Source organism: Loxodonta africana, chromosome 23, assembly GCF_030014295.1.
Source record: "Loxodonta africana isolate mLoxAfr1 chromosome 23, mLoxAfr1.hap2, whole genome shotgun sequence".
In the NCBI taxonomy this organism is placed as follows: domain Eukaryota; kingdom Metazoa; phylum Chordata; class Mammalia; order Proboscidea; family Elephantidae; genus Loxodonta; species Loxodonta africana.
This window is the reverse complement of record NC_087364.1, coordinates 45,378,542-45,666,899: the sequence shown is the minus strand read 5'-3', so window position 1 is coordinate 45,666,899 and position 288,358 is coordinate 45,378,542. Positions and strand designations below refer to the sequence as shown.

At 38.5% G+C, this 288,358-nt stretch overlaps 1 protein-coding gene across 1 annotated transcript; it reads right to left on the bottom strand.

Annotated features, from left to right (window-relative positions):
- Positions 1-110,482: 110,482 nt before the first annotated feature.
- LOC104846456 (EGF-like and EMI domain-containing protein 1) lies at positions 110,483-215,999 on the bottom strand. The gene is given in 12 exon segments (XM_064275377.1): positions 110,483-111,345; positions 123,527-123,718; positions 130,126-130,186; positions 130,189-130,262; positions 134,268-134,405; positions 141,610-141,732; positions 144,096-144,215; positions 189,941-190,063; positions 190,921-190,974; positions 192,741-192,867; positions 213,892-214,010; positions 215,495-215,999. Coding segments are annotated over 12 exon segments (1,707 nt in total). The 3' UTR covers positions 110,483-111,274.
- Between the last annotated feature and the right edge of the window lie 72,359 nt (positions 216,000-288,358).

Here is a 288,358-nt window from a genome sequence, read left to right as displayed (position 1 = left end):
TTCTGGGGTTCCTTCAGTCTCAGTCAGACCATTAACTCTGGTCTGTTTACTAGACTTTGAGTTCTGTACCCCACTTTTCTCCCTGCTCTCTCAGGGACTCTCTGTTGTGTTCCCTATCAGGGTGGTCATCGGTGGTAGCCAGGCACCATCTAGTTCTTCTGGTCTCAGATTGATGGAGTCTCTGGTTTATGCAGGCCCTTTTTTCTCTTGGGCTAATATTTTCCTTGTGCATTTGATGTTCTTCAGTCTCCTCTGCTCCTGGTGGGTAGGGACCGATTGATGCATCTTAGATGGCTGCTCGCTAGCAGAGTTGCTTCTTATGGATGAGCGAAGAAAGTAGTTTCTTGAGATGGAATCTACTGCTGGTCAAGATGCTGTAAACATTGTTGAAATGGCAACAGAGGGTTTAGCATATTACACAAACTTGGTTGATAAAGCAGGTGTAGGGTTTGACAGAATTGACTCTAATTTTGAAAGAAGTTCTACTGTGGGTAAAAATGCTATCAAACAGCATCTCACACTACAGAGAAATCTTCCATGAAAGGAAAAATCAATCAGTGTGGCAAACTTCATTGTTTTCTTATTTTAAGAAATTGCCAGAGCCTTCAGCAACCACCACCCTGATCAGTCAGCAGCCATCAACATTGAGGCAAGACCTCCTACCAGCAAAAAGGTTACGACTCACTGAAGGCTCAGATGATGGTTACCATTGTTTAGCAATAAAGTGTTTTTTAATTAAGGTATGTACATTTTTTTTTTTTTAAGAAATAATGCTATTGCACACTTAATAGACTAAAATATAGTGTAAACATAGCTTTTATATGCACTGGGAAATGAAAAAAATTGTTTCTCTTTAGTGTTATATTTGCTTTATTGTGGTGGTCTGGAACTAAAACTGCAACATCACCAAGGTTTGCCTGTATTTGTGCTAACTTATTTGCTTGTTTGTTTTACTGCTACCCATTCCACAAAATCGTTGGTATACTACCCAACATACAGATAACTAACAAGGATTAAAGAAACATCTGTGAGAATCAAGTGAAGGGAAATGTAAAAATACATGCATAAATAAACATCATAGTTCTTTGAACTCCTGAGAGGTATGAATTTGGCTCTAATCTACCTAGCAATCAAAGCAGAGAAGGAAAAGTGCTCAGGTACAAGACCACAGCTTTCTTAAGACAAAAATATGTCCAATGTTCAAGAGAACTGCAGCTTTTGAAGATTCTTTGGCATGAGGAAATTTCTCTCATTGATTCTCTTTCAAGAACAAAAAAGACCCAGACAGAAACTTTATTAGATATTTATGAGTTGCTTTAACTCAAAGATAATTTGGCAGCTGAGGACTCATAGGCAATATCCACTAGGCATCAGTCACCAGCTACCTGAAGTCAAGACTTGCCTTTTATCCTCAGTACAGTTGGGCACTGAGGCAGGGCAATTATATGGATGAATTACTCTCATACAAGGAAGACGGAGCAACTACCTGTTTGGGGGAGATACACATTTTGGATATTGCTAGCACATAACAATTTAGTATCCTGCCTAATTGAACGCTTGGTTATGATTCTTTCAAATGAAGGGATCTCAATCTCATAATCCAAGCTTGGGTATTGAGGTGTGCATGCACGAGTGAGGGTTAAGACACTACTTCTATCTTTTTATTTAGTATCTACTTATGGTTGTTGTTGTTGTTGTTAGGTGCCATCGAGTCGGTTCTGACTCATAGCAACCCTATGCACAACAGAAGGAAACACTGCCTGGTCCTGCACCATCCTTACAATCGTGCTTATGCTTGAGCTCATTGTTGCAGCCACTGCATCAATCCACCTCGTTGAGGGTCTTGCTCCTTTCCGCTGACCCTGTACTCTGCCAAGCATGATTCTCCAGGGACTGACCCCTCCTGACAATATGTCCAAAGTATGTAAGACACAGTCTCACCATCCTTGCCTCTAAGGAGCATTCTGGCCGCGCTTCTTCCAAGACAGATTTGTTCGTTCTTTTGGCAGTCCATGGTATATTCAATATTCTTTGCCAACACCACAATTCAAAGGCATCAACTCTTCTTTGGTCTTCCTTATTCATTGTCCAGCTTTCACATGCATATGATGTAATTGAAAATACCATGGCTTGGGATAAGCACACCTTAGTTTTCAGTGTGCCATCTTTGCTCTTCAACTCTTTGAAGAGGTCCTTTGCAGCAGATTTACCCAATGCAATGTGTCTTTTGATTTCTTGAGTGCTGCTTCCATGGCTGTTGATTGTGGATCCAAGTAAAATGAAATCCTTGACAACTTCAATCTTTTCTCCGTTTATCACGATGTTGCTCATTGGTCCAGTTGTGAGGATTTTTGTTTTCTTTATGTTGAGTTGTAATTCATGCTGAAGGCTGTGGTCTTTGATCTTCATTAGTAAGTGCTTCAAGTCCTCTTCACTTTCAGCAAGCAAGGTTGTGTCATCTGCATAACGCGGGTTGTTAATGACTCTTCCTCCAATCCTGATGCCCCATTCTTCTTCATATAGTCCAGCTTCTTGGATTATTTGTTCGGCATACAGATTAAATAGGTATGGTGAAAAAATACAACCCCGACGCACATCTTTCCTGACTTTAAACCAATCAATATCCCCTTGGTCTGTCTGAACAACTGCCTCTTGATCTATGTAAAGGTTACTCATGAGCACCATTAAGTGTTCTGAAATGCCCATTCTTTGCAGTGTTATCCATAGTTTGTTATGATCCACACAGTCGAATGCCTTTGCGTGGTCAATAAAACACAGGTAAACATCCTTCTGGTATTCTCTGCTTTCAGCCAGGATCCATCTGACATCAGCAATGATATCCCTGGTTCCACATCCTCTTCTGAATCCAGCCTGAATTTCTAGCAGTTCCCTGTCGATATATTGCTGCAGCCATTTTTGAATGATCTTCAGCTGAATTTTGCTTGCATGTGATATTAATGATATTGTTTTATAATTTCCACATTCAGTTGGATCACCTTTCTCGGGAATAGGCATAAATATGGATCTCTTCCAGTCACTTGGCCAGGAAGCTGTCTTCCATATTTCTTGGCATAGATGAGTGAGCACCTCCAGCGCTGGTATTTTTACTATTTTAATTGTGAAGTATAAGATAAAGAGTAGTGCACAAGACGTAAATGCACAGCTCAAGAAATGATTACAAAGTGGACACACTCAAAAACAATACCCGAATTAAAAAAAAAAAAATATTTCCAGGATACCAATCAAGACACTACTCAAAATGAGAAGAAACAGCTGCAAACATCCATTAATAATCAAAATGTGGAATGTATGAAGCATGAATCTAGGAAAATCAAAAGTCATGAACAATGAAATGGAACACATAAGCATTGATATCCTAGGCATTAGTGAGCTAAAATGGACTAGAATTGGCCACTTTGTATCAGACAGTCATAGGATCTACTATGCTAAGAATGAAAACTGAAGAGAGATGGCATCTCATTCATTGTCAAAAAGAACATTTCAAGATCTACCCTGAAGTATAACACTGTCAGTGATAGGACAATATCCATATGCCTACAAAGACAACCATTTTATACGGCTATTATTCAGATTTGCACATCAACCACTAATGCCAAAGATGAAGAAAATGAAGATTTTTACCAACTTCTGCAGTCTGAAATTGATCAAACATGCAATTAAGATGCGTTGATAATTACCGGCAATTGGAATGTAAAAGTTGGAAACAATGAAGAAGCACTGGTAGCTGGAAAGTATGGCCCTGGTGATAGAAATGATGCAAGAGATCACATGATAGAATTTTGCAAGACCAATGACATCTTCATTGCAAATGCTTTTTTTCACCAATATAAACACCAACTATACATGTGGACCTCAACAGATGTAATACATAGGAATCAAATCGACTACATCCTGTGAAAAGTGATGATGGAAAAGCTCAATATCATCAGTCAGAACAAGGTAGGGGCCAATGGTGGAATGGACTATCAATCGCTCATATGCAAGTTCGAGTGAAAGCTGAAGAAAATTAGAACAAGTCCATGAAAGCCAAAGTATGACCTTGAGTATATCCCACCTGAATTTAGAGACCATTTCAAGAATAGATTTGATGCGTTGAACACTAATGATCAAAGACCAGATGAGTTGTGCAAGGACATCATACGTGAAGAAAGTAAGAGGTCGTTAAAAAGACAGAAAAGAAAGAAAAGACCAAAATGGATGTCAGAAGAGACTCTGAAACTTGCTTTCAAAAGTCAAATGGCTAAAGCTCATGGAAGAAATGACGAAGTAAAAGAGCTGAACAGGAAATTTCAAAGGGTGGCTTGAGAAAACAAAGGAAAGTATTATCATAATATGTGCAAAGACCTGGTTGTAGAAAACCAAAAGGGAAGACATGCTTGGAATTTCTCAAGCTGAAAGAACTGAAGAAAAAATTCCAGCCTCAATTTATAATATTGAAGGATTCTACAGGGAGAATATTAAACAACACAGGAAGCATCCAAAGAAGATGGAAGGAACACACAGAGTTACTGCACCAAAAGGAATTGGTCGCTGTTTAACCATTTCAGGAGGTAGTATATGGTCAAGAACTCATGGCACTGAAGGAAGAAGTCCAAACTGCACTGAAGGTATTGGTGAAAAACAAGGTTCCAGGAATTGACAAAATACCAATTGAGTTGTTTCAACAAATGGATGCAGCTCTGGAGGTGCTCATGTGTCTATGCCAAGAAATATGAAGACAGCTACCTGGCCAACCAACTGGAAGAGATCCATATTTGTGCCCATACCAAAGAAAGATGGTCCAACAGAATACAGAAATTATTGAACAATATCATTAATATCACATACAAGTAAACTTTTGAAGAAGATCATTCAAAAGTGATTGCAACAGTACATCGACATGAAACTGCCATGTTCCAGAATTCCAGAACACTTAATTGTGCTCTTAAAGACTCCATACATAGACCAAGAGGCAGCCGTTTGGACAGAACAAGGGTATACTGCATGGTTTAAAGTCAAGAAAGGTGTGTGTCAGGGTTGTATCTTTTCACCGTACGTATTCAATCTGTAGGCTGAGCAAATAATCCAAGAAGCTGGACTATATGAAGAAGAACATGGCATGAGCACTGGAGGAAGACTCGTTAACAACCTGTGTTATGCAGATGAAACAACCTTGCTTGTTGAAAGTGAAGAGGACTTGAGGCTCTTATTGATGAAGATGAAAGATCACAGCCTTCAGTATGGATTGCACTTCAACATAAAGAAAACAAAAATCCTCACGATTGGACCAATAAGTGACAGTATGATAAATGGAGAAAATATTGAAATTGTTAAGGATTTCGTTTTGCTTGGATCCACAATCAAAGGCCATGGAAGCAGTAGTCAAGAAATCAAACAATGCATTGCACTGGGCAGATCTGCTGCAAAAGACCTCTTTAATCTGGGGAAGAACTGCCTCCTCAAAATAGACTCAGCCTTAATGATGTGGGTGTGGTCAAGCTTTTGGGACCTGCATTAGCTGATGTGGCACAATTCAAAATGAGAAGAAACAGCTACAAATATCCATTAATAATCAGAACATGGAACGCATTTTACTTGGATCTACAATTTTACAATCAATGCCTATGGAAGCAACAGGCAAGAAATCAAAGGACGTATTGCATTGGGCAAATCCGCTGCAAAAGACTTCTTGAAGAGTTAAAAAGCAAAGATGTCATTTTAAGGACTAAGGTGCGCCTGACCCAAGCCATGGTGCTTTCAATTGCCTCATATGCATTCGAAAGCTGGACAGTGAATAGGAAGACTGAAGAAGAATTGATGCCTTTGAATTATGGTCTTAGCAAAGAAGATTGAATATACCATGGACTGCCAGAAGAATGAACGAATTTGTCATGGAAGAAGTACAGTCAGAATGCTCATTAGAAGCAAGGACGGTGAGAATTCATCTCACATACTTTGGACATGTTATCAGAAGGGACCAGTCCTAGGAGAAAGACATCATGCTTGGCAAAATAGAGGGTCAGCGAAAAAGAGGAAGACCCTCAATGAGGTGGATTGACACAGTGGCTGGAAGAGCAGTCTCAAGGATAACAACAATTGTGCAGATGGCACAGGATCGGGCAGTGTTTCATTCTGTTGTAGATAAGGTTGTTATGAGTTGAAGCTGACTCCATGGCATCTAATTGTGATCTCCTACACATTGCCCTCTCCAATCTTCCTAAAGACAATCACTATCTTGATTTCAAATGCTAAGATTGTGTTGTGACTATGTAACTGTCATGAGAAAGTCCGAGAGTATGGGCATATATAGAGTTATTTGGGGTGAAGTAAAAATTATTCAAATATTTAGAAAATGTCAGATCTGATAAAAGCAGAATGTATTTCCTAAACACATTCCCATAACTTCTAAGTTCATGCATTTTTAAGAGATTTTCTACCTGCATCAGATCCTTTGAACAATATGTCAGTAGTATTTTTAGCAATATGTACTAAGGTGTTTGGATTTTAGTGAACTATTTACTTTTTGGTGAATGGGGGAACTGCTTACTTTTGAGCTACGAAATTGCTGAGATTAAATGAAATTGTAGAACATTAGAAAATGAATTTGAAATTGTGTGTATAGGAATTCCCAGTCTCCTCTTATCTTGGCAAACAGATTTTCTAATCCTGACTGGAGTCCAGCACTATTGGGCAAGACGGGGTATGAGAGCTCTCTTTGGCTGCCTTCACAGACATCAGCTCTTAATCAAACTCTTAATCAAACTCTGACATAAGTACAATTCAACCTAGGATCTAGGTCAGTTTATGTTTGCTGTCACTGCAGTAAATTACTAAGTAAAATAATTACTTCAACGTTTACTCTTCTAAGTGTAATTCTTAACAACCTCTCTCTAACACTTTTGCTACCAGTATTTCTCATTGGAATGATCAGTTTATCCGCTTCCTAGAGTTGTTTACTTTTACTGCAGTCTGCCCCAGTGAAGCCAGGAGGACAGTCACAGGTGTCAATCATGGTGTCACAACTGCCACCATTCAGGCACTTACACTTCTTTTGGCAATATGAATCATAAATGCTGTTTGGACACCCCATTGATGGAGAACAAAACAATGTGTGGTATGGTAACTTGAAGTAATCAGCATTCAAATTCATGCCCATAGACATGCGATTAACTCAACATTCCAGTTTCTGGGTTTTTTTTTTTTTTGGTATTTTCAATCTTGTTCCAATTATTGATTCAAGGCATGGCCTTATCCGAAGATATGGGATGTATATATAGAGGTCTTAGAAACACAAACAAGGGGCCAGAAGTACCTGATGCTGCTTACTAACAAGGTATAATGAACTTAACCTTGAAATTTCTTGGAAATCTGCCTACTTTTAGAGAATGCTTGGAACAGAGGACAATCCACCAAGCAAAGCTCTTTCATTGCAGCCCAGATAAAGTCATTCTTTTGGTTAATGTTTATGTTATAGTTGGTCTTGCCTGGAATGATCTTGGTTTAATTCAAAATGGCACCTAGCTTAGAGTATGGCGCTTCGTCTTCTGTTATTATTTCAATTTTCTACTTTCATAGGCATGTGTGTGTGGCCTACTGTGATGATACCCATGTAAGAGATAAATAAATGGCCAGGGTTCAAGATGAAGGGAGCTGGAGTAGGATAAAGAGTAAGTTGAAGACTACGTTACCTCATCCTGTAGATTGGTTGAAAGGTTGGGATTTGTTTAGCCAGGAAAAAATAAGAGCTAAGCTGGTATAACTGTGTTCAACATGTAAAGGCTATCTTGTGGAAGAAGAAAATACTTTCTGAAAGAGCTGTCCAGGGCCAAAATAAACTTTATTCAGGAGGTAATGAGCTACCCATCTCTCTGAAGTCAAGCAAGGGAGAGGTCGCTACTTAGCAGAGATAGTACAGAGGAGGTTCAAGCTCTTGGTTAATTTTGAAACATTTCAACTGTCCTGCTCTATGCAATGTCTGATACTTCAAAGTTCTAAAATTATCTAAGTTTCAAGTTACCTGGTTCACCTTTCATTTTAAGACTAGGAAATTGAGGCCTGCCAATAAAGTGACTTGAAATATTTTTTTGCACAAAATTACACCCACCTGTTAAAAATAACCTTCTTTATTCTTTTTGTATATTTAAAACATAAAGCTTTAGCAAATTTTAAATAGACCGTGATTTTCACTCCTTATCTTCCATCTCTAGTGTTGTGGCCTTGAAGTGAGTCCTTCTATTTCTTTGCTCCTCTTGTTCTTCATCCCCAATGGGGTTACTAATAAGAAAATCGCAGGCCTGTTGTGAAGACTGGAGTGACTAAGTTGAGTGTCTAGCACACTGTCTAACTCAGATAGCAACAAAGTTACTGGTAGCCATTATTTTCATTAATAGTTGTAGGAACAATGGTGGCGACATGGCAAAACCCTTTCCAGAACTGCTTGACCTAAGTGAAAAGATTTTGATATTTGCCTTTGTTCCTTCCTCTTGGAAAATCTTTTCACTTGGAAGCATGGTTCCAAGAGTGACTAAACTAACTAGGGGCTAAGAGACCAGATGACAATTGCTTCCTTCCCTTTTATCCTGTGTTTTCATGTAGGATTCAGAAGATAAACAGCATTTGTGACACATTTTGTATGTAGCAGGTAGAAGTCAATGAACGGTTTTTAGTGAGATCCAAATTGTTTATAATTCCCTTATACATTCTGTCCTACAAACCATGCTTCTCACCTTGATTCTTACATTTTGCTTATGGGTTCAGAAGGCTGTTTCTGTCTTCTCTGCACCTTCCAGTTTAAAAATGAAATTCTCCATGATGGAGATGGGAAGCAAAACATTTGAAAGTTGTTCATGCCAAAGACTATTTCTCTGTTATAACTATCATGTTTCTTTATTCACTTTACATTCTCCCCTGTCATTGCCTTACTCCGAAGAATGTCAGTTCTCACAGCTAATTGACCCCCCCACTTTTTTTTTTGGTGCATAATACTGTTTCATGTTCACCAAGAGTTCTTTCTTCCTCACCTACAAAAATTTAATGGAGTGTACCTAAAAACCATTTTAGTGATTGAAAATGTCTCCATTTTCTCTTCTCCCATCCATCAAAATATAAAATGCTTCTTTGGTGTCCATCTGGGTCAGGCTTTTAGAGTGTAAATTTTAAAAGTTTTTATGAAGGGGCTAATACAATAAAACCAATGTGTGAACACTTAAAAAGAATGTTTGATTGCTTGATATTAGATGAAATAAACGTACGACAAGTTGAAGGTATAGCGTTAGAAACAATGAGATCTGGTGCGAATTGCTAACATGTATCCAAAAAGGAAGTTAAATTATTAAGAAAACTGATTGGTATAGAAAACTCTAGAGTCACATTACTGTGAAGAGTAAGGTGACATGGATTCTGTGTAAGTAAGGAAAACAGCAGCACCTTAAAAAGTGGAATTTATGGTCATTAGTAATGAGGGAAATGATAAATTATGGTTAAACGTAAGTGTCAAAGAATCAGCATCTTACCTCAGTTGAAAGGAAAAAGGAACTTACATCCAATTATTAGATTAATTTAAATAACTAATACATGTAAAAGTCTAGATTTTGAGATAACTTTCATGTGACTCTGAGTTAGTTGGAAAATATAATTCTCATGTGACATAAACTCATTTTCCAAATTATCTTAACGGTAGTTTTGCCTTTGATGGAATCACCCTTCCTGTTCCTTCTCCATATATATTTGAAAAAAAACAAAAAAACTCTGATTTTTAGCCTTCAACTTCATTATCTTTTTGAAATTGGGACACTGAACTTGATAAAACTAACCTACTAATACGTATGCCATCCACTGAAAGATGGTAAGGATATGTACTAAACTCTCAGTTCCGCAACTCATTAAATTTATACCAAGAGTATTGTATGTGTTTTCAGAAGTGCCTGTGACTTTTTTTTTTTTCCCTCAAGAGTGAATTATTTTACTGACAATTCCACTATCCCATCCAGGTCTATAGCTATGTGAAAGTTTGACTTCTGGAATAATGCACACAACCCTCTTTCAAATGCTCCCTAGATTTAACAAGGAAACACAAGCTCAGGACATAATGATTCCATTTGGCTTGTCTGAGTGAAATTTGGTCTCCTCTTCCTCATTTCCTAAAGTTCCATTTTGATTATAACTTGGCTTTTGCCCTATCCTTTACATTTATTTCTCCTAGGAAATTTTGTCACTCTGGCAAAGGGTGTTTAGATATTTCCCATTACAAGGTGATTATTTTTTCCCCATTCTTGCTCTACCACCTTCTCTTTCGCCATCTTCATTCCAAGAAAAAGCTTGGATAAGGATTTAAAATTCTGATGTTAAAGTATTAAAGGTTAAACAGCAAGCCCCTGTGCTACTGTACACTAAGATTATATGGATGGTATTGGTAGTGTTTCCTTAGAAACTGGACCAGCAGAAATGTGCCTATGAGACCAATTGCTCTGAAGCAAATGAAGGACATGAATCTGTTTTCCACTGGATCTGTTTTCCTAGTATTTGACTAGGTTACTTACACATACTCTCTGCCATTGTTACTCAGAATTTTGCTTTATTCTTAAAAAGAGAGGCTAAGTTTTGGTCTGTCTGAATTTTTGTTGCTGTGAGCAACAGCATTAAAATCAAGTTTCTATTAATGTCTTGGTATCTTCCTCCTGGCACTGGTGAGCTATTCTGCAGCCCATGTTCCTCAGAGCATTCTATCCTGAGTTGGGGGGGATGCTTATAAATACTGTTAATAGATCTGCCCATTGTACGAGAAGACTCCAACACTTTAAATTCTCTTATAAATCCAAAAAACCCATTGCCATCCAGTTGATTCTGACCCATGGCAATCCTACTGGACAGAGTAGAACTGCCCTGTAGGGTTTCCATAATATTTATGGAAAGCAGTCTGCCACATCTTTCTCCTGTGGAGCAGTTCGTAGGTTTGAACAGATGATCTTTTGGTTAGCAGCCAAGCGCTTTGACCACTGCTCACCAGGGCTCCATAAATCTCTCATAGAGAGGTCCTATAAACATTGATTATTGCAGATTGAAGAAATACAAGAGTTCCAGGGTCTGTGGTCACTTTTAACCCTCTCATGTTGTTGTTGTTGTTAGGTGCCATTGAATTGATTTTTGACTCACAGCAACCCCATGTAACAGAGGAGAATGGTCCCATAGAGTTTTCTAGGCTGTAATCTTGATGGGAACAGATTGTCAGTTCTTTCTCCTGTGGAGCCGCTGGGTAGCTTTGAACTGCCAACTTTTCAGTTAGCAGCTGAATGCTTAACCATTGCACCACTAGGGCTCCAAACCCTCTCGTGGGTTTTATAACTATGTGAAATGTATAGCATGATAATTTTAAATCTATCGGGCAGTTGATTTTTTTCTATAGGCTGTCCCTACTCTGAGACTGACCAGCCCACGCGCTGAATTATGGACTATTGGTGAGATTCTTACTGTAAGTTTGTCTGCTTTCCCTGACTTCTTCTGAGAGAAAAGTTGGATTCTCCACTCCCAACTTGAGAACATGAAAGCCCAGTTGTTCTTGGCTGCTGAAACTTTTGCTTTTGAGCCAGCTACACCTTTTATGGATATTTTCTTGAATCTTTTTTTCATAGTCATATAATTACAGTGGATGTTGCCAAGGAACTCTTGTAGCAACATCCAACCACGTGTTGCCTGGAACTCAGCCAGTTTGACTAGTCAGGGAATGGCTCCTTGACTCAGCCTTGCTTTGCAAAGAGAAGCTACAGCCCTTCAACCCAATGTAGTTGGCCTTCTGAAATAAAAAACAAAAAGCAAAAAAACTTCTACCCAGCTACATGTAACTCAATATTCTTTTATCAAGATAAAATATCCTTGATATCAAGAAGGAATTCTTCCCAAGATACGTGATGGAATGAAATGGGAGGAAATACCTTCCTTTCTTCCGGTCCACTGGTGCTGGAGATTTACCATAACCAAAAAAGTAAATAAAACTTACTAATGTTATATTCAACAGCATGGGGTTTTTTTTTTTTTGGAATGTTATATTTTAGCTCTTCATTTTAAGTGTTTAATGATTTTAATGATTATAGGTCTGAAACAAAATCCTAATTGAGATGTTTTTTATACATGCTAGATATGTTTTTAGCGGGTGATGTTTACAAATAGGACAGAACTGAGAAGTGTATTTAAAATAGACCAATGGATTTTTGGCCTTTTAGCTTAACCATGAATCTATGTTTTGTAAATGGCATTTTGAGGGAAAAAAATCCAAAATTTATTCATAACCTGGCAGAACTAGGGAAAGAAAGTAAAAAGAATCTGCTATAGAAGTGACAAGGGAGAAAAGAGAACAGAAAAGGCAAAATTGGGGGAAAAATGAAACTGAGGCCAAAATCATTTTATTCTTAAACCTATAAAAAGTACATTATAAATAATTACAAGCTTAAAAATTAAGTAGCTGACTGAACGTTTTAACATGCTCCTTGGGACTTTTATCACGTGTTCTCCTGTACCGATTTTTGATGTTAAAATGCCCTAGCAAATCAGTATAAGGTGTTTGGTCTAGGGACTATCCTATTTTATTAGACAATAGTGAGCCAACTGGCAATTTGCTCCTTTAAGCTAGTCATCATTTTAATTCCAGAAAATAATTTTTTTTTTTTTAATTTGATTGTTCCTAAGCAAACCCTGGAACTAACTTACTTTGTGAATAACTTTACATTGCCATTTGCTGTGTGTTGATTTATAATCAGAGACTTATTTTTCTTCTTTATTTCTTTTTCTTTCTCTCTTTTGTGTTGGATACTTGTAAAGAGCTTGGGAATGTTTTGAATCGAAAATGCAAAATAGGAGGAAAAACAGTACGTGTTTTCAACTATTCAAATTAAAATTACCACAAAATTTTCACTGAATTAGAAGCTTGAATTAATATTTGCCTGCTAGCTTTCTGAGTGATGGATCCACTCTATCAGGGCCTCCTCAGTAAATTACAATGAAAGCACAGAACACACTTCCAGAGGTGACAGTGGTTTCCATGGTAGCCAGGCAGACAGGCCCATCTCCCTGTGACTGGGTGACAGTCCTCATTCTTGGCTGAACACTGACATACCTGGTTACAGGCCTTCCCAGATGTGCCTGGTGGACAAACTAAAGGGAAGAGGAAATGTAAACCCAATGAATTAAATTTGTCTGTGTAAATATAGCTCTAAAAGTGAAAGCAGGGAAAAAATTATTAAATAAGACCATTGCCTACAGAAGTGTGCTGCCCTTTGGGGTTTAGGTTTCATTAAATTTACTTGGGGATTACTTCACTGTTTGATTTTGTTTTGTTCAGTCAATTTGTGACCGACTGTCAAGGGCCAGCTGCAATTTTCTTGTCACTGAAGAAAATCATAGGGTAATGTCAGGTAAAATCAACTAAAATAATAGTATAATTCATGAGGGACCACATATCTGGATAAAGATATTTTTTCTGGTGCAGCCGGTTTAAACTCTCAAGGTTGTTTCTCTCTGCACATTAGCATGTACTACATGCGTGTCACATGTCAGCCATACTGCTGGGCTTGGCTGTTTTCTTTTTACAGACCGAGTAGGAAAAGCTTTCCTTTTAACTTCTAAGCACTACCACGCCATTTGGTTAAGAAAATACAAAGGCATTCTGGGTATGTTATAGCTTATAAAACAGAGTCAAGTAGACATTTTGAGCTTCGTGGTTGTGTTTACAAGACAAATCAAATAAATTCGGTTAAAAAAAATCAGACGAGTTGGTTACTAGGTGTCCTGCAGACCTAAATTGAATAATAATTTCTGGATCAACTTTTTTATTTATTGCCTAGGTGTTTTGGCATCGTGAGGACATGAGAGAAATGAACCTGTTTTAAAAGACCTCAGAGTGGAAAGGTTGTCGATAACTTTGTTCACTACTACATCCATGCTTTTTCCTTGCAGTTCCTGTATGTCTATGGTGTCACTTTTTTTTTTTTTAGCATCCACTATTCTTAAGAATATTTCGTCTACCAGCTTCTTTGGGTAAAAAAAAAAAAAAAGGCAGCAATGGTAGAATTTCTAACTAAAAGGGTATTGGTTGCTTGCTTGGTATTAAAAACAGACTGATGCAACATGGGGTGATTAATAAAAAAATGTTCACAAGAAGGATTTTTTTTCTCCTTTTCGTGCACAAATCTGAAGACAAAAGGAAGGATCTGACTCAACATTTGGAGAACTATTTATGACGTCTGCTGTCGGTCTAGACATTCTTTTATCCAAGAATCAGTGCTCAAATAATATATCAATAAAGCATTTATCCTGAACTTGCCAGGCACACCAAAAAGCACATCTGGTGTCACTGTCTGAAAAGCTGATTAAATTTGTTAATGAGTGGCTAAGCAAAAAGAACCGATCATGGCATCTCCGAAGTGGCTGACGGTGCATGCCTGCGATGTTCTCACTCCTGAAAACCCCAGTCAACACCCCTTCCCGCCCCCCCTTCTTTGTCTTGCTAACCACAAGCTTGTTTTGAGCACGTAGTGGCTCCATCCACTGAACTGGCCCAAGCTACACCTTGAAGCATGCGCAGATTAAAGAGATCGCGTCCTTCAACCCACCCCGGACCCTACTGTCATCAGAAAGAACGATATTTCCCAACCCATGATTTCACTCGATTCTATTTTAGAAGCTCGGGGTCCCACTACAGACACATCTGTTGGGAGATGATTTAATATCCAGACCTCCAAGTATGGCCATGGGAGGGCTAAGGGTGGAGAGTTCCAGGTACCAAACCTAACCCCCGATGCCACTGGAAACAAAAAGCTCCCCAGCCCCCTTAGATGGCCTTATGGTCGCTAGACGCAACGTTGCTCCTTGTCTGCGCAGACAGTAAATTTCCATTTTTTGTTTCCCTTGCAACTGGTGGTGTGGCCTCCGTCTTATTTCGATCGGCTAATAGGACAGGACGAGAGCCCTTGTTCGGTTACACCTCAACTCCTTGTCAGTAAGTACACGATGGCAGGAACCTCCACTTTGCTCTGATATGATAAGAGGAGCTACCTGAAGGTCGGTTACTAACCTGGAAGCCTGGCAAACAATCAGAAAAATCAAATCATGTTTCATTAGAGGCGTCTGATGGCTTTCGAAACCAACACCGGAAGTTATTACGAATTCTTCCCATCGTTGGCCATCACGATCTGTGCCAGGGTTGCATGAGCATAAATCTTGGTCTTTTCCCAGCAAATATATACACAAAACACTGTGCTCGGAGAAGATTAATTACACTGAGAAATTAAAGTGGCTATGCTGACACATGCTGAACACAGAAATTCCAGTGGCTTAGTGGTTAAGTGCTATGGCTGCTAACCAAAAGGTTGGCAGTTCAAATCCACCACGTGTTCCTTGGAAACTCTATGGGGCAGTTATACTCTGTGCTGTAGAGTCGCTATGAGTCGGGATCAATGGCAAGAGGTTTCTTTTTTTAGTGCTGAACACAATAGGATTTGTGTAATAAATTCCGTGATTCCAACTTAGGTAGCTGTTTCCCATCTTAAGACCTGGAGCCCACTGGAATAGGGCTTTGAGGGAGGGGATATTTGGGCTGACCTGCATTGAGAGCCGCTGTGAAAATTGTGTTGGTAGAATTTTCACCTTCCATGTGGGAGACCCAGGTTTGATTCCTAACCGATGGGTCTCATACACAGCTACCTCCTGTCTGTCATGTTGTTATGATCCTGAAGAGGTGTCAGTGAAGCTTCCAGACTAAGGCAGTATTACCTGGATGGCAGCTAACAATGAGAAGCAAGCATCCAGTGAATGATCTACAGGAAAAAGCATGAACTTTGGGAGATGCCATTGGCCATATCCTTGGCTTTCAAAAGGTTATTTAAGCTCAGAGACCATGATTTCTTTTCTGTATAATGGGATTAACAAAATTTGTCTCCAAGATTGTTATGGAGTAACAGCAGATATAGGAACATGTAAGAGTTTCATAGTGCCTCAATAAAACCAGAATTAACTGTTCCACAAAGTTACTGTAGATGAGTAATCACCATGGAAGCATTCAGAATAATTATTGGAAAAAATTATCTAATACTTAAACACCACCTTTACAATGTATCTGCTATTCAGGGAAAATTATTTCTAAAACAAACAAACAAAATCACCTGACATAAAGATTGGAATTTTATATAATTAAAAAGTATCCATATTCTCATTAATTTTCCAATGTTTTGAGGCCTCATAAAACCATTAATAAATGTTAATTCTTCATTCCTGGAGGAATCCAGGCAGAACCGTAGCTTTCATAACTGAACTCCAGAGGCATCAAAGCCCCAGAAGATATTAATGATCTACTCATGGAAAACTGACTTCTTAAAGCTCTTAAAGTCAGTGTCTCAAATGGATGTTTAAACACCAGTGAGGGGATTTATGATTTATACTGCAAAGCAATAAAATGAAAATAATAATAGGGAAGTAAAATCAAGAAAACATTCTGAATATTATCCAAAAAAGGATTTGTGAGAAATACTGCAATATTTCGTGCATTACATACACATTGTGGAAAACAGCCATCAATTCTCACTCAGATAAATAATGGTGACTTTGACAAAGATTTCAGAGGAAATCAAAGCTACTGCAAAGCTGACGGTCCCATGAGCCTCTCTGCAGGACGTATACCCATCATTATGGAGTTGATTTCAACTCATAGCAACCCTAGAAGATGGGCAGAAATCATGCCCCATATTATAGTTCATCTGGAAGCATGAGGCAATAAAATAACCAGAGTAGTTTCTTTTGCTCCTTACCACCTCCTCTTAGGTAGCCCTGGTGGTGCAGTGATTAAGAGTTTGGCTGCTAACCAAAAGGTCAGCAGTTCGAATTCACCAGCCACCCCTTGGAAACCCTATGGAGTAGTTCTACTCTGTCCTATAGGTTACCTATGAGTTAGAATCGACTCAACGGCAATGGGTTTACCTCTTCTTCGAGAGCTCATGAGACCATCAGGCTTTGCGTAACTTTGATTTCTGAAATGTATTCATTCAGCCAAGAAATATTTCCTGAATTCCAACCTTGTGCCAGGTTCACAGTGGTGAACAAAGACAGATATGATTCTTATAGAACTTGCAATAGTGGGGATATAAATACAATAAAAAAAAAAATAATTCAAATAAATAAATTAAATAATGTGATAAGGATGCAGATTGCTGTGAAGGAGAATAACATTAGGGAACCCAATTTAGACTTTGAGGGGTGGGGTGAGGGGCACGTACTTCCACATGTTCTCTCTGAGGTGACTGCTATCTGAGATCTAAAAACTAAGGACAGTATGTGCATTGGTAAGGGAAGGGGAAAAGTCCCTGGGTGACGCAAACAGTTAACATGCTCAACTGCTAACTGAAAGGTTGGCAGTTAAAATTCACTCAAAGGTATCTGGGAAGAGAGGCCTGGCAATCTACTTCCAAAAAAATCAGCCACTGAAAACCCTATGGACCGGAGAGTTCTACTCTGACACACATGGGGTTGCCATGAGTCAGAACTGACTCAATGGCAATTGGTTTAAAGAAAAATTAAAGTGTAAGGGAAGTGGGACAGGGAAAGGCCAAAGACCAGGGAGGAGAAAAAAATTCCAGGCTTTTTTAAGTTCCATGTGATTTACTGATAATATTCCTGAAGGGTATGTTGGCAATGTTATGTACGTATGTTAGACACTGGTCTAAACATTTTTGTATTAGATTCCTATGACTGCTGACACAAATTACCTGAAATTTAGTGGCATAAAACTACACAAACGTATTCTCTTACAGTTCTGGAAGTCAGAAGTCTAAAACCAGGCGTTGACAGGGCTTTGTTCCTTCTAGAGACTTGAGGGGATAATTCCTTTCCTTGCCTTTTCTGCCCTCTAGAGGCCGCCTACATTCCTTGGCTTGTGGTCCCTTCCTCGATCTGCAAAGTCAGGAGTTTAGCATTTCTCTTCTCTCTGAACTCTAGCCTCCCTTGTGATTACATCAGGCTTACCTGGATAAAAGGATAAGCCAGGATAATTTCCCCATTTCAGTCCTTAATTTAATCACATCTGCAAATTCCCTTTTACCACGCAAGGTGACATACTCAGCGGTTCCAGGATCAGGATGTGGCCATCTTCAGGGCACCACTATTCATCCTACCACAAGCTCCATATTCCCAAGTGTTTCACGTAGCTCTGATTTATCCCTTAGAGACATGTTACCACATAGTGTCATGTTCCTAACAATAGCCTGATGCACAACTTTTTCTAGAAATGATTACAAATATCATATTTTTAAAAAACATCTGATATAAAAGTATATCGATATCACTATCATCAATTATTAAAAATAATACTTTTATTTAGTAATGGATCCAAGGTGAGATTTTGATAGACCCTCACATTGCGAAGAACCTGGGATTCTCTAGAGAAGGCCAGGACCCAGCAGCTCCTAGGAAGAAGCTGAGGAGACCCAGAGACACCCAAAGGAAGACCCAGGAAGAAGAGCTGGGAATTAAAAAGGAAGACTTCACGAGGGCTAAAACTCAGAGAAATGAAGGCCTAGCCATGGTTCATACTGGAAGTCTTAGATCATGAACTGCTTTTTAGTGCTCTAAGTAATAATATTTCCATGTTTAAAAAAAAAAAAACCTTAAAACTTTAGGGGTTCCCCACTGTCTACAGAACAGTATTTACTTTTACATGTAAGATCTCCTTTAAGCAGCTGTTACTTTGCACATGTTAAAGATGAGCAGACATTAAACAACTTGCCCAGAATGACATGGTTAATAAAGGGACAAATCAGGAACAAAACTAGTGTTCTCAGATGAGTTCTGCACCTTTCACACACTCTCAGAACCTTTTCTTAGGGAGGGTTAGTATTGTCGTTGTATACTTCGGCTCGTGGTGACCCTGTGTGTGCAGAGTAGAACTGCTCAATAGGGTTTTCAAGGCTGTGACCAGATTACCAGGGGTGTCTTCCAAGGCACCTCTGGGTGGGTCTAAACAGCCAAACTTTAGCAAGTAGTTGAGAGCTTACTTACGGTTTGTGCCACCCAGGGGCTCCTCTTTGGAAGGGAAAGATGCGTTAGTCTCCTATAGCTTGCAGAGATCACAAACCCCAATTACAGGAAAATTTGTGGCTTAACTTATTAGGTAGGAAAATCCCCCTGAAAAGTTTACATTAAAAGTTTCTTGCTTACCATGTTTACTAATTAGCCATCGGGCCACTGGAAAAACTGGTCAAACTGGTTCAAAGTAATGTGGCTGATGCCACTTTCTAGTTAAAACCATTCTGTGCAACCATAAGACTACAAGCCTCAGCTGGCATCCTCTGAATAGATCTACACTGTTCCTCCATATGAAACAGGATTCTAACCTTTGAGTTAACCAATGAATATGCTCAGAAATAAGAATGAGGCTGTATCAGTTAACTACTAACTGTTTCTGATTTAGGTAGAACTTAAATCACTTCAGCCATGAAGATATAAGCTCAATATAGATAAATATCCAAAAGATCTTGGAAGGAGAAAACTTGTTGTTTTTGACTTGTTGACTTTCCAGGCATTTGACTGATTTTTATTAAAAATTGAAGAGTTGGCTTTAGTAAAATTTAAGTTATGATAAAGTCAGTTAGAGAGACAAACAAGTTGGTTAACACTGACAAACCGATAAACATTTTATACCTCACCTACATATATGCTGGGTGAGTTTTCTAATACAGGCAGTCCCCAGGTCATGAATGAGATTCATTGCCAAGTGTGTCTTTAAGAATTTGTAGGTTAAGTCAGAACAGGTGCATACGGTTCTTATTTAGTCTTACTTTTTTTTTTTTTAGTTCAAGAGTTTTAGTGCAAGAAAAGGAGCCCTGGAGCCACAGTGGTTAAGTGTTTGGCTGACACTCCATGGAAAAAAGATGCTCCCTAGAGATTACAGCCTTGGAAGTCCTACGGAGCATCTACTCTGTAGTAAAGGGTCACTATCCATATGTACCTATTGCTGTTGAGTTGATTCTGACTTGGCGACCGTATAGGATAGAGTAGAACTGCCCCATAGAGTTTCCAAGGAGCAGCTGGTGGATTCAAATCGCCAACCTTTTGGTTAGCAGCCATAGCACTTAACCATTGGGCCACCAGGGCAAAGGGTCGCTGTGAGTCGGAATATACTCGAAAGCAATGGGTTTAGTGCAAGAAAGAGCTCAAAGCCTTTTCAGTGATTTAAAAGCTGCATGTACAGTGAGTGAAAGCGATTGTGATGAAGAATGTTTGCAAGTAGGAGTTGATTCAATGGTTTCAAAGTGAAGGCAAATTTACATAAATTTAAAGGGCAAGTACGAGTTGTCCATAAGTTTGCTGTTGACAATCCAGGGACTCACTGTAGTACATACTTTATACTTCTGAGAAATATGAATTATCTTTTTCAAGGTGACTTCTGCAAGGTAATTGATGATATCCTTCCTTTTTCCACTCATATTTAGAGACAAGTGAGATATCAACTAGGAAATTTAGAGAATTTATCTTTGTTGTTTTCTTTATCTGATTATTTTACCTAACTCTTTAATTGTTCTCCGTGAGTAATATTTCTGGCTGGCAAATATTTTATGAGATGGCATATAGAATTCAAACTGTGCATGGTAAGGAAATACAATGAACTGACTTTTTCTCTGGAAAGCCATGAGTGTTTCAGCATTTGGCATGACATAGACTAACTTGCTGTAGGCAGTCCCTGTCCACCTGGGAGAAGAAACACCTCACAGGGACAAGATCACGGACTCATCACTATAGCAATTATAGGCCTCACGACCACCTACCCCGTCACAGTCTCCCTGAGAAGCTACATTAGCAGAAGAGTATTTTAGATTGTCAAAAGAAGTACCCACTACGCCACCAGTTTTAAAAAAAAAAAAAAACATATGGCTTTCATGATAGCCAGAGGGGTGAATTCAAATTTTGTTTAACACTTTGCTTTTCACAAATTGGGACTGACCTTTTGTGGTTTATGACAGCATATTTTGCTCCGGTCTTTATCAAAGGCCTGGAATCACTAGCGTGATAGATCAGCTGTCATCCGCCTATTCCTCAGAATGTCTTTGTATTAAACTAATGGTCCAGCAGAGCGAACTGCCTGACAGGCAGGTTATTTATTTGCAATCTGGTAAAAAGAACTGACAACTTCATTGTTTTAATTGTTCATTTTTCATGGGTTGATGCATTAGCTCACCCGGATCTTTGTCCCCTGGTCAAGAATAAACATATGGGAGGCAGGGTATCAAAGTGACTTGGTGCCCCTACAAGTGCAAGAAGCTGCGAGTTGCCTTCATGCCAGCTATGATTACCAGCATCCCACAAGCATTTGGGGATTTTTTTTTTTTTTTTTGTCTTATCTCTGTTCGGCTTCTTTCCTCTCTTGCAGGAAGACCTATGATGTCAGCTACTGGTGTGATTGTTTCTTGAAACAATGTTCCTGGTTCTCACAGCCTATTAAAGGAGAAAGATTGGAATGGGGTTAGAGTCTCCATGGCTCAGTCAGGGTGGGGGCCTGCCTAGACTATGCAATAGAATCACAGAGGCCCCAGGAGGCCTCAGATAGCAAGATATCATCAAGAGCAGTTATGGCTCAGCCCAGTGCCACTAGAAATCGCTGGCAAGATTTTTGCAAAATACACATAGGCTGGTCTCACCCTGGGAGATTCTAATTCAGTGAATTTGGAGTGGGGACTACACACACACATATATATATATATCTTTTAATTCTGATACAAACTCCTGGTTAAAAACCATTTATCTAAAGTCTAGACCAATACACTTAATTAATAGATATCTAACAGATTAATCACTTGCTCGAGGTCATAGCTAATTATTGGCAGAGCTAGGACTAGGCCTCAGGGTCTTGACCCTCAGATCTGTGCTCTTTATTCTCAATATAGGATTCCATTCTCCAGGAGACATTGAGATACTTTCAGGCAGTTCTACCTATAATTTTTGCACATGTTAACATGACCAAATCCATTGCTTTCCAGTCAATTTCAACTCACAGTGACCGTATAAGACAGAGTAAAACTACCCGATAGGATTTCCAAGGAGTGGCCGGTGGGTTGGAACTGCCGGCCTTTTGGTTAGCAGCCAAACGCTTAAGCACTTCGCCACCAGGCCTCCATGCTAACATGACAGGCTGCAATATAACCAGTTGCTGTCAAGTCAATTCCAACACAGAGTAACCTCATGCGTGTCAACCTATGCTCCATGGGGTTTTCAATGGCTGATTTTTCAGAAGTAGATTGCCAGGCTTTTCTTCCGAGGAGCTCTGGATGGACTTGAAACAACAACCTTTTGGTAGCAGCTGAGTGTGTTAACCATTTGCACCACCCAAGGACTCCAAGGTGCAACATAGAGGTGACTATTTGCACTCCAGGTGCATCTCAAATGCGGGCCTTTAAAAAGCAGAGGACAGCTCCACAGTCCAATTAGAAACATGAAGGAGGTTCCTGTTAAGTTAGTGGTACCTGAATTGCATTAATGGTTTACTGTTTTTCCTTCACATTAAATTTGAGAGTTCCTCTAGGACAGAGGCAATTTTCTATTATTCTTAATGTGACTGACACCTCACACAGAAGGTGCTCAATAAGTGTTTGTTGAAGGAAAGATGGAAGAAAGGAAGGAAAAAAGGTAGAGTGGGAGGGAAGGAGGGAGAAATGAGCCTTCCAGTCCAAAATACATAATTGTGTGAAAGTTTGACCCTACAAAAACACAGAATACTGCCTTCCCGTATGGGATGTTAATGCATTCATTTGTTTATTAAACAATCACTTAACTTTTACTTTAGGTTAAGGCCCTGTGCTTGGCACTGGTGATATATTGTTGAATAAGACTAGCATCTGCTTTCAACACCCAACAGACTGATTTAGGAGAAAGATAGGTGAACAAACAGATACAGAAATATCTGACAAGCTCTACTCATAGAGACAAATAAAAAGAAAAGATTGTGAATCTTCCCTGGGGGGACCAGGGATGTCCTTGAGAGGTGGTCTTAGAGTTGGGGCTAGAAGAGTGAGTACAAATTCACCAGGGAGAAGGAGTAAAGTTCTCTATTGAAAGTGACAGATGCGTTTACTTCATGGCTAGAGGGTTGGGTTTAGGGACAAGATAAAATATGGAAGGGGCATATTTGCCTTGAAAAGTGAAGAATTTTTAATATGCTAAAGGCTTAATGTGGTGAATAATACAGCCGTAGAAATGTCATGATCAGGCTGGGGATAATGCATGAATTGGAATATAGGGTGAAAGCCCAGCTGGGGACCACTCAGATATCCTGGAAAGAGACAACAAGAACCTGAACTAGGGCTCTGGAAAGGGGTGGAGATGAGGAACAGTAAGAGATGTTTTTGAAATGGAATTGAAAGCACAAGATGACAAATTTGGTGAGAGGGTATGAGAGACCAGAGGGAAGACTCAATTTGTTCTAAATATATCCTCCAATTTTTTTTTTTTTTTTTCTTTTTGGCCACATGGCTTCTCTCTTCCAAGCTGGCTCACATTCTAGTTACAAATGAGTTAAAAAATATATTGGCACTGTCTTTAGAAGGTCACAACAAATAAGCAAGCCTGAATCAACATGCAGCCATTCTATGCTTTTGATAACAGGCCTTTTCAGCTTACTTTGGCAGTTGGAGAACTGGCTAGAGAGAGGAGGAGAGACAGCAGAGGTGTTGTAAGAGCAACAGAAAGTGGGTGCTCTGGGGCCTAGGGTTGGAGAGTACGTGGACTGGAAAAGAAGGGTGTTACTGAGATGATGGGAATGGGATAGGTCCTGACAACAAATTCTACACGGTTCATCCCTTGGAGCTGTGTTCTTTGAGTATATGCTCATACAGAGCCCAGTCCCTAAGGAAGTGTTTAAAAGTGTTTCAGTATGGAATTTGAAGTGATGGTGCTCCTTTTTACAATGGCCATCTTATAAACCAATGTGAGTATGGCATCTCACTAGGACTGTGATGACGACTGCTACCTATTTTGTGGAACTTGGTTGTTGCCATTCTCCAAACGTGGAGGATAGTACTAATAAATACCTAGCATGAGATGTTCCCTCCATCCACACTCCAGATAAAGGCCAAGCAGTAAAGCAAAATTCTAGAACTTAAACATTCCACTATAATCCTAGAGTATTAATTTGGGATATCCATGTAAAATGAGTCCTTAATGAAAATATGTCTTCATATCAACATTAAAGTCAATGAAAGTTAAGAAATATCTACCGAAGAAAATATATCCATTTGGAAAACAAAGAGTTAGTTTATGCATGCCTGTTTTCCCGTCTTCCTTGTACATTGTTCAGCTACTAAAAGGTGAAAATAGGTAGCGTGGTTAAAATACTTGTGTTTAGGAGGCTCTAACCTCTAGTAGATATTCAGAATGCAGTAACTCAAGTGGGAGTAAAAGAGAAATTTACAGAATTAAGAGAAGAAAAGAATGATCAAAAGTCAGGTACAAAAAAAAGAATGGCACGAGGAAAAGAACCCCATCAAAGAGCTGACATTTTTTGAATACCTGCTATATACCAGACATGGTTCAAAGCCCTGTACCTGCATTATCTTATTTGATAACCAAAGCAATCCTATGACAACACAACTACTATTATTTTCATTTTATAGAAGAAATTAAAGAAATTAAAGTCATTTGCCCAAAGGTGACAGAGCCAGTATTCTTGAACATATTTTTATACTGCTTCCCAGGAGTCACTACACTCAGAAGCGGAACATACTCTTTTGGCTTCTGGGCCCTTATAGAAGGATATATGACCCATGTCCTCACCTTATTTTACAGAATCAGTATGGCATAGTGAGAACATATCTGTGTTGAGCTTTGGGAGTTATTGGTTCCTAACTGCTTTACTCTGGGAAAGTCACCTCATCTCTGAGGGCCATAGTGGATTTTGTCATTTTCCTAGCTCTATGTAGTTTTAATTTCCAAGTAATTTTATATTATAAAGATGACTAGTAAATAACCCCTATTGATGGAAATCTGGTATGTTCTATTTCAGTGTGAGTGTATGATAGGTTGGCTATTCCATATTCAAAATCATAGGAACTGCTAAGCAAGACTAAAAAAAAAAAAAGCAAGACTAGGCCCCATGATTTTTTGGTCCTCCATGAAACAATTAGGTTTTAAATATGAAATACAATGTCACCAATCCTTGTTGTCCTCAAGACCTATAGAATTTACGCGGTAGGAATGGTACACATAAAGGACACCCATGTCCAATGCACTCAGTTAGTGGATTGCACCAATCATACTTGATGCCAGAATTCTCTTTCAGAATAATAAAGAAAGTCGTCAGTAGTATCTGTTTAGAACTCATAGACTGGATGATAAGCAATATGGCAACAAGACAAAGCCCGCAGGGCCAGGTTGAGGAAATGCTTAAATGTAGGCAATAAACCTTGGAATTCAAAATACATGAGTATTTTTGCTTCTGCTTAAGTGTGTTAATTCTCCCTTTAATGCTCAAACAAGATAAAGTTTATAGAATCCAAGAGGTAAGAGTAACCTCATTAATAGTAACTATTTCCTTTTTTTTGATTTGCTGACAGGAAGGTATTTTTTTTTTTTTTTTTTTACTATAATCCTAGAGCATTTATTTGAGATATCCATGTAACATAAGTTCTTACTGAAAATATGTCTTCATATCAACATTAACGCCAATGAAAGTCAAGAAATAATATTCAAATATAGTAGTGAACCTTTTGGATCAGTGAGCATTTCAAACTCTGACCTGATAAATGGATGTCTATTTGGACACCCTGAGCTTAAGTTCCTTTTGTAACTACAGAAAAATGAAGCAGCAAAAATAGGAATATAGAAATAACAGTTAAAGTTACTTTGCATGATGCAATGAAAATCAAGTGGACATTGTAGAGGAAGCAGATTCTTGTCAGTTCAAATCATAGTTTCATTGTTTCAGGTTTTGGCTTGTGTAAACAAATGTTCTTTTCTTAATGCGGGAATTTTAAAGACAGACATTAATATTCACTCTAAACACCCACTAAGGATTCATTCATTCAATTTGCAAGTATTAATTCAATGCTTTCACTGTGGCAGGCACTGGGGCTATTTGGGAAAAGAGTCAAAGTAGACTAGAACTCAGAGTTTTCATTATTTGAAGTCACTACTTTGTCTGAATCTCTTAAGAAAAAGAACAACAAGATGCTAGAAGAAAATTGGTCCCTTAACTTTTATGAATTGTTCATCTTCAGCTACTTTAACTGCCAAATCTCCAAAACAAACTCCATTTCAATTTGTGATAAAATATTGCAACTTTCCGTGAAGCTCTTTCCTTTCGTATTGGCAGTCGACTTGGTCCAAAGTAAGGGACTGAAATGGACTACTTTATCACTCTCTCCTCACATATTGTCCTTACATATTCTTTCTTAATAATCTGAAAGCATTTTCATTTGTGCCCTGGGAATGACTAAAGGAGCTTTTAATATTATTAAGTCTAGATCAAATCAATCCAGTCTAATTCAGGCACGGGGCTAATGCTTCTTTAACCACATCACCCTTCTTAACCAAGTATTCATGACCATATTGGTGGCCTCGTTAGAAAATCCTTGACATCTACGATCAGAGGTTCCAGACACAGGCCACGTTCATACATTTTGCTGACAACCTTTGAACCAAGCTGCCAAATCAAAGTTTACCATACAGTCTTAAAATCCAAATGGTGATTCATTGTTTGCAAACAGAGAGACAGATTACCATTGTTAACTTGACCTTAGCCTCTAACTCTGAGTCAAAATGCTTGAAGACCTGGGCATCTTAACTATAGTAAGACATAAATTACCTTCCACACCACAAAGAAATGAATGACTGGCATCTTATGAACTGTAAAGTACAGTGGGTTTTCCTTGGAAGATGAAGTTGAGACTGATGACAAAAGACCCCATTACTTAATTGAGTTGAATAAAATATGGAAGAATAAACTTTGCCATGGTTTCAAATAATTTGATGAATAAATGGGGTCATTCTGAAAGTTTGCTACAGTGTAGCTTTAGAGAGTGAAGTTTTTCTAAGTGATGAATGAGATAAAAAAGAAACTATCCAGTAACATGGATAATACCTTCTTAATTTGATTTGCCACCAAATCAAACTAGTGGATTATATCTTTTGAATGAGCTTGTTTTAGGACTTAGGGTAAAATGGGTGTAGAAGGGAGGGAGTAAAAAGGCTGCTAATAGGGAGGTAAGGAGAAAGAATTTGCTCCAGAAAAGATAAACAATTCTGGTAAATGAAGGACGTGTGGTGAGGTTAGGTAAGAGCTAAGGCCAGACAGGCTCGGATCATCAAATACGAGTTTTATGAGCATGTTAAATCTCATCATCTCATGAGTTAGATGGCAATTTTATGAAATGCTGGTTGAACTGAATTGAGGCAGCATGGATCCACAATTGAGGAGAAGACTTGGAAGTTTCAATAATAACAGATCATTATTGTCTTTGGTATATGAGACCAGTTCTACTTTTTCCATGGAGTTTTAACTAGAAACTGGAGGTGGAAACTAAAATGCTTATGTGATTTTTAAAAATGCTTATAAAATCCAGTTTTTAAAACTGAACTGACTTCAAATTGAATGCTGAAAAATGTTTCATAGGGATAACACTGCGCCTAATGCTTTATAAGATCATATTTACTATTTACTTTTCTGCTTCAGGAAACTTGGTGGCGCAGTAGCTAAGTGCTTGGTGGCTAACTGAAAGGTTGGCTGTTTGAACCCACCAGCCCCTCTGTGGGAGAAAGATGTGGCATCCTGCTTCTGTAGAGATTACAGCCTTGGAAACCCTATGGGGGTAGTTAGTTCTGCTCTGTCCTATGGGATTGCTATGAGTCGGGAATGAGTTTGATTTGGGTTTGGTTTTTTCTGCTTCAGGTCTGGGTGTAGGTGAGAATTCTCTGTATCTGTCAGTCAGGAAAAGTGTAACAACTCACTGTTACTGCTCTTGATGTCTCCAGGAAATTAATGGCTTTGAAAAACAAAACCGTTCTGAAAATTCCTCCAGAGTAAAGCACATTTCTACCTAAACAGCAAATAGGCCTTTCAGAGGGTTCTTCTCAGAAAGTTCTCTAATCAAGGGCTTCCAATAAGAGATGATACATTCCAGAAACACTAGAGACATTTCTCTCCTTAGTAGTTCACCAAAATGTAAGTGTTTATGAAATCTGAAGATTTTAAGTATTGGGACCAGGTAGTTATTTAGAAACAATGAGCATTTCTTTGAGCTTCTGGAGAATGCGACTTACTGGAACATGGCATATGTATGTCCCCTGAGGTTGCTCACAGCACATGCATGCCCTGAAAGACGGAGCAGGGCCCATACACACCCCAAATACTGATACAGTCACTTACCAGCCCGCCACCACAATCGCTGGCTGAAAGCATGAAAATGACTCACCCATTTATTTTGCCCGCCCTAACTGGTTTGATGTTTTTCCTTGTGGATGAATTGAGCTGACTGGCTATATTTGTGTTACGGAGTTGAGCCTGTATCATCTTCAAGGTTTGGAAAGATCTAGTTTCTTTTCCAAAACACCGATGTAAAGATGCTATTTTTTAAAGTAGATAATTGTGCAAGTCAACACAGAATCGGGTGCAGGAAACTTCTTATTGAGTGTATAAATGCTCCCATTTTGAAGTACAGGAATCCCTCAGAGGAGAAAGCCTCTGGAAACCTCAAGTGTAAGGCTCCCTCCCATGTGCAGGGTGTGGCCTGGAGCTGCTCTGTTCACCTTTCTTTGTCGCTCTCAGCAGGAACCCAGCCAGAGAGGCAGCGGGCTGTCCTGGGACAGACTGATAGTGTCACACACATGGTGACAATTTACAAATGCCAAAAAAAAGTTTTTTGTTTGTTTTTTTTAATTTAGTTCTTGATTCTTTGAACTGCTTCAGTGCCTGGTAAATGAACCGACTCTGTTTTAGGCTTCTGGATATAAACTTTTCACCACTGGAAACCTCTCTAAAGTAGAGCGTGGAGAATTTTATGCACGTATGCGTAATAGAGAACATATAAGAATTTCAAAACCCCCAGTCCCATGGCTGTTTTACCCCACTGATAAGAAACCACTGCACAGCTGGAACTTCATAATCTAGAGGCACGTTTTCAACACAGAAAGGCAGAACTAAATTCAAGTGTATCCACACAAATCTCTTTCCTTTTTGGTTTGTATGAATGCATTTTCATTAAATTATTATTATTTTTCAACAACATTCACACCTGGGAATTCACCCCATATGCATAACTTATTTCTTACAAACAAAAACCATACCCTCATCATAACTATCTCATTTTTCCTGATTCCCATGTATTTTCCTAGGTTTTTAGGTAGTTACGTCATATTTTAAGTTCAGAAATTGGCAACTAAGGACACCAATTCTGTCTCATTCACTTCAAGTTTATTAGTTTAAAAATGAGACCTATACAGGACAACCTAAGAATTTAGAGACCTCAGAATAACAAATTAGTGAAGTACACCAGTTGTAATGATTCTTATCTCGTTATGATGGGAGGCAGGAAGGACAGGGCTGTTTCCTCAACCAGCACAAGCCAGAATCCAACTAAAACTCCATGCTCAGGAGGGCCGGAGAGTGGATTAAAACATTCTATTTGAAAATTTGAAGTAAGGATGACATAAATAAATAAATAAAGCAAGCCAATGAATTGAAAGAAACTGTGACACTCCAATACATCCAATGGTCCCCTGTTGTTTTGTTAGCTGCCATCGAGTGGCCCCAACTCATGGTGAGCCCATGCACAGTGCAACAAATGCTGCCTGAACCTGCACCCTCCCCACAATTGGTCACACGCAGGCCTCCGCTGACTGACAGGTGGTGGCTGAAGCACACTCCTGGGGGTCAAACCTGAATGTCACGCACGGAAGGTGAGAATTCTTCTGCTGAACTCTCGCTGTCTTGGCAATGGTTCCTTACCCTTCTGTTTTTCTATATCAGGAATTTCACATTTACGCAGAGTCAGAAGTGCTCTGTGTAATCAGGCCCAGATGCCAAGTATGAAATATCTTATGCTTGAAAATACACCTCATGCTTACTATTTCCTAAGGTATCCCTGGAGAGAAGCTCTGCTTTGACTCTGTGAATGTCCTTTTTTTATATACTCCCTCCACACCCTGGAAGACATGTTCCCTTGCTGGGTAGATTACTGGGCAAAGCGGAACACTGTGAGGTGGGCGGTGGAGGGAAGGAAGAGATATACTCAGATGGGGCAATACCAGGGTGCAGTGGACAAGTTCTGCCTACTGTATCACTTTTCTAGGATGGCCTGTCCGTTGATGGAATATTTTGGTTCATGTAGTAGATATATGGCTATCACCCAAAAGTTTTCCCTCAGAGGAAAATAAAAATGGTACAATGAAGCATCCATTTTTTTTTTTTTTTGGCGATTGTTTTTAGTCTGCTACTTGGATGTATATTTAACCTAGTAACAAAAAATATTTTAGGGAAGAAATATTTGACACTTTAATTCTGGGTATTTTATCCTTTGCTAAAATCCAAGAGGAAAGCATAGATTGGAGAGAAAAAAGAATGGGCAGGTTGTGATAGACAGCCTCTAAGGAGAAAAGAAGAAATGAGCTCAGAAAGTCAAGTAAAATTCAGAAAAGAATTTTAAGAAAAGTCTCCTTATTGAAGTTTTTGAAAATGAAGATTGTAACAGCGGTAAAGCAAAAAGAATATTGTCTGAAAATCTATAGGGAGTTGATTAAACAAACCGTTTTAGGGGCAGGCAATAGAATCCTCTGAAACCATTTGGAAGAAAATGTAGGCTAGCGTGGCCTGATAGGAAGAGTTGCCCATAATATGTAGTTAAATGAATAAACAAATAAACAACACATAAAATAAGTGTATGGCACAAATACAAAACAAAACAAACACACACATATATAAGCTTAAATGTGTAAGGAGACTCGGCAACTCTAATTGTGGTTCTCTCTAAGGTCGATTTCTAAGGTCGAGAGGGGAAAAGCAGAAAAGCTTTAAATTTCCACTCTGTGTCCATCGTTTTTTACCTTTTATTTATATTTATAATATCTTTATTATATATATGAGCTATTATATGTAAAACAACGCTTGAGTGGACAATAATAACTTCATTGTTTTTTTGAGCCCTGGCCCAGGCTCACAAGGAAGGAATAAAGGAGTCATCGCCCTCTAGTGGAGAATTTTAGCGCACTTCTCTTAAGGCTACTTAAATCCTCATTTTAAAAAAGTCTCAAAGTCTAGTATCACTTAAGTAGAAACAACTAGAATTTTTTTTCAGATAATATTACAATATATTTAAAATTCAGTGCTCTTGACTTATATTTTTACTTTAAAAAACCTGGAAATGTTTTGATAAAATCTCAATTTATGCTGTATTTTCTGTGTGCAATACAATGGTACCCACATACTCAGTTGCAATTTCATGGAAAAGCTCCGAGCTATTCGTTTGTTGTGAGAGTATATTTCCTAGCATACTGTCTTCAAGTAGAGAAAAGGCTAAACTCTAATAATTACAGACGCTTGTTGCTAATTAAAGACGAGTCATAACTCTGCCAATCTCTAAACTCGAATCTATACAGGCAGCTGTCACCTCAAAACTGCGTCACTGTATGTGAATAATGAAGGTGCTTATTTTCATGGGCTAATCTAAAACATTTCTAACGAGAGAAAATATTTCAAAACCATATATGGCTATGTCAACCGCCAAATTCCCTCGGTCCAGTTGAAGGCGCGCAGAGTTTCCTGTCAACTTGCTCTCTGAAGCAGAACAGTCTCCAAACCGACCACTGCGGCTTGCTCCGCATTAGCTCTTGGCTACCTTGGAAAAGTACGGTCTCTCATTGTAAAACTCCCCAAAGGGCGATTCAAATCGCATTTAGAACTTCCTATTTACATTGCAACGGCCATGGCAGAAGTTTGAATGTCACAGTACAAATCTGGTACCAAATACTGAGTGTGTTCAGAGGATCCGGTTTCAGAATTCACTTCACATGAGCATATTTTCATCAAGTGAAAGGGGGAGCGGGTGTCATGGGATAAGTTCATGTTATGAACTCTGGTCTTAACTCTTTCTCATCTTGAACAAGTAAACTAGTGGGTTTTTTGCCCTTGCAAGGAAGAAGTTACCACACTACTTCAAATAGCAACCTCGCTTTTTAAACTCGTAAGCAGAAATGTTACTGAGAGAGAACAAACCGCTAATATTTCCAGTTTAATTTCCTGTGTGAATACGGGCAATTTTGCTAAAACAGCCTCGAAAATAGAGGTAAGTTGCCCAGAAAGGCTATCTTTTCTAGGTTGCTAATTGTTTTTCTTTCTTAAGCTCTGACCATCCTGAGGAGAAATGTAGACATGATTTTTATTTTTTTAGCATATGGATTTATAGGGATAGATTTCTCAAGGTAAATAAAACATCATCATGTTTAACATACTTTTTTTTTTTTTTTTTTGATATAACAAGTAATCTTTGAAGGGGAATGCTATTCCAAACAGTCACATGCATGCATACCATCTTAAACTCCAGATTCCAGTTGAGGGAAACTTGAAAGAGCTCTTTCAGACAAAGCTGGAAGGTGAGCCTGGCATTGAGCAGTACTTGTTCATGTCACCTTTAAATAACTGGGTGTTTGAGTTCACCTCTGCCCAAGATCCCCTATTTCAGACATGTACATTTATTTGCGATAAATGATGTTATACCCAGCGATTTATTACAATCTAACATCAAAATAACTTATTCTGACCTATTTTGAAATTTGTTTAAAATAATAAAGTGTACCTAAAGGCAGCATGTGATTACCATAGACTTCTATGCTCAGGAAAGAAAACACCTCTTTATTTAGCCCTTAAATGGTTTTAGAAAAAATAACTCAGGTACCCTTTAGCTGACACTGCCTTTGGATAGTCCAGAATGGAAGCTTTAATTGCTGCCTTAATCTGCAAACTGATAGAACCCATCTGAAGCTGGGACTGAGTATGTTACCATCATTCAAGCAGAAGAGTTCACAAATATATTTAAAGAGACGAGACCTATCAAGGGGCCCTGGTAATATAGCGGTTAAGAGCTTGGCAGCTAACCAAAAAGTCAGCAGTTCTAATCCACCAGTAGCTCCTTGGAAACTCTATGGGGCAGTTCTACTCTGTCCTATTGTGTCACTATGAATCGGAATCGACTTGACGGCAACAAGTAACTGGTACATCTATCAAGAGTCCTTTGGCAGTTCAAATGGTTAAGTGTTCTACTGCTAGCTGAAAGGTTGGCAGTTTGAACCCACTCAGAGGTGCCTCAGAAGACAGGCCTGGCAATTAAACAGAATTTGCTTCTGATGGGTCATAGCCTTGAAAACCTGATGGGGCACAGTTTTACTCTGCACACATGGTGTCACCATGAGTCAGAATTAACTCAGTGGAAACTAACAAGAACAGACCTATCAACATACAGAGTATTCTCAATGCAGGTAGAAGGAAAAATGTCATTGTTGCTCACAATCCACTGAGGTAGAAATTCATTTTTCTTTAAAGATTTTGAATCTATTAGAACATTTTGAACCATTCACTTACACTGGGTTTTGATAATATATTAACATATCAGATTAGAATATTAAATTGAAACCTATGCTTTCCTAAAGAACTAGTATAAATCTTTTTGGAGATTGAAATCCATTCAATAAATTCTGTTTAATTTCAAGCACCGACCCAAACACTACAGGGGAAAAACAGTAGAATGTTGAAGCTGGATACTTCAGAGAAGTATATACATTAAAATAATTATTTCTTTAAAAAAAATCTTAATGAGACCTTCCTTACACACTATTCAGGTGCCATCCTGTTTGAGACTATTATTTTGATGCTTATTACCATCTAGTTAAGAAAAATCATATAACAGCCCTACCACATAGAGTGGGTGCCATAGTGTAATGAAAAATAAAGGTCTAAGAATTGAACTGCATGGTGTAAACAGTGTCCAGCTGCTAACCAAAAGGTTGGAGGTTTGAGTTCACCCAGCAGTGCCACAGAAGAAAGGCCTAGTGGTCCACTTCTGAAAAATTAGCCCAGATCTACTCTGACACACATGGGGTCTCCATGAGGCAGAATTGACTCATTGTCAACTGGCTTTGTATGAGTTGGACAGATTTAGCTTCTATCTTCACTCTGTAGAATAAAGTTGACAATACTTATCACACATTGTGCTTTCAGGTATTAGGAATAATATTTAAACAACGACTAGCTCAGGGCCTGGCAAAGAGTTGGCAACAGTGGTAATGAATAGCTTTGTCCAGAAGGAAAAGTGTAAAAGCCATGGAACTCACCCTGCTTAACCAAGTCCTAAACCTTAGTTGTTCATTCAAGTGCAGGGAGTAATCTATTCCAACGTTTCCCAGTCATAGTTGATGTTCTACTCCTAAATAATCAAATTGTTCCAACAGGAAGGAATGATTTAGCCAAGTTGTTCATTATGTAGAAACCACAGTATGTAAGCATTTAAGGATTTAAGAGCGGTCTTTTAAAACATAAGCCAGATCCTGGCATTCCTCTGCTCAAAGCACCCCAATAGACCCCATTTCATTCAGCTAAAAGCTACACTGTCCCATAAGGCCTTATATAACTGCCCTCACTTTTCTGACTTCATCTCTACAGCTCTTCCCCTCTGTCACTCCTCCTGACCCACTGGCCCCTTGCTGTACCTTTATTCCTTCATCTTGACTTAAATCTTACCTTCTCAAGGAGGCCAACTCTGACCACTCTATTTACTACAAAATCCAGTTTTGCCCACCTGACACTCCCAACCCTCTTTATCTTGCCCTGTTGTACTTACCACTGTCTAGTATGCTATAAAATGTACTTGTTTACTATGTATATTGCTTCTTATCTCTTTCCTCTCTCTAGAATACAAGCTATAAGAGACCAGTGCTCTTGGTTTTATTCATGGGTGTATCCAAGAGCCTAGATCAGTGTTTGGCACATAGAAAAATGAGCAAAAGTTATTAACCAGAAATTCATGGTAGAGTACATTTGAAGAGACAATGTATAAAAACTACAAAACCTCACCAGGAATCAGAAAAATACGAGTAAAAATAATGGCAATGGGTTTTATTTCCTTTAAAAGTCTGACAAAAATTAGGCAACAAAGTAATGCAACTGCAACTCTCACATAATGGTACACCTAATTTTGGAGAATAATTTGACTTTATTTAACCAAGTTAAAGATGCTAGTATCCTCTGACTCATCCAATACAGTCCTAATATAAACTCGAAAGAAACCCCTTCCACATGGGCACCAGAAGACAAACACAGAGATGCCTACTAGAATGCTGTTGGTAATACTAAACAATGAAAACAACCTCTATGCCTCCTTTTAGGAAACCCTGGTGGCGTAGGGGTTAAGAGCTGCAGCTGCTAACCAAAAGGTCAGCAGTTTGAATCCACCAGATGCTCCTTGGAAACCCTATGGGGCAGTTCTACTCTGTCCTATAGGGTCGCTATGAGTCGGAATCAACTCAACAGCAATGGCTGGCTGGCTGGCTGGCCTCCCTTTAAGAGAACGGAAGAATAAAGGTGTGGCACGTTCATAGAACAGTAAGCTTTCTCATGCTTAAAGGAAATGGACTCAGAAAACATATAGCAACACAGACTAACTTCAAAAATGATGTTGAGTGGACAAGCCAGGTGCAGGTTAAGTATAATATGATGTTATTTGTTAATCAAAGATAAAAGCTTACAAAACAATATATATGCTGTTAACTGAATACACTGTTAACTACTTAGCTCTGCAGAGTGTGCGGCAGTTTATAAAGCACTTCTGCGTTTTCCACCACCCTCCCGTCTCTCCCTCTCTCCCTCTGTGTCAAGTACTCACTCTCACCAGGTTTCTGACTCCCCTCCAAGTTTGGACAAAGTTCAGTGACTCTGCCCCAAGTACAAAGAATAGAAAGCTGTGCCTCTGAATTCTGGTTCCACGTCAGTTTCACATAAACAGGGTCGTTTTGGTTGACTGTAAGGAGGGATGCCTAAATCTCGAAAGTTATACACAATGTTTGCATTAAATAATCTAGATCATTAACGTTCAGCCATGACATTTCTAAAGGGCTGTTTTCATTGACTTTATCTTGTTCCATGTGACATATCTCTAGCAATAGACCATTTTCATTGCTGTCTACAGATATAGCCCTCAATTTTGGTGGAAACAGAACCATACTGTGGCTCCCAAATGCTAGATACAATCTAAATATGTAAAGCTTTAAGTATATAAACAGTTAACTCATACACTTTCTAGAATGCCAACAACTTTGTTTGTTTTCTGACACAGGGCAAAACAACATATCATGTCCTGTACGCTCAATCAATGCTCTCCCCCTCTGGAAACAGTCCAGTTTTTCATTAAATGTGTTACTTAGAGTGGAAATGACCAAGAAGCTTCCTGGCTTCCAGCAGACATTATTCTGTCTTTAAACGTGAACATTTCTAACAGTGAATATTGGCCACAGAAGTTTAGGTTGGTTCTGGACAAAATTGTACAGAAGAATCTGATTGTCCACGTTCTCCAACTTCACCTAGGAGCCTTCCTTTACTATAAATCCAATTAACTATGATTCTCATAGGGCTTGCTCTAAGTTAATGATCAGCAAACTTGGTTTCAGGGGTTATTAACTTTAGCCCATGAGTTAATTTCAGGGGTTTCATGATCTCCCTGAAGTAGTCAGTGAAAATGAATGTGTACATACATTTTTTAGGGAGAATTTCAATAGTTCTAACAGATTCCCTAAGACATTGCTCACCCCAAAACGTCAAAACCAATGTTTTAAGAATTGTACATTGCTTCCAGCAGTGGTCTTCATAAAGTTCAAAAGATGCTGATTCCTTGGCTCAATCTCCAAGAGATTCTGATACAGTTGATCTGTGGTAAGATTCAGGAATGTGAATTAAAAAAAAAAAAAATAGATCCTGATACAAGTGGTGCGGAGATTATATGAATCTAGGATAAAATTAAAATATTTTAGTGTAGCATTCAAGGTCTCTGTTCCCAACCAATTGTTCTAGTCTCATTTTATTTTTTCCACTTCTCACACTGGCCTATAAACATACATTAAAATCATCGTTTCACTCATTCTTGCATTCAATGAATAGTTATTGAATTCGTTGTAGGGGATCTGTGTTAAGCTTCAAAAATGCAATGGTTAACAGGTACTGTAATCATAAGAAACTACAGCTTTGTCATGTCTTCACATCATATTTCCTCCTGTCACCAGGTGTCGTAGATTGAATTGTGTTCCCCCAAAATATGTATTGCAAATCCTAACCTCTATACCTATGGTTGGGGCCCTGATGGTGCAGTGGCTAAGAGTTCAGACTGCTAACCGAAAGGTTAGCAGTTTGAATCCACCAGCTGCTCCCTGGAAATCCTATGGGGTAATTCTACTCTTCCCTCTAGGGTTGCTATGAGTAAGCATCGACTTGACAGCATGGGTTTATACCTGTGTTATAACTCCATTGAGGAAGGGGTTGTCCTTGTTATGTGAATAAGGCAGGATTAGTGTGGGTGGGTCTTGAGTCAATCTCTTTTGAGATATAATGTTGTTAGGTGCCATTGAGTTGGTTCCAACTCAGCGACCCTAGGTACAATAGAATGAAACACTGCCTGGTCCTGTGCCATCTTCACAATTGTTGCTATGTTTGAGGCCGTTTTTGCAGCTGATGTGTCAATCTGTCTCATTGGGAGTCTTCTTCTTTTTTACTGACCCTCTTAAACAAGCAAGAGAGCGAAGTAGAGATGGGGTAAGATAGATGCCAAGACACGTGGAGATCTCCAAGGAACCAAGAAACAGAAGCTGAAGAGGCAAGGACCTTCCTCTAGAGCAAACGGAGAGAAAACCTTCTCCTGGAGCCATCCCTCTGAGTTTGGACTTCCAACCACCTAAATATGAGAAAATAAATTTCTGTTTGTTAAGGCCACCCAGTTGTGGTATTTCTGTTATAGTAGCACTAGATAACTAAGACACCAGGCAAGTGGGACTAATCCTGGGACAACCAGTTCAAATATTAGCTACTCTGTGTGGCCACTCTAGGTCCCTTGGGACACATTTCCTATTTTTCTCCAGGGTCCCCAGCATTTCTTTCCTTCTTTTTTTAATTTCACATCTTAATCACATTGTCATGCAATTATTTGTTTTGGTTCCTGGGTTCTTTGCTCTCCCTGGTCAGGAACCATGTTGAAGCCTTCAGTGTATTCATCTGGTTCCCTCCAGGTCCAACACCAGATTCCCACTCATATTTGCTGAGTGGGCTAAAGTTGGTTTTATCCTTAACATCTTACAAGAAAAGCCCACAAGTTGCAATGAAATGAGGTAGCATTTTTCTGAATCTCGGATGCAGTGAGAATAGCGGGGGTCAAGCATAGAGAGCACAACTGGTGAAGAAAATTCATCTTGGTGAGCCTGAACCAAACGTTCCTTGTTTTTCTATTACTTCAACAGCTGTTTGTTGAGCACTCCTTCAGAACAGATGCCAGGGATAAAAAATATACAAAACACAACGTGTGCTTCAAATGAGCACCTAATTTTTTCTTGAGCTTGATATTTTTGAAGTAGCTTTATATATCCCTAAGAATAAGATACCTTACAAGTAATTTGTAAGTTTTCAGTAATTTTACTTCATGTATGCTGTGAAATTTGCAAGATTTTGAAATATTATGAAAGCATATGTCGCATTAGTCCAAGCATCATGTTTTTTTTTTTTTTTTTTCTTAAAGCGTGACACTGTAGGGATGCATTTCTTGAATTCAGGGCCCCTTTCAGATCCTTGATCTTTTTTCTATTTGAATCTACTTCATTCATGGAGTATTTCTCCCACTTGTTGAAATGCTGGCTTTTTCAGGCTTGTACATATGTATTTACAAATATGAAGAAAAAGACACATGGGAACATTAGAAAGAAAGGGCTGGTGATCTACTTCCGAAAATCAACCAATGAAATCCCGATGGATCACAACAGTCTCATTCAGAACCAATCATATGGATGGCGCAGGAGTGGACAGCATTTCATTTCTTTGAGCATTGGGTTGCCAAGAGGCAGAGGCTGACTCAACAGCCGCTGACAACAGCAACAACACATGGACACAAATCACTTAAATACAAGAGATGCATAAGCTCTTAAAGGTATGCTGACGTCGACATCCCCAATCTTCCTTCATTGTCCATCCCCAGAGGCCACAATCTGGAGATGAGTAGACTGAATTTGACTGGCAGATAAGTTTCATTTTTTTTTTTTTAATTAAACATGCACTTAAAAATTGAATCTACACTTAAAACTTAGTATATTTCACATAAAAATGATAATTTCTGGCTTGTCTTGAAAATATCAGAAGTCTTGGCAGCAGGAGGTTGTATTCCTACATGGCACAGTCAGCCGGATGGGGGAGATACTTAGTTTCTGGCCTCTATGATAGCTGAGAATTGCCAGTTCATGCCATCTTCTGATTCCTTAGCATTGCTTACAGCCTGGGGGTGGAGGGGAGGCTTCAGAATTTTCAGCTTCCTTTCTTAAAACTGTATTTTTAACATCTGAATAAACAGCCTTATGCATAATATCCACTCATATGCTACCAAAGCCTGAAGGGTTTATTCCTGCTGGACTATAGCATCTCCTGCAGGTGGAGGCAAAGAACTGACACACCAGTTGATGGGAATGAGAATCCTATCCTCGTAAATGCTCTGCTTTGCCTTCCCCTGGGGGGTGCAAATAGCTAACGCACTTGACTGCTAACCAAAAGGTTGGACGTTCAAGTCCACCCAGAGGTGCCTTGGAAGAAAGGCTTTGAGATCTTCTTATGAAAAACCAGCTATCAAAAACCCAGTGGAGCACAGTTTTGCTCTGACACACATGGGGTTGCCATGAGTTGGAATCAACTCAACAGCAACTGTTTTTTGTTTTTGTCTTTCCCAGGGAGAGCTTCAGGTACTGGGCAATCAGGGTGCTAGGTAGGAAGCACTGGGACCCTTCTCTTCCATCTCCCTGTAGAGTTGGTTTGGGGGCCAGCAAAAGGTGCTGCTAAGTCTCGTCTGCACCTAGTTGGCTGCTTTAACACCACCTAGGGAATTTTTTTTTTTTTTTAGGGAAATGCGTGTTAATTTACCCAGGAGAGGTTTTTAGGGAAATGAGTGTTAATTTACCCAGGAGAGGTGTGACAGTCTATAGCAGTGACTCTCAATCTTCAGTGAGCACCAGAATCACCCAGAGAGCGTGTTAAAACACAGAGTGCTGGGCTGCACTGATTCAGTATGTCTAGGGATTTCTAACAAGTTCCTTGGTGATGCTGATGCTGCTGGCCTGGGGACTCATTTTGAGAACCACTTGCCTATAGATACCTATACGGAATTTTTCAGATTCTCCTGGACACTGTGAATGCCACGTTTATGCAGAAAAATCGCTCAAAGTTGCACTGCTTAGCAAAGGTCTTGATGGCGTTCACTGGGCAGAAACAGAGTCCTTGAAGAATTGCACAGAATTTTCATCCTGTGCTGCCACCTGTGTTGCTGTCTCCCAGTCCTAACACAGGCTGTATCCATAGACTATCTGTGATTTAGTAACAGAGGCAAAAGAACATGAAAAATAGAGAAATTATTAGATTATTATCATTTTCTATTGGTAAATAAGAGATCATGTCTTGATTTTTTTTTTTTAGCAAATTGAAAGGAATCTTTCACACCACACGGTGGCAGTATAATTACATAAGTGGCCGTCTCGTGATGCTGGCCTTGGGTTTCTGAACCCATTATAAATTAAGAGATAATCCTGAAAGCTAAGCATCTGTGATTGGGGCTTAAAAATTACTGGCCCATAAAGTATAAATGACAAGTTGTAGTCCGATATTTCTATGAAAACCTTAGTCAGAGCTTTCAATATTTTTACAGTGCCTCAGACAGAATACATTTTTCCCTCTGCAGTTCTGTAGTGTGAAAACAACTTCAGAAGAACAAGCAACAGGTCATTTCATGCATGAGCTATGTAACAAACTCAATCCCAAATACCCCCCTCCCCCGCTTCAGTTTAGCAAATCACCATGAGACAGCAAATTCACTTCTAGACTTTAATCACTTTTGAAAAGTGAATTTATTTTTCCTCTAGCATTGCTTAATCTTGACATTTGCATGCCTGCATGTTTCTCACCACTGGGTAAAATTGGCCTTAGGTTTGTTTACTAAAGTATATAGTTGGGCTCTTACTTTCTATAGTGGGAATTTAGGATGGCATTAAGTCTTTGGCGTATTTTCATTTGGCCAGCTGATTATTATCAATAGGGATGTTATAATCTCTATGACCTCAATGTAAATATAAGGGCTACAGAATTCTTAGAAGAACAGAGTCCTGTCAAAGGGTAGGACATACTCGGCTAACCCACTCCCTGTTCTATAATACATCATTCTGTACTGCAAAGAGAAATGGCAGTTTCCTGGGGCAGGGAGGTAGCTTAATATTAAATATTAAAAATGTTGCCTTATTTACATTTTGATACGGTGCTTCTGGCCACCCAAGCAAAGGAAACAATTAAATAAGGCCATTGCAAAAGCCGATAGACATGGGTGTCGACAGAAGGGAAAAATGAATTTAGAAACGCCCTTTGCAATACTGGATTCGGTTCTAGTTTACTGTCAAAAATCTACCTTTGCCAAAAATGATGGAACCTAAAAATGCCAACTTTCAGACTAAAGTGGGAAAGAAGGAAACATTACCTCTTCCAAAACATGTCCCTATCATCCTCCTGAACGTGTCCAGACTCCTCATACAACCAGAGGCACCCCGATTCTGGCTCTGGCCACTGAACTTACGTTTGGGATCACAGGTTCCTTCTGGGCGTTCTTGGACCACATCAAATACTCCCTGGGAAGTACTCTGTGCCAGAAATTTCCCCAAATGCAGCGGTTTGGGGGAAAGGTATATTAACCCAGAAAAAGACAAGACTCCAGGTCTAAAGTGACCCCTCAAAATGCAGACTAGAGAAGTCATTAAAATGTTATTTTGAGGCTGTAGCTATTGCTGTGATGTGGGTAACACACACTGCACTTGATGGCCACCTGTGTTAGGTGGGATGGGAGCTCGGAGAGCCCGTCAGCATGGTAGTGCTTCACAGTACAGCAACAACGTCTACAGTTTCAGAGGTTACAACTCCCCAGGTCCTCGTTGTAGTTGATGGGCTGCACACAGTGTTCAGAACTTCTTATTGGCCCCATATCATCTGGGTTTTTAACCTGCTCTCCTGGTCGAGCTATTTTATATTCAATCAGCTTGTTTCACATAGGTCTTCAGGTCTTTTAGTCTCCTCCAAAAGCTCAAAATCAAGTTTTAGAGAATGGATATTAAAATTTAGAAAAATTACACTCTTGAAAAAAATCAGTATCATGCATACATTCATCCATATACAGAGCTAAACCTGTACAAAGTAGGTAACATTATCCCCATTTATGATATACAGAAATTGAGGCTTAAGCAAGGTCAAGGAATTTGTCCAAGATTATACAGTCATGAAGTGGCGGAGCTGGGATTCTTAAATAGCTTAGTCTGATAACTCTAATGCCTGTGCTTTTAATTGCTAAAACAGTGAGAAACACGTCTCAATCATTACACCTGCCACCCTTAATATAGATATTCCTTCTCATATGAGGACATCATTTCAATATTCAGACAATTCTCCTAAAGTAGAATAAAAGTTTTTTTTTTCTCCAAGTGCACACTACAGGCAATTTTTTAAAAAGTAGATTCTTTTCCGCATAAATGCTACTTATTTTTAATACTGACACATATGTTAACATTTAAAGAACACTGCATGTGATATTTATATGCATAATATGTATTAGTAATATGATGCTGGACAGTTATAACTTTACCAAAGCATAATTGCTAGGATTATGATAGGAGCTATAATTCTTTTTGACAGTTCAATCAGGCTTCAAATTTTCAAAAGAAGTTTAACTTCCCTCATTGAATGATTTATTAATTATTTATACCCTGCCTATTAAAAAAAAAGAAGATTTAAACTGACTTACACAAAAAGGAGAAAGCCATAAAATAGAATTGTGAAAGGACAAGAGACATGCAATTAAAGGGACAAAGAGATCTGTGCCAAAAACCTCAGATTAAGGGAAATCACTGTGAGTAGACATGATTTGGCTATGAGTTTCCAGATATCCAAAACAAGAAAACAAATAAATAAAAACACAGTTCTCTGATTAAAAGAATGCTAATTTTTTAGAAAAGACAAGGATCTTCTGTAGTACTAAATTAAAACTTAAAACTTGCATGTGTGGTGTGAGGTAGGGGTCAATATTCATTCCTTTAACATGAATATTCAGTGGATCTAGCACCATTTATTGAAAAGACTATCATATACCCACTGCGGTATAGGTTCATCTTGTCGTAAATCAATTGACCCTATATGAGTGGGTCATTTTCTAGATGTTTTTATTGTGCTCAATGCGTCTGTTAATCTGTGCTTGAGCCAACGCCACATTGTCTTTACAGCATTATCTGGTAGTGAAAGTGCTCCAACTCTGTTCTAATTCTGCAAGATTGTCTTTCTTTGATCTCTGCTTTTTTAAATACATTTTAGAAGTAGTTTGTCCAATTCCAAAAAACCAGCAGAGATGTGATTATGATTGAACATATATCTCTTTGGATTGGATCTTTCAATTCATTGACATGGTATATGCCTTCATTTATTTAGGCCTTCCTTAATTAAAGGAGTACCTGGACGGTGCAAATGGTTAAGTTCTCAACTATTAACTGAAGGATTGGTGGCTTGAACTCACCCAGAGGTGCCTTGAAGGAAAGCCCTGGTGATCTTCCAAAAGATCAATGCCTTGACAATCCCATGGCGTGCAGCTCTGCTCTGCACACATGGGCCCACCACGAGTCAAAATCAACCCAATGACAGCGGGTCGGTCTTTAAGTACAATCTATTTCTTTCAATAGTATTTTGTAGTTAGAGATTTTATACATTTTTCATCTAATTTATTTTATTATATTTATATTCTGTAACGCTATTATTAACTAAACTCATTGCCATCGAGTTGAATCTAACTCAAGAGCCCTGGTGGCACAAATTGTTAAGCATTTGGTTGCTAGCCAGGACGTCAGCATTTAGAATCTACCAGCTGCTCCTTGGAAACCCTATGGGGCAGTTCTACTCTGCCCTACAGGGTCACTATGAGTCCGAATCTACTCGACAGCAACAGGTTTGGGCTTTTTAATGCTATTGTACATGGCATCTTTTGAAAAATTCATTTTCTATTTGGTAGTTGCTGGCATACAGAAATACAATTAATGCATGTTTACTAATATATACTGTCTAGTAACTTTGCTAAAGTTACCCATTTGTTCTAATAGTATGTATGTAGTTCTGCGTAGATTTCCTACGCACATGATCATGTCATCTAGGAGTAATGACAATTTTATATCTTTCTTTCTAGTCTTTTTTTCCCGACTTATTACACTGGGTGGGGCCTCCAGTGAAATGCTGAGAAAAAGTGGTGATAGTAAGCATTCTTGTCTTGTTTACCTGATCTCAGAGGGGTGGTTTCAATATTTTATCACCAGGTATGATATTTGCTCTATGCACTTTCATAATCTTTTAAAATTTAGGACGGTCTCTTCTTTTCATCACTTGCTGATAGGGTGCATCTGTGTGTGTGTGTGTGCGCGCGCATGTGTATGTATGTGTTTTACTATGAGTGTTGAATTTCATCAAATACTTCTCTACAACTCATAATATAATCACTTAATTTTTGTCCTTTTTTTCACATAATAATATGGTGCACTTCACTGATTTTCAAATGCAAAACCACCTTTGAATTCCTATTAGAAACTTCCTTGGGTAAGGTGCATCGTCCTTTCGTATATATTGCTAGGTGGATTATAGATTTAAATATGAAAGGTAAGACAATAAAGCTTTTAGAAGAAAACATAAAATAATCACGACCTTGATTAAACACAGAATTCTTAAATAAGGCTCAAAAAGTTTGAAAATAAAAAGAATGATAAATTCGGTCATATTGTAATTAAAAACCTTTGTTCATCAAGGCACATTATTTACAGAATGAAACTATAAACCACAGTGTGGGAGAAGATATTTGCAATACATGTATCCTACAAAGGGCCATATCCAGGACATAGAGCTCCTACAGATCATAATAAAAGGCAGAAAACCTACTTTAAAAATTGGCAAAATATAGAAGGACTTCACAAAAAAGAAAATCCTAACAACCAGTAAATATGTGTAAAAGGAATAAACATCATTAATCATCAAGAAAATGCAAATTAAAATCATAATGAGATACTATTACTCACAGCCCAAGAAGGGCTAAATTGACAAATATGCACAATGCCAAGTGTTTTCAAGAAAGGAGCAGCCAGTACACTGCTTATAAAAAATAAACCTGTACAAGCACTTCGGAAAACTATCTGACAGATTTTTATTAAAGGTAAATGTTTGCATTATATATGATGCAACAATTGCACTATTAGAAATGTATAAAATGCTTGCAAAATACATGTAAAGGAATATTCAAAGAAGCACTATTCATATTAGCCAAAAATTGAAAACTGCACCAATATCCACGGTGGTAGCCAGCCTCTGAGATGATCCCCAATGGTCCTGCCTCCTGGTATTTACACCCTTTTGAAGTTCTCTCCCGCCTTGTAACAGGGTTAGTTTGTGTGACCAATAGAATATGGCAGAAGTAATTGTATGTTGAAGGTCCCTGGGTGATCCATGTGCTCGACTACCAACCTAAAGTTTGGCAATTCAAACGCACCCAGCGGCACTTCAAAAGAAAGGCCTGGTAATTTGCTTCCGTAAAGATTACAGCCAAGAAAACCTTATAGAGCAGTTCTACTCTGTAACACGTGGGGTTGCCAAGAATCAGAATTGATTTAACTGCAACTTGTTTTTTAATGGTATGTCATTCGTGGGATTAGGTTATAAAAGACTGAGACTTCTGTCTTGGATTCTCTTTCTCTTCTTTCGCCCTCAGATCACTCTCTGGGGAAAGCCAGCTGGCAGGTCACGAGTAGCCCTATGAAGAGGTCCATGTGGTGAGAAACTGCCTACAGTCAACCACATGAGTGAACTTAGAAGTAGAACCTTTCACCAGGGATTGAGCCCGACTAGCAGGTTAACCACAGTCTTATGAGGGACTGCCCAGCTAAGTTGCTCCCAGGTTACTGGCCCTCAGAAACTGTGTGAGATAATAAATGTTTGCTGTTTTTAGCTGCTAATTTGTTACCAATTTGGTGTAATTTGTTATGCAGCAATAGGTAACTAATACATCTATCAACAACAGAATGGATAGACTGTGGAAGGTTCATAAAATGAAACGCTGCACAGCAATGGGAGTGGGCAAAGAACGACTACATATAACATCATAGATAAAGCTCACAAACAAGTTCAGTGAGAAAAACCAGATACTAACTAAGAGTTGCAAACATCATGATTTCATGTACATCAAGCTCAAAAGCAGACAAAACTAACCTACAGTGATGAACCAAAAACCAAACCAGTTGCCATAGAGTAGCTTCTGACTCACAGTGACCCAGTATTTGTCAGAGTAGAACTGTGCTCCATACGGCTTTCAATGGCTGACTTGTTGGAAATTGAACAGCAGACCTTTCTTCTGAGGCATCTCCGGGTGGACTACAGCCTCTAACCTTTCAGTTTGCAGCCTGTCACTTAACCACTCTTGCCACCCAGGGATGCCATTCTGTATTGATAGAGATCAGGATAGTGGTTACGCTTGCATGAGGCACAAGGGAGCTTCCAGGGGCATCAATAATGGTCTATTCTTTGATCTGGTTTGTGATTACATGGATGTGTTCATGTAAAAACAAAAAAACAAAATTATCGTGCTGTACACTTATGGTTCATTCCCTTTTCTGTATGTATATTATAATTAAATAAACAGTTTAGCCAGGTTAATAGGGAATGTATATAAACGTCACAACGAACAATTGTTTGATGATAGTTTTTTAAAAGTGCAAATTCACTTTACCATTTCTTATACTGATTCTTGATAAAAATTAAGCACAAAATAGTAAATCATTGTACCATTAAGACAATTCTCTAGGGAATTAAATTAATGTGGTTCCACATATAGTTTTCTAATGATCAAATTTAATTCTGATATAAGCTTAGCAGAGTTTCTCAAACTTTAACATATGTAAGAAATACCTAGGGGTTTTGCTTAAAGCGGAGATAACGTAGCCTTTAATCCCAGTGAGTCTGATTAAGCAGGACTGATGAAGGGCCAAGAATTTGTATTTTTAAAAGGTACTCCAGTGACAACACTTTGTGAAATCCTGGAGTAAAATTATAGAGGAATTTTTTGCAAGCCTTGGTACAGACCTATGTTTCTAAACTCCAAATAGAAATCATCGTGTAACTGCACTTACACGTGGTGAACCAAACCAGTTGCCATTGAGTCGATACTGATTCATGACAACTCTTTGTGCTTCAGAACAGAACTGTGCTACACAGAGTTTCAAAGGCTGTGATCCTTCAGAAGTAGACCACTGGGTAGGTTCGAACCACCAACCTTTCAGTTAGTAGCTGAGCGCTTAACTATTTGCACCACCCAGGAACTCCATGTACACATGGAAGTTGATAATTTTTTTTTTTTTAACTTTCTTCACAATGGGGATAAATAACAAATAAAGTCCAAATATATACACTTATATTCGAAATGTCTTTGGATAATAAAAATGGTATGAACTGAAAAGAATAACATGTGTGTCGATTCTAATACATAACTTCTGTTGCAAGCAAAGGGGTCATGTCTATATACACTTGTTGCACAATTAAATGTTACTCTAATGCAAACACCCCCCCACACTTAAATTACAATCCAAATAGCCAACTCTGAATCCTCATTTAATGACAAATAAAAATAAGAAAAAAACAAAAATCTCAAAATGATCTCATTGGTTTCTCAGGGGTTTATCTGTTCCGATGTTGTGGCCCTCACTATAGTTCACAAAATTCACTGGGCTGTGGCATGGAAAACATGATTCTGGCCTGGAGGAAGACTAGGCAATAGCTCTCAAAGGACAAATATCCAAATAACCTTTTCTCACATAAATATACTCACAAAAAAAGCACAGCAAAAGGAATCCTGAAGACATAAGAAATGTAGGCAGAATTGTGTATAAACTGTATTATTCTGAAATTGTCCAAGAGGCATCAGCAAGTCTTTAAAGGTCCCCTATGATTACTATGAGTCAGAGTCAACTCTATGGCAACCAGTTTTGTTTTGGTTTTGTTTTGTTTTTATGATCACAGTTATAAGTACTGTTGGAAATAACATACAACTGTAATAAACCATGAGTTGCTACAGAAGCAGGCATACCATTTACTTTATCACGTGGGGTTTATTTTTCCTCTGTAGTCCCCTCTTGATAATATGAGCCCCAACGTGAGGAAGTGAAAATGAGGAACTTCCAAATATTTGTGCACACCAGCACCTCTGAAATCATGCAACATCTTCCTGGGCAGAGAATTCGGCTACCTCTGTGTTCTGTGTATTAGCTAGGCCTTTTGGTGCTCATTAAATTCTTCATAAGGATGACAACGCCACAGCCAGTAGAGGATTACACGTGCAGCTACCCCAGATGCAAAGTTATGGGCCGGATTTTGAGCTCTCCATTGTTGAGCCTGTGGATTTTCTAGCAGAACTACCATGTGAAGGGAAGTATAAACATGCTCATTAACATCCTCACTTAGATTTTTTTCACAGAAAAACTATTTGGTCCCAGTAAGGCGGGTAACATCTTCTCCTCTGGCCAGTGGCACTTAATCAGTAACCTCAGAAAATAACCACAAGGTCATATGCCTCAGAGTCCCAAAGAATAACAGGGACGCTCACAGGAGTAGAGTTGAATACAGATATGTAGGTAGGTAGGTAGGTAGAGAGACTGATAGACAGAAGATAGACTTTTAGAACATGCTATTTTAAAAATCAAGACTGTATTAAAAAGGAAACTATCTGGTTATTTTTCTCCAATGCTTATAGATAACTTTACTGAGGGTAAACAGGTAATCCAAAACCCCATATGTCACTCTTGACCTATGGAGCTCACGAGAAGTGGAAGAGGCATTGTGATCCAGTACAGCAAGGGCCATCAGTCCTTTCTTTCACAATCTGGGAAACCCGTTGTGGTAGACTGGTGGCAAAAATGGTGCCAGTTCTCCACCCAACCCTTATGCCTGCCCTTTGCAATGTGACATTTCAGCTCACCCTTCCAGAGGTGGAGTTTATTTCTCCACCTTTTGAATTGTGGCTGGCCACGTGCCTTACTTTGGCTAGTAGACTGCAGCAGAAATAACGGTGTCGCAGTCTGAGACTAGATCTTAAGAGGCCGTCTTCGACTTGACAGCCACACCTGTCCTGACAGTGGACCACAAACACATGAGAGAGGCCAGCTGAGTTTGGCTTAGACCAGCAAAACTCTGAGAAAGAATAGTTACTGTTTTATGTCACCCCGTTTTGGAGTAATGTGTTGTTACACAGCAATAGCTACACAATCTTGCCCAACATTCTGGTTAATACGTTACCTGTTTAATAAAAGGATTGTTTTTTTTAAAAAAATCCCTTTTTCTGTCCTAGATTATAAGCATTACTATAATTTTTGCTATCTCATACAAGGTACCAGTTTTTAGTACCCCCGTGCACTTACTACAATTAATGGCTTTAAAAATACAAATTTCCAGTGAAGCCCTTTACCTAAATGGGAGGTCTGGTTCTAACCACGAATACACTCGTTTCTTGCCATTGACCCTCTGTATCAGAAAAGATAGTTCAAAGAAGCAGCAGCCATTACAGGAAAGCAGTAGGAAGATTAAAAGTGATCCAGGCATGAGGTGACTGTGGACCCAGATGAAAAGTAGGTGGCATCATGAATAGGCAAATCGTCTAGTAACCTTTTCATCCTCAATTGGCACTTTGAACTGAAATCAACCTCAAAAGCTCAAGATGAATGCAGTCAGAAAAATGACTAGTATCTTTCAATCATCAGGGACAGGTACCAACTGTGATCATTGGTCCTAGGCTGCTCTGTAAGTGACCAAAGACAAATACCCTAAAACTTTTTCTTCCTAAAAACTGAACTCTAATTGCTCAGCAGACTCTTCCAGGCAAAGAAATCTGAAAATAACCTGGTATCCAAGATATTGCGTATTTGAATTCAAATGATAAAAGAAACAATATAATGCTAAACATGGACTCTCAGAAAAACACCGGTGCTCACAACATATTGGAAAACCTGCAACTTGGACGACATTGTAAAATGTCATCAAGACAAAAAATAAACATTTCTATTCCCTTTATTCCTGAAGATTTGCTTTGGCCCAGGGGCAGCTTCTACATGCAACCCTCTTTCATGCAGATGGGGAGTGGAGGGTCAAAGCTACTACTACTTTTAAATGCTGTCACTTCGTTTCCATGACCTACTCCCCAAATACCAGCAATGCTAGTTTCAAAGAAACAAAATTTAAATGAGAATGAATTTCACACTTGAGGCAACAGGCAGCTTTACATTTGGATATGACATTCAGAGTTATGTAAAAATACTACTTTGCATACAGATTATTGAAAGCTTTGCCTTGGAAACCGATTCATGTTCTGTGTGCCAGGAACAAGGGGAAAGAGGCAACACTGACTGGCAAAGGCTTTAATTCAATTTCCAGAATTCCAGGAAGGAGCTATAACTCTCCCCAAGGCATTTTTTTTTTTTTATATGCAAAGAAAGAGAGAAACCAGTAAACCTTTGGGGATAAACTTTCAAGTACCTACCATAAGAGAAATAAACCCTCTGAAAGACAGAAGAACTATAATTTCCCCTGAATTTGTAGTGAAAATGACTACAGAAATTTGTGCAATCATGCTAAATAACATAGCACAGTTCACTGAATTATCTTTTCTCTTTTAACTCATGGTTTTTGGAAAATGATAGCTGGATATTTTAAGAATTGTCATAATAATAGTTACTATTTATCGAGGACCTATCGTGAAGACTTGTATAGCTGTTTTTATATAGTAACGCCGATTGTCATAATAATTCATCAACATAGGTATTATTGTCATCCCTATTTGAGAAATGAGGAAAATGAAAGAAAAATGGTATGTAATTTACCAGAGGTTACATTTGAATACATTAGAGATTTAAATAACTACTTTTCATTTAAATGATTTTAATGGCTTTTTTTTACTTCCTTCCACATTTATCATTATTCATTTTTTGCTGAATGTATGAACACATCAAAGTCAGAATTATTTAAGAATCAAAACAAGTTTTATCTAGTCCTTACTTCCCCATTTCTCTTTACTATTTCCTCATAATTCTTAAATTTCTCTATTCCTTATTTAGACATCTATTTTTTCTTTTATCTTCTTGAGGCAGGCAGCCTTAGAGTTCAACTCTTCAAAGAGATACCTGCTCTGGTTTACCTCATACACCAGGCAGAATAGGCCACATATTGTTCTGAAATTATCCTTGACGTGATAACCACAGAATGGGCCACAGAGGGCCTCAACTGGTTTTAGCAGGTTTTCAGCATCATCTTTGCATTTTTAGTGATCTATTAGCTCATTAAGTGCAAAATACATATAAGCACCTCACCTCTGGGTGGAGACTAAACATGCTAACGAAAGAAAATCAACCTTTTCTTCTATCCTGAAGAATTGAACCCTTGTCTAAAGAAAATGCCTAGTCATCCCCAAGCTTTGAGTGCCTGAGTTAAGGTCAATCCTGAATATTCATGATGAATTTGCATTTCCACCTCTGCTCTCTGTAAAAGCCCACCTCCCCAAGCTGCCTGCAAGCAGTCTTAGAGGCAGGAAGCCCTGACTGCTCCTTTCCTTGTGCAACGAAACAAAGGCATCTTTCTAATCACCCACCTCAGCCTCTTGTTTACTGGCTGTAACAAGTCATGCCAAGCAGAACCTGGGGTTTCTATCTGGCAGCATTCTTATTATCAAACTCTTGGTCAATTAAATTTTGGGGTTATTTCCACTTTGTGAAAACAACACACAGATTTTAAACTAGTGAAGATTTCATAACTGACACAACCCAAACTGTCTGCATTCTCCTAGTTCTCTGTCATTTTACACGCTCTGGATTATCACAGATTACTTAGCACCCTTACTGGACCTGGCTTTGAATTTCATTTTTTTGCCTGGTTTACGTCTCCTGTCTTCATCTTTTGCCTTCCTCTATAACTATCAGTAGTATTATACCAAATCTTGCCCTTTGGGTAATTCCTCCTCCTGAGTCCACATTCATTCCCTTACTCTATTCCCTTTAGCACAAGTCCAGACAAAGAGTGATATAACTCATTCTCATGAGTTCAACCAACTATTTAGCCAGCATACATCAATATTGGCCAACTTTAGTGATTACCACCTCAACTTAGTCCAAATTACCTTTGATTGGTCCTCCAGTTGTCAGACTAAATTACACAAGTGTCATTGATTGAATTTTATGTCCCCAAAATATCTGTCAACTTGGCTAGGCCATGATTCCCAATATTGTGTGATTGTCCACCATTTTGTAACCTGATGTGATTTTCCTAAGTGTTGTAAATCCTATCTCTACAATGTTAATGAAATGGGATTACTGGCAGTTATGTTAATGATGCAGGACTCAATCTACAAGATTAGGCTTTGTTTAGAGGCAATCTTTTGAAATATAAAAAAGAGAAGCAAGCAGAGAGACATGGGGACTTCAAACCACCAGGAAACAAGAGCCAAGAGAATAGTGAGTTCTTTGGACCTGGAGTTCCCATGCTGAGAAGCTTCTCCATTTGGGAAGATTAATGATAAGCACCTTCATCCAGAACCAACAGAGAGAGGAAGCCTTCCCCTGGAGCTGGCACCCTGAATTTGGACTTCCAGCCTCCTAGGCTGTGAGAGAATAAATTTCACTTCGTTAAAGCCATCCACTTGTGGTATTGCTGTTATTGCAGCACTACATAACTAAGACAACAAGGTTAAGGAGTTATTTGTCTTCTGAATACCAAATTTCTTTACCATCATGCATATTGAGGGAGAAACCCTGGTGGTGCAGTGGTTAAGCACTTAGCTGCTAACCAAAAGTTGGTGTTTCAAACCTACCAGTCTGCTTCTGTAAAGATTACCTACAGCCTTGGAAACCCTATGAGGCAGTTCTACTCTGTCTTATAGGGTTGCTATGAGTCAGAATTGACTCAACAGCAGTGGGTTTTATGCATATTGCCATCACCTTCTCACTTAACTATAAAATACACATGAGTTAATGTTTTAATAAATAAGAATTTATAGTTGGTGAAGAGGACAGGAAATTTTGCACTGTGTATTCTTTTAAGAACAGATACATTTTAATTTGCATAACTGAAAAAACCATTCAAACTCTTTGGCCTCAAAGCTGACAGGTAATTAATCTTTAATGAGTTATTAATAGTCTTGGCAAAGTTTTAAAAGGCCTTGCTAGGGACAAATACATTTATTAAAATTTGAAAAATTAGCCCTGAGTAGCTGAGTGGGGTGTTTTACTACCTCGTCAGGTGGATGGTGTACTTGAATACTCAGCGTGTGCGATGAGCCACTTTGCAAGGGGTGGTTTTTGCAAACTCTTGAATGGGATGCTTAATATTAGTCATCATCTAATGCACAGTTGTTTCACATTTTCAGCCAGAATTATCTACTCTTCATTTTCAAAAATCTTTAATAGAAGAAGAAAAAGTCTATAAAATCCAAATAGTGCAATATTAGCACATGACTCAAGAACGACGGGAATACTAATTTGAGACTAAATATAAACTGGAATTGGCTTCTTTCCCACATCAATGCTACTCTAATATTGTTTCCCCTTAGATAATTTTCCAAGATTGGACAGGGTGTTAGATGTGAAAAATACTCTATTAAGCATAAGATATTAAACATTTTTTATTATGATGTTATTATTAGAGGTGGAAATCAAACTGCTTGACCACATAGTTTACATTATCGACATTCTCTATCAAATGCAAACTTCTGTATGTATATTCTATATCTGGATACGTTACCACTATCGTTTTGCTTTCTCTTAAATTTAAGTTAAAATTTAGCAACATAAGTTAAAATATACCATGGATATATTTCAGGTTCTACCATATCATAAAATACAATTCTCCTGTAATAGTTAGCAGAAATTATCCTTGTGGGAACACATAGGTGCTTTCAATGATATTACAGAGCTTCTTCCTCAAGTTTTGGAAAGTTTCAGGTTTTGCTTCCAAAACACATTAATTATGTGGAGACTTTCACAAAGGTAGACGTCCAGGAAGCCTGTGTTCTTTGCTGCTGTGCTAAAGGAAGGCGAATTAAGTGGTCTGTAGGCTTCCTTCCCTTTCTTCTCCATATTCAGACAGTTGATTAATGATGGCACAACAACACAATAAGATCGACAATATCTTAAAATAGCAGAAGGATTTTTATTTTCCAGTTTCTTGGGCCTGTCATTTTTATTATAGAAAAAAAGCAAATACAGGTATCTCAGACTGAGCACCACTATTGTCTCTGAAGCCAACAGACAGTTATTTATTCCAACTTGAAAATAACTATTATGATCAATCAAGCATTTAAAATTGAGCCATTCCAAGCTGTTTGAAAATTGATTAAATACACATATTTCATCTGATTTTCCCTTCATATTCTATCTCTTTCTGGGTCCAGGAGATAGAAACTATTCCTAACGTAGTCACAGACACTTCCCTTCAGCATGTTTCTAGAGACTGGACTATGGTAGAAAGTTAAGATATAGTTACGTATTTCATCTAATATAAGATGACATCAGTTATTAAAATCCAAAAAAGAAAAAAAAAAGACTTCAAGTCAATTTCAACTCATGGCTACTCCCCGTGTTACAGAGTAGAACTGAGTTCCGTAGCGTTTTCTTGGCTGTAATTTGTATGGAAGTCTTTCTTCTGTGGCACTGCTGGATGGGTTTGAACTGCTCATCTCTTGGTCAGTAGTAGAGCAAAAACCATTGACACCACTAGTTTCAGAGATGTTAAAGTGTGGAAAAAATTGTGATTTAGAATGAATAATATAACTGTTATATGTGTAAGTGTGTGTGAGAGAGAGAGAGAAAGAGAGGGAGCGAATATACATTTTGGCTTTAGAAGATAAATTCAGTGAGTCAAAAAAGTTACTCCTGGAAGTCTTATCAGCACAATCATTATAATAGATTAATTGCTAATTTTACATGAAAGCAAATTTCCAGGTATTTGGCTTTATTTCAACATTAATAACTTTCTTGGATTTTGAATCCTATCACGATTATATTGGGTCTGACCTTCTAGAGTCAGAGGGGTTGGGAATGAATACAATTCTTTAACAGACAAATGACATAGGTTGATGACGAAGAATGATAATGTATCTTGGAGAGGCACAGACGATTTTCAGCATTCTGTTGACAGAGGAAAAAAAATGTATTAACCACTTTGTTTCTTTGACTGTCAAATTTTCTGAAAGGGTAGTCTATAAGTGCTGTTTTTATTTCCTCACTTTCCATTCATTCGTTAATTTCAATCTGCATTCCATTCCCTTTCTACTGAAAGTTTCTTTTTTTTTGTTTTCCTTCCTCAAATTATCAAAACTTAAATAACAAAGCCTTCTCTTCTCTATTTTTTATTTTATTTTTTTTAAGCAGCATGTGAGATAGTGATTATTCCTTTCTTCTTGAAACTCATCCTTCTCTGGAATTATATCCCTGAGTTCTTCTACTTCCTTTTCTACCGTTCTAAAGCAGAAGTCACAAACACAGATCCCCAAAGGCCAGGTAGATCACACACATGAGTAAGCAGATGGAGTCTCAGCAGGTGAAGCAACAGGTGCTTATCCCACCTGAAGAGGAAGGAGATAATTAAATGCTGCTCTTTGTCCCAACAAGGAATGTGGACCCAATTTTCCTTGATTTTCTGATTTTTTTTAAGGGCTACAAAATTTCAGATACATATGAAATTTTAATTTAATTTTTAAATGTTGAATCACATATTTTAAAAGGAATTTGCTAGCCAAAAAACATTTCTGCAAATTTAGCTCTGAGGCAGCCAGTGTATAAACTCTGCTCTAATTAACTCTTGGCCTCATTCACTTATTTCCCTTTCTTTTTATTCCCCTAATGTAGAAAGTCCCACTTGTCTGTCGGTTTGCATTGAACCCTAACTACTGAAGACCAGACGAGTTGTGGAATGACATTGAGGACATCATACACGAAGAAAGCAAGAGGTCATTAAAAAGACGGAAAGAAAAGACCAAAATGGACGTCAGAAGAGCCTCTGAGACTTGCTCTTGAACGTCAAGTAGCTAAAGCAAATGGAAGAAATGATGACGTAAAAGAGCTGAACAGAATATTTCAAAGGGCAGCTCGAGAAGACAAAGTAAAGTATTATAATGACATGTGCAAAGACCTGGAGTTAGAAAACCTAAGGGGAAGAACACACTCGGCATTTCTTGAGTTGAAAGGACTGAAGAGAAAATTCAAGCCTCGAGTTGCAATATTGAAGGATTCTATGGGGAAAATATTAAATGACACAGGAAACATCAAAAGAAGACGGAAGGAATACAAACAGTCACTGTACCAAGAATAATAGATCTATGTCAAACCATTTCAGGAGGTAGCATACGGGCAAGAACCAATGGTACTGAAGGAAGAAGTCCAAGCTGCACTGAAGACATTGATGAAAAACAAGGCTCCATGAATTGACTGAACACCAATTGAGATGTTCTGACAAATGGGTGCAGCATTGGAAGTGCACACTTGTCTATGCCAAGAAATTTGGAAGACAGCTAACTGACTGGAAGAAATTCATATCTATGCCTATTCCAAAGAAAGGTGATCCAACCAAATATGGAAATTATCAAACAATATCATTAATATCACATGCAAGTAAAATTTTGCTGAAGATCATTCAAAAGCAATTGCAGCAGTACATTGACAGGGAACTGCCAGAAATTCAAGCTGGATTCAGAAGAGGATGTGGAACTAAGGATATCATTGCTGATGTCAGATGGATCCTGGCTAAAGGCAGAGAATGCCAGAAAGATGTTTACCTCTTTTACTAACTATGCAAAGGCATTTGACTGTGTGGGTTGACAAATTATGGATAACATTGCAAAAAATGGGCATTCCAGAACACTTAATTGTGGCCATGAGGAACCTGTACATAGAACAAGAGGAAGTCCTTCAAATAGAACCAAGGATAGTGCATGGTTTAAAGTCAGGAAATGTGTGTGTCAGGGTTGTATCCCTTCACCACACTTATTCAGTGCGTATGCTGAGCAAATAATCTGAGAAGCTGGACTATATGAAGAAGAATGTAGAATCAGGAGTGGAGGAAGACTCATGAACAACGTGCGATATGCAGATGACACTTTTCTTGCTGAAAGTGGACAAGACTTGAAGCACTTACTGATGAAGATAAAAAACGACAGCTTTTGGTATGGATTACGCCTCAACATAAAGAAAACAAAAATCATCATAACTGGACCGATAAGCAACATCATGATAAAGAGAGAAAAGATTGAAGTTGTTAAGATTTCATTTTACTTGGATCCACAATTAATGCCCATGAAAGCAGCAGTCAAGAAATAAAACGACGCATTGTGTAGGGCAAATCTGCTGAGAAAGACCTCTTTAAAGTGTTAAAAAGCCAAGATGCCACTTTAAAGGACTAAGGTGCACCTGACCCAAGCCAGGGTGTTTTCACTTGCCTCATATGCATGCAAAAGCTGAGCAGTGAATAAGGAAGCCTGAATAAGAAGTGATGCCTTTGAATTGTGGTGTTGGCAAAGAATATTGAATATAACATGGAGTGCCAAAAGAATGAACAAATCTGTGTTGGAAGAAATACAGCTAGAATGCTCCTTAGAAGCTAGAATACCAAGACTTCGTCTCACATACTTTGGACATGTTGTCAGGAGGGCTCAGTTCCTGGAAAAAGACATCATGCTTGGTAAAGTAAAGTGTCAGCAAAAAATTGGAAGACCTTCAACAGGATGGATTGACACAGTGGATGCAACATTGAGCTCAAAGATAACAATGATTGTGAGGATGGTGCAGGACCGGGCAGTGTTTTGTTCTGTTGTACACAGGGTCACTACGAGTTGGAGGCGATTCCATGGCACCCAACAACAAGAACAACAATGTAGGGAATTCACCAAGTTTCTGCTCACAGTTCTCGTGGCTTTTCCCCTTTAGATTCTCCTCCTTAGTCATGTCATCCATTCCAGAGATTTCAACTATTATCTCTATGTTGACAGTATTCACATCTACCCTTGTAGTTCTGATTTTCCTTTTGAGCTCTTAGGATCTGATTTTCCAAAAAACTGTTGTTCATGGATGTCCTGCCTAGTGTGTCTCAAATCATACTTACTAGGTAATTTTTATTTTTGGTTCATAGTATCAACTTTCTCTGTTTCTTACGCAACTTAAATGTTTGGTCATTTTTAATTTTCCATAATTATTCACTAAAACATGTGAAATATGTATTCTTTGAGAGCCTCATATATGTTAGTTACTTAGAAACTGGCATACTTATGAATACAAGGATTTGTTATTTACAGCTTCATAGTTTTGAAAAACAAAAAGAAAACAAAAAAGCACATTCAGTGGAAAGGGAATGGATCATAGGTTGAATGCAAAGTTAAGTGAAAAAAATAGCTCCTATAGACTACCCTTTCAGAAAATTTGACAGTGAAAGAAACAAAATGGTTAATCCATTTTATTCCCCTTTGTCAATCCATATAAAACACCTGGTGATCTTCTCCCATAAAGATTTCAACCTAGAAAACCCTATGGGGCAGTTCTACTCTGTCCTATAGGGTCAAAATGAGTCATAATCCACTCAATGGCAAACAAAAAAAACAACTGCAAATATATCTATATACAGGACACCTGATGGTGCAACGGTTAAAGTGCTGGAGTGCTAACCAAAACGTTGGTGGTTCAAATCCACCAGCAGTCCATGGGAGAAAAGATCTGACAATCTCTTCCTGTAAAATTACAGCCTAGGAAACCCTATGCTGCAGTTCTACTCTGTACTATAAGGTCCGCAGGAGTCGGAATCAACTAGATGGCAAAGAACAACAACATATCTGTATAGATATAGATAGATAGATAGAGATATTGACATAGATGTTTCTATTTCTCTATGTACCTATGTATCTAGAGAGCATTGATTAGTGGTTAAGATCAGTCCTTGGAATCAAACCACTTGTGCTCCAATCATAATTTCTTCACTTACTAACCATGTGATATTGGGCAAGTTACTTAACTTCTCTGTGCCTCACTTTCCCCAACAGAAAATGAAGTTAATAATATACCTTCCTCACAAAATTATCATGAGGATTAAAAACTTATTGACATGATTGCAGGATACAACAGCGATTTTTTTTTGTTGTTATTGTTGTCCCAGATTTGTAGAAGAGACTTCAAATCCGAGAACAATGTGTGCCAGAAAATTTTTTCAGGTCTTGCTAAAGAATGTGAATTTGATTTTGTGAATCTCAGCTTATCACCTATTTTTGAGAGTGTGTAACAAATGCTAGGGATTAATTTTAAAGTTTGGTAGAGATTTGTATTTAAGGAGAGAATTTTTTTTTTTTAAATAATATGAGTTAAATGCTGTTCTGGAACCCTGGTTGCATAGTGATTAAAAGCTTGGCTGCTGACCAAAAGGTCAGCAGTTTAAATTTACCAGCCATTCCTTGGAAATCCTGTGGGGCATTTCTACTCCATCCTATAGGGTTGCTGTGAGTCGGAACCTAACAACAACAAAACAAAGTAAAACAAATGCTCTTCTAAGAGATTGGTATGTTTTATACTATTTAAAAAAATCTGATGATATACGCCCTTTATTTGCCTCATTTACAGGTAAGGAAACTAAAGAAAATTAAGTATATAAACCCAATCTAACAGGGAGCATACATGGAAGCCAGGATAAGATGACAGGAAGTATGGCCCAAGGTGGCAGCCCTTCATTACTACACTGGATCACATCTTTGGCGTTGTCCAAGGGCTACTGCCTTTCTCCCCCACTCTTAATTGCTTCTTTCCTCTTACCTTAAGCCAAGTGTAGAGGGCTTTGAGAGAACGACTTTGAAAGCTAGACATGTGTCTCCTGGACATTAGGAGACTCACGAGCGGGTATCTGCCTCACATTTGAAGATGAGACAATGAGCGGCACTTTCACCAACCATAAGACTAAGGATGTAGATTTCCCATAGGCCAGGTAAATGTCTCATAGATATTGTCGTGAAAGGAGATCCACCAAAAGGGAGTGGAGGAGAAGAGTAGGGTGAGATAGAGTGAAGAAGCCCACCATTTTTCACTTCCCTGCTTCTGAGCTTAAGTTAGACCTGGGCTAGGAAAGGAAACATGCTTTAAATTGGATGAGAAATAGAAGTTTTGATAAAACAGGACTATACTTTTTTTTTTAAATTAACTTTTATTGAGCTTCAAGTGAACGTTTACAAATCAAGTCAGACTGTCACATATAAGTTTATATACATCTTACTCCGTACTCCCACTTGCTCTCCCCCTAATGAGTCAGCCCTTCCAGTCTCTCCTTTCGTGACAATTTTGCCAGCTTCCAACTCTCTCTATCCTCCCATCCCCCCTCCAGACAGGAGATGCCAACACAGTCTCAAGTGTCCACCTGATATTATTAGTTCACTCTTCATCAGCATCTCTCCCCCACCCACTGTCCAGTCCCTTTCACGTCTGATGAATTGTCTTCGGGGATGGTTCCCGTCCTGGGCCAACAGAAGGTTTGGGGACCATGGCCGCCAGGATTCCTCTAGTCTCAGTCAGACCATTAAGTATGGTCTTTTTATGAGAATTTGGGGCCTGCATCCCACTGATCTCCTGCTCCCTCAGGGGTTCTCTGTTGTGCTCCCTGTCAGGGCAGTCATTGATTGTGGCCGGGCACCAACTAGTTCTTCTGGTCTCAGGATGATGTAGGTCTCTGGTTCATGTGGCCCTTTCTGTCTCTTGGGCTCTTAGTTGTCGTGTGACCTTGGTGTTCTTCATTCTCCTTTGATCCAGGTGGGTTGAGACCAATTGATGCATCTTAGATGGCCACTTGTTAGCATTTAAGACCCCAGATGCCACATTTCAAAGTGGGATGCAGAATGTTTTCATAATAGAATTATTTTGCCAATTGACTTAGAAGTCCCCTTAAACCAGGGTCCCCAAACCCCCACCCTTGCTCGGCTGACCTTTGAATCATTCATTTTATCCCGAAAACTTCTTTGCTTTTGGTCCAGTCCAGTTGAGCTGACCTTCCATGTATTGAGTGTTGTCCTTTCTTTCACCTAAAGCAGTTCTTATCTACTAATTGATCAATAAAAAACCCTCTCCCTCCCTCCCTCCCTCCCCCCCTCGTAACCACAAAAGTATGTGTTCTTCTCAGTTTTTACTATTTCTCAAGATCTTATAATAGTGGTCTTATACAATATTTGTCCTTTTGCCTCTGACCCATTTCGCTCAGCATAATGCCTTCCAGGTTCCTCCATGTTATGAAATGTTTCACAGATGTCGTCATTGTTCTTTATCGATGCGTAGTATTCCATTGTGTGAATATACCACAATTTATTTACCCATTCATCCATTGATGGACACCTTGGTTGCTTCCAGCTTTTTGCTATTGTAAACAGAGCTGCAATAAACATGGGTGTGCATATCTCTGTTTGTGTGAAGGCTCTTGTTTCTCTAGGGTATATTCCGAGGAGTGGGATTTCTGGGTTGTAGGGTAGTTCTATTTCTAACTGTTTAAGATAACGCCAGATAGATTTCTAAAGAGGTTGTACCATTTTACATTCCCACCAGCAGTGTATAAGAGTTCCAATCTCTCCGCAGCCTCTCCAACATTTATTATTTTGTGTTTTTTGGATTAATGCCAGCCTTGTTGGAGTGAGATGGAATCTCATCGTAGTTTTAATTTGCATTTCTCTAATGGCTAATGATCAAGAGCATTTTCTCATGTATCTGTTAGCTGCCTGAATATCTTCTTTAGTGAAATGTGTGTTCATATCCTTTGCCCACTTCTTGATTGGGTTGTTTGTCTTTTTGTGGTTGAGTTTTGACAGAATCATATAGATTTTAGAGATCAGGCGCTGGTCGGAGATGTCATAGCTGAAAATTCTTTCCCAGTCTGTAGGTGGTCTTTTACTCTTTTGGTGAAGTCTTTAGATGAGCATAGGTGTTTGATTTTTAGGAGCTCCCGGTTATCTGGTTTCTCTTCGTCATTTTTGGTAATATTTTGTATTCTGTTTATGCCTTGTATTAGGGCTCCTAAGGTTGTCCCTATTTTTTCTTCCATGATCTTTATCGTTTTAGTCTTTATGTTTAGGTCCTTGATCCACTTGGAGTTAGTTTTGTGCATGGTGTGAGGTATGGGTCCTGTTTCATTTTTTTGCAAATGGATATCCAGTTATGCCAGCACCATTTGTTAAAAAGACTATCTTTTCCCCAATTAACTGACACTGGTCCTTTGTCAAACATCAGCTGCTCATACATGGATGGATTTATATCTGGGTTCTCAATTCTGTTCCATTGGTCTATGTGCCTGTTGTTGTACCAGTACCAGGCTCTTTTGACTACTGTGGCTGTATAATAGGTTCTGAAATCAGGTAGAGTGGGGCCTCCCACTTTCTTCTTCTTTTTCAGTAATGCTTTGCTTATCCGAGGCTTCTTTCCCTTCCATATGAAATTGGTGATTTGTTTCTCTATCACCTTAAAAAATGACATTGGAATTTGGATCGGAAGTGCGTTATATGTATAGATGGCTTTTGGTAGAATAGACATTTTTACTATGTTAAGTCTTCCTATCCATGAGCAGGGTATGTTTTTCCACTTAAGTATGTCCTTTTGAATTTCTTGTAGTAGAGCTTTGTAGTTTTCTTTGTATAGGTCTTTTACAGCCTTGGTAAGATTTATTCCTAAGTATTTTATCTTCTTGGGGCTACTGTGAATGGTATTGATTTGGTTATTTCCTCTTCGGTGTTCTTTTTGTTGATGTAGAGGAATCCAAGTGATTTTTGTATGTTTATCTTATAACCTGAGACTCTGCCAAACTCTTCTATTAGTTTCAGTAGTTTTCTGGAGGATTCCTTAGGGTTTTCTGTGTATAAGATCATGTCATCTGCAAATAAAGATAATTTTACTTCCTCCTTGCCAATCCGGATGCCTTTTATTTCTTTGTCTAGCCTAATTGCCCTGGCTAGGACTTCTAGCACGATGTTGAATAAGAGCGGTGATAAAGGGCATCCTTGTCTGGTTCCCGTTCTCAGGGGAAATGCTTTCAGGTTATCTCCATTTAGAGTGATATTGGCTGTTGGCTTTGCATAAATGCCCTTTATTATGTTGAGGAATTTTCCTTCAATTCCTATTTTGGTGAGAGTTTTTATCATAAATGGGTGTTGGACTTTATCAAATGCCTTTTCTGCATCAATTGATAAGATCATGTGGTTTTTGTCTTTTGTTTTATTTATGCGATGGATTACATTAATGGTTTTTCTGATATTAAACCAGCCTTGCATACCTGGTATAAATCCCACTTGATCAGGGTGAATTATTTTTTTGATATGTTGTTGAATTCTATTGGCTAGAATTTTGTTGAGGATTTTTGCATCTATGTTCATGAGGGATATAGGTCTGTAATTTTCTTTTTTTGTAATGTCTTTACCTGGTTTTGGTATCAGGGAGATGGTGGCTTCATAGAATGAGTTGGGTAGTATTCCGTCATTTTCTATGCTTTGAAATACCTTCAGAAGTAGTGGTGTTAACTCTTCTCTGAAAGTTTGGTAGAACTCTGCAGTGAAGCCGTCTGGGCCAGGGCTTTTTTTTTGTTGGGAGTTTTTTGATTACCGTTTCAATCTCTTTTTTTGTTATGGGTCTATTTAGTTGTTCTACTTCTGAATGTGTTAGTTTAGGTTGGTAGTGTTTTTCCAGGAATTCATCCATTTCTTCTAGATTTGCAAATTTGTTAGAGTACAATTTTTCGTAATAATCTGATATGATTCTTTTAATTTCAGTTGGTTCTGTTGTGATGTGGTCCTTCTCGTTTCTTATTCGGGTTATTTGTTCCCTTTCCTGTATTTCTTTAGTCAGTCTAGCCAATGGTATATCAATTTTGTTAATTTTTTCAAAGAACCAACTTTTGGCTTTGTTAATTCTTTCAATTGTTTTTCTGTTCTCTAATGCATTTAGTTCAGCTCTAATTTTTATTGTTTGTTTTCTTCTGGTGCCTGATGGATTCTTTTGCTGCTCGCTTTCTGTTTGTTCAAGTTGTAGGGACAGTTCTCTGATTTTGGCTCTTTCTTCTTTACGTATGTGTGCATGTATCGATATAAATTGACCTCTGAGCACTGCTTTTGCTGTGTCCCAGAGGTTTTGATAGGAAGTATTTTCATTCTTGTTGCATTCTATGAATTTCCTTATTCCCTCCTTAATGTCTTCTATAACCCAGTCTTTTTTCAGGAGGGTATTGTTCAGTTTCCAAGTATTTGATTTCTTTTCCCTAGTTTTCCTGTTATTGATTTCTACTTTTATTGCCTTGTGGTCTGAGAAGATGCTTTGTAATATTTCGATGTTTTGGACTCTGCAAAGGTTTGTTTTATGACCTAATATGTGGTCTATTCTAGAGAATGTTTCATGTGCGCTAGAAAAAAAAGTATACTTTACAGCAGTTGGGTGGAGAGTTCTGTATAAGTCAATGAGGTCAAGTTGGTTGATTGTTGTAATTAGGTCTTCCGTGTCTCTATTGAGCTTCTTACTGGATGTCCTGTCCTTCTCCAAAAGTGGTGTGTTGAAGTCTCCTACTATAATTGTGGAGGTGTCTTTCTCACTTTTCAATTCTGTTAAAATTTGATTTATGTATCTTGCAGCCCTGTCATTGGGTGCATAAATATTTAATATGGTTATGTCTTCCTGATCAATTGTCCCTTTTATCATTATGTAGTGTCCTTCTTTACCCTTTGTGGTGGATTTAAGTCTAAAGTCTATTTCGTCAGAAATTAATATTGCTATTCCTCTTCTTTTTTGCTTGTTGTTTGCTGGATATATTTTTTTCCATCCTTTGAGTTTTAGTTTGTTTGCGTCTCTAAGTCTAAGGTGTGTCTCTTGTAGGCAGCATATAGACGGATCGTGTTTCTTTATCCAGTCCATGACTCTCTGTCTCTTTATTGGTGCATTTAGTCCATTTACATTCAGCATAATTATAGATAAATAAGTGTTTAGTGTTGTCATTTTGATGCCTTTTTATGTGTGTTGTTGACAATTTCATTTTTCCACTTACTTTTTTGTGCTGAGACGTTTTTCTTAGTAAATTGTGAGATCCTCATTTTCGTAGTGTTTGACTTTATGTTTGTTGAGTCGTTACGTTTTTCTTGGCTTTTATCTTGAGTTATGGAGTTGTTATATCTCTTTGTGGTTACCTTAATATTTACCCCTATTTTTCTAAGTAAAAACCTAACTTGTATTGTTCTATATCGCCTTGTATCACTCTCCATATGGCAGTTCTATGCCTCCTGTGTTTAGTCCCTCTTTTTGATTATTGTGATCTTTTACATATTGACTTCCGTGATTCCCTGTTACGAGTATTTATTTTTTTTAACTAATCTTAATTTGTTTTTGTGATTTCCCTATTTGAGTTGATATCAGGATGTTCTGTTTTGTGACCTTGTGTTGTGCTGGTATCTGATATTATTGGTTTTCTGACCAAATAATATCCTTTAGTATTTCTTGTAGTTTTGGTTTGGTTTTTACAAATTCTCTAAACTTGTGTTTATCTGTAAATATCTTAATTTCGCCTTCATATTTCAGAGAGAGTTTGGTGGATATATGATCCTTGGCTGGCAGTTCTTCTCCTTCAGTGCTCTGTATATGTCATCCCATTCCCTTCTTGCCTGCATGGTTTCTGCTGAGTAGTCTGAACTTATTGATTCTCCCTTGAAGGAAACCTTTCTTTTCTCCCTGGCTGCTTTTAAAATTTTCTGTTTATCTTTGGTTTTGGCGAGTTTGATGATAATATGTCTTGGTGTTTTTCTTTTTGGATCAGTCCTAAATGGGGTTTGATGAGCATCTTGGATAGATATCCTTTCATCTTTCGTGAAGTCAGGGAAGTTTTCTGTCAGGAGTTCTTCAACTATTTTCTCTGTGTTTTCTGTCCTCCCTCCCTGTTCTGGGACTCCAATCACACGCAAGTTATCCTTCTTGATAAAGTCCCACATGATTCTTAGGGTTTCTTCATTTTTTAAATTCCTTTATCTGATTTTTTTTCAGCTGTGTTGGTGTTAATTCCCTGGTCCTCCAGATGTCCCAGTCTGCATTCTAATTGCTCGAGTCTGCTCCTCTGACTTCCTATTGCGTTTCTAATTCTGTAATTTTATTGTTAATCTTTTGGATTTCTGAATGCTGTCTCTCTATGGATTCTTGCAACTTATTAATTTTTCCACTATGTTCTTGAATAATCTTTTTGAGTTCTTCAACAGTTTTATCAGTGTGTTTCTTGGCTTTTCTGCAGTTTGCCTTATTTCATTTCTGATGTCTTGAAGCATTCTGTAAATTAGTTTTTTATATTCTGTATCTGATAATTCCAGGATTGTATCTTCATTTGGGAAAGATTTTGATTCTTTTGTTTGGGGGTTGTAGAAGCTGTCATGGTCTGCTTCTTTATGTGGTTTGATATGGAGTGCTGTCTCCGTGCCATCACTGGGAAACTAGTTTTTCCAGAAAATCCACTGACTGGGACGCTGGCTCCAGGCTCTGAATACAATCTCTGCTTCCCCATATTTGTTCATTTTCCATCTCTAAATCTGTGTTTGTTGTTCAGGGTTCGTAGATTGTTATGTATGTGATCGATTCACTTGTTTTTCCGAGTCTTTGTTGCAAGAGGGATCCAAGGTAGCGTCTACCTAGTCTGCCATCTTGGCCCCACCTCCTCTGCGGCGCTGAGGAGGGAGACTTAAAGTCGTCATTCGAGAAGTTTGGCATGCAGAAAAAAGCAGGACTATACTTTTTAAGTGGATTACGCAACACAAAAGCAGAGTGGCTAAAAAACCTTGGGATCTTTCTTGGATCTCATGTAGACACAGGGAAGAATGTATCAACTGAGGTGTTCAAAAGAGCAGAAAGGCAATGATGTGCTGAACAATACGGTTGGGATCACATTAATTTACTCCTCAAAAACTTTTAGACCCTCCTTATTACTTCCAAAACAAGGTTAAATTCTTTAATATGACACCCAGGGCTCTTCACCATTTGACCTTTTTCTATCTCTTTTACCTCCATCTCCTACCACATCAAAACTCAAATCCAAATCCATTTATACTTTATACATTTATATCATTTCACATATCCATACGCCTACAAGGAAGACCAGTTAATATGACATTATTCAAATTTATGCACCAACCACTAGGGCCAAAGATGAAGAAATAGAAGATTTTTATCAGCTGCTGCAGTCTGAAATTGATCAAACATGCAATCAAGATGCATTGATAATTACTGGCCATTGGAATGCGAAAGCTGGAAACAAAGAAGAAGGATCAGTAGTTGGAAAGTATGGCCTTGGTGATAGAAACAATGCCGGAGATCAAATGATAGAATTTTGCAAGACCAACGACTTCTTCATTGCAAATACCTTCTTTCACCAACATAAACGATGACTATTTTTTTTTTTTATACACATGGACCTTGCCAGATGGAACACACAGAAATCAAATTAACTACATCTGTGCAAAGAGACGATGGAAAAGCTCAATATCATCAGTCAGAACAAGACTGGGGCTGACTGTGGAACAGACCATCAATTGCTCATAAGCAAGTTCAAGCTGAAACTGAAGAAAATCAGAGCAAGTCCACAAGAGCCAAAATATGACCTTGAGTATATTCCACCTGAATTTAGACACCATCTGAGGAATAGATTTTGACCCATTGAACACTAGTGACCGCAGACCAGACGAGCTGTGGAACGACATCAAGGACATCATACATGAAGAAAGCAAGAGGTCACTGAAAAGACAGGAAAGAAAGAAAAGACCAAGATGGATGTCAGAGGAGACTCTGAAACTTGCTCTTGAGTGTCGAGCAACTGAAGCAAAAGGAAGAATTGATGAAGAAAAAGAACTGAACAGAATATTTCGAAGGGCATCTTGAGAAGAAAAAGTAAAGTATTATAATGACATGGCAAAGAGCCGGAGATAGGAAACCAAAAGGGAAGAACACGCTTGGTATTTCTCAAGCTGAAAGAACTGAAGAAAAAATCCAAGCCTCAAGTTGCAATAGTGAAGCATTCCGTGGGGAAAATATTAAATGACGCAGGAAGCATCAAAAGAAGATGGAAGGAATATACAGAGTCATTATACCAAAAAGAATTAGTTGATATTCAACCATTTCAAGAGGTGGCATATGATAAGGAACCGATGGTACTGAAGGAAAAAGTCCAAGCTGCTCTGAAGGCATTGGTGAAAAACAAGGCTCCAGGAATTGATGGAATATCAATTGAGATGTTTCAACAAACAGATGCAGCACTGGAGGTGCTCAATCGTCTGTGCCAAGAAATATGGAAGACAGCCTCCTGGCCAACTGACTAGAAGAGATCCATATTTATGCTTATCCCCAAGAACGGTGATCCAACTGAATGTGGAAATTATAGAACAATATCATTAATATCACATGCAAGCAAAATTTTGCTGAAGATCATTCAAAAACGGCTGCAGCAGTATATCGACAGGGAACTGCTAGAAATTCAGGCCGGTTTCAGAAGAGGATGTGGAACCAGGGATATCATTGCTGATGTCAGATGGATCCTGGCTGAAAGCAGAGAATACCAGAAGGATGTTTACCTGTGTTTTATTGACCATGCAAAGGCATTCGACTGTGTGGATCATAACAAACTATGGATAACACTGCAAAGAATGGGCATTCCAGAACACTTAATTGTGCTCATGAGGAACCTTTACATAGATCAAGAGGCAGTTGTTCAGATAGAACAAGGGAATACTGCTTGGTTTAAAGTCAGGAAAGGTGTGCGTCAGGGTTGTATTTTTTCACCATACCTACTTAATCTGTATGCTGAACAAATAATCTGGGAAGCTGGACTATCTGAAGAAGAACGGGGCATCGGGATTGGAGGAAGACTCATTAACAACCTGCATTATGCAGATGACACAACCTTGCTTGCTGAAAGTGAAGAGGACTTGAGGCACTTACCAATGAAGATCAAAGACCACAGCCTTCATCATGGATTGCACCTCAACATAAACAAAACAAAAATCCTCACAACTGGACCAAGGAGCAACATCATGATAAATGGAGAAAAGATTGAAGTTGTCAAGGATTTCATTTTACTTGGCTCCACAATCAACAGCCATGGAAACAGCAGTCAAGAAATCAAAAGACACATTGCATTGGGCAAATCTGCTGCAAAGGACCTCTTCAAGGTGTTGAAGAGCAAAGATGTCACACTGAAGACTAAGGTGCACCTGAACCAAGCCATGGTATTTTCAATTACATCATATGCATGTGAAAGCTGAACAATGAATAAGGAAGACCAAAGAAGAGTTGACACCTTTGAATTGTGGTGTTGGCAAAGAATATTGAATATACCACAGACTGCCAAAAGAACAAACAAATCTGTCTTGGAAGAAGTGCAGCCAGAATGCTCCTTAGAGGCAAGGATGGTGAGACTCCGTCTTACATACTTTGGACATGTTGTCAGGAGGGATCAGTCCCTGGAGAAGGACATCATGCTTGGCAGAGGACAGGGTCAGCAGAAAAGAGGAAGACCCTCAACAAGGTGGATTGACACAGTGGCTGCAACAGTGAGCTCAAGCATAACCACGATTGTAAGGATGGTGCAGGAGCAGGCAGTGTTTCGTTCTGTTGTGCATAGGGTCACTATGAGTCGGAATCGACTTGATGGCACCTAACAACAACAATCATTTCACAGCATTGGGTGATCCATTGCTCAGGCTCGTCACCCTACCTAGGATGAACTTCCCATCTGCCCACCCTTCAAATTTTTACCCATCCTTTAAGGCTCGCTGATATCCTACCTCTTTAATTAAGCCTTCAAGAATTCCTTCTCGTAGGGTTAGTCATAACCTCTCTTACACAAGTATTATCTCAGTTTCTTTTTAAAATATAATTAAAATTAGTGGCTTGCACACCTTTCTCATTCACTAAATTGTGAATGAACTCCTTCAAGGCAGGATGATGTCTTTTTTTTGGTATCTCATGTAGCACTTAGCAAATGGTATACACACAAAAGCCTCAATAAATGACTACAAAATTAAAACTTACTCAGTATTGTGACCTGAGATCTTTCTCACCTTCAGTGTGCCATGTAATATTCTCAGGACAATCTACACCATATGGACGCTTTTAAGACCTTTGCCTGAAAAAGAAACAATGGTATCTGGACACAGTGGTATCAGAAAACAAATTAGGGAGAACAGAGTTACACAAGTTAGACTGGTCCTTATGTTTGAATATTAAGAAATTAAAATACTAGAATGAAAACATGCCAAATGATTAAAAATAAATATTTAGTCTTAGGTAGATAAAAATTTCAAAGCACAATGAACCATGAGCCCAACTAATGACACATAAGGGGTCTGTGTATGTATTTAAAGGTGTATGTATTGGAGGGCAGCACTTCTGGATGACTCATTTTGTAGAAATAAGAATTTATTTTGAGCTCTACAAGATATTCAGTTCAGGAATCTGAAAGTAAGCAGCAAGAGTAATCATGGATTACTGCAGGCAGCTAGCCAGTTATATTTACCAACACACAAAGAGAATTTTAAACACAGTTAAGATTGGGCAGGGCTATGAAAAAAACAAAAAGCACCAAGACCACTCAGCATCTGCAGAATGCAGAGCAAATTCCTTGAGTCAGTCACTGTTTGTGTTAGATAATGAGCAGGACTTATAATCAGCTTCTGATTTAGAGCATCTGTCATCAGGCTTTGTCCAGTTGGACAGGCAGGTACATTGGCTAGTATCATGGTTGTACTAAGAGCTATCATTACTGATGTGACGCATCAGGACACTTAGGCTTTAGAAAGAAGTTGGACATCCTGTATACAGACAAACAAAAGCATCCCTCACTCTATCATTAAATTGAGTGTGGCTATTATAGCCCTTGACGTTTCAACAATGCTCTAGACTGTGTCAGTTGTTCTTTTTGCAACCTACAAAAGCAGGACGAAAAGAGAACAATCTTAATCAAACTTCATGACTACTTAGGTTTTACAACAGAATCATAATTTTCTCTAAATTTTATAAGCAGGCAGCTACCTCCAATAGTTAAAATAACAAGTGTCATCTCATTTTACAGATATGTAGTAATGATATGAACTTTACTGATTAGTCCTCAATTACTAATTATATGACTTTGGACAAGTTACTTAATTCTTCCCAGGTTCAGCTTCCAAAGTCATAAAATGGGAATAGTAATAGTACCAAATTCATAGGGTTGTTGTGACGATTAAATGAGTGAACTGATGTAAAATACATAGCACAGTGCATACCACAGACTAGGCACTCAATTAACGTGAGCATTACGTATTGAGTTATATATTAGATGCCCATATTTATCACACAGTTTTATCATACATTACTATACATAACATATTATTATCTAGTCTAACACATTCTGTTAAATATAGAAACTAAAAGCCAGAGACATTTATTCATTTCTTCAACATGGCCCTACCAGAAAAACCCCCAAACCTTTTGGCATCAAGTTGATTCCAACTCATAGTGACCCTGTACGACAGAGTAGAACTGGTGGATATGACCTGCTCACCTTTTGGTTAGCAGCTGAACACCTAGCCACTGTATCACAGATGATCCTAGTGTACAGAAAAGAGAAGATTGCATACATTGGAGGTGAGTACAGGAGGAAATCCCTCTAAAATCTTGGGAGGAAGATAAAGAATCATAAAAATGCCATCATTGATGCTGTTAGTCTTTTCAATCCTTTGAAAAACTTCCTCCCAAGAGTGTTTTCAGAAATTGAGTAGAGACCAATAAGCCTGCGGTCCTGGTAATACCACTGCAGCTTCCCTTCTCTCCTTTGCCACTGCTCTTTTAAAAATGTCAAGTAAATCAATCTAGTTTATCAAGTATAGGCTAGCCCTGGTGGCGTAGCGGTTAAGAGCTCGGCTACTAACCCAAAAGTCAGCAGTTCAAATCCACCAGCCACTCCTTGGAAACCCTATGGGGCAGTTCTACTCTGCCCTATAGGGTCGATATGGGTTGGAATCAACTCGACAATACCCAAGAACAACAGGCTACTGAATATTTTTCATTAACTTAAACTCTATGTTTCTCATGTAGTTTTTTTTTTAAGTTGGTAGATTATAAGAAATTTTAATCACAAACTTCTGTACTAAGATGTCAAGAATATTCTTTAATTGAATTCAGGAAATTTTCATTGAGCATCTGTGATTGTTAAGGTTATGTGTTAACTTGGCTGGGCCATGATTCCCAGTATTCTGTGATTGTCCACCATTTTGTCATCTGATGTGATTTTCGTATGTGTTATAAATCCTACCTCTATGAAGTTAATGAAGTGGGATTAGCAGCCATTATGTTAACGAGGCAGGGCTCAATCTAAAAGATTATGTTTTAAGTCAATCTCTTTTGAGATACAAAAGTGATAAGAGAGCAGAGAGACAAGGGGACTTCATACCACCAAGACATGAGAGCCAGGAGAATAGCGCATCCTTTGGGCCTGGGGTCCCTGAACTGAGAAGCTCCTTGACCAAGTTGTACTAATGACAAGGACCTTCCTCCAGAGCTGACAGAGAGAGGAAGCCTTCCTCTGGAGCTGGCACCCTAAATTTGGACTTCTAGCCTCCTTGACAGTGAGAGAGTAAATTTCTCTTTGTTAAAGCCATCCATTTCAGTATTTCTGTTATAACAGCACTAGATAACTAAGACAGCATCCCTTGTGTGTCAAGAGCTGGGGAGGAAAAAAAAAAAAATAATGATAAATAGTCTTAATCACGTAAAAACACAAGATTACTTATAATACAGTATTATGGCTGATGCTATGGGAAGAAGAGTTTTAATGTTTTTCTCTGTTTGTTTTTGTGTATACTAAAAAAAAAAACTAGGAAATAAAAATCCTTGAAGAATTTTAACAAGTAATAAAAATGTAAGGAAAAAAAATTTATTAGAGGGAAGAGCAATGAACAATGTCACCAAGTTTTAGAAGTACATGGTGGTGGGGGAATGACTAAAGTAAGTGGAGTATGTGTAAGAGTGGTCAGAAATGAGGCTAACGATGGGATGATGAATGGCCTTTTGTGCTATAGAATATTTTGACTTGATTGCATAGGCATTGGTTGGTCATTGAGGCTGTAAAGTAATGTCAGGATGAGCTTCGTTTTTTATTTATTTTTAATAATTTTTTTGTTTAAGATATCACTGAGGTATTATGGAAGGTGATAGGTGTAGGTGAGAGGGTGACTCCTGGGTTCTTCTCAGGATGTCTGTGCTTACAAATGGCAGCTGTCTTAGATAGGTTCTCTAGAGAAGCAAAATTAGTAAGATGAATATAGATTGACAGATGAATAGATTTACTTCAAGGAAGTGGCTCATGTAATTGTGGAGGCTAGCAAGTCCCAAATCCATAGGAAAGGCTGCAGGCCAGAGGCCTCTGCTGGCAGACAGGATTTTGGGGGCTGGCAAATCAAAAATCTGCAGGTCAAGCAGCAGCCTGGGGATTTCTGCATGCTATGTCCCAGGGACCAGAGATCAGGTGATGAGAAGAGTGCAGGGTTAAGAGAAGGCAAGCTTTGCCAGAACATCCATTTATGTTCTAGAGGCAGGCCATATCCCCAAGAGAACTCCCCTTTCAACTGATTGGCTGATCACATCATGGAAAGTAATTACATTATATTACAGTATTATAGGCGAGCAACCTGCCCAGCTCCTGCCAAACCACTGAGAATCATAGCCTAGCCAAGTTGACACATAACAGTAACCATCACAGCAGCTAATTTGAATAAATTTACTAACCTTTAAAAGCACAGACAAGGAGACAAATCTCCTGAAAACCAGGTCCACCATTACACAACTTCATGGTTTTAAATTAGCTGCACCATGACTCCCTTCCATCCTGAGTACAATGGAGAGATGAACGCATCGGTTATGACATACCCATCAGTCCTCCGTCATGTCCCTATTTTAAAACTGTATTTGCACAATAGTTTTTTTCAAGGCCTGTCACTGCTTCGGTGTCTTCTCTCCGTCACACTTCTCTGTGGGAGCCGACATTTTGCTGATACTTCATCAGGCTGGACTGCCTGCTGAGAATCAGATTGGTAAGGGAACTGTATCTCACTGCTGGAAAGGATGGGAGATATATTATTTAAATACAATTTATCTTACAGGAACTTTAAAAATCAAATTTACCATTGGTGCAGAGAGGGAGAGGTATTTTTCTTGCACATTGTTTTTTCTTGCTTGACAATGCTTAAGACTTTTAATTGTTCTTCTGATAGTTTTCTAAATGTTTTGTTTTACATGTACTTTTTCTTTCTGTGTTAGATAACTATCCTCTTTTTTATATATATGACTCATAAAGGAAGTTCCAGCCTTGGTTTGTGGTGGGTGTAGTGGAGGAATTTGGAAAACAGTTGAGCTTGTTAAAAGGGTAAGTGCTGCCTCTTGATCTGAGTCAATACCCAACTCCATGACTTCTAGAGAAAAGGACTGAGGAAGGTGTGCCTACCATAAAGCCACGCAATTTTTTTTTGGTTCATTTTTTGAATCTTGAATCTGTTCAGTCAAATAACTGATTTTTGTTTTAAAAATAAAATAGGCTAGCTGAATTGGAAATGAACGATTTGCCAATTAATTCAATCAGAAAGGCCAAAGTGGTTATCAGCATAAAAACAGTGAAGTGAAATAGAGATCTGAAAAGTAATTACTTCTTAACGTGAAAAAAGAAAGTCTAAGTAGAGGAATTATTTGGTGTGTTCGGGATACAATATTTGCAGCCAGTGGTGTGCTGGAGCCCATTACAACCAGCTTGCCAAAGCCAATTGTCAAATTTTCGTGAATTTTGTGAACCAGTTGATATCATATTGGTAGCTTGAAATCTACCATGGTGGGAGAATATAGACGGTGGAAATCAGCAAATGTTACAAACCAGGTGTTTTATATTTCAGAGAGCCGGCTGTTAACATTTATCAGCTCACCCCTACAGAAGACTCATATCTGTGTTCAACACAGTTTTTCAGGAAATTTGATCACATGATTATTAGTGTTTGTATTTATAATTAGTATCTCCTTTCTCTTGTCTTTTCCACCATTCTCTCTAATTCACCCTCCAGTAGTGAAGGGGCCTATTGTATAAATATTCATGAAAAAAATGGCAGAAAATTTAAAGAAATAATAACAAAATGACTAAGGAATAGAAAACAGGATTTTTTTTTTTAGTGTTTGGAACTTTTATTTGGCTTTTTTTTTTTTTTTACCTTTTTTTTTGTGTTGTGTTTTATGTGAAACTTTACAGCTCAAGTTAATTTCTCATACAAAAATTTCTACACATTGTTATGTGACCCTAGTTGCAATCACTATAATGTGACAGCACACTCCCCCTTTCCACCTCAGGGTTCCTGTGTCCATTCAACCAGCTCCTATGTCTTTCTGCCTTCTCATCCCACCTCTGAACAGGAGCTGCTCATTTGGTCTCGTGTATCTACTTGAACTAAGAAGCACACTCTTCACGAGTATTATTTTATGTTTTATAGTCCAATCTAATCTTGGTCTGAAGTGTTGGCTTCGGGAATGGTTTTAGTTTTGGGTTAAGCCCATGTCTTCTGGGGCTCCTCTAGTCTCAGTCAGAGCATTAAGTCTAGTCTTTTTACGTGAGTTTAAGTTCTGCACCACACTTTTCTCCTGCTCCATCAGGGACTGTTTGTTGTGTTCTCTGTCAGGGTGGTCATTGGTGGTTGCCAGGCACCATCTAGTTCTTCTAGTCTCAGGCTGCTGGAGTTTCTGGTTTATGTGGCCCTTTTGTCTCCTGGGCATATATTTTCCTTGTGTCTTTGATGTTCTTCATTCTCCTTTGCTCCATTGGTGGGTTGGGACCAACTGAAGCATCTTAGATGGCCGCCTGCTAGCTTTTAAGACCCCAGACACCACTCACCGAAGTGGTATGCAGAACATTTTCTTAATAAACTTTGCTGTGCCAATTGACCTAGATGTGCCCTAAAACTATGGTCCTCAAATCCCAGCCCCTGCTGCTCTGTCCCTTGAAGTGTTTAGCTGTGTTCAAGAAACTTCTTAGCTTTTGGTGTAGTCCATTTTTGTGGACTTCCCCTGTATTGTGAGTTGTCTTTTCCTTCACCTAATTCTTGTCTGTTATCTAGTTAGTGCCCCCACGTGTCTGTCAGTTTGTCGTACTGTGGGGGCTTGTGTGTTGCTGTGATGCTGGAAGCTATGTCACCGGTATTCAGATACCAGCAGGGTCACCCATGGAGGACAGATTTCAGCTGAGCTTACAGACTAAGACAGACTAAGAAGAAGGACCTGGCAGTCTACTTCTGAAAAGCATTAGCCAGTGAAAACCTTATGAATAGCAGTGGAACATTGTCTGATATGAGCCCCCCAGGTTGGAAGGCACTCAAAAGATGAGTGGGGAAGAGCTGCCTCCTCAAAGTAGAGTCGACCTTAATGACGTAGACAGAGTAAAGCTTTCAGGACCTTCATTTGCTGATGTGGCATGACTCAAAATGAGAAGAAACAGCTGCAAACATCCATTAATAATCAGAACATGGAATGTACGAAGTATGAATCTAGGAAAATTGGCAACCGTCAAAAATGAAATGGAATGCATAAACATCGATATCCTAGGCATTAGTGAGCTGAAATGGACTGGTATTGGCCATTTTGAATTGGACAATCGTATAGTCTACTATGCTGGGAATGACAACTTGAAGAGGAATGGTGTTGCATTCATCGTCAAAAACAACATTTCAAAATCTATCCAGAAGTACAAAGCTGTCAGTGATAGGATAACATCCATATGCCTAGAAGGAAGACCAGTTAATGCGACTATTATTCAAATTTACACACCAACCACTAGGACCAAAGATGAAGAAATAGAAGATTTTTATCAGTTGCTGCAGTCCGAAATTGATTGAACATGCAATTAAGATGCATTGATAATTACTGGTGATTTGAATGCAAAAGTTGGAAACAAAGAAGAAGGATCAGTAGTTGGAAAATATGGCCTTGGTGATAGAAACAATGCCGGAGATCAAATGATAGAATTTTGCAAGACCAACGACTTCTTCACTGCAAATACCTTCTTTCACCAACATAAATGGCGACTATACACATGGACCTCGCCAGAAGGAACACACAGAAATCAAATTGACTACATCTGTGGAAAGAGACAATGGAAAAGCTCGATATCATCAGTCAACAAGGCCAGGGGCCGACTGTGGAACAGACCATCAATTGCTCATAAGCAAGTTCAAGCTGAAACTGAAGAAAATCAGAGCAAGTCCACAAGAGCCAAAATATGACCTTGAGTATATTCCACCTGAATTTAGACACCATCTGAGAATAGATTTTGACCCATTGAACACTAGTGACCGCAGACCAGACAAGCTGTGGAAAGACATCAAGGACATCATACATGAAGAAAGCAAGAGGTCACCCAAGATGGATGTCAGAGGAGACTCTGAAACTTGCTCTTGAGTGTCAAGCAGCTAAAGCAAAAGGAAGAATTGATGAAGTAAAAGAACTGAACAGAAGATTTCGAAGGGCATCTTGAGAAGAAAAAGTAAAGTATTATAATGACATGGCAAAGAGCCGGAGATAGGAAACCAAAAGGGAAGAACACGCTTGGTATTTCTCAAGCTGAAAGAACTGAAGAAAAAATCCAAGCCTCAAGTTGCAATAGTGAAGCATTCCGTGGAGAAAATATTAAATGACGCAGGAAGCATCAAAAGAAGATGGAAGGAATATACAGAGTCATTATACCAAAAAGAATTAGTTGATATTCAACCATTTCAAGAGGTGGCATATGATAAGGAACCGATGGTACTGAAGGAAAAAGTCCAAGCTGCTCTGAAGGCATTGGTGAAAAACAAGGCTCCAGGAATTGATGGAATATCAATTGAGATGTTTCAACAAACAGATGCAGCACTGGAGGTGCTCAATCATCTATGCCCAGAAATATGGAAGACAGCCTCCTGGCCAACTGACTAGAAGAGATCCATATTTATGCCTATCCCCAAGAAAGGTGATCCAACTGAATGTGGAAATTATAGAACAATATCATTAATATCACATGCAAGCAAAATTTTGCTGAAGATCATTCAAAAACGGCTACAGCAGTATATCGACAGGGAACTGCCAGAAATTCAGGCCGGTTTCAGAAGAAGACGTGGAACCAGGGATATCATTGCTGATGTCAGATGGATCCTGGCTGAAAGCAGAGAATACCAGAAGGATGTTTACCTGTGTTTTATTGACCATGCAAAGGCATTCGACTGTGTGGATCATAACAAACTATGGATAACACTGCAAAGAATGGGCATTCCAGAACGCTTAATTGTGCTCATGAGGAACCTTTACATAGATCAAGAGGCAGTTGTTCAGATAGAACAAGGGAATACTGCTTGGTTTAAAGTCAGGAAAGGTGTGCGTCAGGGTTGTATTTTTTCACCATACCTATTTAATCTGTATGCTGAACAAATAATCTGGGAAGCTGGACTATCTGAAGAAGAACGGGGCATCAGGATTGGAGGAAGACTCATTAACAATCTGCGTTATGCAGATGACACAATCTTGCTTGCTGAAAGTGAAGAGGACTTGAGGCACTTACCAATGAAGATCAAAGACCACAGCCTTCAGCATGGATTGCACCTCAACATAAAGAAAACAAAAATCTTCACAACTGGACCAATGAGCAACATCATGATAAATGGAGAAAAGATTGAAGTTGTCAAGGATTTCATTTTACTTGGCTCCACAATCAACAGCCATGGAAGCAGCAGTCAAGAAATCAAAAGGCGCATTGCATTGGGCAAATCTGCTGCAAAGGACCTCTTCAAAGAGTTGAAGAGCAAAGATGTCACACTGAAGACTAAGGTGTGCTTATCCCAAGCCATGGTATTTTCAATTGCATCATATGCATGTGAAAGCTGAACAATGAATAAGGAAGACCAAAGAAGAGTTGACACCTTTGAATTGTGGTGTTGGCGAAGAATATTGAATATACCATGGACTGCCAAAAGAACAAACAAATCTGTCTTGGAAGAAGTGCAGCCAGAATGCTCCTTAGAGGCAAGGATGGTGAGACTGTGTCTTACATACTTTGGACATGTTGTCAGGAGGGATCAGTCCCTGGAGAAGGACATCATGCTTGGCAGAGGACAGGGTCAGCGGAAAAGAGGAAGACCCTCAACAAGGTGGATTGACACAGTGGCTGCAACAATGAGCTCAAGCATAACAACAATTGTAAGGATGGCGCAGGAGCAGGCAGTGTTTCGTTCTATTGGGTATAGAGTCGCTATGAGTCGGAACCGACTCTACGGCACCTAACAACAACAACAAATCTAGTTAGTGATTTTCCCTCTCCCACCCTTCCCACCCTCGTAACTATCAAAGAATGGTTTTTTCCCCCCGTGTTTAAAACCTTTTCTTGAGTTCTTATAATAGTGGTCTCATAATATTTGTCCTTTTGTGACTGAATGAATTCACTTAGCATAATGCCTTCCAGATTCATCCATGTTGTGAGATGTTTTGCAGACTCATCATTGTTCTCTATAGGTACACTGTATTCCATTGTGTGAATATAGCGTAATTTCTTTATCCATTTGTCTGTTGATGGGTACATAGGTTGTTTCCATCTTTTTGCTATTGTGAACAGTGCTGCAATGAACATGGGTGTGCATATATCTATTCATGTGATGGCTCTTATTTCTCTAGGATATATTCCAAGGAGTTGGACTTCTGGATCATATGGTACTTCTATATCTAGCTTTTAAAGGAAGCGCCAAATCAATTTCCAAAGTGAATGTACCATTTTACATTCCCACCAGCAGTGTATAAATGTTCCAGTCTCTCCACAGCCTCTCCAACAATTATTCTTTTGTATTTTTTGGATTAATGCTAGCCTTGTTGGGATGAGGTGGTATCTCACTGTTGTTTTGATCTGCATGTCTTTAATGGCTAATGATCCTGAGCATTTCCTCATGTATCTGTTAGCTGCCTAAATGTCTTCTTTGGTGAAGGGTCTGTTAATATCCTTTGCCCATTTTTAAAATTGGGTTATTTGTCTTTTTGTTGTTGAGGTTTTGCAGTATCTTGTAGATTTTAGAGATTAGACACTGATCACATTTGTCATAGCCAAAATTTTTTTTTTCCCAGTCTGTAGGTTGTCTTTTTACTCTTTTGGTGAAGTCTTTGGATGAGCATAAATGTTTGATGTTTAGGAGCTCCAGTTATCTAGTTCCTCTTCTGGTGTTTACGCACTGTTAGTTATGATTTGTTTTCTGTTTATGCCATGTATTATGGCCCCTAGAATTGTCCCTCTTTTCCCTGCTGTGATCTTTATCATTTTATATTTTATATTTGGGTCTTCGATCCATTTTGAGTTAGTTTTTATGCATGATGTGAGGTATGGGTCTTGTTTCATTTTTTTGCTGATGGATATCCAGTTATGCCAGCACCATTTGTTAAAGAGGGCTTCTTTTCCCCACTTAATGGACTTTAGGGCTTTGTCAATATCAGCTGCTTATAGGTGGATGAATTTACATCTGGATTTTCAGTTCTGTTCCGTTGGTCTATGTATCTGCTGTTGTATCAGTACCAGGCAGTTTTGACTACTGTGGCGGCATAATAGGTTCTAAAATCAGGTAGTGTGAGGCCTCCCACTTCATTCTTCTTTAGTAATGCTTTACTTATCCGGGGCCTGTTCCCTTTCTATATGAAGTTGGTGATTTGTTTCTCCATCTCATTGAAAAATGTTGTTGAAATTTGAATTGGGATTGCATGGTATCTGTAGATCGTTCTGAGCAGAACTGACGTTTTCACAATGTTGAGTCTTCCTATCCATGAGTAACACGTTTTTCCAGTTACATAGGTCTCTTGGTTTCTTGCAGTAGTATCTTGTGGTTTTCTTTGTGTGAGTCTTTTAAGTCTCTGGTTAGATTTACCCCTAAATATTTTATCTTCTTGGGGACTATTGTAAATGGTATTGATTTGGAGACTTCCTCTTCCAAGTTCTCTTTGTTGGTGTAGAGGGATCCAACTGATTTTTGTAAGTTTATCTTGTACCCTGATACTTCGTTGAAATCTTCTATTAGTTCCAGTAGTTTTCTTTTTGATTCTTTGGGGTTTTCTGGGTATAGGATCATATCATCTGTACATAGAGATACTTTTATATCCTCCTTAGCAATTTGGATGCCTGTATTTATTTTTCTTGCCTGTTTGCTCTGGCCAGAGCTTTCAGCACAATGTTGAATAAGAGTGGTGATAAAGGGAATCCTTGTCTGGTCCCCCTTCTCAAGAGGAATGCTTTCAGACTCTCTCCATTTAGGATGATGTTGGCTGTTGGCTTTGTATAAATGCCTTTTATTATGTTGAGGAATTTCCCTTCTGTGCCTATTTTGCTGAGAATTTTTATCATGAATGGGTGTTGGGCTTCATCAAACACCTTTTCTGCATCAATTAAAGATCATGTGGTTCTTATCTTTTGTTTTATTTATGTGATGGACTACATTGTTTTTCGAATGTTGAACCACCCTGCATACCTGGTATGAATCCCACTTGGTCATGGTGAAGTTCTTTTTTTTTTTGATATGTTGTTGAATTCTATTGGCTAGAATTTTGTTGAGGATTTTTGCGTCTAAGTTCATGAGGGATATTGGTCTGTAATTTTCTTTGTTTGAGGTGTCTTTACCTGGTTTTGATACCAAGGTTATGCTGGCTTCATAGAAAGAGTTTGGGAGTATTCCATCCTTTTCTATGCTCTGAAATACCTTTAGCAGTAGTGATGTTAACTCTTCTCTGACAGATTGGTAGAATTCTCCAGTGAAGACATCAGGGCCAGGGCTTTTTTGTTGTTGTTGTTGGGAGTTTTTTAATTACTTCTTCCATCTCTTCTTTTGTTATATATTTATTTAGTTGTTCTACCTCTGTGTTGGTTTAGGTAGGTAGTGAGTTTCTAGAAATTTGTCCATTTCCTCTAGGTTCTCAAATTTGTTGGAGTACATTTTTTCATAGTATTCAGTTATGATTCTTTTAATTTCAGTTGGCTCTCTTGTGATATCGCCCATCTCATTTCTTATTCGGCTTATTTCCTTTCTCTCCTGTTTTTCTTTTGTCAGTTTGGTCAGTGTTTATCGATTGTGTTGATCTTTTCAAAGAACCAGTTGTTGGTCTTGTTAACTCTTTCAACTGTTTTTGTAGTCTCTATTTCATTTTCTGCTCCAATTTTTATTATTTCCTTTATTCTAGTACCTGTGGGCTTCTCTTGCTGCTCTCTATTCGTTCAAGTGTAGGGTTAATATTTTGATTTTGGTTCTTTGTTCTATTTGGATGTATGCATTTACTGCTGTAAACTGACCTCTGAGTACTGTTTTTGCTGTGTCCCAAAGGTTTTGGTACGATGTGGTTTCATTCTTATTTGATTCTGTGAATTTCTTTATTTCGTCCTTGATTTCTTCTATAACCCAGTAGTTTTTGAGCAAGTTGTTGTTCAGTTTCCATATGTTCAATTTTTTTCCCTTGCTTTTTCTGTTATTGATTTTATGGCTTTATGATCAGGAGAGATGCTTTGTAATATTTTGATGTTTTGGATTCTGTTAAGTCTTGCTTTATGGCCTAATATGTGGTCTATTCTGGAGAATGCTCCTTGTGCATTGGAAAAGAAAATATACCTGGGTGCTGCTGTTGGGTGGAATGTCAGGTGTATATCTGTGAGATCAAGTTGGTTGACTGTGGCATTAAGATCTTCCATGTCTTTACTGAACTTCTTTCTGGGTTTTCTGTCATTCACTGAAAGTGGCGCGTTGAAGTCTCCTACTATTATCGTGCAGCTGTCTGTTTCTCTTGTCAGTGCTGTTAGAGATTGTTTTGTGTATTTTGGAGCCCTGTCATTGGATGCATAAATATTTATTACGATTATGTCTTCCTGGTGTATTGACCCTTTAATCATTATATAGTGTCCTTCTTCATCCTTTGTGGTGGATTTTGCTTCAAAGTCTATTTTGTCAGAGATTAATATTGCTGCTCCTGCTCTTTTTTGATTGTTATTTGCTTGATATATATTTTTCCATTCTTTGAGTTTTAGTTTGTTTGTGCCTTTAAGTCTAAGTGTATCTGTTGTAGGCAGCATATAGACGGACTGTGTTTTTTTAATCCATCTGCCACTCTCTGTCTCTTTATTGGTGCATTTAGTACATTTACATTCAGCATAATTATTGATAAGTATGAGTTTAGCGCTGTCATTTTTATGTCTTTTTTGTGTATGTTGTTGACATACTCCTTGTTCCACTTAATTTTCTGTGCTGAGTCGTTTTTATGTATTTTCTTTTCATGTTTTTCATTTTGTATTTGTTGAGTCTTTATGTTTTTCTTGTTTTTTTATTTTGATGTGTAGGATAGTTAGTTTTCTTTATGGTTACCTTAATATTTACCTCTATTTCTCTAAGTTTAAACCAGTCTTTTATTTCTTTGTATTGCCTTGACTTTCTCTCCATGTGAAAGTTCTATGGCTATGTTATTTAGTCCCTCTTTTTTGTTTTAATGTTGCCTCTTTCCCGTACTGATGTCTCTGTTTCCCTGTTTTCAGTATTTTATCTTTGATTTATTTTTGTGACTTCCCTATTTGGGTTGATATCTGGTTGTTTTCCCTGTGTTCTAGTCCTGGGTTGTTAGCCGATGTTACTGATTTTCTAGCCGGAGGACTCCCTTTAGTATTTCTTGTAATTTTGGTTTGTTTTTTGCAAATTCCCTTAACTTCTGTTTGTCTGGATATACCCTTACTTCACCATCGTATTTGAAAGGCAGTTTTGTGGGATATGTAATTCTAGGCTGGCAATATTTTTCCTTCAAGGCTTTATATATACCATTCCATTGCCTTCTTGCCTGCTTGCTGTCTTTTGAGTAGTCCGAGCTTAGTCTTATTGACTCTCCTTTGTAGATGACTTTTCATTTATCTCTAGCTGCTCTTAAAATTCTCTTTTGTTGAGTTGGATTATAATATGTCTTGGTGACTTTCTTTGGGATTTACCCTATGTGGGGTTCGATGAGCTTCTTGCATATATACCTTCTCATCTTTCACGATATCATGGAAATTTTTTGCCAACAAATCTTCAACAATTCTCTCGTTATTTTCTGTTATCCCCCCACTGTTCTGGTATTCCAATCACTCACAGGTTATTCCTATTGATAGAGTCTCATGTAATTCTTAGGGTTTCTACATTTTTCTGATTCTTCCTCAACTAAGTTGATGTCAAGTGCTTTATCTTCAGTCTCACTAATTCTGACTTCTATTGCCTCAATTCTGCTTTCTATGACTTTCTGTTGAGGGGTCTAATTCTGAAATTTTATTGTTAATCTTTTGGATTTCTATTTGCTATCTCTCTGTGGGTTCTTGCAGCCTATTAAATTTGTCATTATGTTCTTGTATAACCTTCTTAAGTTCCTCTGCTACTTTGTCTGTGTGTCCCTTGGCTTGATGTATATCTTGCCTGATCTCCCTGATCTCTTGAAGAGCTCCCTATATTAATCTTTTGAATTCTACCTCTGGTAATTCCAAAAAAATATATCCCTCTGGGAGGTTTCTTGGTTTTTTGTTTTGGTCGCTTTCAAAGCCATCATGGTCTGCCTTTTTATGTGATTTGATATTGACTGTTGTTTCCAAGTCATCAATAAGTTATTATATTTATTTATTTTATTTTTGCTTACTGTGTCCTCGCTTCTTGTTTTGTTTTGATATGCCCAAATAGGCTGGTTATGTGAGCTACTTTGATTATCAGCATCTTTAAAGCTCTCACTTCTTGTCACCAGGTGGTTAGAGCTTTTAATAGGTAAGTGAGTCCAGGAGTCCATTTATTTTTCTTGTGTTGATGTCCAGGTCCTCAGTTACCAAGTGTGTGGTGCTGGCTGTCACCTACAGTCCTAGGTGAGCAGGGCCATGCAGGGGTGATTGGAGTAGGCATAGGTATCTGATTGTAGTTGGGAGTTATGTGCTGAGCAAAGTAGGGGGCTGATTGCTGCCCCTGAGTGCCTGAGTGGAAGGCATGTCCCTGCTCCCCAGAGTGCATAGGTGGGTGGGTTTTGAAGCTGGACTTTGGGCACCCAATGCTGTTGGCTGTAAGGACTGGGAGGCACCATTTATTCTAGGGCCCCTGTCACAGGTGGCTAGGTGCAGTGGGGAGAACCACCAGTCCTCAGGCCCATGATGTGGGTGGATGGGGACCCTGCTTAATGAGCAGGGCAATGTCAAATGTTATGAATCTGCCCCTTTCCCTTAGCTGTTTAAGTCAAAATAGTCTTCAGGTATACACCCCGTTGTTCTGTACTAATTAGGGCCTATGCTGTTGAAATGGGCGCACACAGGTCTAGGCAGGGGCGAAAGGCAGTCAAAGTCCATGGACCCCTTATGCTTGTGCCTAGACAAAGGGTCTGTACCTGCCCTGAGTTCCCGGCTTAGGGGAGTTGCAGATTATTTTTTCTTGTTTGTTTATTTGTTCCCTCTCTAAACCCAGGAGAATGGCTCAGGACATGCAAAGAGTCCCACTGTCGGCCCAGGTGGCAAGGCAATGGCTGAAGCCAGACCAGGACAGGAGCAGAGCAAGGAGGGTGCAGGTAAATGGGAGAGAGGTACTGCCCAGATGGGGGAAGGGTTTTTATAATCCCAAGTGGTAGGTTAGAGGCTTATACTTAACTTTTGCAGATTCAGGGCTGCTTCTCCCTGGTTCTGGAGGCTTGAGTTGATTCTCCACTGCTCATTTTCTCCTGGTGTACAAAACTTGTACCAAGCACTACTGGTTGCCTCAGCCTGTGTACACCAGCTGATCTAGCCTACAAGTGCCAGCCAGGTCAGGTCTGGCAAATTCTCACTGCTTCTGAACTCACTCTTCCTGCCACTCAGTCTGACTCTTCAACTTTGTCTTTGATGGTCAGGGGTCCTAGATTCTCGTATATAATGGATTCACTTGTTTTTTCAGGTCTTTGTTGTAACAGAGACAACAGGGAGTTTCTGACTTCTCTGCCATCTTGGCTCTACCTCTGAAAATAGGATTTTTGAAGAAAGAGAATTTAGTGTTCAAAGGAAATATTGCTAATATCTTTTGGGTTTTTTTTTTTTTTTTTTTAAGAATTTTGGTGGTGTTGAGCTGTGCTTGATACTTACAACAGGTGAAACAGGAGGAAACAGTCACAATTCAAAGAAAAACAGTTCAACAATATAGCAGGAAGAACCTCACTGTTACAGGGACAGGTCAGGCCAGCAGACAATATTTTAAGAAAAGAACAAACAACTATCTTGCTTGGGTGTTTAGTCAACGATTTGTCTAAAGATAATGTCAATTTCTCCTGACTATTAAAGTTACATATAAAGTAGAAAATGTGGAAAATACAGAAATATGTGAAACAAAAAACATTCATCCATAGTCCCATCACCTAGAGATGGCCATTGTTAACATTCTGGCATCCTTTGTACTACAATTTTCAGTATACATACATGGATACATGTCCTACAAATGTGGATCATTCTCTATGGACAGCATTTAATATCAATTCTCCTGACATTATAAATTCTTTCAAAACACGAATCTTAATTGTCTCATGATATTCTCTTGATGTGTTATATTATCTGTTTGATCATTCTCCTCCTGGTGAACATTTAGTTTGTTTCAATTTTTACTTTTGCTGTTATAAATATCAAGATCTATCCTGAAGTACAATGATGTCAGTGATAGGATAACAACTATATGCCTATGAGGAAGACCAGTTAATATGATTATTATTCAAATTTATGCACTAACCACTAAGGCCAAAGATGAAGAAATTGAAGATTTTTACCAATTTCTGCAGCCTGAAATTGATCAAACATGCAATCAAGGTGCATTGATAATTATTGGCAATTGGATTGTGAAAGTTGGAAACAAAGAAGAAGGATTGGTAGTTGGAAAATATGGCCTTGGTGACAGAAACAATGCCACAAATCACATGATAGAATTTTGAAACACCAATGACTTCTTCATTGTAAATACTTTTTTTCACCAACAGAAATTCCAACTATACATGTGGACCCACTCACTAGATGGAATACATAGGAATCAAATTGACTACATGTATGAAAAGAGACAATGGAGAGGCTCATATCATCAGTCAAAACAAGGCCAGGGGCTGACTGTGAAACAGACCATCAATTGCTCATAAGTGAGTTCAAGTTGAAGTTGAAGATAATTAGAACAAGTCCACAAGAGCCAAAGCAGGACCTTGAGCATATCCCACCTGAATTTAGAGACCATCTCAGGAATAGATTTGATATGTTGAATACTAATGACCGAGGACCAGATGAGTTGTGGAATGGCATCAAGAACATCATACATGAAGAAAGCAATAGATCATTTAAAAGACAGGAAAGAGAGAAAAGATGAAAATGGATGTCAGAAGAGACTCCGAAACTTGCTCTTGAACACAGAGTAACCAAAGCAAAAGGAAGAAATGATGAAGTAAAAGAGCTGAATAGAAGATTTCAAAGGGCTGCTCAAGAAGACAAAGTAAGCTATTATAATGACATATGCAAAGACCTGGAAATAGAAAAACAAAAGGAAAGAACATGCTCAGCATTTCTCAAGCAGAAAGAACTGAAGAAAAAAATTTAAGCCTCAAGCTGTATATCAAAGGATTCTATGAGGAAAATATTAAACTACACAGGAAGCATAAAAAGAAGATTGAAGGAACACACAGAGTCACTATAACAAAAAGAATGTTCAACCATTTCAGGAAGTAGCATATGATCAAGAATTGATGGTACTGAAGGAAGAGGTCCAAGCTGCACTGAAGGCACTGGGGAAAAAACAAGGCTCCAGAAATTGACAGAATACCAATAAGATGTTTCAATAAATGGATGTAGTGCTGGAAGCACTCACTTGTCTATGCCAAGAAATTTGGAAGACAGCTACTTGGCCAGACAAGTGGAAGAGATTCATATCTGTACCCATTCCAAAAAAGGAGATCCAACAGAATGTGGAAATTATCAAACAATATAGTTAATATCACACACAAGTAAAATTTTGCTGAAGATCATTCAAAAGTGGCTAAAGCAGTACACTGACAGGGAATTGCCAGAAATTCAAGCCAGATTCAGAAGAGGATGTGCAACCAGGGACAGCACTGCTGATGTCAGATAGATCTTGGCTGAAAGCAGAGAATACCAGAGAGATGTTTACCTGTGTTTTATTGACTATGCAAAGGCATTGAACTATGTGGATCATAACAAATGATGGATAACATTGCAAAGAATGGGAATTCCAGAACACTTAATTGTACTCATGAGGAACCTGTACTTAGACGAACAAGCAGTTGTTTGAACAGAACAAGGGGATACTGCATGGCTTAAAGTCAGGAAAGGTGTGCTTCAGGGTTGTATCCTTTCACCATACTTATTCAATCTATGTGTTGAGCAAATAATCCAAGAAGCTAGCTGGACTACATGAAGAAGAATGGGCATCAGGATTGGAGGAAGACTAACTAACGATCTACATTATGCAGATGACACCACTTGGGTTGCTGAAAGTGAAGCAGACTTGAAGCTCTTACTAATGAAGATCAAAGATCACAGCCTACAGTATGGATTACACCTCAACATAAAGAAAACAAAAATCCTCACAATGGGACCAATAAGTAACATCATGATAAATGGAGGAAAGATTGAAGTTGTCAAGGATTTCATTTTATTTGGATCCACAATCAACATCCATGGAAACAGCAATCAAGGAAGCAAAGGAAGTATTGCATTGGGCAAATCTGCTGCAAAAGACCTCTTTAAAGTGTTAAAAAGCAAAGATGTCACTTTAAGGTCTAAGGTGTGCCTGACCCAGGCTGTGGTGTTTTCAGTTGCCTCATATGCATGTGAAAGCTGGACAATGAATAAGGAAGATCAAAGAAGAACTGACGCCTTCGAATTATGGTGTTGGCGAAGAATATTGAATATACCACGGATTGCCGGAAGAAGGAATGAATCTGTCTTTGAAGAAGTACAGCCAGAGTGCTCATTAGAAGCAAGGACAGGAAGACTTCTTCTCACATACTTTGGACATGTTATCAGAAGGGCCCAATCTCTGGAGAAGGATATCATGCTTGGTAAAGTAGAGGGTCAGAGTAAAAGAAGAAAACCGTTGTTTTCATCATCCAGTGCTATAACAGAAATATCACAAGTGGATGGCTTTAACAAAGAGAAATTTATCCTCTCACAGTCTAGGAGGCTAGAAGTCTGAATTCAGGGTGCCAGTTCCAGGGGAATGCTTTCTCTCTCTTTTGGCTCTAGGGGAAGGTCCTTGTCATCAATATTCTCAGCCCAGGGACTCCAGGGCCAAAGATAGGCTATGCTCCCAGTGCTTCTTTCTTGGTAGTACGAGGTCTCCATGTCTCTCTGCTTTTTTCTGTCTCTTATATCTCAGAAGAGATTGGCTTAAAATGCAACCTAATCTTGTAGATTGAGTCCTGCCTCATTAACATAACTGCCAAAAATCCCATGTCATCTACATCATAAATCCAGAACAAACAAAAAAAGTCTACATCATAGAGATAGGATTTAAAACGCACCGGAAAATCACATTAGATGACAAAATGGTGGACAATCACACAATACTGGGAATCATGGCCTAGTCAAGTTGACAGATATTTTGGGGGGATGCAATTCAATTCATGACAACCCTCAACGAGACGGATCAACATAGTGGCTACAACAGTGGAACCAAACACAGCAGTGATTGTGAGAATGGCTTAGGACCGGACAGTGTTTCATTATGTTGTACATAGGGTTGCTATGAGTTAGAATCGACTCCATAGCACCTAACAATTATAAATAACGCTGGGTTAAAGAAAAAGCTGAGAACACTTCTCTGATCACTTCCTTGGGATAATTTCATAGAAAAGAAGTTACTTGTTTTAAAGGTCTGGCATATAAGGCTAAATTGCCCTTCACAAAGATGGCACACTCTTATCAACAGGATTTGAGAGTGCCTGTGAAGCCAGTTTCCCAACACTTTTTGTTGTTGTTGGTTGCCATGGAGTCGGCAGGCAAATTCACACCTTGACACATGCAGACCCCATGCACAATGGATTAAAACACTGCATGATTGCTTATGGATAGGGTTTATATTGGCTGATTTTCAGAAGTCAGTCTCCAGGCCTTTCTTCCTAGTCTATCTTAATCTAGAAGCTCCACTGAAAGCAGTTCAGCATCATAGCAGCATCCAAGCCTCCATTGTCAGACAAGTGGTAGCTGTGCATGACTACCCTGGATGGGAATTAAATTCCCATTTCCTGCATAGAAGGCAAGCATTCTACCACTGAACCACCAATGCTACTCACCAACACTACTTAGGAAGGGGGTGGGGGCAGAGCATGCTATAATCCACAGGGTTTTCTAACACAGTGAAATAAAAACTTTTTTGCAGGGGGAGGGTTGTTTTTAAATTTTCCACCAAGTCTCTGTATTTATAACTTCCAAACACTGGAATTTATATAAAAGCCAATATCTTTAAAAATAGCTTTTTGGTCTCTCCTGACTCTACAATGTATTACCTTGTGTAGCCCATAAGTATTTTTACAGTTCATTATGCAGAGCGACTAAAAAAAAACCTTCTTTTTTTTCTAGGTTTTAAAATTCTGTAATCACCATAACAGAATTTTTAGAGAAATCTTGTATGCTTTTCTTCAAACACAAGCCCATTTTTAAATGGCACACACATTCTTTGTGAAGTAAGCATGAAGCATTTTTAATGAGTTATATCGTTTGGTTCCATTCATTTTCCTAAATATCTTATTATGGTGATCTTATAATTTGTGTTTGTATCTGTGTGTGTAAAATCAGATAATAACACATAACACTGAAATTGAACTGGACTTGGAGTCAGAGACAATTTCTGCCTATTCAATTTAATATATTATCTGATGTATAATGTTTGGGTTACCAATAAAATTAGAATATTATCACTCACCATGAAAAAAAAATCTCGAGCCAGGCGGAGCCAAGATGGCGGAATAGACAGACGCTTCCCTTGAGCCCTCTTTACAACAATGACTGAAAAAACAAGTGAAATGAGTACATTTGTGACAAGCTGGGAGCCCTGAGCATCAAAGGCAAGCTTAGACAATGAGCTGAGGGACAGGGGGAGGAAGAGACCTTTCAGAAGTGGAGAGGAGTTACCGGCCCTGAATCGCCGGGAGCCCTCAGGCACCACTCCTACAGTGGCGGCGGCAGCAGTGGCGGGCCTGTCCTAGCGTTCGGCCACAGTTTCCTCAGGGAGAAGCAGCCAGCCACACAGCCCACTCACACCTCTGGAACCTGAGGAGAAGGGCACTCTTGGCAAAATCTAAGTACTTGCGTATATTTTACGGTGCCCCCCTTACCCCCAAGCCGGCTTCAGCGGCTGAATTCCTGAAACCCTGGTGAGCAGCTAGAGCCATCCCCCCAGCCTTGGGGAAGAAAAAAGTTTGTAATTGGAGGGAAAAGATAATTTGCTAGCTCCATTAACTGGGGGAGCTCAGGACAGAAGCGGCTCCTGTCCAGGCATAAACTGTCCATAGACTTTGAGCACCTTTCCCTTTTGCATGGACCTGTGTGGGCCTATTTTGGGAGAATAGTCCCTTGTTGGCAAACTCCAACCATTTCAGCTGTGTGGTGGAGAGGTGGGTGTTTGACGTTTGACATTGCTTTGCCTATTAAACAAGGTCCTTGTCTATCCACAACAGGGACCTAAGGATTGGTAGCTCTACTCAGGTCACCCAGCCACCAGTGACAGGGGTCCAAAGATAACTGGTACCTCCCAGTCCTTACAACCAAAAACTTTGGATGCCCATAGTCCCTCTGCAGAACCCACCCACCAGCACACTCTAGGGAACAGCGATGCGTTTTCCTCAGAGACACTTGGAGGTCGGTTCTCAGCCCCCTGGCTTGTTCAGAGCGTGACCCCTTGCTGCAATCGAAGTTAGTTTTAAATTTAGAAAAATAGGGGTAAATAATAAGGGAGACAAACTATCCTACTCATCAAAATAAAATACAAGGGAAAAATAGAGACTCAGCAGAAACAAAAAACAACAAATATGAGGAAAGGACAATATATAAAGAAAATCTACCCAGCACATAAAATCATGTGGGAAAAAGAAACTGTCAACACACAAAAAAAGACATCAAAATGATAGCACTAAATTCTTGCCTATCCATAATTACCCTGAATGTAAATGGACTAAATGCACCAATAAAGAGACAGAGAGTGGCAGAATGGATTAAAAAACAAGATCCATCTATATGCTGCCTACAAGAGACACACCTTAGACTCAGAGACACAAACAAACTAGAACTCAAAGGATGGAAAAAATATATCAAGCAAACAACAATCAAAAAAGAGCAGGAGTGGCAATATTAATTTTTGACAAAATAGACTTTAAAGTTAAATCCATCAGAAAGAATAAGGAAGGACACTATATAATGATTAATGGGATAATACGCCAAGAAGATATAACCATATTAAATACTTTTGCACCCAGTGACAGGGCTGCAAGATACATAAAACAAACTCTGTCAGCACTGAAAAGTGAGCTAGGCAGCCCCACAATAATAGTAGGAGACTTCAACACACCACTTTCAGTGAAAGACAGGACATCCAGAAAGAAGCTCAATAAAGACATGGAAGATCTAAGTGCCACAATCAACCAACTTGACCTCATAGACATATACAGAACACTCCACCCAACAGCAACCAACTATACTTTCTTTTCTAGTGCACATGGAACATTCTCTAGAATAGACCACATATTAGGTCATAAAGCAAGCCTTAGCAGAATCCAAAACATTGCAATATTACAAAGCATCTTCTCTGACCATAAGGCCATAAAAGTGGAAATAAATAACAGGAAAAGCAGAAAAGAAATCAAACACTTGGAAACTGAACAATACCCTGCTCAAAAAAGACTGGATTATAGAAGACATTAAGGATAGAATAAAGAATTTCATAGAATCCAATGAGAATGAAAACACTTCCTATCAGAACCTTTGGGACACAGCAAAAGCGGTGCTCAGAGGCTAATTTATATGAATAAATGCACACATCCTCAAAGAAGACAGGGCCAAAATCAAAGAATTATCCCTACAACTGGAACAAATACAAAGAGAGCAACAAAAGAAACCCACAGGCACCACAGGAAAACAAATAATAAAAATTAGAAGTGAACTAAATGAAATAGAAAACAGAAAAACAATTGAAAGAATTAACAAGACCAAAAGCTGATTTTTTGGAAAAAATCAACAAAATTGATAAACTACTGGCCAAACTGACAAAAGAAAAACAGGAGAGGAAGCAAGTAACCTGCATAACAAATGAGATGGACGATATTACAACAGACCAAACTGAAATTAAAAGAATTACATCAGATTAGTATGAAGAACTATACTCAAGCAAATTTGAAAACCTAGAAGAAATGGATGAATTCCTAGAAACACACTACCTACCTAAATTAACACAAACAGAGGTAGAACAACTAAATAGACCCATAACAAAAGAAGAGATTGAAAAGGTAATCAAAAAACTCGCAACAAAAAAAATCCCTGGTCTGGATGGCTTCACTGCAGAGTTCTACCAAACTTTCAGAGAAGAGTTAACAGCACTACTACTAAAGGTTTTTCAGAACATAGAAAAGGATGGAATACTACCAAACTCATTCTATAAAGCCAGCCTATCCCTGTTACCAAGACCAGGTAAAGACACCACAAGAAAAGAAAATTATATCCCTCATGAATGTAGATGCAAAAGTCCTCAACAAAATTCTAGCCAATAGAATTCAACAACATATCAAAAAAATAATCCACCATGACCAAGTGGGATTCATACCAGGTATGCAGGGATGGTTCAACGTTAGAAAAACAATTAATGTTATCCACCACATAAATAAAACAAAAGATAAGAATCACATGATTTTATAAATTGATGCAGAAAAGGTATTTGACAAAGTTCAACACCCATTCATGATAAAAACTCTCAGCAAAATAGGAATAGAAGGAAAATTTCTCAACATAATAACGGGCATTTATACAAAGCCAACAGCCAACATCACCCTAAATAGAGAGAGCCTGAAAACATTCCCATTGAGATAGGGAACCAGACAAAGATGCCCTTTATCACCACTCTTATTCAACATTGTGCTAGAAGTCCTAGCCAGAGCAATTAGGCTAGATAAACAAATAAAGGGCATCCGGTTTGGCAAGGAAGTAGTAAAAATATCTCTGTTTGCAGATGACATGATCTTATGCACAGAAAACCCTAAGGAATCCTCCAGAAAACTACTGAAACTAATAGCAGTTCAGCAGAGTACTGGGATACAAGATAAACATAGAAAAATCAGTTGGATTCCTCTACACCAACAAAAAGAACATTGAAGAGGAAATCACCAAATCAATGCCATTTACAGTAGCCACCAAGAAGATAAAATACTTAGGAATAAATCTTACCAGAGATGTAAAAGACTTAGACAAAGAAAACTACAGTACGCTTCTGCAAGAAACCGAAAGAGACTTACATAAGTGGAAGAACATGCCTTGCTCATGGATAGGAAGACTTAACCTTTATAAAAATGTCTGTTCTACCAAAAGCGATCTATACATTTAATGTAATTCTGATCCAAATCCCAAGGACATTCTTTAATGAGATGGAGAAACAAATCACCAATTTCATATGGAAGGGAAAGAGGCCCTGGATAAATAAGGCATTACTGAAAAGGAAGAACAAAGTGGGAGGCCTTACTTTACCTGATTTTAGAACCTATTGTACCACCACAGTAGTCAAAGCAGCCTGGTACTGGTACAACAACAGATACATGGACCGATGGAATAGAATTGAGAATCCAGACATAAATCCATCCACATATGAGCAGTTGATATTTGACAAAGGCCCCAAAACAGTTAAATGGGGAAAAGACAGTCTTTTTAACAAATGATGCTGGGATGACTGGATATCCATCTGCAAAAAAATGAAACAAGACCCAAACCTCACTCCATGCACTAAAACTAACTCAAAATGGATCAAAGACCTAAATATAAAATCTAAAACGATAAAGATCATGGAAGAAAAAATAGGGACAATGTTAGGAGCCCTAATACATGGCATAAACAGTATACAAAACATTATGAAGAATGTAGAAGAAAAACTAGATAACTGGGAGCTCCTAAAAATCAAACGCTTATGCTCATACAAAGACTTCACCAAAAGAGTAAAAAGACTACCTACAGACGGGGAAAAAGTTTTTAGCTATGACATTTATGATCAGCGCCTAATCTTTGAAATCTACATGATACTGCAAAAACTCAACTGCAAAAAGACAAATAACCCAATTAAAAAATGGGCAAAAGATATGAATAGACATTTCACTGAAGAAGACATTCAGGTAGCTAACAGATACATAAGGAAATGTTCACAATCATTGGCCATTACAGAAATGCAGATCAAAACTACAATGAGATTTCATCTCACTCCAACAAGGCTGGCGTTAATCCAAAAAACACAAAATAATAAATGTTGGAGAGGCTGTGGAGTGACTGGAACACTTATACACTGCTGGTGGGAATGTAAAATGGTGCAACCACTTTGGAAATGGATTTCATGCTTCCTTAAAAAGCTAGAAATAGAACTACCATAAGATCCAGCAATCCCACTCCTTGGAATATATCCTAGAGAAACAAGAGCCTTTACACAAACAGATATATGCACACCCATGTTTATTGCAGCACTGTTTACAATAGGAAGAAGATGGAAGCAACCAAGGTACCCATGAACGGATGAATGGATAAATAAATTACGGTATATTCACACAATGGAATACTACACATCGATAAAGAACAGTGAGCAATCCTTGAAACATTTCATAACATGGAGGACCCTGGAAGGCATTATGCTGAGTGAAATTAGTTCGTTGCAAAAGGACAAATATTGTATAAGACCACTATTATAAGAACTTGAGAAATAGTTTAAACTGAGAAGAAAATATTATTTTGTGGTTACGAGAGGGGCATTCACTAATTAGATAGCAGATAAGAACTACTTTAGGTGAAGGGAAAGACAACACACAATACAGGGGAGGTCAGTACAATTGGACTAAACCAAAAGCAAAGATGTTTCCTGAATAAACTGAATGCTTCAAAGGCCAGCATAGCAGTGGCAGAGGTCTGGGGACCATGGTTTCAGGGGACATCTAAGTCAATTGGCATAATAAAATCTATTAAGAAAATGTTCTCCATCCCACTTTAAAGAGTGGCGTCTGGTGTCTTAAACGCTAGCAAGCAGCCATCTAAGATGCATCAATTGGTCTCAACCCACCTGGATCAAAGGAGCATGAAGAACACCAAGGGCACAAGGCGATTTCGAGCCCAAGAGACAGAAAGGGACACATGAACCAGAGACTACATCATCCTGAGACCAGAAGAACTAGATGGTGTCCGGCTACAACTGATGACTGCCCTGACAGGGAACACAACAGAGAACCCCTGAGGGAGCAGGAGAGCAGTGGGATGCAGACCCCAAATTCTCTTAAGACCAGGCTTACTGGTCTGACTGAGACTAGAAGGGCCCCAGTGGTCATGGCCCCCAGACCTTCTGTTGGCCCAGGATAGGAACCATTCGCGAAGCCAACTCTTCAGACATGGATTGGAGTGGACAATGGGTTGGAGAGGGATGCTGGTGAGGAGTGAGCTTCTTGGATCAGGTGGACACTTGAGACTATGTTGGCATCTTCTTCCTGGAGGGGAGATGAGAGGGTAGAGGGGGTTAGAAGCTGGCGAAATGGATACAAAAAGAGAGAGTGGAGGGAGAGAGTGGGCTGTCTCATTAGGGGGAGAGTAATTGGGAGTGTGTAGCAAGGTGTATATGGGTTTTTGTGTGAGAGACTGACTGGATTTGTAAACTTTCACTTAAAGCACAATAAAAATCATTTAAAAAAAAAAAAACTCCCAGGATTATCATCTAATATTCTTCTGAGGTTTGAAATCCTGGAATGGAAGCAAGTTGTAACATAACCATTTTAAAATTAATATTTTAAAGAATGGGAAGTTTATTTTTCTCTTTGCTTGTTTTTAAATAACCTATTTATAGCAACTGTCAATTGGACAAGTATAAACTTTATCACTAGCTGCTTAATAATTATTCCATTAAGTTGAGTTGGACAAGAGAAAATGTCACTTCACTGTGGAAATAGCAAGTAACTACCTTTTGAATATGTAAATTCTTACCTTTAAGCTTTTTTTTTTTTTTTAAGCAAACAATTAGGTTAGGGATAGGCAGCTGCTGCTCCAGCAAACTTTTATCGTGTTTGAAAAGCTTGTCGACAGTGCGGGAGTGACAGTCCTAGAGGAAGAACTACCTAGTTATACACAGAAAGATTGTCAGGTAAAGAGTTTTTCCTACCACTCTTGCTTATGGGTTATCCTGAGGGGCAAGAATGTATTTCCCAAAATGATCAGATGAGTAAAACCAAATACCATCTTGGTGTTAGATTTTATATTTTCTGGCTTATGTTTCTAGGTTTATTTGCTTGTTGGTTTACAGAAAGTCCTAAGGACTGCAAGCTAATTTAGATCACTGTTCACACCTTACAAAATGATAGACAATGGCAAACAGCAGACTTTTGCTACCTTTTATTAGACACATTTGAAATAATACTGCAAAAATACTATCAGTACCACCCAGACCATAGTGTTTCCCAAGTTGTCAAGTGGCTCTGAGTTTCACTGTCAATTGGGTAGAGAAGGAAATACAGGCAGGGTTAACACCGGTTATGTAAGAATCACAGGCAGAAAAGGAGATAGCAGGTTAGCAGTTCACTGGCTGTTCAAAGCAGGCTCAATTTAGCTAATCACTTTTTATCAGTCTATAATCTTCTCCTGCTCTGACAAGAATGATAAATAGAGCCAAAAAAAAAAAAAAAAAGAAACCCCCTGCCGGCCATCGGGTCGACTTAGATTCATAGTGACCGTATAGGACAGAGTAGAACTGCCCTCTAGAGTTTTCAAGGACCTACTAGTGAATTTGAACTGCTGACCTTTTGGCTCAGCAGAAGGACCTACTAGTGAATTTGAACTGCTGACCTTTTGGCTCAGCAGGTGAACGCTTAACCACCACACCACCAGGGCTTCAAATGCGTTCTAGCAGGTTCTTAAAGTACCTTTCAGAGTACCATTAAAGAGTATACTATGGTAGATTGATTCCAAAGATGATTGCAACCCTATCTCCCAACTTGCGGGTCTTTGGCAATGAGATTTTGCTATTTCTTTCATAAGGAGGTAGAATTTTCTCCTCCCCTTGAATTTGGGCTGGTCTGTGATTTGCTTTATAACCAATAGAATATGGAAGAGGTGATATGTACGGCTTCTGAGGCTAGGCTTATTGACTTCTTATAGCTTCTGTTCTCACATGTTTGGTGTGCTTCTACTTGGAATAACGCCTTAGACAGCCATGCTATAAGGAAGCCCAAGTCAACCTGTGAAAAAGCTTTTGTAGTGGAAACCAAGTTTCTCTGGTTGAGAAGCCCTGCTAGGTCCAGTTTCAGCTGATCAACCAACTGAATACAGTTCCCTGAGTGACCCCAGCAAGACCAGCAGGAGAGTCACCTGTCATCAACCCAGAAATTATTCGTTGTTCAAGAGAAATAGTAAATCATCACTTTAAGCCACTAAGTGTTGGGATAGTTTGTTACACAACAGTAGAAATTGAAACATATACCCTAACGCAGCAATATTTGTATGCAGTTATAAGTAAAAAAAAAGAAAAAAAATTTATAAAGTTAACAATTTTATTGAGTTTGTTGGCTATGTTGTGTAGGTCTATGACTTACGTATGATACAGGGTTTTTCCATGTAACCAGGAGGGCAGCCACAGTTCCCAGTTTTTTTGTTGCGTTGACCTCCATTCTCACAAGGTCCACAGGAGAACTGACACTCTGGTCCCCAGAGGCCATCAGGGCAGGCTTGCAACGTGAAAAAGAGAGAGAAAGAAAGGAGCTTAGACTTTTGGTAAATCTCAAGATAGTTTCAGATTTCAGCTATTGCCTAAGTGAGTTGGAAAATTGAGTGTGTGTGTGTGTGTGTGTATGTATGACCAAGCTGCAAAGAAAGAAACATTCTAGTAGCCTCCAAGGATTTATGGCACTTCCAAAAATATTCGCTGTAGAAATCAACATGATGCTGTGTCTTGTCACTTTGGAAACCCAGATCCAGAGGCTGGCTTTTGCTGAAAATGTGGTTTTGCAGACAGTTACAATGGAAGCAATTCTGATATGTATCTTAGGAGGCAGTTGCACAGAACAAAACCTGAAAATAAGATATAATTTGTAAAGGAAGCTCAGGAGGCGTGTTGTTCAGGAAGTTGCCCCAAATGGTTGTCTGAATCCTGTTTTCCTGCTCTTCCTTTTTTCTATAAGCCAGAATTATCACACCGGAGGTTTGTAATTTGTACAGGGGACAAAAGGAATTGTGCGCTGCCTTTTGGAATGCCCTTTGTATTAGAGAAGGCCAGGCGAGTGAAGCTGGCAGGACCACGGAGGATTCAGTTAGATGTTCAGTTCAATGTACGGCCTATGATCAGAATCACTGGAATTAGAAAGTGGGTGGGAAGCATCCTCTTAATATGTGGAAAACAGACAGAGTTTCCTAACCGTACGCCAATTGAGCAAAGTTCCATCATACCAAGGTGAGCTGTGAAGTATCTTCCTGCCCTTGGACTCTGAATAGTAGAATTATTTCATTTTCTGGAATATTCATTCTGTTGCTGGCTATTATCTGTTGATCACTTAACTCTACGCTAGTCACTTTACCCAGATTCGCTCATTGTTTTCCATAAAAATAACCCAAAGACATAAACAATTTTATCTCCATTTTACATCTAAAACACAGGCTCTGAAATGTTAAGTGACTTACTCTGAGTCACCTAGCTAATAAGCAGCTAAATCAGGATTTGAACCCAGATCTACTGTCCTCTGAAATTGGTGCTGTCAGGCACTACCAAAACTTACTCTGCAATACTAGGTACTCAGGACCTTTCAAGGCAATTAACCTGCTCTTAGAGACCCACCAGAGCTCAAAATTTAAATTTCACTCAACGTGGAACTACCATAACAAAAATCTGGCCTTTTTATGATGACACATTGGTTGTATAGGTCATTTTAGTTGATCTCAAGGGGATTTCTGGGCCACAGAGCCTGACATCAGAGGTCTGCCTATAGCTGGGGCCCATATACCCTAGGCCAAAAACTAATCAAAACAAAGCAAAGACATTGGGTGCCTTTTTTTTTTTTTCCCTTTTTTCCATTTCATAGATTAGTTGTAGAAACCAACTCCTCTGCTCTTTGAAGCCTCTGCTGATAGGCTAAATAAGGCCGAGTACTGATTGTGGAGAGTGCTGATCATTAGTGCCATTGAAATGATTTGCTGTCTCTAATTACCTATTCATCTGCAATCTAGACACAGGTCTGGAGTTAAGATTTTTTAAGATATGTCTGGCTCTAGGAGCACTTGGGCTACTTCATGCTTTTAAAAAAGAGAAAGAAAAACAACAACAGGCCTGATTTTCATCACGCACAACTCCTAGAGAGCCCTTTTCCCTTGATTTCAGCTGTCAGTCATGGCAATCCCATTCACCCACTCTAGTCTGATTCATAATTTCATTTTGCGGTTAGACAAAAATATCAGAATTGGACAAAGGTATCTGATTGAAAAATAATATGTTTTCCAGAGATTATGGTGACCTCTCTGTTTTGCTGATTTACATATACTTTCAACTCATTTTCCTTCACAGTGGGAATCTCAGAAGCATTTTTCCAATAGTGTGTTAAGCAACTGCTTTAAGAAAATGTTATCAGAATAAATTAAATTTACTCAGGTACGTATATATGGCATTGTTTCCACGTACACTACCTTGCAGGGTGTGCCTTTTCCAGTGTGGAAATGAATGGGGACAACTCTTGGGTTAAATATCAGTTGAGTGGGAGGAGGTTTAGACATTGGTGTGGGGCCCACTTCTATACCATGCTAAACACATTTGGGTAATGTTAGGATTCTATTTCCCTGAGTTTCTTTCCCCATAGCTTAGAAAGTCATAATTCAACTACCTAAATATCCCTTCTTTCCATGAAAAACAGATATGATGCTGCTCAGATGTTCTAGTTACATAGCCATAGGACTACCCTGGAAAAGTCATACTTTGGCTTTCATTCAGCTCCAAAAAAGCCCTGCTGATCCCATGAAGACAGCAATGCAAGGAGCAACGTGTGAAATGTGAGGGTCCAAGACAACTTTCAACCCCAGCGCCTGCCTCTGTAGGTGGACCCAGTGATATGGTGGCCTCCGTTCAAACCCATTATCCCCTCCCAGTTTTAAACAAGGTTGCCTTTCAGGTCGCTGCAAAGGCAAAAAGTTCACTTGACTTGAGTACGGTAATTTGCATTTGCTGTATGCACAGTATTGGTGTGCATAAAAGAGAAAAAAACACAGGGATGATTTCCCCAAATAGAATAGTTGTTGGTGGTGATGTTATTTGTCATGGAGTTGATTCCAACTCATGGTGACCACATGCCTACAGAGTAGAACTGCTTTATAGGGTTTTCAAGGCTGTGATCTTTGGAAGTAGACTGCCAGGCCTTATTTTCAAAGTAACAAGTGCTTAATACAGAATATGTGAAAACAGAGGAAGAATGTATAAATTAGGAAGATGGGAACATGCATATTTAAGTATTGATTTAGGCACCGTTCTAGGAGGTTGAGGATATGTAAGGGAACAAAACAGAGATCCTTCCTTTATGGGGCTTAAATTCTGGCACAAAAAGACAGGCAATAAATATTCAACCTAATAAATAATTGGAGTATATAGTATGTTAGTTAGAAGATGATAAACACTATAGAAAAAAAACAGGTGCAATTTTAAGTAGGGTTATATGGAAAAAAATACTCCATGAGAAAGCAACATGAGATTGCTTGATAAGGGGAAAGCGTCAGCCATGCAAACACCTGGGGAAAGGCATTGCATGAGTCACAAGCCAGAGACAGCTATTACTAACATTTGGGAATACCCCTTTCCAAATCTTATATGTACCTAAAGAGATTACACACACATATATCTATATATGTCACTTATAATTGGAATCATAGTGTACAGACACTTTTATATTTAAAGATTTATAAAAAATCTACTCTGTCCTATAGGGTTGCTATGAGTCAGAATTGACTCGACGGCAGTGGGGTTTTGGGATCTATAGAATACTCAGGAATTTGAGAAAGGACAATGCTGATGACCATATTTAAATTTCCCAAAGTTTTGGTATGATTAGGAATCTCGAAATGTATTTGTCTGAATGATCAGTCTTTAGATATAAAGAAAACTATTCTTTAACTCTGGAAGCTAGCAGTGTCCTTGGTTGATTATTTCAGCTCAGAGAAGTGATTTGCTAGCTTTAATCTCCTTAAGATAACATTCTCTGCCAACTTGATCTTTCTTCCCTTGTTCAAGCTAGCAAGGGGGCGGCTAACACCGGAGACCGAGAAGACAAAGTTAAATAACTTTATTGCCCTGTGTCTCAGTTTTCTCACCTGCAAATAGGGGATTAATAAAACTTACCCATCTCCCGAGGACACTGGTGGATTAACTAATTAATGACCATATGGTGCTGAACAAAGGCTGAGCACTGTTATTAGAGAAGAAAGAAAATCTATCATCTGATTGTACCTTCCTGGCATCCGTTGCCTTGGCAACCAGATTTGCAGGTGCAAGTACCATTTTTGGTGTTGCATTCCAGGGTGTTCTCTTTCACACACTGACATTCTGAAGCACAGCCAGCTCCGTAGGCCTCCTTGGGACGGTCTGGAAGCAGATTGAGGCAAACTGGTCACCTGAAAACCATGCTTTGTTTCTTTTAAATTGTTAGTGCACAGGCATGTGGTTCTGCGGTACCTGATTACGGGGGAACAAGCTGCTCATCCTGACTGCCAAAAAGGTGGGGGGCGGGGGACAAATGTCCTTTCAAACCAGGCAATTCATTTGGGTTTTGGCAACTGGATGTGAACAGTGAAGCTTGAACTACTTAAAAGGCTTTAGTGCTTCTGGGAGAGAAATTACTTCTCAATGTGCTCCATTGGTGCCTATAGTTAATATTCTCCGAGGATGGCTAAGGCCTGCCAGGCCCCATATTTATCTTGCCACAGCATGGAGATGATGGACAAGCATTTATGTGAAGGCTCTCCATTGTTTTCACTCCCTTTCATTATACGGTAATCAGAAATAATTTTACATCGAGTAGATAACACAAAGCTTTCATTGTGACAGCACCATTATCTTGGCCACATCTTTGGCAAACGGTGCTTGCCTTCCCTTCATTGTGTTCCCCATGCGATTGGGTTTTAAAAGACGGTAGTCGGCACAGGATTGCTAATTTGAAAAGGTCCAACCTTTGCATTCAGGAAAGCATACCTGTGGATCTCTCTTGGCGCAGTTACTTAGAGTAACTCAATTCTTTTTCCGAAATATACCTCTGGCTATTTTTTTCTCCCCTGTTACAGATGTGCGAGGGACTTATCAAACGAGAAAGATCCTTCAAGGGCCCTCCAGGCTCAAGGTGATTATATTGTTTGTGCTACTAGGCTTTGTGTAGAAAGCTGCTTTGAGAGAACAAAACAAGTAACTTTCTGGAGGATGCAAAGGGGCTTTAGCAGAGATATTTCAAAGTAGTGGTTACAATACTATCATGTAAGGTGACCCCAGTCCCAGTTGCCAGGGACAGTCCAGAGTCATCACTAAAACAGAATAGAATTAATAAAGGGCCCCTTTATATATAGGTGATAAATTATATGATCACTCTATTGCCTTTCCTGTGACTTTCAAGTTTCCTTTCAGGTAATCCTTTCCTAGGCCCATCAAGCCCCATGATCTCTCAGAGCTACTTTCTGCCTTGATGTTGGCCTCTTCTTGCTCATTCCAGAACACTGGATTGGCTTTCATGCTCTACCCTTCCTGGCTCAGCACACATTGTGATTCAGGAGACAACAGGATGCTTAAATGCGACAGTTGGGTGTCTTAATATGTAACTGTGGAAATAGTCTTGGGGGAAAAAAAAAAATGGAGGAATTGGTGATCCAGTGCCTACCCAGGGGGCTGCAGAGTCAAGTATCTCGGGGGCCAGGTAAGTAGCATCAATAAATGAAGCCTCAAGTCTAAGCAAAAAGGGAGTCCTGGAGAACCGGAATGTGTATATTCTCCCTAGGAATGGTCATGTTTGAAAGGCTGATCATCACCACCAACAGTAACAACAAACCTGTTTGCCAGATTTTCCTCTGGGCATCAACTCCTAACAAGATGCAAATGAACATAAATTTGCTGTGTTAATATTACTCTTACCCTAAAATCTTAAATTTTATATGTTTCTGAATTCTTGTCCAAATTATTATTTAATTTTTTGCCAAAATATCAGATATTACCTTGTGAAATACACAAAAGTTATTAAAAATGGGGTTTATGTTATTGCACTAGAGGAGAAATATTAGAAATAATGCTATCTTTGCAGGCTAGTCTTCTTTTGGAATGTTCTGGGCTGTATTTGTTGTCCCAGAATACACCATCACACTTCCTTTGCCCGCATTTACCCGTGCGTTCCCCACTCTCTTTCCTATTGCTTATCTAAGGCTAGCCTTTCCTGAAGACCCAGGTTCAGTTCCCTATGATGCCTTCCCTGTTTCACTTATTGGAGAATTCACAATTCATTCTCTGCTTTCAAAGGACATGTCTTTCATAAAATAGATTAAGACTCATGAGCATCCAACTAAAAATACAAATAAGACTCTAATCATTTTCTGTTAGGAAGGGATGGGTCATAGTATTACTGAGGCTCATCCAGGAAGGAGTTGTACAGGAGCTGGTCCTTCAAAGAAAAGTGGGGGGATGCAGAGTGAAATAAGTCAGCCACAAAAGGTCAAATATTATATGATCCCACTCATACCAATATCTAGAATACACAAATGTATACCCTAACCCAAAATGCATTGCTGTGGATTCCAACTCATACTGACCATCTAGGACAGAGTAGAACTGCCTCATAGGGTTTCCAAGCCTTTAGTATTTACCAGAGTAGACTGCTCCATCTTTCTCCTGAGGAGTGGCTTGTGGATTCGAACTGCCAACCTTTCAGTTAGCAGCCGATCACTTAACCACTGCATCACCAGGGCTCCTTAGGCAAATGTAAAACCACAAACCCCTTGCCGTGGAATCAATTCCGACTTATAGTGAACCCATAGGACAGAGTAGAACTGCCCCATAGGGTTTCCAAGGAGCAGCTGTACATGTAAAAATATTGAAATGGCAAATGTTTTGTTATAACATATACTTACCACAATTAAAAAAAAGAAAAAAGGGAAGGGATATGGAATAGGTAGGGGGGCAGAGAGGAGACAGATTTAGGCTCACAGGCGCGCGTGCACAGCTCTGAGGGGTATGGCGAACATTCCTACTGCGAGAAATTCTGAAAGTTACCTGTTGGTCATCCTGTTTTCCTGTACCTTTTGCAAAATGTGATTGATGGCCAAAGTGGCAAAAGAGCCTGTTTTAGAAATTTTAGGGAATAGCTTTGCCTTGTAATAGAGCCCAGGAATAAAACAGCTTTGTTCTGGCCCTTTGAAAATCTATTTCCTTGAAGTGTCAAGTATCCAAAAGAACTATTAACAACCTCTCTCAATAATTAAGGTTAATGCTGACTAGAAAAAAATTTTTAAAGAATTTAGAAATACTTTACTTTCACTCACGAAAATCCAGATTCTATAATTTAAGAAGGCAAAATAAAAACTAGAACATAATCATCATGTGTTTATATTTATTATATGGTATGACTATAAAATGTTTTATGGCTTTTCATCTCTTTCTTGGTCTAATATATTCTCTGTATTCCTGTGAGCCTCCAGGCCCTACACAGAGAGCAACTCTAGTGCCTGTGACTTACTCAGATGACAAAACCACCCGTAGCGCCCTGGCTTGCACATACGGGCCCCATACACCCTGTGGCAATGACCGTTGTTGGCACAGTTACATTTCCTCTTGCAGTTCTTCCCAAAAAATCCTTTTGGGCATCCTGGAGGGTGGAAGGACAAACAAAAAAATATTAACCCACATGCAAAATTTGCTATAGGGTTGTAACATGAATTAAGAAGCTTGGGAAAATGAAATGTTGGTTCCAATCTGGTTATATTGAGGCTAGAGAGATCTTCTAAAAATGATAAATATGATTCTGTATCCTCTCATTAAAATCCTTCCATGACTTTCTATGGCTATTAGGTTCATCATAGCTGCTGTTGAGTCACCACAGACGAATGGTGGTTATGCATGAGGTGCATTGGCAGGAATCGAACCTGGATCTCCCACATGGAAGGTGAGAATTCTACCACTGAACCATCACTGCCCTCATTGTTAGGTTTTGGAATGTTCAGGAGTCAGCCGAGTTGATTCAGACTCATACCAACCCTATAGGACAGGGTAGAACTGACCCAAGGCTGTAGTCTCTATGGAAGCTGACTGCCACATCTTTCCCTCACAGAGCGGCTGGAGAGTTCTAACTGCTGGCCTTTTGGGTAGCAGCCAAGTGCTTAACCATTGTGCCACCAGGGCTCCTTTTCACTGTTAGGTTAAAGACCCCAAATTTAACAAGACCTACAAGCCCCCACACACTCTTTCCCACTTTAGGGTCTGGCAGCGTGTGGCTTCCTCAGTTTGGAATGCTCTTCCCTCATTCTCCCCGCCTCACTTCTACTCCTTTTGTGGGCTTCTGCTTAAGTGTCACTTCTTCAAAAGTCTTTCACACAGTTTGCATCTATTCCTCCTGGTCTTACCACCAACTACCCCGTAATATTTAATTTGTAATACCTACCAATCTTTGTAATCTTCTGTCTTGATAAGACTGAAAGTACTGCAGAGAAAGACCAGGGTCTTTTTTTCTCCTTGTTTTTGTGTTATCATATCATAATGCCTGGCACAATGCCTTGAAAACAATGCATATTTTTTGAATAAATGAATAAACATTGCTCATGGAATAAGATACTGGAATGCCAGCAGGGGCCTTGCTGCACCTCAGGGAGCTAAGTAAACTGGGTTTGCATCTCCCCTGTTGTGTAATCTGTGAGAATCTGATAAACTCCCCATGATTTCTTCAAATTCCTGGGGACCTATATCTTCATTGACTCTTCTTTCAGCTCTTGTGCCTGTAAAAACTGCCTCTTCTGTGTGTGTGTCTGTGTGTCTGTGTGTGTGCTTTATCAACCCATGTGAGAAACATTTCCTCTTCACTCGCCTCTGTGAAAAATTTCACACACACCACTCACAGGTACTTTGGGAATTTTTCTTCCACCGTCTCTTCTCCCCTTTTCTCTCCCCGTCCCCTCCTTTTTTTCTCTGATTTTCATCCCTCTCCCCCTGGCTTGCCCAAGGGGCTCCATTCTTTCTACCTTTTACTATGCAGAGCAAATCAATTCTTCCCAGCTCCTATATCCAAACCTGCACATATGAACACAGCTATGAAAACTAAATAATACGTGGAATTTTAAAAAAGTTTCATTATAATTACTCAGAGAAATTCTTGACACGTCAAAGTAGACATTTCCATATACACTAATAAAGGTATTTGGCCAGAAGATCTACTCAGAGCACAAACCAGCTTTCTAGACCCATGTTGAAAGTTGTTTTTTTTTTTTTTTAATTTCCATGCTGTATTTTAAGAGCTCGTATTCTCAAAAGTATGAGTGATGAATGACTGACCACTTCCATTTACTGCAGTTTGTAGGAATTTTCAAGAAAACGTCTCCACCTTTGTTGTAAGGCCTAAAATTAAGAGCCAATATTATGTTCTGCACCAGCATCTGGTGGAAACCAGAAAGGACTGGAGTGTCCTAATTGCAAGGTCCCCTCCCAAGGTCCCCTATCCAAGCAACAGTCTATATCATGGGGTCAAGGCACAGTTCCTGCTTATCCCTAAAAATTGGACTCCAGTTCCTTTCCAGCTCATGGAAGTATTCAAACAAGCCAATGGTATCCTAGGGAGTTAGGGGACAATTCAACCTCTTGATATTACAAAGCCTGCCTCCCACAGCCCCTGGTTGTTCACTGTTTCAAGCTGAGACTCCCATGTGGTTTTGCATGATGTGTGGTGTCCTCCTTCCCTGAGCTGTGAGTCTATGTGACTAATAAATTGCTCTCGATCTAATATGCCCATTCCTAATGTCTTGGGTTTGGCTGTCCCCATAATGCTAGGCTGGGGCTCCCTCCATCACTGAAATGGAGTGAATCCCAAACCAAATCAAACCCATTGCCATGGAGTTGATAGGAGGTGATTAAAATTAGAGAACATTTTTCTTTTATTTCTTCTAATTAGATTGTTCTGTCTTCATTATAAAAAAAAAAAATAGAGAAGAAATGCAAGGAAAATATAAGCTTCAGTGTTGAGGGACAGGATTCTCTTTAAAGTGCCATGTTAGCACTTAAGAGAGCCTCAAGGTGTTCCAAAGCCAAGGGAAAATCCATCTTTTCATTTTAAGGAGGCATGGTGATATAGTGGTTAGCCACTCGGCTGCTAACCAAAAGGTTGGTGGTAGCTGGTAACCAAAAGGTTAGAGGTTTGAATCCACCAGCTGTTCTTCGATAGAAAGACGTGGTTATCTGCTTCCATAAGACTACAGGCTTGGAAACTCTATGGGGCAGTTCTACCCTGTCCTTATAGGGTCATTGGTTCGAACTCACCAGATGCTACACTGGAGAAAGATGTGGCAGTCTGCTTCTGTAATTATATTTACAGCCTTGGAAACCCTATGGGGCAGTTCTATTCTGTCCTATAGGGTAGCTTTGAGTTGGAATCGATTTGACAGCACTGCATTTGTTTTTCTTTTGGTTTGGTGAGTCAGAATGGACTCAATGGCAATGGTATCATTTTATCAGCTAATCCATATTCAAGTTTCTGTATGAATTTTATATTGGTGATGTTTTATTCTGACTTATCTGAGACAGGTATTTTAGTTTCATTTCTCTTGCTACCATGTTTGGGTAGCATGCCTTATGGAAGAAATACTGAAGATATTTATCTACAAAACATAACGATGTAAAAAAAAATTACTTCCCAATTATAATAAAATCACATTTATTCAACCTAAATATTATATAGTTGAATGTGTCAAATTGCAGGCAAATATAGCTGGAATTCTCAATACTGAGTTGCATTCATTTGTTCAGATGGAGATTTGTACAGTGAATAAGACGTCGCCCTGGCTCTCAGTGAGCTGTCTGTCTAGTGAGGGAGATAGAACAGGAACACGGCTAACTTTTAATGCAATGTAGAGAAAGAGTGACTTAAAATCCACAGAAAAGATAAATAATTGTGGGAGACAAGGAACATCACATAAAGCTTCATACAACAGGTGGCAAGCCAAACCAAATCCATTGTTGCCAAGTCGATTCTGCTTACAGCGACCCTACAGGATAGGGAAGAACTGCCCCATAGGGTTTCCAAGACTGCAAGCCTTTAAGGAAGCATACTGCCACATCTTTCTCCCACAGAGTGGCTGGTGGGTTCAAACCACTGACCTTTCAGTTAGCAACTGAGTGCTTAACCACTGTGCCATGAGGGCACCTTACACAATAGGTGGCAATAGACCTTAAATGACAATTGGAGTTGAGCATGTGGAAATGGGGGAAGGAGAACGGCAATCTGATGGAGAAAACAGCTTAACAAAAGGTACGTAAGCTGAAAAGTACAAGGCTTTAAGCAGTAAGTGGTTTAGTTTGCTGGGAATAATAGGCTGGATCAAGAGTTGTGATTAAGATAAAGAGTGAAAAGGATTATAAGACCTGATTTTAGATGGTTGCCAGTGACTGAATAAGAAGTGTACACTTTATGTGTCAAGAAACGGGACGTCCTTAAAGTTTTTTTTTGAGCAGGAGAGAAAAGCGATCAGAGGACTGCTTGAGGAAGTTCTCAAAACTCTAACGAGTTAAAAAAAAAAACGAGTAACCTCGGCTAAATCAGTTCACTATTTTACGACTAAGTTCTGCATCTATATCATAACAGAAAAAATATTTGTCTTCTATCTTTCCACGTGCAGGGGTTTTAAAAGAAAATCTCTTACATCATCCTCCAAGCAAATCATAAAGATGAGGACAAACCTTTTCTTAAAAAACATTTATTAAATAAATTTTAGAAGAGGGAACAAAAATAAAGACTGCCAATATATTCCGGTTTTGCTACCTGGCAGTTTTAATTCCTGAAAGTATACTTTCAACTAAAATCTGAAGGAAGAGACTTGGAGGGAGGGTATAATTTTTTAAATCTTTGATATTTTCTCTTGGAAGACTCGTATAAAACATTTTTAAAAGTGTCATTGGCTGTGCTAACACCATTTTACAAAAGAAAGAGACACACACACACACACACACACACACAAAGAAAAACAAACAGCCAACAGCCATGCAATTCTGTTTAATTGCCCTTTGTATCACAAATTCTTTGCTTTTTTCTTTTACATTGGGAATAGCTTGAAAGGGCCTAGTGATTTATTTAAATGAAGGGATTTTTATAGGCCTAGAATATTAGAGATCTTTATTAACTTTTACATTTCATGGATAAACAAAATACAGCACATCAAGTTTCCCAGGGAACACAAAATCTCCCCCCTCTAATCTCATGTTCAGTTTAAAACCTCAGCATTTTATAGCCATTCTTTATGTACAACAAATAAATTGGTTTCACCCATATCAATTGTTTACCTTATTGAAACATTTTAGGAAGAATATGTAAAGGAGAGCTCACTACCTGTAATTTGGTGTACCTGCGCCATTTCTCCAGGATATCACTTACTTTCGTTGCAAAGAAGGCCACCCAGCCAGCCAGGCAGGTGCACCCCCTCCTCCCTTCCTTATTTGCCTCCATTCGTGCAGTCCTCACAGCTCAAACTGCAGTCATGTCCGAAAGTGTCATCTAAACAGACTGGAATGTGATATCATCTTAGTTGATCCATTACGGTTTTACATAATTGAAAAAAGGAAATGAAACCCCTAATTTCCCAAAGAAAATCATGACCCGGGAGCACATTTCCTAAAGTCCCAGAAAAGGACAAGAGCAAAAAGATATATTTTTAAAGGGCTTATTTTATCTGTTTCAATTGTAAAAATAACACATAGTCCCAAAAGAATATTTAAGAAAGTAAAAAGGTGAAAAGAAATTACCACTAATTCCAGAACACAAAAGTAATCAATGGGGGACCAAGATGGCTGAATAGTCAGATGCTTTCTGTCGTCCCTCTTACAACAAAGACCCGAAAAAACAAGTGAATTTGATGTATATGAAAATCTAGAGACCCTAAGCATCAAAGACTAAGCTGAAGAATTGAACCGAGTAGCAAGTGGAAGGAGAAACAGTTCAAAAACAGTGGAAACAGGAAATTACAGATGGAAAGATCGCAAGTGTCCTGTTAGCTGAATCTGCACAGCACACACAGGTTGAGGCAAACAGCAATATCCCAAGCCAAAACCCACCCCATCTGGTGAAACCAAGCAGCAGAGAATCTGTATGCACTTCCATAACCAAACAGGAGCAACACCAGAACTGAGAAAGTTAAGTGCAAACTCCCATCCTACCGTGCACACACCATAGCTCTTCCCCCATCAGAGCTCCATAGCCAAGGGGTGCTCCTTTCTCCTCAACCATTCCCTCCCGACTCTGAAACCAGCCCAGCTGCATTCAACACTGACACACCCCCTAAGCCTGGAACTCACAGCCTGGTTCCGGAGGCACCCGCTACTTCACCCAACCACTGGTATAGGGGGTCCAAGGACTTTCAATGCCCTTCACTCCTGCTGATTACCCACACCAGTGCCTTGTTGGCCAATCCAAGGTAGTACGTTCTCATTAGGACAAAATACGTAGGGCATCCACCTGAAGCCCATTTTTACCTGCAGCAGCCCAGTTAGAGTTGCAGATTGGTGGTGTTTGACACCACCACGCATCCGAAGAAGGGTACTCATTCACCCACACTGGGGGCTTAAGGGCCAGTGGTACAACCCACTCCATCGAATCATCCATGGAGCCTGAGAATTAGTGGCAACTACCAATCCCTCCAGCCGACAACACCAGGCACCCAAGGACTGGCTGCACTGCCTCTCCCGTCTGCCCCACTATGTGCTCTAGTGGAAAAGGGCATGTCCTCCATCTGGGCACCCGGCGGCAATATGGGGGCAGCCTTGCCCCCCATATTGCTCCCCACTGTAACCAGAGAGCTGTGCCTGCTCTGAATGCCCCAATTCAGTGCTGCCCTCCCAGGACTGTAGATGATAGTCTCTGCACCACACTTTCAGTGACCAATGACCTTGGTACCCATGCTCCGATGAAGTGGTAAGCAGCAGAGCACACACACAACACCCAACCCAGCAACCTGGGAGAATATGCCCTGTACCCATCGTGAGGTAACCAGCAGGGCATATTCATCACTACACCAAAAATTGCTGCCTACATCATTAGCACCCCTACAAGAACAATAAACAGACTCCCAGGCTCACACACCTGGTAGATGCTCTGACCACCTGGAGACAGGAGATGAGAGCTTCAGTAGGGCAAGATTAATGATCAGAGTAGCACACAGGCCCAGACTACTTGGACATATCAAAACAAAAATTCAGGATTCAGTAAACAAAAATACTATAAGTAAATATATAAATATAATAACTTATTGATGCCTTGGAGACAAAGGTCAATCTCAAATCACATAAAGAAGCAGGACAAGATGTCTCCAACAGCAACGAAAATTAAAGAACCAGAAAATCTCCTGGAGGAAGATAAGGCAATGGAGTTTCCTGACAAAGAATTCAAAAGACTAATATACAGAGCTCTCCAAGAGATCAAAAAGGAGATCAGGCAAAACTCAGACCAAATCAAGGAACACACAGGTAAAGCAATAGAAGAATTCAGGACAATAACACAAGAACAAAACAAAAGAACAAACAGGTTGCTAGAAACCACACAAAACAGCAATTAGAGATCCATAAGATTAACAATAAAATTTCAGAATTAGACAACTCAACAGAAGGTCATAGGAGCAGAATTGAGACAATGGAAGCCATAAATAGTGAGATTGAAGATAAATCCCTTGACACCAATTTGTTTGAGGAAAAAGCAGAAAAAAGAATGAAGAAAAATGGAGAAAGCCTAAGAATTATGTGGGATACTATTAAGAGGAAAAGCCTACGAGTGATAAGACTATCACAAAGCGGGGGAGGGTAACAGAAAATACAGTGAGAATTGTCAAAGATTTGCTGGCAGAAAACTTCCCTAATATGATGAAAGACAAAAAGATCTTTCCAAGAAGCTCAACAAACCCCACACAGTATAGACTCCAAAAGAAAGTCACCAAGACATATCATAATCATACTTGCCAAAACCAAAGACAAAGAAAGAATCCTGAGAGTGGCCAGGGATAAATGAAAAGTCACCTACAAAGAAGAACCAATTAGAATAAACCCTGATTACTCAGCAGAAATCATGTAGGCAAGAAGGCAATGGGATGACATATATAAAGCCTTAAAGGGGGAAAAAAATTGCCAGCCAAGAATTATATATCCAGCAAAATTTTCTCTCAAATACAATGGCGAAATTAGGTCATTTTCAGATAAACAGATTAAGGAAATATGTAAAAATCAGACCAAAATTACAAGAAATATTAAAGGGAGTCCTCCAGTTAAAGAAGGAACAACATCAGACAACATTTCAAGACTAGGGCACAGATCACTCAGATACCAATGCAGATAGGGAATTTACAAAAACAAAAGAAAGCGAAAAGACTGAAAACAGTGAACCAGAGACATTGATATGTAAATAACAACAATGTCAAAACAAAAAAGAGGGAATAATGGTATACTCATAGAACCTCCATATGGAGAGGAAGACTAGTTTAAACTTAGAAAAATAAACGTAAATTTCAAGGTAACCACAAAGGAAGCTAACAAATGCACTTATCAAAATAAAAAAGATAAAAGACATAAAGACTAGGAAACACAAAATCAACAATAATGAAAGAGATGCAAAGAAAATACTTAAATAAAAATAACTCAGCACACAAAATTAAGCGTAACAAAGAAACCATCAACACTACACACACACACAAACACAACAAAATGACAGCAGTAAACTCATAAAAAAAAAAAAAAAAAACTCATACCTATCAAAAATTACACTGAATGTAAATGACCAGTAAAGAGAAAATGGCAAAATGAATTAAAAAACATGATCCATCTACAAAAGACACACCTTTGACACAGAAACATAAATTAAAATTCAAAGGATAAAAAATATATAAACATCAAGCAAACAACAACCAAAAAAGGATTAGGAATGGCAATATTAATTTCTGATAAAAATAGGCTTCAAAGCAAAAACCACCATAAAGGATAAGGAAGGACACCACATAATGATTAAAAAGTCAATACACCAGGAGGACATAGTCACAATAAACATAAACACACTCAATGGTAGGGTGCCAAAATACATAAACTCTAACAGCATTGAAAAGAAAATAGTTCTGCAATAATATTAGGAGACTTCAACATACCACTTTCAGTGAAGGACAGAACATCTAGAAAGAAAACAAAGATACAGAAGATCTAAATGCCACAATCAACCAACTTTACCTCATACATGTATATAGAACACTTCACCCAACGATGGCAAAGCATAAATTTTTTTCCAATGCACATGGAAAATTCTCCAGAATAGACCACATTTTAGGCCACAAAGCAAGTCTTAACAACACCCATAACACTGAAATAATACAAACCATCTTCTCTGATCATAATGCCATAAAAACAGAAACCGATAACAGAAACAACAAAGAAAAAAAAATACATAGAAATTGAACAACACCTTGCTTAAAAACTACTGGATAAGAGAACAAGTCCAGAACGGAATAAAAAAATTCATAGAATCAAAAGGGAATAAAAACATATCTTATCAAAATCAATGGAACACAGCAAAAGCAGAGCCTAGAGATCAATTTATACCTGTAAACAGAAAAAAACAGAAACATCAAAAAAGAAGGGCTAAACCCAAAACAACCCTACAACTCGAACAAACAGAAAAAGAGCAGCAAAAGAAGCCCTCAGCACCAGAAGAAAGGAAATAATAAAGATTAGAGCAGAAATAAATGAAATAGAAAACAGAAAAATAATTGAAAGAATCAACAAGACCAAAAGTTGGTTCTTTGAAAAGATTAACAGAATCCACAAATATCCGCTAAGCTGATGAAAGAAAAACAGGATAGGAAGCAAATAACCTGAATAAGAAACGAGATAGGAGGTATCACAACAGATCCAACTGAAATAAAAAGCATCATAACAGAATACTATGAAAAATCATACTCCAGCAAATTCGAAAACCTAGAGGAAATGGACAAACTTCTAGAAACACACTACCTCCCTAAATTAACACAAACTGAGATAGAAAAGCTAAACAGACCCATAAAAAAAAAATTTAAAGAGGTAATAAAAAAAACTCCCCCTCCCCCACACAAAAAAAGGCAGCTCTGGCCCAATGGCTTCACTGGAGAATTCTTCCAAACTTTCAGAGAAGAGCTAACACCAATACCAATACTACTAAAGGTATTTCAGAGCATGGAAAAGTAAGAAATACTCCCAAATTCATTCTATGAAGCCAGCATATCACTGATATCAAAGCCAGGAAAAGACACCACAAAAAACAAAAAACAAAAAAACTACAGACCAACATCTCTCATGATTATAGACATAAAAATTCTCAACAAAATTCCTGTTGTTGTTGTTGTTAGGTGCCATCGAGTCGGTTCTGACTCACGTTGACCCTATGCACAACAGAATGAAACACTGCCCGGTCCTGCGCCATCCTTACAATCGTGGTTATGCTTGAGCTCATTGTTGCAGCCACTGTGTCAATCCACCTCGTTGAGGGTCTTCCTCTTTTCCGCTGACCCTGTCCTCTGCCAAGCATGATGTCCTTCTCCAGGGACTGATCCCTCCTGACAACATGTCCAAAGTATGTAAGACACAGTCTCACCATCCTTGCCTCTAAGGAGCATTCTGGCTGCACTTCCTCCAAGACAGATTTGTTTGTTCTTTTGGCAGTCCATGGTATATTCAATATTCTTCGCCAACACCCCAATTCAAAGGTGTCAACTCTTCTTCGGTCTTCCTTATTCATTGCCCAGCTTTCACATGCATGTGATGTGATTGAAAATACCATGGCTTGGGTCAGGCACACCTTAGTCTTCAGGGTGACATCTTTGCTCTTCAACACTTTGAAGAGGTCCTTTGCAGCAGATTTGCCCAATACAATGCATCTTTGATTTCTTGACTGCTGTTTCCATGGCTGTTGATTGTGGAGCCAAGTAAAATGAAGTCCTTGACAACTTCAATCTTTTCTCCGTTTATCATGATGTTACTCATTGGTCCAGTATTGAGGATTTTTGTTTTCTTTACATTGAGGTGCAGTCCATACTGAAGGCTGTGGTCTTTGATCTTCATTAGTAAGTGCTTCAAGTCATCTTCACTTTCAGCAAGCAAGGTTGTATCATCTGCATAACACAGATCGTTAACGAGTCTTCCTCCAATCCTGATGTCCTGTTCTTCATATAGTCCAGCTTCTTGGATTTTTTGCTCAGCATACAGATTGAATAGGTATGGTGAAAGAATACAACCCCGACGCACACCTTTCCTGGCTTTAAACCAATCAGTATCCCCTTGTTCTGTCCGAACAACTGTCTCTTGATCTATGTAAAGGTTCCTCATGAGCAAAATTAAGTGTTCTGGAATTCCCATTCTTGGCAATGTTATCCATAACTTGTTATGATCCACACAGTCATGTGCCTTTGCATAGTCAATAAAACACAGGTAAACATCCTTCTGGTATTCTCTGCCTTCAGCAAGGATCCATCTGACATCAGCAGTCACATTCCTGTTTCCATGTCCTCTTCTGAAACTGGCCTGAATTCCTGGCAATTCCCTGTCAATATACTGCTGCAGCCACTTTTGAATGATCTTCAGCAAAATTTTGCTTGCATGTGATATTAATGATATTGTTCTATAATTTCCACATTTGGTTGGATCACCTTTCTTGGGAATAGGCATAAATAAGACAGACTAGGAAGAAGGACCCAGCAGTCTACTTCTGAAAAGCATTAGCCAGTGAAAACTTTATGAATAGCAGCGGAACACTGTCTGATATAGTGCTGGAAGGAGAGCCCCCACCCAGGTCGGAAGGTACTCAAAAGATGACTGGGGAAGAGCTGCCTCCTCAAAGTAGAGTCGACCTTAATGACGTGAAGGGAGTAATGCTTTCGGGACCCTCATTCGCTGATGTGACAGGATGCAAAATGAGAATAAACAGCTGCAAATGTCCATAATAATAAACAGAGAGGGCTATAAAACAAAAAATAATACAAATGAGGATTGTGCTTCTTAGTTCAACCAGAAACAGGAGGCCAAATGGGTGGCTTTTGTCCACAGACAGGATGAAAAGGCAGGAAGAGACAGGAACTAGTTGAATGGACACAAGGAAACTGGGGTGGAAAGGAGGAGTATACTGTCATATTGTGGGATTGCAATTAATGTCACAAAACAATATGTGTGTAAATTTTTGTATGAGAAATTAACTTGAGCTGTAAACTTAAAAAAAAAACACATGCAAGCAAAAAAAATTATTAAAAAAATACTTCACACCTCAAAAACAAGAGGACAAATAATCCAATTAAAAAAATGAAAGGATTTAATTAGGCACTTCACAAAAAAAGACACTCAGATGGCCAACAGACACATGAAGAAATGCTCAGGTTCATTAGTCATTAGAGAAATGCAAATCAAAACTACAATGAGATACCATCTCACCCCAACAATACTGGCACTAATCCAAAAACACAAAATAACAAATATTGGACAGGTTATGGGGAGACTGGAGCTCTTATGCAGCACTGGTGGGAATGTAAAATGGTACAACCACTTTGGAAAATGATATAGTGCTTCCTTAAAAAGCTAGAAATAGAAATTCCATATCATCCACCAATTCCACTCCTAGGAATATACCCTAGAGAAATAACAGCTGTCACATGAATAGACATATGCACCCCTATGTTCACTGCAGCAGTGTTCACAGTAGCAAAAAGATGGAAACGGCCTAAATGCCCATCAACAGATGAACAGATAAACAAACACACAGTGGAATACTATGCAATGTTAAAGAACAACGATGAATCCTTGAAACATATCAAAACGTGTGAATCTGGATGGCATTATGCTAAGTGAAATAAGTCAGTCACAAAAGGGCAAATACTGTATGAGACCATGATTATAAGAACTCCAGGAAAGGTTTACACACAAAAACAAACAAAGATTCTTTGATGGTTATGAGAGTGGGGAGGGGAAATCACGAACTACATAGTAGACAAGTGTTAACTTTGGTGAAGGGAAAGACAACAAACAACATACAGGTAGTCAGGACAATTGGACCAAAGCAAAAGCATAGAAGTTTTCTAGACACATCCAAACATTTTGAGGGACTAAGTAGTTGGGGCTGGGAGCTGGGGATCATAGGCTTGGGAGACATCTAGGTCAACTGGCATAACATAGTTCATAAAGAAAATGTTCCACATCCCACTTTGGCGAGCAGTGCCTTGGGTCTTAAAAGCTTGTGAATGGCCATCTGAGATATACCTATTGGTCTTATCCTGTTCAGAGCAAAAGAGAATGAAGAAAATCGAAGACCCAAGGAAAATATTAGCTCAAAGGATTAAAGAATCACATGAACCAGAGACTTCACCAGCCTGAGCCCGGAGGAACAAGATGGTGCCTGGCTACCACCGCCAACTGCTCTGACAGGGATCACAACAGAGTCCTGGACAGAACAGGAGAAAAATGTAGAACAGAATTCAAATTCACCAAAAGGACCAGACTTACTAGTCTGACAGAGAGACTGGAGGAACCCCAAGACTATGGGCCCAGGACACTCAGCTAGCTAACTCAGAACTGAAAGCTTCCCTGAAGCCCACTTTTCAAACAAAGATTAGACAGGCCTATAAAATGACACATGTGAGGAACATGCTTCTTCGTTCAATCAAATGGGCCAAATGGGCAAATCTTGTCCAAAGCAAGATGAGAAGGCAGGTGGGGACAGGAAAAGGATGTATAGACACAGGGAACCTGGGGTGGAAAGGGAGGCTTGCTGTCACATTGTGGGGATTGCAACCAATATCACAGAACAATATGTGTATAAATTTTTGAGTGAGAAATTAACTTGAGCTGTAAACTTTCAACTGTAGCACGATAAAATAAAAAAAAGTGTTCATGACATTCTTGTACTTTTCGTTCCAATCTTTTTTATGCATAGATTTTTCTTTCAAGTAAACCTTTTGATTGAAATTTAATATATGTGCAGAAAAGTGCACAGATCTCAACTGTATACTTCAAAGTTTTTTTCCCCACAATGTAAACATCCTCATGCAAATACCACCCAGATCAAGATGTAGACTATTACCAGAATACCAGAAGCCTTGAGCTGACTTGATGCTTCTTGCATTAGCTTTACAAATTAAATGTTATCCTGATTTCTATAACTATGATTATCTTTCTTTACTTTTGGAGTTTATACAAGTGGAATTAAAAAGTATATACTCTGTTTATATTCTACATCCTAGTTTAATGAGTAGCATCTGGGGTCTTCAAGGCTTGTGAGCAGCCATCCAGGATACAACTATTGGTCTCTACTCATCTGGAGCGAAAAAGAAAGAAGGAAACCAAAGACTCGAAGAAGAGATTAGTCTACAGGACTAACTGCCTGCACAAACTGCAGCCTCATCTATCCTGAGACCACAAGATGGTGCCCGGCCACTACTACCGACCATTCTGACCAGGGATATAATACATGGAGCCAAATAGAATGGGAGAAAATTGTAGAACAAAACTCAAATTCTTTAAAAAAAAAAAAAGGGCAGACTGCTGGACCTGTAAAGACTAGAGGAACCCCTGAGACTATCGCCCCAAGATACCCTTTAAACTTGAAACTCAAACCACTCCTGGAGGTCACCTATCAGCCAAAAGGACAGAGTGGCTCATAAAACAAATAGTATCAGTTGTGAGTTATAGTATCAATATGAGTTCTGTGCTTCTTTAAAAAAAAATCAGCTATAGGAAGCCAAACAGTCAACATTTACTCTAAAGCAAAGATGAGAAGACTAGGGGTGAGGGGGGAGTAGAAGGAGGCAGGGAAGCTAGATTAATGGAAGCAGAATAACCAAATGGAAATAATGAGAATGTTGACATAATGTAGAAAATATAACCAACGTCACTGAAAAATATGCATAGAAATTGTTAAACAGGAATCTAATTTGCTGTGTAAACTTTTACCAAAACCACAATAAAATATTTTTAAAAATTATGTGCTTTTTGAGGTCCAGCTTCTTTGACTTGGTATTATGTGTGTGAGACTCCTCTACATTGTGTGCACAGTAGTTTGTTCTTTTATGGCTGTGCAGTGTCTTCCATTGTATAAACAATGTACTTATCCATTTTGTTCTCGAGGGAAATTTACCTTAATCTGAATAAGGATTGACAGGATGCGTTTTAGCTATTTTCTAAGGCTTCTTCCATTTCCATTTTTGCCCCTTTCTAGGTTGGGGCACATGTCTGTCAGTTTGTCCTCCTGTGGTAGCTTGTGTGTTGCTGTGATACTGGAAGCTTTGCCACCAGTATTACAAATACCAGCAGGTTCACCCTTGATGGTCAGGTTTCAGTGGAGCTTCTGGACTAAGACTAGGAAGAAGGGCATGGCAGTCTACTTCTGAAAAAATTGGCCAGTGAAAACCTTATGGGTAGTGCAGAACATTGTCTGATGAGCCTTTCAGGTTGGAAGGCATTCAAAATACAACTAGGGAAGGCCTACCCCCTCAAAGTAGAGTCAACCTTAATGACACAGATGGAGTAAAGCTTTTGGCACATTCATCTGATGATGTGGCATGACTCAAAATAAGAAACAGCAGCAAACATTCATTGATAATTGGAATATGGAATGTATTTTACTTGGATCTGCAGTCAACGCCCACGGAAGCAGCAGTCAAGAAATCAAATGATAGATTGCATTGGGCAAATCTGCTGCAAAGCTGTTAAAAAGCGAAGATGTCACTTTAAGGACTAAGGTGCACCTGACCCAAGCCATGGTGTTTTCAATCGCCTCACATGCACGTGAAAGCTGGACAATGAATAAGGAAGAACAAAGAAGAATTGACATGTTTGAACTGTGGTGTTCGGGACAAATATTGAACATACTGCCAGAAGAATGAACAAATCTGTCTTGGAACATGTATAGCCAGAATGCTCATTAGAAGCAAGGATGGCTAGATTTCATCTTATATACTTTGGACATGTTATCAGGAGGGACTAGTCCCTGGAGAAGGACATCATGCTTGGTAAAGTAGAGGGTCAGTGAAAAAGAGGAAGACCTTCAATGAGATGGACTGACACAGTGGCTGCAACAATGGACTCAAGCATAATAAGGGTTGTGAGGATGGCGCATGACTGGGCAGTGTTTCCTTCTGTTGTACTTAGGGTTGCTATGAGTCAGAACCAACTGGATGGCACCTAAAAAAAAAGCAGGGTGGGGATCTCATGGTGACCCATTTGTGCAGAGTAGAACTGTTTCATAGGGTTTTCAAGGCGGTGATCTTTCAGAAGCTGATTGCCAGGATTGTCTTCCGAGGGGCTTCTGGGTAGGTTAGAAGCACCAACCTTTGATCTAGTAGTCGATCCTTAACTGTTCGCACCATAGCTGATTCCAAGGCAACTAACAACAACAACATGGGTGGGGTCATTCAGATGTTCCAGGTGAAAGTCTCTTGTGTTTACCAAGACTTCTCTACTTTGCCGAAAAATGTGCTTAGCTCCCAGCCATCTTAGCTGTTTCTTAGATTGCCTCTCTGCCTGCACAGCCCATCCATTGGCAAACGGATCCATGGGAAAAGCAGCAGAGACTGTTGTCTCATTTCCCTGGGCTTCCCTTCTCCTCACTGTAGCCGCTCATGTTGACTGTTTTGTAACTCTTCTAACTTTGAGTAGCCAAAGTATCGAGAGTTTAATTAAGAAACATTAAAGCATCTACATTTTTCTGCAGAAGCATTTTCTTACTATTATTATGACTGACTATAGCATGAAAATGTTTTTTGCCATTCAACTGAATGCATTCTAAAGCAATCATTAAGTTCTGATATTGTTAAAATACAACAAATAGAGAACAAAGAGTAGTTCTCTTTTACAAAGAAGAGAAAAACAAAGCAGCAGACTGGCTGAAAATTGTTACTTTTGAGAGAGGTTATGCTAATTTATTTTGATCAGAAGTGATCCAGTGCTTGAGCTCTGTTGCTTGTATACACAAAAAACAAAAACAAACAAACAAACAAAGAAAAATGGCTCACAATTTTGAAGATTGCCCTGGTCCACTTAAACATATCGGACAATTGACTCTCCGTATTTTGGAATCTAGAAAAGATGCAGATTTTAGCGCTATTTAAGGTAAATTTTAAGTAAATATCAAAGTGGCTTATGGTTGGGAGTTGGGCTTTAATAGTTAGAAGAAGGAAAATGTCCAAATCATTCTCCCCATTATACTAATTTAAAAATATTTGTATGGACATGTGAACATCAGAAGTTTTAACAAGATGTTAGCAAAAAAGTGGGGGAAAAAGTCACTTCTTCAGAGCTTCCCATCAAATCCACCATCTTTTGTCTTTCTTCCCTTTGCACAATAAAGGAGTGGTGGTGCAGTGGTTAAAGCACTCAGTTGCTAACCAAAAATTCAACGGTTCAAACCCACCAGCTCCTCCAGGAGAGAAAGACATGGCAGTCTGCTTCTGTAAAGATTACAGCCTTGGAAACCCTACGGGGCAGTTCTATTCTTTCCTGTAGGGTTGCTATGAGTGGGATTCAACACGGTGGCAATGGGTTGGCCGTAGGTATGTGCAGAAGTGAGGGTGTAAGATGTAAGGTGGCTGATGAAGTGTAAAATGGAAATGAAGCTTAGAAATATCTTTAAACGTCCTTACAAGAACTTATGTGACTTTTCTAAGAATAAAGAAAAGAAGTGAGTGTAATGAGGTAAATTCCTTTATTACCAACTTTGCGTAAAGCAGTAAGTTCTCCTTGAATATCTTTCTACTGTTCCTCCTTATCTTCTTCATCTTCGTACTTGGGAGGCAGAGAGGCCACAACATAATGAAACAGCTGAGGTGGGCTCTCGAATAGAAGGCCTGGAAACCTCACAACTTCTAATTCCTCTTAGTCCTCTAGCCCATCATCGTCTAAAGCTAAGACCACACAGGACGATACCTGGGTTCAGCATGCTGGTTGAAAGAAAGAAAAACTGAGCAAGGGTTGATGAGAGAAAGTTTGAACTAGACTGCAAAGGCAAGGGGTGACCAAAAGGTAAAATTCTTTGAGAAGGCCATTTCAAAAAATCTATTGTAAATGACGTTGAGAAGCAGCAAGCACAGAGTTGAAACTGCAGCAGAGAGAACAAAAGGAAAAGAAAGATCTCAGTCTGTGAAGATAGAAAGGGAAGGACAGGTTGAGTTAAGGAATATATGCTCTCCTTTGCTCCTGAAAGAACAAAACGAGAATCGAAGTCATTTAGAAGAGATAAAGTAAAACCCTTCACAGTGACTTACAGATGCGAGTTTTTCTGTCACTTCCAATTCTGTAGCCTTCTTCACAAGTACAGTCATATGTTCCCACAGAATTGATACACAGTTGGTCACAGACTACACTGACATCTAGACACTCGTCCACATCTAGGAAAATTGCAAAGACATTTGCTTTTAGGCACTGAGAGATAAAATAGACACAATGAACTGATGGGCATGTGCAGGCTCCTGCTGGGACCTTTATTAACTGTGGTAGGACAATAACAACACTGCCATATAGAAAGCATAGCTTGAGTGCTAACTCAAGTATAGCTTGCCAATTATTTTTCTTTTGCATATTCCTAATTTCACCGTGTGGGTTATAGGTTAATTTCACTGTAGTTCATCTACATGGATAAGGTCTTACTAAGCCATGAGGTTTTGATGAAGAACTTACAATTTAAATGGTCTCAGGCTGTGTGCCATTTTGCATAATGTTCATTCCCTCTTGGTTTATTCAGTATCTATAATAGCACTCTTTCCATGCATAATTCTGTACAAGGGTTGTGGGGAATATTAGAGATGGAAGAACCCTAGGCCTTGATCTCATGTGGCTTACTTACTATTATGTTCAAGTCAGAGCCCAGACTTTGGCCAATATACTCATGATACGAAAAATTCATAGATGAAGTTGAGCTTCTGAGATTTGTCTCAGATTATGGGTACCTTTTCCATTTGGAGGCATATACACAACTGCATACATTCACACCGTACAATCTTCTCTTGGCTCACCCTGTTTAAGAGCAGATGGTACATGAATTTCATATTTTTGGACTTCTTTTTTTCTGGCCCTGCTAATTGGACAGAATGTAGTAAATGGTAATATGCTGTACTGTGTTTAGAATATATACATTTCTTACTTGTGTTCTTTGCTGTTATCTACATGGCAAAGCTTGAGTGCTTGGCCATTGGTATACAGAAACACACCTATCACCTTCAACAGAACTTTTTTTTTAAATTGTGCTTTAAGTGAAAGTTCGAGTCACTTTCTTATACAAAAATTTATACACATATCGTTATGTGACCCTAGTTGCTCTCCCTGTAATGTGACAGCACACTCCTCCCTTCTACCCTGTGTTTCCCATGTCCATTCGATCAGCTCCTGTCCTTTTCTGTCCTCTCGTCTCATCTCTGGACAGGAGCTGCCCATTTAGTCTCATGTATCTGTGTGAGCTAAGAAGCACACTCTTCACAAGTATTACTTAATGTCTTATAACCCAGTCTAATCTTTGTCTGAAGAGTTGGCTTTCAGAAGTGGTTTTAGTTTTGGGCTAACAAAAAGTACAGGGGCATGTCCTCTGGGTTCCTTCCAGTCTCAGTCAGCACATTAAGTCTGGTCTTTTTACTCGAATTTGAGTTCTCCACCACTTTTCTCCAGTTCCTTCAGGGAATCTCTGTTGTGTTCCATGTCACAGCCATCATTGGTGGTAGCTGGGCACCATCTAGTTCTTCTGGTCTCAGGCTGATGAAGTCTCTGGTTTCTGTGGCCCTTTCTGTCCCGCGGGATTATATTTTCCTTGTGTTTTTGGTGTTCTTCATTCTTCTTTGATCCAGGTGGGTTGGGACAAATTGATGCATCTTAGATGGCCGCTTGCTAGCTTTTAAGACCCCAGACACCACTCACCAAAGCAGGATGCAGAATATTTTCTTAATAAACTTTGTTATACCAATTGACCTAGATGTCACCTGAAACCATGGTCCCCAGACCCCTGTCCCTGCTACTCTGTCCCTTGAAGTCTTTGGTTGTATTCAGGAAACTTTTTAGCTTTTGGTTTTGTCCAGTTATGCTGACTTCCCCCGTATTGTATGTTGTCCTTCTCTTCGACTAGGATAATTCTTGTCTACTATCTAGTTAATGAATACCCCTTTCCCTCCCTCCTCATCCTTATAACTATCAAAGAATGTTTTCAACTGTGTTTAAACCTTTCCTTGTATTCTTATAATAGTGGTCTCATACAATATTCGTCCTTTCGGTATTGACTAATTTCACTCAGTATAATCCCTTCCAGATTCATCCATGTAATGAGATGTTTTGAGGATTCGTCATTGTTCTTTATTGTTGCGTAGTATTTCATTGTATGAATATACCATACTTTGTTTATCCATTCATCCATTGATGGGCACCTAGGTTGTTTCCATCTTTTTGCTACTGTGAACTGTGCTGCAGTGAACACGGGTGTGCATGTATCTATTCGTGTGAGGGTTCTTACTTCTTTAAGATATATTCCAAAGAGCGGGATTGCTGGATTCCATGGTAGCTCTATTTCTAGCCTTTTAAGGAAGTCTCAAATCGATTTCCAAAGTGATTGTACAATTTTACATTCCTACCAAGAGTGTATAAGTGTTCCAGTCTGTCCACAACCTGTCCAACATTTATTATTATTATTATTATTTGATTAATGCTAGCCTTGTTGGGGTGAGATGGTATCTCATTGTAGTTTTGATTTGCATTTCTCTAAAAGCTAATGATCATGAGCATTTCCTCATGTATCTGTTAGGCACCTGAATGTCTTCTTTGCTGAAGAGACTGTTCATATCCTTTGCTCATTTTTAAATTTTTTTTATTGTGCTTTAGAAGAAGGTTTACAGAAGAAATTAGCTTCTTATTAAATAGTACACATACTGTTCTATGACATTGGTTAACAACCTCACCACATGTCAATACTCTCCCTTCTCGACTTTGTTCCCTATTACCAGCTTTCCTGTCCCCTCCTGCTTCTAGTCCTTGCCCCTGGACTGTTGTGCCCCTTTAGTCTCATTTTGCTTTATGGGCCTGTCTAATCTTTAGCTGAAGGGTGAATCTTGGGAGTGATTTCTTTACTGAGTTATAAAGGTGTCTAGGGACCATACTCTCGGGGTTTCTCCAGTCTCTGTGAGGCCAATAAGTCTGTTTTTGTGTGTGGGTGTGTGTGTGAGTTAGAATTTTGTTCTACATTTTTTCTTCAGCTCTGTCTGGAACCCTCTATTGTGATCTCTGTCAGAATAGTGGTGGTAGCTTGGCACCATCTCATACTGGACTCAGTCTATTGGGTGCCTTGGTAGATGTGGTCCATTAGTCCTTTGGACTACTCTTGGCTTTGTGTCTTCAGTTTTCTTCATTCTCCCTTGCTCTGCAAGGGGTGAGACCAGTGGAGTATCTTAGATGGCTGCATACAGGTTTTTAAGACCCCAGGTGCTATTCACCAAAGTAGAATGTAGAATACTTTCTTTATAAACTATGTTGTGCCAATTGAGCTAGATGTTCCCCAAGACCATGGTCTCCATGGCCCTCAGCCCAGCAATTCGGTCTTTCAGGGAGTTTGGATGTGTCTTTGGAGCTTCCATGACCTTGCCTTGGACAAGTTGTGCTGGTTTCCCCTGTACTGTGTACTCTCTTACCCTTCATCAAAATTAACACTTATCTATTGTCTTATTTAGTGTTTTCCCATCTCTACCTCTTTCCTCCCTCATTACCATCAAAGATTGTTTCTTTTTGTGTGTAAACCTTTGTGAGTTTTTACAGCAGTGATCTCATACAATATTTGTCCTTTTATGATTGACTTATTTCACTCAGCATAATGCCCTCCTTCTTTGTCCATTTTTTAATTGGGTTATTTGTACTTTTGTTATTGAGGATTTGCAATATCTTGTAGATTTTAGAGATTAGACACTAATTGGATTTGTTGTAGCCAAAAAAATTTTCCCAGTCTGTAGGTTGTTTTTTTACTGTTTTGGTGAAGTCTTGGGTGAGCATAAGTGTTTGATATTTAGGGGCTCTCAGTTATCTAGTTTCTCTTCTGAAGTTTGTGCATTGTTAGTAATATTTTATATTCTGTTTATGCCATGTATTAGGGCTCCTAGCTTTGTCCCTATTTTTTCTTCCATGATCTTTATCGTTTCAGGTTTTGTATTTAGGTCCTTGATCGATTTTGAGTTAGTTTTTGTGCATGGTATGAGGTATGGACCTTGTTTCAGTTTTTTTTTTTTTTTTTTTGCAGATGGATATCCCAGTTATGCTAGCACTATTTGTTAAACATATTGTCATTTCCCAATTAAATGACTTTTGGCCTTTGTCAAATATCTGCTGCTCACAGGTGGATGAGTTTACATCTGGATTTTCAATTCTGTTCCACTGGTCTATGCATCCATTGTTGTGCCAATACCAGGCTGTTTTGACTACTGTGGCAGTATAATAGGTTCTAAAATCAGGTAGTGAGGCCTCCCACTTTGTTCTTCTTTTTCAGTAATGCCTTGCTTATCCAGAGCCTCATTCTTTTCCATATGAATTTGGTGATTTGTTTCTGCATCTCATTAAAAAAAATGGCATTGGAACTTGGGTGGGGATTGCACTGTATCTATAGATCTCTTTGGGTAGAACAGACATTTTCACAATGTTGAATCTTCCTATCCATGAGCAAGGTATGTTTTTCCAGTTATGTAGGTTTCTTTTGGTTTCTTGCAGTAATGTCTTGTACTTTTCTTTGTAAAGGTCTTTTACGTCTCTGGTTAGATTTATCCCCAAGTATTTTATCTTTTTTGATCCGTGTGGTAGATTAGACACATGTACTTATCTTTTGCTGACTGAGTGCCACTTTTCACTTGTTCTAAAGGCTTGAGTAGACTCTTCACCGCTCAGTCTCTTCTGATGTGGAAACGTAGTTCAAGCCCCACTGCTTGTCTCACTGCACACAGCTGATCTGGCCTGCAGGGTGCCCATTCCTGCCAGGTCAGGTCTGGCAACTCCTTGCTGCTTCTGAACCGTCTTTCCCTCCCCTTGCCACTCACTCAACTTTGCCTTTACTATTTGGGGCTTCCAGATCCTCATATATAATTGATTCACTTGTTTTCTTGGGTCTTTGTTGTAAAGGGGACCACTGGAAGCATCTGGCTACTCTGCCATCTCAGCCCCACCTCCAACAGAATTCTTTAAGTTAAGAAAAACTATTTTTTTTCTGAGGTGTTAAAGTTTTCTTACCTAATTTGACTGTTATTGGAATAGATATCAATCTTTTCATATTTGCTTTGATGTAAAAAAAAAAAAAAACATGGTTCACGATAGTGGTAATAATGGTCCAAAGTGAAAATTTCAAGATTATACATTTCAGGCAAATTTTTTAAAAAAGTAAAACACAGCAATGATTCACATGAATATTCTTAACACTAAAAAAGAAAAGTCAATTATTCTATGCATTCAAATTTACTTATAGTAGATTAAAAAATACATAAACTAGAAATTATCTGAAAGAGAGGTGAATCACTGTTAACAAATAAGTTAGAAAATTATAACATGACTCACCTTAAAACTTGCATTAGCTATGTTAATATTAGCTATGTAAAGGATTCACAGGTAGAGAATTGAACTGTGGCTCATGAGCTGGCACTTCTTTGCTACTGTTTTCTAATTAAAAAGCTCATTGAAAATGCCTTTCAGTAACCATCTTTCTAATTCCAGTCAATTCTAATTGCCATGGGTGATCCCTAGAGCAGGGTGCTATGGCCTGCCAGAATCTCTCATTTGCCTACATATATTAAATTAGCTGAAAGGGATTATAGACCAATGAATATTATAATAATAAAGCTACTTTTAATTGAGTCATTTCTCTATCAACCACTGTAGTAGGCACTTTGTGTTTATTTTATTAACTTAGTCACTAATCCTGCTATCATATTTATTTTAATGATGAGGGTCTGAGGTTCAGAGCAGTTAAATGAGCCACCCAAGTTCACATGAGAGTAAATGGTAGAGTCACATGGATGTCCAGGTCTCTTAGTGTTGAAGCCTTTCCTTTCGCCACCTTTGCCCTCTGCCTTAGGATGTGCATCCTCCACTGATTAATCCATCGCATCAGTTACTTTTTTTTGTGTGGAAACCCTGGTGGCGCAGTGGTTAAGTGCTACAGCTACTAACCAAAGGGCCGGCAGTTTGAAGCCACCAGGCACTACTTGGAAACTCTATGGGGCAGTTCTACTCTGTCCTATAGGGTCGGTATGAGTCGGAATCGACTCAATGGCAGCAGGTGTCAGTTACTTTGTGTTAGGCCTCAGGAATTTACCTTCACATCCACAACCATCAGGCCTGACCTGAAAGCCGCCTTTACAACCACGCTTTTTTATATATAGCCTCCTAAATTTAAATAGTTGATGCAGAGCTGGGCACAGCAGGCTTCTCCACTCTGACATTCATCAAGATCTGAAGGGAAAAAAGGCATTTTTGTTTTAGAAAACACTGTGATTTCATCAACTTAAAAAAGCACCAACATGCTTCAGTTTGAAATTAAAACTATTTAATAATCGCTTTCTATTTCTCAAGCCAAGTACTACAGGCACCGAAGAAACTATAACACAATAAGGAGACTCACATTTGAGCTTATGTTTTTTGCATACTTTTTCTATGTCTGTTATTTATTTGAAAAGTATGTAAATAATCTCCAAATGCATTTACAAGCACAGGAAATGAGATCTTTACTATTTTTCTAGTTTAAGTAGGAATTTGATAGAATAAACAGAGAATTTGAAGAACAAAGAAACGTTTGAGAAAGAAGAGCCAAAAAACCCCCTTTAGTGAACATTTGACAGCTGCTTGGTGAAGGCAGTCTTAGATTCCATAATGTGTTTGTTCTTCCAGAACTTCATATTAAAGAGTGTCCCCAAGGAAACAGAACTCACACGACTGGTAATAGACGTGATAACTGCAGTTGTGAGAGAGGACTGGATAATCATTTTAAATATTATTTTGTTATACCAGAATGTTTCAAAGCATTTGTTGATTCTTTGGACGATGATTTGACTCAGATGAATAAGGTCTCGGGGCTTTTGTTACAATCTGTAACATAAATATTCTGGAATATCCTATGAGATGAACAATTTTCTACATGGTGGTCTTTAAGGCTCCTTCAGCACTATTTTTCTAGAATTATACAATCTTGATGGTTTCTTCCTAAGACATCCCTGGGGAAAATACAAATGTACCAGAAGACATCATGTTAAAACCCCCCATCAAAAGAATAATCTATTAAGCCTGAGTTTTGAGATGATCATTTCTAACATAATTGGCCAAGGAGCAAAAATAGATAATTCTTTATCCACTGCTTTCCTTAAGCTGGAAACCTATGAATTGTGTGGTCAGAATTTTTTGGGGTCTAGTCCATTGGTTTATTCAGTTCAAACTCATTTGTTGGCTGAACTGTTCACATGGGTGGCCTATCAGTGCTGAGTTTACAAAATCCCATTATTCCAAAACTAGACAAGCAGCCATAGATGTAAGAGGCCAGTGTCTCTTAACCTAGGAAAAGATACCAATAAAAGGAAAGGCAGACAAAGGAAAAGAAAGAAAGAAAATGGAATAAATCTATCTCGATGAGGGGTTACCATAAAGTATCTAAATGAAGATCATTTAGACACAAAACATTCCTTCTCCTGCAAAATGTTACCAGCAGTGGTACTTACAAAATTTCAGATGATATTTTCCCTTTCTTATATTACAACTTCCTTTGTCCCTTGGATTAGATAGCATAAATATAGAGGACAACAGAAACTTTGGTGCTTATATATATATATACATATACACACATAATTTAGTTACATTTAATCCAAAATCTTATAATTTATGGTCTTCTTTATTTCCAAAGTTTAAAAAAGTTTTCTCAGATACCACTGGAGCTTCCAAAAATATAGGTCTCAGGACTTCATGTTCTCAACTATCAAGGAACACAATTGCATCACATAACTTGAAAAGAAGTCTCTTGGTCTGATTGTCATTTTTTGATCCATTTCAGATTCTTTCTCTATTATCATTCCTCTGTGGTTATTTCTAATTTGCCCCATTGATGCCATCCTCAGTGCAGCTAGCACTCATCTGAAACCTCACCTTTCCTACATCTCTAGCCTTTCTTAAAATGCTCTGTCACTTCAACTTTTACATTGCCTGTTCCCTAAATCTCTTAATGATTTTTCAGATCTTATTTGGTGAGATCTTTGCTTCCTATTTCTTCCATTGAATTTTTCTGCTCTTTGAAGATCATATCTTTCCTAAATATGCCAAATTTTGCAACATTGCAGGAAAATTCACTTACACATAAAAATTTAGTCCTATTCAAAAGTAGAGTGCCATTTGTAGCCAGGGAAGCCGATCAAACATCAGCGAAGCATAAAAACTAAGCCTATCTCCAAGAAAGAACTTGATCTTCTGTTTCTGTCCCCCTGATATAGTCATTGAATAATGTTTTAAAGGGTAGAAATCACAAATATTTTGTAATAACTGTCCAAGGGTAAATTTATTGAACTTACCGCTGGTCAGAACTTAAACATTTTGTATAACTACCTTTCAAAATGTGTTAACACATCTGTAGGTGTTTAAATCCTAAAATGGGTTTGAGCTGTGATTTCCAAAGAATTATATTTTCTGAAGTTTCCTTTTAGAATATACTACCTCCATACCAAAGTTGAACATGCCTGTAATGAGTTCTTGCATTTGGTCAAGAATGATTGGCCATTTGCAGATTGGATGGCTTATTTTTACACTTCTTTGTATAGTCTCATATTAAAAAAAAAAAAAAATTAAATCTGAAATGAGCTAAAAAGAAAGTTCTTTAATTTCCTTCATGTATGAATATTTTTACAAAACATCTGTGGCCTTAATCAGTTCTTGGCCAAATAAGCAAAGTATGTATGCCCTAAATTAATCAGTGCATTTACTCTAGTGAATATTTGATTTTTAGATTTTTTTTTTTTTTTAGAAATGGATGATATTTATTGTTGGAAAATGAAATAAACTTTAGCCATGAACAATATAACCTCATGTTAGACTGCTGAGATCTCATGAATATGTAATTCTCTAAATTTTGACCCTGGTAGATGCTATATTTTTCTAGCTGTAAATAGAACTGTACTGAATTGTACTTTAGAAAGAATAAGGAAAGAGATCAAATTGTAAGTTGCAAAGAAGAGATTTCACAAAATTCCAGCTTCCCTAAGGAAGACAGACAGACAGAGCCAAAGGGAGAAGGGAAGAAGAAGGGAAGGAGGAAGGGAGGGAAGGAGGAAGGGAGGAAAGAAAGAAGCAAGGAAGGGAGGAAGAAAGGAAGGGTGAGAGGGAGGGAGGAAGGGAAAGAAAGAAAGGCCTGTAATTTTTCTACAGATTTAAAAGTTATCAAGGTAGGAAAAATATAAACATATTTTTCATTATACAAAAAAAAGCAAGGAAAGCAATTAGCTGAAATAAGTCAACTATTACAGACTCTGAGAGCAATTCATATAAGCAATGATGTTGTTTCGACTTAAATGTCTTAAACGGTTTACCAGAATATGGCAAAATTCCTTAATGTTTACTGTGTCATCATATTGCCAAAAAAAAAAAAAAAAAAAAGCCCAAACACACACCATTGAAACTGACCTCGTTTCATGATACTCCAAGTTGTCTGTACCCTGAAATCGTCAAAAGATTTTTTATGTACCTACATTCTAATTTTTAAGAGAGGGGACTTGAAACATCATGAAAGAAAATAAGCAAATATGGTATCATAATTCCAAAATTATGGCAAACCACTGGTTTAGGGGCTTGGAAGTGCTCTCAGAAGCCAAGTAAATAGTAACATAGTTCAGTGCTCACTATCTCCTTTTATAGTAGGTGTTCTTTTTTTCTCAGGAGTTCCAGATTAAATGTCCCATGATTAAACCTTATCATTGTCCCAAATGATATAGCTCCTGATAATATGCTGGAAAAGCTATACATTAAAAGTGGGTTTGAGCTGTGATTTCCAAAAAAAATGATACTTTTAAAAGTTTTCTTTTGGAATATACTACCTGTCATACTGAAGTTGAACATGAATCCAAATCATTAACCAGCTGAAAACCAATGCATGTAATTTAATTTCTGCTGACGGTAAAGTGGGTTGCATGGTAGCAATTGTTTGAGTCACAAATTACATGTGATGGTTAGATAGCCTTTAGAATATTTTCCTGAAACAAATCAATTAAGTCCATATATTTTGTTAAAATGTTTTCTATCTCCTTTAACTTCAATGACATCTCCTGCCAAGTTATTCTTTTATACATACCTAGTAGACAGATATATTCAATCTATTTTTCTTTACAGTTTGAGAGATGTGGCTCACATTACAACAATAAGCATTAAAGAGGAAGGGCTAAATGAATCCAGAGAAACCTCTGAATGGTGGTGGCATTTATCATACATTACCTATGCATGTTTTCTTATCTGAATCAAGCTGGTGTCCATGGTTACAGGAACAAAGAGGCCCACCAATTGTGTGTTCACAGTGATGGGATCAACCACCATTGTTCTTTTCACAGCTATTGACAATTTCCAATTCAATCCCTTTCCAAAACAAGCAAAAGAGGGTTATTAGCATAACAATAGAGAAACCTGTGTATATTTCAACAATGGGTACACACTCTCTCTCTGTTGGGAAGATGACAAACTTTATCGGAAGGATATAAACACTCTACACACATAAAAGTAAAAGTTTGGGGGCAATTAAGCATTGGAAATGCCTTTAAATATAAAAATACTAGTAAGCCTATAAATAATGTTGACTAAGTGATGCAGGGAAACCCTGGTAGTGCAGTGGTTAAGTGCTACAGCTGCTAACCAAAGGATCCGCAGTTCAAATCCGCCAGGCGCTCCTTAGAAACTATGGGGCAGTTCTACTCTGTCCTATAGGGTCTCTATGAATTGGAATAGACTCAACAGCACTGGGTTTTTTTGTGTTTTTTTCAGGTGATACAGGAAGGTAATGATGAGTTCATCAGCGGCTATTAAATGCTTATTCTAAAGGACACTTGCCATTTCAGGATATAAAAATATATGTAATAAACCAATGCTCAGAAAACAAATACATTGTTTGTCAGCTGACATTTCTGTTCTCAAACTAATGACATGTTATAATCTGTGCTCTTTAGGGGCTATTAGTGCATAAAAATACTGTTAAAAATAGCCTTGGAAAAAAATGTGAACACAAAATTTATGAATTGGCTGATCATATGTAACTGGTGCTGTGTTGGTGTGCTAATCAGTTGTGATGTATGTGAGAGTCACTTATTACATAGGCATACTATTACTTTGAAAACCAATTTGCTAATCCTGGTAAAAAAAAAATTTTTTTTTTTTTTTTGGTACATACTACTAATTTGGGCATATGGATGGGCATCAGCCTGAGCATATGGATGCTATTCGTCCTGATCACACAGGCATTATAATTACACAAGTTCTAAGTGAAGAAATGAGAAATAAAGGGACATTTTTGAATCTGTGTTAAATAAAGAATTTAGATACTTCTATTTTCTCCACTGGAGTCTATGGTTCTTCAGTTGTCTTGCTTGGACACATGCCTTCTTACTGAGAGTGTCTACATTGGCTCATTTCCTTCCATACCTAACCCCTGAATCTTTTAAAAGCATATAGATGGGAAAGAAAAGGGGTATTTGGAATTGTAAATTTTTTTTTTTTTCGAAGATACATATCTTCACTCTGACTGCCTAGGTATCTGTTACAGTGCCAGAAATCATCCACCCTCACCCCCAGCTCTCAGCCTAATCTACTGCTGTGTCTTTGCCCTCAACCTACTGTGCCATCAGCATTACTCAGCTCAGAACATATGCTCAAAAGTAGATTTTGAATAAATGAATAAACAAACCAGGGGTGATGCTAATCAATGTATTATTGAAAATAGGAACTTCTTTGGGTTTAGAAACTGCTAGTTTAGCACTGAGCAAAATTAGAAAGCTAAAGGAAAGATTGAAATAATGAAGGAACTGATATTTTTCATGATATGCTCCTTCAAAAAAAACCAAACCCAGTGCCATCGAGTCAATTCCATCTCATAGTGACCCGATAGGACAGAGTTGAACTGCCCCATAGAGTGTCCAAGGAGCACCTGGTGGATTTGAACTGCTGACCTTTATGGTTAGCAGCCGTAGCACTTAGCCACTACACCTTACTTAGGAAGACATATTTCAAATTATGGCTGTGGTGGTGGATGTGTGTGTGTGTGTGTGTGTGTGTGCCTTTACAACACAGGACTAGGAATTTTTTTCTTCTTATCTTTGCTTGTCATTGTCATTCTTCTAATGAGGTATTTGAGAGTATTTATGAATCGTAGTTGGTATCTTAGAATTCATTGAGTCAACCCTAGTCATTTTCTAGAGAGAAAATTGGGCTCGATTGAGATGGCATCGCTTCTCTACAATTACTCTTGGCACTGTTGAGATTCAAAGCCACATCACATCTCCCAGGTCAGTGTGTTTTTTCTGCTATATAATGTTAATTCCCTAGACTGCTTTCATATACTTGACATTCAGATTGTCACTCATTTTAAAATTTATGTTCGAATGATACCAGCACAATTAAATGAAATTATTTTGAATGCCTATATTATGCAAGATATCTTACACACTTGTTAATCTAATTATTACAAACTAAGTTAAAAATAACATTAAGATTTTGGTTTAACAGATTAGAAAAAAATAAGGTTCAGAAAGGATAAAAGACTTGCTCGTGATAACAGAGCTAGTAAGAGGCAGCGGAAAAATTAAAAGCCATATCTGTCCAAATCCACGCACTCTCTTACATTACAGGCCAAGATATTTCATAGGTTTGTTTCTAAAGAGGGTACCATGTTGTTTATTTTGTTTCATTTAATACATATTGTGACACAGCAGGATTCTGTTTAATTATTTATATAAGAAGTTGAAGCCACAGTTTGAATTTTCTAGTTGAGATGTTTTTCCTATATAATATGTATAAAGAGAAAATAATTTGACTAGCAATATAACCTATTTCGTTTTTCCTAAGGAAGCCTGTGTGATATAGTAAAAAGAACACAAAATTTAAAGTCAGAAGGCCTGATACATTAGGGCTGTGTGATCTCCAGTAAATTATTTCACATTTCTCTTTCTCGGTTTTTTTTCCATTGTTAGCATAGGAATTGAGTTACATCAAGATTTGCAAACTGGTGGCATGCATATCTGTGAATTTGACTCTCAAGGTGTTTTAAATATTGAAAGATTTTTTTCATAAAATCCTGAATTTCCACCTCTTCTTCAAAATGAAAGTTCTTCTATCTTTAAGGACAAACACACAGACATAAACAACAACAAAAAGAAACCCACTGCTGGCTAGTTGATTCTGACTCACAGTGACCCCATAGGATTCCCAAGACTGTAAATTTCTATGGAAGCAGACTGCCACGTCTTTCTCCTGCAGAGCCTCTGGTGGCTCCGAACCGCTGACCTTTTTGTTAGCAGTCAATTGCTTTAACCACTGCACCATCAAAACTAAAAAAACAAATCTGTTGCTGTCCGGTAGATTCCAACTCATAGCGGCCTTATAGGACAGAGTAGAACTGCCCCATAGGGTTTCCAAGGAGCAGCTGGTAGATTCAAACCACTGACCTTTTGGTTAGCAGCTGTAGCTATTAGCCACTGTACCACCAGGGCCCCTCAAAAGTTCTCAGCAGCGACCAGGAAGGGACAACAACATCAAGCAAACATCAAACAACAAGGCATCAAAATAAAAACCAATAACCCATGTCACAGCTATCCAAAAACCAGTCTGGTAGTTTTTTATAAATTTAAATATACACTTACTGTATGACTCTGCAATCCCACCCCTAGGTATTTATTAAAGAGAAATAAAAACTTAAGTTGAAACAAAAACCTGTATGTAAAAGTTTATAGCTGTTCTCTTCATAATTGCCCAAAACTGGGAACAACCTGAATGTTCTTTAACGAGTAAATAATAAACCAAGTGTGGTATATCTGTACAGTGGAATAAAAAATCAAAGACAAAAATAAAAATTACTGTCAAGTCAATTCTGACTCATGACTACCCCAAGTATTTCAGATTAGAACTGCACTCTGTAGGGTTTCCAATGGCTGTGATCTTTCAGATGTCGATTGCCAGGCCTCTCTTCTGAGGTGCCACTGGGTGGATTTGAACTGCTAGCCTTTTGGCTACAGCCAAGTGCTTAACTGTTTGCACCAACCAGGGACTCCACAGTGAAATACGACTCATCAGAAAATGGAACTAGTGATAAAAGCAACAACTCAGATGAGTTTCAAAGGTATTATGCTTAATGAAAGGCTACACACTGTACAATTCCATTTCTACGACTTTCTTGAAAAAACAAAACTCCAGAACTGAACAGCTCAATAACTTCCAAAGGTAGGGGTTTTGGTGAGAACCAGAAAATAGCAAAGGGAGTTTTCAGGGGTTGGATCTCTTCTGAATTTTGGTTATAATGGTGGCTACATAAATCAACACATCGGTTTAAACTGATAGAATTATACACCAGAAAAGTCAATTTTACTGTCTATTAACTTAAAAAATAAAATTAAAAGAAAAAATAACTGTCCCTAAATTCCACAGCACTCTCAACTACTGCCACGTTGTTTGATTCTCAGCAACACTTGACACTTGACCTCTCCCTCTTCAACCTTTTCTTCTTTTGCCTTCCAGGAAATCACATTGTCTAGGTTTTCCTCAAACCTTACTGGATACATCTTTTCAGTCTTCTTTCCTGCTTCTCTATAGTATTCTAGTTGTGAATTGTTGAAGTCCTCAGTGTCAATCATCTGCCCACTCCTCTAACTACCTTGCTGCACAGGTCATTCCACTCCTACTCGTGGCTTAAATACTTGCATCTGCTTGCTGATGAGCTGCTAGTTCCAACTCCAACATCTCTAGAAACTTCCCAACTTTTCCATATAACTCTCTGCTTGTGATCCTTCCTGTATTGGTGTTAGAGTTTTGACCCCTGCTTTAAATTATATTTAAGGAACTGAAAACTGTAATAAATTTTCCAATACTAATAATTTTTTAGGGAAAAATTAACAAAGGTGCACATTTGAACAATTTTTATAGGTTTTGTCCTTCTCATATTGTTATTTTCCTGTGATATTGTATCACAGCAATTCTATGATTGGTGGTAGTACTTTAATTTAAATATAAATGTTGCTATTGTAACCCCATTTAAAAATGTATGGGTTTAAAACAAGTGCATACTAACACCTGTGACAGCCCATCAGAAGTAAGCCAACCAAGATGTGCGACTTTGATTCAGATAATAGCTTTTCACTGTCATCCTTAAAAAAATATCGGTGATTCCTGTAGTTTTTCATAGGTAGCAAATAATCATTATTTACCTGATAGATAAAATATACATGAAATATTTGTGGAACTTAAGTTCAAGTACACATCATAGTGCCTGGTATTCTTGGGGGAGTCTTTTTTTTATAGCTAGAGTTTTTCTAATCTCCGATCCCAAAATTGTGATAGCTAACTCATAGCACACAGGGAGGTTTCAGTGGCTAATACCATCAAGTGTTTAGACAGCCTCTGAGAAGAAATTATATAAACGTAAAAGAATTCTTTCCTAGGAAGAATGTAAAACAAATATCATCTTGAAATGTACACAGTATATGAAAAACACACAATTCATTGTTAAACATTACAATGCTCTGAAAAGATCTATTCCACCAGGTGTTGAAACAACTCAAAGTACCAGTTTTTCACCAAGAAAGGTTTATATATCAGTTACTAATATTGAGTCTGGTAAGGACTGCAGAAAGAACTTAGCCAAATATTCACATAAATATAAAAATACACTTCTACCAAATGTATTCAACTCCAGGGCAAATTGCTTTTCCAAGTAAATTCTACAGAAAGCCTGTACTTAATAACTCATTAGCAATAACAGTCCCCTTTTTCATGGTAAGTGAGAGTGCACCAATCAGACTGCAGGTTTTATTTCATACATTTGTCAAATGTGCTCATCCACTAAACCTCTGGCCGCATTAAAGAGCCAAAATATTATTAAGAAAGAAAAGCGACTCTACATTTCTTTATGTCTGAAGGGACTCCTCAGGGCATTCAGAGAAAAGACTGACTTCAGAAGAAGTTATATCCTAATTACTAGTTAATTCTTCTCTCTTATCTAGTTTGCTCCTTAAAAGGCAAACATCACCATAGCAAAACGTCACTGTCTGTAAGCAGTAAAAATATACCAATAGATCTAAAGTCTACACTGGCAAACCAGTCATTAAAGAAATGTAGAATTTTATTGAGGGGAGGACAATGAAGAATTTAGTAACTTTTTTTTTTTTTAAGAATATCTCTTTATGAGGCAACTCAGGTAAGAAAACTATTTTATTTACCATCACCTTTATTCTTCTTCCTTGATTAAGACTAATAATAAATATATAATGTATATAAAAATAGGGTGAAGCTGAAACGATACTATATTTGGAGCCAAAAGACCCTGGTTCAAGCCCTGGGTTGGTCATTTTCTAACTTTATGTCATTGGATTTTAAGCTTCAGCACTGGATAGGTGGTGTTGCCATTTACTAAGATGTGAAGAACTGGGAAGAGCATCTTTGGAATTAAGACCAGAAACCATAGTTCTGTTTTGGACCCATCAAGCTTGTAATGCCTATCAGTCACACAAGTAGAGATGTTGAGTAGATAGGTTGACCTATTAACGTGTAGTTAAAGGAAGGAGTAAAAATAGAGATATATCTGACATTGAGAGAGAGGGGCCAGAGATGGAGAGGAGAAACAAGGGAGGGTGGTAACATGGAAGAGAAGATAGTGTTTCAACAAGAATTGAAGTAGTGAACTGTGTTGAAAGCTGCTGAGAATTCAAGTAGGATAAGACTAGAGATGTTGCCATTCAATCTGTTAACATGGAGGTCATGGATCACCAGTGCATGGGTAGAGATAGAAACCTGATTTTTGTGGTCTAATAAAAGAATCCAAGGTGAGAAAGAGAAGACATTGGTGATAGTGATAAAAAATATATTGGGGGAGAGTGGTGTGGGCTCATGTGAGGGTGCTTTAAAGACAGGAATACTGTACAATATCTTTAAAGACTGGAGATATTAACAAGGGATATGTTCATTTATATAACTGAGTCTAGGTGAGGAAGTAACCAAGGTTAGAAAACATGGTTCGTAATGTTTGAAGGAAATGGGTAGCAGGATGAGTCAGTGAAAGAGAATGCAAAGTGGGAGAGAGCTTAAAGGGGCACCATGGATGGAAATGGAAGAGGGCAAAGGACCTATGCCGAAGGTACTCATTAGAGCATCCAGTAGGTGTCAGGCGTGGTGTTACAATCTAGACCTGCTTCGTGTACTGATAATTTCTTTATTCCTCCTAGCTTCCTTTCCTTGAGTTTTATATTGGGGCTATTGTGGTCTGTAAATGTTACATGGCCAAGGTGGTGAAGGAAGGCCAACTCTTCACAAGAAGAGCAGTGGGGCTAAACAAGCCCTGAGCCAGGAGACCTGAGACTTATTCCTTGCCTTCTACATGGCAGGTCATTACACAAATAATTTTCTATTGACTTTGGGCCCCCATTTTCTATCTATAAAGCAAGGTGGGTGAACTTCTAAGCCCTCTCACCCCCACCAAGGCAGAAACCGTTCTTAGGAGCCTCTGTTTTGGAAGATATCCAGTGTTGTGCTATTGTTTAATTCTTGCAAAATGCCACACATTACCTGGATTACGATTGTCACCACTTACTGTAACTCTGTTTTCCATCAGCTCCCAGCTCAAAGCCAGGGTGGCAGGCACAGGTGAATGATCCCACAGTGTTCACACAGCGATGGCCGCAGGGAGCAAGCTTCTCAGCACACTCATTTATATCTGCAGAAAGAGATACACGTTCTCTATATATGAGCGCTAATTAAGACTTCACGTATGCAAATTAGAAAAAAGAACCAGAGCTTTCCGCCACAGTCAGTGTAACAGTAGAGCACCACACGGCCTCTAACTTCTTTGTGTGAAAGAGGCATTTGCAAATAAATCAGCTGCTTATGACATTAACTCTACAGTGTTGGTCTTGGGATCCCAAACACTTAGCAGCTAAGCTCATAACCACTGTGCCACCAAGACTCCTATTCATTAGAACCTTCCAATAACTATTAGCTGAAAGAAAGAGAAAACAAAACAAACAGACAAAAAATAACCCTGTCTATTTTTTTTATCCCTTAATAATACAGGTAGACATCATTGTAATTTTTCTTTAGGAACATATATCATATTCTTAAACCAAAAATTGCACATCCCTGATTTACTGTAGCCAATACATGCGGCCAGGGGCAAGGTATGTTTTGTGCCTTCATATGCGATGTACGTATGACTGTCACAGGACTGTGCCATTCAAACACTGGCGCCCTCTTTCTCCTTACACCAATAGCCATTTCTAATCAGCATGACTTCAGGGTTGTGGCCAAGCTAATCCCTGGTTACTTCCTTTAAATTGGTAGGTTTTACCACCTTTTCTCCAATTAGCACTTTCTCTTTGTACTGTCCTGTATGCCATCATATCAGGGCACTTAAGACAAATATTTAGTCTTTTAATGTGTTGGTAAAACCCTAAGCAGGCAACAAATTTGGGGATAGGCTTTCTTGAAAATAAAATTTTAAATAAAAATTTGAAGATACTATACATATTTTGTGTGTGTGTATATATATATATATATATATATATATATATATATATACACACCCCCAAGCAAACCCGCTGCCGTTGAGTAGGTTCTGACTCATAGCAACCCTATAGAACAGGGTAGAACTGCCCCACAGGATTTCCAAGGAGTGGCTGATGGATTCAAACTGCTGATTTTTGGTTAACAGCCAAGCTCTTAACCACTGAGTCACCAGGGCCCTATATATATATATATATATATATATATATATATATGTGTGTGTGTGTGTGTATGTATGTATACATATATATGTTTCATGTGTATGTAGAGAGACTATACACATATGTGTGTGTATATATATTTACTCTTTATATATAGATGTATATATATATAAGTCGATATACGAAGTTTATATACAAACAAAACAAAACCAACAACACACAGTTTTCAAGCCAATTCCAACTCATGGTGACCCCATGTGTTACAGAGTAGAACTGCTCCATAGGGTTTTCTTGGCTGTAATCTTTATGGATGCAGATCACCAGGACTTTCACGGCACTGCTGGGTGGGTTTGAACCATTAGTAGTTGAGTACAAACCCAGTGAGATATATGTATATATGTATATATGTGTATATGTGTATATGTGTATATGTGTATATATGTATATATGTATATATGTATATATGTATATATGTATATATGTATATATGTATATATGTATATATGTATATATGTATATATGTATATATAAACATATAAGCAGAAACAGGGGAGTAAAGCATTTCTGGTCTCTGTCAGAAAAGTATGTTAACACAATTTCATGGAAAATCTTATCTTAGTTTCGGTTTAGAGATAAAAAATAAGTGAACACTAATTTTTATGTCTAATTCTCTTGCAAATTCTCAAAATGCTTATCAGTCCCATAAGCCAGGAAACATTTTAGTATTTTTATAATTAATCTAAATAAACTTCTCATTTCATGAAAATGTCATGATAAAAATGAAAGATTCTGTGATTTCTCAAAAGTTATTAAAACAAAAACTGTCCCACAGGACAGACTTCATTTATCAGTCCTGGTCATGGAATAATTTATCACTTTCATCTTTGAGTTGAAGTGTGTCTGTTTTGCTATTTCTAGGAAACAGAAATGTGTAACCTTGTATTTATAGAGTTTCTTTTTTTATTTTAACTATTCTTAACTTCTGAGAAAGCTCATTTGCACATACTTTGCTTTTCAAAGGTTATCTCCACCTTCTGTAGCCTATAATAAAAAAACTCCCTGCGTAGGTATGGGAGGTTTTGAAATATTAATTCTGGAATTCACTTCAGAATGAGAAACAGAAAACAAAGAGCATAAATTCTGAAACTATACCAGGCCATTTTTTTTTTTTTTTTAAATTGTAACTAAGAATTTCACTGAGGTTTTATAGCATCATAAAAATACCTTTCAGAATCATCAAATAAAGAATTTAAAGCATAAATGAAAACACCTTTCCGCCTACCTGTTCTGTTTGAAACTGAATTATCACAAAATTTCAAACAATTACACAAATAAGCCATCACCTTCAGTTTCCTACCTCCACAGGCCTTTTTGTCTTCAGACAACTGGTACCCCGGGTGGCAGGCACACTTGGCCACGCTGCTCTCACTTTGACAGATGTGGGCACATCCATTCCCACCTGTGCAAGGGTCCATCTCTGAAAGCAATTAAGCAGTGATAGTTAACAATTCATTCACTTTAGAAAGATACCCAGATTGAAAAAGTGGAGAAAGAATAGTAAAGAGGAAACTAGGGCTATTAAGTATCTTGCATAAAGATGGTAAGGACTCGGAAAGTCCTTATCCCTTTCAGAAGGAACTAATTCAACAAAAGCTCTCCCATTTTGAGATGTGGACTCCAAAATCTGAACAAATTTAATGTGGATCAAGGCCAAAGAAGAATTAATTTAATTTCACTCTTCCCAAAAGTATCTGCTGCCCTTGGCAAACAAAGTTAGAGAAAGAGTCGAATGGGAACCCCTCCACACAACTTTGCATTTTTCTCCTTCTCTCCCCATTGTTTCTATTCCTTTAAGTTGCAGGATCCAGTCCCACTGTGAGGAGAAGGCAGGCTGGAGCTACCACACCCTGGGAGAGCCCTAGCTACAGTTGTCTCAGGAATGGTAATTAAAAAAAACCAAACCCTTTGCCATTGAGTCGATTCCAACTCACTGCGACCCCATAGAACAGAGTAGAACTACCCCATAGAGTTTCCAAGGAGCGCCTGATAGATTCGAACTGCTAATCTTTTGATTAAAAGCTGTAGCTCTTAACCACTACACTACCATTGTTTCCAGGGGTGGTAATAAAGAAGTTTAAATTCCTTTGGAGTCAAGTCAGTTGGCTTCCTCCCCTTCATGGTCCTGTCTTAATGAGTTTTATTCATAGTCTCTGGGTCTGATGTAATTGGAAGTTATACATCTTATCAAGCATATCTCCACACAGGGCTTATTTGTTTTTTATCATGAAACAGTTAAGTGTTTTTGTCAAGAGCTTTTTCTGCATCTGTTCAGATGATTATGTGATTTTTGTCATTTATTCTATTGATATGATATACTACATTGATTGCTTTTCATATGTTGAACCAGTCTTGTATTCTTGGGATAAACCCCATTTTGAAAATAGTATATCATCTATTTTCTATGTTGGTGGATTTGTTTTCCTAGTATTTTGTTGAAGATTTTTACAGCTATATTCATAAGAGATACTGGTCTGTTGTTTTCTTTCTAATGATATCTTTGTCTAGTTTTGGTATCAGGGCCTCAAAGAATGAGCTGGGAAGTGTTTTCTGCTATTTTTGGAAGTGTTTGTGGATAATTAGGAGCCCTGGTGGCACAGTGGTTAAGCGCACGGCTGCTACCTGAAAGATTAGCTGTTCAAACCCACCAGCTACTCTGCAGGAGAATGATGTGGCAGTCTGCTTCTGTAAAGATTTATTGCCTTGGAAGCCCTATGGGGCAGTTCTACTCTGTCCTACAGGGTTGTTATGAGTTGGAATCGACTCATTGGCAGTGCATTTCGTTTGGTTTGGTGGATAATTGGTATTAATTCTTTTGTAAATGTTTATTACAATTCGCTATCAAAGCCACCTGGGCCTGGTTTTTTCCATTGTAGGAAGTTCTTAAATTAAAAATCTAATCTCTTTACTTGCTATATATCTATCCAGATTTTCTATTTCTTCTCAAGTCAGCTTCAATAGTTTGTGTCATTTTAGTAATTTTTCCATTTTATCTAAGTTATATAATTTGTTAGTGTATAGCTGTTCATAACACTCACTTATTCTCCTTTTTATTTCTGTATGGTCAATAGTGATACCTCCTCTTTCAATACTGACTTTAGTAATTTGAGTTTTCTTTTTTCTTGGGCAGTCTAGCTAAAGATTTGTCAATGTAATTGATCTTTTTCAAAGAACCACCTTCTGGTTTTGTTGATTTTCTCTATTGTTATTTTATTCCTTACTTCATTGATTTCCATTCTAATCTTTACTATTATCTTTCTTGTGCCTAATTTAATTTAATTTTTCTCTTGTTTCTCCTGTGTTTTAAGGTAGAAAATTAGGTAACTGATTTAGGATATTTCTTCTTTGTACTTAGAGGGTGTGTAGCTATACAGTTCCCTCTAAGCACTGCTTTAGCTACATTCTAGAAGTCCTGGTGTGTTGTGTCCTCATTTTCATTAATATGAAAGTGTTTTATAATTTCCCTCACGATTTTTTATTTGGCTAACTGGTTTTTTAGGGAGGTGGTCCTTGCTTTTTCAAATAAGAGTATATCTTGGAGATCTTTTCATTGTTAACATAGATTATTATTTATCTTTTTTATACCTTCATTATATTGCATTATATCAACATACCATTATTTATTTAAACAACTGCATTTTAGTGAAATTTGGATTGTTTCCAATCTTTTGCTATTACAAACGATAGTGCAAAGGGTGAACTTAATTTATGTGATTTTATAGAGGTGGAAATATACATGAGGTTTGGTCACTAAGTCAAAGGTCAGAAGGCATACCTGTTTGTAATTACAGGTTTGTAATTTAGAAAGATATTGCCAAATTGTGGTCATTGTGATTATATATACAAGTCGTCCCTGACTTAATGACATATTCAAGTTATGATGAAACACTTGATGATTACATTTTTTGTACATTTTATTGCTAGTGCTATATACAGTGGTGCAATATGTAATTTGCTGATGTTATCATTCTCATGCCAACCCCCAAAGACAAATAAAGATGGGATTATAAAGATAATAACAAAAGGCAATAATAATAGAAACTTTTAAAAAAAAAGAGGTATTTCACTTACTTCAGAACCAATATACAAAGGATTATTGGAACTGAAGCCTGTCATAAGTTGGAGACTACCTGTATTTACCTTACAAGCAGCAAAGTATGACAGTATTTGTTTTTTCCAGGTTGGCCAGCAGAATCTGTTATTAAATTTTTGAATTTTTGCAAGTTTGATGGCTAGAAAAATAACTCAGGGTACTTTGAACTTATAAAGTTATATTTGAGTGAGGGAGAAAATCGTATAGATCTAAAAGTCATTTTCATTTCTTATGCTGTGTCTGTTGGTGGCTTTTGCCTTTTATTGGTTCCATTATCTATTTCTCAGATATTTTGTTGTATTAAAGCTTTATGAAACGTGTTACTATTTGGTCATCCTAACACTTTCCATACTTTTCTTACCTTTCTTGTGTTGCTTCTGCATGATTAAACCCTTTTAGCAATTCTTACATGAAGGGCTGCTGATTCTATGTGCCTATTAACTTCACAGAAAATAAATTTTGCCGAACCTTTTGGTTTTGTTTGTTTTCTTTGTCCTGTTTGTACATTCTCTCAGAAGAGAAAAGGAAAAATGATGATCTACACAGTCATGCTCATACCAGTAACTTAATTCTTTTAATTCGTATTCTCTATCATCAGCCGTCAAGATAATGGGATAGGTAAGTTCTTATTTAATCTCTGAAAAAGTGAAAGGCCAGTCCAACCGATTACAAAGTAGATGACACTTATCTTTAATATATTTTTCTAAATGATTTTCTACCTTTAGAAGCTTCATCTGTAAATTTACCTCAAGCTTTTATTGTTTTTAATGTCTTCTTGATGCCCAAGTCCCCAGCTATGAGGGGTTACCCTTTCCGAAACCAGCCAGATATAATTCCGCTACAGCAAGCTCCAAACCAAACCCGTTGCCGTCAAGTCCATTCCAACTCATAGAGACCCTATAGGGCAGAGGAGAACTGCCACATAGGGTTTCCAAGGAGTGGATGGTGAATTTAAATTGCTGACCTTTTGGTTAGCAGCTGTAGCTCTTAACCACTGTGCTACCAGGGACCCAGAGCAAGCTCTAGTTCTGTTAAAATCCCCTTCTGCTATTGTGGCTGATGGTAATTGTGAGCTTAACCCACATGGAAGGGGCATGGAAGAGCTAAAAGTGAAACTTCCACAATAAAACATTTGATTGGAAACTGGCAGCTTTTATTTTTAGCTAAAGGATATACGAGGGCATTTGAAAGTGGCATGTGGGACATGTGCTACTTCCAAATATTTTCGGTCAAGATTCTGATGCTTCTTTTAGATGGAAATAAACAGCAGCACTCTTTACATAATGCCACTTACATGGGGCATATTCAAATGTGGCTTGTGACCCTGAAAGAGTAATAGTGACTGGACTTACCTCACTCCATAAACAACAGGAACACAAGATAAAAATACAAGAAACAACTATTTGCAGACTTTGGACAATAGGCAGTATAGGAATGGGATCCCTGAGTGAAAGGAAATAAAGTGAGCCACTGCAAGAAATTTTTGGATTACAGCACAAGAAAGAAATGAAAACAGAGCTCAGTGATCTCACTAAGTTGAGGAGACAGAGATCAGAATTCATGAAAATCGTCACAGCTACAATTTGTATGAGTAAAGTGCTAAAAATGCAGGGGTCACACACAAAAATAAACCTAAATATCTGCATAAGTGTCCCCTTGAGCCACTGGCTAAATATTATTCTAGGTATGCATAGGCTGAATCTGCATGAGGTCAGACAAAAAAACAACACCTAGAGAAAGAAGAATTATAGGGAAACTGAAGTCAGACAATTGCCAAAGCACACACAGGGCCAGGAATCCATCAGTTCTCAGCAGTCAAAGTGGAGAAATGTCATTGAAGACATGAAATATTCAGTAAGGATCTCAGAAGGGCCATGCCTCGTTAGTAGGGCTAACTAACCCCAGAGTACAACCTACTCTAGATTCACCCTAAAAAGATTTTAAAAAAAGACTTGAAAGGGTAAAATTCATACAAAAGTAGTTTGCTTTCCAGAAAAACAGAATATTCTTTACAGGAGGACAGCTAAAGCTAATATTCAACAATGTAAATTTCACACTGTCTGGTATTCCAGTAATAATAATAATAATTAGAAAAAAGACTAAACATGAGAAGTAGTAAGAAAATGTGACCCATAATCAGGAGAAAATCATTCAATAAAAACAAACCCAGAAATAACAGAGATGATGGAATTAGCAGATAAACACATTAAAAGAGTGCTTATATAAATTTTTGGTTTATATAAATAAACCCAATATGCTTAATGATAAAGAAAAGCATGAATTTAATGAAGAGAAGAATGGAAGATATAAAAAAATTACCAAAGGCAACATTTAAAAGAGAAGAATACAATACAGGATCTGAAATGAAAAGTTCACTAAATGGGATTAATAGCAGATTAGGTGATCAGAAAATTCTTGAACTTAAGTTATTACTATAAACTATTCACAATAAAGCACAGACAGAAAAAAATGTCTAAAGAATAAGGACTAGCATCTAGAATACATGAAAAACTCTTAAAAATTAGCATTAAAAAAAACCGCAAATCCAAATAGAAATGGGCAAAAAACATGAAAAGATCTTTCACCAAGGGAGATAAACAGATAGAAAATGAGCACATTAGAAAATGTTCAGCATGAATAGCATCAGGGAAATGCAAATTAAAACCACACTGAGATATCACTACACAATGATTACAATAGCAAAAAAAAAAAAAAGACACCAAATGATACTATACATTCAGTTCTTATATTTTGCTACTTTACATTTTAAAAGATCAATAACAAGACACACTCTATATCTTTGAATAGATCACAATTCCTGAAGGAAGGGATTTGACTTATGCACCTAGATATTCCCATCTGTCTAGAATCTATACGCAAGGTGCTGGATAAACTATGGTTTGAAAGAAAGAGGGTGTAGTAATCATAAATCCTGGTTTCAGATATTGGTTCTGGAAGTTGCTAGAAAAATCAAGTACTACCTTGATCAACACTCAATAGATGCACTGTAGTAGACTATAGAGGCATAGCAGTCAATAGGAATATATCTATGCCCTCGTGGATTATTCATATGAGTAAACCAACGAACATAATAATCACAAATTATGGTGAGTGCTGTGAAGAAATAGAGCATGATGTGTGAGATAGTAGCTGAGAGAATTTCGACCAGAGGTCTTGAGACCCTGAGGTAAAAAAGGGTTAGCATGTTCAAAGAACAAGAAGGAAACCTCTTCATCTGTATGTGTCAGACCTTGTGGCCCATGGTAAGGATTTTGGAATTTATTCCAAGTTCAGGAGTAAGCCATTGAAGATTTTAAATAGAGAAATGGTAGGGGCTAAAGCAAAAAGTCCCAGGTCTCCTGACTCTTGGCTGAAGAGTCCTTTTCCCTTTTTCTAGAGGTTATTAAAATACAGTGCTACGGCTGCTAACCAAGTGGTCGGTAGTTCGAATCCTCCAGGCGCTCCTTGGAAACTCTATCGGGCAGTTCTACTCTGCCCTATAGGGTCGGTATGAGTCGGAATCGACTTGACGGCAGTGGGTTTGGTTTTGGTTTGATGCATTTTATAAAGAAAATGTTTCATTTCAAAATGGTATCCCTGAAGCTGTGTAAGATAAAAACCTTTCATTGACTTTGCATTCTTAAATCCTCAGTATCTTGCACATTTATGCACAATAAAGAAATTTCAACTTCAAAAGACTTTGCTGTTTTTTTTTTTTCAAACTTCCTACGTAACTTGGAGGATGTAAATAAGAAGGTAATCTGGATGGATGAATTGGCATGAATTCCACTGTATATGTTAGTTTAATAGCAGTTTAAAATAATACATGCAATTTATCTTGAATAGTTCAAACCCTGGCTGGAAATCATTAAGGATGAGATTATTTGTCACAATTTTGGAATATGCTTAAGTGAAAAAAATTCATTTTTATTTTATGTATACCCATTACAGTCTAAAACCTTATTTAGGCTTTTGACAAATATGATAAGAAATATAAAATCTAAAAAAATTAGAGCTTGGCTATGAGTACAATAAAACAAAACCAAACCCATTGCCATCAAGTTGATTCTGACCCATAGTGACCCTATAGGACAGAGTAGAGTTGCCCTGTAGAGTTTCCAAGGAGCACCTGGTGGATTTGAACTGCCAACCTTTTGGTTAGCAGCCATAGCACTTAACCACTATGCCGCCACGGTTTCCAATGTTTATCTCAAAGGAATCTTTGACATATACTTCTACTTTCCAAAGGATATATTGCACAGACAGCTAGGGAGATATTCTTGAGTTGTTTGTAAAATTAGATATACATCTACTTTGCAAACTATATTAGTCAATTTACACCTCTGAATTTTTAAGAAAAACCTCTTTTAAAATCTGTGCAAATGTACACCGAAGCAGTGAATGTTATTTTATTATAATAAGTGACATAAATTTCAAGCTTATACCTAGAATGTTTTCCCCCTGAGAGATTCCCTACTATATTTTCTCAGGCGTTCCAGTGGCCAGTCTATTGAAATCAAAGACGCAAGGTTCAGAGATGCTATGGAAAGCATCTGACTACTTCTGCTCTCAACATGGCTGCCTTCTAACACACTCAATAGCGTTTTCACAAAATCAGTTTCTCCATGCACATCCTCATAAGCCCCGGAGTATCTCTGATGTTTATTCACTAGTCAGAGTTCCTTGATTTCACTTCTCCCTAGGTCCTCACTTTTTTATCTTTAAAGATGCTCTGAAGCCAGCGATTCTACTCAAAATGTTGAGATAGTCATGTTTAACAAAGCACCCATGTGGCTAAACAACGCATATCTTTATCTGTGAGGATAAGGTGGCATTTTACCAGGGAACATATTTAGGTTCCAAGGAATCTGGTCCTTCAGGACAATACTTGGATATATACCACAAAAAAAAAAAAAAAAAAAAAACCCAGTGCCGTCGAGTTGATTCCGACTCATAACGACCCTGTAGGACAGAGTAGAACTGCCCCATGGGGTTTCCAAGGAATGCCTGGCGGATTTGAACTGCTGACCCTTTGGTTAGCAGCTGTAGCACTTAACCTTTTTCCACTAAAAATAGCAACTCCTAAAATCCCAATACATGACTTAATTTCTGATATTTGAAATATACTGAACTTTGTCTCTGTCTCTGTGCAGTAATTGTATAATGTAGGGGAAGTCTGGGCCCTTGGCATTTCTTTTCTCTGGATGAAGGCTAATTCCTCTTTTAAAACTCCTCTTCTCTTAAAAGCCTTCCCCAGTTTAGGTGCTACTCATTATTGTTCCCTCAATAAAAAGACTATGGAAATCCTTACCACTGTGCTGCTACACTCTCCATTTATACGTCTATCTCCCCCACCAGATCACGAGCTTCTTGAGGGCAGGGACCTTCGATTTTTGTATCAAAGAATTCCTCAGTTCCAACCCCAGTGTCTAGCACAAATAGGGACTTGAAAATATCTCTTGCATGAAGAAAATGAATGACAAAGCGACACGTGAGAGGATGGCAAGTCAGGTATACCGATTTTCTGCCCAGTGAAATACCAAATGACTATCCCCAAGCCTGAAAAAAAGAATTCCTCAAAGCAAAAATGAGATAAAACAATCATTTGGTGCATGTTCTTTAAAAAGTGACAGAAAACACCCCAAACCTTTAGATTTTCCTTTTAAGTTTTACACATTACTAGTATTATTCATTTCATACACTCTCGGTATCTGTTGAAGTCCCTCAGAGAGTCAAGACTTTATTTCTAGCACACCATTATGGCTCCCTTTTATCTAGTCCTAGATAAAATGCAAAAAATCTATTTAGTTCATGGGGAGACCTGCAGCTGCTGTTGGAGTTTCTACATGCTTAATGAACTGCGTGTTCACTTTAAAGGCTAATCCAAACCAACTAGTGTTAGAGCCATTATGAAGCTTACAAGGGCTCTCAGACATGAAATGATGTCTAAGAATCTAACCGAGTTTCATAATTGACAGCATTTTGGTTTATGGGACAGTATTCATCAAAGTACAATTTAAGACTTGGTGTTGACTGAACGGAGAAACTAACCACATCTTCCTAGGCTGCTATAGTTTAATCTAGCTGTAAATTTGGCAGTTCCTGGGTTGCAAATTGTGGACACTATTGCTTAACATTCATGTCTGGTTCACATCCCAGCAGTGGCAGTTCAGTCTACAATCATGTTTCCTAAGTGTGGTCCAGCCCAGCTGGAGAGCCAATTTCCAGCACAATTGCAGCCAGCCCTGATAAGAGGTCTACTAGTCAAATACCACATTCTCCTAGGCACTAGGAGATTATCTGCTTTGTGAAGCATTAATACAAGCAGTGAGAAAAACAATAGACAGGAAAGAAAACTTTTTTTTTTAATTGGTTAGGCATAGTATAAAAAGAAGATGCTATTTCTCAGAATTGCTATAATAATTATTGTCTAGAATATTCATGTTGACATTTAATATGTTAAGCTTTCAAAATAGGATAGAAGAAAGATCAGATTGACATGGATTTGTAGCCTGACTCTGCCATGACCACTAGTTCTTGTGACCTTGGGAAAACTATGTGACTTCTCAGAGCCTTAAGTTCCTCATCTGTAAAATGAGGATAATAACAGCTACTTAACTGGAATATCAAATGAAATAATGTATGTAAAACAACTACTACCGTGTCTAGAATATTGTAGGCACTCAATAATGTAATATATTAATGTAAGTACAGTAAAGAGAGAGTAATTAAAATGAGCAAAAAAATAATGATCTAATACCAGAATGAGAAATTTTAAAGTTAAAACTATTGGTAATAATGCAAGTGTAGTGACATGACAATCTGGAGTGTGGTCAGCTAAGCCTGAGTAGAGTTGATGAAATACTAATAATAAACAAATCTTAATTAGGGAGTTAAAAAAATCAAGACATATATTAAAGTCAGCAAAGGTTTACTAAGTACTTACTATGTGCAAGGCACTGGGATAAAAAGAGAAAGGAGACATGCCCAATGCCCTCAAGGAGTTTACACTATGTGGGGAGATGAACAAGTATGGGAAGAGATGTAGAAGGAGATCAAGTATTAGAAGAGGACCAGAGCAAAGAATAGGGTCTCAAAATCCAAAGGAAGAGATTTTCAGGAAGAAAGATAAGGGCAAAGTGGATCCACTGCTGAGGTGTCTAGAGTCAACGAAAAGGCATTATTATTTCAGGCACTTCACATACTAGTCTAATACATCATTCAAGTAAGATAAGGAAAAGTATTCATTGGATGGTACCAGGAAACAAGAAGATGAATGTGGAAGGGAGAATAACTCTGACCCATGTTCAGAAATCTTTAATAACAGCGATTATTATTATAATTGCAGATAATTTACAGTGCTGAATATTTCCCAAGCACTGTTCTAATTACAGGCATTTACTCATGTAATCTTTTTCGTAATTCAATAAGGTAGATACAGTTTTTATCTCCACTTTACAGGCAAAGAAATTAAGGTAGAAAGAGATTAAAGAATAATAACCTTTCTTCAGGTTTCAAAGATAAAAAGTGAAAAATAGTGAGATTTGTGAAAAAAGAGGGATTCGAACTAGGGTTGTCTAGCTTCAAAGCCTGTTTCTTAACTCTTTCACTATATTGGAGGAGGCGAGACCTGGATTCTCTCGTGATAGTTATAAAGATGGAGCTTTCTTTTTAATGGTGCAGGAGCCTGCTGGAGTACGGTTTGCAACTTAGTGTTACTAGATTTTTCCAGGAAAGTCAAATTTTCAAGTATTTTTAAAAACATTCCAGGTCTTTTATTTCAATTTTTGGCTAAAGTGCAAAAAGTTCAGATTATTTCCAAAGTAGCTGAATATCTGCCATCAGTTATTCCCGTGTATAAAAAGCGTTTTCTGACATAGTAATATGGAAAACAGACGCACTAGGAAACTCTATTAAAGCAATCAGATATAATTTTTTGGTGTATTTGCAAAGGTACAATAGGTCATCAAAGACCATTTGACCTAAATCTTCCAGTAGGTCATTTACTCAGCTTCTACATGATCTCTGTAATTATCAAGGGATTCTCAGGCCAACATTTTGTTAACTCAGACTTTGCGAAAAATAGGAAACACAGGACAGTTTCCAGGTCTGCAGTACTTCGTTGTCAAGCCCACACTGAGAGCCTATTCGGGATGCAAAGCACCTTTCTAAGTATCAATTTTTGTCTTAAAGCACTTTCTAAAATTTATATCTTAAGGATTTTTTAAAATTAGAATTCATATGAATGATCTTGCAGACCTCCAAAATATTTTGTAATTTCAAGGTAAGAATGGGGTTATTAGGTTTGTTTCCCACATGATACACTGTGATGAAGTGATTTTCTGGAAATCAAAAACAGGATTTGAGTTTACTGTTCTCTTATATTCTTCCATTTTTCAGTCTGTGTGTGTCTGACTGGGCTGCCTTTAGATTTAAGCTTACATAAAAATTTGGTGCCATAAATTGTGCAAATAACTCTTGGACTCTGCAATTTTAATCGTTGGAATTTCTCTTGAGGGAATTATCATGTGTGGAAGCAAAGAATTATCTATAAGGCTACTCATCATAATTTTGTTTTAAATAATGAAAAAGTATAAACTTAAATATCTAACAATAGGAAACTAGTATGGTGCTTCAGAAAAACAACGGCATGCTATGCATTAGAGGGGCTGCTTGAAAAATCTTGGGTTCCAGAGTTAAAATCCTTGGATTCATATCCTGGTTTTGCCACTTCCATGATAAGAAATCTTGGGCCAGTTACCAATTTGTCCTCAGTTTCCTCTTTTGTAAAATAGGGATGGTAACAGTACCTACCTTATATGGCTACTATGAAATTTAAGTGAAACAATGTATGTAAATTTACTGTATAGTGGTGACTGGCACTTGAGACAATTCTAGGTAAATATAAGCAATAATATAATGCAACTATAAAAATCACATAGAAGATTAGATAAAGACATTACAAAAAGTTTTCAAAATATTTTTAAAAAGAAGGTTGTTAAATAGGCATAAAAGAAAACCATTGCCATGGAGTCGTTTCTGACTCATAGCAACCCTATAGGACAGAGTAGAACTGCCCATAGAGTTTCTAAGGAGTGCCTGGTGGATTCCAACTGCTGACCTTTTGGTTAGCAGCCATAGCTCTTAACCACCACACCACCACGGTTTCCAAAATATAGTATAATCCTATTTATGCAAATAAAATGCTCAAAAAGATATAATCAGTATGTTAACAATTGTTACTTCTGTGAGGTGGCTTTATGGGTAGTTTTTAATTTTTTTGTTTTGTTTTATTGCTGAATCTATTTTTTCCAACTTTTTTTTCAATGAACACGTATTGCTTTTATAATATAAAGTATAAAGCCATAAAAATAAAATAAATTGCATGGCATATATTGATCTATCACAAAGTTAAAAGGACTTCAGTAGAAGTTGCTGCTATCAGTATGTCAATAGTTCCTGAAGCAAGAGATGCTAATGACACCAAAAAAGGCCACAGGGAGAGTGAAGAGGTGTGGAGGGGGACTCGGTGTAATCAATATAAAGTAATAGAATTTGAAGTTGATGACATTAGGGCCAAAAAGTCAATGGCTGCTGAAAACACAAAAGGTGTAATTTCGACATTAAGACCGCTATCACTAAAGTAGGGGATATTTTTTTTTTTAATAATTTTTATTGAGCTTTAAGTGAACGTTTACAAATCAAGTCAGTCTGTCACACATAAGCTTATATACACCTTACTCCATACTCCCACTTACTCTCCCCCTAATGAGTCAGCCCTTCCAGTCTCTCCTTCCCTGACAATTTTGCCAGTTTTTTTTTTTTAAACCCTCCTACCCTCCCATCTCCCCTCCAGACAGGAGATGCCAACACAGTCTCAAGTGTCCACCTGATACAAGTAGCTCACTTTTCGTCAGCATCTCTCTCCTACCTATGGTCCAGTCCCTTCCATGACTGATGAGTTATCTTCGGGAATGGTTCCTGTCCTGGGCCAACAGAAGGTTTGGGGACCATGACCGCTGGGATTCTTCTAGTCTCAGTCAGACCATTAAGACTGGTCTTTTTATGAGAATTTGGGGTCTGCATCCCACTGTTCTCCTGCTCCCTCAGGGGTTCTCTGTTGTGTTCCCTGTCAGGGCAGTCATCGGTTGTGGCAGGTCTCAGGATGATGTAAGTCTCTGGTTCATGTGGCCTTTTCTGTCTCTTGGGCTAATAGTTATCTTGTGATCTTGGTGTTCTTCATTCTCCTTTGATCCAGGTGGGTTGAGACCAATTGAAGCATCTTAGATGGCCGCTTGTTAGCATTTAAGACCCCAGATGCCAAACTTCAAAGTGGGATGCAGAATGTTTTCATAATAGAATTATTTTGCCAATTGACTTAGAAGTCCCCTTAAGACATAGTCCCCAAACCCCACCCTTGCTCTGCTGACGTTCAAAGCATTCAGTTTATCCCGGAAACTTCTTTGCTTGGTCCAGTCCAGTTGAGCTGACCTTCCCTGTATTGAGTGTTGTCCTTCCCTTCACCTAAAGTAGTTCTTATCTACTAACTAATCAGTTAAAAAATCCTCTCCCACCCTCCCTCCCTCCCCCCTCTCGTAACCACAAAAAAGTATGTGTTCTTCTGAGTTTATTCTGTTTCTCAAGATCTTATAATAGTGGTCTTATACAATATTTGTCCTTTTGCCTCTGACTAATTTCACTCAGCATAATGCCTTCCAGGTTCCTCCATGTTAGGAAATGTTTCAAGGATTCCTCACTGTTCTTTATCGATGCGTAGTATTCCATTGTGTGAATATACCATAATTTATTTAACCATTCATGCATTGATGGACACCTTGGTTGCTTCCAGCATTTTGCTATTGTAAACAGGGCTGCAATAAACATGGGTGTGCATATATCTATTTGTGTGAAGGCTCTTATTTCTCTAGGGTATATTCCGAGGAGTGGGATTTCTGGGTTGTATGGTAGTTCTATTTCTAACTTTTTAAGAAAATGCCAGATAGATTTCCAAAGTAGTTGTACCATTTTACATTCCCACCAGCAGTGTATAAGAGTTCCAATCTCTCCGCAGCCTCTCCAACATTTATTATTTTGTGTTTTTTGGATTAATGCCAGCCTTGTTGGAGTGAGATGGAAACTCATCATAGTTTTAATTTGCATTTCTCTAATGGCTAATGATTGAGAGCATTTTCTCATGTATCTATTAGCTGCCTGAATATCTTCTTTAGTGAAGTGCGTGTTCATATCCTTTGCCCACTTCTTGAATGGGTTGTTTGTCTTTTTGTGGTTGACTTTTAACAGAATCATATAGATTTTAGAGATCAGGCGCTGGTCGGAAATGTCATAGCTGAAAATTCTTTCCCAATCTGTAGGTGGTCTTTTTACTCTTTTGGTGAAGTCTTTAGATAAGCATAGGTGTTTGATTTTTAGGAGCTCCCAGTTATCTGGTTTTTCTTCATCATTTTTGGTAATGTTTTGTATTCTGTTTATGCCTTGTATTAGGGCTCCTAAAGTTGTCTCTATTTTTTCTTCCATGATCTTTATTGTTTTAGTCTTTATGTTTAGGTCTTTGATCCACTTGGAGTCAGTTTTTGTGCATGGTGTGAGGTATGGGTCCTGTTTCATTTTTTTGCAAATGGATATCCAGTTATGCCAGCATCATTTGTTAAAAAGACTATCTTTTCCCCAATTAACTGACACTGGGCCTTTGTAAATATCAGCTGCTCATATGTGGGTGGATTTATATCTGGGTTCTCAATTCTGTTCCATTGGTCTATGTGCCTGTTGTTGTACCAGTACCAGGCTGTTTTGACTACTGTGGCTGTATAATAGATTCTGAAATCAGGTAGAGTGAGGCCTCCCACTTTGTTCTTCTTTTTCAGCAATGCTTTACTTATCCGAGGCTTCTTTCCCTTCCATATGAAGTTGGTGATTTGTTTCTCCATCACGTTAAAAAATGTCATCGGAATTTGGATCGGAAGTGCATTGTTTGTATAGATGCATTTTGGTAGAATAGACATTTTTACTATGTTAAGTTTTCTTATCCATGAGCAAGGTATGTTTTTCCACTTAAGTAGGTCCTTTTTAGTTTCTTGCACTAGTACTTTGCAGTTTTCTTTGTATAGGTCTTTTACATCTCTGGTAAGATTTATTCCTAAGTATTTTATCTTCTTGGGGGCTACTGTGAATGGTATTGATTTGGTGATTTCCTCTTCCATGTTCTTTTTGTTGATGTAGAGGAATCCAAGTGATTTTTGTATGTTTATCTTATAACCTGAGACTCTGCCAAACTCTTCTATTAGTTTCAGTAGTTTTCTGGAGGATTCCTTAGGGTTTTCTGTGTATAAGATCATGTCATCTGCAAATAGAGATAATTTTACTTCTTCCTTGCCAATCCGGATGCCCTTTATTTCTTTGTCTAGCCTAATTGCTCTGGCTAGGACCTCTAGCACAATGTTGAGTAAGAGCGGTGATAAAGGGCATCCTTGTCTGGTTCCCATTCTCAAGGGAAATGCTTTCAGGCTCTCTCCATTAAAAAAAAAAAAATAATAATAATTTTTTTTTTTTTTTATTATATTGAGGAATTTCCCTTCAATTCCTATTTTGCTGAGAGTTTTTATCATGAATGGGTGTTGGACTTTGTCAAATGCCTTTTCTGCATCAATTGATAAGATCATGTGGTTTTTGTCTTTTGTTTTATTTATATGGTGGATTACATTAATGGTTTTTCTAATATTAAACCAACCTTGCATACCTGGTATAAATCCCACTTGGTTGCGGTGGATTATTTTTTTTGATATGTTGTTGAATTCTATTGGCTAGAATTTTGTTGAGGATTTTTGCATCTATGTTCATGAGGGATATAGGTCTGTAATTTTCTTTTTTTGTGGTGTCTTTACCTGGTTTTGGTATCAGGGATATGGTGGCTTCATAGGATGAGTTAGGCAGTATTCCGTCATTTTCCATGCTTTGAAATACCTTTAGTAGTAGTGGTGTTAACTCTTCTCTGAAAGTTTGGTAGAACTCTGCAGTGAAGTCGTCCCGGCCAGGGCTTTTTTTTTGTTTTGGGAGTTTTTTGATTACCGTTTCAATCTCTTTTTTTGTTATGGGTCTATTTAGTTGTTCTATTTCTGATTGTGTTAGTTTAGGTAGGTAGTGTTTTTCCAGGAATTCATCCATTTCTTCTAGGTTTGCAAATTTGTTAGAGTACAATTTTTCATAATAATCTGATATGGTTCTTTTAATTTCAGTTGGGTCTGTTGTGATATGGCTCATCTCATTTCTTATTCGGGTTATTTGTTTCCTTTCCTGTATTTCTTTAGTCAGTCTGGCCAATAGTTTATCAATTTGGTTAATTTTTTCAAAGAACCAGCTTTTGGCTTTGTTAATTCTTTCAATTGTTTTTCTGTTCTCTAATTCATTTAGTTCAGCTCTAATTTTTATTATTTGCTTTCTTCTGGTGCCTGATGGATTCTTTTGTTGCTCGCTTTCTGTTTGTTCAAGTTGTAGGGACAGTTCTCTGATTTTGGCTCTTTCTTCTTTACGTATGTGTGCATTTATCGATATGAATTGACCTCTGAGCACTGCTTTTGCTGTGTCCCAGAGGTTTTGATAGGAAGTGTTTTCATTCTCGTTGCATTCTATGAATTTCTTCATTCCCTCCTTAATGTCTTCTATAACCCAGTCTTTTTTGAGCAGGGTATTGTTTAGCTTCCAAGTATTTGATTTCTTTTCTCTGATTTTTCAGTTATTTATTTCCACTTTTATGGCCTTGTGGTCTGAGAAGATGCTTTGTAATATTTTGATGTTTTTAGCACCCCGGAATATAGACAAAGTTACTTATCTTGGTTGGGATGACTGTTTTATCTGAGATTCCTGAGGGATGCATCGTCAACTGTGTGCGCTGGCTGGGTAGAGATTGCCCCCAAGGGTCAGGCCCGCATCCCGTGCTTGCGCTGTCTCAGAAGCCATGGTTAGTTCCTCCGCTCCCAGTCCAAAGCCCAGTGCCAAGGTTCCCCGGCAGGGACGCCGCACTCCCGACTCCAAAACCAGTTGCTGCCTCCCGGTGACTTCTCCTGTCAGCAGTGTTGCTGCGCTGCCTGCGTGCACCGGCTGGGCTTCCCCTGAGGTCAGTTCAGGGGGTTAGGGCTGCGCCCCATGATTGTGCTGTCTCAGGATGCCGTGCTCAGCTCCCCTGCGCCCAGTCCAAAGCCCGGCGCCAAGGTTTCCTGACTGGGACGCTGGCTCCAGGCTCCGAAAATAGTCGCTGCTTCCCCGTAGTTGTTCATTCTCAGTCTCTGTCACTCAGGTCAACTCTTTAAATCTGTGTTTGTTGGTCAGGGTTCGTAGATTGTCATGTATGTGATCGATTCACTTGCTTTTCCGAGTCTTTGTTGCAAGAGGGATCCAAGGTAGCGTCTACCTAGTCAGCCATCTTGGCCCCTGGTCTTCGATAAGTGTTTTTAATGATCTGGAAATATGATGAATTCACTTTGAGTTACATATATAAGGCTCTGGTTAAATTCGTTAACTTCTTTATGCTTTCTTTGAGGTTCTTTTTACCTTAAGTTCAATTTTAGAGGTCATTTCAGGGTCTGAGCAGGCCTGCTCCAAGGTAGGACACAATGCTGGAAGGAGCTACGAGATAATTCTAGATAACATCAGAGATAAAGTCCTGTAGATCTGGGACTGATTGCTTAGTAAGACACCTTGTTTTACATTTGTACACCCATTTAGGTGGTGGCTATAATTCATATCTATCTCCTCCAGTGGGCTGTTTGGTCTTACTGCTATTCTTCCAGTGTTTATCACAGTTTGTGGTCCAGAGTAGACATTCACTATAAATCCTGAATAAATGAATAAATCAATGTATGAATGAAGTTAAATAAGTCTTTAGTCTCTTTGAAACTCATTTTCTTCCACTGGTAAATTTTGGATTTAGCACTGGATTACTGAGTTTCAAATCTTCTAAGGCCACAGTAACTCTGTTTATAAATGAAATCTTACATAAATGCCTGATATACTAAATATTAAAAATGGGGTTTCTCTCATTAAATAGTGTATGAAAAACCTGGAACAGCTCCACACACATATCCTACACACACACACACACACACACACACACACACTATCTTCCTTGAGTTGCCTTCTTCAACCTCTTGAACCTGATTAACTTCCTGACAGCATTTAATTTGGAAACTACTTAACTAGACAATCTCTAATATTCTTTCTATGTATGATTCTGGGTCTCTCCAAAAAGGTGACCCAGATGTTCTCCTTTCCACTCCTCAACCCCTCATCTAATTAACAAGACCTTGCATTCTAACTTTTGCAAAATTCAGTTCATTATCACATTTTTCTTACACCTTAGGTTGTAACACAAGCTATACAAGCATGATGCTGATAATTTGTCTGGCACTTGGTGGAGATGTCCTTGTGCTTGCTCTTCTACCTTGCCTGCCTTTGCCTGTTTAACTTGCTATGGGCCCTACCCCCTCTTCTCATCTTTAACTTAGCATTTCAGTAACCTTTGTTTCCTTATCAACTTCCTTGTCATCACAGTGGTGTTAGTATAATTCCTGAATCTCAATTGGGAAACCCTGAAATTCTCTTATGTCTTTAATCTCTCACCAAGTCCTCTAATTTCTTCCTCAGCTTCTGTAATTACTTCATATCAGCTATAACTCTTCCTGTTGACATCTTTGCTGAGATTATTGCAACAAATTTCTTAATCACCAATCAAGCTGATTTTCCTAAAACCACTAACTTCATTATGTCACTTCCATACTGACAACAGATCTAGATGCTCTTATTTTTCTCCTACCTTAAGTCTAAACTCAACCTGAATTCTAAGACTTGCTAACCTTTGGTTCTTTTGCTCTCCCTATCAAATCTTTACTTTCACAAATTAAAATTTGAAAAATGTAAAATTGATGACCAAAACTGACAATTCCCCACGTTGGTGGATATAAAAGAACAAGCCCTCTTCTACCATATTTTTACACAAATAATGTGCACATTATATGTTTTCTGCCAACCTCGCAAGCCCTTCATGCATTATTTTCCTAGGTGCACTACTTGCCTTATATGTGTGGACATGTAAATTAATAGACCTTTCCATTATTCATGGACTGGTCAAATAAATTACGGCAAGCTGTACATGTAGCACTATTTGTTGTTGTTGTCAGGGGCCGTCGAGTGGGTTCCGATTCATAGTGACCCTATGCACAACAGAATAAAACACTGCCGGGTCCTGCGCCATCCTTACAATTGTTATGCTTGAGCTCTTTGTTGCAGCCACTGTGTCAATCCACATCTTTGAGAGTCTTCCTCTTTTCCGCTGACCCTGTATTCTGCCAAGCATGATGTCCTTCTCCAGGGACTGATCCCTCCTGACAACATTTCCAAAGTACGTAAGATGCAGTCTCGCCATCCTTGCTTCTAAAGAGCATTCTGGTTACACTTCTTCTAAGACAGATTTGTTCGTTGTTTCGGCAGTCCATGGTATATTCAATAGTCTTTGCCAACACCACAATTCAAAGGCGTCAATTCTTCGGTCTTCCTTATTCATTGTCCAGTTTTCACATACATACGATGTGATTGAAAATACCATGGCTTGGGTCAAGCTCACCTTAGTCTTCAAGGTGACATCTTTGTTCTTCAACCCTTTAAAGAAGTCTTCTGCAGCAGATTTACCCAATGCAATGTGTCTTTTGATTTCTTTACTGCTGTTTCCGTGGCTGTTGATTGTGGATCCAAGTAAAATGAAATCCTTGACAACTTCAATCTTTTCTTTGTTTATCATGATGTTGCTCATTGGTCCATTTATGAGGATTTTTCTTTTCTTTATGATGAGGTGCAATCCATACTGAAGGCTGTGGTCTTTGATCTTCGTTAGTAAGTGCTTCAAGTCATCTTCACTTTCAGCAAGCAAGGTTGTGTCATCTGCATAACACAGGTTGTTAATGAGTCTTCCTCCAATCCTGATGCCCTGTTCTTCTTCATACAGTCCAGCTTCTCGGATTATTTGCTCAGCATACAGATTGAATAGGTATGGTGAAAGAATACAACCCTGACACACACCTTTCCTGACTTTAAACCAATCAGTATACACTTGCTCTGTCCGAACAACTGTCTCTTGATCTATGTAAAGGTTCCTCATAAGCACAATTAAGTGTTCTGGATTTCCCATTCTCCGCAATGTTATCCATAATTTGTCATGATCCACACAGTCAAGTGCCTTTGCATGGTCAATAAAACACAGGTAAACATCCTTCTGGTATTCTCTGCTTTCAGCCAGGATCCATCTGACATCAGCAATGATATCCCTGGTTCCACATCCTCTTCTGAAACCGGCCTGAATTTCTGACAGTTCCCTGTCGATATACTGCTGCAGCCACTTTTGAATGATCTTCAGCAAAATTTTGCTTGCTTGTGATATTAATGATATTGTTCTATAATTTCCACATTTGATTGGATCACCTTTCTTGTGAACAGGCATAAATATGGATCTCTTCCAGTCAGTTGGCCAGGAAGCTGTCTACCATATTTCTTGGCATAGATAAGTAAGCACCTCCAGCGTTGCATCTGTTTTTTGAAACATCTCAGTTGATATTCCATCAATTCCTGGAGCCCTGTTTTTCGCCAATGCCTTCAGAGAGGCTTGGACTTCCTCCTTCAGTACCATTGGTCCCTGATCATATGCCACCTCTTGAAATGGTTGAACATCGACTAATTCTTTTTGGTATAATGACCTGTGTATTCCTTTCATCTTCTTTTGATGCTTCCTGCATCGTTTAATATTTTCCCCCATAGAGTCCTTGACTATTGCAACTCAAGGCTTGAGTTTTTTCTTCAGTTCTTTCAGCTTGAGAAATGCCGAGTGTGTTCTTCGAGTTTGGTTTTCCATCTCCAGCTCTTTGCACATGTCTTTATAGTACTTTACTTTGTCTTCTTGAGTCACCTTTTGAAATCTTCTGTTCAGTTCTTTTACTTCATCAATTCTTCCTTTTGCTTTAGTTGCTTGACGATCGAGAGCAAGTTTCAGAGTCTCTGGTAACATCCATCTTGGCCTTTTATTTCTTTCCTGTCTTTTCAATGACCTCTTGCTTTCTTCATGTATGATGTTCTTGATGTCATTCTACAACTCGTCTGGTCTTTGGTCACTAGTGTTCAATGCGCCAAATCTATTCTTCAGATGATCTCTAAATTCAGGGGAGTTGTGCTCAAGGTCATATTTTGGCTCTTGTGGACTTGCTCTGATTTTCTTCAGTTTCAGCTTGAACTTGCCTATGAGCAATTGATGGTCTGTTACACAGTCGGCCCCTGGCCTTGTTCTGACTGATGATATTGAGCTTTTCCATTGTCTCTTTCCTCAGATGTAGCCAATTTGATTTCTGTGTGTTCCATTTGGTGAGGTCCACGTGTATAGTCACCATTCATGTTGGTGAAAGAAGGTATTTGCAACGAAGAAGTCGTTGGTCTTGCAAAATTTTATCATTCGATCTCTGGTATTGTTTCTATCACCAAGGCCATATTTTCCAACTACTGATCCTTCTTCTTTGTTTCCAACTTTCTTATTCCAATCTCCAGTAATTATCAATGCATCTTGATTGCATGTTCGATCAATTTCAGACTGCAGCAGCTGATAAAAATCTTCTGTTTCTTCATCTTTGGCCCTAGCGGTTTGTGCATAAATTTGAATAATAGTTGTATTAACTGGTCTTCCTTGTAGGTGTATAGATATTATCCTATCACTGACAGTGTTGTACTTCATGATAGATCTTGAAACTTTTTTTTCTGACGATGAATGCAACACCATTCCTCTTCAAGTTGTCATTCTCAGCATAGTAGACTATATGATTGTCTGATTCAAAATGGCCAATACCAGTCCATTTCAGCTCACTAACGCCTAGGATATCGACGTTTATGTGTTCCATTTCATTTTTGATGATTTCCAATTTTCCTAGATTCATACTTTGTACGTTTCAGGTTCTGATTATTAATGAATGTTTCCAGCTGTTTCTTCTCATTTTGAGTCGTGCTACATCAGTGAATGAAGGTCCCGAAAACTTTACTCCATCCATGTCATTAAGGTCGACTCTCCTTTGAGGAGGCAGCTCTTCTCCAGTCATCTTTTGAGTGCCTTCCAACCTGGGGGGCTCATCTTCCAGCACTGTATCAGACAATGTTCCACTGCTATTTATAAGGTTTTCACTGGCTAATGCTTTTCAGAAGTAGACTGCTGGGTCCTTCTTCCTAGTCCGTCTTAGTCTGGAAGCTCAGCTGAAACCTGTCCTCCATGGGTGACCCTGCTGGTATCTGAATACTGGTGGCATAGCTTCTAGCATCACAGCAACACACAAGCCCCCACAGCACAACAAACTGACAGGCACTATATAGACATAAAATGTTAAGAGAAAATTTTATACATATAAATAAAAAACCAACAGTAAGTTTAAAAAGTTTTATAGAATTTCATTTTTAAAATGTACATCTGAATCTATGTATTTTTAGGTATGTTGTGGTAAAAGTCTGGAAATATATACAACAAATATTTATAGTTTTTATCTTGGAATAGAGAGGGGTTTCACATATTTGAAACCTATTATTTAAGCTTTCTGTATTTCAAAATTCATTTTGTCATGAATATGAAGTATTTTAGAGTAAAAAAAGTTCTATTTGGAAGGAAAACATATCATTACACAAAAGAACACACTTCAGAATAGAAATTAAAGGCTTCCACCAACAATGCAAAATGCAAATAAAAATTAGAGAAACTATATTACCATTTATGAACCTTTTAGGGTTGATATATTACCGTATATCAACGATATATAAGCCCATTGCCATCAAGTCAATTTCAACTGATAGCAACTCTATAGGAAAGAGAGCTGCCCAGTAGGGTTTCCAAGGCTGTAATCTTTCAGAAACCAGCTGCCACATCTTTCTCCCACGGAACCACTAGTGGGTTCAAACCACCAACCTTTCAGTTAGCACCCAAGGGCTTAACCAATGAACTACCAGGGCTGCTTACCACAAAAACCAAAAAACTACACCTGCTACCATTGAGTCGATTCAAACTCATAGCAGCCCTATAGGACAGAGTAGAACTGCCCCATGGGGTTTCCAAGGAGTGGCTGATAGATTCAAACTGCTGACCTTTTGGTTAGCAGCTAAGGTCCTAACCACTGTGCCACCAGGGCTCCTACCACAATATATAATATACCAAAACCCAAACCAAAACAAAACCAAACCCGTTGCCATTGAATCGATTCTGACTCGTGACAACCCCATGTGTTACAGGATGGAACTGCTCTGTTGTGTTTTCTTGGCAGTTATCTTTATGGAGGCAGATTGGCAGGGTCTTCTTCTGTAGTGCCACCAAGTGGGTTTGAAGTGCAACCTTTAGGTTAGTAGTCAAACACAAACCATTTGTACCACCAGGGCTGCCTATAATATGTAAAAAGGGCCTATACATCAACAAAAGGCACATACCCAGGGAAAAATGAGGAGAGCTCATAAATATGCAATATAAAACAAAATTTATTTCAATGGCCAAGAAATATATAATCAAAAATTTCACCTCATCAATACAAAAGATGAAAGGCAAAGAAGAACTGTAATCAGATACCTTTAGGCCTATCAAGCTGGTAAAGCTGAGGAGAAATAGATACTCTTATATTTCTGATAGAATTAAATATGGCTTTACATTATGGATTGAATTTGTTTCCCAAAAAGATATACTGAAGTCTTAAACCCTGCACCAGTGAATGTGATCTTGTGTGGGCGTTTGTTCTTTACAGAGGTATCAGTTAAATTAACCAAGTCATACCAGAGTAGGGTGAGTCCTAATCCTAATCCCTTCTGAGTGGCCTCTTAGAAAAGGGCAGATATGGAAATAGAGTCACACATAGGAGAAAAATAGCATGTAAGGATCTGTCTTTGGCAAAGAAAAGCCAAGTGTTGACAGCAGCCATCAGAAACTAGAAGAGTCATGGAATAATTTCCCTCTCAAAACCCCCAGAAGGAATCAACCTGGCTGAGAAGCTGATTTGGATTTGTAGCCTCCACAACTGTGAAAAAATAAATTTCTGTTCTTCAGGGCCACCCACTTTGTGGTATTTTGTAAGGGCTGCCCAAGGAAACTAAGACACTTCATGACTGCGCTTTGGCTACGTATCAAAAGCCCTATAGTATTTGACCCACTTATTACATTTTTGAGAATTTATCCAAAGGAAATAATTAAGAATGTGTATAAAAAAAGAGTAAAAAAATCCTATTATCTGATAATGAGAAACTTACTAAGGACATTTTGCTATATCTACTCAGTGGAATATTATGTGATTAGTAGAAATTACGTGGTAGAATTATCTTAACTGACATTGAAATGCATTCATAAGCTATTAAGTAAGAAAAAAATATATTAGGTTACAAACCCACACAAACAATATGATTCCAGAATAGCTAAAAAGAAAGAAAGAAAACAAAATCAAAGGAAAACATATAGAACTTTTCGGAAGAACACATAATATAAATATGTGACATTAAAGGTTGAAGTTTATTTTTTCTTTTTCACCCATTAGTATTTTCTAGTTCATCTTCAACAAACATTTATCATTTTCTTAACAAAGAAAAAGGCAAAACAATGCTAGGAACATGAGATAGAGTTGGAAATATTTACTATAAGTAATAGATGAGTAAATGAATTCACGACAGAAGTTATTTGAGAAGTGTTTATGGATAGTAAGTTTGTGTGTTTGTATGTATGTGTATAGGAGGTGTGGGGGGTATAAGCTGGGTCTTGAAGGCAAAACAAACAAAAAAACCTTGATATCTAGAGAAAAGAGAAGCACGCTTTCCGTTTATGCTTTATTCTGCACCTCCAGTAATGACCAGATGAAATTTCCATTTCATAAAAAACTAGAATTACCTTGCTAGTAAAGTGGTCACATTCAAACATATCCCCCTAAAGCAGGCATTTATGAGTGTGGATTGTAGGCCAGTTGGTGGGATTTTTACCCTCAAGTCTTTAACTCTGATACCAAATGGCTCAACATCTGTAATGTTAATTTCTCTTATTTTTATTTAACCTTGATTTTTACTGCACAGCTTTTATGCTGCCATATTGTGTGGTAGAAATCACTGCTGGTCTGTAAGACTTTTTTTAATCACGTTTTTGTTGCTTTTCTCTCCACTGCCTTGGGCAGTGACACATTGGTAGCAGAATCAGGTTCTGGGTCTATAAGCACTGAAATATTTCTCTGGCTGACACAATGATTTTTTGTGGGTGGTTTTGGGGAAAAATTTAGGTAAAACATGATTCATCCAGAAGGTTGACCATTTTCTAAAGTCAAATTGCACAATTACAGACTTCCATTAAAAATAAAACAAATCTGTGTGATTGAATCAATGAAATCTCAATCATCTGGCTTCATATAGCAACAAAGTGATGTTCCTAACAGCCTTTCACAGAAAAATATGTGTAACAACAGCCGCAAACAGTAATTTGAAATAAAGTAATGAAATCATGCTGAGATGGTCTAAGCCAGAAGCTAGAAAATGGCCCCACTTCCCACGACCTACTTCTAGGAATAGAAGTGCTGCTACCAAACTTCAGTTTACAGCAAAACTAGCCTTTTAACTAAGTTTATAATTAACACCTTTCTAGTGGCAGAAAAATCACCGACTTGCCCACTGCCAAACAAAGAGGAGGTGATCCATAAATGTTTGTTGAACAAACGAAGAAAATCTCTCTCAGACTTTGTCGGGGATAAGATGAATGTAAACAGAGAATCTGCTTATGTCAGCACAGGACTTAGTTAAGCAGAGTAATTGCTAATGTCAGTAAGGGTTGGAAGGCCACTTTCCTTTTAGGAATATTGGAATTTCCTACTAAGTGTACCAGGATACCAGAGAGAACCTGTGCCCCTGATTTTGTTCCAAGAGTCAGAAACCCACAGTGGTGGGAAGTTGGTGCAGACTATAATACATTACGTCTCAGTCCCCCACCCCTACATAATTCTAAAAGCAAGAAACCCTAACGTGAGAACGGTTTTCTTCCTGCCGCATCTTTCCAAAACAGCCAGTCTTTACTTGGTTGTTGATGCAAACTAAACTTTATAGGTGATGGACACTAGTCACCACAAGACTGTGACCTTGTCCTTTGGTGATATAAATTCAGACCCCCTTAGGCTGGTGCTCAGGGAGATGGTCTCTACTGCTTTCCATTGGTTACACTGAATGGCTACAGCAGAATAACCCACAACCCCAAAACTTACACAGTTGCTCAGATAAAATGTGAATAATTTCAATGACAAAGGACACTGTTTGTGAACTGTGTTAGAAAAGCTAGGTTTTTTTTTCTTTCGGTATATAACTGGGGTCTTTGTCTTGCCCCATCACCTTGCAGTGTTACACTAAATCCCAATTACCCTTGTGTCATTTTGCTCAGGAAAGGAAATTCTGGATTGCATGAAAACCTGTCCTTCTTTTGCATAACTGCCAGTGGCCTGAGAAAGATCTCTCATCAAGGAACTTCTTCACTATGTAGACCAGAGAAGTTCCCACATTTGATGGTGAGCAGGCATGGGGATGGAAGAGCAGTGACACAGAAGTAGGGCCCTAAGGAGATTAGTAAGGAGGGCTTTGTTGCCAGGTTGGAGATATGCTGACTAGGAGAGTAGAAGGGGAGAAAAGGTTGGAAAGTCAGGAAAAAGAAAACACCCAAAAGTAGCATTTGGGAGAAGAAAGCTGTGATCATCTAGGAATGAGCCCTTCCAGAAATTCTGTGCAGAGGAACTTAACCAAAACAATCTGATTGGAAGGGGGTACATACAGTCTTGAAGCTACATTTTCATAGCAAGCACACTTACTTTATATTGCGATTATATGTTAGAGATTAATAAGAATATCAAAATTTTAAAGAATGGTTTTATTTACATTTTACTTAAGACAGAAAAAATGTTTTGCCCATACTAAAGAATATACTTATCATTTTGGGGGTACCACTGGGAATTGCATGGAGATTATGGGAGAAAAGCTAAAGTCCCCCTTTCCTTTTTGACATTTTTACCGACATGTTGAGGTTGTCATACCAGGACTTTTCAGTGAATTTTAATTAATTAAATAAAAAGAAAAGAGAGAAAATATATTTTTTTATTCTAGCTATCAAAAAACCAAACCCAGTGCTGTCGGGTTGATTGTGACTCATAGTGACCCTGTAGGACAGAGTAGAACTGCCCCATAGAGTTTCCAAGGAGTGCCTGGAGGGTTGGAACTGCTGACCCTTTGGTTAGCAACCATACCACTTAACCACTACGCCACCAGGGTTTTCAATAACTATACTTTTTTTTCCCCCCCATTTAGTCTGTGGACCATTTCTTCTTGATGTACAATAACAAAATACACAGTGGACCAACTCATTGGAATAGATCCTAGAGAAAAAAGAGCTTTTACACAAACAGATATATGCACTCCCAAGTTTATTGCAGCACTGTTTACAATAGCAAAAAGATGGAAGCAACCAAGGTGCCCATAAACAGGTGAATGGATAAATAAATTACGGTATATTCACACGATGGAATACTACACATCAATAAAGAAGAGTGAGGAATCTGTGAAACATTTCATAACATGGAGGAACCTGGAAGGCATTATGCTGAGTGAAATTAGTCAGTTGCAAAAGGACAAATATTGTATAAGACCACTATTATAAGAACTTGAGAAATAGCTTAAACTGAGAAGAAAACATTCTTTTGTGGTTACAAGACAAGGGAGGGAGGGAGGGTGGGAGAGGGGCATTCACTGAATAGATAGCGGATAGGAACTACTTTAGGTGAAGGGAAAGACAGCACACAATACAGGGGAGGTCAGCACAGTTGGATTAAACCAAAAGCAAAGAAGTTTCCTGAATAAACTGAATGCTTCAAATGCCAGCATAGCAGTGGCAGGGGTCTGGGGACCATGGTTTCAGGGGACATCTAAGTCAATTGGCATAATAAAATCTATTGAGAAAACATTCTGCATCCCACTTTGAAGAGTGGCGTCTGGTGTCTTAAATGTTAGCAAGCAGCCATCTAAGATGCATCAATTGGTCTCAACCCACCTGGATCAAAGGAGAATGAAGAACACCAGGGACACAACGTGATTGCAAGCCCAAGAAATAGAAAGGGCCACATGAGCCAGAGACTACATCATCCCGAGACCAGAAGAACTAGATGGTGCCCAGCTACAACTGATGACTGCCCTGACAGGGAACACAACAGGGAACCCCTGAGGGAGCAGGAGAGCAGTGGGATGCCAACCCCAAATTCTCATAAAAAGACCAGGCTTAATGGCCTGACTGAGACTAGAAGGACCCCAGTGGTCATGGCCCCCAAACCTTCTGTTGGCCCAGGACAGGAACCATTCCTGAAGCCAACTCTTCAGACATGGATTGGACTGGACTGGACAATGGATTGGAGAGGGATGCTGGTGAGGAGTGAGCTTCTTGGATCAGGTGGACATTTGAGACTATTTTGGCTTCTCCTGCCTGGAGGGGAGATGAGAGGGTGGAGGGGGTTAGAAGCTGGAGAAACGGACAGAAAAAGAAAGAGTGGAGGGAGAAAGCAGACTGTCTCATTCGGAAGAGAGTAATTAGGAGTGTGCAGCAAGGAGTATATGGGTTTTTGTGTGAGAGACTGACTTGATTTTTAAACTTTCACTTAAAGCACAATAAAAATTATATAAAAAAAAATACACAGTGGATAACAAAAACCCTCACCCATCTCAGTTTGTGCATTTAAGCATTTCCCAGAAATCTTTGTTTGGAATTTCTTATAAACTCAATGGGATACTTAACATCGCCTTAAGTTTTTGAATTTAGCCACAAGCTCATCCCCATGAACCATGATGTTATAGCTGGCTGCCCTCCATTGAAAGCTAGTGGATGTGAACCAAGAGCCACGTATGGTTTCAGACCCCAAAAGGCAACAGCTGTTTATGGAAAGCAATGTGTGAAGTAGATTGTAGGGAAAAAAAATAAATACTATTGTTTCAGTGGTACATTGTGCTAAAAAAGTTTTATGGCTCTCAATACGTTGTTCCTTTGTAGCAGGTAACATGTGCTTACTCTGATTTCTTTTCACAGTGTTTGCCATCTCATTTCAGCTGATGGTGTGGAAGGCATCAGTGCCTGTCCTGTTCATCAGTGATCTGAATATATTCCTGCTCATAGTCCCCATTGTTAACGAAGCAAGAGCTGACAGCTTGGATGCTGGAAAAAGGCAAGAAACAAAATAAAACAGATGTCAAAAAATCCTGTGCTTGTTTGGGCATAACTAACATGCTGAGGAATCAGTTGCTAAAGGAAATATATTTCTATTTGTTACCTATTCCTGAGGGTCTTTGACTAATAGATTTTGATGTCATTCCCTTCCCCAAACAAAACCATCATATATATATTATTCACAAACTCAAGACAAACCAAATAATCATTATCTACAACATACTTATTCTAACAAGATGCATTTCTTCATTAATGACGCTGCTTCTCATTTGGAGAACAATATTCTTTCAGTGAGTCAGAGTGATGAGTGGTAAATTTCTAGCTGCTGCTACAATTCATAGCACATACGTGTCCACTATAGATATGAGAGGAAACCTTGGTGGTGTAGTGGTTAAGAGCTACGGCTGCTAACCAAAAGGTCAGCAGTTCAAATCTACCAGTGGCTCCTTGGAAACCCTATGGGATAGTTTTACTCTACTCGGTCCTACAGGGTCGCTATGAATTGGAATCAACTCTATAGCAGCAGGTCTTATAGATATGAAAAGGCACTCTAAAAAGGGCCTTTAGACTGCTTTATTGCAAATGACATTTTTAATGATAAACAAAGTTTTAATTTTATTTCATCTTCACCTAGCTTGTATTAGAGTGTCCTGAAAGAGTAGTCATTTAACAAATTCTGCTAAATGATTACCCAAGGACAGGGCAGGTAAAAAACTATGTTGGGAATTGAGGATGAGTGAAAAGTAATCAAATCTCTAAAACCAATTTTGAATTAATTAGAGAAGATAACAGAGAACTACTCAAAGAAATAAATTATCATTCTTTGGAGGGTCAGCCTCTCAAGCACATGTTGTTTTCTCTTCCCCTGAGCATCACCTGGCTAATTTTTATGCTTCCTTTGAGTCTCAGCTCAAAAAAATATCACCTTAAAGAAACCGGAACTGATATTGTCTCAAGCCAGCTTTCATCTACATTAAATCTGTGAGCTGCATGGGGGGAAGAATAATGCTCTTTTCCCCCACTCTGACACCCCACTGCCCACCACAGTGTATGGGCTGGGCCCACTTATGACTTGACTTCACGGGTGTGCTAGATGGTTTTTGAATAAAAACCAAAACCAGATGGTTTTTGAATAAAAACCAAAACCGCTGCCATCCAGTTGATTCTGACTCATAGCGACCCTATAGAGTAGAATAGAACTGCCCCATAGGGCTTCCAAGGAGCATCTGGTGGGTTCCAACTGCCGACCTTTTGGTGAGCCGTCATAGCTCTTAACCACTACACCACCTGGGTATGCGTGTATGCGCCTTTTAATCTTTCAGGGGTTCCTGTAAAATGAATAAAAAACAAACAAATTAAAGCAATGATTATCTAGCTTTTTCAGTCTATGAGTTCTAAAAATTTTCAACCATGTGTCGAGCTCTTCAAATTTAGTTTCTATAACTCCCTTGAATTTTAATCCAGCCTAAATATTGAAGTCTTATGAATGGCATTACACTAGAAAAAAAAAGAAAAGAGAGAGGGAAATACATGTCTACATGTTGTTGCAGTATATTTCAACTTGACAGAATTTTTTATGTGAAAATTTTAACAATCTTTAACTCTGGGTAGTAGTGGTGATGATTTTTTACTTTTCCTTCTTTTTTTCCAGCTGATGTATTATAAATTCTCATATATATATTGCTTTTATATACAGGAAAAAATAATTTCAATATAATGACAGTACAATCTAAATTGGTAAACTGTGACAACATATTTGCAAGAAGGATGATGAAGCATTGTTAGGCTTGCTTTAAAAAGCAACATACATAATGTTTAAAAAGATTTGATCAATTTTTAAAAACTGGGCATAAAGTACCTCAGCAATAAATTCATAAGAGGAAATACAAATGGCGAATATATTTTTAGAGTCTGAAATTAATGAAAGAAGTAAAAAGATCCACATGGTTTTACTTATCAAATTAGCAAAGATTGAAAAGGACAATAAAATTTGATGCCAGAAAGGCTAAGACAGACAGTAGTAAATAGGGGTGATGGATCAATGAATTGCATTAAACTTTAGGAAAGTATTTGCCAAGCTGTGTCAAGAATTTAAGAAGTACCATTCTGTTTAACTTTCACTTTAACCCTTGAAATCTTGCTAAGAAAACAATAAAATATCTAGATGACAATTTATGTAAATTAATGTCGACATTATTTAAAAAAAAAATCCCTTAGAAGAGAAAAAGAGAACCCAAGACATGCATGCTTATATATAGAAACATGTGAAAAAGTATTTTGCCATCATTAAAGTGAGTTTTACAAGTAGTTTTAGCTTAATATGTATTAAGACGTTTATGTGTATGTGTGTGTAAGTGTGTGGTGTGATGTATAACAAAAAGTAGCATGGCCTCAGTTATGCTGAGACATAACATAGACAAAAGACTGGAATGAAATAAACTCAAATGTTAACAATAGTTGCCTCAGAAGTGATGGGATTATGGGTACTTTATTATTTTCTTATTTATATTTTTGGTACTCCAAAATTTTTTTTTTACCCTAAGAATATAATACTTGGCAGGGGGGGGAGGACAATAAAAAAATATAAGATCTCTAAAGAAACTTTCATTAAGTGTGTATTATTAAAGTAAGGAAGGCATTATATGGTAATTAGCTCAATAGAATATTAATCACAGTACCTGGATTTTAATCCTTGCTCTGTCAGTTTCTAGCAGTGTGACTTTGGTCTCTCTTACTTACTGATTATTTGATAATGGGGGATTTGTTTAATTCCTCTAAGCTTCAGTTTTTACATCTGTAAAAAAGATTATAATGAATATTTCACAAGATTGTTGGAGGGATTAAATAACATTAATAGGGAAAGCACCAAGCAACACGTGCCTGACACCCTCCAGGTGTTCCATCAATGTTTGTTGAAGGTAAAACAGTTGGGTGGTTCCACTATTGGAAATCACTTTTTTTTTTTTTTTAAGTGTAGAAACAGCTGTACTTCACAGTTCTGGGTCATAATCTTCTACCCAGACAAAAGAATATCCTGTACATATCTGAGCCTCTGGGTGCTAACCAACTCAACAGAAGCAATGACAGTGGGAACGTTACTTCTGCCTTTGAATCCTTTTTCTCTTTTGTGTTTTATTTTATCCTTTATTTTCTTTTAGGCTCTTTGTTGTTGCTGTTTGTTTGCTTGATTTGGGGGATGATGGCTCAGCCAGAATTATTTCTCCAGGGTTTGTTTTTTTCTTTGTATATGTATTAATTAATGTTGAACTTTACTTCATTCTGCATTTGAAGTGATAATAATTCTATGCATTGTATTCATATATGAAACTATTTTTCTTCAAAGAGGAGGAACATTTTTTTTTTTTTAAAGAAGGACACCTGTATTCATTTTTGGAGAATGATGGACATTTTAGACATGGTAGTTCCAAAGAACTGCAAAGCAGAAATTAATCCCACTGCCTGTGGAGTTCTGAGGATGAGCAGGGCAGCAGATCTCATTTAAAATCCTCCTTTGCCATCTATTAAGAAGTGAGCATGGCAGAGCTGGCCATGGGGGAGGCTTTTTGATTCTCAATTCCTCTGAACATTGTCAGTGTTTAATCAATAGCTAGTCCGGGCATCATTAAACATGTGCTCTCAGTTCAAGTTCTTCTGATGAGGATGGTTGAGGGAATAGCTCAGTTTTGCTGTAAAGGTTAACCTACTTAAAAGAGATACAATTTTAAACTATATTGCATTAAATGAGAATTGTTTTAATGGGTCACATGGAATATCAATTATTCTTGATCTCATAATTTTTGCTTCCAATATAGGATATATCCCAGTGAATTTGAGATCCTGCACTTATTAATTTATGCTTGCTACAAGGGGAAGGATTAGCAAATACGTCAGTTACTTGAAAGAAGAAGCCTGTTCTTCCATATCTTGAATCGTGTACTCTGATGAGTCCATACAAGGTAAAACTCCTTGTACCGTGGGCTCAATCAACTGTGTAACAAAGGCAAGACAGTCTATGTCGACATTCAGAATAGGGCTGCAGAAGCCTACCACACATTTTTTTTCTTTCTTTCTAGTTTTAATCTATTGCTCTGATATGTATGTGATATGGCATTTAGAGGTTTTTCACTAGTCTTGTGGAAATATTAGGAGACAAAAAAGTGTAGCTCTTACACCACAGGGTCTCATAAAAGTTATAATGAGAAATTAGCAAGGTTATTAAATCATTTTCTTTGGGAAATAAAATTACATTGAAATTAGACTGTTTTCTAACTTAAAGAATTATAAAAGTGTGAATAGTAGGATTCAGGGCATTTTCCCTAGAGAAAAGAGGACTAATTCATCAACTCAGTATAAAAATAATTGGAATTTTCCCCCTTGAGTCTAGGAAAAATGTCGAAATCTTGAACATTTTTTTTTCCAACATACAGTATAGGAAATGTTAGAGATAGAAAATCAATCAAACCATTCCACTGCAATTACTAAAAGTTTGAGTCATATACTATATTCACCCCTAAAGTAAATGAAGATGGGCATTGAGGTTACAGTACAGCAGGAGAGGCAAAGGCACTCTCCCTGCCATTGGCTTATAATCTATGTATCTCATTTGGTGGGGACCAGCACGACAAAGGCATCTAGTAAATTTGAAACCCTTACAGCATAAAACTTCCTAATCAAAATTTAAGCAATGTCAAACAAGGGTAGGCCTTAGGACCTCTTTCTTTTTGCTTTATTACACATCATTGGGTTAGTATTCAATACAGCAACATTTTAGAGCTTGATGTGAATCCCCATGAACTTAGAATGCACATCCACATGATTATATTGACTTTACTAAAACTGATTTTAAAACTTTGCAAAAAGTTAAGCTATCAAATTTTATGTGGACTATGTAATACTATTTTTTTTGTAAAATAAAATGGATATGGCAGAGTATGCACAGAAAAAAAAAGACTGCAGCTTTCTGGCATCCGATTTCTTGGATTACTAATTTAGTCCCAAGTGCCAGGATAGCTCCCGTTTCAGTCTTAATGCAATAGTTTCAGTCTCCCTGATTCTACACATGCCAATCCTTCTTCCACACAGCACTGAGATATTAGTCTCTCAAATTTTAATGGTATCTTTTCCTTCTTTATAAAAGTCTTAACAATAAAATCAAAACACCTTACCTTTGCCTAGACAAGAGATTTTTTAGAACGGCGGGATTCCATTGGTCAGCTATGTCCCAAATTCAAATCTCACAGGTGGGGAGATTAGTCTGTGTGACTTTAGTCAAGTTGCTTAAACTTTCTAAGTCTCATTTTTTCACATTGGTAGAATAGTGATAATGATAGGGTTTTATGAGGTTTACATGAAACAGTGCATATAAAGCACTTAGCACTGTGCCCTGACAGATAACAAGCCCTCCATAAACACTAGCCATTGTTATCATTTAACAGCAGGCCCACGTTCACACAGATAAAAAGTGCAAAGCTGGGATTCTAACTTCGAGCTTCTTGGTACCAAGGCTTATGATCCTTCTCTATGCACTCTGTGTATGAGATGCCTTAAGGGAGATTTGGAAGGATGCTGGCTCCCGTTCAGTTCACAGTCAAATCCTCTAACATGGGCCTGTAGTGCAGAATTTTTGTATTGTCGATTGAAGTCAGAGCCATAAGTTTAGACACCAGACACTGGGGAGGCAAGGTTGACATTCTGTTGTGAAGGCTTAAGAGTCTGACTTGTATTCCTGCCCAGACAGAAGGCCAACCCCCTGCAGCTCAGACAGAACCAGTGGGGATATCTACAGAATGAGCCAAATTTTCATTTTCCAAGAGGGAACACAGAGAATCTTCTTAAGCTCCCAAATTTAGGATGAAATAAGACTCTGAATTACCATACTACATAGCCTGGAAGACAGCAGTTTAACAAAGATTACACAGCAGGTATACTGAACTGTCTACCTGCCTTCCCTTGCCCCTTTGAAAAGTATAAAACCCACTTCAGTACGATTCCCCACGGTGCTTATCAATTTAAGAGCTCTAATCTGAGGAGCTGTAAACCCAAACCTGTGATTCAAAAGGTACAATATTAATCTCTGTGAACCTCAGTTTCAGGGTCTTAAAATGATGATAATAATTTCTCCCTCTTAAGGTTGTTGAAAGAATTAGAGGTAATATTTTTAAAGTAATAGGAACTATTGTTACTATGGGACACAGCCAAAATTACTCGCAAGAAGCCCTGGTAGTACAGTGGTTAAGCACATTGCAATTACGTAGATTCTACCATTTGAACCTTTGGATTAATTCAAGTGTCAGGAGGCAGAGCACTTGGACGTTGCTTTACTCAGTCTCCCAATGCCACGTCACCCAGACGAATGAGCCCTGGGGAGACCTGTCTTTCCTTCCATGCTCACACCCCGACACTAGCAAGCCTGCAGTGGCAGGGCACACAAGATCTTGATTATTGTGTCAACGGTTATATCCTCATTTTATAACTACTAAATAGATATTCTTTGAAAAGTTTTCTGTATTAAAATTCAAAATCCGTTTTCTGCCTATCCCTTTATCTTTGGCTCAAATTTTAACCCTAACTTGGGCCAACCCTTGTGTTGGCCACCTCTGCCTAATTCTCAAAATATGTATGTATCTATGACGATTGGGTATTCAGCCTGAGCTTTTGAATGGTGACCTCAACCCACTCTCAGGTTTTGTGTCTTACACCTTGCCCTTATCCTCTGATTGGAAATGACACTCCGGACTCTCACCATTGCCTTGCCCTCAACTCTTATCATTAACTACATGTATCCTGTATTTGAAGTCCTGGTGGCACAGTGTTTAAGTGCTTGGCTGCTAACCGAAAGGTTGGCAGTTCGAATCCACGAGCCACTCCCTGGAAACCCTATGGGGCAGTTCTACTGTCCCCTATAGGCTCGTTATGAGTCTGAATTGACTCGACAGCAATGGGTTTTTTTTTTTTTTTTTTTTTTTTTTTTGGGCTATCTTTATGAAGTGGCTGCTCAGCATCAGACTCTAGGCTCTGCAGGGCTCTAGGCAGTCCTTCTACTCTTGTAGCATGGAGGTCAGTCTTTGTTCTCCTGACATGCTCTGTCTCCCTACTGCCCTAGGATTTCAAAGGGGATCAATACGCAAACAACTCAATTGAATGACAGGTTCATACCTTTGGTGCACCTGAGGTTTAAGATATAGTCCATGGTGTCACTCATTCGTTTTTACAGGGATCCAGGTGATAAATCTAGTCCTGACACTTTTTAGATTGTATGACGTTTATATTCCATCTACTTTCAAAGTTGATTTGAGGCAGTAGACAATATAAAATACATATGTAATAGAACCACGAAAGCAAAGGTTGTGTTGTTGTTGCTACGTGCCTTACGTAGTGTGGTTCCAACTCATGGCAACCCTGTGTACAACAGAACAAAACTCTGCCTGGTCCTGCACCATCATCACAAAAGCAAAGGTTAAAGGGGGAAAAAAGTATACAAATAACCATCACAGCAAAACAAGAGCCATGTGATGAAGTGGGGATGAGATAGCTAAATTAAGAATATACATTAAGTAGAGTCCTTGTAGTTAAGCCTTAAACTTAGTGCTGGGTTTCCTAGGAGCCAAAGCCTTGCATTGTATTAATTCTCTTTATCTAATAAAGAGAAACAGAATATGAGAGAAAATGTTCCTACTGCTAAACGGAATATAATTTACTGCAAGAATATTTACATTTTGAACAGTGAATGAATAGTCGTTTAATGAAATCAGCTCTCTATTTCAGCCACATGCTGAGTCAGGAGCAAAGAGGGCAGAGCTGAGAGCTAATGTTAAAGTTTCTAGTGGGAGCAAAATTCAGGGAACCTCTTAGCTGATGGTTTGCTTTCTCTGCAAAACAAACAATACATATTCGGTAATAGATGATGAAATAATTTAATTTCCGCAAAAATGTCTCTATGATTGTTGTCAGAAAATGCAAACTCTGAAATCATGTGGTTCTTTTCTTGTCACCAGCTAGGAAACTATACTGGGATACTAAATTTAGATTTAACTTTTCTACTCATATTTGGTGTTTGCAAGTACTTATTCTTTCTGCTTCTTTTAGATGTAGGCAGTGCTACTTTATATTTACTGTCTTTTTGCACTTTGTACCCTGTAAAAATGCATAAGCTGCCTAAAGCTTTCTACTTTTGGAACTAAAAAAAAAACTAGGGAGATATAAATCTCTAACCCAGCGATAAGTAAGAGTGGGAGTATTTCACCATATAGTCAAAATAAAGTTGTGAATATTGCTCTAATACTCCAAAACATTATTAAAAATGTAAACAAACAAAAAGAGGTTGTTGAAAGAATCTATGAATGAATGTTTACTAAAAACCTACCAACAAAGATGTTCAATGATAACCAACTGATCATCAAAGCAAGTTAATGCCTGTAGTGTTGGACTCTCCCTAATGTTATTTAGTCCTATGGCCGATGGCCATCTGTAGGTATGGAGCTAATATTAATAATGGGAGCTAATATTAATTGAGTGCTTTTTCTGCATCAGGCACTGCACTAAAGATTTTATCTGCACCGTCACTATTTCCTCACTACCCCCTCCATATGGAGACACTGAGTCACTGAACAGTTAAGTGACTAGCAGAAAGTCACTTAGTTTGTGTGTGGGGTAGCTATGTCATAAAGTTAACATTGTTATCCACAAGTAGGGACAGAATTTCCTTCCACGGTATGCAGTTCTAGGGTGATCATTATTTCTTTCACAATCTTAAAAACTATGCAGTATTTTCAAAACTGGACATTTTACAGCTAAGCCCTCGTATTTCCAGTTACACCAATGCAGAAGCTCCCATTCTCAGTATCCTTGTCAAGTGAATGAGTGCTCTATTGTGGCAAAATAATGTTGGCGTAGTAACTTAATAATAGTAAATTACTGATCAAAGCTACCATTTATTGGACATCAGCTACGTGCCAGGCACTGCTTAATATCTTCACCTCTAAGTTCAACCTATGCAACGGGTATTTTGTAATCCATATGGAATGATTTAGAAAATATAAGAAGTGAAAAATTATTTATAGCTTAATATTGAAGTTTCATTATCTGACACATACAGATTATGAAATGTAACTTTGAAAAATGTTTTACAAATGGAATGAGGTAAAAGTCCTACAACTTATTCTGAGGACCTGTGAATATACTTTCCACATACAGAGAAAAAAGAAAAGGAAACTACTATGTTTGAAGACTTCTGCGGTAGTGTTTCATCATTTCGTTTTGTTTTGTTTTAACCTCAGGTACAGAAGATGGAGTTGATCATATTCCTCAGTTCAAGGAAAATTCTTATTAGTCCCTGGTCCTTGGAAGGGCCTCTCTTATTTTATTTGTTCATTTTTCGCCCCAAAGCCTACTCACAATCTCCCCTACTCTCCATGGGCAACCATTCTAGTGTGTTAAATATATTCTTTTTTATAAGGTGTGTATTCTTAAGCAACGTATAATATTGATTTTTGTGAATTATTTTCCTGGTTTATTAGACACAGATATGGATATAGAGATGGTTCAGACTGTGAAGATCAGAGAGACTAAGTAACTGGGCCAAGATCACACATCCCACACAGCCAGAATTCAAACCTCAGTCTGTCTCTATCTAAAATTGTCAGTCTTACCTTTCCAAGTCTGAAAACTGTAAAAAAAAAAAAAGATTTCTAAATGCATTCCTGTATCCCAAGTAGTTGGAAACAGTTATTAAATTGGGTTTATATCCAATACCCTGGATAAAAATTTGAAAAGTTCATGATTTTTCCCAAGGCCACAGAATTGGGGATGAGGAGGGCAGACGGGAAATGTTCCTTAAATTAAACTTTTGGGAATTAAATTTGTCACCTTTCACACAAAAGTGCTTAAGAGTACAAGGGTGATGAATTTGATAATGACTGAGAGATGCCATCAACCTGACAAACTAAACAATTTTTTTAACCTGACATAGCCCTATTTAAGACATCAGCTGTCATCTGAAATGAATTCTGTTTCTAATTTGTCTTCATAAATAATGCAACTAATTGAAAGTTAGTTACAATGAAAGTCTTTAACCTCTTTCATCTCCAATTTGAGAGCAGTCTCTGCATTCCCTAGACAGAATCTTCTACTCCTCTTATCAAATAAAGTTTAGACATCACTGATCAGAACACTGAGAGCAAAAACAAAAGAATCCATTGTATGAAGACCACTGCAACTGATGTTTTTCTCAATCTTTTTTTTCTTCTTCTTCTTCTTAATTTAGCATTATTTTAAAATGTGGAACTTGTAAAATTCTGATATAAGGAAATTGATTCAAGTTCAAAGTTTTACCTAGAATATCTTTAATTTAATCAAGGTTATAGGTTGTACATATACCCTCTTCTTGCAACCCAACTTCTGTGTTATAATTAAAGTACCACCTCTGACTCCACCATGTCACAGCTTAATGACATAAAAAATCTCTGAATCGTAGCTTCCTGGGAATCTTTCCTTTTTTTTTCCTCCTTTAGCAATAATAAAAAGAGACCCTTGGACAAAAACAGATCCTGATGATTCCATAAAACTAGAAATGAAGAATTCTTATATTTGAGACTAAAATAAATAGTTACTTATCTGAGGTTTCTCTACGTAAACATCAGTTAGTCCATTTGTTTGTTTAATGCAGATGTTAATAAACCTATGTGCTCAAGGTATGAGAGGTAAGAAAACTATGCAAGCATTAGAACTTTAAATCATTTAACTATTTCACCCCTCCAAGAAGTCCAATTTCTATGCTGTGGCTGCTAACCAAATGGTTGGCAGTTCGAACCCACCAGGCACTCCTTGGAAACTCTATGGGACAGTTCTACTCTTTCCTGTAGGGTTGCTGTAAGTCAGAATTGATTCGACAGCAGTGGGTTTTGGTTTTTTTGGCATGTCACGGGAAAGACATGCTTATGAATGGAGATTTGAAATGAGCATGTTTCACAAAGTTGTTATTAAAAAGAGAAATTCGGGAAAGATTCTGTGAGGTATATCAAATTATACTTAAAACTTTACATACGAGTTACGTAAAATGTAAATTACACAGTTAAATACTGAAAATTTGGGTAATTATTTTGGTGTCTAGAATCCATTATAAACAAGCTGTTATAAAACATCCACCTGTAACAGACGTTTGATCTATATAACCATTACTCACGTTTTAGTAATATCTACTAAAGCCTGTGTCTCAACAATGAGATCTCCATTTAAAAGCTATCAAAGGATAATAAGTTTTATAATAGAATATATTGGCAAAGGTCCAAAAGTAGAAATACTTTTTGAGTTTGAGTTTTTCCTCAACAAGTATACCCATCTGGGTGAAGTCCTAATCTTTTATAACATTCTGTTATAAAATAATAATGGAAACAGTATTTAATTAATAGTTACAATGTGCCAGGTAATATTCTATTTTACATGTATTGACTTATATGTAAAAATAGAAGAACAAAATGGAGAAAAAAACATCGAAGAGGTAAATAAAGGAGTACAGGATAAGAGAAGAAGATTCAAACTCAGAACTTTGGTAACCAGAAAGGAAGTCGAGGGCGGCAAGGGTTGAAAGTGGAAACTGATTAGCAGTGAAGTCAAGGGGAAGATCTAGAAAAATTGGGAGCTAACAGTGTCAAAACCAAACCAAAACCAAACCCACTGCCACTGAGTCCATTCCAACTCACAGTGACCCTATAGGACTGAGGAGAACTGCCCCATAGAGTTTCCAAGGAGCACCTAGTGGATTCAAACTATCGACCTTTTGATTAGCAGCCTTAGCTCTTAACCACTACGCCACCAGGGTTTCCAACAGTGTCAAAGGTCATCAAAAACAGAAAAGACTCCTCTTAGAGTTGACAATTAGGTCATCAGTGACTTTCACATGACCTGAAGCCTAATTGCATACATATAAGATTAGTGGCTCAGTGGTTTAGCACTTGGCTGCTAACCAAAAGGTCAGTGGTTCAAAACCACCAACAGTTCCTTTGGAGAAAGATGTGGCAGTCTGCTTCTGTAAAGATTTCAGCCTTAAAAACCTGATGGGGCAGTACTATGTCCTATAAGGCTGCTATGAGTCAGAATTCGACTCGATGGCAATGGGTTTGGTGAGTTTGCTTTAAGACTATATACTATGATGTGCCATTAAGGCAACACAAATAAAATTACATGGCATTACAGAGAAAAGAGAGAATGCCTTTAGCATTAGTAACTACAGAAAGTCTAACAGGCCAGGTGGCATTTAACATGGAAGTTGGTAAATAAAGTTTTGATATATGGAGACTTGGGGATGAGAGATATTCTAAATTAAGAGTAAAATAAGGTGTGGAAGTGGAAAAGGGTATCACTTATTTGGAGAATTCATAAGTCAGATATTGCTGGAGCATAATGAAGAAATGTAAAAGAGAATTGATAAATTTTTACTTGTAGGTTAATGGTATAAGGTAGGTTTCTTTTATCAACAGTTACTATGGAAATACATCTTTTTAACTCTCAGCTTTATTGACTAAAATACAAAGTAAGACTCATTTAGCAGTACTTTTATGTTATCTCTTAGTTAATTTTTTATGTTTATCAGAGATTCCTTGAAAGCATTAGATCAGGAGTGAGAATAGCCAGGTTTTTCTGAAAACTAAGCTTTTCTTTTTCACTCTGAAAAAGAGAGTTACTTGATCGCTTTGGCTCTCAGACTTTTTTAATCTATAAAATGGGAGATTGGTCTAGATTATTCTTCTAATTCCTTCTATGTATGATTCTATAATATGTGAAACAGTATTTTCACAAAAGCACCAAAAAAAGTATAATTTTTTTCAATAAAAATATATGTTACTCAATTTTATTAAAATGGATCATAAAATCCTCACACTATAATTTTATGCTTGGGCTTTCTAAAGTCTGAATTCATTAAACATTTTTCAAATAAAATCAGAGCTCTATAAAATGGTTACTCCACATTATACAATGGAGATTTTAAACTTACAAGCTAATGGATGGTTTGTAATGAATTGGTAATATTTGAAACTCTATAAAATTATAACAAAAATATTTTAAGGCCACTTTGCCCAATTTCTACATTTTACACATTAGAACACTGGGGTTCAGAGGGAATAAGTCGCTTGCTGAAGGTTATACACCAAATTGGATTTCAGTGTGCCATTCTGTCTAGTCCACATCAATAAGATTTAATTGGCAAATTAATATAAACATAAACATTTCTGCTTTTCTGGTGGTTGCTAAAATTTAGTTTCCATTTTCTTCAGCTACTGGTTTCCAAATAAAAGAAAACTTAAGATGTATAAACTGCTTGATGTCATCTGTGTTAGTGAACAACACCAATAGCACAGGCATATCAGATATGATAAGAAGCCCACTTTTGTCTGCTTCTCATCCTTCCACCAGCCAGGTGAGGGTAGCTTCACTTTCTGTGACTCTCCTTACACATGGGGACATCCCAGACTGATGTTGTCTTTCAGGAGTGGTGTCAGTACCATGAGATCCTTCTATGTATACACATTTTTTAAAAGATGTTATTATAAGAGACCAATGATGTAACATGTTTTGGAAAGTCATAGTCTCCTTTAAAAAAAAAAAAAAACCCACTGCTGTGGAGTCGATTCCAGTTCACAGTGACCCTCTAGGATAGAGTAGAGCTGCCCCACAGGGTTTTCAAGACTGTAAATCTTCACAGAAGTAGACTGTCACATCTTTCTCCCACAGAGCAGCTAGCTAGTGGGTTTGAAACACTGACCTTTTGGTTAAGAACCCAGTGCTTTAACCACTGTGCCACCATGGCTCCTCTAGTCTTCTCTAGGTAGGTGATAAAAATTATTATTGCTTGCTCCCAGAAAAATGACATGCATACCCAAAATTTAGACAAATTCAGGAACTCACAGTGAGGTCCACTGAGGTCAAGATTCCTATTTTAATGGTACCATGTTGTATCAGCAGTCGGAACAACTTTTTGGTGCACGAAGAGTCCTGGGTAAACTCATACATTCTGCCACCTGGATCATGGTAAATTCCTGTCAACAAAAATCTCCCACTAAGCATCCACAACCATTCTTAGTCCCCTTCTCAGTAAAATTCCAAAGGGAAAGTGACGGAATTCAATCTCCCTGCTTAAAAAAAATCATCTGATCTTTTCTATCATATAACCCTAAATACAGACCAATGTGAAATTAAGTTCTCTACCGTAGATTCTTTCAAAACAAGCAAAGAAGCAGCTTTTGACCCCAACCTAATCTTTTAAAAATAGTTAAATATATAATTAAATAAATACAATTAAGAAAATAAAGGATAGAAAATAAATTAATTAGATAATAGATAAATGAAACAAAGTACTTAAATTCTTGCGCTCATTTTAACAAGACTGCTTTAGTTGTAAGCTGTGTCAAGTGAGATTCTTAAGACCATTCTTTGACACCAAAACTTCAGTGTATGCATATGAAGTAGACATAAAAATTTTAACTAAGGTCAAGTGTTGGGCATTTAGTCTAGTAGCTTCTGAGAGTGACATCCAAGGGGATTAAAGACTTGAAAATGGTTGTAGTCATGAAATCCACATTTCCATTAGCTTATTTCGCTCCTCATGTATCTAGAAGTCAATTGAGTTTTACATTATGTTGAAATTCTGCTAAGGAGAAAATCTGCATACGAAGTTGTAAATAAGCTATTACCACAGTGTCCATATATTTGTTAAATAGGAATCAACTTTTAAGGAATAGAAATAGAAAGGTAAATTGTTATATCCTTATCCAACTCCACTTTTGACCTGATGCCACTGAAAATAAGTAAATAAATTGGAAAGCGCAGGGGTGATTGTAGTGAGGAGTAAGGGAGAAGCTTAATAATTTTACCAAGAAATAGCTAATACCTGCAACAGTTTAGGAAATTAACTAATTATACCTATAATCAGAATCAACTTGATGGCAATGGGTTTGGTTTTTTGGTTTATAGAAACAATTTAATTGGCTACAACAGGATTTATTTTGCCTTATTACAACAACCAGAAATCATAGACTTAGCAAAAATACTATTATATCTGATAGAAAAATTCATCAACTCAACATTCACTGATAAATACCTCCTCTGCACGTATCAGTAATCTTGCCGGTTCTAAATATTTTGTGAATGTAAGAAGTTATAGTGTCAGTTTAAGATGTTACCAGCTGAAGATCTTACAGACTGGGGATGGGAATAGGAAAAAAATTCTTGTTGCTAAAGCTAGCAACTCCGAAAAAAGAAGGGGATATTTGATTAAACAAATCTGCATGTGCTGCTGCCCTGCACTTAATCACACAGATACAGATTTAGACATGCTTGCTGTAGATACAATCATTATGTCATTGAGTTCCCTGGATCCTAGCATATGACTTCTATTTGTACCTTCACTTAACTTTGAAAAGTTTTCTCTTTGCTTTCAGGAATTCTGTTTTTTCCTACCCAAAGCAGACCTCTGACCAGGACATCCTTACCTGTTTGCTGTGGCCTTCTCTCAAATCCTATAAGAGGTGTTAAGAAAAAGAAAGAGGAGCATATATTATGAAATTGACTGATTTCTATTCCAAGTTTTATAATTACAAAATAATTGCAAAATACTAATAATTTTATGTGAGTGGACTAGTTAATGAGCACTATATAAATCAAGAGGAATCACTAGGTGGCAGAAACAACTAAGCACTTGATGACTATAAGGAAAGTAGGTACTTCAAACCCACCCAGAGGTGCGTCAGAAGACAGGTCTGGCAATCTACTACTGAAAGGTCACAGCCATGAAAACCTTATGGAGCAGTTCCACTCTGCACACATGGGGTTGCCACGACTCAAAATCTACTCAGCGGCAACTGCCAACAACGGGAACATATAAATCAAGCCAATAATTATTGCACTGTACAAAGTGCTCTCAGTTAATACTATAAATATTTGTAAAAGGGACCTGGAGAAATTGGATGAATCTTTATGCCATCTGAGGATCACTGCTCAATGAAAGAAACACTTTCTTTTATGTAAAGAGCCTGTTAAAATAACAATGAACATTTAAAAATCATACAGAGAGCATAGTATTTTAAGTATTTCAGGTTTATCTCTATTTTTTTCTGTTTATAAAAGTAGTACATTTTAGGAAATTTATAAAATTCAGAAATATACAAAAAATAAGATTAAAAATAACAATCCTGCCATCCAATAAAAACGGATATATGAGAACCGTTCAATGCACAATAAATGTATAGTACTCTCAGATTTAATGTTCGTAGTTTTGACTAAGCTTGAGCAACTCTAAGGTCCTTGGCATATACTCTGTTATACCTTTGCTGAGACTTGAATTTTAATCATGAACCTGGTTCTGAGTCCAGGTCTGAGTCCGGTCTGAAGTGAGTGAACATCCTAGCTAATGATTGTAACGGCCAAGCATCCTTACTTCACTGTGGTTCTGTGCTCTCCTTGTTATATATAAGCAGCAACTTGAAACTTTGTACTTCACTTCATATGGCAGAAATGATATGCTATAGAAACGTTCACACATTTGGGGATTCACGTTTTGCTTGTAACTGTTAATTTCTGTATTTTCTTCTCCATCTTGCCTTTATAGAATTTATTCTTTTAATAGAAAAATGTATGTATATATATATATTTTTCATTCTAAGCTATAGAATTGTACATGAAAACTGTCAGCTTCTATAGATATTTTTACAGTAGAAAAACCTTTCTTTCCTACCCCTACATGGGCAGGTCGATTTTCATTGAAAACGGCTTCAAGCTGGTTCTAATATTTACTCACTTATGCAGGTGCGTTCATCAGCATGGAGTCTGTATCCCGTATCACATTCACAGTGGAAGGTGCCCAAAGTGTTAATACAGCGCTGCTGGCAGCCTCCGTTCACCACCGCACATTCATCGACATCTAAAGGAGGAAGACAGATGGCCAGGATTACAATGTCATTCCAATGTCAGCTTCGGAGAAATGGCACAATATTTCTTTGATACACAGTATGTGTTATATTGTACAAAGGCACCATCTCTGTTGCCACAAATCTTTGCTTGTTTGATCCACTTTGCTCCACAGTGCAAACACGAAAATGTAGATAGAAACTTTATTGAACTTTTTTAAAGCCCAGCGAGGATGAGTGTAGGAATTGTCTTACAATTTCCTATTCGTCAGATACAGGTTAATTAGACAGATCCAAGATATAGATGTTTCCTTGGGGAAGGAAAATTGGAGGGAAGAATTACAATGAATGACACTATCTGGAGCAGCACACACTCTTAGATAACTTAGATAAACACCTATTATTGGTCTGACCCTGCTGGATAAAGCAAATAATAAAGTTAAGACCTTGAATCTCTTTCTCAGGTACACGGTAAATATCAGGGCAGAGAGAGATAAATTCAAATAAAACCATGGCTTGGTGTTCTTAAAAATACACCAATACTTTTACCCATAGATTCAGCTTCTTTTTCACCTGGGGTGCCATTTTCTGTAATACTGACCACGTTTATATTAGTTGTTGTTGTTAGGTGCCGTCGAGTTGGTTCCGACTCATACCGACCCTATGCACAATAGAAAGAAACACTGCCGGTCCTGCGCCATCCTTACAATCATTGTTATGCTTGAGCTCATTGTTGCAGCCACTGTGGCAATCCACCTCATTGAGGGTCTTCCTCTTTTCCTCTGACCCTGTACTTTGCCAAGCACGACTTCCTTCTCCTGGGACTGATCCCTCCTGACACATGTCCAAAGTGTGTAAGATGCAGTCTCACCATCCTTGCTTGTCAGGGAAGCAAGGACGGTGTTTATATTAGAGGCAACTTTAACTAAAAAAAAAAAAAAAGGAACTAGATCAAGACTTACAGTCACCTATATCTTAGGATCAGTCAAAGTCACATTAAATGAAGGTAATATTCATCTGCCTTTGGGAAAGAAAATTCAAATCATCTCTGAGAACGTATACTTGCTTGTACTCTATGTAATCGTTACTTATGCACCTAAAATCAAAAAAGAAGATATCCACAAACTTAGACATGGTAGGATTTTCAGGTGGCCAGCAGATGAAAAGCTTCTAAATTTTCTTCTTTGGGGATTTTTACTCTAAATCTAAGTCTTTTGGTAGGTTCCAAAGGAATAATCATCTTTATGTAGAGTGGTTAAGATTTAGCTTGGGAAAGCAGATTCTCATGGAGAGAAAGTTCCTGAATTCCCTTGTCCCCAATTCCAGATATTCCGACAAAGAATGTTGAGTGTGAATATTCTTCACTAAAATAGAAATTACTGTACTAGAACATTAGCTTTATACTTTTTTTTTTTTATATACTAAGTGGGGTTAATTCCACAAGGAAAGAATCTTATGCAAGTAGACATCGGAATTGAGAAGGAATACTATTTCATAGAACCTTTTTATGTTAAAGTCCTATGATCTATAATGAATTTTTTATATTTTAGTAAAGAGTAGAGGATTTGATCTGAGGAAAGCAAATAGTTTTCTTTTACTTGGCATTGATTTTTGTGAAAAGGAAAAAAAATATATGTGTACATACATATGTGTGTGTGTGTGTTTGTATAAATATAAATAAAAATGTCAGTTTGTCGTACTGTGGTGGCTTGTGTGTTGCTATGATACTGGAAGCTTTGCCACCAGTATTTCAAGTACCAGCAGGGTCACCCTTGGTGGACAGGTTTCAACTGAGCTTCCAGACTAATACAGACTAGGAAGAAGGACCTGGTAGTCTACTTCTGAAGAAACTGGCCACTGAAAACCTTATGAATAACAGTGGAACATTGTCTGACATAGTGCTGGAAGATGAGCCCCTCAGGCTGGAAGGCACTCAAAATATGACTGGGGCAGAGCTGCCTCCTCAAAGTAAAGTTGACCTTAGTGACGTGGATGCAGTCAAGCTTCTGAGACTCATTTGCTGAGGTGACACAACTCAAAATGAGACGAGACAGCTACAAACATCCATTAATAATGGGAATGTGGAATGTACAAAGAATGATTGTAGGAAAATTGGAAGTCATGAAAAATGAAATGAAATGTGTAAACATCAATATTTTAGGCATTAATGAGCTAAAATGGACTGGCATTGGCCATTTTGAATCGGACAATCATATAGTCTACTATGGAAAGAATGACAAATTGAAGAGGAATGGTATCACGTTCATCAACAAAAAAGAACATTTCCAGATCTATCCTGAAGTATAACACTGTCAGGGATAGGGTAATATTCATATGCCTACAGGAAGACCAGTTAATACAACTATTATTAAAATTTATGCACCAACTCCTAAGGCCAAAGATGAAGAAATTGAAGACTTTTATCAACTTCTGCTATAGGCTTGCTATGAGTTGGAATTGACTCGATGGCAATGGGTTTGGTTTTTGGCTTGGTAGTCTGAAATTGATCAAACATTCCATCAAGATGCATTGATAATTACCAGCAATTGAAATGCAAAAGTTGGAAACAAAGAGGAAGGATTGGTGGTTGGAAAATATGGCCTTGGTGATAGAAATGATGCCAGATATTGCATGACAGAATTTTGCAAGACCAATGACTTCTTCATTGAAAATACCTTTTTTTTTTTTTACCAACACAAACCACCACTGTACATGTGGACCTTGCCAGATGGAGCACACAGGTATCAAATCGGCTACATTTGTGGAAGGAGGCAATGTAAAGCTCAATATCACCAGTCAGAACAAGGCCAGGGGCCGACTGTGGAACAGATCATCAATTACTCACGTGCAACTTCAAACTGAAGCTGAAGAAAATTAGAACAAGTCCACAAGAGCCAAAGTATGACCTTGACTATATCCCACCTGAATTTAGAGACCATCTCAAGAACAGATTTGACACATTGAACATTAACGATCAAAGACTAGATGAGTTGTGGAATGACACCAAGGACATCATATATGAAGAAAGCAAGAGGTCATTAAAATGACAAGAAAGAAAGAAAAGACCAAAATGGATGTCAGAAGAGACTCTGAAAGTTGACCTTGAACCTAGAGTAGATAAAGCAAAAGGAAGAAAAGATGAAGTAAAAGAGCTGAAGAGAAGATTTCAAAAGGTGGCTCAAGAAGACAAAGTAAACTATTATAATGAAATGTGCAAAGACCTGGAGTAAGAAAACCAAAAGGGAAGAACACGCTAGACATTTCTCAAGCTGAAAGAACTGAAGAAAAAATTGAAGCTTCAAGTTGCAACACTGAAGGATTCCTCAGGGAAAATATTATACAATGTAGGAAGGATTAAAAAAAACAGATGGAAGGAATACACAGAGTCACTATACTAGAAAGAAGTGGTTGATATTCAATCATTTCTGAACAAACAAATCTGTCTTGGAAGAAGTGCAGCCAGGATGCTCCTTTGAAGCAAGGATGCTGAGACTATGTCTAACATGCTTTGGACGTATTAACGGGAGGGATCAATCCCTGGAGACGGACATCAAGCTTTATAAAGTAGTGGGTCAGCAAAAAAAGAGGAAGACCCTCAATGAGATAGATTGACACAGTGGCTGCAACAATTGGCTGAAGAATAGCGACAATTATGGGGATGGCACAGGACTGGGCAGTGTTTTGTTCAGTTGTGTGTACGGTTGCTATGAGTTAGAACGTATTTGACTGCGCCTAACAACAATGATAACATTATTTCACTATATTTTACACAGTTTAGTATTTTCCTTCTAAAATTAGATACCCTGGAGTAATTTCTGATATTTTAAAGAAATATTTTAGAGATAAGAACGACTCACTTTTCAAAGCAGAATTTTTTTATTATTATTAAATATTGAGGCTATGATAACCAAATCTCTAGGTCTTTTTCTTATAAATGAATGTCCAACCAAATTTCTCCACTTGTTACTTGTACTTTATGCATGATTTTAATATTTAATGGCTGAATTTTTTTAACTTTCTGTCTTTAGCTTATTATGCCTTGGGAAGGAGACATAATTTTGGATTTTATTTCTGTCAACGCCTGAATTACCTATCCTTTCCACGTCTGTTTTTTAGACATACAAATAAAGCTCTTACTCCCCGAGAGTAACGTGTTTTAGATGATAAATGACTTTGCCATCATAAAGAATTATTATAATATACCAGAGACATGTATTTAAACACATTGAAAAATATCTTGACGACACACTGATAAACATGATTAACTCTGAGATGGCATATAACCAGTCTAGATGTCTTTCTTCTGAGATGGGAAGAAAGGTATATGGATTGGGTAGAATACAGGGTATGTGGAGGTGTTGTCCGTATCTATACTGTTTTATTTTTTTATAAGGAAAAGTCATCTAGGTATTACTTTTATATAAAAAATAATAATAAAGAAACATAATATGACCAGATTCCTCCATCCCAATCACCAAGCTTCAGTAATTTCCCGGCAAAAGAAACAAAGGTAACTTGAAAAAAAAAAATCACTGGATTCATTCCAAAGATAAGGGTAAAGTCCAATTTTGAAAGTGAGCCTTCTTTCAGCATGTTTTATTGTGTTCATATTCTTAATCTGTGTCAAAATTATATTTAACATACAATAATATATTAGAAACAAACACACACACAAACAAGCAAAAGGAAACAAAACTTCCTCTGTACTTTCAGTTAGAAAGTTTTGATAAAAATGTCTCAGTGTTGAAACTTATTAGCCAATCATTTTGCCTCTGTGAATCAGTTTCCTCATTACTGAATTGTGTATGTAGAAATTGTTGTATTGGTGTATATTCTGTTGAGTATATTTTCAAGAACAAAAACCAAAAAAAATTATTTTTAAAAATGGAGATAATAACAACTGTAACATATACTTAATGGGGATATGATAAGGACTAGAAAAGACCAAAATTTATGTCTAAAGAGACTCTGAAACTTCCTCTTGGAAGTAGAATAGCTACAGTGAATGGAAGAAATAATGTGTAAAAACATGGAGTTAGAAAACCAAAAGGGAAGCACTCACTCAGCACTTTTCAAGCTGAAAGAACAAAAGAAAAATTTCAAGCCTTGAGTTGCAATATTGAAGGATCCTATGGGCAAAAAATTGAACGATGCAGGGAGCATCAAAAGAAGATGGAAAGAATACACAGAGTCACCATACCCAAAAAAAAAAAAAAAAAAAAAAGCCAATGTTCAAGCATTTCAGGAGGTAGCATATGTTCAAGAACTGATGGTACTGAAGGAAGAAGCGCAAGCTGCACCAAAGGCATTGGCAAAAAACAAGGCTCCTGGAATTGACGGATGGATGCAGTGCTGGAAATGCTCACTTGTCTAACGCTAAGAAATTTGGAAGACAGCTACCTGGCCAATCAACTGGAAGAGATCCATACCTGTGCCCATTCCAAAGAAAGGTGATCCAAAGGAAGGCAGAAATCATTGAATGAAGAAGGCATTGATATCGCACACAAGCAAAATTTTGCTGAAGATAATTAAAAACCAGTTGCAGCAGTACATGGACATGGAACTGCCAGAAATTCAAGCTGTATACAGAAGAGGATGTGGAAAGACGGGAATCATTGCTGATGTCAGAAGGTCCTGGCTGAAAGCAGAGAATACCAAAAAAATGCCTACCGGGGTTTTATTAACTAAGCAAATGCATTCGACTGTGTGGATCATAACAAATTACAGATAACATTGCCAAGAATGGAAATTCCAGAACACTTAACTGTGCTCATGTAGAACCTGTACATAGACCGAGAAGAAGTCGTTCGAACAGAAAAAGGGGATACTGCATGCTTTAAAATCAGAAAAGGTGTGTGTCAGGGTTTTATCCACTTAATCTATCTGTATGCTGAGCAAATAATCTGAGAAACTGGACTATACGAAGAAGGATTTAGCATTAGGATTGGAGGAAGACTCATTAACAACCTGTCATATGCAGATGACACAACTTTGCTTGTTGAAAGTGGACTTGAAGCACTTATTGGTGAAGATCAAAGACATAGCCTTCAGTGTGGATTATACCTCAACATAGAGAAAACAAAAATCTTCACAACTGGACCAATAAGCAACATCATGATAAACTGAGAAAAGATTGAAATTTTCAAGGATTCTTATTTCACTTGGATCCACAATCAACGTCCATGGGAACAGCAGTCAAGTAATCAAACGATATATTGCATGGGCAGATCTTCTGCAAAAGACCTCTTTAACGTGTTGAAATGCAAAGATGTCACTTTTAGGACTAAGGTGCACATGAACCAAGCCATGGTGTTTTCAGTCACCTCATATGCATATGGAACCAGAACAATGAATAAGGAAGACTGAAGAAGAATTGACCCCTTTGAATTATGGTGTTGGTGAAGAATACTGAATATACATGAACTGCCAGAAGAATGAACAAATGTGTCTTGGAAGAAGTATAGCTGGGATGCCCCTTAGAAGCAAGAATAGTGAGGCTTCATCTTATGTTCTTTTTTATATTTTATCACAAGGGACCAGTCCCTGGAAAAGGACATCATGTTTGGTAAAGTAGAGGGTCAGGGAAAAATAGGAAGACTCTCAACAAGATGTTTGCAATGATGGGCTCGAACATAGCAATGGTTGTGAGGATGGTGCAGTATGGACAGTGTTTAGTTTGTTGTACATAGGGTTACCATGAGCTGGAACCAACTCGATGGCACCAAACAATAACAAATATATGGGTTAAGTGGGGGTAATACATAAAGAAGTGTTTTTGTATATTGAAATAAGTAGTGATATTACTGTTTAAAACAATATATCACATCAACAAAATACAGAGAGTAATCTCTAACTCACAATATTGTAAAAAATAAATAGGAGGTCGTTATGTAAAATTATCTGATGCACTGGCAGGCCATTATAGGCTTTCAACAAATACTTTAGAAAATCCCAAAGTCGGTGTTCTTTCTTTAATTTAACCGCCCTACGTAAATAAAAAGACAAAACCAAACCCGACTCATAGCGACCCGATAGGACAGAGTACAACTGCCCCATAGGGTTTCCAAGGAGTGCCTGGTAGATTTGAACTGCCAGCCTTTTGGTTAGCAGCCATAGCATTTAACCACTATGCCACTACAGTTTCCACATAAATAAAAGCTCTGATCTGTTTTTTTTCTTTCCTATTCATGCATAAGATTCTGGTGTAGGTTACTCAACCTTGAGACCTCACGGCCATTGGGTCAAATCTGACTCATGGTAACCCATTGGGAGAGAGTAGAACTTCCCTATAGGATTTCCAAGGTTGTAATCTTTATGGGGGAGCTTGGTGGCACAGTAGCTAAAGTGCTCAGCTGCTAACAAAAAGATTGGCTGTTTGAACCCACCAGCATCTCCAAAGTAGAAAGATGTGGTAGTCAGTCACCTTGCCTAAGATGAGATGTGGAAATTTAGCAACAGGAATTTTTATTCCACTAAATAGTGGAGCTAACAATGTAAGCTTATAAAGGGAGAATACATAGTAGAACAATAAACAAGATGAGAATTCAGGGGATGGAAAAGCCATTTAGGCAAAGGTAATAAGGAAATGTTTGAGTTTACAATTGAGAGTTGTATGTGTGGAGAAGAGTCTTGGTAATCCAAAAGGGCAGTGATTTGAATGTGCCTGGTATCTGGGATTTGGCATTTATATCTGTCAGGCTGGAGAATAAGGTTGGCAAAAGGAAGCTAAGTTGAAACACAAACCTAAAATCTCCTTTTAATGAATTTAGACAGTAAAGCCTTCCTTCTCTTGATTTACAACACAGTACACTTCTGGGCAGGTTGGGACATAATAGACTGTGTTCACACAGTAGCAAAGCAAACTTATTAAAAGTTAAAAAAAAATCAATCATTTATGGAGTGGTACAAATACTAGGTAATTAGTTTGACTTCTTTTTTCTCTTTTGTTCTCTCAAAATAAACTGAATTTACTGATTGGGCATTGTGTAACCGATATTTCTCAAACCTGGCATCATGTTAGCATCACTTGCTGACCATTTAAAAATGTCCATGCCAGGGCCCCACCTTTAGAGATTGATTTAATTGGTCTGGGGTGAGGCTTTGGAATCATAACATTTTACAAGCACTCTAAGTGATTCTAATGTATACTCAGGGTTGAGAATCACCAGGGTAGTTGGTGCTTTAATTACCAAGAACCAAACCAAACCCAGTGCAGTTGAGTCGATTCCGACTCATAGAGACCCTATAGGACAGAGTAAAACTGCCCCTTAGAATTTCCAAGGAGTGCCTGGCGGATTCAAACTACTGACCCTTTGGTTAGCCGCCCTAGCACTTAACTACTATGCCACCAGGGTTTCCTTAATTACCTGGGATCTTGTTAAAGTGTAGATGCTGATTCAGCACAGCTAGGGGCCAAGACTCCACATTTCTAACTGGCTCCAAGGTAATCCTGATGCTTTGGTCCTGTGGATCACATTCTGAGTAGCAGAAGTGAGATAGTTCTCTGTTCAACCATAAATGCCACATGGAGCATAAGTGGCAAGATTTAACTGAGCTTCCCAATTGTTTGATCAAATTAGACCAATTCAGTACAGAGGCTAAATCAATATTCTGCCCAAAATATTTTTTAAATTCATAAATAATGAACAACTTAGAATAAATTTATGAAATATTTTAAACTTTATTAAAAAAATTTAAAAAAATAAACCACCAATATTTCTGGTAATATTCACTCCAAAATAATAGTTGTTGTTGTTGCTGTTGTTAGCTGCCTTTGAATCACCCTCAACTCATGGCGACCCCACGCACAATAGAATGAAACGTTATCCAGTCCTGTGCCATCCTCATGATCTATTGTGGATTGGCCTATTGTGATCTATAGGGTTTTCACTGGCTGATATTTGGAACTAGATCTCCAGGCCTTTCCTCCTAGTCCATCTTAGTCTAGAAGCTCGGCTGAAGCCCGTTCAGCATTGTAGCAACACCGAAGCCTCCGCTGACAGTCGAGTGATGGATGCACTGAGGTGCATTGGTGGGGAAGGGAATCCGGGTCTCCTGCATGGAGGGTGAGAATTCTACGGCTGAACCACCACTACCCTCAAAATAATAGTTAATAAATAATTTTAAGGCAATTTTAGAATGATCTGTCATGAGAAATGGCTTGCTTCTGTAAAACATGAAAGAAACTTTACTTCTTTTCTAATGTAATATGTCTGATATAGGATGAAACTCAGTTAAACTTCCATGATATTAGGCACTCATGCTGAAGCTGTCACAAGTAATTCTCTTTTCTATCAAGATTCGGCCCAACAGAGTTAAAAACCAGAAATGTCAATATTACATTAAAGTGTTATTTTCAAGTATACTTTGTGTGAAGAAACTATTTCTCCAAAAATTCTCTCAGTTATATCTTTATGTTAGATGCTTACAAAAAGCCCTGACCTTAGAATTGGAGCCACAGGACCCTGGTGGGAATAATGATAAAGTGATTAGATTTTTTCAACATTATCGCTGTGATATGAACCAAGGAATTTATGATTTTTCACACTATAAAAGAATATCAAACAGAATCAAGTAGGTCTGCTATTTTTCCTCCTAATGTCCTTTCTTTAAATATTTCTGCTGTGTTTATCCCCAAGACTATTTCCCCAGATGATCACAAAATATAATAGCTTAAAAGAATCTACGTTATTATCAAATACATTTTGTACATAAAAGCTCCCTGAGACAACAATAGTCCACTTTTGTTTCCAAACAACAAACGTTATTTATATTATTTTTTCTTAGATTGTGTGACCATGTACCTGCGAACCAGAGTAAGGCAAATTCTTCTTCTTGCGTTTTAATGTACTGTTCTCAGAAACCTCTTTGTCTGAAAATAAGTGTTCCTGGGGTGCTTTAGTTTGGAGATTGCAGTGTTAGGTTTGGAGGAGGTTTTGAAGAGTGTGGCGAAGATCCTACTAGATTTTTCCTTTGATGATATATTTTCACTCTGTTTTGCTATAGTGGTAGTTACTCTGTGTATCTAAACTGCCAGCCTTTTGCTTGTAATTCTGATATGCCTGAGAGCCTGCGAGCTCCTAAAGGGCAAAAAAAAAAAAAAAAAAAAGGCAAAGATCCTGTTAAATTAAATATTTTCTGCCATAGAGTAAAACCAAAACCAAACTCGTTGCTGTCAAGTCGATTCCAGCTCATGGCGACCCCATGTGTTACAGAGCAGAACTGCTCCATAGGGTTTACTTGGTTTTTTAATCTTTATGGAAGCAGATCTTTCTTCCAGGGCACTGCTGGGTGAGTTTGAACCACCAACCTTTAATTTAGTAGACAAGCACGAATTATTTGTGTCCCCCAGGCACCTTTGGCATAGAATAGACACTCCATAAAGGTTCTATGAATGAATGAATGGTTTGATGATGATTCACAGCCTTCAGTCTGCATACCTACCCGTACTCATCTAAGGGGGAGGGGCCTCCGAATTGGGCTCTTTGGCTTCACTTACCCTATCTTTATCATCGGCAGTAAATTACTGACATTCGTTTTTGATGATTCAGAAGTAGATTTGAAAATCTAGGGTACAAAATATTATCTAACTTTGTTAATAAATGAATTTGAACTGTGTTTGTAGTGAATATTCACTGACTGCCTGCTTGGGATTCATCCATTTCTCTTTTTCTCATACTAAGTAACCCCCAAGTGTTACTTCAGAGAATTTTGTCCCTTTCATTTTAGAGAAGCCTTGTAGTTTATGTGGGATTGATGAACACTGCCCTTCCCCCAACTCCGGGGTGGACCCTACTTGATATAATTTCACCTCCATTTGCCACAGTGATTGTCTCAGATAATCTCTGCTTTAGAGTATGGCTTACTGCTGAATTAATAAATTAGTTCAGATGTGATCTAATCAGCATGAAGCTCACCATAAACCATAGGGGCTGGGAAATCTGAAACACAGATGCTCTCTTGTTCTGGAAATTATAATGTGAGGTTGTGAGGCTTACCTCTGCTACAGCTATTTTGCTCCCTGGAATGAAACTACACTAAAGATAAAGCCAACAAACAGGACAGAACTGAAGGACTCACTGAGAAATGGAGTTGGAGCCCTGATTGAAAAACTATACCTCTGGACTTCTCAATTAATTGATCCAATAACTCACCTATATTGCTGAAGCATTTTGAGTTGAATGCTTCTATTGCTCATGGCACAAAGTACAGCTCAAACACAGCATCTTCTTTTCAAAAAGCATTATTGTCCTCTAATCAACAAAATGTTTTCATCTATTAAAAGGGGCAGAAGAACAGGGCCTGCTGGGGCTGACAGACTGGAATCACCCCTCAGATGGACCAGGATAAACAGGGCTGCCCAAGATCTAGGAGCAGAGTTGCTGTCCCACTGGGCCTGGAAGGCGGGGCTGAAGCCCAGAGTGGAGGGGGTTCCACCCAGAATCTAGAGAGTGTGGTCAATACCCAGAGCCTGGAGGCTGAGGCCGTCGCCCAGATGGTCTCAGAGAACAGTAGATTACTTTCAAATCTTGAAAGCAAATGTAATTTCTTCTCCTGGGTGCTGGACTTGCTCCAATTTCTCCTATAGGTAATGGAAATGTCGACCTTGTCCAGGTGCCACCATTTTACTGTGAAAGCGTGTTCTAGATTTCACAGGTTCACAGGTGAAGAGGGATTTTCACCCAGAATGGAATACACCTAAAGTCTCAACCCATAATTGATTTAGGAAAAAAAAAAAAAAAAATTTTTTTTTTTTTAGAAGATTCAGAAAATGGGATTTTGAACATGGAATTGATTTAAGACTTTTGGAATGATGTGATGGTGTGCATGTGTTTTGCCTGTGTGAAGAACATAAATTTTGGGGGGCCAAAGGGTGGAATGTTATGGATTGAATTGTGTCCCCCCAAAATATGTGTTGTAAATCCTAACCCCTATACCTGTGGTTACAATTCCATTTGGGAATGGGTTTTCTTTGTTATGTTAATGAGGCAGGATTAGTGTACAGTGTGTTTTGAGTTAATATCTTTTGAGATATAAAAGGAGCAGATTATGGAAGCAGAGATGAGGGAAGATAGATGTCATGCCACATGAAGGTTACCCAGGGGCAGAAGCTCAAAAGAGATAAAGACTTCCAGAGCCAATAGAAAGAGAAAACCTTCCCCTAGAGCCGGTGCCCTGAATTTGGACTTCCAATCTTCTAACCTGTGAGAAGATAAATTTCTGTTTGTTAAAGCTACCCATTTCTGGTATTTCTGTTATAGTACACTAGATAACTAAGACAGTGGGCTTCTCAGCAAAAACAAAACAAAAAAACCCTTAGTTCAGGAAAGAGGCAACACATTGGACTCTGATGATGGGATTTTGAAGAGAATGACAGTATTCGGAAGGAACAAAGCTCAAAAGACTTATTATTTTCTGTTAAGGGTATGAGGAGAATAAATGCTTTCATAGAAAATGCTATTAGCTTGGTCTGTGTAGAATAAGGGTTAAAGTAAAAAAAGATTATGCTAGAGATGAGGCTGAGGCCTGATGATAGAGGTTCTTTTGCACCTTACTTAGGAGTATGGTTTACTTAATAAGCAATGATACCAGCAGGGTGGAGAACAGATTAGAGGGCTGGGAAACCAAAGGCCGAGAGGCCAATTAATGACTATTGCCAAAATGGTTAAAGATGATGAGGACCTGACCGAAGCTAGTAGCAGCAAAATAGATGTGGGCAGATATAAAAGATATTAAGGAGAGAAAATCAGTATGACCTGAGTATTAACTGGATGTGATGGAGAAGTAATAGTCAATGTCAACTGCCTTAGGCAACTATACAGATCATGGTGGCATTCACCAAAAGGGCACAAGAGGAGAAAAACACTGGATATTAGAAGTCTAGCTTAGTGTTGGACATAAATGATAAATATTAGACCTAAATGGACAAGTAAGATGAGAAATTAGAGATATCTACTAGGCAGTTGGGCAAGTGGTCTAAGATCAGGAGAAGAATATTGGCTGATTTTCCAGCCACCTTCTATATAAGTATAAAACCAAAACAAGCCTGAAATTTAGGAATCATCCTTGACACTTTCATCTCTCTCCTCATGTCCAACGCAATATCAACTTTCACTGTCATATTTATCTCCCAGTACATCTTAAATCTGTCTACTTCTTACCTCCACTGATATCACTCCAATCTAAAAGGCATGGTCGCTTTCAATAACCTACTAACTATTCCCTCCACTTCCACCATTGGGTCCTTTAATCTCTTCTCCATGTTTCACCACAGTGATAATGTAAAAACAAAAATTGATCAAGTCACCCACTCACTCACTCCTGCCATTGTTTTATATCTTTCAATAACTTGTCATTACTCTTTGGATAAGACTGAATATCAACATGGTCTGCAGGTCCCTACAAGGTCTGGTTCCTGCCTCCTTCTGCAATCCTATCTTGTGATTCTTTGCCCCTTAAATTATGCTTTAGTGACACTAACCTTATTTAAGTTCCTTGAAGATTCTGTACTCCCTTTTATCCTCCCCTTTACCTGATTGAGCACCTATGTATCTTGTAGGTATGCACCCAAGCACCACTACCATAGATAGTGCTATCTTTATCTTTCAGTCTAGGTCAGACTTATGTGTTATACTTTTTTAGAACTACCTTCTCTTCCTTTGGAGCCCTGGGGTGGGGGGCAGTGGTTAAGAGCTACAGTTGCTAACTAAAAGGTCAGCAGTTTGAATATACCAGCCAGCTACTCCTTGGAAACCCTATTCGGCAGTTCTACTCTGTTCTATAGGGTTGCTGTGAGGAAGAATCAGCTCGATGGAAATGGGTTTGGTTTGGGTTTTCTCTTCCTTTGGAGCAATTTACTAGTCCATAAGTATAGATCCATATGTGTGGTTATTTGTTTGCTGTTTACCCCATTAATGACTAAGTTCCACGGTAGCAGGAATCCTGTGGGTGTGTGTGCTCACAACAGTAATCTCTGGCAGATAGAAGATGTTCTATAAATATGTGTTAAATAATCAAATTAATGAAGTGCAGAGTATCGAGCCATCTATATATAAATACAGTGAAACCTGTGAGAGCTGGAACTCAATGGGATTGTTTGTTGTTCCAGGTCTCACAAGTTCTCCACTTTTGACAGTGTGCAGTTACCACTTTTCTATTGCTTTCTATTTAGTGGAAAATACTTGAGTTTTTCTTCTCTTGACAGGTCTCCACTTTACAGTTTCCAGCTTTTGCAGGTTTTACTGTAATAAGTCAAGCCCAAGAGTGGGTGATATTACCAAAAGAAGGCATGTGGAGTGAGAAGAGAAAAGAACCTAATAGAGAACCCTGAGGAATACCAATATTTATAAGGCAGGCTGAGGTACAAATACACAAAGGTGAACAAGAAGGAGCATGCAAAGAAAAGAGACCAAGAGAGTACAGCATTATGGAAACTGAGCGGGGAGGAAGTTTCAATAAAGCAAAAGTAGTTAACAAAGAGAAGTGAAGTAGGAACTTCTAAGTGCCCATAGGATTTAGCAACAAGGATCTCACTGATGACGTTAATGAGGAGAGGGATGCTAAGAGCAACAACAATCCCACCTAACACTTATTGAACACTTACTATATACCATAAATTATTCTAAATTCTTTATATCTATTAACATATTTAATATTCAAAACAGCCCTATGGAGTAGCTACTGTTACTACCCCTATTTACAGATGCGGAAGCTGAGAATGGAAAGCTGCTTCAGTGAAGTAAAAAAAAAAAAAAGCAAGGATTAATCCCAAATTTCAGTGGATTGGGTTGAAGAAGTGGGAGATGCAGACAGAGAAACATGGAATTAAGACATGTCTTATACTGTTTAGCATTTAAGGAGATGGGGTTGTAACTGGGCAGGAAAATGTGGCAGAGGGAGAAGGTTTTTAAGGTGGATGAGACATGCAGAAGTTTAAATACTGATGAGAGGGAGCCAATACAGAGGGTCGGTTTAAAGATGTAAGAGAGAGAGGCGGAATGCTCAATATTGTGTTCCAAGAGAAGGTGTACATTGGGAAAGACGATCCACCATGAGAATCCCTGCATATTCTATCAGGGTATGCCAAGAATTTGGGGACTTTATTACAGCCTAGAAAACCCTATGGGGCAGTTCTCCTTGGTCACATGGGGTCACCATGAGTCAAAAGTGACTCAACAGCATCTAATGATAACTACCCAAACAATTTTTTAAGGTTGTGTTTGTAGAGAGCAACCTTGAGGGATGAACTCACTTTTCCCCTGAGAAAAACAGTAGACTTGCTTCCACTTACTATAAAATGGTGAATTCCCCAAGCTTAGTGTTTCCCTCCTGTAATGCAATCCACCGTATATGCAGTCACTTATAATGGGCCCTTTTAACACTGATGCGGAATTTAGGGGAGGGGGCATGGGAAATTGTCACAAACAAATGAAGCTCTGGCTACTACTTTTGCCATGAGTAATAAAGTCCTTTGTCTTTGACCCAGAAATTTCATGTTTTAGGCCAGCATTAATGAAATAGTAATGGGTTAACTTGTTAGTTTGCAAGTAGAATAAAATATCAGACCTACACAGTTTTTGTATTATACAGAATAGAAATTACATTCACAGTATGACTCCAAGGAAGGTTAAAATCTTCCATTGTAACAAGAAGTAGGGAGAAAGAAATTTAAAAAGTTGGCCAATGATCCCGTTTTCTTCCAATGAAACGTGATGACTATCAGTGGTCAAATACTTCAGGGAAGGAAAGAAAGAGAAAGACAGAGAGAGAGAGAGAAAAGAGGACGAGAGAAGTAGGAGGGGGGAAGATGAAGGGAAGGTGATGGAAGGAAAAAGAGGTGGTGAGAGGAGGGAAGGAGGAATGAAGGAAGAAAATGTTCCTATCTAATTTCCTCATAAACATGCTGATAATTGCCTTCTGGTGTGTAGACTAATGATATTCAGAAGAGTGTCTGTATCTCATCTAAAGAATCTTTTAACAGGGTGTTCCTGGTTTAAAATTGTTAAGGATAAACTTTAGATTCTATGAATTTATGGGGCATAGCTTTCTGGAAAATGTCACATAAGCAAGGTATTAAAAAAAAAAGGTATCCATATGGGATGTTAAATGGACATCATATTCCAATGGGATATTAAATGAAGCATCATACTCTAAACTTCCCCATTTCATGAGATCACGTGCAAGCATATTATTAGACACATCATCAATTGCTCTGGGTTAAAGAAAGCCTGTCAGTGCAGGATAGAAGGACCTAGGGAGCTACAGAGGACATTCCCATCTTCTCCCTGCTTCACCTATGCCTGTTGACTGCTCGAAGTCTTGAAATTACTAGTAAAGCATAATACTAGGTAAATCTGATCCATGTGCACCTGATATGACATTCAGACCCCTTGTGATAGCTCAGAGGGGAGGATATAAAAGACTTCATGCAGGTGATAGTGAAGAACAGCAAGAAGGTGAATACTCAACCCAGGGAACCGTCTACTTTTACTACATTATTTGTTCCCTAAGAACAGATGTGGTATCTGTTTTGCTTACCACTGTGCTCCTAGCACCTAATCCTGTGTCCGGTACATAGTAGGTATACAATAAATACTTGCTGAAACATTGAAAAAAAAAAAAAGAATAAATGAGGAATGGATAGTTGAGTTGATAGAGGAAGTGGGCTCTAAAAAGGAGACCAAGAAAGAGGATTAAGAAGGCAGAGAAGCAGGGTAGTATAGAATCCTGGTTCCTGAGGAGGAAATTCCTTTAAAAAGAGAGCAAACAACAATAATCATTTCTGCTGAAAATCAAATAAATGTGGGATTGAAAAGAATCTTATAGATTTGACAATCAAAGTTTTTAGCTACGGTGCAAAATGTAGATAGCAAGTGAGCTGTTTGGGGGTCTCTATTTCTTTAATTATTTTTTCAAACTCAGAATAACCTATTCTTTCTTCCTTATTGAAAAAAAGGGCTGCCAAGGTCATGTTTTCACAGATCTATTATATTGCTGCCTCATTCATAATATGACCCAATATCATCCCTGAAGATTACAGTGTGACAAAGTCCTGGCATACTGTGATGCAATATTGTCTTCAGAGTCTCTGTCTGAGGGAGCAGCAGGGAATGAAAATAAAGCATGAATACAGAGCTTACTATAAACATCAATTGATGGCTTTGACTAACTAATTGCTAATCAATACATTGATCCTCTCCCAATTTTCAAGGAAGAGCCAAACCCTCTGTAGGCTGACAGCTAAAGATGCTATTTTCAGCGTGGGTAAGATATTAGCCCTGGACATTGTGTTAGAAAAACAAACTTTGAACCAAACTCACAGTTCACACTCTAGGAGGATGAATAGGTGATCCTGAGAGATTTTAATCTTTTGAACAGTGACTGATCCTAATTCTCCTTCTCCCTCTGGGTCTAACATGACTCTAGCATTTAGATGGTGTTTAATAAGTGTTGTGTCGGAATCGACACAATGGCAACAGGTTTGGTTTTTTTGGTTTAAGTGAATGGTGAATGGAGACACATCTAGAGAGAGAGAAGAGGAGCCATAGGAAATGGGAGGACCAACATAGGGATGGGTGATTGGAGGTATGTAATGAAAAATGGTTGTATGACTGACAACCTGCCTGATTGAGACAACGTGTTGGTCTAGAAATTCTTTAAAGACCCTTCTGAAGGCTTTTGAATACCTATCTCTGAGGATCTGAGGATCCCTGGGTATTCTAGAGGTCATTGCTTGAAAAGTGCATCTTTTCCTGGATGTTGGGACACAGGACAGAATGCACACTGGGGTTCTATGATGAATAGGCAAATTTAAAGAAATTCTCTAGGCCCAAATCTCTTTCCTATTGATTAAAGTGAATGTGTAGCTAGCATTCTCATTGCAAGGTGGCTTGTTTTAATTAGCTTTCTCCCCTTATATTTGAGACTCAGGGATAGCATAATATCTCTAATGGAAGTGAGAGAGGGAGAAAGTAAATAGTTGAGGCACTCGTAGGATAGCAGAGAGGCTAGGATTAGGATTGACATGATCTAGTAGAGCTCTAGGTCACTGGGAGGATGAGGGAGAAAGATGAGGAACCAGGAGCTGGGGATTAAGACTCAGAAAGGGATTTCAGGAATCAACCTCTCTTCCTTACCGTAATTCCCATTGGCTTCCTGTTATTAGGTGCCATCGAGATGATTTTGACTCATAGCCACCCCATGTGACATTGCAGAACTGCCCCATAGGATTTTCTAGGCTGTAATCATTACAGAAGCAGATTGCCAGGTCTTTCTCATGCGGAGCTGCTGGTTGAGTTCGCCAACCATTCAGCTGGCAGCCAAGCACTTAACTGTTGCACCACCTGCATTCTTCCTGATTGACCCTGTCTCCTTTTCATCACCTTCCTCTCCACACCATAACTAAAATAGTCAAATTTGTTAATGTGAACTGGTTCTTTTTTTTTTTTTTTAAACAGACAGAAACCTTACAATTTATTCTTTGCATGGGAGTTTGATGGAAACTGTAATAAAGAGAAGTTGATACTATGACATTGAAAGAGTCTAGTAATGATTTTATCTGCACAGAACTTTTTTCCTTCTTTCTTTTTCCTGGTCACAGAACTCTTCTCTTTTGAGCTGGGATAGAGTAGGGGCTGTTTCCACTCCTGTACTACATGACCACCACCAAACCATGGAGTGGACACAGAACCCTGGCTGAGGTAACCTGAGAACTCCATCTTCCAAATTACAGTGATGACATCAAGGAAGGGCATGTGAGCCAAGCCAGATGAAGCGGAATTATACCAAGGACTTTTACTCAAGCTACTGGAAAAAAAAAAATACTGTCTTTTCTGTGGAACCACAAGTTATTAAGTCAGCGAAAGCTTATATTTTCTAGCAGATGTATTTTTCAAAACAGGAATAGTCCATCTGAGAATCAAGTCAATACAGTGGAAGGAAAAAGCAAGAAATGAAAAGAGAGTCCTCTGAAGACACTGTTTGGGTTGGTTACAACTCTGCCTGAAATCTGATCACTTCTGGATTTTTCAGTTACATACACTGGGTGGGTTTAGTTTGGTTTTATACTTCAGTGAACTCTAAAAAAAAGAAAAAAAAAAAACTCCCCATAAAACAACAACAACTTAAGCTGTTGTGAGATAGATTTCTCTCAATTACAACCAAAGGAATCTAGAGGCTGTCTCAAAACGAGGCCATCACCCGAGATAGCTCAAAGAACATCTTTAGAGAAATTTATTTTCTGTTCCATATTCCTGGCATGATGGGAATATCAGCCTTTTGAGGAAATTTCTAAGTCATCGTTCCTGTCTACTTTAAACATTTATGTAACATAGCTGTCTACATAGCTTTATGTAACATTTTTGGGGTCACCCAGAATGCTATGATAATAAAAATATTTCTCAGAACAGGTAAAAATTTTTATTAGTGATTCTGATATTGTATTTCAGCAACTGCATTTTGAGAAACACTGATCTAAACTTTAAAATTTAAGACAATCTATCATAAAAATTTCCCAAATAGTTAAGAAAATAAATATTTAATTTATTTATTTAATGTACCATATGTGGTTTAAGACTCAGTGACAATAGGTAAATATAAAACCATACTTGAAATTGATCTTTATTTATATTATAAAAGCTTGAGTTTGATTCATATTTTTGAGAAGATAGGTAAATTAGGTGTCATTTTTAGTGTCACCAACCCTAAATGAATGTCTTTTTCTTTCTGGGAAGATTTTTTATTAATATGCAAGGAATCACTGATTTATACAATTGCAGGTTTTGAAAGGACATTAAAAGATAAACTAGTCCAAACTACACATCGCAGGAGTTCCTTCCTCAAAATTCTTAACAAATGTCTGTTCAGAATCTGATCGAACACTTCCAATTGTGGAGAGCTAACTTTTATCCTTCTTATGTTTCCCCCTCCTCCTACTCCTTCTTCTCTTTCTCCTTTCCATTGTTAGTCTGTATTTATGTAACATAATTACATTACAAAATATTGAGGAAGGAAAAAAAAGCCAATTTATATTTTTTCCATCACAGAAAAAGTTAGGAAAAAAAAAATTCATAAATAAAACAATGCAACATTTTGCTAATTTATTATTTAGCAAAATTTTTACCTTGTATTAATTTCCCTTTTCATTGCTTCTTTTAAGAGTGAACATTTCCTATTTGTTTACAAGGTATATTTATTTTCTGGTAAAACATCTTTCTGTGTTTTTCACTCATTATTTAATTATATTCTCCTATTCTTTCTCTGCACTTTTCCTTGCCTACTGTTTACCAAAACAGGTAAGATATTATCTATTATAAAGTATCACACTAAAAACAGAATTGAATCTTTCTTTTCTTTCTTTTTTTTGCCAACAGCTTTCAACCAAAAATCCATGAAAGATCAATTTAATTTAAAGTGCACTTCTAGACGACCCAGGATTTAAGCATTTAATTAGAAATCCATTAAAATAATTGTATTCCCTTTTAATGTAGTCACTTAACCTGTAGTTAAATGTGACTTCTATTGTAAAATAGCTCATATATAATCCGATGCTATATTGCTTAAAATTATCTCAGAAACAGTAGCACTTATAAATTAAGTTTAAATGTGCTGAATTCAAAACCCTGAAGTTACTGCTCACAAAAATTGGTGTATTTATCACATTTAAAAGTCTCAACTGGAAGAATACTCCTTTTTTTTCAATTCTTTCATTAATGACAGGCCAATATACTGGAACTCCCAAAAACCCAGTGCCGTGGAGAATGTAATTTAGGGATCTTTGCCTCTCTGTTGTTAAGAATTACTTAAAAAGATTGTTTTTCCACCTAGAATTTATTTCCTAGGGAACTATTTATTGATGACTTAATACAGGGTATATATTACAATGCAAATGAATAAAATTAAGCATAAATATAAAACAGACATGTGGCCTAAGACTGGACTTTATCTCTAGACCACAGCAATGAACCCTTTAAATATCATAAGATCTGGACTATTTCCCAATCTCTTCCTAAACTAGCATTTATTTATTACCCCATGTCTTAGACTGGGTTCTCTAGAGAAGCAAACCTAGTAAAGTGTATAAATATATAGAGATTTATATCAAAGAAATGTCTCACGGAATTGTAGAGGCTGAAATGTCCCGAGTCCGTGGGTCAGGATAGAGCCTTCTCCTGATTCACGTAGCTGAAGAGGATGGTAAACCCAAGATCTAGAGGTCAAAAGCAGGCCTCTTGCTCCCAGGTTGTGAGAATCGATGAATCCCAAGATTGGCAGGCAAGATCACAGGTAAGCTGCTAGCTCAAAGACCAAGAACCAGAGGTCAGAGGAACAGGGGCCAGCTGTAGGATCTAGTGCAAGCAAAAACTCCCCAGCCTTACCAGAATATTTGCTTATATTCAATGCAGACCACACACCCAAGGAAGCTTCCTTTCAACTGATTGGCTACTCACAGCAGATCCCATCTTGGGGGTGATCGCATATCAAATCTCAACAGGGAAGTGATGACAACATTATAAAACTGCCAAAACACTAAGAATCATGGCCCACACAAGTTGACACACAATTTTAACCATCATAGTCCGCCCCTTGTCAACTCGGCACCCATACACTTCTCCTTAAACCATACACAATCTCTGAATAAAGACACTTATAAAGTCATACTTAGGTCTAACATGATACAAAAAACACACGTGCAACCAAAACACACTAGTCCTGTTTACATCTTATACTTTATAAGTGGAGAAAAAAAATATTTGATGCACACATACAAAGCAGAAATACTTATAACAATTATAGTCCTTGTTTCTGCAATTGGTCATGTGTCTGTAACTGGTATTTAGCACTCCCTTCTTCCACCACCCATTCTGTATTCCCTTTGCCCTCAGCAAGCAACTCAACTGGTCATGGTTCTTTGCCTGGTGTGATAACCCAAATCTTCATTCCGAAAGGATCTGGGCCATTAGTAGTCATGTCAGAATTGGGTTGCTATAGTTTTCCATTGACTTTAATCACAGGGTATGGTAGTACTAAGAGACGCCCTAAGTGATCTCTTGCATTCCAGACATACTCTTCTTTACCATCATTATGTAATATCAATCTGATTTCCTCTTGATAATCAGGATCAATTACACTAGCCAGTATGATAACTCCTTTCTTTTCCTGTTAATCCAGAGGCATAAGGAGCCCAAAGTGGCCAGGTGGCATTCTTAGGTTCCTGTTCAATGGAATTAGTGATGTGTTTCCAGGTGGGGGCATTTCTCCCTTTGGAACTAAGACCTCTAGACTTGTGGAGCATAAAGTCAGGGGGACAGGAAGCAAAAATTTTGTGAGTGGGTCCCTAGAGGTAATATTTCCACCTCTTGATTCCTGGACTCATGAATCTTGGTTATGGGAGAAACACCACCAAATACTGGATGCTGGTTTAGAGCATATACAGCCTCCTGGAGAACACTCCCCCAAACCTGGAAGGTACTGCCACCTAGCGGACATGGTAATTGTGTCTTTAGAAGGCCATTCCATCGTTCTATCAACCCAGCTGCTTCAGGATGATGGAGAACATGGTAAGACCAGTGATTCCATGAACATGGGCCCATTGCCTCACTTCATTTGCTGTGAAGTAAGTCCCTTGATCCGAGGCAATGCTGTATGGGATACCATGACAGTGGATAATCCATGGATGGTAGTTTTGGCAGAAGCATTGAGTGCAAGGAAGGCAAATCCATACCCAGAATAAACGTCTATTCCAATAAGATCAAAATGCTGCCCTTTCCATGATGGAAGCAGTCCAATGTAATCATCTTGCCATCAGGTTGCTGGCTGATCACCTTGAGGGATGGTGCCATAATGGTGACTACCATGGCTCTGCTGTTGGCAGATTGGGCACTCTGCAGTGGCTGTCGCCATGTTGGCCTTGGTGAGTGGAAGTTCATGTTGCTGAGCCTATGCATAACCTCCATTACTACCATCATGGCCACTTTGTTCATGAGCCCATTGAACAATGACAGGAGTAGCTGGGGAAAGAGGGTGACTGGTTTCCACAGAATGTGTCATCCTATCCCATCCTGCAAGGTCTATTCACATGTGTTTTCCCCATAAATCCTTGTCTCCAATTTTCCAATCATGTTCCTTCCAATTCCTGACCATTCAGCTAAACCATTGGCCATAGCCCATGAATCAGCATAGAATCACACATCTGGCCTTTTCTCCTTTCAAGCAAAGAGAACAGTCGAGCGCACTTCTTGAAGATCTGCCCATTGGGAGGCTTTTTCTTCACCACTGTTCTTCAGAGAGGTCCCAGAAAGGGGCTGTAGTGCTGCCACTATTCACTTTCAAGTGGTGTCTGCATATTTTGCAGAATATCTATAAACCAGGCCTGAGTTTTCTCTTCTTTACTGATCATAAGGAACTCCCCATGAGGCCACAGGTACAGACTTCAGAGATAGAAGGTAATGTGACAGAGTGAAGACCATGGACATTTGAGCCACTTCCTCATGCAACTTACTTGTGCCTTCAGGCCCTGCTTGGGCCCCATCTGGTATACACCACTTCCATTCAGTGATGGAGTGCTGTTGTGCACGTCCAACTTTATAACTCTGTGGGTCAGACAACATCCAGTTCATGGTGGAGAGCTCAGGCTGCATGGTGGCTTGGTGTCCCATGGTTAAGCATTCAGTCTCTACTAAGGCCCAGTAACAAGCCAAGAGCTATTTCTTAAAAGGAGAGTAGTCAGTTATCTGCAGAGGATGGCAGGGCTTTGCTCCAAAATTCTAAGGGTCTGCACTGTGATTCACCCGTAGGGCCTGTCAGAGACTCCAAACAGCATCTCTGCCAATGACACTCTAAGTACCGTTGGATCAGCTGGATCATGTGGTTCAAGTGGCACGGCAGCTTGCATGGCAGCCTGAACCTGTTGCAGAGCCTTCTCTTGTTCTGGGCGCCGTTCAAAACTAGCAGCTCTTCCAGTCACTTGATAAATAGGACAGAGTGGCACACCCAAATGCCAAATATGCTGTCTCCAAAATCCAAAGAGGCTCACTAGACGTTCTGCCTCCTTTTTAGTTATGGGAGCAGACAGAAGCAATAACTTATCCTTCACTTTAGAAGAAATATCTCAACATGTCCCACACCACTGGACTCCCAGAAAATTCACTGAGGTGGAAGGTGCCTGAATTTTGGGGGATTAATTTCCTCTAGCATGCAAATGTTTTACCAATAAGTCCAGAGTCATTGACACTTCTTCCTTACTAGGTCCAATCAGCATAACATCATCAATGTAATGGACCAGTGTTACTTCTTGTGGAAGGGAAAGGCAATCAAATTCCCTACAGACTAAATTATGATATAGGGCTGAAGAGTTGATGTAGCTCTGAGGTAGGCAACTGAAGGTGTATTGCTGGCCTTGCCAGCTGAAGGCAAACTCCTTCCAATGGTCCTTCAAAACAGGTGTGAAGAAAAAGACATTAGCCAGATCAATAATTGCATAACGGTACCAGGAGTTTTATTAATTTGCTCAAGCAATGAAACTACATCTGGAACAGCAGCTGCAGTTGTAGTCACCACCTGGTTGTTTTCAATAATCTACTGTCATTCTCCAGGATCATCTGGTTTTTGCACAGGCCAAGGAGGCGAGTTGAATGGGTATGTGGTAGGAATCACTATTCCTGCATCCTTCAAGTCCTTGGTAGTGGTAGTAATTTCTGCAATCACTCTTGGAATGTGATATAGCTTTTGGTTTACTATTTTCTTAGGAAGGGGCAGTTCTAACAGCTTCCACTTGGTTTTTCCTAGTATGATAGCCCTTACTCCATTTGTCAGGGATCCAACATGTGGTTCTGCCAGTTGCCGAGTATATCTATTCCAATTATGCATTCTGGAATGGGCAAAATCACTATAGTTGGGTTCAGGGACCCACTGGACCTACTGTGAGACAGATATGAGCTAAAACTCCATTAATAACCTGACCTCCATATGCCCCCACTCTGACTGGTGGGACATGTGACATTTTGGGTCTCCTGGAATTAGTGTCATTTCAGAGCCACTATCTAGTTATTTCCTGATTATTTCCTTTTCCCCAATGAATAGTCACTCTCATAAAAGGCCGTAGATCCCTTTCAGGAAGGCTGGGAGAAAGACTAATAGTAAACATTTTTGGCAGTGTGTTAGAGTCCTTCCTCAGGGGACCTGGCCTCCCCTCATTCAAGGGGTTATGGGTCTTTAAACTTGCTCAAGTCTGGGAATTGATTGAGGCATCGTGACTCTCTATTCTTGTGATTTGAGTTAGGCTGCTGTTTACTTGACCTAAAATTCAACTGCTTGTACAGATCAAGTAAATATTTAGTATATTTCCTATCTGTTTGATTCTAGGGACACCATGACTCATAAGTCCATATGAGTCAAGCTGTTCTAATTACTGCTTTGACTCTGCTGTCCATCTCTGTAACCATGCCCACCTTGTCTTTGTTGATTGAGTGCAGCCACTTGGTTCCCACTACCACAGGGCCCAATCAGTCCCATTGCAGTTAGGTGTCTTAATTCACTTAGGGCAATTCTTATTGTAAAATCTGACTTACATAAAATAGCAATCATAGCAGTCTTCAAGGATGTTGGGGCTCCCTTCGCAAATTTGTTCCTCACAGTTGTGGTAAAAGTTGTGTCCTCTGGGCATTCCATGTGTAAGTCTGTGGGTCTAACCTGATAAATCCACTCTGGCATGCCAATTTCTCTAAGCCTTTGGATACCTTCGTCTACAGTATACGAAGGCAGGTCTGGCACTTCAACATGATTTAATGCAGGCCACTGTGTAAAGCATGCTTCAGCGACCCAACCAAATAAACTGTTAGATCCTTCCCTAACTTCTTGAGCTGAAATATTGAATGAAGGATCTGTGCTTAGTGGGCCCATATCAATAAACTTAGATTTATCCATCTTTATGTTCCTTGCACCATTATCCCACATCCTTTAATAGTCATTTCCACACATATTCCCCAGGTTTCTGTTTGTACATGTTAGAAAAGTCAAGCAGTTCTTTCGGAGTGTAGGGTACCTCCTCCTGGGTCACACTTTGGACTTCACCCTTTGGGAATTGCTGGGACTTAAGCTAGTTGGAAGTCTAGAAGCCAAAATAGGTAATGGGGAACTGTTTTGAGAGCATTCAGCATTGCCTTGTAAAGCATCTGCTTCAGCCAATGCCCCAGGCAATGACTCAGGCAAGGGCTCTTTAGACACAACTGGGGTAATCTCATTAAATGGGAGTGGAGAGGCTAATGGTTTTACTGGGGAGGGCAGTTTAGCAGACAAACATGGAGTAATCTCTTCAGATGGGGCTGAGAAGCCTCGTTCTGTTGGCAGGAGTGATTCAATGGAATTTAGGGGCTCAGTGTCTCCAGCTACCTGATTATCTGCCCATATTTCCCTTCCCAAGTTTCAGAATCCCATTTCTTCCTGATCGATGCCTTCACTTTAACTTCAGACACCTCTAGATGTTGGCAATTGAGCTGGTATTGTAATTCAGCCACTGTTACGTTAAGGCTCTGGGTGTGGTTTTTGGAATATCAGCTCTGTTACTACAAGAAATAAGACTTTCTTTCAAAGCACAAGTGAAAACTTTGAGGTTGTTTATGTGGCACTTGAGCTTTGGCTCTGAAGCCCTGAGCACATCTCTTTCTTTCACCAGTTTGCCTAGCAAAAGTAGGACCTACCAACCAGCTTTCTTATACTTCTCATTCTGACAAAACTGTAGAAAGGTATCACACATGTGTTCACCCAAAGCCTTGCCTTCCACCAATATTTGATGTATTGGTGGCAATATTTTCTGGTTATTTGTTCAGCCACTTCATGCCATGGATTAGCAATGCCATCTTTACTACTGGAAGCAGAGTCATCAACATCTTTAAGACTAACTAGACTTGAGAACCAATTTAGAAAACTCATCCTTACAATTTTGTTTCTCTAGAACCACTCTTGGTACCCAATGTCTTAGGCTGGGTTCTCTAGAGAAGCAAAACCAGTAAAGCGTATATGTGTATGTATATATATATGTATGTATATATATATATATATATAGTGAGAGAGATTTATATCAAGGGAACAGCTCACATGGTTATAAAGGCTGGAACATCCCAAGTCCATGGGTCAGGATAGAGGTTTCTCCTGATTCACATAGCCAAAGAGGCTGGTGAACCCAAGATTGGGAGGTCAGAGAGCAGGACTCTTGCTCACAGGCTGTGAAGATCAAAGAATCCCAAGATCAGCAGGCAAGACTACAGGTAAGCAGCTAGCTCAACTCCTGAGAGCCAGAGGTCAGATGAACAGAAGCCAGCTGCAGAACCCAATGTGAGCAAAACGTCCCTGAGCCTTACCAGAATGTCTCCTTATATTTGATACAGGCCACAAGCCCAAGGAAATTTCCTTCCAGCTGATTGGCTACTCAGAGCAGATCCCATCATAGGGGTGATCACATATCAGAACTCAACAGGGAAGTGATCACAACATTATACAACTACGGTTTAAAACACTGAGAATCATGGCCCAGCCAAGCTGACCCACAATCTTAACCATTACACCCCACTCCTCTTGACCTTTCGCTCTGCTTTCTTTGTGGCTCCAGACCATCATTTCACAATTCATCAAGTTCCTTCAGACTTCCTTTATCTCTATTCACCTAGCCATGCAGTCCTTACTAGCTCTTGGAATCAGTTCTCCCTGATTTCATCCCATGTTTACTCTGTCTTATCTGAATGATGCCCACCATTCACCAGTACCAAGGTATCCAGTAGACCAGTGGGTACTAAGCACAGGTGGGAAATTCAATATTTTAGTAAAGTTTTAACAACACTTTTTTCGGCTTTTTGAACAAGGGGTTACACATTTTCAGTTTTGTACCGGACCCTACAAACTGGATAGCTAGCCCCGTACACACCACTTTTCAAGAAGAGCTCCCCTTTGATCTTATTGTGAACTTTGACACTGGCTAGAACTTCCTTAACTTCTATTCTTTCTGCCATAAAATGCCTTTTATTTTCACTTTTCTTCCCCTTCTTCCTATGGGTTCTAAAATCAATTTTATACCATGCCATCAACCTGATTTCATCTGCATCCTTCAGGCTTTGTAACACATTATCCCTCTCATCTTCAATTTTTCCACTCTCCCTTGTTACTTTGCTTGTGTCTTCAATTCTCCAAAAAAATAACCGCCTCCAATTTTGCTACCCCTCCAACTCTAAAAGCCAATGGTCTGACTATTACTGTCTCTGCATCTCTGCCATCCCTTTGTAGTTCTTTAGCCTTCATATCCATTATGCTGCTAAAATTGCTTGGTCAAAGGTTACCTGAGAGTTCCTAAAGGCCAAATAAATAACATTTCATGGTCCTAACACTTTATGACCTTTCTGTAGATGTCGATACTATTGACAGCCTCCAGTCTCTCAGTTTGTCTCCTACCTTCGCTTCACTGTCCTGACACTTTAATGATTCTCTCTCACTTCCTGACTGCTTCTTGGATCTCAGCATTTTCTCTTCTTCATCCTGTCACTCATTAAATGCAAGTTTAATGGCATGCCCCCAGAAATTTTACCTGAACCTGAAACATTTCATTTTATGGGCTTACAAGTAGTGTATGCTTTTGAGGGTAGAGACTGGAATTCTCCATTAGGAAGGATGTTGCCTTTGTTCTGAACGAGATTTCTTTTGTGTGCTCTTTAATTTAAGAAGGGGTCCTTCAGGAATTTCTGAATCTGTGAGGTAGTTCAAATGCAGATACTTCAGACTGAGACCTTAAATATTTTGTTTAGGCGTGTAAATTGCATGTATTGGCAGAACTGGACCTCTGCCACTTCATCAAAAAATTAACACTTTTATTAGATAATTTAATGACCTGATGTCTAAAAGTTACTTGTTGCTTGCTCTCCAAAATTTTTAGTGTGCGAACTTAATGTTTACAAATGGGAAGCAAATTTGTGATATCCAGGTCAGCTCATTTCTAGACTTATCGATCACTACTTTGCATTATGTGCTCAATGCCCTAATGAAACTCTGCCATTCATTATTGCAGAGGCTTTTCCCTAATTCTATGGGCTGGCTTATTCCAATCACTGCACCTTCAGTGATCTCTCCGTTTTTCCACAAGCAGAAATTCTACCATCTTATAGGTCCCAGCTGCAATTCCTCCTCTTCCATGAGACTTCCTTGGTTCCTCCAACAGGAAGTGAGTTCGTTTCTGGGAAAATTCTTTCTCTTTTATGTACATTCCATCATCCATCATAGTTATTTGTAAATATTTTATATTCTCTACCAGTAGAATATGGGCTCCTTCAGGGCAGAAAACATGTGTAATTAATTTACTATTGTTAACATTTGTACTAATTAATTATAAAATATTTTGGCTTTTGTTATTTCCAGTGAAGTCAGTGAAAAATATAGTATCAGCCTAATTTATCTATATATGTAAACTGAAGCTGAGGCAGATTAAGTAATTTGGCTGGTCAGACAGCTTCTTAACGGCAGATCCAGAATTCAAACCAAAGCTCTGATACTAACTCTAGTGCACCTTTCCCTTTATACTATGTTTCCTCCAGTTGTTTTTATATCATCCCAGGGTAAATGACCCCTGGCACTTTGCACAATGTATTGGGCTTAAGAGATACCAAGAGAGGCTTCTTAATTAAATGACTGAATATAAAATTAAACATAAACGAAAGTACCCAGTAACAAGATAAATTGCTTAACATGAAAGGAATCTAACAAAACAATTCACTTCTCAAGACACAAATCTTCAGTCCGAAAGTCAGTGGTGCCAAGAATACAGCTGACCAGTGTTAGAAATAGTCCGACAAATGTCAAAGGATGAATCTAGGCTTAAGCCATGTATTTTAGAGAGTGGATCAGATTCAAAAAGAACTCAGCCAGCATCTGATGTGACAGTGTAAAGAAAACGCATTTTCCAGGTTTATCGTTTAAGAGTTTCTGACTGCAGGCAAACAAGGCATAGCTGAGGCTCCCATTGAGAATTGAACAAGGAAAGAAATACGTAGGGGTTGGAGGGCTTTAGTGAAGAAAACATGCGTTCTGGCCCCTATGCTCTTTCTCCCACTAGTGTTCTGAATGTGATTTTGTGGATTCACAAAGGCACCACAAGTGAGAGAGATGGAAAAGTACAAGCTTGTAACATTCAAAGGGAAGCAAAAGCTGTCTGGATTGAGGCTGATAACGCTGAATTTGTCTAGGGATGGATTCTCTTAAAATTTGCACTTGATGCTCAAGAGGCTGTACCGAGAATTATCAGCTATGTGAAGGCACTCTAATTTAGCTTATGCAGCAGTTATTGCTCTGGTTGAGTGGACATTGATTCAAAATTGGAAGAATGTGCTGTAGTAGGTCAGGATTTTATAATGCATGTCTCACAACATGGGAAGTTTAACACAAAATATAAACTTCACTTAGAGGAAGATTTGAATTTGTAGGATTGCACCTGATTATGAAGAACCTGTCATTTGCTATTACGTGTTATATAATGATGTAGAGGAACTGGCCTCAGAAGAGAAGAAAGCACAGAAGGAGCTATCTCAGAGCAAAGGAGCATATAGGAGGGACTGATAGGAATGTATTTTTTTTTAATGGAATACAAGATTAATTTTACAATTAACATTCTAATCTCAAGAAATGTCTAAATATGAATGTAATATTTAAACTTTTGTAAAGTAGAACCATCAAAAATGGAGAAGAAGATATACTATTTTGGTCTTTCAAAGGTCTAATAAAAGTATCCATCTTTGTAATAAAAGAAATGAATTGCAGTAAATCAAGTAAAAATATCTTCAAAGAACATTTATTCACGTGCTTTAAAATCATTCAATTAAAATGAAAAATCTACCCTCTGAAATAATATACAACAATTTTAAAAAGTTCTATTTAAATGTGCTGGCACAAAAACATGTCTACATCGTAATGCTAAGTTGGGAAAGAGAGAGAGAAAAGTTTCTGAGCAATATATTTGGTATGATACAAATGCATAGATATCAAACTGTGTATATATGTATACATATGCATATATATATACACATACATACACACCCACCCACTAAAAAACCCACTGTATATTTATATTTATGTAAATTTTTAGACTCTATGAATGTATATATACGTATACACATATATGACTGAGTTTCTGTAAATGCTTAGAAGGAGACCACTAAGCATGTACACAGAACTTATGACAGTGGTTAAGCCTAGGTAAAGGGAAGGGTAAGTACAAACGGTAGAAAGGATTACTAAAGACGGAATTTCACTCTCTCTGTATTACTTATGGACAAACCCCGGTGGCGTAGTGGTTAAGTGTCACGGCTGCTAACCAAAAGGTCGGCAGTTCGGAATCCACCAGGCGCTCCTTGGAAACTCTATGGGGCAGTTCTACTCTGTCCTATAGGGTCGCTATGAGTCGGAATCGACTCGAAGGCAGTGAGTTTTGGTGGTGGGTATTATTTATACATTTTATAATGAGAATGAATCACTTCTCTCTATTTTAAATTATAGGCACTGTGTGTCCAAAACTGATAACTGAAATCACCAATGACACCTGGATGCTAATCTCTATTGATAAGACAGTGAATAGATTACATATTGTATACCTATTATCATAGCTACAGCTCTGCCTTTGCTAGAGTTTTCTATAACTTCTTTAGTAACTTCAGAGGAACTCCAAGCAAGTGTTATTGTTCAGATTTCAAAATCTGAACTTAAGAAAAGAGCATCAATATTTACTACTCACAGAATTTTTAAAATGTTGGCCTAATCAGAGAACTTCTCTTTTTTCAAGTAACAATATATTCCACAGCAACTGCCTCAAATCCATAATAGAGTAAGTTACATCTGCTCACTCAGAAACATACTTGTTTGCGGGGGTGACTGCACTACTTTTATTACCCACGAATTCTACAGAAAAATAAAGGCCAGAAAAGAATCGTTAAATGTAATTCAAAACTGATTACTGTTGCTTCAGTTTGTTCTTTTACATCTGAATCACATTTAATAGTTGGCTAGCTGAACACTCCTTTAGCTATTCCACAGAAAATAATTATCCTTCCTTCTATTCTAAATCTGTTTTGCAAACCATATGGCGCACGCAGGAATTCTGTGGGGTCTAATTAAAAGTGTCCATTCAAATTAAACGAGGTTACAAGAGAAACTATATTAAGACCAACCAAATATTTTTGGAGGAATTACACACAGAAAACAATATAACAGACCCATTACCAGCTAAATCTATTTGTAATCTCCATGCTGACTTGTAATACACAAAAGCTTAGAAAGTAAAGCATATCACAGGCTGGTCTAAATGTGCAGGAAAAAAAAAAAAAGCCTAAAATGTCAGGGAAGCAAACAGGCAGGAAAAGAAAGCAATATCTGCTTGATGATTTTGTGTGTCAGAGCCTTAGCTAATGAGCTTGAGTCACACTCACTGAACATATCAAACTCTGCTTGCAATAGACTAGCATAATAGACACTGTAACGTACAACCCAGATGCCCCTTCGGGAACGAAGGATTTATGATCTCATGTGTCAGGAGCACTGCCATTATATAGCCCTTAGCTGGCGTGCTGTTGAGGAATCACCTCTGCCACAGATAGCCTGTTTATCCAAGGGCATGTCTCCTGCCTGGGACAGCCCAAATCCAGCCACTAGTTCATACAGAATATAAGAGCCCAGCCCCTTTGACCCAACCTGAGACAACTCTGAAGAGCCATCTCAATCCCATGAGATTGGCTGAAGCTTTTTTGTGATTACATCACACCCCAATATCTACTTCTGTCCACTCCTGCTTCTCTCCCCTTCTTTCCATAGGTGTTGATCCGAAGGCACTCCCTAATAAAATCTCTGCGCATAAATCCCCGTCTCAGAGCCTGATTCCTGAGAACCCAGGCCGTGAATGCTGTTTACAGAAAAACCAGGCTACAAAAATCAAACAGAATAATTCACAAGAAAAAAATTTCCAGAAAAATATAGCAAAATATTAATGTCGGAATAATTTTATTGTAATATATTTTTGTAAAAAATGTTTTATTAATTAAATTAAAAAAAATCTATTGGAGGAAACTATTGAGCTTCCTGTGTGAGTGAAGCTCTCATGAGATGAAAGAAAAAAGCATTTATAATAAAGAGTCAAAAGTGTGGGAAGAACTAGATGCTTATTAAATTCAAGTAAATTATCTATATTTGAAAATATATGGGGTGATCGTTAAGGTGGAAGCTTGCATTCAGGAACCTGGAGAGGTATTGTCTTAGTCATCTAGTGCTGCTATAGCAGAAATGTCACAAATGGATGGCTTTAACAAAGAGACATTTGTTCTTTCACAGTCCAGTAAGCTAGAAGTCCAAATTCTGGGCACCAGCTCCAGGGAAAGCCTTTCTGTCTCTGTCAGCTTTAGAGGAAGGTCCTTGTCATCAGTCTTCCCTTGGTCTCGGAGCATCTCAGTTCAGGAAGCTCAGGTCCAAAGGATGTGCTTTGCTCCCGGCACTGCTTTCTTGGTAGTATGAGGTCCCCAACTCACTGCTTGCTTCCCTTTCCTTTTATCTCTTGTAAAATAAAAGGTGGTACAGGCCACACCCCAGGGAAACTCCCTTTACATTGGATAGGGCCTGTGACCTGGTAAGGGTACTATAGTTCCACACTAATCCTCTTTAACATAAAATTACAACATAAAATGGAGGACAATCACAGAATACTGGGAATCACGGCCTAACCAAGTTGATACACACATTTTCTGGGGGACATAATTCAATCTGTGACAGGCATTTTAACTGAAGGAGATATCACACAGCAAAAGGATGGCAAATTCTTATCCACATGATTTAAAATAGATTATTCTCAATATGTGTAATTGAGAAACACTTCACATTGTGGATAATGTTGATGTGATTTTTTAAGTCATAATGCAGATAAATTTCTGATAAAGTGAATCAATAAACAACAAATATTTTTTAATAATATCTGCATGAGATTATGTGGAAGACACAAAACAATAATACTTAGTCCCCATCATGAAGAAACTTAGAATATAGTTTATTGAAACTTCTCTAAGAAAAGTAAACTTGAAGAGAAAATTAAAAAAAAAATTAATTATGGATATATTTGTAATGGAAAATATTTTTTTGTAACCAATTGGAAAGTCATATAAGGAAAAGATGATTTTCTTCAATGTCATCTATTTAATAATTTACCTTCCAAACAGAAAGGATCATTATCCTTTTTTTTGGTTAGAATTGTTGTTTCTTTGTTTTACTACAAATGCCTGATACCTGCTTTATATAAATCACCCATTATAAAAGTTCAATTATAATTCTGATCAACTCTGAACACAATATACTAAGATTCTCTCTTTCCAATAAAAATCCTTTTAAAAAACAGTAATAACATTTGGTGTAAACATTACAGAAAAATAATACCAAAGGTTTATTTTAAAAACATGTATTTAAAAGTAAATTTCAACATTTGGTGTCATTTTTGTTCCTTCATTCAAAGTCTAAAAATAGGACTTGGCAAATTTATTTGTTCAAACATATATTTTGAGCCTAGAAAATTGGTTCAGATTACTTTTAAATACTTTTACATCAAAATATATGTCTAATATTCTGATGAATATTTTCACAGAAATTTACTGCACATTTTTTCTATTTAAATCACAAATTACCAAAATGTCATCTCAAAATATGCTGAAGCTTTCTATTATCACCCTTTAAAAGCTTTTCTTTCCATTAAGAACAATATGAATATTAAAAAGCTGTTGTTTATTTCTTCACACCAAATCTATGAAGTTCAAGACTTTAAAAAAACATGTTTTTATTTCCTTTTCATTTTTTTACAGGTTTGCTATGAGTTGGAATCAACTTGAAGACAATAGGTTTTTTTTCTTTTTTCAATTAATGGGAGGAAAAAAAGGAGTAATCTAGCAACTAGTCTTAAATATATTTCAGAACATAGAAAGGGAGAAGTGAATGAGTTTGGAGTACAGTGAATACAGTTTAGCATGCTTTTTAGCACTGTGATGGTTAAGATTTTGAGTCAACTTGGCTGGGTCGCAATTCCCAGTGCTTTGGCAATAATGTAATTATGTAGTTACCTTCTATTTTGTGATATAATGTAACCATTTCCACGATGCGATCTGATGTAATCAGCCAATCAGTTGTAAGAGGAGTTTCCCCAGAGTGTGGCTTGAATCCAATATATACGGATGTTCTGGCAAAGCTTGCTGGCTTTTGCTCACTCTGGATCCTGAATCTAGCTTGTCATCATCTGACCTCCAGTTCTTGGGACTGCCTGTTGATCTTGGGATTCGTTGGCTTCTGTAGCCTGTGAGCCAACAGTCTGCCATCTGACTTGCTGATCTTGGATTCAGAAAAAACCTCCAGCCTGATGCCTGACCTACAGACTTGGGAATTGCCAGACTCTACAACAATGTAAATCATTTCTTTGAGATAAATCTCTGTCTCCCTCTCCTCTCTCTTCCTTTTCCTCTCCCTTCCCCTCTCCCCCTATGTATATATACTTCACTGATTTTGCTTTTATAGAGAACCCAGCCTACGACGTTTGGTACCAAGAGTAGGGTGTTGCTCTAACAGATACCTAACATGTGGAAGCTGTTTTGTAATTGGGTAATGGGTAGAGACTGGAAGAGTTTTCAGGTGCCTAGTAGTGCCTGGCTTTTCTTAAAGAGACTGTTGGTGGAATTATGGACATCAAAGGCAATTCTGGTGAGGGCTGAGAAGGAAGTGAGGACAGCTGTAACCCTGGAGATGGAACAGGCAGCAAAAAAGCAGTGGCAGAGAAATGGTAGCAGCAAAACCAGGAGACTGGCAGGAGAGCATGGGAGCTGACACATGGAGCAAGGAGCTGAGTGCCTCCAGGCAGGAGCCTTCCTGGTGGAGTGGGGTGCCTCTGGGCACTTGTCAGCAGAGCTAGGCTTGCTGACCCATGGTGTGAGAGAGCTGAGAGCCTTCAGGCCAAGGCTTACTGGCAAAATGAAGTGATTCCAGGCACTTATCAGTCTGATAGAGGCTGGCCAGGCCAACATGCCCAAGGGGCTGTGAGACCAAGGAACTAGGAAGCAGAATCTGAAGAAACAAGGAGCACAGAAAGCAGAGCTATCTTGGTCTCAAAAGGTAGGGCCATAACCTCTGGCGCCTCAAAGAGTGGAACCACAGCCTGCTGGGTTTCAAAGAGTGGGGCCACAGCCTCCTCGGTTTGAAAGAGCCAGATCTTCACCGACTTGGCTTTGGAGTGTGAGGATGGGGCTGGATTCACTGTCAAAAGCTGAGGGGGTGGGGCTGCCATGTTGAAGGGGCAGAAGAAAGGGGTCTGCTGGGGTTGAGGGGGTGGGGTTGCTACTCAAATGGATTAGGAGAATGGGGCTCCCCAAAGCCAAGGGACCTCCTACCACCAAGAAAAAAGAGGCAGGAGTGAAGTGCCAGGAGTGGAGCACCTCCTTTGGACCCAGAATCCCCACGCTGAGAAACACCTAGACCCAAGGGAAGATTGATGACAAGGACATTTCTCCAGTGCTGATAGAGAGAGGAAATCCCTCCCCTGGCACTGGTGCCCTGATTCAGACTTCTAGCCTCCTGAACTGTGAGAGAATAAATTTCTGTTTGTTCAAGCCATCCCCTAGTGACAGTTCTGTTATAGCAGCACTGGAGAACTAAGACAATCTTCTCATCCCAGCCTCTTACAATACTTTATTAAAAACCCAGACAATATCCCCAGAGATGGACATAATGACTCTTTTTACATACTCATCTCCTGAAGTATTAAGTGACAGCCAAAAGGGTTAATGTACTTTCCATCTCCCATGTTCTTATCTCCCATAAAATGAAAAGGACAACTTAAGTAGATAAATTCTTGAGTGGCTTCTTGCTCACTTAGATTCTCTTTCTGATGTTGTTGGCAATACATATTATAAAACCTACTTTAAAAAAAAAAAACCATTGCTGTCGAGTCAATTCTGACTCGTGTGACCCCATAAGACGGTAAAATTTCCCCATGGGGTTTCCCAGGCTGTAATGTTTATGGAAGCAGACTACCACATCTTTCTCCCATGAAGCAGCTGGTGGATTCAAACTGGTGACCTTTATGGTTAGCAGCCAAGTATTTAACCACTGTGCCACCAGGGCTCCTTAAAATCTACTTATTCATTTCAAGTATGTCACTCAATGAGCCAAATGAGAGAATAGGGAAAGAAAGACCAGGATTATAGGTTGGATGGCAGAATGAAATCTTAAAGAGTATCTCATGAGAAATCACTATCTGGAGGCCATTTACTTTCTTGCACCCTTGAGCAGCCCTTGTAGTACTAATTGTTTTTAGGTCTGGTCAGGTTGATTTATGACTCATAGAGCTTCCATGTGACAGAGTAGAACATCCTCCAAGAATTTTCTAGGCTGTATTTTTATGGAAACAAATCACCAGGTATTCTCCTGCAGAGCTACCAGATGGGTTCAAACTACCAACATTTTGGTTAACAGCTGTCTTAGGCTGAGTTCTCCAGAGAAGCAAAACCAAAGCCAGTGAAGCACATATACATAGAGGAGTGAGATTTATCTCGGAGAAATGGCTCGTGCGGTTGTAGAGGCTGGCAAGGCCCAAGGCTGAGGGTCAGGCGTCAGGCTGGAGGCTTCTCATGACTTATGTAGCTGCAGGGTCTGATGAATCCAAGATCAGTAGGTCATATGATAGACCACTGGCTCACAGACTATGGAGGATGATGAATTCAAGAGTGACAAGTAAGATGGCAGGCCACTGGCTCAAGTCCCAAGAACTGGAAGTCAGATGATGATGAACCTGATGCAGGATTCAGAGCAAGAAAACAAGCTTTGCTAGAACATTCATATACACATGAGGAAACTCCTCTTACAACTGGTTGGCTGATTACATCAAATCACATCATGGAGAATGACTAAATTATTACATAACTGCCAAATTACATTATTACATAACTGTCAAACTACAAAACCCAAACCAAAACCCAGTGCCATCAAGTCAATTCCAACTCATAGTGACCAAACTACATCATTACAAAAATGTCAAACCGTTGAAAATCATGGCCCAGCCAAATTGACATACAACCTTAACCATCACAGTCTACCCCTTGTCAACTTGGCACCTGTACATACCTCCTTCAACCATACACAATCTCTTAACAAAGACAATCACAAAGTCTTACTTGCGCCTAACATGATACGACTAATGTGTACAAATGAAAACTCACTAGCCCTGTTTACATCTTGTCTTAGGCTGAGTTCTCTGGAGAAGCAAATCCAGTAAAGCTTATAAATATATATATATATATAAAGATTTATATCAAGGAAATGGCTCATGTGATTGTAGAGGCTGGAAAGTCTCAAGTCCATTAATCAGGATAGAGGCTTCTCCTGAATCATGTAGCCACAGGGGCTGGCGACCCCAAGATCGGCAAGTTGGAGAGCAGGGCTCTTGGTCATAGGCTGTGAAGATTGATGAATCCCAAGACTGGCAGATAAGCTGCTAGCTAAAGTCCCAAGAACTAGAGGTCAGATGAACAAGAGGCAGCTGCAGAATCCAGAGCAGGCAAAAGCCAGAACATCCACTTATATTTGGATGCAGGCTGCACACCTAAGGAAACACCCTTTCAACTGATTGGCTACTCACAGCAGATCCCATCATGGCGGTGATCACATATAAACACTGAGAATCATGGCCCAGCCAAGTTGACACACAATCTTAACCATCACACGTATTTTATAAACAAAGAAAACAAAAATTTTTGATGCACACATAAAAGGGAGAAATACTCATAATAATTACAGTCATCATTTCTGCAACTGGTCACATGGTCATAACTGGTATTTAGAACTGCCTTCTTCTACCACACATTCCATATTCCCTTTACCCTCAACAAGCACCTCAGCTGGTTGTGGTTCTTCGCCTGGTGGCGTGACCCAAACCTTCATCCCTTAAGTGTCTGGGCCATTAGTAGTCATGTTGGAATTGGATTGCTATAGTTTTCCATTGACTTTAATCGCAGGGCATGATAGTACTAAGAGATACCCTAAGGGATCTCCTGCATTCCAGACATACCCTTCTTTTCCTCCATTATTCAATATCAATCTTTTGGTAGTCAGGGTCAATCGCACCAGCCAATATGGTAACTCCCTTCCTGGTCTGTTGAACCAGAGGTATGAGGAGCCCAAAGTAGCTGGGCGACATTCTTAACTTCCAGTTCAATGGAATGAGTGTTGTGTCCCCTGGTGGGAGCATTCTTCTCTTTGGCACTAAGACCTCTAGACCTGCAGAGCATAGTGTCACAGGGATAGGAAGCTAAAATTTTGCAAGTGAGTTACTAGGGGTAATAGTGAGTGGCGCCATTCCCACCTCCACTCCTTGATTCCTGGAACTATGAATCCTGGCTATGGGAGAAACAGCAGCATATATTGGATGCTAGTTTAGAGCACATACAGTCTCCTGGAAAACATTGCCCCAACAGTGTTGCCACCTAGCTGGTGCCATAATTGTGTCTTTAGAAGCCATTCCATCATTCTGTCAAGCCAGCTGCTTCACGATGATGGGGAAAATGGTAAGACCGGTGAATTCCATGAACACGTACCCATTTTCATACTTCATTTGCTGTGAAGTGAGTCCTTTGATCTGAGGCAATGCTGTGAGTCCACGAATGGTAGTTTTGGCAGAAGCATTGTGTGCAGGTAAGGCAAATTCGTATCTAGAGTAAATGTCTAGTCCAGTAAAGATGAAACACTGCCCTTTCCATGCTGGAAGTGGTCCAATGTAATCAACCTGCCACCAGGTTGGTGGCTGATCACCTTACAGAATGATGTCATATCGGTGACTCAGTGTTGGTCTCTCTTGCTGGCATATTTGGCATTCAGCAGTGGCTGTAACCACGTTGGGCTTGGTGAATGGAAGTCCGTGTTGCAGAGCCCATGCATAGCCTCCATCTCTGCCACTATGACCACTTTGTTCATGAGCCCATTGGGTAACTAAGGGAGTGGCTAGGGGAAGAGGATGAATGGTTTTCACTTGATTGTTAAAATCCTCTTCTGCCAAGGTAATGCTTTGGTGAGCATTCACATGAAGCACAAATATCGTTACTTCTTTGGTCCGTTCAGAAAGGTCTATACACATACCTCTTCCGCACACCTCCTTGTCACTAATTTTCTAATCCAGTTCCTTCCAAGTCCCTGACCACCCAGCCAAACCATTGGCCACAGCTCATGAATCAGTATACAATTGCACATCTGGCCATTTCTCTGCCCAAGCTAAGTGAACAGCCAGGTGCACTTCTCAAAGTTCTGTGCATTCGGAGGATTTTCCTTCACCACTGTCCTTCAGGGAGATCCCAGAAAAGGGCTGCAGTGCTGCCGCTGTCCACTTATTGTGCAGGACCATCTGTAAACCAGGCATATTGTGCAGGACCATCTGTAAACTGGGCATGAGTTTTCTCTTCTTCAGTCAACTGATCATAAGGAACTCCCCATGAGGCCATAGGTGCAAACTGGGAGATGGACAAGAGTGGAGACAATGGAACTTACGGGTACCTTCAGGTTCTGTTTGAGCCTGATCTCATAAATACTACGTTCATTTAATGACAGAGTGCTGCTGTGCACATCTGACTTTATGACCCTGTAGGTCAGACAACATCCAGATCACGATGGGCAGCTCAGGTCGTATGGTGACCTGGTAGCCCATCGTTAAGCATTCAGTCTCTACCAAGATCCAGTAGCAGGCCAAAAGCTGTTTCTCAAAAGAAGAGTTGTTATCTTCAGAGGATGGCAGGGCTTTTCTTCAAAAATCCTGAAGGTCTGCACAGTGATTTAGCATTAGGAGCCTGCCAAGGACTCCAGACAGCATCTCTATCTGCCACTGACACTTTGAGCACCATTGGATCAGCTGGGTCATATGGCCAAGTAGCAGAGCAGCTTGCACAACAGCCTTCACCTGTGGCAGGGCCTTCTCTTGTTCTGGGCCCCAGTCAAAACTAGCAGCTTTTCAAATCACTTGATAAATAGGCCAGAGCAGCACACTCAAGTGAGGGATACCTTGTCTCTAAAATCCAAAGAAAATCAAAAAGGCCTATCAGATGCTTTATCTCCTTTTTAGTTCTAGAAGGGGTCAGATATAACTAACTTATCTTTGCTTTAGAAAGACTATCTCAACATACCCCATACCACTGGACTCCTAGGAAATTACTATGAAGTGGAAGGCAACTGGATTTTTGTTTGATTAATTTCCCACCCTCTAACATAAAAACATTTTACCAATAAGTCCAGAGTCATTGACACTTCTTCCTTACTAGGTCCAATCAGCACAATGTCATCAATATAATGATGAAGTGTGATATCTTGTGGAAGAGAAAGGCAATCAAATTCCCTAAGGACTAAATTATGACGTAGGGCTGGAGAGTTGATATAATCCTGATGTAGGACAGTGAAGGTTTACTGCTGGCCTTATCAGCTGTAGGCAAACTGCTTCTGGTGTTCCTTCAAAACTGGAATTGAGAAAATGCCATTAGCTAGCTCTATAGCTGCATGCCAGGTACAGGAGATATATTAATTTATTCAAGCAATGAAACCACATCTGAAACAGCAGCTACAATTGGAGTCACCATCTGGTTAAGTTTACGGTAACCCACTGTCATTCTCCAAGATCTATCTGTTTTTTGCACAGGCCAAATAGGCAAGTTGAATGGGGATGCAGTGGGAATCAAGTCCTTGATGGTGGCAGTGATCTCTGCAATCCCTCCAGGAGTGCAGTATTGCTTTTAGTTTATTATTTTCCTAGGTAGGAGCAGTTCAAATGGATTTCAATGGGTTTTTCCTACCATAATAGCCCTTACTTGACTTGTTAGAAATCCAATGTGGAAGTTCTATTACTTGCTAATGTATCTATTCCAATAAGCATTCTGGAACTGGGAAAATCATTACAGATGAGTTTGGAGACCCACTGGACCCATTGTGAGACAAACCTGAGCTAAGGCTTCATTAACAACCTGACCTCCAAATGCCTCTACTTTGACTAGTGATCCATAGTGACAGTTTGGGTCTCCTAGAATTAGTGCCGGTTCAGAGCCAGTATCCAGTAATCTCCAAAAATATTATTTCCCTTTCCTCAATGAATAGTCACTCTTGTAAGAGGCCATAGATCCCTTTGGGAAGGGCCAGGAGAAAGATTAACAGTATACATTTCTGGCAGCATAGTGGGATCCTTCCTCAAGACAACTCAGCCTCCCCTTAATTCAAGAGGTTGTAGGTCTGTAAACCGGCTCCAGTCTGGGAATTGATTGAGGGGCTGTGACTATTTTGTTGATTTGAGTTCACTTGACCTAGTCTTCTGCTTGTAGAAATAAAGTAATTATTTAGTAGATTTCCCATCTATTTCACCCTGAGGGACATCATGACTAAGTAGCCAAAGCCGTAAGTCCATGTGAGTCACGTTATTCTGATTACCGCTTTGACTCCACTATCCATTATGGTAAACACACCCACCTTGTATTTGTGGATTGAGTGCTACCACTTGGCCTCTACCACCACGGGGTCCAATCAGCCTCATTGTAGTTTAAACTCACTGCTATTGAGTCTATTCCAACTCTTATTGACTCTATAAGACAGAGTAGAACTGCCCCATAGGGTTTCTAAGGAGCAGCTGGCGGATTCGAACTGCCGACCTTTTGATTAGCTGCTGAATGCTTAACCACTGTGACACTAGGGCTCCCCATTTTAGTTAGGTGTCTTAATTCACTTACAGCAGTTCTCACTGTTAAATCTCACTTTCATAAAATAGTGTTCATAGCAGACTTCAAGGATGCTAGGGCTCCCTTCACAAAGATGTGGTAAAAGGTGTATCCTGTGGGCACTACCTGTGTGGGTCTGTGGGTCTAACCTAATAAATCCACTCTAACACTCCAATTTTCCTAAGCCTTTGGGTACCTTCTTCTACAGTATACCAAGTCAGGTCTGGTAATTCAAGTTGATTGAGTGTAGGCCACCACATAATCCATGTTTCAGTGAGCCAACCAAATAAACTCTTAGGTCTTTTCCTAACCTCTTGAGCTGAAACACTGAATGAAGAATCAGAACTTAGTGGGCCCATATCAATAAACTCAGAATGATTCAACTTTATGTTCCTTGCACCACTATCCCACACCCTTAATAGGCATTCCCACACGTATTCCCCAGGTTTCTGTGTATATTAGAAAAGTCAAGCAGTTCTCTTGGCGTATAGGAAATTTGGGGCTCACAGGGACTTAAGTGTAATTATAGTACTAGAAGCAAAAATAGGCCATAGAGGTGTGTTCTGGGAACATTAAGTAATGTCTTGTAAGGCATCTACTTCAGGCAATGCCCCAGACAATGCCCCAGGTGCTGCCTCAGGCAATAGCTCAGAAAAAGACCCTTCTGGCACAGCTAGGTTAATCTAATAAGATGGGAATGGAAGGGATAATGGTTTTACTGGAGAGGGTGACTTAGCAGACAAAGACGGATTTCTTCAGCATTCTCTTCAGAAGGGAGTAAGGGGGCTGGTTATCTTGCCAGGAATGAATCAATGGAATTCAGGGCTCAGTATCCCCAGCTTTCTGATTCTCTTCTCATATGTCCCCATACCAAGTTTCAGGGTCCCATTTCTTCCCAATCAATGCCCTTACTTTAACTTCAGGCACTATTCGAGGTTGGGAATTCAACTGACATTGTAATTCAGCCACTCTTACAATAAGCCTCTGTGTCTGGTTTTCAGCAATATCAGCTCTGTTACTATAGAAATAAAGCTTTCTTTCAGGGCAAAAGTGGCAACTTTGAGGTCTTTTATGTGGCAATTGAGGTGTGATTCTGAAGCTCTGTGCTCACATCTTTCTTTCACTACTTTGTCTAGTGAAAGTAGGACCAACAAGCCAGCTTCCCTATATTTCTCATCCTGACAAAACTGTAGAAAGGTATCAAACATGTGAGCACTCAGAGCCTCACTTCTCACCAATACTTGATCTATTTGGTGGTTATATTTTGTGTATTAATATTGCCACCTCATGCCATGGATTAGGAGCACTCTCTTTACCACTGGAGGCAGAATCATTAGTGCCTTTAAGACTAGTCAGATTTGAGAACAAATTTAGAAAACCCATTCTTACAATTTTATTTCTCTAGAACAACTCTCAGTACCAAAAGTCTTAGTCTGGGTTCTCTACAGAAGCAAAACCAAAGCCAGCGAAGTGTGTGTGTGTACACATACACACATATATGTATAGAGAGAGAGAGAGAGAGGTTTATCTCAAGGGAATGGCTCACATGGCAAGTCCCAAGTCTGTGGGTCAGGCATCAGGCTGGAAGCTTCTCCTGACTTTTGCAGCTGCAGCGGCTGATAAACTCAAGATTGACAGGTCAGATTGCAGGTCATTGGCTCAAGTCCCAAGTCCCAAGTCCTGGGGGTCAGATGATAATGAGCTGGATGCGGGATTCAGAGCAAGCGAGCAAGCTTTGCCAGAATGTCCATATAAATATTGGATGAAGGCCATAGCCCTGAGGAAACTCCCCTTACAACTGACTGGCTGATCACATCAGATCACATCATAGAGGATGACTACATCATTATATAAATTCCAGATTACATCATTACGTAACTGCGTAACTGCATCATTACATAACTGCCAATCATGGCCAGCCAAGTTGACGTACAACCTTAATCCTCACAACAGTCAAATGCTTAACAATTGTGACACCAGAGCAGCCCCTATGTGATGTCATTTTTGTTAATAAAATGAAAAATATGAATAATCTGATACAGCCAGTAAGTGAAAATCAAAAATTCCCTTAACACATGTGTTATCCCATCTGTCAGTTTGTCCTACTGTGGTAGCTTGGTTGTTACTATGATACTGGAAGCTATAACATTAGTATTTCAAATACCAGCAGGGTCACCCATGGTAGTCAGGTTTCAGTGGGGCTTTCAGAACCAGAAACACCAGGAAGAAAGGCCTGGCTATATACTTCCAAAAATTAGCCAGTCTTATGGATCGCAATAGGATATTGCCAAATGTAGTGCTGGAAGATAAGCCCCTAGGTTGGAAAGCACTATACAATAGCCAAAACAATGAACTGAAACATACCAATAATCACGAAGTTTAGGCAGGACTGAGCAACTCATAAAGTCACCATGAGTCAGAGACAAGTCAATGGCAACTAACAATATCCCTGTAAAGTGTAACATAGAGCCCCTTCCCTGCCCCCAAAAAATAGAAATCAAAATTTTAAAAACTACAGCCTACTTGATCTTTTTTTTTTTTTAGATCTTTTTAGTCTAAGGAAATAGGCCCATACCAAACCCGAACCGAGTGCCGTCGAGTCAATTCCAAATCTTAGCGACCCTACAGGACGGAGTAGAACTGCCCCATAGAGTTTCCAAGGAGCACCTGGCGGATTCGAACTGCTGACCCTTTGGTTAGCAGCCTTAGCACTTAAACACTACACCACCAGGGTTTCCTATTCAACCTCACTTCACGCATAAACATTTAAATATATTTTATGATTATAAAAGTAATATGTTGTCATTGTTGATAATGCAGATACTACAGGAAACAATTTTTAAAAAGGAAATTAAATATCCCATATAGCCACTATTTGGAGAAAGTCTATGTTAACATTTTCATATATTTCTAGTCATCACATATTTGATCTGTATCTGTATTCTATCTTTATGAATGTCTATCCTAGTCTTTATATCTCTGTCTACAATAGCCTACTTCTATTTCTGCTTTATTTAATTTTCATCTCTCTGTACAGGCAGACAGCTTTCTACCAGAGAGTGCGTGGACCCAAGCCATCCTTCCATTTTCTCACCTATTCCTTCAAAGGACCTGTGCAAAAAATGTTTCTCCCTCTCTTGTATTTCTTTTCAGGAATAAAAAAAAGCAAAGGTCCCATCTCGTGCCAATCGTCTTATGTATCTCAACTTGGGAAAGCCCCACCACCAGGTAATTAGAGTTTCTCAAGCTGGTTTCAACCCTGTTTGAGGCTCAAATTATATCTGCTACATTTTCTTAATATACAGTTCAGATCACACTGTGTGATCTGTTTCTGCTTTTTTCTCACGGAATAGTGTATCATAAACATTTTCTCATGTTGTAAATAAAATTTTCTAAATGATTGCTTAAAATTCCAATGTATTGTTTACACTTTTAATTCTAACTCCATAGCTTAATAAAAGCAGAAGATAGAAAGCAGGGAGACTGCTGCTGACTTGTATCGCTAAGAAATGACACCAAGTAAGAAGGAAGGAGAGGCTGAAAAAGCTACAAAAAACAGACACAATACTTCTAAAAACACAGAGTTGTGTCACATTGTCTTAAAAGGATAAAATATAATAACACATGAATGTAAGTAAAGTTTGTGAATATTATTTTTCACTGCCATTGAGTCATTTTCAACTCATGTGACCCCACACGTGCAAAGTAGAACTGCTTCATAGGGTTTTCAAGGCTGAAACCTTTCAGAAGCAGATCTCCAGGCCTTACTTCTGAGGCACCTCTGGGTGGGCTTGAACCACTAACCTTTCAGTTAGTAGTCCAGCACTTAAACATTTGTGCCATATAGAGGCAGGCAAAGTTAAATCAAACTCGAATATTGCTTAAGGAGCCAAGGTGGTGTGTTTTACATTTGTAATAGGTTTGTATTTTATTCTACACCACAAGAGGTAGTAAGTGTCAGTTTTTACTTTTATTTGCTAAACCAAATATAATCTGCACTGAGTTCCATCTGACAGGAAATTCTTTCACAGTACTTTGGAGAAAGAGACTCCTCGAACCCAGGGCAACCCAAGCCCTGGGAAAAGGCGATTTGGTCCTCAGTGCACGACAGTCACATATGGGCAGATTTCTCAATGTCCCACTGCAGGCAGTATCCCTGCTGCCTCAGTAACAGCTTGGAAATGGGATGGGAACCTTTTGCAAAATGGGGACTTTCACGCCTAGAGGCCAGCTCTTCTGTGCCTCTGACACAGCCCTGGGCATTCTGCAGTGGTGGGCCATGATCCTATTCTCATGAGACCCACCAGCATGTCCATCTTTTCCCCAAGTCCCCCCCCGCCAAACTCTCCCCCACTTCCTCCTTAGGTGGCTTCTGCCTCATCTTCTTTTTGTATTTTACTGAAATTTCTCCATATTCTGTTGTTGCTGTTATCTGCTGTTGAGTTGGCTTCTGACTCATGGCAACCCCAGGCACAATGAAATGAAACTTTGCGTGATCCTGCACTATCACCATAATTGGTTGTTGATTGGACTGTTGGAATCCACAGGGTTTTCAATGGCTGATTCTTGGAAGCAGAAGGCCAGGCCTTTATGCCTAGTCAGCCTTAGTCTGGAAGCTTTGCTACGAACTGTTCAGCATCAAATCAGCATGCAAGTCTCCACTGTCAGATGAGTAATAGCTGCACATAAGGTACACTGGACAGGAATCGAACCTGAATCTGTAGCATGGAAAGCAAGAATTCTCCCACTAACCAATGCCACCCTCCACACTCTAGAGTCCAGTAAAATTCCCTTCAGATTGTCTAGTCTTTCAAAACCTACAACATGCAACCACTTTATGAGGCAAATGGACCCCAAATTCTGGGAAGTGGGTACCTACATGTAAGTGGGGGAGAGCAGGCGAGAGACAAAATCTGCTTTTCAGGTTCCTAGGACCATGGCAACAAGAAATGCATTATTGAGGCAGGGCCAAGATGGCAGAGTAGTCAGACACTTCCAGTGAACCCTCTTAGAACAAGGACCTAAAAAAAACAAGTGAAACAATTACATTTATGACAAGCTGGAAGCCCTGAATATCAAAGGCAAAGTTAGAAAACGGGCTGAGTGGCATGAGGAGGGAGAGGAGTTGCCGGACCTGAATTGCTGGGATTCCTTGGGCACCATTCCCAGGAGTGGCTGTGGCGGGTTGGTAGTAGCATTTGGCAGCAGTTTTGTCAAGGAGAAACAGCCAGCTGCACAGCATAGTCACACCTCCAGGACCAGAGAAGAATGGAGCTCTTGGCAAAACTAAGTACTTGCCCCAGCCCTGAAGCTGGCTTCAGTGGTTGTCAATTTCCTTGGGCCTGAGATAAGTCCTGTTGCACATCCTGAGCCATTCTCCCATTCTTGGAAAAGGAATAAATACACAATTGGGGAAAAGACAATCTGCCAGCTCCAGTAACCTGGGGAGCTCAGGACAGAAGCAGCTCCTGTCCAGGCATAAACAGTCCGTGGGCTTTGAATACCTTTCCCACCTGCATGGACCTGTGTGGACCTATTTCAGGAGAACAGGCCCTGCTGGCAGACTGCAACTGTTTCAGCTGTGCAGTGGAGAGGTGGGTGTTTGATGTTGGACACTGCTTTGCCTGTTCAATAGGTTCCTCACCTACACACATCAGGGGCCTAAGGACTGGTGGCTCCACTCAGGTCACCCAGCTACCTGCAACAGGGTTCCAAGGGTGACTGGTACCTCCCAGTCCTTACAACCAAAAACATTGGGTTCCCAAGGTCCATCTTCAGAACCCACCCACCTGTGCGCTCTACGGAACAGGGACACAATTTCCTCACACTAAGGGGATGGTTGTCAGCCCCCTGCCTTGTTCAGAGCATGGCCCTCTTCTGCATCCAGATACTATTGCTTATGCCAATCATCCCTGTACCTCTAAGAGTACAGGACAGAGCCTGTACCACACACTTGATGACCAACTACCTGGACACCTGAGCTGAATCCATACAAGAAAACTGAATGAACTCCTAGGCTCACATACCTGGTAACAGCTCTAGCCATCTGGTGAAAGGACGTTACAGCTTCAAAGGCAAAAATAATCAAGCTAGCTCACTTGAGCAATCTAATTGGACATATCAACACAAAACAAAGCAAGAAGCTAGGGTATAGCAAGCAAATATAAAAATAAACTAATACAATAACTTACAGATGGCACAGAGACAACAACAATATCAAATCACATAAAGAATAAGACCACAGTTGCTTCAACAAGCTCTCAGACAAAGAATCAAGGGATCTCCTGGATAAAGGTGCCTTCCTGGAATTACCAGAGGCAAAGTACAAATGATTAATATACAGAACTCTTCAAGATATCAGGAAGGAGCTCAGGTAATATGCAGAACAAGCCAAGGAACACACAGATAAAGCAGTTAAAGAAATAAAAAAGGTTATTCAAGAACATAAGGAAAAATTTAATAAGATGCAAGAGTTCATAGAGAGAGAGCAATCAGAAATTCACAGGTTAACAATAAAATTACAGAATTAGACAACTCAGTAGACAGAGTAGCAGAATCGAGCAAGTGGAAGGCAGAACTGGGGAGATTGAAGATAAAGCACTTGGCACCAATATATTTGAAGAAAAATCAGATAAAAGAATTAAAAAAAATGAAGAAAGCCTAAGAATCATGGGGGACTCTATCAAGAGAAATAACCTACCAGTGACTGGAGTACCAGAACGGGAAGGGATAATAGAAAATACAGAGAGAATTGCTAAGATTTGTTGGCAGAAAACTTCCCTGATATTGTGAAAGATGAGAAGATACTATCCAAGATGCTCACTGAACTCCATGTAAGGTAGATCTTAAAAGAAAGTCACCAAGACATATTATCATCAAATTTGCCAAAACCATAGCTAAAGAAAATTTTAAAAGCAGCTAGGGATAAACAAAAAGTTACCTAAAAGGAGAGTCAATAAGAATAAGCTCGGACTACTCAGCAGAAACCATGCAGGCAAGAAGGCAGTGGGATGACTTGTGTAAGGCATTAAAGGAAAAAAATTTTCAGTCAAGAATCATATCCAGCAAAACTGTCTCTCAAATATGAAGGCTTAATTAGAACATTTCCAGATAAACAGAAGTGTAGGAAATTAATAAAAAACAAACCAAAACTACAAGAAATACTAAAGGGAGTTCTCTGGTTAGAAAACCAATAATATCAGGTATCAACCCAAGACTAGAACACTGGACAGAGCAATCAGATGTCAACCCAGATAAAGAAATCACACAAATAAATAAATAAAAAAAAAGCTCAAAACAGGAAACAGTGATTTCATTATGTAAAAGAAAACAACATTAAAACAATAAAGAGGGACTAAGAAGTGTAGTCATAGACATTTCATATGGAGAGGAAGACACAGTGATATAAAAAAATAAAAGTTAGGTTTAAAAGTAGAAAAATAGGGGTAAATATTAAGGTAACCAAAAAGGAGACTAACAATGCTACTCATCAAAATAAAATACAAGAAAAAAATAAAGACTCAGCAGAAACAAAATCAAATACAACGAATAAGAGGAAAAGACAATATATAAAGATAAACTACTCAGCACAAAAAACTAAGTGGGAAAAAGAAACTGTCAATGACATAGAAAAAAACATCAAAATGATAGCACTAAACTCATACCTATCCATAATTATGCTGAATGTAAATGGATTAAATGCACCAATAAAGAGACTGAGAGTGGCAGAATGGATTAAAAAACACAATCTGTCTATATGCTGACTACAAGAGACCCACCTAAGATTTAGACATACAAACAAACTAAAACTCAAAGCATGGAAAAAAATATATCAAGCAAATAACAATCAAAAAAGAGCAGGAGTGGCAATATTAATTTTTGACAAAATAGACTTTAAAGTTAAACCCACCACAAAGGATAAGGAAGAATACTATATATCCAGGAGGATATAACCATATTAAATATTTATGCACCCAATGACAGGTCTGCAAGATACATAAAACAAACTCTAACAGCATAGAAATGTGAGATAGACAGCTCTACAATTATAGTAGGAGACTTGAACACACCACTTTTGGTGAAATACAGGATATCCAGTAAGAACCTCAATAAAGACACGGAAGATCTAAATGCCACAATCAACCAACTTGACCTCATAGACATATACAGAGCACTCCACCCAACAGCAGAAAAGTATTCCTTCTTTTCCAAAGCACATGGAACATTCTCTAGAATAGACCACATATTAGGTCATAAAGCAAGACTTTTAGCAGAATCCAAAACATCGAAATACTACAAAGCATCTTCTCTGATCATAAGGCCATAAAAGTAGAAATCAATAACAGATAAAGCAGGGAAAAGAAATCAAATATTTGGAAACTGAACAACATCCTGCTAAAAAACGACTGGGTTTTTTTTTTTTTTTTTTTATAGAAGACATCAAGGATGGAATAAAGAAATTTGTAGAATCCAATGAGAATGAAAATGCTTCCTATCAGACCTTTGGGACAAAGTGAAAGCAGTGTTCAAAGGTCAATTTATATCAATAAATGTATATATACAAAAAGAAGAAAGGGCCAAAATCGAAGAATTATCCCTACAACTTGAACGAATAGGAAGAGAGAAACAAAAGAAACCCTCAGGCACAAGAAGAAAACAAATAATAAAAATTACAGCAGAATTAAATGAAATAGAGAACAGAGAAAAAAATTGAAAGAGTTAATAAAATCAAAAGCTGGCTCTTTGAAAAAATTAACAAAGTTGATAAACCATTGGCCAAACTCACAAAAGAAAAACAGGAGAAGAAGCAAATAACCCAAATAAGAAATGAGATGGGTGATATCAAACAGACCCGACTATAATTAAAAGAATCATATCAGATTACTATGAAAAATTGTACTCAAACAAATTTGAAAACCTGGAAGAAATGGACGAATTTCCAGAAACACACTACCTACGCAATACAACACAAACAGAGGTAGAACAACTAAATAAACCCATAACAAAAGAAGAGTTTTAAAAGGTAATCAAAAAACTCCCAACAAAAAAAAGCACTGGCCTGGATGGCTTTACTGCAGAGTTCTACCAAACTTTCAGGGAAGAGTTAACACCACTACTACTAAAGGTGTTTCAGAGCATAGAAGAGGATGGAATACTCCCAAACTCATTCTATGAAGCCAGCTTATCCCTGATACCAAAACCAGGTAAGGACACCATAAGAAAAGAAGCTTATCGACTTACATCCCTCACAAACTTAGATGCAAAAATCCTCAACAAAATTCTAGCCAATAGAATTCAACAACATATCAAAAAAATAATTCACCATGACCAAGTGGGATTCATACCAGGTATGCAGGGATGGTTCAACATTAGAAAAACAATTAATGTAATCCACCACATAAATAAAACAAAAGACAAGAATCAGATGATTTTATCAATTGATGCAGAAAAGGCATTTGACAAAGTTCAATACCCATTCATGATAAAAAAAAAAAAACTCTCAGGAAAATAGGAATAGAAGGAAAATTCCTCAACATTTACACAAAGCCAGCAGCCAACATCATCCTAAATGAAGAGAGTTTAAAGCATTCCCCTTGAGATGGGCAACCAGACAAGGATGCCCTTTATCACCACTCTTATTCAACATTGTGCTGGAGGTCCTAGCCAGAGCAATTAGTCTAGATAAAGAAATAAAGGGCATCCAGATTGGTAAGGAAGAAGTAAAAGTGTCTCTATTTGCAGATGACATGATCTTATACACAGAAAACCCTAAGGAGTCCTCCAGAAAACTACTGAAAGTAATAGAAGAGGTCAGCAGAGCATAAGGATACAAGGTAAACGTACGAAAATCAGTTGGATTCCTCTATACCAACAAAAAGAACACTGAAGAGGAAATTATCAAATCAATTGCATTTACAGTAGCCTCCAAGAAGATGAAACACTTATTAATAAATCTAACCAGAGATGTAAAAGACCTATACAAAGAAAACTACAAGACACTACTGTAAGAAACAAAAAGAGACTTACATAAGTGGAAAAACATACCTTGCTCAAGGATAGGAAGACTTAACATTGTAAAAATATCTATTCTACCAAAATCCATATATAGACGGAAAGCAATTTTGATCCAAATTCCAATGACATTTTTTAATGAGATGGAGAAACAAATCACTAACTTAATATGGAAGGGAAAGAGGCCCTGGATAAGTAAAGCATTACTGAAAAAGAAAAACAAAGTGGGAAGCCTCACTCTACCTGATTTTAGAACCTATTATACTGCCACAACAGTCAAAACTTCCTGGTACTGGTACAAGAACAGATACATAGACCAATGGAACAGAATTGAGAATCCAGACATAAATCCATCCCCATAGGAGCAGCTGATGTTTGACAAAGGACCAAAGTCTTTTACATGGGGGAAAAGACAGTCTCTTTAACAAACGGTGCTGGGATAACTGGGTACCCATTTGCAAAAAAAAATGAAACAAGACCCATACCTCATGCCATGCACGAAAACAAACTCAAAATGGATCAGAGGCCTAAATATAAAATCTAAGACATAAAGATCACGGAAGAAAAAATAGGGACAACGTTAGGAGCCCTAATACATGGCATAAACAGTATACAAAATATTACCAATAATGCAGAAGAGAAACTAGATAACTGGGAGCTCCTAAAAATCTTTTTACCAAAAGAGTAAAAAGATTACCTACAAAAAAAAAAAAAAACTTTTTTGATTGGAAAAAAGTTTTTAGCTATGACATTTCTGACCAGCACCTGATCTCTAAAATCTGCATAATACTGTAAAAACTGAACTACAAAAGACAAATAACCCAGTTAAAAAATGGGCGAAGTATATGAACAGACACTTCACTAAGGAAGACATTCAGGTAGCTAACAGATACATGAGGAAATGCTCAGGATCACTAGCCATTAGAGAAATGCAAATCAAAACTACAATGTGATCCATCTCACACCAACGAGGCTGGCGTTAATCCAAAAAGCACAGAATAATAAATGTTGGAGAGGTTGTGGAGACACTAGAACAGTTCTGCACTGCTGGTGGGAATGTAAAATGGTACAACCACTTTGGAAATCGACTTGGGGCTTCCTTAAAAAGCTAGAAATAGAACTACCATACAATCCAGCAATCCCGCTCCTTTGAATATATCCTGGAGAAATAAGAGCCTTGACATGAACAGATATATGCACACCCATGTTCATTGTAGCATTGTTTACAATAGCAAAAAGATGGAAGCAACCAAGGTGCCCATCAATGGATGAATGGATAAATCTATTAGGGTATATTCACACAATGGAATACTACGCATCAATAAAGAACAATGATGAATGCATGAGTGAAATTTGTCAATTGCAAAAGGACAAATATTGTATGAGATCAGTATTATAAGAACTTAAGAAACAGTTTAAACAGACAAGAAAATATTCCTAGATGGTTACGAGAGCAGAGAGGGAGGAAGGGAGGGGGTTTTTCACTGATTAGATAGTAGATAAAAACTATTTTAGGTGAAGGGAAAGAGAACACATAATACAGGCAAGGGCAGTAGAACTGGACTAAATCAAAAGCAAAGAAGTTTCCTGAATAAACTGAGTGCTTCGAAGGCCAGCATAGCAGGGGCTGGGGTTTGGGTCATGGTTTCAGGGGACATCTAAGTCAATTGGCATAAAAAAATTTATTAAGAAAACATTCTGCATGCCACTTTGAAGAGTGATGTCTGGGGTCTTAAACGCTAGCAAGTGCCCATCTAAGATGCATTAATTGGTCCCAACCCACCTGGATCAAAGCAGAATGAAGAACACCAAAGACACAGGGTAATTATAAACCCAAGAGGGAGAAAGGGCCACTTAAACCAGACTACATCAGCCTGAGACCAGAAGAACTAGATGGTGCCCGGCTGCCACTGATGACTGCTCTGACAGGGAACAGGACAGAGAACCCCTGAGAGAGCAGGAGAGCAGTGGGATGCAGACCCCAAATTCTTGCAAAAAGACCAGACTTAAAGGTCTCATTGAGACTAGAAGGACCTCAGAGACTATGGTCCCCAGACTTTCTGTTAGCCCAAGATGGGAACCATTCCCAAAGCCAACTCTTCAGATAGGGATTGGACTGGACTATGGGATAAAAAATGATACTGGTGAAGATTGAGCATCTTGGATCAAGTAGACACATGAGACTACGTGGGCAGCTCCTGTCTGGAGAAGAGATGAGAGGGCAGAGGGGGTCAGAAGCTGGCTGAATGGACAGGAAAACAGACAGCGGAGGGAAGGAGTGTGTTGCCTCATTAAAGGAAGAGCACCTAGGAGTATACAGCAAGGCGTGTATAGGTTTTTGTATGAGAGGCTGACTTGGCTTGTAAACTTTCACATAAAGCACAAAAAAAAAAAAGAGATGCATTACTGTCACAATATATTATTCTACTTTCCATAATTTTAATTTAGAAAGGTTTGCATCAAATTAGAAAGATTTTGTAGGTAAACATACCTCTAGAAAGCTTGGTTATTCTAAATTGCTAATTCTGGAGCTATCAAGATTGTCTTGGAATCGCTGTAGAATTTTTATAAACAAAGGTACATTAACTGATCGCTTTATCCAAAGTACATCCCAATCGCTCAGAATAGAATTCGAAGGCCACAAATAGTTAACCTGGCTAATGTTCCTTAAGTCACTCAGCACGCTGTCAAAGATTTAAGGAAAGATTCCTAAAGGAATTGTTTACTGTATGTTTAGGCAAATGACGTGTGCTATCTACATTTGTTTACCAGCCGTACCCTCCTCCTAGTTATTTGCATAAGTGGGCTTTGCCAGTTTATTTTTTACAGGTTGTTGTAAAAAAATTAGCATGGCATGCTTACAAAAATGCCTTGCAGGGAGAGGGCTTGTTTGGCAAACAAAGGTAGAAGGAGAGTGTTATTTGTGTAAAAATAGGGTACACGGGAAATTTTGGTTAGATCAGGTCTGTTTTTATAAACCCAGACAAAAAAGTGTTAATAAATCTATTCTAGTTTTGTGCTATGTTTTAAAACACTTTCAAATACAGCCCATTTTGTTACAAGTGTTCCTAGAATGAGAATCAGCTGATAAAAAAAAAAAAGACATTGGTAAATAAGGGCATTAGATCAATCTACTGCATTGGTTCCTACTTGAATTTCTCCAGCATATTAGTGTTTTGCCCAAACAACTAAAATAAATAAATAAATTAACCCACTGCCGATTCATACACAGGGCGACCTCATGTGTGTACAGAGTAGAATGGCTCCACAGGGTTATCTTGCTGTAAATCTTCAGTGGAGTAAGTTTGAACTGCCAACTCTTAGGTGAGTCGTTGAGCAGAAACCACCTGTGCCACGAAATGAACAAACTGAACAAACACAGCAAGCGGGGAGGGCTGTGGTGCTGTGTGGAATTCTCATTCACTCCATATTCACCTTAACTCAGGCTGGCCACATGCTCACCCTTGGAAGCACATACATCCTCTGCACTGGTGTACTTTGACCCTGTTTCCTAGCTCAGAAGCCTCAACCCTTCCTCATTCCTTTTTCATCAAGCTGCCTTTTCACTCATTTTTTTTAGAAATTTAATTTTTCTTTTAAACTGCAGTGATAATTTTATTAGTATAGTTGTTTTACATAGCACGTAGTACTCTGGTTATAAAGTGACATGTGTTTTGAGTGTACTGCCTTTATTATTTTTAGAAATTTGCATGATTTTGAGGACACTGAGGTTCTTTAGGAACTCAAATCTCAAGTTACAGTAGAAATGCCTGTACACTGTTTTTTTTTTTTTAATTCTCTTAATAAATTCAGCAGTTAAGTAGGGCTGTTATTATTTCCTGCATTTTACAGATAAAGAAGCAGAGTCTCAGAGAGTTAAATGATTCATCTGTCAACATGTAGGAAGTAAATGGCAGAAAGGAGACTCAGTCCAGGTCTGCTGATTCCTATTCTATTGCTCTTGACATGGAACCAGACTCAAAATCTGTAATACTTTAATACTCATCTTATTAATTATATACTGCTTATCTGTTTTACACGTTCATGATTTCTCTGCTTGACTACTCTTCTCTGTGACTCTCTGAATATAGTAGAAGCTCTCTCCTCTCCATTATCCCCCAACGCCCCGCCCCGCCCCCAATAAAAACGGGATGAATCAGGTACACTGCTGAAGGCTTGAGGTCTTAAGAAGGATGCTCCAATTCACAAGTGAAAACCCTGCCACTGCACACTGATCCTAGTGTTTCAGAAACCTGATGCCTGCTGTTTGCTGGAAAGGAATTACAGCTCTTCCTGCCTGTCATGGATTATGTCCTCCCCAAAATGTGTGTATCAACTTGCTTAGGCCATGATTCCCAGTATCCTGTGGTTGTCCTCCATTTTGTGATTGTAATTTTATGTTAAAAGGATTAGGGTGGGATTGTAAAGCCACCCTTACTCAGGTCACCTCCCTGATCCAACATAAAGGGAGTTTCCCTAGGGCGTGGCCAGTACCACCTTTTGCGTCCTTAAGAGATAAAAGGAAAGAGAAGCAAGCAGAGAGTTGAGGACCTCATACCACTAAGAAAGCAGCACCAGGAGCAGAGAGTCTCCTTTGGACACCGGGTCCCTGTGCCTGAGAAGCTCCTCGACCAGGGCAAGATTGAGGACAAGGACCTTCCTCCAGAGCTGATAGACAAAGCCTTCCCTGGGAGCCAGTGCCCTGAATTTGTACTTTTAGCCTATTGTACGGTGAGAAAATAAATTTCTCTTTGTTAAAGCCATCCAGTTGTGATATTTCTGTTACAGCAGCACTAGATGACCAAGACAGTACCCAAGAGAAGAGAAGAGAAGTGAAGAGAGAAGAGGAGAGAGAGGGGAGGGGAGGAGAGGAGAGAAAACAAAACCGGTTAAAATGGGCTTCAGAGCAATCAGATCATCCTTCATCCTTGATAGAGCTACAAAGAATGAAACACTGCAGACTAATCCAAAATGACACAATGCTCATTCATTAAATACCTTCCATGTACCAGGACAATACTCATTCATTAAACACCTTCCATGTATCAGGCACATTTTCAAGCAATGAAATCCAAAAACACACAAGATACAACCCCTGTCCTCTAGCACAAAGCAGAAAAGAACCTCATGAGAAGCTCTATTAGAAAGGAATATTTCTAGCGGAGGTTCTCATAACTTAATCCCAAAAAACCAAACCTCGTACAGTTGAGTTGATTCTAACTCATAGCGACCCTATAGAACAGAGCAGAACTGCCCCATAGGGTTTCCAAAGAGCAGCTGGTGGATTTGAACTTCTGACCTTTTGGTTAGCAGTCAAGCTCTTAACCACTGTGCTTTTAGGACTCCTCTCACACTTTAGGACGTCTGGTTTAGCTGGAGGGCATGTTAAAACACACAGTTTCTGTGTTCATTAGATCTGGGGTTGAGCCTAAGAATTTGCATTTCTAACCAGCTCCCAAGGATACTGAGGCTGCTGGTCCAGTGACTGCCCTCTGAGAATGACTGGTCTAGCTCTACAACTTTACCTTCCCTGTAGGAAGAGGATATTTTAATACTTACATGCATTTCTCAATTTAATCACTGTGATGCCATGAATTGCTTTTATATGGCCTATCTAGCTATGCTTTTAAATTTCCACAAAAATCGTTGTCTGGGACTTTGCAAATTGAGTGACTTATGGTCTACTGGGGAGTCCTGATGGTGCGGTGGTTAAGAGCTACAGTTGCTAACCAAAAGGTTGGCAGTTCAAATCCACCAGCCGCTCCTTGGAAACCCTATGAGGCAGTTCTACTCTGTCCTGTAGGGTCGCTATGGGTTGGTATTGACTCAATGGCAATGGGTTATTATTATTATTATTATTATTATTATTTTAGTTTTATGATCTACCAAGGGGATTGTGGTCCCGGTGGGAGGACCATGCCTTGACATTGACAAGGAGCAGAGTTATATAAGGGCCAATCCCACAGAGGTTCAAGGGTACCTCACTACCATCAAGAAGAAGAGTCTGGAGCACAGCCCATCCATTAGATCAAGGACCCAGGTCCTTGAGCTGAGAACCTCCTAGACCTAGAAGAAAAAGTGAACACTGAAACAGCACAAGATGATGAGAGGTAGTGGTGGTAGGTTTGCCAACCCATGGAGTGAGGCAGTCGCAGTGGGCCTGACAGGCCACAGGAAAGAGCTGAGAGTCTTCAGGCATGAGGCTTGCCAGTGGAGTTAAAAGAGTTATAAAACTTGCCTGTGCAGGGCAGAGGCCTGAGTGTGCCCTGTGCAGGTGGTGCCTAGGGGGATTCTGTGTAGGAGTCTTTCTACAGCAGGGCAGAACCGAAAGCCTCTGGGCAGGACTTTTGCCAGCAGAGCTAAAAGTAACACTTGTGCAGGGCAAGAGAGGCCTGAGTGTGCTTTGTGCAAGGGTTGCATACCTCCCACCCTGGGCAATGGGGGCCCAGGAGCATCGAGGCAAGGGAGCCCCACAGGCCCAGGTAATGTGGCAGAGCTGGGGGCAGAGGCCAGTGAGACCCAGCAGCAGAGCAAAAGATTCAGTGGCTATACAGGCCCCCAGAGCTGTACACGCCTCCAACGGTAGAGAGAGGCAGTAGTAATGTGAACATAGCAACTGACCTGAGCCGCGGCACGCCTGCCCAGCGACATAGGAATGGGCATGGATAATTTGGGGAAGGGTAAACATTTCACCGTTGAGAGTCTGTTGTTATTGTTTACTGTTTGCTTTCTATAATAATAATGGTTTTCATTTTGCCAACACTTGGTAAGTTCTTCCTGTGTCCTGCTAGCACAGATATATGTAATACTGTAGGTGTATGTGTCTCAGTCCTAGCATATGCAATGTGGACAGACAGACATGTAACATACAGTCACTTACTAGGTACGTGGTTTTTGCAAGATTTTTAACCTCTTTAGCTTTTCCTAGTACCATCTGTTAAATGGAGCTTAGTAATAGTGCCTAATTCATAGAGTTGTTTTCAGGATTAAAATAGTTGATAGCAGAGAGCTTGGAACATAGCAAGAAGTCAATATACATTAGCTATTATTATTATTTTCATTATTTTTGAAGGGTTTCAGGAGGATTCTTCCAAAATTTCTCTTTCTTACTTCAGAATGTCTAAAATCCCCTTAACTGAAGAAAAACTGATAAAAATTAAATAAAATTCCCTGGGAGAGTTTACCTCCAGTAATACTAGGAATTAAATCAGTGATATATCCTTCCCCGATTCTGCTTTTGTTAAGGTGATGAGTATTGGGGCTCTAGGGGAACTGATAAAGGTGAACGTATTATCCCAAGAAGAACACAGAAGTAACAACAATCAACGAGCTTGAAGAAACAAAGAGAAATGTCTTAAAAATTTCCCTGAGGTCTCCCTATGCCCACTTAATACAGAAATTTCCATCCAACAAGTTGACTTCCATCCACATTATACTGGTCTCTGTAAAACTCATTATTATTGTAATAGCCAAATCATTAAGGAAGAAAATGTTGAACTCCTTTTTCCAGTTGAAGGTCTGCTGAGACACAACTCAAGCTGTGCCCAGCTCTGTTATATGACAGACCCCCTGAAAGTTTGCTCAGCAAGACATGACACATGTTGAAAATAAGGCTATTGAATAAGAAATACAGAAAATAACCATTGATCTCCCATAGAAAACATCTGCTTCTTGTTAGCAGCTAAACAAATGTCCCCTTGCTGGGTTTTACAGAAGTCTTAATACTGCACGGAAGTAGAGAAATGCCAAGGAAGGCACGTATAGTCCAGAAGAAATAGAGCAGTTGCTTACTCTTAAGGTAATTTGTTTTAAACTTGAAGCATACAAAAATTTCTTGACAACAATTAGTACCCAAGAAAGGTGATGCCTGCCCTAGGTCAATCAAAAAATAAACCTTTTTTTTATAGTAGGTTCTTCACCAAACATAAGACAATGTAAGGGAAAAAGAACCCTAATCCAAAATGATTTAAACATTTAACACAAGCAAACCAATAGAATATTCATATGCTAAGTTATTCTGTTTTTGTTTCTTGCTAAAGATATGATGTACCCTATTCAAGTATATAGGAGTCATGGTGATACAGTGGTTAAGTGCTCAACTACTAAACTGAAAGGTCAGCAGTTCAAATCCACTGCCACTCCATGGAAGAGAGGTTTGGCAGTCTGCTTCTGTAAATATTCACAGCCTTTACCATCTCACCCCAGCAAGGCTGGCATTAATCCAAAAAAAAGAAAATAATAAATGTTGGTGAGATTTGTGGAGACGCTGGAACACTTATACACTGTGATGGGAATGAAAATGGTACAACCACTTTAGAAATCAATTTGGCGCTTCCTTAAAAAGCTAGAAATAGAACTACCATACGATCCAGCAATCCCGCTCCTTAGAATATGTCCTAGAGAAATAAGAGTCTTCACAGGAACAGATATATGCACACCCATGTCCATTGCAGCATTGTTTATAATAGCAAAAAGATGGAAGCAACCAAGGTGCCCATTAATGCTTGAATGGATAAAAAAATTATGGTATATTCACACAATGGAATACTACACAATGATTAAGAACCCTGATGAATCCATGAAACATTTCATAACATGGAGGAATCTGGAAGGCTTTATGCTGAGTGATATTAGTTAGCTGCAAAAGCACAAATATTGCATGAGAACACTATTATAAGAACTCGAGAAAAAGTTTAAACACAGAAGAAAATATTCTTTGATGGTTACGAGGGTGGGAGGGAGGGAGAGGGGTATTCACTAATTAGAAAGTAGACAAGAACTATTTTAGGTGAAGGGAAAGACAACACACAATACAGGGGATGTCAGCACAGCTGGACCAAACCAAAAGCTAAGAAGTTTCCTGAATACAACCAAATGCTTTTAAGGCCAGAGTAGCAGGGATGGGGGTCTGGGGACCATGGTTTCAGGGGACATCTAGGTCAATTAGCATAACAAAATATATTAAGAAAGCTTTCTGCATCCCACTTTGGAGAATGGTGTCTGGGATCTTAAATGCTAGCAAGCGCCCATCTAAGATTCATCAATTGGTCTCAACCCATCTGAAGCAAAGGAGAATGAAGAACACCAAAGACACAAGGTAAATATGAGCCCAAGAGGCAGAAAGGGCCACATAAACCAGAGACTACATCAGCCACAGACCAGAACAACTAGGTGGTGACTGGCTACCACCGATGACTGCCCTGCCAGGAAACACAACAGAGAATCCCTGATGGAGCAGTAGAACAATGGAAGACCTTAAATTCTCATAAAAAGACCAGACTTTGTGGTCTGTCTGAGACTAGATTGACCCTGGAGATTATGGGCCATTGGCCCTCTGTTAGCCCAAGGCTGTAACCATTTCCAAAGCCAACTCTTCAAACAGGGATTGAACTGGAGTATAAAAAAGAAAATGATCATGATGAGGAGTGAGTTTCTTGGTTCAGGTAGACACTTGAGACTGTGTAGGCAGCTCCTGTCTGGAAGCAAGATAAGAAGGCAGAGCGGGACAGGAGCTCCTTCCATGGCCACAGGGCATACAGGGTAGAGAGGAGGAGTGTGCTGTCTCATGAGGAGGAGAGCAGTTAGGAGTACCTAGCAAGGTGTGTATAAGTTTTTGTATGAGAGACTGGCTTGATCTGTAAACTTTCACTTATAGCACAATAAATTTAAAGAAATAATCAAAAAAATGATTTATAGCCTTGGAAACCTTTGGTACAGTTCTGTAGGGTCCCGCGGGGGTTGCTATGAGTCGGAATCGACTTGAAGGCAAAGTGTTTTTTATTCAAGTATATGAAGAATACTGTGTTTTTGGATTTGCCAATTATCTTTCAGTATAAATTTCATCTTAAAAAATCATTTTTATTTTTGTGAGCAAAAATGTATATAATATGGATACATATTTTAATTCCTGGATGAGACTTTAAAATGTCTTACTAACCTTTGTCTATTTTCCTGCCTTCTTGCTACCAGGGAAACTCTTTCACTAAAAAGATTACTGAAACAGATTTTGAAATCAGCTCCTGCCACCCCCACTAGGTTCTACTTTTGTGCACAAAGGCTAACCACACACCATGGCTCGTTCTCTCATGGGTATGTATGCTTGTCTCCTCTCTCCTTTAAGGGCAGGGGACTGACTATTTTGATCAGTGTGCTTGTGGCACAACAGTTAAAGCTTGACTATCAATTGAAAGGTTGGTGGTTTGACACCACCCAGTACTCTGAAGGAGAAAAACCTGGTGATCTGCTTCCATAAAAACTACAGCCAATAAAAGCCCATGGGGCAGTTTTATTTTGTGACTTGGGGTTGCTATGAGCCAGAATCAACCCTATGGCACCCAGCAACCACAAGTGTCACTCTAGCCCCTTCCCATCGACGTATACCAACTCATGGATGCACGTGCCTTGGTGCTTAACAGTGTGCTCACTACATCAGCCAAATAAAGACACATGCAAGTTTACGAAGGCTTTGGAAACCGAGAGCAAATGGCTTACAGAAACATAATTATAATCTTTTTACTTTAGAAATTCAGTGGTTTACCCTAAATGCAATGTTTCACTACTTTTAAATCTGATGTCCCTCTACTAATATCCTATCAGAGCCTTGATGGGTCATTCATGGATATGAGAAAATGTTAAATAAAGAGTAAGTTGAAAATTAGTAAGTGAAAGAAATTTGACGTAAAACACTTGTAAACAAACAGGATGTAAAACATTTTGGTATCGTATACAATGCCGTATACACACATATGTAGATTTATAAATATTCTTGTTTACAAGTAGATTTACAAATGCACATTTACAAAATAAAGAAGAGGTTTAAGGATAAACTTAGAAATGCTGATAGAGGTTATCTCTCCATGGTGGAATTATTATTGATGGGTAATTTATTTTTCCTTATATGTTTCTGTGTTTTTGAAGTTTTCTGTGAGATCTGGGGTCTTAAATATTTGTTCCAAGCTCTATTTTAACATAGTATATAGTGTTTTAAATATTACAAGTGTGTCTGAAAAATAATGTATACTCTAATTTGGGGGTACAGAGTTCTTCCACCATATATTTAAAAATAGTATACATAACAAGCTATTTAACTATTACTTATCCTTACTCATTGTTTGTCTGATCAGTAGTACATAAAGCTATATTAAAATCTTCTAATTTGATTATAACTTTTTCAATTTGTTCCTTAACTCATCAGGTTTTGCATTATATATTTTGGGGCTATGTTGTTGGTGAATACATATTTGTGTTTTCTTAACTTCTTAATAATAAACTTAATAACTATTAACAGTATAATGAGGACTTCAAGAAGAGAAATATTTAATGCAAGAAAATATTTACAAACACATTGGGAGAGCTGGAGGAACAAAAGAAGAGAATGGAATATCTTAGAGATCAGGAACCTGCTGTTGACTCTGTGCTTGACAATAAGCTCGTTGTTGATGCTTCTGTAACCTCTAGCTGCAGCTGCTAAACGAGAGTAACAGTCCATAGCTATGGCAGGAAGTACCATCACAGGCTTCTATTTTCTTCACCTCTTAAACTGACATGAGTGCCAACCATTGGTCAAACCTAATTGTGACACAACTGGCAATAGATTCTGGGACATGTAACTTTCGGATTTTAGTCCCAATTGTACAGAGTAGAATAGATAAGGGTAGGTACAAAATGAAGAAAGAAGAGACAAATATCCAACAGGCCAATTTAGTCCTTTGTACTTAAAAAAATATTTTTGTCTGACACTATTATTGTTACAGCAGATAGTTTATTATTTAATTGTTTGTTTTAGGTATAAATATCATGCAGCCGTATTTGTCCACCACTCGTCTATCAGTTTGTTTTACTGTGGTGACTTGGGTGTTGCTACGATGCTGGAAGCTATGCTGCTAGTATTTCAAATACAGCAGGGTCACCCATGGTGGTCAGGTTTCAGCAGAGCTTCCAGACTGAGACAGACTGGGAAGAAGGATCTAGCAGTTCACTTCTGAAAAAATTGGCCTGTGAAAACCTTGTGGATAGCAGTGAAAAGTTGTCCGATATGGTGTCAGAAGATGAGCCCTTCAGGTTGGAAGGCACTCAGAATACAACTGAGGAAGAGCTGCCTCCTCAAAGTAGAGTTGACCTTAATGACATAGATGGAGTAAAGCTTTTGGAACCTTCATTTGCTGATGTGGCATGAATCAAAATGTGATGAAATAGCTGCAAACATCGATCAATAATCAGAATGTGGAAAGTACGAAGTACGAATCAAAGATAATTGGATATTGTCAAAAATGATATGGAATGCTTGCAGATTGATATTCTAGGCACTAGTGAGCTGAAATGGACTGGTATCAGCCATTTTGAATCAGACAATCATATAGTAAAAAAAAAAATAGTATTAACTCAGTATTGAAATATTCTTTCTGACAATGAATGTGATGTTGTTCTTCTTTAATTTGTTATTCCTGGCATAGTAGACCATAGGATTATCTGATTAAAAATGGCTGATACCACTCCACTGGGGTGGAGAAAGGGAGAGTGTTGACACAATGCAGGGTTGGCAACCAATGTCACAAAAAGTTGTATATTAACTATTTAATGAGAAAATAATATGCTCTGTAAACTTTCACTTAAACCACAATTTAAAAAAAAATTTAAAAAAAAAAGAACATTTCAAGATCTATCCTGAAATACAACAGTCATTGATAGGATAATATCCACACACCTACAAGGAAGACCAGTTAATATGACTATTATTCAAATTTACGCACCAGCTAATAATGCCAAAGATGAAAAAACTGAAGATTTTTACCAACTTCTGCAGTCTGAAACTGGTCAAAATCAAGATGTGTTGATAATTACTGGTGATGGAATGAGAAAGTTGGCAACAAAGAAGGTAGTTGGAAAATATGGCCTTGGTGACAGAAATGACATCGAAGATCACATGATAGAATTTTGCAAGACCACTGATTTATTCCTTGGAAATACTTTTTTTCACTCACATAAATGGTGACTATAAGCAAGGGCCTCATTGGATGGAATATACTGGAATCAAATTCACTACTTCTCTGGAAAGAGATGATGAAGAAGTTCAATATTATCAGTTAGGCAAGGGCAAGGGTCAACTGTGGAACAGACCGTCAATTGCTCTTATGCAAGTTCAAGTAAAAGCTGAAGAAAATTAAAACAAGTCCTCAAGGGCCAAAGTACAACCTTCAGTATATCTCACTGAGTTTAGAGACCATCTCAAGAATAGATTTGATGCATTGAACATTAATGACTAAAGACCGGACCAGTTGTGGGATGACATCAAGGACATCATACATGAAGAAAGCAGAAGGTAACTAAAAAGACAAGAAAGAAAGAAAAGACCAAAAGGAATGTCAGAGGACACTCTGAAACTTGCTCTTGAACATAGTTTATCTAAAAATAATGGAAGAAATGATGAAGTAAAAGAGCTGAAAAAAGATTTAAAAGGGTAGCTCCAGAAGACAAAGTATTATAATGAAATTGTGCAAAAACCTGGAGATAGAAAACCAAAAGGGAAGAACAATCTTGGTATTTCTCAAGCTGAAAGAAGTGAAGAAAAATTCAAGTCTGAAGTTGTAATATTGAAGGATTCTATAAAATATGGTGCAGTGATTAAGAGCTCGGCTGCTAACGAAAAAATTGGCAGCTCAAATCCACCAGCCACTCCTTGGAAGCTTATTGGGCAGATTTACCCTGTTCTACAGGGCCACTATGAGTCAGAATTGACTCAACAGCAGTGAGTTTTATGGGAGAAATACTGGAAGCATCAAAAGAAGATAGAAGGAATACACAGCATCACTGTACCAAAAAGAATTGGTCGATGTTCAACCATTTCAGGGGACAGCACATGATCAAGAACCAGTGGAACTGAAGGAAGAAGTACAAGCAGCACTAAAGGCATTGGCGAAAACAAGTGGAACTAGGGATATCATTGCTGATATCAGATGGATCTTGGCTGAAAGTAGAGCATAGCAGGAAGATTTGACCTGTGTTTTATTGACTATGAAAAGGCATTTGAATGTGTAGATAATAACAAATTATGGATAACATTTTGAAGAATGGGAATCCCAGAACACTTGTGTTCATGCAGAAACTGTACAGGGACCAGGAAGCAGTCGTATGAACAGAACAAGGGGATACTGCGTGGTTTAAAATCAGGAAAGGTGTGTGTCAGGGTGGTATTCCTTCACTATATTATTCAATCTGTGTGCTGAGCAAACAATCCGAGAAACTGGACTACATGAAGAAGAATGAGGCATCAGGACTGGAGGATGACTAGTAACAAGCTGTGATAAGCAGATGACACAACCTTACTTGCTGAAAGCAGAGAGGACTTGAAACAATTACTGATGAAGATCAAAGACCACAGCCTTCAGTATGGATTACACATCAACATAAAGAAAACAAAAGTCCTCACAACTGGACCAATAAGCAACATCTTGATAAATGGAGAAATATTGACTTTGTCAGGGATTTCATCTTACTTGGATCCACAATCAACGCTCAAGGAAGCAGCAGTCAAGAAGTCAAAACAATGTGTTGCACTGGGCAAATCTGCTTCAAAAGACCTCTTTAAAGTGTCATTAAAAAGACAGGAGAGAAAGAAAAAGACCTAAATGGGTGTCAGAAGAGACTCCAAAACTTGCTCTTTAATAGCTAAAGCAAAAGGAAAAAATGATGAAGTAAAAGCTTAACAGAAGATTTCAAAGGGCAGTTTGAGAAGACAAAGTAAGGTATGACAACATGCGCAAAGACCTGGAGATAGAAAACCAAAAGGGAAGAAGATGCTCAGCATTTCTTAAGCTGAAATACCTGAAGACAAAACACAAGCCTCGAGTTGCAATACTGAAGGATTCTATGGGGAAAATATTAAACAGTGCAAGAAGCATCAAAAGAAGATGGAGGAAATACACAGAGTCACTGTAGCAAAAATAATTGGTCGATGTTCAACCATTTCAGGAGGTAACATATGATCAGGAAATGACGGTACTGAAGGAAGAAGTCTAAGCTGCACTGAAGGCATTGGTGAAAAACAAGGCTCCGGGAATTGACGGAATACCAATTGAGATGTTTCCACAGATGGATATAGCACTGGAAGTGCTCACTCATCTATGCCAAGAAATTTGGAAGACAGCTACCTAGTCAACTTCTTTGGAAAAGATCCATATTTATGTCTATTCCCAAGAAAGGTGACCCAGCCCAGTGTGGAAATTATTGAACAATTTCATTAATATCACATGCAAGCAAAATTTTGCTGCAGATCATTCAAAGCCAGCTGCAGCAGTATATCAACAGGGAACTTCCAGAAATTAAAGACAGATTTAGACGAGGACGTTGAATGGGGGATATCATTGCTGATGTCAGATGGATCCTGGCTGAATGCTAAGGCATTCCACTGTATGGATCATAACAAATTATGGATAACATTGAGGAGATTGGAAATTCCGGAACACTTAGTTGTGCTCATGAGGAATCTGTACATGGATCAAGAGGCAGTCATTGGAACAGAACAAGGGGATACCGCATGGTTTAAAGTCAGAAGAAGTGTGCATCAGAGCTGTATCCTCTCACCATACCTATTCAATACGTATGTTGAGCAAATAATCCGAGAAACTGGAATATATAAAGAAGAATGAAGCATCAGGATTGGAGGAAGACTCATCAACAACCTGTGTTATGCAGATGACACAACCTTGCTTGCTGAAGGTGAAGAAGTGAAGAGGACTTGAAGCACTTACAGATGAAGATCAAAGACCAGTATGGATTGCATCTCAACCAAAGAAAACAAAAATCCTCACAACTGGACCAATAGTAACATCATGATGAACAGAAAAAAGATTGAGGTTATCAAGGATTTCATTTTACTTGGATCCACAATCAACATCCACGGAAGCAGCAGTCAAGAAATCAAAAGACATATTATACAGGGCAAAGTGGCTGCAAAAGATCTCTTTAACATGTTGAAAAGCAAAGATGTCACCTTGAGGACTAAGGTGCGCCTGACCCAAGCCATGATGTTTTCAGTCACCTCATATGCATGTGAAAACTGGATAATAAATAAGGAAGAACCAAAGAAGGATTGATGCTTTTGAACTGTGGTGTTGGAGAAGAATATTGAATACACCATGGACTGTCAGAAGAACAAACAAATCTGTCTTGGAAGAAGCATAACAAGAATGCTCCTTAGAAGCAAGGATGGAGAGACTACGTCTCACATACTTTAGACATGTTGTCAGAAGGGATCAGTCCCTGGAGAAGGACATCGTGCTTGATAAAGTAGAGGGTCAGCGAAAAAGAGGAAGACCTTCAACAAGATGGATTGACACCGGCTGCAACAATGGGCTCAAGCATAGCAACCATCGTGAGGATGGCACAGGACCAGGCAGTGTTTCTTTCTGTTGTGCATAGGGTCGCTGTGAGTTAGAACCAACTTGAAGGCACCTAACAACAAGAACAACAACAAAGTGTTAAAAAGCAAAAATGTCACCTTGAGGACTAAGTTGCACTTGACCTAGGCCATGGTGTTTTCAATAGACTCATATGCATGTGAAAGCTGGACAATGAAAAAGGAAGACTGAAGAAGAATTGATACATTTGATTTACAGTGTTGGTGAAGAGTCCTGAATGGACTGCCAAAAGAATGAACAGATCTGTCTCGGAACAAGTGCATCCAGAATGCTCCTTAGAAGCAAGGAAGTCGAGACTTCATCTCATGTACTTTGGACATATTATCAGGAGAGTTACGTCCCTAGAAAACGACATCATGCTTGGTAGATGGACAGCGAAAAAGAGGAATACCCTCAACAAGATGGGTTGACACAGTGGCTGCTACAATGGGCTCAGACATAGCAACCACTGTGAGGATGGTGCAGGACCGGGCAGTGTTTAATTCTGTTGTAAATGGTATCACTGTGACTTGGCACTGGTTGTAGGGCACCTAACAACAACAAGAGTCACGTTTGTTAAATCTAATTGTAGAGTATCTGTCTTTTAATTGCTAATTTTAATCAGTTCGCATGTGTTATCAATTCATCATATTTGGTCTTTGGTCCCCACCTTGTGTTGTGTTATAGTTAGTGTATTTTTCTTTTGCTTTTATTTTTCCAGACGTTGAAGTCAAACTCACTGTTATACAAATGTGGATCTAGTTATGTGACCTTAGACAAATTAGTTTCTCTTTATCTCGGGCTTCTTTTCTATAAAAGGGAAATAAAAATAGTATCTATTTCTTGTGGTTGCTATAAGGATTAAATAAATTGATTCATGTGAGAAACAGAATACTGTCAGGAACACAGAGAAAGTACTTTATGTTGGTTAATAGTATTCTTAGTGTCGTTGTTCCTTTCCTGGTTTATACTGAATGGATCAAATTTTCTTTTTGATTTGGAAGCTAATAGTTTATATTTCTATTCCTATACCTCTTCCCTTAAAATTTTAATATGTTTATGTTTTTTACACTGTTTCCAAGTTAATCAGTTTCTCCCCTTTCCTACTAAACAAGAAGAGGGCATAGTTAATATAATTAGCTACTGATCTCTCCCTCTCCTACTTTGTTTTTATTGTTGACCAGAATGTTAGCTCTACCTTTCTTAACACCACAAAAGTTCATTTTTACAGTTAATATATTTATTCAAATTAGTTTGCTCACCATAGTTTCTTGAATCTCATGCCTTTCTTTAGGGTTCACTTTTTGTCTTACCGAAGTAAATCCTTCAGGAGTTCCCTTGAAGAACTGTGGTCAGTTCTATTCCTGAAAATGTACTTATTTTGCCTTCAATATTGAATGCTAATTTAGCTGGATATAAAAAAAAAATTTAGCTGGATATAGCAATGGAAAACAGTTATTTTCTTTAACATTTTGAAGATATTATTCTGTTTTGTTCTAGACTTCACTGTTGCCATAGACAAATCATTTGTCATTTAAGGTAGTCTTTTTTTTCTGGTTGTTTTGAAGATTTTCCCTTTATTTTTGATGTTGTGAAGTTTCACCATAAAGTACAAAGATGTAACTTTAATTTTAATTACCTCTATAGCAGTCAGTGTTCACTTCCAGTTTGAAAATATACATCTTTTTTTTAATTCTGGAAAACATTTTTCAGCTTTTATGACTTCAAATATTACTTCTTTGGTATTCTTCCTCTTTATTTCTGGGACACATAATACATGTATATTGGGACTTCCCAATATATTGTCTATATATTTGTCTTAGGCTGGGTTCTCTAGAAAACCAAAACCAGTGAAGTGTATACATATCTATATAGATATACACATATATACATATGTATTTATTTATCTCAAGGAAATGGATTATGCTGTTGTGGAGGTTGGCAAGTCCCAAATCTGTGGGTCAGGCTTCAAGCTGGAGGCTTCTCCTGAGTCATGTGGTTTCAGGAGCTGACGATGCCAAATGCACAGGTCAGATGACAAGCTGCTGGCCCATGGGGCTGTGGAGGCTGGAGAATTCCAGAATCAGCAGGTCAGACATTAGGCTGCTGGCTCAAATTCCAAGAAGTAGAGGTTAAATGATGACCAGCCAGATGTAGGATCCAGAGCAAGAGCAAGCTTTGCTAGAGCATCTGTATATATTGGACATAGGCTACAACCTCAAGGAAGCTCCCTTTACATCAGATAATTGAATAAGGTGGTGACTTGAGGAAGGATGTGACTTGAGCCGCACCTCTTAGTGAGGATGTGACTCAAGAAACACCACACACTAATCCTGCCTTATTAACATATAGTGGTTTAGGCTTTACATCACATAAAATGGAGAATAATTACACAATACCCTAAAATGGAGAACAATTACATCAGTACTGGGAATCACGGCCTAGCCAAGTTGACACCTAACAGTAACCATCACAATATCTTAACTCTTCTTTCATGTATTTCATTTTTTAATATCATTTTGCTTTGATGAAATCCTCAACACTAGCTTCCAATTTACTAATTCTTTCACCTTTATATGCATATCTATATTCACAATTTCCATTAGTTTTATTTTGTTTTCTCATTTTTTATTTACATTTACCAGTTTTTGTTGACTATTTTAATTGCCCTTTCTTTAGCTCTTTAAGTATCTTGAACATATTTATTTAAATGCCATATACAGACTGTTCTATTATTTGCTTATTGATAGACTAAATTCATCTTCTAACTCTTGAGTCTTCTAGCTGTTGTCCTTAGCATTTATTTTTTCTTTGTGTTTTATAATTTTAATTGTCAGCTTCAATTTATGTGGAAGTATTTTTTCTTTCTTTGCTCTTTCTCTGAGCTAACTACTCCTCATCTATCAATTTTGCAGTTGTCTGCATCAGGGCTCTCCAGAACAGGCACTGCAATGGGGAACATGCATTCCTGGAAATGGATCTATCACAGACCCAGTCTCTGCACAATATGGTGACTTGACCTAGTTCTGACTCCTTCTTATCGTCTGAACTATACAAATTTGAATGAGCAGCTTGAGTCAGCCTCCTTTCAAAGGCGGGGAAATTCTGTCCAGGCCCCTTGTTTCCTGCAGTGAGTACAGGCCTAGTACCCTGCCATACGGGTTTTCTTTTTTTTCAGTCTCTGTGTGAGTCTAATTCTTAGTGCCTTGTAGGTTTCTAGACCTGGAGTTCAAATGCTCTGTGAGTTTAGCCAAGTCCATCCACACCCACTTAAAACTCTGTGATCCCTTTTTGTTATATAGAAAAGTTTATCCTGTTTTTTTTTTTTTTTTTTTTAAAAGCCTGGCTACTTTTACTTTATTTTAAAAATATATTTTATCTACCACCACTATGATATTTTTTGAAAAGGATAAGGAGTTTAATATGAGAGCTCACCATGTCACCTTTTCTGAAAATCTGTTTTCTAAGTATTCTATAAAAAGCATATATTTATTTTGTAATAGAAAAGCACATTAAAGACAGAGATACGCACAGAGAGAAAGAAAGGTATCTGGAAAATAATATTCTGATCCATGGTCTTAAGAATGTTTTACAAAGGAAAAGAAAAAAGTATGAAGGAAAGCAGGCAGAGAGAACGTGAAGCAATGAAAGAAAGAAGGAACTATTCCTTCCCAGAACGTAAGTCAAGGTTCTTCCATACACACATTCTATGGGAACAGGTAAGATGGAAAAAAAAAAAAAATCAATTAGCAATATCTTTTGCCATTTCATGTTTGCCTTTAATTAATGCTAATATTTTCCTGACCCACTCTTTTAGTTGTTCCTTTAACTTCTCCACTGGCCAGCTTTCACTCATATGTCTGTTTGAAGAACAAATAAATATACCATTAATTTGAGCCCTCTTAGAATGTATGTGGGAGGTGTCAAGCTCCCCAGGTCTCCTGGAAAGCTGGGCATGATAACATACTTTGCTACACAGAGACTAACATCCATATGCATTTGTGCTATTTTCACTGATGAACAGCTTGAGAACAACTCATTAATAAAACCTTTCGATGATTGCAGATTCAGGGTTTCTGCAAACATCAGCCATGGCCTAGAAACAAATCAAAGCAGACTCGAAAATTTTAAATAGAATTGAATTCAATTGGAAATGTGCATTAAAAAATATAATAAAACTAGGATTGAGGTTATATTCATAAAAAATGGATAACTATTACATAAAGAAAATGTGATGGACTTGTCTCTCGCTAAATTCTTATCCAACTTTTATTTTTTAAAAGAAGCATTTCTGGGATATTAACTGACTCATTTTCAACTCAAATTTCTCATTAGAGAGATTATTGCCTTTGCACAATATTCAAATGGAGGCAAGTGGCATTGAGGAAAGAGCACTAGATTTGGAGTAAAAATAAAATACTGTTTCCACAATTTACTGATCATAGGCAAATCTTTTAATTTTTCTGAGCCTCCTTTTCCTCATAAACAGAAATAGGAATAATAATACCCCCTACATAGATTATATGAATTATAAAGTGTTATTCAAGAATGTTAACTTACATTATTATAAAAATTTTGGGGGAAAACAACTGAAAAATAAAACTTGGCATAGACTAATGATCTTTTTGAAGAATAAGGGCTTGCATCATGACATTGCCATTTCCACTTGTAAAAGGGGGTGCAGGAGTCTAATCAGAACAGCCAGGCTGACTTAGGTGAATAGAGCAGGGCTGACCCTGCTCTCTCTGATTCTCATTCTTACTCTCAGCACAGTGGAGTCAGAGGTTTGATGTACGAGTTCACAAAGAGGCCTCAAAAGAGAACAAGCACGTATAGGTTGAATTGAATTCATATTTATGGATATACTAGGGGCTGAAAAACCTGGTCTGTTCTTCATAGTTAATCACATTCCTATGGAGTACGTCTACTCAGAAAACCAAATTTTATATGAGAAGGAGGCCTGGTCAATCAGAAAAAAAAAAGTTGAATGCTTTGAACAGTTATTGCCATCCAGTTTTAAAAAAAAACCCAGTGAAATGCTTTCCTCTACTACATGTTATTTCTCCTTTTTTAAACAGGGTGGGACAAAATAGAAACATTTAATTAGCAAACACTTATTTCCTATGATCCAGTAGTGTACAGGGCTCTGGGTAGATCCATATTAAAAAAAAAAAAAAAAGCTATTGCTGTCAAGTCGATTCTGACTCATAGCGACCCTATAGGACAGAGTAGAATTGCCCCATAGAGTTTCCAAGGAGCACCTGGTGGATTTGAACTACCAACCTTTTGGTTGGCACTTAACCAATACACCACCAGGGTTTTTGGGTAGATCTAAACATGCATGAAAAGGAGGCTGTACTCAAGGAGCTTTGAGTCAAATCAGACAGACAAATGTGTGAATCACTAACTCTAATAAAAGTAAGATGAAGTGTGTTTTGTGTGCATTTTGTGCAGCCGTGTGCTATAGTGAAAAAAAGAAGGGAAACGAAGCTAACATTACTTGCCCACTTAGAATGACAGCATAATAGGCATTTTCTACACATAATCCCATTCAATTTCACCTTCCCAACAAACCATGAGGTAGAGGTGCAACCCACATATCAACTATGGTCACTTTGTCCTCAAAAAATGTACAGAAGATTGGCTCCAACAGTCCTTTTGATGTAGCAGGCCATCAGTTGACAAGGTCAGTGAAAAATCTGGAAAATTATAGGCTTGTTCATGGGAGGCTGAGCAGTTCTGCCATAAAGCTTACAAGGAGTAGTATGCATATCCTTGCTATACTGTTGTTTTCATTTATTGTTTGTTATAAATCAAAAATATTTATTTTATGGTGTGCAATGCTTATTTATGTTTGAATATTTACAACTATAAAATTTTAATTCTTTTTGTACCCCCCTTTCTGTTTGCCAAAATTCTTATTTTAGGCAATAATAGAATGCAATGGTAACTCTACTATGACCTCGATACTTACTTGGCCAGCATTTCTGGGCAGCAACTACAATGGCACCCCTGGAATCACTGTCATTATCCTCAAAGTCCCACCCAGCCTTTGAACCCAGAATTTTCTCTACTAATGTTCATTTTTTTTTTTTTTTTTTTAATGCTCAAGCCACCAGGCTTGAACATTGTTCTCTGTTCTATACTCTGTCCTATACGGTCACTATGAGTCAGAATCGACTTGACAGCAGTGGGTTTTGGAGTGGGTAATGTTCAAGCGGACTAGATGATTTCCAACTAGTACACCAAACCCTAGCCAGAACCAGAAAAGATTTTGATTTTCAGCCTACCTGGGCAGGCCCAACCCATTGTCTCATGAACCTTTCTGTATAGGGGCAGAATATCTTGCCACCGAGTCTCCAAAATTACTTTATGGTGATCATATTTCAGGCTGCCTACTTATCAGAGAGGAAGAAAATATGGTTTATCTTTTCAGAGCTAAATTGTGGGACATATTAAGCAAATATCTATTCTTATTTGTAAACGCATTTATATAAGAATGCTATAAATTCAACATATATTTAGTAACATCCTTGATAAATTGCCTCCATTACAAAGAATAAGCTAATATGAAATTAAGACATTCCTAGAAAGTGTGGGTGATGTCCTCGTTTATGTAAAAAAAAAAAAAAAAAAGCAAAATGAAAAAGCAAATTAACCTGGGATAAGAGCTTCCAAATTATAAATCAGGTGATGGATCCTGCTAAATGAATATAAATTATTCTTTTCCAGTTTTAGAAAAATAGTAAAAAAAAAAAAAACCAACTTAGATATGAAAAATAAATCCCCAAATCTTGCTAATACCTCTTTAACCTGGAAGGGAGTTTTTCTGACTCCCTTAATATTACAAATTACAAACTGAAATAAACATTAACTGAGAAACAAATTTTTAAAAAAGACATTGCTGATTCGATCAGAGAATACCATCAACAAAACAAGTGGGAATGAACAATGCACAAAATATGATTGGAAAGTTTGGGTCCTGCTTGGCATAAAAAGAAATCATATAAACTATGTTTGAAATATAAGTTATATTAATAACCCAGAAGCAATATCCAAAAAAGCAAACAGATACATCAAACTGAAAAACAGGTCTTGTAATTATTACCTTTCGTGATGAGGCAGAGGAACACACTGTTTTCTATAAGTAAAGTTAAGTAACTCTCCCAAGAAAACTAGATTTTTTCTGCAGGGCAGGGAAAGCTGTCATATACTGAGTTGCACCCAAAAACCTGGGATGTTAATTTATCTCATTTTCTCCTCACTGTCTCATGCAGGTTTAGGAAATCATTAGGATAAAACCATGAGGCCAACCAACGAAAGAAGGAGGAGAAATTATTTCAAATGTGATGTTTGTACTTTGACCTACCACTGACCCAACAGCCTTTGGAGAATTTAAAATAATTTTGGATGAATTATCAGAACTCTAAAATAAATAGATCCAGGAGTTAACTCATTGTCGTTGAGTTGATTCCGACACATATCAACCTTACAGGCAGAATAGAACAGCTCCATAGGATTTCCAAGGAGCGGCTGGTGGATTTGAACCACTGACCTTTTGATTAGCAGCAGAGCTCTTAACCATTGTGATACCAGGGCTCCTGTGTAATTTGGAAACTGATAAAAATGAACAGAAATGCACTATTTGTGTTAATTTCAATCCTGAAATTCCAAATCTTAACATCTGATCCAAAATGGTTTTAGTGACTCAACTGTCATACTAAAAACTGGGAATGTTGCCAAATTTAATGACAAACGTATACAAAAATTGGTGTGTTATCTAAGTTGTACAATAAAGGCTGAATATTGGCTAAAGTTACACTAATATGTGCAGTAGAGAATGATAACTAATGGCAAATTTGATGTTCTTTTATTTTTTTGTTAAATCCACTATGGGTGCTACTAGTTTCATAATCACGACCTGGGCTTTCTCTCATTGTAGCTAACAACAAATAAAAATTTGCTTGCATATTTTAAATTTAGTAAGTTTATATTTTTATCAATTTTTTGGTTTGCATATTTTTACTGGATGTAAAATATGGTAAAGCTTAAGGTAACTAAATAATGCCATTTCATTTATACAAAGCCAACAGCCAACATCATTCTAAATGGAGAGCATCTGAAAGCATTTCCCTTGAGAACAGGAACCAGACAAGAATGTCCTTTATCAGCACTCTTATTCAACACTGTGCTAGAAGTCCTAGCCAGAGCAGTAAGGCAAGAAAAAGAAATAAAAGGCATCCAAATTGGTAATGAAGAAGTTCTTTTTTGCAGGTGATATGATCTTATACACAGAAAATCCCAAAGAATCCACAGGAAAACTACTGGAACTAATAGAAGATTTCAGCAAAGTACATACAAAAATCAGTTGAATTCCTCTATACCAACAAAGAGAACTTCAAAAAGGGAATTACCAAATCAATACCATTTACAATAGCCCCCCAAGAAGATAAAGTACTTAGGAATAAACCCAACCAGAGATGTAAAACACCTGTACAAAGAAAAGTACAAGACATTACTGCAAGAAACCAAAAGAGACCTACATAAGTGGAAAAACATACCATACTCATGGATAGGAAGACTCAGCATTATGAAAATGTCAATTCTACCCAAAGTGATCTACAGATACAATACAATCCTGATCCAGATTCCAATGGGGATTTTTTTTTTAACAAGATAGAGAAACAAATCACCAATTTCATAAGGAAAGAGAAGAGGCCCTGGATAAGTAAAGCATTACTGAAGAAGAAGAACAAAGTGGGAGGCCTCACTCTACCTGATTTTATAACCTATTATACCACCATGGTAGTCAAAACAGCCCAGTACTGGTGTAACAATAGACACATAAATCAATGGAACAGAACTGAGAAACCAGACATAAATTCATCCACCTATAAGCAGTTGATATTTGACAAAGGCCCAAAGTTCATTATATGGGGAAAAGACAGTCTCTTTAACAAATGGTACTGGCATAACTGAATACCTATCTGCAAAAAAATGAAACAAGACCCACACCTCACTCCATGCACAAAAACTAACTCAAAATGAATCAAAGACCTAAATATAAAATCTAAAATGATAAAGATCATGGAAGAAAAAATAGGGACATTAGGAGCCCTAATACCTGGCATAAACAGAATACAAAACATTACTACCAGTGCACAAACATCAGAAGAGAAGCTAGATAACTGGGAGCTCCTAAAAATTAAACGCTTAATGCTCACCAAAAGACTTCACCAAAAGAGTAAAAAGACAACCTACAGACTGGGAAAAAATTTTTGGCTATGGCATATCTGATAAGTGTCTAGTCTCTAAAATCTACAAGATACTGCAAAATCTTGACAACAAAAAGGCAAATAACACAATTAAGAAATGGGCAAAGGATATGAACAGACACTTCACTAAAGAAGACAATCAGGCAGCTAACAGATACATGAGGAAATGTTCATGATCATTAGCTGTTAGAGAAATACAAATCAAAAGTACAATGACATACCATCTCACTCCAACAAGGCTGGAACTAATCCAAAAAACACAAAATAATAAATGTTGGGGAGGTTTTAGAGAGGTTTATGCACTTCTGGTGGGAAGGTAAAATGGTACAGCCACTTTGGAAAACGATCTGGCACTTCCTTGAAAACGTAGAAATAGAAGTACCATGCTACCCAATAATCCCACTCCTGGTAATATATCCTAGAGAAATAAGAGCAATCACATGAATAGATATATGCACACCCATGTTCATTGCAGCACTGTTCACAACAGCAAAAAGATGGAAACAACCTAGGTGTTCGTCAACAGAGGAATGGATAAACAAATTATGGTACATACACACAATAATGAATCCATGAAACATCTCACAACATGGATGAATCTGGAGGGCATTATGCTGAGTGAAACTAGTCAGTCGCAAAAGGACAAATATTGTATGAGAGCACTATTATAATAACTCAAGAAAAAGTTTAAAAACGGAAGAAAGCATTCTTTGATGGTTACGAGGATGGGTGCGGGGGAAATTCACTAAGCAGAAGTAGGCCAGGATCATCTTCAGTGAAAGGAAGGACAATACACAAAACAGGGGAAGTCAGCACAACTGGACCAAAGCAAAAGCTATGAAGTTTCCTGAACACAACCAAACACTCTGAGGGACAGAGTAGCTGGGGCTGAGGTCTGGGGACCATAGTTTTAGGGGACATATAGGTCAATTGGCATAACAACGTTTATTAAGAAAATATTCTGCATCCCACTTTGGTGAGTGGCATCTGGGTTCTTAAAAGCTTTTGAGCGGCCGTCTAAGATGCATCAGTTAGTGTCAACCCACTTGGAGCAAAGGAGAGTGAAGAACACCAAAGACACAAGGAAAATGCTGCCCAAGAGAAAAAAGGTCCACAAAAATCAGAGACTCCATCAGCCTGAGACCAGAAGAACTAGAAGGAGCTCATGACTAATGACTACCCTGACAGGGAACACAACAAAGAGTCCCGGATGGAGGGGAGAAAAGTGCAGAGCAGAACTCAATTTCACGTAAAAAGGCCATATTTAATGGTCTGACAGAGACTGGAGGAACTCCGAAACTATGGCCCCAGGTGCTCTGTTAACCCAGAACTTAAACCATTCCCAAAGCCCACTCTTCAGAGAAAGATTAGACTAAACTATAATAAAACAAAAAATAATACTCACGAGGAGTGTCCTTCTTAGATCAATCAGAAACATGAGACCAAATGGGCGACTCCTGTCCAGAGGCAGGATAAGAAGGCAGGAAGGGGCAGGAGGAACTGACTGAATAGACACAAGAAACCCAGGGTGGAGAGGGGAAGTGTGCTGTCACTTTGTGGGGATTGTGACTAATGTGACATAGCAATATGTGTATAAATTTTCGTATGAGGAATTAACTTGAGCTGTAAACTTTCACCTAAAGCACAATAAAAATAAATAGTGCCATTTTGGAAACATTTTATTTTTATTACAAAAGTATTACATACTCAAAGTATATATATGTGTACGTGTATGTGTGAGTGTGTATATATAGTGCAGAGAACAATTGAAAATAAAATCTCTCTCCTTTTTGGTCACCTTCTAATATTCTTCCCAGACCCAGTACTTAGAGGTCATACTGTTAATGTTGTGTTCGTAGCACTTGAGTCAGCTTCCGTGCATGGCACCCTTATGTACAACAGAGTGAAACACTGCCAGGTCCAGCACCATCTTCCTGATTGTTGGTATGTTTGATTCCAATGGACTCAAAATACTATTAATAATTTCCTGTAAATTCATCCGGATATTTTCAAAACCTGTTCTAACACACACACACACACACACACACACACCCCACACCACACAGACACACACACAGTGCAGGCAGTTTTTCATTACAACAAAAGTAACTATCTCATTCTTTTTGATGATTGTCTCATGCTGTAATTTGCTAACATTTTTAAAAATTTTATTTCTTGTAAAAATATACACAGCAAAGGATACATCATTTCAACAAATTCTACATTCAGGGACATTGTTTACATTTTGCAAGTTGTGTGATCCATTCTTGCTATCCTTTTCCACGTTATTCTACCACCATTAACATAAAGTCACTGCCCCCTAGGCTTCTCATCTCTTTTTTTTCATTTTTATTGTTTACAAATCAAGTCAGTCTGTCATACAAAAATTTATACACACCTTGCTATACACTCCTACTTGCTCTACCCCAATGAGACAGCACACTCCCTCCCTCCATGCTCTCTCCCCGTGTCCATTCAGGCAGCTTCTGGCCCCCTCTGCCCTCTCATCACCCCTCCAGACAGGAGATGCCAACACAGTCTCATGTGTCTACTTGATCCAAGAAGACTGTTCTTCACCAGTAACATTTCCCATCCCATATTCCAGTCCAATCCCTGTCTGAAGAGTTGGTCCCGTCAATGGTTCCTGCCTTGGGCCAACAGAAGGTCTGGGGACCATGACCTCCGGGGTCCTTCTAGTCCCAGTCAGACCATTAAGTCTGGCCTTTTTACGAGAATTCGCGGTCTGCATCCCACTGCTCTCCTGCTCCCTCAGGGGTTCTCTGCTGTGTTGCCTGTCAGGGCAGTCATCAGTTGAAGCTGGCACCGTCTAGTTCTTCTGGTCTCAGGCTGATGTAGTCTGCAGTTTATGTGGTCTTCTCCTTCTCTTAGGCTCATAGTTACCTTGTGTCTTTGATGTTCTTCATTCTTCCTTGCTCCAGGTCTGTTGAGGTCAATTGATGCATCTTTGGTGGACACTCGCTAGCATTTAAGACACCAGACGCCACTTTCCAAAATGGGATGCAGAATGTTTTCTTAATAGATTTTATTATGACAATTGACTTAGATGTCCCCTGAAGCCATGGTCCCCAAACCCCCACCCCTGCTTCACTGGCCTTCGAAGTGTTCAGTTTATTCAGGAAACTTCTTTGCTTTTGGTTTAGTCCCATTGTGTTGACCTCTCCTGTATTGTGTGTTGTCTTTCCCTTTACCTAAAATAAAACATATCTTTTTTTTATCATGTAATTAGTGAAAACCCCTCTCCCTTCCTCCCCTCTGTCGTAAGCATCAAAGAATATTTTCTTCTCTGCTTAAACTATTTCTCCAGTTATTATAATAGTGGTCTTATGCAATATTTGTCCTTTTGCAACTGACTGATTTCACTCAGCATAATGTCTTCCAGATTTCTCCATGTTATGTAATGTTTCATGGATTCATCATTGTTCTTTATCAAAGCGTAGTATTCCATTGTATGAATATACCACAATTTATTTATCCATTCACCCGTTGATGAGCACCTTGGTTGCTTCCACCTTTTTGCTATTGTAAACAGTGCTGCAATGAACATGTATACATCTGTTCATGAAAGGCTCTTATTTCCAAGGAGTGGGGTTGCTGGGTCATATGGTAGTTCTATTCCCAGTCTTTTAAGGAAGAGCCAAATCAATTTCCAAAGTGGTTGTACCATTTTACTTTCCCTCCAGCAGTGTGTAAGTGTTCCAGTCTCCCCACGACCTCTCCAACATTTATTATTTTGTGTTTTTTGGATTAATGCCAGCCTTACATTTCCTCATGTATTTGTTAGCAGTCTGAATGTCTTCTTTAGTAAAGTGCATGTTCATATCCTTTGCCCATTTTTTAAATGGAGTTATTTGTCTTTTTGTTGTTGAGCTTTTGTAGTATCACATAGATTTTAGAGATCAGGTGCTGATTGGAAATGTCATAGCTGGAAACTTTTTCCCACTCTGTAGGTAGCCTTTTTACTCTTTTCTTGAAGTTTTTGGATGAGCATAGGTGTTTGATTTTTAGGAGCTCCCGGTTATCTGGTTTCTCTTCTGGATTTTTAGTAATGTTTTGTATTCTGTTTATGCCTTGTATTAGGGCTCTTAGTATTGTCCCTATTTTTTCTTCCATGACATTTATCGTTTCAGATTTTGTATTTAGGACTTTGATCCATTTTGAGTTAGTTTTTGTGCATGGCATGAGGTATGGGTCTCGTTTCATTTTTTTGCAGATTTTTTTTATCCAGTTATCCAGTTATGCCAGCACCATTTTGAAAAAGACTGTCTTCCCCCAATTAACTGACTTTGGGCCTTTGTCAAATATCAGCTTCTCATATGTGCATGGATTTATGTCTGGATTCTCAATTCTGTTCCATTGGTCTATGTATCTGTTGTTGTACCAGTACCAGGCTGTTTTGACTACTGTGGTGGTATAATAGGTTTTAAAATCAGGTAGAGTGAGACCTCCCACTTTGTTCTTCTTTTTCAGTAATGCTTTATTTATCCAGGATCTCTTTCCCTTCCATATGAAGTTGGGGATTTGTTTCTCCATCTCATTAGAAAATGTCATTGGAATTTGGATCTGAATTGCATTGTATCTATAGGTGGCTTTTGGTAGAATAGGCATTTCTACAATGTTGAGTCTTCCTATCCATGAGCAAGGTATGTTCTTCCACTTATGTAGGTCTCTTTTGGTTTCTTGCAGTAGTGTCTCGTAGTTTTCTTTGTATAGGTCTTTTATATCTCTGGTAAGATTTATTCCTAAGTATTTTATCTTTGGGGGCTACGGTAAATGGTATTGATTTGTTGATTTCCTCCTTGATGTTCTTTTTGTTAGTGTAGAGGAATCCAACTGATTTTTGTATGTTTACCTTGTATCCTGATACTCTGTTTCAGTAGCTTCCTTGAGGATTCTTTAGGGTTTTCTGTGTATAAGATGTCATCTGCAAATAGAGCTACTTTTACATTTTCCTTACCAATCTGGATGCTCTTTATTTCTTCATAGCCTAATTGCTCTGGCTAGGGCCTCCAGCACAACGTTGAATAAGAGTGGTAGTAAAGGGCATCTTTGTCTATTTCCCGTTCTCAAGGGGAATGCTTTCAGAATCTCCCCTTTTAGGATGATGTCGGCTGTTGACTTTGTATAAATGCCCTTATTATGATGAGGAATTTTTCTTCTATTCCTATCTTACTGAGAGTTTTTATCATGAATGGGTGTTGAACTTTGTCAAATGCCTTTTCTGCATCAATTGATATAATTATGTGGTTCTTGTCTTTTGTTTTATTTATATGATGGATTACATTGTTTTTGTAATGTTGAACCATCCCTGCATACCTGGTATGAGTCCCACTTGGTCATGGTGAATTATTTTTTTGATGTGTTGTTGAATTCTTTTGGCTAGAATTCTGTTGAGGATTTTTGCATCTAGGCTCATGAGGGATATAGGTCTGTAATTTTCTTTTTTGGGGGGTGTCTTTACCTGGTCTTGGTATCAGGGATATAGTGGCTTCATAGAATGAGTTTGGGAGTATTCTGTCCTTTTTTATGCTCTGAAATGCCTTTAGTAGTAGTGGTGTTAACTCTTCCCTGAAAGTTTGGTAGAACTCTGCAGTGAAGCCATCTGGACCATGGCTTTTTTTTTGTTGGGAGTTTTTTAATTACCTTTTCAATCTCTTCTTTTGTTTTGGGTCTATTTAGTAGTTCTACCTCTGTTTGTGTTAGTTTAGGTAGGTAGTGTGTTTCTAGGAATTCATCCATTTCTTCTAGGTTTTCAAATTTGTTAGAGTACAATTTTTCATAGTATTCTGATATGATTCTTTTAATTTCAGTTGGGTCAGTTGTGATACCGCCCATCTCATTTCTTATTTGGATTATTTGTTTCCTATCCTGTTTTTCTTTTTTCAGTCTGGCCAATGGTTATCAATTTTAATTTTTTCAAAGAACTCGCTTTTGGTCTTGTTAATTCTTTCAATCATTTTCCTGTTCTCTAATTCATTTAATTCTGCTCTATTTTTTATTATTTGTTTTCTTCTTGTGCCTGAGAGTTTCTTTTGTTGCTTTCTTTCTATTTGTTCAAGTTGTAGGGATAATTCTTTGATTTTGGCCCTTCTTTTTGGATGCGTGCATTTATTGATATAAATTGACCTCTGAGCACTGCTTTCTCTGTGTCCCAAAGGTTCTGATAAAAAGTGTTTTCATTCTCATTGGAGTCTCTGAATTTCTTTATTCCACCCTTAATGTCTTCTATAACCCAGTCTTTTTTGAGCAGGGTATTGTTCAGTTTCCAGGTATTTGATTTCTTTTTCCTGCTCTTTTTTTCTGCTATTGATTTCCACTTTTATGGCCTTATGGTCAGAGAAGATGCTTTGTAATATTCTCATGTTTTTGATTCTGCTAAGGCTTGCTTTATGACCTAATATGTGGTCTATTCTAGAGAATGTTCCATGTGCACTAGAAAAGGAAGTATATTTTGCAGCTGTTGGGTGGAGTGTTCTGTATATGTTTATGAGGTCAAATTGGTTGACTTTGGCATTTAGATCTTCCGTGTCTTTATTGAGGTTCTTACTGCATATCCTGTATTTCACCAAAAGTGGTGTGTTCAAGTCTCCTACTATAACTGTGGAGCTGTCTAGCTCACTTTTCAGTGCTGTTAGAGTTTGTTTTATGTATCTTGAAGCCCTGTCATTGGGCACATAAATATTTAATATGGATACATCCTCCTGATAAGTTGTCCCTTTAATCATTATATAATGTCCTTCCTTATCCTTTGTGGTGGATTTAACTTTAAAGTCTGTTTTGTCAGAAATTAATATTGCCACTCCTGCTCTTTTTTCATTGTTGTTTGCTTGATATATTTTTTTCCATCCTTTAAGTTTTAGTTTGTTTGTATCTCTAAGTCTAAGGCGTGTCTCTTGTAGGCAGCATATAGTTGGATCATGTTTTTTATCCATTCTGCCACTCTCTGTCTCTTTATTGGTGCATTTAGTCCATTTACATTCAGCATAGTTATGGATAGGTATGATTTTAGTGCTGTCATTTTGATGCCTTTTTTTGGTGTTTTTGACAGTTTCATTTCTCCACTTACTTTTTTGTGCTGAGAAGTTTGTCATTTTAAATTGTGTGTTCCTCTTTTTCATTGTAGTTGAATTTGTTTTTCCTGCGTCTTTATGTTTATCTTGGTTTTATTTTGAAGTGTGGGATTATTAGTTTTCTTTGTGGTTATCTTAATATTTACCCCTATTTTTCTGAGTATAAACCTAACTTGTGTTTCCTTATATTGCCTTTATTTCCTCTCTGTGTGGAAGATCTACGACTAGTTTATTTAGTCCCTCTTTATTGATTATTGTCACCTTTTACATGATGACTTCACTAATTCCCTGTTTTGAGCCTTTCTTTTAACCTTATTTTATTTTTGTGATTTCCCTGTCTGAGCTGATATCTGATTGCTGTGTTCTGTGTCCTAGTGTTGTGTTGACATCTGGCATTATTGATTTTCTAACCAGAGAATTCCCTTTAGTACTTCTTCTAGTTTTGGTTTGGTTTTTGCAAATTCTCTAAGCTTGTGTTTACCCGTAAATGACTTAATTTCACCTTCTTATTTGAGAGAGAGTTTTGCTGGATATATGCTTCTTAGCTGGCAATTTTTCTCCTTCAATGCTCTATATATGTCATCCCATTGCCTTCTTGCCTGCATGGTTTCTGCCGAGTAGTCCAAACTTATTGATTCTCCTTTGTAGGTGACTTTTCGCTTGTCCTTAGCTGCTCTTAAAATTTTCTACCTTTGGTTTTGGCAAGTTTGATGATAATATGTCTTGGTGACTTACTTTTGGGATCTACCGATTATGGGGTTTGATGAGCATCTTGGATAGATATCCTTTCATCTTCCACAATGCCTGGGAAATTTTCTGCCAGCAAATCTTCAACTATTCTCTCTGTATTTTAAGTTATCCTTCCCTGTTCTGGTTATGAGTCGGAATCGACTCGATGGCACTGGGTCCCTGTTCTGGTATTCCAGTCACTTACTAGTTATTCTTCTTGATAGAGTCCCACATGATTCTTAGGGTTTCTTCATTTTTTAAAATTCTTTTATCTGATTTTTCTGCAATCGTATTGGTGCACAGCGCCTTTACCTCCATCTCCTCAATTCTGCATTCCCGTTCCTCAATTCTGCTCCTCTGACTTCCTATTGAGTTGTCTAATTCTGAAATTTTATTGTTAATCTCTTGAATTTCTGTATGCTGTCTCTCTGTGGATTCTTGCAGCTTATTTAAGTTTTCATTATGTTCTTGAATAATCTTTTCAATTTCTTCAACTGCTTTATCTGTGTGTTCCTTGGCTTTTTCTGTATATTGCCTGATCTCGTTTCTGATATTGTTCCTGATGTCTTGAAGCATTCTGTATATTAATCTTTTGTATTCTGCATCTGGTAATTCCAGGAATACATCTTCACCCTGGAGAGTCCTTGATTCTCTGTTTTGGGAGTTTGTTGTAGCAGTCATGGTCTGCTTCTTTATGTGATTTTATATCGACTGCTGTCTACGAGCCATCTATAAGATATTGTAATAATTTATTTTGTTTGCTCACCGTGGCCTATCTTCTTGCTTTGTTTTATTTGAGTATACACAAATAGGTTACTAGAGTGCGCTAACTTGATTATTGGAATCTTTGAAGCACTAATGTCTTGTTACCAGATGATTAGAGCTGTTACCAGGTGTATGAGCCTATGAGTCCACTCACCATTCTTGTATAGATTCAGCCCAGGTGTCCTGATAGTTGGTTACCTATTGTGTGGTGCAGGCTCTCACCTACTATCTTAGAGGAGTAGTGGTGATGGTTGTATGTGCTGGTTTCTGGTAGCAGCAGGGGGTTATAGTCTGAGGAGGGCAGGGTGCTAACAGCCTTCCCCGAAGAGTAAGTGAGGTAGGAGTGTTTCTGTTCTCTAGACTGCTCTGGTGGGTGGGCTCTGTAGCTGTAGCTTAGGCACCCAATGCTTATACCTATAAAGACTGGTAGGCACCACTATCCTCAGACCCCTTTCATGAGCTGCTAGGTGGTGTGGATGGAGCCTCAGCCCTCAGGTCCATGCTGTGTGTAGGTGAGGGCTCTGTTTAATAGGCAGAGTGGTATCAGAGCTCCAAAACCTGCCTCTCCACCACACTGCTGAAACAATTACAGTCAGACCTCTAACAGATTTGCCTTTGCATTATAATAGCCACCTGGTTCCATGTAGGGGTGAAAGCTAAAGTCTGTGAATTGCTTATGCCTGGACTGGAGCTGCTTCTGCTCTGAGCTTCCAATTTACGGGAGTTGGGAAAGTATTTTTCCCCAGTTTGTTAATTTGCTCATTCTCCCAGGCCAGGAGAATGGGTGAGAGAGGGTGTGGCACATTCTATCTCAGGTCCAGGGAATTCAACCGCTAATGAAGCTGGCTGGGGTGGGTAGAGGGGGGAGGGATCAGATAGATAGGAGAGAGTACTTTCAGAAGAGGGAACTATTAGATCCGTGAGGTTAGTTAGACAAAATCATTTATCTTGTGTTGAGAGCGTTGTTTCATCTCAGTTTCCAGAGAGGGGTGTAGTCTGTGTGTGCTGGTTGGGTCCCTGCCGAGATTGCTCCAGGGGATTAGGGCTGCATCCTGCATTTGCCTTCTTTAGGTGAAGCAGCTTTGTCCTAAATCCCACAGCCAGACTCGTGGGCGTCACACCAGGGGGTCAGGGTGCTGGCACTTCATTTGTCTTTTTTCACTGAAGTAGCCATTTCCTAAACTCTGTGGGCAGCCATGCTGTAGATAAGCCACAGGGTCAGGGGTGCACTACTTTGCTTGCCTTGTTCTGCTGAATCTGCTGTGTCTCAGGAAACTACCATCAGCCCTGCTGCATTTGCGCTAAAGAATGGTGCCAAGGAATTGGAGCTGAGGTGCAGCGCGGGCTCGGCAACTTGTCGCTGCTTCTACACTGTCTCTTGCTCCCCTGTCACTCAGATGGATTTCTTAGTTCTGTGTTTGATGCTCAGGTTTCGTAGATTGTCATATATGTAGTCGATTCACTTGTTTTTTTAGGTCTTTGTTGCAAGAGGGTTTAGTGGAAGCTTCTGACTAGTTAGCCATCTTGGCCCCACCTCCCTGCTAACATTTTTGAGGAATGCAGGAAAGTCTAGGTAAGTAAATACTTTTTTAAACAGGTCTGGGGCCCAAAGGATAAACCCACATAGAAAAGTCAATAAAAAAGTATTACATGTAAAAGACAATTACTTGTGATGAATTTGCCAATTGTTTGCCTTTTCTATGAACATTAGGTAGGGCAGAGGCTCTGGCTTTTTTGTTTTATCAAGTATAATTGACTAATGAACACTGGGCAAGTTGCCACTAGTAAATATTCATGTTTGTACAAGCTGAGGAACATTTTTGTTTTAATCAACTCTTTCTTCTTGTGTGGAATCACTTAGAAACTTTGGCATTTCCAGTGAACTACATGTTGTAGGAATTGAATACAGGTCAGCAATATGAAAATAAGAACAAAATGCAATTTTGTTTGTTAAACTACTCTAAATAGCAATCTAACTGAATTTTTGAATAATTGAGCTTCCTGTCCCTTCATCTACTAGTGTTTTAAGATTAAACAGCTCCACTAACACTTTGCAGATAATGATGCCTACAGTAGTGCTTCAAACTGGGCTGTTAATGGGAATGCTGGCAGATCTGAGCTTCTAGCAAAATCCATTAAGGATTGTTTTAAAACTTGATTAAGGGTATATCAGATAGGTCCATTAAATACAGGGGTGTTTCAATACAGAATGTGACTTTTATTAGTCTTCTCGTGAAAAATGGCATCATTTTGATTTGAGATGGCAATAAAAAATATATAGCCTATTCTAGGGAGCTTTGTTTTCCCCGTTCTTGAGTTTGTGATTAGTGGGCAAATAATTCATATCACATAGCAGGCAAGCAATGGAAAACATAAGATTTACCTTACCAAACATTCCTATTGAAAGCAGAAACAGTTTTTTCCCCTAATATCTCCTTTAAGTACATTCAAAGATTATATATGCTCTTCTGTCAGTCAAGTTTGAGAATGAGATAACCCATTTTCAGGTAGTTATAGAGTTATGTCTGCTCCAAAGTACCAGAAAATATGTGTGAATTCTATACCATCTTTAAGATACTTGAAAAATATGAAAGTTAATGCCACTATTATAGTTTAGAATATGTTAAATTTAAACAATTAAAAAAAATCTCTTTTCTTTCATACAATAACTCCAATATTCTCTCTATGATGAAAAAGATTTTTAAGCTTTTAGGTTTACATACTGGACACACGCCTCTGATTCTCACAATGTCTCCCACCATCCCATTCTAGCTTAAAAGCCCACTCCTTTTTCAAAGAAAATTACTGTTATCTTTCGCAGCAACGTATCATAGTTGTTTTAAGTCTATTTTTTTCAAAGAAATGCATAAATGTAATACAAGAACTCATTAATTCAATACACATTAATGATGTTTTCCAGGAGTCTCCTGGAAAAATATTTGTATCAAGAATGTGCACAAATTTTTATTTAATTTTAATATAAAAGGTGTACCGTATGTAACTTAAACACAGTTCCTTAAAATTTTAGAAGCTTGATGCTTGATTTAAACCTCAATAAATCCTGTCTCTTCCTATGACTTTAATTTCATTTATTTTCTAACCCTCCATTCCTTTATCTTACATTTATTGAAAATTTTTTATATGCCAGGCCCTGTACAAGGCATCAAGGCTACTAGGTAATTAAGACAAGATTCTTGCCTTCAGGGTATTCACGGTCCGGTAGGAGAGACCAAAATTTTAAAAATAAATACAACCTGCTGTTTGACGTTTTAATGGAGGGTTGCTCCAAAGAGTTGTGAAATCACCAAGAGACAGGGGAAACTAAGTCCAGGAAAATTCAGAGAAAAGATGACCTGTGGGCTGAGATTTTCCCTCCATCCTTATATCTCCATTTTGAATCTATTATCATGCTCCTCTCCCATCATTCTGTTCCTTTCCCTTCTATTGATGATACAATAGAATATCAGGGAGTTTTCCCACAGTAAATTTCTCTACCTCTTGATCAGTTTTATTTCATTTTCTTAAATGGGATCTTGGAGAAATAAGATACTTCCTGATAGTTAAAGTTATAATCAGGTTATTAATGACTTCAGAAGGAGAAGAAATTATATTTCTACCTACTCTTACCTTTAAGGCCGGTCCCAATATCTTCTATTTCTTTCTGTAACTGGATATATTTTAAAGGTCATTCTGATTAAGTCTTACTCCCCTGACTAGGCCCTTAATTCAGTGGGATTTAGAAAGATATCAATATATCATCAATTATTTCTTTGTATCAAAAACTTTCACATTTGTAAACAACTTTAATATTTACATATCTATTTCACATATAAATTTTCACTGGATCTTCAAAATAAAGAAGAAAGCAGATCTGTGAACTTGGTAGGGCAGATTTTATTATCACCACTTTAGGGATGAGAAAGCTGAGACTCAAAATGTACAGTGACAGAGGCTGAATTCAGGGAGCCAGCTCTAGGGGAAGGCTTTCTCTCTCTGCCAGCTCTGGAGGAAGGTCTTTGTCTCTGAGCTTCTGCTCCTGGACGATCTTCATGTGGCTTGGCATATCTCCTGCCATCTCTGCTCTGCTTGGTTGTTTAAACTCTTTTATATCCCAAGAGAGATTGACTCAAATACACCCTTCACTAATCCTGCTTCATTCACATAACAAAGATGACCTATTCCCAAATGGAATTATAACCACAGGCATAGAGGTTAGGATTTACAACACCTATTCTGGGGGAAAATAATTTAATCCGTAACTACCCATTGGCCCCCAAAATTCATGTTTTTGCCACATGCAAAACACATGCACCACCTCACATCATCCCAAAAGTCTTCTTTTTCTTCTTAATAACATGATATTCTTAGATGTCTTTTTCTCTTCTCTTTTTTTATTGTGCTTTAAGTGAAAGTTTACAATTCAAGTCACTTTCTCATACAAAAACTTATACACACATTGTTAAGTGACCCTAGTTGCTCTCCCTATTATGTGACAGCACACTCCTCCTCTCCTCCCTATATTTTCCATGTCCATTCAACCAGCTCCTGCCTTCTCATCTCACCTCTGGACAGGAGCTGCCCACATAGTCTCACATAGTATCTACTTGAGCTAAGAAGCACATTCCTCACCAGTATCATTTTTTGTCTTATAGTCCAATCTAATCTTCGTCTGAAGAGTTGGCTTCAGGAATGGTTTTAGTTTTGAGCTAACAGAGTCCGGGGGCCATGTCCCCTGGGGTCCCTCCAGTCTCAGTCAGACCATTCAGTCTGGTCTTTTTACTGGAATTTGAGTTCTGCATCCCACTTTTCTCCTGCCCCATCACGGATTCTCCATTGTGTTCCCCTGTCAGGACAGTCATTGGTGGTAGCCGGCACCATCTATTCTTCCTGTCAGGCTGATGGAGTCTCTGGTTTATGTGGCCATTTCTGTCTCATACAATGTTTGTACTTTTGCAACTGACTAATTTCACTCAGCATAATTCCTTCCAGATTCATCCATGTTAGGAGATGTTTCACAGATCCATCATTGTTCTTTATCATTTCGTAGTATTCCATGGTATGAATATGCTATAATTTGATTATTCATTCATCCGTTGATGGGCACCTTGGTTGTTTCCATCTTTTTGCTATTGTAAACAGTGCTGCAATGAGCATAGGCGTGCATATATCTGTTGGCATGAGGGCTTATTTGTCATTATAGTTTTGATTTGCATTTCTCTAACGGTTAATGATTGTGAGCATTTCCTCTTTTGTTGTTGAGGTTTTGCAGTACCTTATAGATTTTAGTGATTAGATGCTGATCGCATTCTTATAGCCAAATTTTTTTTCCCTGTCCATAAGCTGTCCTTTTATCCTTTTGGTGAAGTCTTTGGATGAGCATAAGTGTTTGATTTTTAGGAGCTCCCAGTTATCTAGTTTCTCTTCTGGAGTTTGTGCATTGTTAGTAATGTTTCGTATACTGTTTATGCCATGTATTAGAGCTCCTAGCATTGTTCCTGTTTTTTCTTCAGTGATCTTTATCGTTTTAGATTTTATATTTAGGTCTTTGTTACATTTTGAGTTAGTTTTTTTTGCAGGGTGTGAAGTGTAGGTCTTGTTTCATTTTCTGCAGATGAATATCCAGTTATGCCACAGACTGTCTTTTCGTCAGTTAACAGACTTGGGGTCTTTGTCGAATATCAGCTGCTCATAAGTGGATGAATTTACGTCTGTTTTCTCAATTCTGTTCCATTCGCCGATGTATCTGTTGTGGTACCAGTACTACCATGACAGTATAATAGGTTCTAAAATCAGGTAGAGTGAGACCTCACACTGTGTTCTTTTTCAGTAAGGCTTTACTTATCCAGGGTCTCTTCTCTTTCCATATGAAGTTGGTGATTTGTTTCTCCATCTCATTAAAAAATGTCATTGGAATTTGGATCGGGATTGTATTGTATCTACAGATCGCTTTTGGTAGAATAGACATTTTTACAATGTTGAGTCTTCCTGTCCATGAGCAAGGTATGTTTTTTCACTTATATATGTCTCTTTTAGTTTCTCGCAGTAGTGTCTTTTAGTTTTCTTTGTATAGGTCTTTTACATCTCTGGTTAGATTCATTCCTAAGTATTTTATCTTCTTCGGGACCATTGAAAATGGTATTGATTTGGTGATTTCCTCTTTGACGTTCTTTTTGTTGGTGTAGAGGAATTCAACTGATTTTTGTATGTTTGTCTTACGTCCTGATACTTTTCTGAACTCTTAGTTCCAGTAGCTTTCTTGTGGATTCTTTAGGGTTTTCTGTGTATCAGATCATATCATCTGCAAATAGAGATACTTTTACTTCTTACTTACCGATTTGGATGTCCCTTATTTCTTTTTCTAGGCTAATTGCTCTGGCTAGGACCTCCAGCACAATGTAGAGGAAGAGTGGTGATAAAGAGCATACTTGTCTGCTTCCTGATTTCAAGGGGAGTGCTTTCAGACTCTCTCCATTTAGGGTGATGTTGGCTGTTGGCTTTGTATAAATGCCCTTTATTATGTTGAGAAATTTCCCTTCTGTGCCTGTTTTGCTGAGAGTTTTTATCTTGAATGGGCGTTGAACTTTGTCAAATGCCTTTTCTGCATCAATTGAAAAGATCCTGTGGTTCTTGTCTTTTGTTTTATTTATGTGGTGGATTGTTTCTCTAATGTTGAACCATCCCTTCAAAGCTTGTATGAATCCCACTTGGTTATGGTGAATTATTTATTTGATATGTTGTTGAATTCTATTGGCTAGAATTTTGTTGAGGATTTTTGCACCTAGGCTCATGAGGGATATTGGTCTGTAATTTTCATTACTGTGGTGTATTTACCTGGTTTTGCTATCAGGTTATGCTGGCTTCATAGAATGAGTTTGAGAGTATTCTATCTTTTTCTATCCTCTGAAATAACTTTAGTTGTGGTGGTGTTAACTCTTAAAGTTTGGTAGAATTCTCCAGTGAAGCCGTCAGGGCCAGGGCTTTTTTTCTTGTTGGGAGTTTTTAAATTACCTTTTCAATTTCTTCTTTTGTTACCAGTTTATTTAGTTGCTCTACCTCTGTTTGTGTTAATTTAAGTAGGTAGTTAGTTTCTAGAAATTTGTCCATTTCCTCTAGGTTTTCAAATTTCTTAGAGTACAGTTTTTCATAGTATTCCGTTATGATTCTTTTAATTTCAGTTGGGTCTGTTGTGATACCGCCCATCTCATTTCTTATTTGGGTTATTTGCTTCCTCTACTGTTTTTCTTTTGTTATTTTGGCCAGTGGCTTATCGATTTTGTTGATTTTTTTTTTTTTTCAAAGAACCAGCTTTTGGTCTTGTTAACTCTTTCAAATGTTTTTCTATTCTTTATTTCATTTAATTCTGCTCTAATTTTTATTATTTGCTTTGCTCTGATGCCTGAGGGTTTCTTCTTGCTTTATCTTGAATCTCACTAATTCTGACTACCATTGCCTCAATTCTGCTCTTATGACTTTCTATTGAGTTGTCTAATTCTGAAATTTTATTATTAACCTTCTGGATTTCTGTTTCCTGTCTCTCTATGGACTCTTGCAACCTATTAAATTATCATTATGCTCTTTTCTAATCTTCTTAATTCCTCTAATACTTTGTCTCTGTGCTGCTTGGCTTGTTTTGCGTTTTGCTTGATCTCTGGGAGAGTTCTGTATATTAATCTTTTGTATTCTACCTCTGGTAGTTCCAGGAAGTTATCTTCATCTGGAATATTTCTTGATTTTTTGTTTTGGGAGCTTGCTGAAACCATTCTGGTCTGCCTTATTATGTGGCTTGATATTGACTGTTGTCTCCAAGCCATCAGTAAGTTACTGTATTCATTCATTTTATGTTTGCTTACTGTGTTCTAGCTTCTTGTTTTGTTTTGTTTTGATGCACCCACCTAGGCTGCTTGAGTGAGCTAGTTTGATTATTGGCACCTTTGAAGCTCTAATGTCCTATCACCAGGTAGTAAGAGCTGCTATTAGGTATATGAGCCAAGAAGTCCATTTACTTTTCTTGTATGCATTCAGCTCAGGTGTCCAGGTAGTCAGTCACCAAGTATGTAGTGTAGGCTCTCACCTACAGTCTTAGATGAGCAGGGGTGATTTGTGTAGGCACAGTTATCTGGCTGCAGTAGAGGTTCACGTGCTAAGCAAGACATGGGGCTGACTACTGCACCTGAGAGTGTGTGAAAAAAGTGTGTCCTGTTCCCTAGAGCGAGTAGGTGGTTGCATTGTGCAGCAGGACTATCGGCATCCAGTGCAGTTGGTTGTAAGAACAGGGAGGCACCACTTTTCCTTGAACCCCTGTCACAGGTGGCTAGGTGGTGTGGGTGGAGCCACCAGTCCTCAGGCCCCAGATGTGGGTAGGTGAGGATCCTGCTTAATAGGCAGAGCAGTATCAAATGCTACGAACATGCCTCTCCACCATATAGCGAAACAGTTAAAGTTAGTCTTCAGGTATATACCCTCTTGTACTGTACTAATGAGGGCCTACACTGTTGAAATGGGCCAATACAGGTGTACGCAGAGGTGAAAGGCATTCAAAGTCCATGGACGCCTTATGTCTGTGCCTTGGCAAAGAAGCTGTTTCTTCCCTGAGTTCCAGGCTTAGGGGAGCCAGCAGATTAGTTTTTCCCCTGTTTGTTAATTTTTTCCTTCTCCAAGGCTGAGAGAATGGCTCAGAGTGCATGAAAGGTCCTACTTCCAGACCAGGGAAAGCGGCTATCCCCGAAGCTGACTTGGGACCTGATGCAGAGTGGGGAGGCATCAGGTAAGTGGGATAGAGTTTTTATTTTTTTCCCCCTAAAGGGGTGTTTTTTGCTCTGTGTAGTAGATTAGATGCATGTACTTAGTTTTGCCAAGAGTATCACTTTTCGCTCATTCTGGAGGCGTGAGTGGACTCCTCCACTTTGTCTCTCCCAATGTAGAAAATGCATCCTGAACGCCACTGTTTTCCTCACGCACTCATGCCAGGGGATCCAGCCTGCAGGGTGCTACTTCCTGCCAGGTCAGGTCTGGCAACTCCTCGCTGCTTCTGAACCATCTCCCCCTTCCCCTACTGCTCAGTCCAATTCCTCAACTTTGCCTTTGATGTTCAGGGCTCCTAGACTGTTATATATAATTGATTCTCTTGTTTTGGGTTTTTACTGTAAGAGGGACAACAGGAAGCATCTGACTACTCCACCATCTTGGTCTGCCTTATCCCAAAAGTCCTAATTCACTCCCATCAAAAGTCTCATCTTCTGAATTATCTAAATCAAGTGTGGGTGCAACTTTAGACATATCCCATTCTGGGGCAAAATTTCTCTTCATTTGGGAATCTGCGACATCTAGATTACAAATTACAAGTATCTGTATCTGAAGTACAATGGTGGAACAGGTATAAATAGGACAAACTGGAGGGAAAGAAGGGATAATGGGCATTAAGCAATTCCAAAACCCTGCAGAACAATTTATATTAGCTTTCAAGGCTTGAAAATAATTTCATTTTCTCTGAGACCACCTAGACAATGGCCCTACCCTCCAGACTCTGGGTATTGGCCATGCTCTCTGAATTCTATAAAAAGGCCCCTCAGCCCTGGGCTTCATCTCCACTTTCCAGGACCACTGGGATGGCATCTTTGCTCCCTCAGCTTTGGGTGGCCCCATTCTCCTAGTCCATCTGAGTGGTGACCCCACCCCCCTCCCCCAACAGGCCCCAGTCTTCTTCCCCTTGTGTATGGCATCCCCATCCCCTCTGCTTTAGGGAGCAGCTCCATTCTCCAGACCAAGCTGGGGAAGATCTGACTCTTTGAAACCTAGGAGGCTGTGGCTCCACCCTTTGAGATCCAGGATACCATGACCCCACCCTTTTAAGCCCTAGAGGCCATGGCCTCATTCTTTGAGACCCAGGCAACTCTGTTTCCCTTGCTTTTTCCAACAGTTCTGCTGATCTCCAAGTTGCTCTGGGGATGGTCCTTTACTTTTATTGGAGGACAACTGAAGTAGCTGCTCTGGCCTGTTTTCTGTGTATAGAATTCCAAAAGGCAGTATCCTTCCTTTCATTCTTTCTCTTTCCCCTTCAGCCTAAGCTGATGGGTTTTCTGCTATGGCAGTTGCTTAGATCCGTCAGTCAACAGGTTAATCTCTTTAATAAAAGATTGTATAGTCAAGTCCTTGGTGAACAATTTAGGACACATGTCCTTAGTTTGTACAACAGAATTTTCCAAACCTTTAAGCCCTGCTTTCATTTTGCACAGTCCATTTTTAAGCCCATCTCTTTCCTCTTGCATTTTGCTATAAACAGCAAGGAGAAACCACACGGCCCCTTTAAGATCTTGCTTAGAAATCTCATCAGCCAGATATCCAAGCTCATAACTTACAACTTCTACCTTCCACCAAATATTTGAAGATAATTCAGATAAGTTCTTTGCCACTGCATAAAAAGTATTGCCCTTCCTCCATTGTCCAATTACATGTTTGCCATTTTCTTTTAAAGCCTCACCAGAAGCACTTTTTTTTAAACTGTACTTTTAGGTGAAGGTTTACAGAACAAACTAGCTTCTCATTAAACAGTACACATATTGTTTTACGACATTGGTTAACAACCCCACGACATGTTGATACTCTCCCCTCTCAACCCTGGGCTCCCCACTACCAGCTTTCCTGTTCCCTCCTGCCCTCTAGCCCCTGCCCGAGGGCTGGTGTGCCCCTCTAGTCATGTCTTGTCTCATTGGCCTGTCCAATTCCTGGCTGAAGGATGAACCTCAGGAGTGACCTCATCACTGAGCTAAAAGGGTGTCTGAGGGCCATATTGTCAGGGTTTGTCCAGTCTCTGTCAGGCCAGCAAGTCTGATCTTTCTTTCTGAGTTATAATTTTGTTCTACATTTTTCTTCAGCCCTGTCCAGGACCTGGTATTGTGATTCCTGTCAGAGCAGTCAGTTCACCAGAAGCACTTTTAACATTCACATTTCTAGTAACACTCTGTTGCTGACACCACAGAGTTTCTAAGCTGTAATCTTCATGGAAGTAGACTGCCACAACTTTCTCCTGCAGAGTAGCTGGTGGTTTGAACCAGCTGGTGGGTTTGATCTGCTGACCTTTTGGTTAGCAACCGAGTGCTTAGCCACTGTGTCACCAGGGGTCCCTTCAATGAGGAAAGAGAAAGTATGTGTGAGTGTAAAGCTGGGTACATGTTAAACTGCCAGTGTATAGCAAGAGCCGAAGAAAGTTTTACCCAATACTGTTTATCAAAAAATCATTTCCTCCACAGAAGTTGTGTAGAAGTCCACCAAGCTTCCTTAAGAACAACT